This window comes from Podarcis vaucheri (genome assembly GCF_965113315.1).
Source record: "Podarcis vaucheri genome assembly, chromosome: 10".
Classification (NCBI taxonomy): domain Eukaryota; kingdom Metazoa; phylum Chordata; class Lepidosauria; order Squamata; family Lacertidae; genus Podarcis; species Podarcis vaucheri.
In genome coordinates this window covers 76,497,771-76,776,081 of record NC_138748.1, presented here as the reverse complement: position 1 = coordinate 76,776,081, position 278,311 = coordinate 76,497,771, and the positions used below count along the sequence as shown (strand labels likewise).

At 52.0% G+C, this 278,311-nt stretch overlaps 13 protein-coding genes across 18 annotated transcripts; 7 read left to right on the top strand and 6 right to left on the bottom strand.

Moving 5' to 3' along the window:
• Positions 1–26,710: 26,710 nt before the first annotated feature.
• LOC309542461 (olfactory receptor 13H1-like) lies at positions 26,711–27,646 on the bottom strand (the record flags this gene model as incomplete). The annotated part of the gene is made up of 1 exon (XM_082241260.1): positions 26,711–27,646. One exon carries the CDS (start codon positions 27,644–27,646, stop codon positions 26,711–26,713), a length of 936 nt encoding a protein of 311 aa, XP_082097386.1.
• Positions 27,647–40,509: 12,863 nt separating this feature from the next.
• On the bottom strand, positions 40,510–41,433 carry LOC309541813 (olfactory receptor 10R2-like; the record flags this gene model as incomplete). The annotated part of the gene is made up of 1 exon (XM_082239954.1): positions 40,510–41,433. The coding sequence occupies one exon, from the start codon at positions 41,431–41,433 to the stop codon at positions 40,510–40,512; it is 924 nt and encodes a 307-aa protein (XP_082096080.1).
• A 4,730-nt stretch (positions 41,434–46,163) lies between these two features.
• On the top strand, positions 46,164–54,118 carry LOC309541821 (lysozyme C, milk isozyme-like). Its single transcript, XM_082239966.1, has 4 exons — positions 46,164–46,388; positions 48,584–48,745; positions 51,835–51,913; positions 53,810–54,118. The coding sequence occupies exons 1-4, from the start codon at positions 46,253–46,255 to the stop codon at positions 53,874–53,876; spliced, it is 444 nt and encodes a 147-aa protein (XP_082096092.1). The 5' UTR covers positions 46,164–46,252; the 3' UTR covers positions 53,877–54,118.
• Positions 54,119–67,416: 13,298 nt separating this feature from the next.
• On the top strand, positions 67,417–69,759 carry LOC309541819 (olfactory receptor 13H1-like; the record flags this gene model as incomplete). The annotated part of the gene is made up of 2 exons (XM_082239964.1): positions 67,417–67,426; positions 68,824–69,759. The coding sequence occupies exon 2, from the start codon at positions 68,833–68,835 to the stop codon at positions 69,757–69,759; it is 927 nt and encodes a 308-aa protein (XP_082096090.1). The 5' UTR covers positions 67,417–67,426; positions 68,824–68,832.
• Positions 69,760–81,189: 11,430 nt separating this feature from the next.
• On the top strand, positions 81,190–86,613 carry LOC309541820 (lysozyme C, milk isozyme-like). The gene is made up of 4 exons (XM_082239965.1): positions 81,190–81,360; positions 81,783–81,944; positions 84,645–84,723; positions 86,271–86,613. The coding sequence occupies exons 1-4, from the start codon at positions 81,216–81,218 to the stop codon at positions 86,335–86,337; spliced, it is 453 nt and encodes a 150-aa protein (XP_082096091.1). The 5' UTR covers positions 81,190–81,215; the 3' UTR covers positions 86,338–86,613.
• Positions 86,614–93,706: 7,093 nt separating this feature from the next.
• Positions 93,707–97,849, bottom strand: LOC309542210 (uncharacterized protein). 2 transcript variants are annotated; one of them, XM_082240843.1, is made up of 2 exons: positions 96,537–97,849; positions 93,707–95,516 (listed from the first exon to the last, which is right to left on the bottom strand). In XM_082240843.1, exons 1-2 carry the CDS (start codon positions 96,568–96,570, stop codon positions 93,874–93,876), a joined length of 1,677 nt encoding a protein of 558 aa, XP_082096969.1. In that variant the 5' UTR covers positions 96,571–97,849; the 3' UTR covers positions 93,707–93,873. The 2 variants fall into 2 exon arrangements, with proteins under 2 accessions (XP_082096969.1, XP_082096968.1); XM_082240842.1 differs by having other exon boundaries at positions 93,707–95,519; positions 96,537–97,847.
• A 5,541-nt stretch (positions 97,850–103,390) lies between these two features.
• On the top strand, positions 103,391–116,645 carry LOC309541979 (coiled-coil domain-containing protein 166-like). The gene is made up of 2 exons (XM_082240290.1): positions 103,391–104,534; positions 115,376–116,645. The coding sequence occupies exon 2, from the start codon at positions 115,404–115,406 to the stop codon at positions 116,415–116,417; it is 1,014 nt and encodes a 337-aa protein (XP_082096416.1). The 5' UTR covers positions 103,391–104,534; positions 115,376–115,403; the 3' UTR covers positions 116,418–116,645.
• A 2,609-nt stretch (positions 116,646–119,254) lies between these two features.
• Positions 119,255–126,669, bottom strand: LOC309542229 (germ cell nuclear acidic protein-like). The gene is made up of 6 exons (XM_082240882.1): positions 126,213–126,669; positions 123,631–123,799; positions 123,152–123,293; positions 122,540–122,678; positions 121,418–121,622; positions 119,255–119,760 (listed from the first exon to the last, which is right to left on the bottom strand). Exons 1-6 carry the CDS (start codon positions 126,295–126,297, stop codon positions 119,496–119,498), a joined length of 1,005 nt encoding a protein of 334 aa, XP_082097008.1. The 5' UTR covers positions 126,298–126,669; the 3' UTR covers positions 119,255–119,495.
• A 6,919-nt stretch (positions 126,670–133,588) lies between these two features.
• Positions 133,589–141,624, bottom strand: ADM2 (adrenomedullin 2; the record flags this gene model as incomplete). Its single annotated transcript, XM_082241259.1, has 2 exons — positions 133,589–134,319; positions 141,467–141,624. 2 exons carry the CDS (start codon positions 141,622–141,624, stop codon positions 133,926–133,928), a joined length of 552 nt encoding a protein of 183 aa, XP_082097385.1. The 3' UTR covers positions 133,589–133,925.
• Positions 141,625–149,301: 7,677 nt separating this feature from the next.
• On the top strand, positions 149,302–194,742 carry SBF1 (SET binding factor 1). Its single transcript, XM_082238671.1, has 42 exons — positions 149,302–149,432; positions 171,625–171,710; positions 174,843–174,980; positions 175,151–175,279; positions 175,652–175,762; positions 177,021–177,126; positions 177,208–177,340; positions 177,465–177,573; positions 177,950–178,063; positions 178,696–178,776; positions 179,210–179,323; positions 179,799–179,927; positions 180,043–180,141; positions 180,397–180,601; positions 181,065–181,177; positions 181,569–181,718; positions 181,829–181,897; positions 182,074–182,241; positions 182,331–182,593; positions 182,705–182,877; positions 182,992–183,065; positions 183,196–183,391; positions 183,554–183,690; positions 183,822–183,997; positions 184,654–184,793; positions 184,872–185,079; positions 188,079–188,275; positions 188,361–188,498; positions 189,003–189,089; positions 189,355–189,432; positions 189,787–189,971; positions 190,064–190,240; positions 190,902–191,003; positions 191,079–191,264; positions 191,428–191,554; positions 191,641–191,771; positions 191,892–192,125; positions 192,602–192,715; positions 192,811–193,028; positions 193,130–193,217; positions 193,312–193,443; positions 193,546–194,742. Exons 1-42 carry the CDS (start codon positions 149,345–149,347, stop codon positions 193,642–193,644), a joined length of 5,802 nt encoding a protein of 1,933 aa, XP_082094797.1. The 5' UTR covers positions 149,302–149,344; the 3' UTR covers positions 193,645–194,742.
• An 8,070-nt stretch (positions 194,743–202,812) lies between these two features.
• Positions 202,813–243,621, bottom strand: PPP6R2 (protein phosphatase 6 regulatory subunit 2). 4 transcript variants are annotated; one of them, XM_082238799.1, is made up of 25 exons: positions 243,490–243,621; positions 233,906–234,041; positions 226,721–226,966; positions 225,605–225,791; positions 225,326–225,463; positions 224,219–224,284; positions 223,158–223,270; positions 222,520–222,633; positions 221,860–221,986; positions 221,058–221,210; positions 220,688–220,909; positions 220,213–220,277; positions 219,074–219,189; positions 217,795–217,880; positions 217,564–217,644; positions 215,919–216,016; positions 215,062–215,119; positions 214,423–214,550; positions 213,852–214,042; positions 212,543–212,705; positions 211,614–211,702; positions 210,614–210,824; positions 208,214–208,237; positions 204,022–204,208; positions 202,813–203,553 (listed from the first exon to the last, which is right to left on the bottom strand). In XM_082238799.1, exons 3-24 carry the CDS (start codon positions 226,945–226,947, stop codon positions 204,043–204,045), a joined length of 2,823 nt encoding a protein of 940 aa, XP_082094925.1. In that variant the 5' UTR covers positions 226,948–226,966; positions 233,906–234,041; positions 243,490–243,621; the 3' UTR covers positions 202,813–203,553; positions 204,022–204,042. The 4 variants fall into 4 exon arrangements, with proteins under 4 accessions (XP_082094925.1, XP_082094922.1, XP_082094924.1 ...); XM_082238796.1 differs by having other exon boundaries at positions 202,813–203,563; positions 204,047–204,208; XM_082238798.1 differs by lacking the exon at positions 208,214–208,237 and having other exon boundaries at positions 202,813–203,563; positions 204,047–204,208.
• Positions 243,622–243,890: 269 nt separating this feature from the next.
• On the top strand, positions 243,891–265,191 carry DENND6B (DENN domain containing 6B). 2 transcript variants are annotated; one of them, XM_082238668.1, is made up of 20 exons: positions 243,891–244,077; positions 245,237–245,275; positions 245,383–245,425; positions 252,568–252,680; positions 253,588–253,668; positions 254,459–254,564; positions 255,049–255,128; positions 255,648–255,710; positions 256,383–256,438; positions 257,209–257,331; positions 257,543–257,638; positions 257,724–257,818; positions 258,405–258,470; positions 258,747–258,811; positions 258,938–259,027; positions 259,382–259,435; positions 259,727–259,836; positions 261,423–261,525; positions 262,500–262,574; positions 264,448–265,191. In XM_082238668.1, the coding sequence occupies exons 1-20, from the start codon at positions 243,895–243,897 to the stop codon at positions 264,568–264,570; spliced, it is 1,764 nt and encodes a 587-aa protein (XP_082094794.1). In that variant the 5' UTR covers positions 243,891–243,894; the 3' UTR covers positions 264,571–265,191. The 2 variants fall into 2 exon arrangements, with proteins under 2 accessions (XP_082094794.1, XP_082094795.1); XM_082238669.1 differs by lacking the exon at positions 257,209–257,331.
• A 1,817-nt stretch (positions 265,192–267,008) lies between these two features.
• On the top strand, positions 267,009–276,606 carry LOC309541271 (uncharacterized protein). The gene is made up of 7 exons (XM_082238930.1): positions 267,009–267,227; positions 271,030–271,511; positions 271,614–271,695; positions 272,007–272,092; positions 273,392–273,518; positions 274,047–275,632; positions 276,391–276,606. Exons 2-6 carry the CDS (start codon positions 271,122–271,124, stop codon positions 275,333–275,335), a joined length of 1,974 nt encoding a protein of 657 aa, XP_082095056.1. The 5' UTR covers positions 267,009–267,227; positions 271,030–271,121; the 3' UTR covers positions 275,336–275,632; positions 276,391–276,606.
• Positions 276,607–278,311: the final 1,705 nt, after the last annotated feature.

Below are 278,311 nucleotides of genomic sequence, written 5' to 3'. Positions count from 1 at the left end.
CCTCCTCCTCCCCCTCCTGTCTGGGCAGGATGCAGTGTTCTGCACAATAAGAAGAGCCGAAGATCAGCTGCCGCTGGTACCAAGCCAGTGTCGGACTGTGCCTGTCCAGCCAACTCATGCCCAAGACAATGGGTGTGTCCGACAGTTGGGTGACATTAAAACTGATGACTTCCCTGTGATTACCAAGTCGCATCACCATCGGTGTCGTTTGCTTCACCACCTGCCCACCTAGCAACTCCCTGCCATCCACTGTGACGACTTGCAGGGGCAGCGTGGCAGGCAGCAGCTGTATAGCGTGCCGATCAACAAAATCTTGCCCTATAAAGTCTGCATTGCTTCCTGAGTCCACAGTAATTGGCACGTCCATTGTGAGTCCATTGGGTAGCTGGAGCGATGCGGTGAGTTGCACCACTGGTTTGGGCGGGAGGGGGTCTGTGGGTTGCAAAATCTCTGGGGACTGCTTCACTGACTCGTCTGGCTGGGCCCCAGTGCCTCTGTCTCCAGCCAGACTTCGTCGTTTCCCTGCTGTGGTTCTCTGTGCTGAGTAGCTGCAGTCACCATAGCAGAGGCTGCAGTGTGTTTGTGGTTCCTCTGGGGACACTCCTTCGCCATGTGCTGAGGGCTGTCGCAGATGTAGCACTTCCGGTTCCCTCTAGGAGGCTTCGTTTTGACTGCTCCCAGCGCTAGGGCTCTGTTTGCTGACTGAGCCCTGGCACCTGCCACCTCCATAGGTTCCGCTCCCCCTCCTGGCGGAGGCGTGGATTGCGCACGCGCTGCTTCCCTGGGAACGAAGGAGAACCCTCTCACTGCTTCGCGCCCTCCACGCCCTTTGTCCCTGCTCCATGGACGTTCTTCCAGACGCACCCCAACCGTCAGCGCCCTCTGAATGATCTCCTGCTTGCTCCGGGGTCTCTCCCCCCTCGCAATTTCGTCTTTAACCGCGCTGCTCAAGCCTTCCCAGAACAGGTCTCTGACTGGAGCTGAATCTCTGTCCCATTCCAGGGCACTGACCAGTGCAAAAAAGCGGGCGTGATACTGCCTTACACTGGCCCTCCCCTGTTTCAGTCGAGCAAGATCCACGTCTATGCTTGATAAAAAGCACGCATCCATCGCTTTAATAAAGGCATCCGCACTTCGGAGCGCCGGATCCTTATCTCTCCACAAATTGCGCAGCCACGCTTTAGCATCTCCATGCAAATGGGATAGGATAAACCCCACCTTCTCTTCCTCATCTCTAAAGTCCTTCGCCAGCAGTTGCAGCACACACTGTACATCTGCTCGGAAGTTGGGGTACTGTTGTAAATTCCCATCGAAGTGAGATACAAGACCGCCTGCTCTTCTCCCCAGCCCAATTCCCTCCGGTTTGGGTCCCAGTTGCCCTTGCTTCATAAGCATTTCAAACCTGGTTTGGAGATCCTTGTAGGCGGCAGCTGCGTCCTCCTCCCTCTTCCTGGATGCTAGTATCTCTGCGTTTAGTTGTGTCACTGCATTTTGCAGGGCTGTAATCTGCTGTTCGGTAGTCATCTCTGCTGACTTTTGTGAGCTTGCGAAGAGACACCAATCTTCACCCCTCGCTGCACCTGCCCACGCTGCGAGGCTTTAGGTGTCAAACTAATGGGACGGAGCTTACTGTCAGAGCTGCTTCCAGATCCCAGCTCACATAGGATCACGCTAGCCAGCGTTCACTTTATAAAAGTCTTTATTGAGTTACAGATTCCATTTCCGAACTGCAGCGTGCAGCTCTACGTCTTAGAAGCTAGACTGACGAAGCTCCGTCTGATTCCCCGCCTCCTGTACACCAACTTAATACCCTAGCCTTGCTCCACCTCTTACGTCTTTCCTTCCTCCTCTGGGTCCCTCTGCCCCCCGGGGTCTCCTCCTTCCTACTCTCTTCCGACGCTGACCCCCCGGACCCTTCTGCCTCCTTGCGGCGGGCTTTAGGACCTGGCTCCCTTTCCGGGCTGCTTACTGTGCCGCCTTCCTGTGTATTTGAACTTGGCACGCGCGCCCAACCTTCCACTTTCCGCTTGACCGTTTCTTCGCTCCCCGATGGAGGTGTGGCCACTCCTGACTCATGCCCTCCCTCCTGTGGCGAGCCGCCGGATCCCGATGCCTGGCGCCCTTCCTCCCCACTGCGCTCTGCTGGGGACGCTGGCCCCGATTTCCAACTACTGCTCTCTGAACCCCCTCTGATTCCTTCTTCCTGGGGTGTCCCCCTAGGTTTCCCCCTTGCTCTGGCCACTGGCGCTCCTTTCTGTGAATCTTCCGATTCACTGGAAAGACTCGGAGATCTCGGGTCGTCATCATCACTCATCTTTCCTTCGGACTCCTCCCCCTCGCTCTCTGTTTCCTCCCTTTCCCGCGCCTCTGCTCCTGAACCCCTGACACTATGGTTTATTCAGTCGCCATATCCAGGGCCAAGGGAATTTTCTCCTGCAAGCAAATTGACCAGCTTGCAGGTTTTTGCCTACCTCACATCAGCTTTCACAGCTTTGGCAAATAAGGCATTGGTCTGGATACTTAATCACAGGGGTCCTGTGAGAGGGGTCCAGGAGGGGTGACTCTGTCCGAGAGTCCACTGGGGGGCCAATGAACCAAAACACCCCTCCCAATGGCAGCCTCTGCAGGGTTGGGGCAGCCAATCCATGTTGGGGGGTGGCTCCCCAGCATAAGTTCAACCCCACCAGGTTCCTATCAGGAATCCATGTCTCTCCTTGAGGCCATGACACTAGTTTGGATGATAAATTCAGTACCTTCTCCTGTTTAGTGCTGATAGATTGTAGTGTTAGCACACTTAATAGGCACATCTCAGACAGTAGATCTGCTTCATGTTCAAAAGGTACAGTGGTACCTCGGGTTACATACGCTTCAGGTTACATACGCTTCAGGTTACAGACTCCGCTAACCCAGAAATAGTGCTTCAGGTTAAGAACTTTGCTTCAGGATGAGAACAGAAATCGTCCTCCAGAGGCGTGGCAGCAGCACGAGGCCCCATTAGCTAAAGTGGTCTTCAGGTTAAGAACAGTTTCAGATTAAGTACGGACCTCCAGAAAGAATTAAGTACTTAACCCAAGGTACCACTGTATTGGCTTGTCCACGGGAGGTGAATCAACAAGGCTTCATGGTAACATAGTGGCTTCAATGTTCTCTTGTTGAGTTGCCCTCACCTCTTGAGTTGCCCACTACTCTGCCAAGAGTCTTCTTCTTTGGCGATCCCTCGTAGCCAAGTAAGATTGTCTTCCATAAACATGGTTTTAACAATGAGTCCATAAGTGATTGTGGAGGCCAGTTCTGGATCCACACGTCCTTCCACAGTGGGGACATTGGTTTCCGGGTGGGAGTTGATCACAGTGTGGATTTGCCAAGCGTGCCTTCCTCTTGGCACAGTTCTCCCTTGCATCCTGAGTTCGAGCATCTTCAAAGCCCATGACACCTTTGGTGAAGGCTGTTCTCCAATTGGAGTGCTTGCAGGCCAGTGTTTCCCAGGATTGATAATTTTGGCATCCCTAAAATCTGCTGGGATCGCTTCTCTTTCCCAGATTTTTTCGATTAGCTTGTGAAGTTGTTGTGCAAGTTCGATTCCACCCACTTTGAAGATGTTAGCAGGTATCCCATCAGGTCCACTGGCTTTGTTGTTTTTCATTTGGTTAATGGCTGTACACAACTCTCCTAGATTTGGAGATACTGCAAGCTCATCTCTAATTTGTTTTTGTGGAATTTGTGAGAGGACCTCAGCAGCTACGGGGGAGATGCAGTTAAGGAGATGTTGGTAGTGTTCTTTCCAGAGCAGTGCAGTAGCTTCTTTATCTTTTAGAAGTGTGGTACTATCTGCTGAGTGTAGGGGGCATATGCCATGATTTATTGGCCCATAGATGGTCTTTGTGGCTTTAAAGAAACTCTGTACATCATGAGTGTTGGCTAAGTGCTGGATCTCTTGAGCACTTAGGTAAAGGTAAAGGGACCCCTGGTCATTAGGTCCAGTCGTGGCCGACTCTGGGGTTGCATACTTATCTCACTTTACTGGCCGAGGGAGCCGGCGTACAGCTTCCGGGTCATGGCGAACCAGAGCAGCGCACGGAAACGCCATTTACCTTCCTGCTGGAGCAGTACCTATTTATCTACTTGCACTTTGATGTGCTTTCGAACTGCTAGGTTGGCAGGAGCAGGGACCGAGCAATGGGAGCTCACCCCGTCGCAGGGATTCGAACTGCCAACCTTCCAATCGGCAAGTCCTAGGCTCTGTGGTTTAACCCACAGCAGCACCCATGTCCCCTTGAGCACTTAGTATAAACCTATTGGATATAGGTAACCCAGATCAGAGGGAAGGTGTCCCACAATGAAGTCATCTAATCAAGCGGAGACCCGTTAAAATCACAGGCGGGAGAAGCCTGTGAGCGTGGGATTTGGCGGGCACCTTTTGTGCCTCCCCCCTCGCAGGGAACCCCGGTTTTTGGGGCTTTGGAGCGATGTGGGGTGAGCGGCGCGGTACATCGAATCATCTGCTTCTTCCACGGAGCGAAGCCGCATAGCTGTTACCGGAGAGCGCTGACCTTTTCCTGTGGACAATTTGACTTTAAAGTAATTACCCGTGAGTAGAGCTGAAGTGGAAGAATTGGATTTCTAAATGTTTAATTTGGTACCGTAACGGGGAGGTTCAAAACAGGAAGTCCGCCTTCCCCTTTTGTAAATAGACTGAGGCAATGAAGTTGCAAGCTGGAGTCCTGGAAAGTCTTTTGTAAAAGATTAAATTTCCATTGATAAAGCACATTAAACCCCCTCTTGGAGGCAGGAGAAGAGAGGGGGAAGTTGCGGACTGAGTATGCCTGTGGGAGAGAGCGAAGAGATTTAAAACACCGACGCTCTGACCCTGGAAACGGGCTGCTAGCAGGACTGATGTCTCTTGGAATGTTCATTGACAGCGTTTAGAACGTTCATTGACAGCTAGTTAAACAAGAGAAATACATTGTTTCTACTGTCTCCGGCTGCTTTAAAAAGGAGTAAAAGTAACTGAAAATTGAAACTAATTTGAAACTAATTTTGGATTGTTTAAAAGAGGATACTATTGACTATTACAAATAGAAACTGTTTCCCCCTAGTGGAAGCCTTTGAAACCGGTTGCTTTACAAGAGCTGGGCTAGGGGAATTTCCAGCTGCAAGTTAAAAACCGTGAGACTCTGGAACTGACCTTGAATCTTTTATGTGTTATGGAAAATGGAAGAGGAAAAACAGACCAGTCAACTGCTGACAAAACATTAAGGTCTGGGAGGACTTGGCAACAATCCAGGAGAGGTCCATCATCAGGGCCCCCTGCTCCTTCTGTCGCTGCCTTTGTACCAGTATATTTAAAACCAAGAGGAATGTCAACAGAAGAGGCTTTAGTGGCTGCATTATATAAGATAAATGACTCACTGGATCAGCTTAACAGGAAAATGGACACGATAAATGCGAAAGTGGATGTTTCAATTACTAAAATTAACTTAAATACAGAAAGTATAAATAATACCAATACAGAAGCCACCCAGAAATTGATACAGGATCCTACTTTGATACGGCAAACTGCGGAGGAAGCCAGGGAAAAAGCTGTTGTTACTGAATGTAAAGTAACACAATTGGAGAGAAAGAGAGCCCCAGCCCTACAGAGGCAATTTGATGAACATAAGTTGACGCTTGCTATGACTGAACTTAAAGAAAAACAGACGAACTTGAGGATTAGAGTTCACCTTTGGTGGACATGCCCAAGGATTAAGACACTTTGGGAGATGATTCATAACGAAATGAAAAAGGTATTTAAATATACCCTTTTGAAGAAACCAGAGGCTTTTCTCCTGGGCATGGTCGGCCAATTGGTGTTAAAGAAGGACAGAACTTTTTCATGTATGCAACAATAGCAGCAAGAATACTCATTGTGAAGTACTGGAAGACACAAGATTTATCTATTTGGGAAGAATGGCAGATGAAGTTGATGGACTATATGGAATTGGCGGAAATGACTGGCAGAAATCCGAGACCAGGGAGAAGAGTCGGTGGAAGAAGATTGGAAAAAGTTTAAGACTATTCTCTTAGTTCCTGTTCTCTTAGTTCCACTTCCTCAATAAACTTTACCTCAACTCACATTTTCAACATCATAATGTCAATGCGAAGGAATAAGGCCCCCGGCCCAGACATGGTCCCGTTAGACCTTATCCTGACTGATCCTCTTTGGTGGAGCGAACACCTGACTCCTGTATTCACCGCTATCTCCTCCGCCCTAGACATCCCCGACTCCTGGAGAGAAGCTATAATAGTTCCGATCTTCAAAGGCGGCCAGCCAAACATCCCTAGGAACTATCGACCCATCAGTTTATTATCCATCCCGGGGAAAATATTTGCCGCTGTTTTATTGGAGGAACTTCTCTCATGGGTCCAGGAGAGGAACATTCTACCGCTGGAACAGATCGGTTTCCGAAAGTCAGCGTCAACCATGGACCATTGTCTAACTCTCTATCACCTTGCCAGTAAATACACTGCTCCAAGGCAAGGCCACCTATTTGCCGCTTTCATGGACCTGGAGGCCGCCTTTGATTCCATTCCTAGGCAGAGATTGTGGTCCAAACTTGCCCATCTGGGAATTGATCCGCACCTCCTCTCCCTAATTATTTCCCTTTATTCAAACACCACAGCTCGTGTCCGAAGTGGTCCCAACGGCTCCCTCACTACTCCATTTTCAACGGCCAAGGGTGTCCGACAAGGTTGTCTCCTGGCCCCTTTATTGTTTAATCTCTATCTTCACGATGCAATTTCTACTTTGAAGCTAGCATCTAAGTACCCTCCTCACTTAGCAGGCCACCCCGTTGCTTCCCTTTTCTATGCTGATGATGCCGTCATCTTATCTAGAACAGCTGCGGACCTAGCAAACGCAGTTAACGCATTTACCGCCTATTGTAAGGCGGAAGCTCTTAATATTAATTATAAAAAATCGAAAGTTGTCCAATTCACTCGTTCTCGTAAATTCAAATTGGAGCCGCTTAAGATCACAGGTGGCTACTTAGAAAAGGTAAAAGCCTTTAAATATCTAGGCGTAATATTCACTTATAATCTAACCTGGACCACCCATCTACAATCTGCCTTTCTTGCTGCAACCATGACCTCTAACGCCATTGTCCGATTTTACCACCAGAAGGGCGGCAAACACCTTCCAGCAGCAATTCAAATATTTAATGCCAAAGTTGTCCCTAAATTATTATATGGATGCGAAGTATGGACTACAGCAATATCAGGTAACTTGGATCGCCCACTTCATATGTTTCTGGGATCTCTTTCCGGTGTCCTGAGATGTGTCTCAGGTGCAGCCCTACGACTCAAGTTCGCCCAGCCCTCAATTGTTAAACGAGCATGGAGCCGAGCCATTTCCTACAGCTTCCACCTACTAACATCGGATGCTCGAATTAGAGATGGTTTTTCCAATCTGATCCTATTTTTTTTTTTATAATATTTTTTATTAGTTTTACAAAAGTTTTTATAACAGACAAACACAAAAAAGAAAACAGACAAACAAACAAGTATAATTTCATAATGTCATTTCATAAACTTCTTTCCTCGGACTTCCCCATACCTCCCCTTTCTGCATCCTCATGTCCAAATTTTATAGCAACTTATAAATGTTTTTTCCAACTCTAATTCATCATAGTCCTTTCTTATTCTAATCTTATATTACTGCAGCCCTTTCTCTCTATAGAATCTCGACATTCTAAGCTTCATCAAGTTTATAATAGTCCTTAAGATAAATCTTGAATTTCTTCCAATCTTCTTCCGCAGTCTCCTTTCCCTGGTCTCGAATTCTGCTCGTCATTTCCGCCAATGTCATATAGTCAATCACTTTCATCTGCCATTCTTCCACGGTGGGTAGATCTTGTGCCTTCCAATACTTTGCGATCAATATTCTTGCTGCTGTTGTTGCGTACATAAAGAATGTTCTATCCTTTTTTTGCACCAATTGGCCGACAATGCCCAAGAGAAAGGCCTCTGGTTTCTTAAGAAAGGTATATTTAAATACCTTTTTCATTTCATTATATATCATCTCCCAGAAGACCTTAATCTTCGGGCATGTCCACCAAAGATGATAAAAAGTACCTTCAGTTTCCTTACATTTCCAGCATTTATTGTCAGGCAAATGGTAAATTTTTGCTAGCTTAACTGGGGTCATGTACCACCTATATACCATTTTCATCACATTTTCCTTTAAGGCACTACATGCCGTAAATTTAATTCCGGTGTTCCACAACCTTTCCCAGTCAGCAGACATAATATTATGACCAATGTCCTGTGCCCACTTAATCATAGCTGATTTAACTATTTCATCTTGTGTGTTCCATTTCAACAGCAAGTTATACATTCTTGACAAATTCTTAATATTGGGTTCTAGCAGTTCTGTCTCAAGTTTTGATTTTTCCACCTGGAAGCCAATTTTCCTGTCTTGTTTAAAAACCTCCATTATTTGATAATAGTGGAGCCAATCTTGTACTTTGGGTTTTAGTTTTTCATGGCTCTTTAATTTCAGTTTCTCTCCATCCTGTTCTAAAATCTCACAATACTTTGGCCATCCGACCTCCATATTAACTTTCTTATGGGCCTTCGCCTCTAAGGGTGACAACCATCTAGGGGTTTTGTTTTCCAACAGGTCTTTATATCTCATCCAAACATTGAACAACGCTTTCCTTACAATGTGATTTTTAAAGGCACTATGCACTTTGATTTTGTCATACCATAAATATGTGTCAGAGCTGCTACCAGGTCCCAGCTCACATAGGACCACGCCACACAGCGTCCACTTTAAAAGAGTCTTTATTGAGTTACAGGTTTCATTTCCGAACTGCAGCGTGCAGCTCTACACCTTCTGCCCTAGGTCGGCGAAGACCCATCTGAGTCCCCGCCTCTTGCACACCAGCTTAATACCCTAGCCTTGCTCCACCTCCTTCGCCTCTCCCTACGTCTCTGGGTCCTTCTGCCCCCCTGGGACTCCTCCCTTCTACTCTCCTCTGACGCTGACCCCCCTGATCCTTCCGCTTCCTTTCGGCGGGCTTTGGGACCTGGCTCACTCTCCGGGCTGCTTACTGCTCCAGCTTCCGCTGCATTTGAACTTGGCGCGCGCGCCCAACTCTCTACTTTCCTCTTGACCGTTGCCTCGCTCTCTGAGGAGGGCGTGACCACCCCTGACTCGTGCCCTCCCTCCTGCTGACGGCCTCCGGAACCCGATGCCTGGCTGCCTTCCTCCCTGCTGCTCTCAGTCTTGAGCGTGGGTCCCGACTTCCAGCTGCTGCTCTCTGAATCTCCTCTGTTCCCTTCCTCCTGGGGTGTCCCCCCGGATCCCCCCCTTGCTCTGCTCACTGGGGCTCCCTTTTGGGAGTCCTCTGACTCACTGCTTAGGCTTGGAGATCTCGGGTCGTCATCATCACTCATTCTCCCTTCGGCTTCCTCCCCCTCGCTCTCTGTTTCCACCCTTCTCTGCGTCTCTGCTTCTGAACCCCTGACATCCATCCCCCCCTCGAAGCCCCCCCTTCCCCCCTCCCCGCTGTCAGGTGTGGGTGCTGGGTGCTCCATCATCATGGGAGGGAATGCTGGATACAGGTCGCTCCCCGTGGGTGGCCGCCAACTGAAGACCTCCGAGTCTTCCCCCTCGCGGTCGTCGACGTTGACTTGTTGCTCTTCCATCTCTGTACCGCCGTGCTCGAACCCGAGGTCCTCCCCGAACACGTCCATGTCAGTCTCTGCGTCGGTCGCTCGACCTGGCATCTCCAGCCACTTCCTGCGCCATTGCTCCTCTGGTCGATCGTCCCACCAATACGAGTTGCCTGATGCCGAACCTGCCGGTGAACCTTCTGGGGAACGGGTGCTCCGTGCGGGTTCCCCTTCTGAGTCGAAACCATGGAACGTGCTGGAAGAAAGTGTGGGTGTGAACAACCAGTCGTCGAAGAAGCTCGCTGGCATGGGTTTGTGTGGGAAGAGGGCATGAAACTCGTCCTTGAGCAGGGGTTCCTCCAAAGCGTAGTCTGGTACCCAGCTATTGGCGCTGGCCCGGGTGCCCTCTCTGGCTAAGAGGTATTCGACTCCCTCCTCCCCCCATCTGGAGTCCAAAATCTCCGTGACCTCGTTGATGTGGTCCTGGTGCTTCACCCCCCGCGTCTCCGTCCGTTCCCGGAGCGGACTTGGCGCCGTCCCTGGCTCCTGGAACCTGTGAGGTGCCTTGTAGGGAGTGAGCACCGACCTGTGGAACACCGGATGCATTCTGGAACCCTCCGGCAGCGCCAGTCGGAAGGCTACCGGGTTGATCTGCGCTTCGACTTGGTACGGACCGATCTGCTTGTGCCCCAACTTCTTCTTGGCAAGTGACCTGGTCGGCACTGCGTGGGCTGCCAACCAGACCCAGTCTCCCACTTGGATCACTTCGCCAACCCGCCTGTGCTTGTCAGCTTGCACCTTGTAGGCGTGCTTAGCTAGCTCCAGCTGCCGTCTGAGTTGATCGTGGACCGCCTGCAGCTCTGACGCGAACGCGTCCGCCGTCTGTGGTTCTCCTTCCCCCACTCTCTCCAGTCCCGGGAAGGTTCTGGGATGCCTCCCATTGTTGGCAAAGAACGGCGTCACTCCTGTGGACACGTGCTTCGTGTTGTTGTAAGCGAACTCGGCTAGCGGCAGGTAATCCACCCACGTCGCAGGCTGTTGATTGGCATAGCATCTCAGGTACTGCTGCATGATGGCATTGACCCTCTCTGCTTGCCCGTTGGTCTGCGGGTGTCTTGCTGATGCCAGATTGACCTTGACATTTAGAAAACCCATCAGCTTCTGCCAGAAAGACGAGATGAACTGGCGTCCGCGGTCGGACAGGATAGACCGTGGCAGGCCATGCACTTTGAACACGTGATCTATGAACAGTTTGGCGGTTTGTTCCGCCGTGGCCACCTTCGCACACGGAATGAAATGTGCCATCTTGGTGAACAAGTCCACCACCACTAGCACAGCTGTCTTGCCTCTCGAGCTGGGTAAATCCGTCACAAAGTCCAGGGCCACCCTCTCCCACGGTTCAAACGGCGTTTGCAGCGGTTCTAACAGTCCCGCCGGTGGTCTGTGTACCGGCTTGGCCCTCTGGCAGGTGTCGCACCTCGCGACGTAGTCCGCGACCTCCCCTCTCAGCCTGGGCCACCAGAAGTCTCTCGCGACTAATTCCATCGTTTTCTCTGTGCCAAAGTGACCGGCCGTGGGTGCGTCGTGCAACTGTTGCAGTACCTTGGCGCGAAGGTCGTCTCCTGGTACATAGACAGCCCCTTTGCGTAGGAGCAAGCCGTCCCGCACCTGGAACTCGTCCGTGGTAGCCGTGCCTCTGAGCAGTTCCGCCATCTTGTCTTGTGCGAATGAGTCGTCCCGCAATGCACGGCGCACCGCATCCAGGTCTACTGTAGCTGAGGCACACGCCCACGCCGTCGGTGCGAAGATGTGCATGGCCGCCGCTGGCGTCACCTCTTCTAGGTATTGCGGTTTTCGGGACAGTGCATCCGCCATGATGTTGGTGTCGCCTGGGACGTACTCTATTCGGAAATTGAAGTCAGCAAAGAACTCCGCCCAACGTATCTGCCTCTGGTTCAGGAACTGAGCCGTGCGCCAGTGCTCCAGATTCTTGTGGTCCGTGCAGACCTGCACCGTGTGCTTGGCGCCGATTAGGAAGTGCCTCCACGCCTTGAAAGCTGCATGAATGGCTAGCAACTCCCTGTCCCAGATGGTGTAGTTCTGCTCCGACTTGCTGAGCTTTCTGGAGTAGAACGCTCCCGGCCGCCACACCCCCTGCGGGTCTCGCTGCAGCAGAACAGCTCCCACGGCTCTGTCTGACGCGTCTGTCTCTACCCTCAACGGTTTACTGGGGTCGATATGCAGCAGTTGCTTCTCCGATGCGAAGAGACGCTTGAGCGCTTGAAAGGACTGCTCCGCCTGCTCCGTCCAGATGAATTTCTTTTTTTTGGAGCTGAGCGTGTCCGTAATTGCTGCCGTCTGCATCGCGAACCCCTTGATAAACTTGCGATAGAAGTTGGCGAAGCCGACAAACCGCTGGACCTCCTTCCGGTTGCGCGGGCTCTTCCAATCCAATACCGCACGAACCTTGGTGCTGTCCATGGCTATCCCCTTGTCCGACAACTTGTATCCCAGGAAATCCACCTCCTTCGTGTCGAACTGGCACTTCTCCAGCTTGGCGTACAGTCTATGTTGTCGCAACCTGTTGAGCACCTCCCTCACGTCTCGGTCGTGAGCTTGCTGCGAGTCCGAGAAAATCAGGATGTCATCCAGGAAGCAGACGCATGTCTTGTAGAGGAGTCCCTCCAACACGTGATGCATAAAAGCTTGAAAACAGTGAGAGCCATTTTGTAATCCAAAGGGCATAACCCTGTACTCGTAGGTGCCCAGCGGTGTGAACATGGCCGTCTTCCACTCATCGCCCTCCCGCATGCGGATGAGATTGTACGCCCCTCGTAGGTCCAACTTGGTGAACACGCGTCCCTTGCGCACCGTCGCGAGGAGGTCGTCAATCCTGGGCATGGGGTAATCAGACGGTTTGGTCATCTGGTTCAAAAGGCGGTAGTCCACAACGAGTCTTTTTTGGGGCGTGTCTTTCTTTTTCACGAAGAAAACGGGACTGCCCCCCACTGCCTTGGACTCTCTGATGAAGCCACGCTCCAGGTTATGCTTGATGAACTGTTTGAGTTCCTGCATTTCATCTTCAGACATGGAGTATAGCCGCCCCTTCGGCAGCGTCGCCCCCGGTAGGAGGTCAATCTTGCAGTCATATGGCCGGTGAGGGGGTAGCTTGTCCGCCTCCTTCTCGCAGAAGACCTCCAAAAAGTTCGCGTATTTGTGGGGGACCGCTTGCAACGTTCCCAACTGCAGTTGTGATTCCTCCTCCTCTCCCTCCCGTCGGGGCAGGATGCAGTGTTCTGCGCAATAAGAGGAGCCGAAGATCAGTTGTCTCTGGTACCAAGCCAGTGTCGGACTGTGCCTGTCCAGCCAACTCATGCCCAACACAATGGGCGTGTCCGACAGTTGGGTGACATTAAAACTGATGACTTCCCTGTGGTTGCCAAGGCGCATCACCATTGGTGGCGTCTGCTTCACCACCTGCCCCCCTAGCAACTCTCTGCCATCCACTGTGACGACTTGCAGGGGCAGAGTGGCAGGCAATAGCTGTATAGCGTGCTGCTCCACAAAGCTCTGCGCTATAAAGTCTGCGTTGCTTCCAGAATCCACAGAAAGCGGCACTTCGATAGTGACGCCGTTGGGCAGCTGGAGAGACGCTGTGAGCTGCACCACTGGTTTGGGTGGGAGGGGATCCGTGGGTTGCAATATCGCTGGGGGCTGCTTCACAGATGCGTCTGGCTGGGCCCCAGTGCCTCCGTCTCCAGCCAGACATCGTCGTTTCCCTGCTGTGGTTCTCCTTGCTGCGTTGCTGCAGTCACCATTGCTGAGGCTGCAGTGTGCTTGTGGAGCCTCCGGGGACACTCCTTCGCCAAATGGCCTGGATCCTCGCAGATGTAACACTTCCTGTTCCCTCTAGGAGGCTTCGCTTTCACTGCTGCCGGTGCTAGGGCTCTGGCTGCTGACTGAGCCCTTGCACCTCCAACCTCCATCGGTTCCCCTCCCCCTCCTGGCGGAGGTGTGGATTGCGCACGCGCTGCTTCCCTCGGAACGAAAGAGAAACTTCTCGCTGCTTCGCGCCCTCCACGTCCTTCATCTCTGCACCATGGACGTTCTTCCAGCCTCACCCCCACAGTCAGCGCCCTTTGGACCACCTCCTGCGTGCTTCGGGGCCTCTCCCCCCTTGCAATTTCATCCTTAACCGCAGAACTTAGACCCTCCCAGAAGAGGTCTCTGACAGGGGGCGAATCCCGATCCCATTCTAAAGCACTGACCAGCGCAAAAAATCGGGCGTGATACTGCCGGACGCTCGCCCTCCCTTGTTTTAGTCCATGAATCTCCCGTCTGGCAAGATCCACATCAATAGTAGACAAAAAACACGCATCCATCGCTTTGATAAAGGCATCTGCATTCTGAAGCGCCGGATCTTTATCCCTCCACAAATTGCGCAGCCAGGCTTTGGCATCCCCATGCAAATGGGACAATATGAACCCCACCTTCTCTTCCTCATCTCTAAAGTCTTTTGCCAGCAGTTGCAGTGCGCACATTACGTCTGCTCTAAAATTAGGGTACTGTTGCAAAGTCCCATCGAAGTGAGCCACAAGCCCTCCTGCTCTCCGTGCCAATCCCACGCCCTCCGGTCTGGGTCCCGGTTGCCCTTGCTTAACAAGCATTTCAAACCTGGCGTGTAGGTCTCTGTAGGCGGCTGTAGTCTCCTCCTCCCGTTTCTTGGAAGCCAATACCTCTGAGGACAACTGGGTCACTGCCTCTTGCAGCGCGGAGATCCTCTGTTCTTCCGTCATCTTGCTAACCTTTGTGAGCTTGCTTACAGACACCCCTCTTCCTCCCCTAGCGGCTTCTGCTCCCGCTGCGAGGTTTCAGGTTTCTGAAGCTTTGATGAGATGGGTCTTACTGTCAGAGCTGCTACCAGGTCCCAGCTCACATAGGACCACGCCACACAGCGTCCACTTTAAAAGAGTCTTTATTGAGTTACAGGTTTCATTTCCGAACTGCAGCGTGCAGCTCTACACCTTCTGCCCTAGGTCGGCGAAGACCCATCTGATTCCCCGCCTCTTGCACACCAGCTTAATACCCTAGCCTTGCTCCACCTCCTTCGCCTCTCCCTACGTCTCTGGGTCCTTCTGCCCCCCTGGGACTCCTCCCTTCTACTCTCCTCTGACGCTGACCCCCCTGATCCTTCCGCTTCCTTTCGGCGGGCTTTGGGACCTGGCTCACTCTCCGGGCTGCTTACTGCTCCAGCTTCCGCTGCATTTGAACTTGGCGCGCGCGCCCAACTCTCTACTTTCCTCTTGACCGTTGCCTCGCTCTCTGAGGAGGGCGTGACCACCCCTGACTCGTGCCCTCCCTCCTGCTGACGGCCTCCGGAACCCGATGCCTGGCTGCCTTCCTCCCTGCTGCTCTCAGTCTTGAGCGTGGGTCCCGACTTCCAGCTGCTGCTCTCTGAATCTCCTCTGTTCCCTTCCTCCTGGGGTGTCCCCCCGGATCCCCCCCTTGCTCTGCTCACTGGGGCTCCCTTTTGGGAGTCCTCTGACTCACTGCTTAGGCTTGGAGATCTCGGGTCGTCATCATCACTCATTCTCCCTTCGGCTTCCTCCCCCTCGCTCTCTGTTTCCACCCTTCTCTGCGTCTCTGCTTCTGAACCCCTGACAATATGCATGCCAACCGAATGCGTTATTGAAACCTTCTAAGTCCAAGATATCTGTATTCTCGAGGAGCATCCACTCTTTCAGCCAGCAGAATGCTGCTGCCTCATAGTACAATTTTAAGTCCGGCAGGGCAAATCCCCCTCTTTCTCTTGCATCTGTTAGTATTTTATATTTTATTCTGGGCTTTTTGCCCTGCCAGACAAATTTCGCAATATCTTTCTGCCACCTCTTGAAACAGTCCATCTTGTCAATAATCTGCAAAGTTTGAAACAAAAATAACATTCTAGGCAATACATTCATCTTAATTACTGCAATTCGGCCTAACATTGATAATCTCAAATTTGACCATATTTCTAAGTCTTTTTTAATTTCTAACCAACATTTTTCATAATTGTCCTTATATAAATTCAAATTTTTAGATGTTAAATTAACCCCTAGGTATTTCACCTTCTTAACCACCATCAAACCCGTCTCTTCTTGAAACTTATTCTTCTCCATATCTGTCAGGTTTTTCCCTAAGACTTTAGTTTTTTGTTTATTCAGTTTAAATCCAGCTACCTGGCCAAATTGTTGAATTATCTCCAACACCTTTTTCGTGCTAGTGTATGGCTCTTGTAAAGTCAGAACTAAGTCATCTGCGAAAGCCCTTAACTTGTAATGTTTTGCTCCGACCTGTACACCTTTAACTTGCTGGTCCTCTCTAATCATATTCAGCAACACCTCCAGGACCGAAATAAAAAGCAATGGGGAAATTGGGCACCCCTGTCGTGTTCCTTTTTCTATCTTAAGTTCCTCAGTTATTACATTGTTTACAATCAACTTAGCTTTTTGTTCGGAATATATTGCACCTATACCATTCTCAAAACCTTGTCCTACCCCCATCCCATGAAGGTTCTTTTTCATAAAACTCCAAGAAATGTTGTCAAAGGCTTTCTCCGCATCCACAAATATCAAAACTGCTCTAGTATTTATATTCACCTCTAACTTTTCCAGAATGTCTATTATATTCCTAACATTGTCTGAGAGGTGTCTCTTTGGGAGAAAGCCTGCTTGGTCTCTATGAATCCTTTCCATCAATACTCTTTTGAATCTTTTTGCTAAAATGTCTGCAAAAATTTTGTAATCCACATTGAGTAGCGAGATTGGGCGGTAGTTCTTCAATTGAGTCTTTTCAGTCTCTGTCTTTGGTATGAGTGAAATATATGCTTCTTTCCACGATTCAGGTGCCTTTTTCCCCTCTAAGATCTCATTACAGACATCCTTTAGCGGTTGTATCAACCATTCCTTTAACGATTTGTAATATCTGGAAGTCAGTCCATCTGGCCCTGGAGATTTGCCCAATTGCATGTCCTGAATGGCACCCTCTATCTCTTGTTCTGTTATTCTCTGGTTTAGATCCACCCTACTTTGAGGAGAGATTTTTTGTAATCCATGTTTATTAAGGAATTTATCTATGTCTTCTTCATTTTGTAATCCTTGGGAATAAAGTTTTTTGAAATAACTCACAAAACAGTTTCTTATCTCATTTGGTTTAGATATGGTCCTTCCATCCACTTCCAAACTTGAAACTGTATTTAATTTCTGTCTTTTTTTGATTTCCAATCTGATCCTAAGAGATATTCATAATTCCCCTTGGAAAACTACAATTAACCTCAAATTCCGCTCTCTTCTCAATTTGAACTGTAAAACTGTCCTTAACTTAGAGTGGCCCTACCTCTAATTAAAAAGAAATTACAGCAACTTGACTTTTCTAACACAGCTTCCTATGCAAGAGGACCATGTTCAGGCCTAGCCCTAGCTATTCCACCCCCTGAAGGGATCCCTCTATACTGCTTCACAATTTCTTCGGAGGCTAAGCGTAGGGCCTTTACCTGTGCCCGTCTCAACTGTTTTCCTACAGCAGTTCTGTCAGGTCATTATTCCAGAGTTCCCATTGCAAATAGAACATGCTCTTGTAATGACACGGCCCTGGAGACTATGGACCATGTAATGCTCTTCTGTCCCAACTGGACAGATGAAAGATCTCGGTTTTTAACTCCCCTCGTGAATAAGCTTCATCTCCCAATCCAGCCTTGGATAGTGTCCCTCTTTCTGCAGGATTCTGATTGTTGGATTACCGAGATGACAGCTAACTTCCTGCTTAGTGTGATGAAGAGGAAAGCGGCACCAACTTCTTCTTTAACACCATAGCTGTAGTTGATACGCCGCACAATCGAACGAAACTCCAAGTAGCCTTATTGTACAAGGACAATCGAGCTAGGACATATCTGAGGAGCTGAAGGACCCTTTAACGGTCCTCCTCCAGCCTCAGCAGTTTGTTTGTGTTTTTTGTTTTGTTTAAGTAGTCGCCCAGGACGATATTTACCTTTACCTCCCCACCCCTATTCTATGTTGTTATCTTAATGTATATTATGCTATGGCCACACGGCTAATGCAATAAACTCTAATAAAAATAAGGACTATTTATAGAAATACTGTAAAAATAATGAATGTTAGAAAAATGTTGGAATGAAGTTATATGGCTCTAGTAGAAATGCTATAAGGAATCAAGTATAAATAGATTAATAGAGTATTAAAGGGAAAAATAAGGTTAGAATATGTTAAGATAATTATAGGATAGAAAACAGAAGAAGATGGAAAGGAATTGCTGAAACAATTAACAGAAGTGGAATACAAAAAGGGAGGTGTGAGGAGGTCATGGAAATAAGGGAATGAAAGATAAGATATTGAAATTGTTTTGGGTTTTAAATGGTTTGTGTCTTGTTTTGCTAGTCTTATGTTTTTTGTTTTTTGTTTTTGTTTTTCTGCTTTGTTGTGTTTAAACGGATGGAAAATTAATAAATATTATTTAAAAATAAAAAAAATGAAGTCATCTAATCTGCTTTTTTTGGAATTGGGCAGATTACTCAAGCTCTGTGATGAAGCAATCCTTTTCCTCCTTTTGATCATATTAGGGAACAAACACTGTTCTTATATAGGGCAGCAAAATTCCAGATTCTATGGAGTCCTGTCTAGTTGCTAAGCCAAAAGTGGTGTCTTTGCTGTTGTTAAATTAGGCAAGCAGTCAATAAGCAGTAGAGGCACAATAGTCTTGCAATAATTGTGTAGGTGTCAGCAAATAACTTGGCAGTGAGACCTTAAGTCATAAACTATTGAGTTGCAGTGAAGGCAATAACATCTGCAAAACAACAGGCAAACGCAGTGGCAGAGCAGTAAAACAGTAAAATTAAGCAAGAAAACAATAAAACACTAAAACCAGTCCATAAAACAATAAAACTTAACTATAAAATCGGAAACTCAGTTGGGGCTGCTGGCGCTGTCACCATCTGACTGGAAGTCTTGCATTTTATGATTCTAATGGCAGAGGTTCAGAGAGAAAGAGAGAGAATGAGAGAGTTATATAGATAGATAGATAGATAGATAGATAGATAGATAGATATTTCTTTCTTTGATGGTGTCTGTATGGTTCTGTCATGGCCTTGGGCTAGTAAAATAAAGCTTATTGTCAGAGCTGCTTGAAGATCCTAGCTCACAGAGGATCACGCTAGCCAGCGATCATTTAGTAAAAGTCTTTATTGAATTACAGTTTCCATTCTCACGCTGCTGCGCGCAACTCTACGTCTAGTAGCTAGATCGACGAAGCTCCGTCTGAGTCTCCGCCCCGTGCGCACCAACTTAATATCCTAGCCCTGCTCCACCTTTTCCGCCTGACTGTCCTCCTCTGGGTCCCTCTACCCCCCGGGGCTTCTTCCTTCCGGGATTCTTCTGACGCTGACCCGGACCCTCCTGCCTCCTTGCGCCGGGCTTTAGGACCTGGCTCCCTTTCCGGGCTGCTTACTGCGCCGCCTTCCTCTGCATTTGAACTTGGCGCGCGCGCCCAACCTTCCACTTTCCTCTTAACCGTTTCTTCGCTCCCCGATGGAGGTGTGGCCACTCCTGACTCATGCCCTCCCTCCTGTGGTGAGCTGCCAGCGCTTGCCCCCTGGCTCCCTTCCTCTTCCCTGCTCTCTGGCGGTGACGCTGGTCCCGATTTCCAACTGCTCTCCTCTGAGTCCCCTCTGGCTCTATCTTCCTGGGGTGCCCCCCTAGACTCCCCCCTTGCCCTGGCCACTGGTGCTCCTTTCTGTGAATCCTCTGATTCACTGGAAAGACTCGGAGATCTCGGGTCGTCGTCATCACTCATCTTTTCTTCTGCCTCCTCCCCTTCGCTCTCTGTTTCCTCCCTTGCCCTTGCCTCTGCTCCTAAACCCCTGACATCCATCCCCCCCTCGAAGCCCCCCATTCCCCCCTCCCCTCCTTCCGGTGCTGGAGCTGGGGTGTGCTGTTGCAAAGGGACGAACGTCGGATATCGTTCGCTTCCCGTGGCGGGCCTCCATCTGAAGTCTCGCGGGTCTTCCTCCCTGCTCTCGTCGACGACGGTCACCTCCGCTTCCATCTCTGTGCCGCCGTGCTCGAAACCAGGGTCGTCCCCGAAAACGTCCATGTCCGTCTCTCCCTCACTTCCTCCTGGCGGCGTTGCTCGTCCTGGGCCTTCCAGCCACCTTCTGCGGAACTGCTCCTCTGGTCTATCGTCCCACCAATACGAGGGTTCTGATGCAGATCCCGAGGGTGACCCCTCCGGGGAACGGACGTCTTGTGTCGGGTCCTCGTCCGAGTCGAACCCCCGGAAAGTGCTGGCCGAAAGCGTGGGCGTGAAAAGCCAGTCGTCGAAAAAGTCTGCTGGCATAGGTCTATGTGGGAAGAGGGCATGAAACTCGTCTTTGAGTAGAGGTTCGTCCAAGGCGTAGCCCGGCACCCAGCTGTTCGCACTGGCCAGGGTGCCCTCCTTGGCGAGAAAGTATTCTACCCCCTCTTCCCCCCATCTGGAGTCCAAAATCTCCGTGACGTCATTGATGCGCTCCTTCTGTGCCACTCCCGCGTGCCCCGTTCTGTCTCTGACCGGACTCGGCGCCGTTCCGGGTTCCTGGAACCTGTGCGGTGCCTTGTAGGGAGTGAGCACCGATCTGTGGAACACCGGATGCATTCTGGAACCCTCCGGAAGTGCCAGTCTGAAAGCTACCGGGTTGACCTGCTCTTCGACTTGGTAGGGTCCCAGTTGTTTATGCCCTAGTTTCTTCTTGGCCAACGACCTGGCCGGCACTGCGTGGGCTGCTAACCAGACCCAGTCTCCCACGTGGAGCTCTTCGCCAACCCTTCTGTGCCTGTCCGCTTGTACCTTGTATGCGTGTTTGGCCAGCTCCAGGTGGCGCCTCAGCTGATCGTGGACTTCCTGCAGCTCCGACGCGAACGCATCTGCTGTCTGCGGCTCCCCCTCCCCCATTCTTTCCAGTCCTGGGAAGGTTCTGGGGTGCCTCCCGTTGTTGGCGAAGAACGGCGTGACCCCCGTGGACACGTGCTTCGTGTTGTTGTAGGCGAACTCGGCAAGCGGCAGGTAATCCACCCACGTCGCAGGCTGTTGATTCGCATAGCATCTCAGGTACTGCTGCATGATGGCATTGACCCGCTCCGCTTGCCCGTTGGTCTGCGGGTGTCTCGCCGACGCCAGGTTGATCTTGACGTTTAGGAAGCCCATCAGCTTCTGCCAGAAATTCGAGATGAACTGCCGCCCGCGGTCGGACAGAATAGACCGTGGCAGACCGTGAACCTTGAACACGTGGTCTATGAACAGTTTGGCGGTTTGCTCCGCCGTGGCCACCTTCGCACACGGAATGAAATGTGCCATCTTGGAAAACAGGTCCACCACCACCAGCACTGCCGTCTTGCCCCTCGAGCTGGGCAGATCTGTGACAAAGTCCAGAGCCACCCTTTCCCAAGGTTCGACCGGAGTTTGCAGCGGTTCCAACAGTCCTGCCGGTGGTCTGTGCACTGGTTTGGCCCTCTGGCAGGTGTCACACCTCGCCACGTAGTCTGCGACCTCCCCTCTCATTCCAGGCCACCAGAAATCCCTGGCTACTAATTCCACCGTCTTCTCCTTGCCAAAGTGCCCGGCCGTGGGCGCGTCGTGCAGCTGCTGCAGCACCTTGGCGCGAAGGTCGTCTCCCGGCACGTAGATGGCCCCTTTACGGATGAGCAATCCATCTCGTAGCTGGAAACCGTCGGCCGCAGCCTTGCCCCTTTGCACCTCTGCCATCTTTGCTTGCGCGAAGGAGTCATCCTGCAACGCTCGTCGCACCGCCTCCAGGTCCACGGTGGCCGCGGCGCACGCCCATACTGTTGGTGCGAAGATGTGCATGGCGGCCGCTGGCGTTGCGTCCTCCAGATACTGTGGCTTACGGGAGAGGGCGTCCGCCATGATGTTAGTGTCCCCCGGGACATACTCTATGCGGAAGTCGAAGTTCGCAAAAAACTCAGCCCAACGTATCTGCCTCTGGTTTAGGAACTGTGCCGTGCGCCAGTGCTCCAGATTCTTGTGGTCCGTGCAAACCTGCACCGTGTGCTTGGCGCCGATCAGGAAGTGCCTCCACGCTTTGAACGCTGCATGAATGGCCAGCAACTCCCTGTCCCAGATGGTGTAGTTCTGCTCGGACTTGCTGAGCTTCCTGGAGTAAAACGCTCCCGGCCGCCACACCCCCTGCTGGTCCTTTTGCAGTAGGACCGCCCCCACGGCTCTGTCCGAGGCGTCTGTCTCCACCCTCATCGGCCTGCTGGGGTTGACGTGAAGCAGCTGCTCTTCCGACGCGAAGAGACGCTTGAGTGCCTGAAAGGACTGCTCCGCCTCCTCTGTCCAAACGAACTTCTTTTTCTTGGAGCTAAGCGTGTCTGTGATGGCCGCTGTCTGCATAGCGAAGCCCTTGATAAACTTGCGATAGAAGTTCGCAAAGCCGACAAACCTTTGGACCTCTTTTCGGTTGCGTGGACTCTTCCAATCCAATACCGCTCGAACCTTGGTGCTGTCCATGGCGAGCCCCTTGTCAGACAACTTGTAGCCCAGAAAATCCACCTCCGTCACGTCAAATTGGCACTTCTCCAGCTTGGCGTAGAGCCTATGTTGCTTTAGTCTGGTCAGCACTTCCTTGACGTGTCTGTCATGCTCCTGCTGCGATTCCGAAAAGATCAGGATGTCATCTAAGAAACAGACGCACGTCTTGTAGAGAAGTCCCGCCAACACGTGATGCATGAAAGCTTGAAAAACGTGGGAGCCATTTTGCAATCCAAAAGGCATAACTCTGTATTCGTAGGTACCCAGTGGCGTGAACATGGCCGTCTTCCACTCATCTCCCTCCCGCATGCGAATGAGGTTGTACGCCCCTCGCAGGTCTAACTTGGTGAACACTTTTCCCTTCCGCACCTTCGCCAGGAGGTCGTCGATTCGTGGCATGGGGAAGTCCGACGGCTTGGTCCCATTGTTTAAAATGCGATAGTCCACGACCAGTCTTTTTTGGGGCGTGTCTCGCTTTTTAACAAAGAATACAGGACTGCCCCCCGCTGCCTTGGACTCTCGGATGAAACCGCGCTCCAAATTATGATCTAAGAACTCTTTGAGTTCCTGCAGCTCGTCCTCTGACATGGAATACAGCTTCCCTTTGGGCAGCGCCGCCCCCGGCAGCAGGTCAATTTTGCAGTCATATGGTCTGTGAGGGGGTAGCCTGTCCGCCTCCTTCTCGCAGAAAACTTCCAAAAATTCTGCGTACTTGTGGGGAATCGCTTGCAGCGTGCCTAGCTGCAGCTGTGACTCCTCTTGCTCCCCTTCCTGCTGGGGCACGATGCAGTGTTCAGCACAAAAGGAAGAGCCGAAGGTCAGCTGCCTCTGGTACCAAGCCAGTGCCGGGCTGTGCTTGTCCAGCCAACTCATGCCCAATACAATGGGCGTGTCCGATAGCTGAGTGACGTTGAAGCTGATGATTTCCCTGTGATTCCCAAGTCGCATCACCATTGGCGGCGTCTGCTTCACCACTTGCCCCCCTAGCAACTCCCTTCCATCCACCGTGACAACCTGCAGGGGCAGCGTGGCAGGCAGCAACTGTATAGCGTGCTTGTCGACAAACTCCTGCCCTATAAAGTCCGCGTTGCTGCCCGAGTCGATGGTAATTGGCACGTCCATGGTGATTCCATTGGGCAGCTGGAGAGATGCGGTGAGCCTCACCACTGGTTTGGGCGGGAGGGGGTTCACGGGCTGTAAAATCTCTGGGGACTGCTTCACTGACATGTCTGGCTGGGCCCCAGTGCCTCTTCCTCCAGCCAGACATCGTCGTTTCCCTGCTGTGGTTCTCCTTGCTGCGTTGCTGCAGTCACCATTGCTGAGGCTGCAGTGAGCTTGTGGAGCCTCTGGGGACACTCTTTCGCCATATGCCCTGGCTCCTCACAGACGTAACACTTCCTGTTCCCTCTAGGAGGCTTCGCTTTCACTGCTGCCGGTGCTAGGGCTCTGGTTGCTGACTGAGCCCTTGCACCTCCAACCTCCATAGGTTCGGCTCCTCCTCCTGGCGGAGGCGTGGATTGCGCCCGCGCTGCTTCTCTGGGAAGGAAGGAGGGGCCCCTGGCTGATTCGCGCCCTCCACGCCCTTCGTCCCTGCTCCACGGACGTTCTTCCAGCCTCACCCCCACTGCCAGTGCCCTCTGAACGACCTCCTGGGTGGTTCGGGGTCTCTCCCCCCTCGCGATCTCATCTTTAATCAAGCTGTGCAACCCCTCCCAAAAGAGGTCTCTTACAGGGGCCGAATCTCTGTCCCATTCCAGGGCACTGACCAAGGCGAAAAAGCGGGCATGGTACTGTCTGACGCTGGCCCTCCCTTGTCTTAGCCCATGCACCTCCTTCCGGGCAAGATCCACGTCAATACTTGATAAAAAACACCCATCCATCGCTTTAATAAAGGCATCTGCATTCTGGAGCGCCGGATCCTTATCCCTCCATAAATTGCGTAGCCATGCTTTAGCATCCCCATGCAAATGGGCCATGATGAATCCCACTCTCTCTTGCTCATCTCTAAAGTCTTTATGCAGCAGTTGCAGTGCGCACAGTACGTCTGCTCTAAAGTTGGGATACTGTTGCAGGTTCCCATCGAAGTGAGAGACCAGCCCGCCTGTTCGTCTCGCCAACCCAATTCCCTCCTGCCGGGGTGTCTGCTTCGTCAGCACGTCTAACCTGATCTGGAGATCCCTGCAGGCGGCAGCTGCCTCCTCCTCTCTGTTCCTGGATGCGAGAGCCTCGGCATTCAGTTGTGCCACTGCTTTTCTGAGTTCCTCTATCTGCTGCTCAGCCGTCATGTCGTCTGCTGTTCGTGAGCTCACTAGTAGGCACCTGTTTCTCTCCCCTCCTCGGGGCTGTAGATGCCCACAATTTGGAGACGGAGCTTACTGTCAGAGCTGCTTGAAGATCCTAGCTCACAGAGGATCACGCTAGCCAGCGATCATTTAGTAAAAGTCTTTATTGAATTACAGTTTCCATTCTCACGCTGCTGCGCGCAACTCTACGTCTAGTAGCTAGATCGACGAAGCTCCGTCTGAGTCTCCGCCCCGTGCGCACCAACTTAATATCCTAGCCCTGCTCCACCTTTTCCGCCTGACTGTCCTCCTCTGGGTCCCTCTACCCCCCGGGGCTTCTTCCTTCCGGGATTCTTCTGACGCTGACCCGGACCCTCCTGCCTCCTTGCGCCGGGCTTTAGGACCTGGCTCCCTTTCCGGGCTGCTTACTGCGCCGCCTTCCTCTGCATTTGAACTTGGCGCGCGCGCCCAACCTTCCACTTTCCTCTTAACCGTTTCTTCGCTCCCCGATGGAGGTGTGGCCACTCCTGACTCATGCCCTCCCTCCTGTGGTGAGCTGCCAGCGCTTGCCCCCTGGCTCCCTTCCTCTTCCCTGCTCTCTGGCGGTGACGCTGGTCCCGATTTCCAACTGCTCTCCTCTGAGTCCCCTCTGGCTCTATCTTCCTGGGGTGCCCCCCTAGACTCCCCCCTTGCCCTGGCCACTGGTGCTCCTTTCTGTGAATCCTCTGATTCACTGGAAAGACTCGGAGATCTCGGGTCGTCGTCATCACTCATCTTTTCTTCTGCCTCCTCCCCTTCGCTCTCTGTTTCCTCCCTTGCCCTTGCCTCTGCTCCTAAACCCCTGACACTTATCTTCTGAAAGGTTCTTATCAGGTAGCAGGTGCCCAATGCCATAGCCAAACCTACTGTTTCCTGTAATCAATAAAGCTGTGGCTTAATTCTGTCTGATCGATATTGATCCAGAGTAGATTCCAATGTATAGCTAGCAGAGTAAAAACTGAAACACACTGCAGGATTCCCCCAAAAATAGACCAGAGGCAATTGTATTTCATCCAGCAGAGCTTTACTGCTACTGAAGGCAAATGAGCATCATGGTCACAAATCCAGTACAATCAGGATTGGCCCTGTCCATAAGAAATCCAGTTGCTGCAGACTTAACTTAAATTTACAACTTAACTTATAATAAGACTAAAGCCTTAACACTAAGCATGCTATATACAGAACACTACACCAGAAGGAAAGAGAGGTAGAAAGTGAGACCCAGGCTCTCTCTGGCCTTATTATTATAGTCAACATGACCTTGACAGAAAGAGATAACAGAACTAATTTAACCCAGCTGTACTCAGCTTCTTTGAAGGAATAACCCAAACATCATGAACCTTCTGCTTGCTTCTTTCACACAGAGAAGCTTCCAGTAGCTTCCAGAACCATCTCTACACATCAGATCAATACTTTATGCACTAAGAAATGCAAAGTGACAAATTCAACCCAATGACAGTCTCCTGGTGGCATTCTTGTGGCCCTCCCTTCATCTGCTGTGACCATTATGCACCTGTGCGGGAAATACTGGATAAGTCTCAAACAGTGCTGTTGGGGACTTCAATATCCATGTCAAGGATGCCTCAAATGGGTTGGTTCAGGACTTCATGGCCTCCATGACAACCATGGGGCTGACTCAGGGCATTGATGGTCCAGCACATGCAGCTGGGCTTACCCTCAACCTGGTCTTTGCCTTAGAGGGGATTGGTAATACTCCATTGACTGTTTTAAAACCGTTGTACTGGCTGCAAGTTTGTTTCTGGGCCCCATTCAAGGTGCTCACATTATTCTTTAAAGCCCTAACTGATTTAGGCCCCAAATATCTGAAAGACCACCTCCTTCCCTACTGGCCCTCTTAGGTCCTTAAATGGCAGCTCCTCCTCCACCCCACTCTGCATGGCCCCTAGTGAGAGATGAAGGGAGCTGATTTGTTTATGCTTATTTAACAAATTTATAAACCACATCACAGCCTAAGGCTACAAAAGCAGTGTCTGTGACAAGATTTTAAAAAGATGAAATACAAAAAAAGAAATAAGCATTCCAAAAACTGAACCATTTCTACAAATTTTATTTATAAAATACAAAGTTTTACATTAAAGGAATTCAAAAGAGCATTCAGGCACTCAAGAAGTGTATTCAGATATATTTAAAGGGGGCTAGGGATGCATTTTCCTGCCCATTACCCTCCACAAGGCTCCTTTCACATCCTTGTTCCTCAAACTATAGATCAGAGGGTTCAGCATTGGAGTGACCACAGCATAGAAGACAGCAACAAATTTGTCCTGGTTTGAAGATCTGCCTGGTGACCTTAGGTACATGGCCATAGCTGTGCCATAAAAGATCCCAACCACTGTAAGATGGGAGCCACAGGTAGAAAGAGCCTTGCTCCAACGCTGAGCTGAGCGAATCCTCAGCACTGCCAGACTAATGCGAACATAAGTCAGCAAAATGAAGGCAAAGGGTACTAAGAGAGTGAAAACACTGCTGCCTAGTGAGAAACCTGCATTGGCTGAGATATCAGAACATGCTAGTTTCACAACAGCCTGAACTTCACATGCAAAATGGTTGATGACATTGTGCCCACATAGTTTGATCTTCATGGTGAAGGATGGTACAAGGGTCAACAGGGAGGCCAAGACCCACGAGGAGACAGCCAGACAGCCACACAGCCTTCTGTTCATGATCAGCGTATAGTGGAGTGGCATGCATATCGCCACAAAGCGGTCATAAGCCATGACAGCCAACAGAATGCATTCCGTCGTCCCAAGGAAGAGCGAGATACACATCTGGGCAAAACATCTGGCATTGGAGATAGTGGGCCTCTCCATGAAGCTGTGGACCAGCATCTGTGGGACTGTGCTGGTAGTATAACAGATGTCAAGAAGGGAGAGGTTGCCTAGAAAGAAATACATGGGGGTGTGGAGGTGAGGATCTGCTATGATCAAGAGGACAATAAGGCCATTCCCAAGAAGAGTCATTAGATAGAGGAAGAGAAACGCGACAAAGAGCACCCTGCGCATGAGTGGCTGGCTGGAGAGCCCAGTCAGGAGGAAGATCTCTGGTGTCGTTTCATTATCATCTTCAGGAACCATGGCGTTGTAAATCCTTCCCAAGATGTGGAATTATCTGCCGGGATAGTAAAGATGCCCCCAAACTATATTAATTGGAGTGTGACTCAATCCCATTACTATTATTGTTGGTGGAATGATAATTTTATAATGGTGAAATGCTTATTTTATAATGTCATCAAATAATTCATGTTTCTTTGAACAAGGGATGGATGAATATTTCAGATTCAATTTCTCACTGTTTCTAAACCTTTTCAGTTTTAAATTCAGTTCTCCATATATCAACATTAGTTTGTGATTGATTGATTGATTGATTGATTTAAAAGCCCTTGTGAAATTTCATTAGCATCTTGGCTCTAATTCTTCCTAATATACACATTTTCTATGTGAAGAAAATTACACTCTGTGTGGAAAATGTGTCCCTGGAGCAGAGCTATGAAACCCCAATCTTGCTACATACAATGGTGGTACAAATCCACCCCCTATGCAAATATCATATATACAGTGTATTTAAATGTTCTAGGGAAGTGACTCTCCAGATGTTGCTGGACTACAACTCCCATCATCCCCGACCATCCTGGCTAGGGCTGATGTCCAACCATATGCAGGAGGGCCATGCATTTGTGCCACCACTGTAAGTAAACTGTGCCAACATACTTCCAGTGCTCCTTGCAAATTGAAGTGACCCAGAAAGGAGTTAAGTGCTAAGAACTTAACATCTGAAGGAGGATTCCCACTCCTTTGCTGTTTTATATTACCCTTCTCCTAGAGCAGCATTCATTGCTTTCTCTCCAAACATGTTGGTACCATCAGATGTAACAAGCATGATATTTGACTAACGTGTTCTTGTTAATTGTCCTGTTTTATGTTGTACTCCACATGTAGCAGTGGACATACCATTCTCTAAGTTTTATTTGCTGCCACAAAAATTCTTACAGTCATAGGGGTCACATCCAAATACAGATGGAAGAAATTGTCATGTTTGGTTCTCTCAGGTTCTCATTTTCCCCATCTTAAAGTCAGTTCTCCACATGTCTGCTACAATTTGCATTATTATTATTTTAACAATCCTCATGAAAATTCTTCAGCATTTTAGTTTGAATTTCTCCTAAAAAATAAATTTTATATGCAGTTTTGACTGACGTTCACATTTGTGCAAGCACCTTCCCTATATATAATGCATTTTTGTATGTTATTATCAGTTCCATATTCTTTTTACATACTTTGTCTCCTAATATATGCATTTTTGTGAACATTGCTTGCTTAGAGAAATGCACCATAAAATTTAGATAAGTGCAAGTTCTGGAAGATGGCTGCGTTTCAGTTCTCATATTGATTCAGAAAGTGCAAATTTGGGGGGTATAGCCAGGTACTTTAAATGTATGCTGTGGATGTGACTATAGTATGATATTGTGTGGTATTAATAGGGTGGTGAACATCTCTAATGGAAAAAAAATTCTGGGTGTTCTCCTAAAAGAATCAATTACTAAAGCCAGCTTGCTATATTACAGTTTAAATTTTTGACAAAAAAATGTAAAATACATACAAAAGAAACTTGAAATATTTACCTTATGGGGTGTCCTGTTGGATAACATTTGTCGAAAGGGAAAATAGGTTGCCTGATGGATCTGAATCAAATAGCCTTGTGCAGCCTAATCTCATACACATTTCCTTAAAATTAAGTTCCATTAACCTCCATACGGCTTCCTCCCAAGTAAATGTGCCTATAATTGCAGCTTTAGGAACACTTCTAAAAGAACATAAGAAGATCTAATCCACTAACATCGCGAGGGGATTTCAAATGTTTTGATTAAATTAAAGAATAAATAAAACACCTTTCTGGTTATGACACCAGTCTAAGAAACAGCAAATGTTTGATAAAACCATGAAAAACCAAAAACGCTTCTTATATCATCTGACTTAATTAGGCTGTGTTAACAATTTTTTTTTTGGGGGGGGACCAGAATATCTCTGCTGATTCAAATGGCAACAATGGAAAGCTGAATCAGTCTTCTCAACCAAGTTTCTGATCACAAGTGGTTAATTCTTGTCTTCATGGCCTGAGGAACCATCAGGTCAAGGCCTCCATCTGAACAGAATAAAATCCAATCTCTGTGTGTGACTAGAAAATAACAATTTTTATAATTAAAACTTGAAAACTCATTATCATGAGTCTTTATATCCCTGAGAGATTTCAAAAGTTATCTGTACAGACTTCATACCTCTGAGAATATATCCTAGACAGGCAATTAAGAGCAAACTTAGAATGGGTTATTTATTTATTTGAATGGATTTTTAAAGACATATTTTTGTCCATGTGGCATTGAAAGCAGCATACAACAAAGCAGTAATAGAGCAGAACACAAAAAATGGCACCTCATAACATTGAAATTGGGCATATTTATAAAAATTATAACAGTTCATATATGTAAAAAGAAATCTTTAAGCTGTTTACATAAGATATAACCAGGAAAGAAAAAGTCAATATGAATTCATATAAAAATAAAAGCAAAGTGTCATTTTGTTGTTGACATTTAAAGCCCTTGAGTAACTTGAGACCAAAATACTGTACAGTGGTACCTCAGGTACTTAATTCGTTCCAGAGGTCCATTCTTAACCTGAAACTGTTCTTAACCTAAAGCACCACATTAGCTAATGGGGCCTCCTGCTGCCGCCACGCCGCTGGAGCACGATTTCTGTCCTCATCCTGAAGCAAAGTTCTTAACCTGAAGCACTATTTCTGGGTTAGCGGAGTCTGTAACCTGAGGCATATGTAACCTGAAGCGTATGTAACCTGAGGTACCACTGTACTGGAAAATCATGAAAGACCATTGTTATCTTGGGGAGATTTGAGTCAAGCCCAGCGATTGCCCCTCACATGCCCAGACAATTCCTAGGCATGAGTCAACTAAGCAGTTCATTCTGTTTCTTGTCGTCAGCATGATTCTGTGAAAGAGAGTACAGCTTAGTACCACCTGTCAAATTCTGGGCTATTCTTTATGCAGAGTCTGACACTAACGCACTGGATGGCACCGGATGCTTGTCAGGCATTTAAGAGCATCTGGCTGGAGATCCAGAGAGGGATCTCCTTTGGCCCTTGCCACCTCCGGGGAGGAATCCTCTGGCCTTGCCCTCCAAAAGGGGCTCTCAGGCAACCATGTTACCTTACAAACAGCCATAAACACAATCTGATTTCCCTAACTCTAGTTATAACCCTAAAGTCAAAGTTTTTTATTAGAATTACTTGTAACTTTTAAGAGATCACATATATCTATAGTTTTAATTCTATTAATGTTTAATTGCTTTTAATGATTGCTTCCCCACTATTCTTTTAGTTCCTTCTATTTTATCTGTAAAGCCATCTTGAGTCCCTGTCAGAGAAAAGGGGGGATATAAATCACAATAATTATTATTTTAGAGTCACTGACCTATGTCCATTTACCCATAAAATACACCTTCCAGCAAAGTTGCTTTTGTACCCTAAGATCTCACCTTGATCTGCACATCCTTTGTGTGAGTTCCTCTGCTCATCTGTACATGCCAACTGTTACATCTTCAATTCATCTTTGTTGGTATTTGGTTAATATTAAAAAGAATTTCCCAGAAGTCTTAAATCACAAAAGCAAACAGCAAAGAGAAGTGACTTAACATGACTAAGTTAGGTCCATTAATTTCAGTGGGTCTACTCTGAGTAACAGTTGAATACCACCCATATTCTTCCCACTTGCCCTTCTCACCTTCTTCTGTTGTCCCCATTGTATTCAAGTATACATTATGAGCCCCTCTGAGCAGAGACCTGACATTTAAGAGTCTGTAAGGAACATGTAGCAATTAAAATTTTAAAAGCCCAATCATGCTGCTCCACTTACAGTGTAGTTTAAGACTAAGTCCAACATGCCATCTAAAAAAATTACCCTGCATGTTCTATGGCTATTTTACTTTTTTCCCTGCACTGTCATGTATTTATATATGATTAAACATTAGAACCGTAATGTCACGGCTGCCTCAGGTCCCAGCTCACAAAGGACCAACGCCAGTTTCTCTTTATATACAAAGGTCTTTATTGAAGTCCATTAGTTGTTCCACAGTAGCGGCGCGCAGCCGTACGTCTGTTAGCCTTAGACCGTAGAAGTCCCTTCTGAGTCGGTCCCCCCCCCCTACACCAGCTTAAGATGCTTGCTTTGCTCCACCTCCTCCTGTCTTTCCTTTTCCGCAGGGTCTTTCTGCCCGCTGGAGTTCCGCCCCTCCTGGATTCCTCTGACGCTGAATCTCCCGACGGCTCTCCCTCCCTCCTGCGGGCTTTGGGACCTGGCTCCTCCCCCGGGCTCTCCGTTTCCCCGCGCGCTTGCACATTTGAACTTGGCGCGCGCGCCCAGTTTCCAACCCTTCTCCTGATGGTAACATCACTCCTCTCACTGCTCCCCTCCCCTTCCGGGAGAGTGGCTTGTTTTGACCTCTCCTCCCTTCCAGCCAACGGAGCTGCTTCTCCTGACACACTGGAACTCCCCCCCCCCCTTCGCTACGCTCTGGAGGGGAAGCCGGCTTTGATCTCCAGCTGCTGCTTCGGGATTCCCTGTTGGCTCTTTCCCCCTGATGAGTCCCCCCTGGGGCTCCTCTCCCCCTGGCTACAGGCGCCCCCTCCTGGGAATCCCCTGATTCGCTGGAAAAGCTCATGGAGTCCCTTGGGCCACAGTCCTCCTCCTCCTCCTCGCTGTCCTCGGACTCTGCCCAATCGTCCTCCCTCTCCTGCCTCCCATGTGCCTCTGCCCCTGAACCCCTGACACATAACCTATTTATTTGTTTAGAATATTCATATAATTACTTTTCAACAAAAAGTGTTCCAAGTGGCTTATATCGTAGAACAGAGGGACTTTGGAAACATTCCAAAAGATTTTTCACCTACATGATGTCAATTCCCAGTTGGGGCTGGACTACATCTCCCTCCAGCACTCACCCATACTGGCTGGGGCTGATGGGAGTTGTAGTCCAAAATAGCCGGAGAGCAGCAGGCTGAGGAAGGCCGTTTTAAAACATTTTAATCTTAATTATGGTTCCCTCTAGCGTCTCACTCTATCTTGAGCCTTGTGGATTTCATGGAGCAGATGGTATCAACCACTAACGCCTCACGAAACTAGGCAGAGGAGGTAGTGGGAAGTGTTATGTACTGAAGTTCTCACCCTGGGCCAGCAGGGGGATACTGTAGATAGTTATGCAAATGAAGAATCGAAAGTGACGTTCAGTGATTGGATAGTTTTAGAAAATGGCAACAGTTACATTGTTCTGGAGCTCTATATAAGCACGCTGACTGAGCTCCTCAGTCAGTTCTGTTCCAGCTTACAAATAAAGAGCTGCTTTGGAAGAATCACTGTGCCGTCTGATATGTTCGCCCATAACTTAACACTCGCGACGAGGATGGGATCGATGGACATCAGAGCACAGCCAGATGCGGCCATCCTCTGAACTGAGCTGAATCACTGAGCTGAATCACTGAGTGAAATCACTGAACAGAACCAATTCAGAGCTGACTGTTCTGGCTAGAGCACTGTGTTCCATCCATCGCCCTTCACACCGGCATCGGAATCATGGCTTCACTTGTGCCTCTACCACCGTTTGCACCAGCCTCTGAATCATGGCACTCCTACCTCGCTCGGTTCGACTGCTACCTCCAAGCCAACGAGCTGACAGCAGTATCAAAGGAACGGAAGCGGGGCCTATTCCTCAGCCTCTGTGGGCCTGAGGTGTTTGAGACGGCCTGAGCATTGGTTGCGCCTGAAACAGTCCAGGCAACACCATGGGACACGATCCAAGAGAAGCTCCGCAACCACTACACGCCAAAGCCATCCAAGATTGCTGCCCGCCATGCGTTTTACCACCAGAACCAGGCAGAGGGGGAGTCAATCAACAACTACACCACTGCCCTGCGACAGGCTGCAATGCACTGTGAGTTCCAAGACTTAGAATCATAGAATCATAGAATCATAGAGTTGGAAGAGACCACAAGGGCCATGGAGTCCAACCCCCTGCCAAGCAGGAAACACCATCAGAGCACTCCTGACATATGGTTGTCAAGCCTCTGCTTAAAGACCTCCAAAGTAGGAGACTCCACCACACTCCTTGGCAGCAAATTCCACTGTTGAACAGCTCTTACTGTCAGGAAGTTCTTCCTAATGTTTAGGTGGAATCTTCTTTCTTGTAGTTTGGATCCATTGCTCTGTGTCCGCTTCTCCGGAGCAGCAGAAAACAACCTTTCTCCCTCCTCTATGTGACATCCTTTTATATATTTGAACATGGCTATCATATCGCCCCTTAACCTCCTCTTCTCCAGGCTAAACATGCCCAGCTCCCTTAGCCGTTCCTCATAAGGCATCGTTTCCAGGCCTTTGACCATTTTGGTTGCCCTCCTCTGGACACGTTCCAGTTTGTCAGTGTCCTTCTTGAATTGTGGTGCCCAGAACTGGACACAGTACTCCAGGTGTGGTCTGACCAGAGCAGAATACAGTGGCACTATTACTTCCCTTGATCTAGATGCTATACTCCTATTGATGCAGCCCAGAATTGCATTGGCTTTTTTAGCTGCTGCGTCACACTGTTGGCTCATGTCAAGTTTGTGGTCAACCAAGACTCCTAGATCCTTTTCACATGTACTGCTCTCAAGCCAGGTGTCCCCCATCTTGTATTTGTACCTCTCATTTTTTTTGCCCAAGTGCAAACTTAGACGATGCCCTGATGGATCAAATCGTCTCCGGGGTCCGGGACATCCATCTGCAATGACGTCTCCTTGCCAAGCCTGACCTCACGCTGCAGAAAGCCATTGAGGAGGCTGTGGCCTCGGAAGCTGCTGAACGCTCCGCCCAGGAGATCCACAAGGCCAGCAGCCCGCGTCTTGCTAGGAAGCCAGTTCCAGTGCATCATGAAGAGGCCAGCAGTGATGAGGCATCCTCCAGTGAAGACGATGAGGTGCACCAGACAAAGCGGGAGCGCAGAAAGTTCCAACAGAAGTCCAAGGGCCAACCGGAATGTGCCTGCTGCAGAGGCAACCATTCCCGTGCCAAGTGTCAATTCAGAGATGCCATCTGTCGGACGTGTTCCAGAAGGGGCCACATCACTAAAATCTGCTGATCAGCCCTGTCTGACACCCCCCTTCACCAACTCGCAAGTCCAAGTCTTCACTCCAGTCTGCCAAGGAAAGCTGTTTCACTCTCACCAACTGCCGCTGCCCGTCTGGAACCACCATTGGCCAAACCGACTCGCCTACGTGACGCAAGCTGAACATCACGGTGCTCATCGAAGGAGCTCCATGTGACATGGAGATTGACACCGGGTCTGCCCTGTCCATCGTGTCTTGGAGCACCATCAAAAGACTGGTACCCAGAGTGTCTAAAAGGCAACTCGACTCTCACCACGTGCACCTGAGAGACTACCAGGGAAATGACATTCCTGTGGTAGGCGTTAGCCGGTTCCAGATTGCCTTCAAGGATTTTTCGGGCCTGCTCCGACTGGTGGTGGTCGAAGGTCAGCGGCCAAGCCTCCTAGGGCTAGAATGGTTTGATGCCCTCGGCCTGGAAGTCACCGCCATCAACTGCATCTCTAACGCAGAGACTGAGGGTCTGGTCAAAGACTTTGCCGAGGTTTTTGACGGCACTTTGGGGCAATATACAGGTATGCCCATCTCCTTTAGACTTGATCCACAAGTCGCCCCCATCAAGCTAAAGCCACGCCGGGTTCCCTTTGCTCTCAAGGCTAAGGTGGACGAACAACTGGACAAGCTGTTTGCCCAAGGAGTTTTGGAGCCGGTTGACCACGCCAAGTGGGAAACCCCCATCGTCACGCCTGTCAAGCTAGACGGGTCGGTGAGAATCTGCGCTGACTACAAGTGCACGATCAACAAGGCACTTCAGCAGCACGCTTATCCGGTTCCTGTTGTCCAACACCTGCTGCATTCCCTGGGTGAGGGTAAGGTCTTCGCTAAGCTGGACTTGCCCAAGCCTATCAACAACTGCCCATCGGTGATGCCACTGCTGAAGCCCAGACAATCGTCACCCACCGAGGGGCATTCCGTTGCCGCCGGTTGCAGTTCGGGGTGAGTGTGGCTCCTGGCATCTTCCAAAGCCTTATGGAGCGTCTCCTGCAAGGGCTTCCGGGCATGGTACCATATTTTGATGATGTCTTGGTGTCCACAGACTCACACCAGCAGCTGTTTGAGCGCCTCCATACCGTGCTGACCAGGTTCCAGGAGGCCGGGCTCAAGGTAAAGAGGCAGAAGTGCCAGATCGCTGTTTCACAGGTAGAGCTCCTGGGCTATCTTATCGACGCCTCCGGCTTTCACCCGACCACATCCAAGATCCGTGCTATCCAGCAGGCCCCCATCCCAAAGAACAAGACGGAGTTGCAGGCGTTCCTGGGGCTGCTGAACTTTTATAACATGTTCCTGCCCCACAAAGCCACGGTGGCTGAGCCTCTTCACCGACTCCTCAGCACAAAGACACCTTGGTCCTGGGGTCATCGGGAGACGGCGGCCTTCAACGTGGTCAAGGCTCTCCTTTCATCGGACAGTGTGCTGGTATAGTACAGTGAAGCCAGGTCGCCGGTCCTTGCCTGTGACGCCTCACCTTTTGGCATCGGCACTGTCCTTAGTCACCGTTTTCCAGACGGAAGAGAAGCACCGCTCGCCTACTTTTCCAGGACGCTATCTCTGACTGAACAGAGTTACAGTCAGCTTGAGAAGGAGGCACTGGCACTTGTGGCTGGAGTGAAGAGGTTCCATGAATACCTCTACGGCAGGACTTTTGACCTCATCACTGGCCACAAGCCGCTCCTGGGCCTCCTCGCCGGTGATCGTCCAACTCCACCGGTCCTCTCACTGCGCATGCTGCGATGGACTGTTTTCCTGGCTGCCTACCACTACCGGCTCGTCCATCGCCCGGGGAAATCAATGGGCCATGCCGACGCCCTCAGCCGTTGCCCTCTTCCAGCGTTTGTGGGAGACCCGGCTCCTGCTTCATCGCTCCTCCTGATTGAGGATCTTCCGGCAGCGCCTGTATCGGCTGCCACGGTGGCCTCCGCATCTGCCCAGGATCGCACCATCAGCCGTGTGCTCAACTGGGTGTGGAGGGGGTGGCCACAAGGGCCTTTTGCATCGGAGTTCCAACCGTTCGCAACCAGACAACATGAACTCTCAGCTCATCGTGGCTGTCTGCTGTGGGGAGACCCCAAAGACTCCGTCAACGTGTCCTGGAGGCTCTGCACGTTGGCCACCCGGGAATCGTCAAAATGAAGGCGTTGGCTCGGTGTTATGTCTGGTGGCCTAACATGGACGATGCCATCACTTCCTGGGTTTCCGCCTGTCAAGCGTGCCAAGAATCGAGGCCTGCGCCACCGGCAGCTAAGGGACACACCTGGGAGACGCCAAAGACACCCTGGTTGAGGGTGCACATCGATCTGGCCGGCCCCTTTCACGGCCGGACCTTTATGGTAGTGCTGGACGCCTATTCCAAATGGCTGGAGGTGGCCCTGGTGTCCTCCACCCCTACCGAGACCGTCATCCGGGCGCTGCGAGGCCTCTTTGCGACGCATGGGTGTCCTGATGTCCTTGTCTCCGACAATGGACCGCAGTTCACGTCAGGCACTTTTGAGCGGTATCTTTTGGGACTGGGCATCCGCCATGCCCTAACGGCACCATTTCATCCATCCAGCAACGGGCAAGCAGAGAGAATGGTGCGCTTGGCAAAAGAGGCACTGGCGCGCCTGGACCGGGGAGATTGGCACAAGCAGGTCGCCGAATACTTGTTTGTGCAACACATCACCCCTCATGCGGCCACAGGGCGGCGTCCTGCCAAACTGCTTATGGGCCGCCTCCTCAGGTCCCCACTCGACCGGCTGCACCCGGACTTTGCTGTGGCCAAACCCCTGGTTGTGCCAATGCGCCACTGTCATTTGTTCCAGGAAACCAGGTCTTTGCCCGGAACTTTGTGGGGGACATTCCTTGGGTGCCAGCCACAGTAGTGGGAGTCACTGGACCTCGCTCGTACCAGGTGGCATTTGAAGACGGACGCTTGTGTCGCCGGCACATAGACCAGCTTAGGCGCAGGGATGGGGACTTGGACACTACCACGGTGCCCCCAACTGCGCTCATGGCTCCGGAAGAGACACTTACAGATGGCGAGGCTCCACCTACACCTCCCTCGCAAACTGCCAGAGTGGAGCCGAACCAAGCCTCTTCAGAGGGTATGCCAGACTTACCACAGGCCCAGACCACTCCACTTGCGGAGGCTCCACCCACAGCAGCGGATCCAGGGGACTTGGTTTCAACGCCAGCAAGGGGCGCACCACAGCCTCAGCATAGCAAGAATTGGGTGGCCCCCGGACTTGGCTACCAGTCCCCGGCGGTCTGACAGAGTTTCCAAGCGCCCAACTTATTTAAAGGACTATGTTGTTGGACATGTATCACTGTTGGTCTAAGTATGTAAAATGTAACTGTCAGGGTCTCAGGGACAGAGGCACAGGGGAGAGAGGAAATGGAGAGCGAAGGGGAAGAATCTGAGGGCAGCGTAGGGGAGTATGACAGTGACCCGAGAGATTCCATGAGCTTCTCCAGCGTATCGGAAGATTCCCAGAAGGAGGCGCCGATGGTCAGGGCAAGGGGGGGTCCCAGGGGAGACACACCAGAAACAAGGGGCCAGCGGGGACTCCCAAAGCAGCAGCGGGAAATCAGGACCAGCTTCCCCACCAGAGCGTAGTGGGGGGGAAGAGTCCCATGTGTCAGGGCCAGCGTCTCCTCCAGCAGGGAGCGAAGATGAGTCAGGGCTGACCACACCTCTGTCGGAGAGTGGGGGAACGGAGGGGAGGTCAGGTCCAGCTAGCCGCCCCGAAGGGGAAAGCAGTGACAGGAGCAGTGTAACGGTCAGGAGGAAGGTTGCCGGCTGGGCGCGCGCGCCAAGTTTGAATGTACAGGCGCGTGGGACAGCAGAAAACCCGGATTGGGAACCAGGTCCTAAAGCCTGCCGGAGGCAGGGGGAAGACTCAGGGGACTCAGCGTCAGAAGAGTCTAGGAAGGGCGAGACCCCAGCTGACAGGCGGAGCCAGAGGAGGAAAGAGCAGAGGAAGAGGTGGAGCAAGGCCAGAGTCTTAAACTGGTGTCTGGAGGGAGGAGATTCAGATGGAGCTTCGGCGGTCTAGAGTTTCAGACGTAGAGCTGCGCGCTGCGGATGTAAAAGCGAAACTGAACTTCAATAAAGACTTTTGTATATAACAACGAACTGGCGTTGGTCCTTTGTGAGCTGGGACCTCGGGCAGCTCTGACAGTAACCGATATGCTTTTGTGCCTAATTGAACCATTACGTGTAGTGCTGTATATAAGGAAACCATTACGATTGTAACTAACGCCTTATCTCAGTGGGGAGGGGTGTTATGTACTGAAGTTCTCACCCTGGGCCAGCAGGGGGATACTGCAGATAGTTATGCAAATGATGGGTCGAAAGTGACGTTCAGTGATTGGATAGTTTTAGAAAATGGCAAAAGTTACATTGTTCTGGAGCTCTATATAAGCAGGCTGACTGAGCTCCTCAGTCAGTTCTGTTCCAGCTTACAAATAAAGAGCTGCTTTGGAAGAATCTCTGTGTCGTCTGATATGTTCATCCACAACTTAACAGGAAGTGTTTGGCAAGTATTTGTTCCAAAAGTCCTCTCCTCAGCCCTCATCTTCCTGCCGTCTTCTTGCTGGGCCACAGGGCTTTGCACCCTGGAAGCACATAACCAAGCCCCAGACCCAGGCAATGCATGATGATAGTTGTCAAGAACACCACTAAGACAAGCTTTTTATTTGTATTTTTTATTTGTTTTATTTATATGCCACCTCCCCACACCCCATGAGCTCAAGGTGGTGTACATGGTTGGACTACGAGATGGTGAAAGGCCTGAGCTCACCCAGTGAGCTTCATGGCTGAAGGGGGTTCGAACCAGTGGCGTAGCGTGGGGGTGCAGGGGGGCCGGCCGCACCGGGCGCAACATCTGGGGGGGCGCTCGCACTCGCAGCTCTCTGCCCCTACCTAAATTACTTGCCTTGCCCCGGGTGCTGACAACCCACACTACGCCACTGGTTCGAACCCTGGTCTCCCAGGTAATCGTCCAACACTCTATCAAACAACAGGATAGCAGCTTCCTGTGGAAAAATATCAGACCAGTTCACAAAGGCATTAGAAACTATCAAAAACAGATAGTAAAACACAATCACACTTTTAACCCCACACCAGTACAGTAACAGCTTATTTCTTTCAAGCAAGTTTTCAAGCCATCATGATAAATAAATAAACCATTTCCCTCCAGACTTTGTTAAAGTTATCCAAATTCAGTTTATGCATTAAAAACACAAAACTTTCTTGAAATATAATCCCTGCATCATGCTCACCACACATTAGGAACCACGCACTCCTGCTCACCTTTCTGTAAAAGCATCTGAGGTGAACAGCCAGAGGGGTGATCCTAGCCTTGTCTGTTCATTTTGTGAAAGAGCAGAACAGCATTTTATACTGTTTTTATATGTTTTAAGAACATGAAGTGGTTAATGCATTTTTCAGATGAATAAAATAGTGGTTGGATCCCCAAGGATCGTCAGAGAAGCCTCTTCACACTGGAACCAAGTTGTATCTTTCTCTTCTCCAGTTGGGCTGTGACAGGAGAGCAGGCTCTGTGTCTCAGCCAGGCTTTCTTTAGTTCTTATAAATACCATCTGTGAAACACTGAATTATTATACATATTTCTGCGAAGCAATGCACTTGGAAACTACTTCACAATGTACATTATAGAAATGGAACTGAACTGAAACACAAAAAGACAGGGTAGGGAAATGCAGAACTGTCCATCTGGAGTCCATTTTCAGTAGAACGTTTTATCTATCCCTTAGGAAGAAGGCAACCCCGACACATCATCTTCCTAAGTGCTCCCTTCACTTCATTGTTCCTTAGAGTGTAGATCAGAGGGTTGAGCATGGGAATGAGAACAGTGTAAGACACCGCAAGGATATGGTCCTGGCCTTCAATATAGCTGCCTTTAGGTCTGGCATATGAGAAGATGGCACAGCCATAGTGAAGAAAGACCACTGTCAAGTGCGCTCCACAGGTGGAGAAGGCCTTGTGACAGTACTGAGATGAGCTCATGTTCAGGGAAGCCATCAAGATGCACCCGTAAGACAGCATGATGAAGGAGAAAGGGACGATGAGGATCATGGCAACCAAGGCTGTAACAGTAACTTCAATAGTTCCATAGCCAGGACATATCCTGCTCAGCACAGGAGGGATGTCACAGAAGAAATGGGGGATATGGTTGGGCGCACAAAATGGCAAAGAGAAAATCACTCCAGTGAGGAAGGAAGAAAGAATGAAACCACCACAGACAGACCCCATCACTAGGCCCCAACAAATCCGTTGACTCATGAAGGTCCCATAGTGTAGTGGGTGGCAAATGGCCACATAGCGGTCCCATGCCATGGCTGTCAACAGCAGACAGTCAGCCACACCTAAGGCCACAAAGAAGAACATCTGAACAGCACACGATGCCAAGGGAAAGGGTTTATGGGGAGCCAGCAGGTCACAAAGCATTTGTGGTATGACCACCAAAGTGTAGGCTGTCTCAGAGCATGAAAGGCTGCCCAGGAAGAGGTACATGGGTGTATGGAGGAGAGGATCAGTCCACACCACAGTCATAATCAGCCCGTTGCCTGCCAAGGTCACTGCATACATCAGGAGGAAGAGTCCAAACAGCAGTCGGGCCAAGCCTAGGTGACTAGTGAACCCCAACAGGACAAACTCGGTCACCATGGTACAGTTGATAGAAGGATCATGAACCATCCCTGAGCTGTAGTGGAAGTAACACAGAGTGACATATACCTACATCAGTTATGAATGCCATTAGCAGAAATATGCAAGAGGATTGGTAAATCTGAACTGTCATTGTGGGTTTGACCCTCTAGTCCAGGAGTCACCAATTTTGAGGGGCCTAGCTGCACATTAGAATTCTGTGAAACTATCATGAGAACCACAAATTACCCATGTTATGGAAGAAAAACCAAGGACATTCTCACACACACAAACCCAGTCAAAACAGCTAGCTATAACATCAGCCAATTAGAATACAATCAAAAAATAAGGCCAAACCTGCCCAAAAAATAAGCCAACTAATTTGTGTTTGGCAATATTCTCTCATGCACCACAGTAGTTATAACTGTAGTATATAACTCTGCTGTGCTTTATCATATAAAACAAGCTATGACCTGTGTTAGTAGTGAAGCAGAGGCGAAGCAAGGTTTCACACAGCAGACAAACACTTTGCAGCTATGGAAAACTCTCATTTACCAGATTCAGTCCAGTGTTCACCACTTGGTAACTGTTCATATAACCCCTATGAGCAATCACCTTGTGGAAGATTTTTTTCTGCACATGAGCAAAAATAGCCTCCAAAATTATCCATCCTGCTTGTGAGCAGCAAACTAGTGTATGTGTGCATGTTCTCTGTTGACCAGTGGAATTTTGAAAGAGTTGGGGAGGAGGCAAAAAAGAAAATTATCTTCTAAGAAATTTCAGCTCAGTTAATAAGGAGGGGTACTATTTACTATTTTGTGAATTCATGTTGTTAGATGAATGAAGCAATGGGCTAAGGAAGAAAGGGATAGGAGCCAAACCCATTCTTCCTGTCAAAAACAAGAGTAAGCAATATTTACGCAGGATCCCTATTCTCCACTTTTGGGGGAAAATTGGTGTGGGCCATTTTGCTAAATATTCTCAGGATGATGGTGGCATGTGGCTGAAATTTTCCATCAGTTCAACAAGAACCTCCAAAAGAAAACTCTCAGGAAAATGGAAATGCTTTTCTGAGCAGATTTAAGCCCAGCTCTGGGTGGATGTGCATTCACCAAACTGGAGCTCATATTAGTATGAACTTTGCAAGCAGCATTAGAGCATGGGGGAAATGATGGTGTGCTAGAGAGATCTAGAACCTGTGCACCACAAGGTTGCCAGGGGCTCAGCTAGGACTTTTTACTGGACTCTGTTCCTGTGCCTCTAGCTCTTATTCAGAAGTATTCTGGCTTCATTTCACACCAGGACTCTCTGCCAGGCCCCTCACTGCCCATGCTTTGCACCCTCCTTGAGTGCTTTGTCCTGGCTGGAATGTGTCCTCAAAGTCTGAAAATGACTCTTGCTTCCTTGAATGGGGCATAGAGGGGGGTGAGTGTGTGTAGAAACTAATCTGTACAAATGTAAAATGTATAGTCACTGTTCTCCTGCTTTTGCTTCTGGCCTCACCCACCACTGGCATTTGGCCCTCAGAAGGGAATGTGACCCTTCATCCAAGAAACACCCCCCAGTGTCTCCTCAGTTCAGGACAGATAGAGAAGTTGTCCTTTTGCAATTTCCCATATGAACTGACCTGACCAGCTCTGACCCAACCTGCAGCTCCTGGGCTATTGGGCAGATCCTTCCGATTTCACCCTTCTCCAAATGTTGCAATGCAGGTCTCCACTCAAGAAGGCATTTTCAGTTGCACACTACAGAATAAAATGCATAGATTTGCTATAAAAGTAGTCTAGAAAAGGACTGGTGAAGGAACAGGTGGGAAGCACAACAGTCGTTGGATTCAGACCTGAGTTAGGAATACTTTCATATTTTCACTCCTTTCAGGTGGAATTCAATCATATTAGCAACATATTCAGGTTTTGCAATTTTTGATTTGGCAAAAGTTGATTGGGCATTATTGTGCAAAAAAATAATTTCCTCTTCCTGCCCCCCACCCCGCCACCACCAAAACCCCAGACGTTTTGCAATACAGAGTGGTAGAGAAATGCACTGGGAAATGGAGGGCAGCAACTGTTTGATGCAACCTCGAATAAGCTCCCCCAAAATTATTCAGAATGAACATTCAGTGACTAGTTAATGTTATCTAATTTGCTCACAAATTTTGTGTAAAACAACAACAACACAAAACCACTGGGATGTATAATCAATAAATAGGTCATTTTGCCTTTGGGGCAAAATATGTTTAGAATATATTTAAATATGAATGTTTGTGGAATTTTTTAAGGCAAATGAGGCAACAGGGCAGAAAGAATTTAAGAATGAACACATGCAAAAGTGGCACACGGGAAACAGACTGTTAATTCAGGTTTTGCAGGTTTTGCAACAATGCAAAAAACAAACCAACCTGCACAAGCTGGTGAAACTGGGTGTGGGGGTGTTGCATATTACAAGAAATGATCCCTCTTTTGAAATGCCTTCGGCTTCCTTCGGGGAAATGTTACACACCCTTCAGCATTTCTCTGATGAAAATAGAGATGTCCTAATCAATTATTATTATTATTATTATCATCATCATCATCATCATCATCATCATCATCATCATCATTATTTTACTATTTATACCCCACCCAACTAACTGGGTTGCCACTTTGGGCAGCTTCCAACACATATAAAAACATAATAAAACATTAAACATTTTTAAAAATTCCCTATACTATTCAGATGGCTCAGCAGTTGAATAACTCCATACCCTTCAACATTTCTCTGATAAAATAGGGACATCGTAAGGGAAAATGGGACAGTCTAGGATCAAATCAGAAACTGGGACGGCTTCTGTAAATCTGGGACATCCCTGGAAAATAGGGACACTTGGAGGGTTTGATGTTAGTGGTCTCCAGTAGGAATGGTGGAAGGTAGTCAATTCCATTAGCATTTTAAAGACAAATCTATTCACACTTTATGACACAGTACACAAATGGAAAAACAGGTACCCTTTGAAATCTGCACTTACCTGAATGTTGTGGTGCACTTCTCCAACCAATGTTTGCAAAAATGCATATATTAAAGAAAGTGTGCATAAAGATTAATTTATTAGTGAAAATAACATACAAAAATGCCTGCTGTTAGAGGAAATTGCTTTCAAAAATGTGTACATAATTTCAAAGTGCATACAAAAATGTGTTTTTATGAGAAATTCACGCTAAAATACTAATGACTTTTCATTAGGACTTTATTATTATTATTATTATTATTATTATTATTGCAAATTGCTGAAGAAGTGTCATGAACTGAATTTGAGGTTGCAAAAATGTGAAACTGAGGAAACCAAAATGGACAAATCCTTCTACTCCTAGTCTCCTTCAATCACTAGAACAGTGGATCTCAAATATGATGATGGGACATCCAGAAAGTAGAAAACAATGCAGCTACATAAGAACATGAATCCTTCCCCAAATATAATATTGTCCTTGAATCGTCCCACCCCAGTTGCCATCCTCTGCCACCACACCCTTTGAGAGCCTCTGCACTAGAATAACAGAGCAGAGCCCTAAAAGCAGAAGGCAGCTGGCCAAGAAGGACATTGTTCATGGCTGAAATATATATATAATTTTTTTTTTATTTTTTTTTTGTCCAGTAGCATCTTAGAGACCAACTAAGTTTGTTCTGGGCATAAGCTTTCGTGTGCATGCACACTTCTTCAGATACACACATTGTTCATGGCTGTGATATTAAAGTTCTGTACTGGTCCCTTTTTCGTCTCCAAAAGCTTCTATTTCTTCTCTGTCTATTGGTCACCTCACAATAATTTCCACCCCCAGACTCCCTTCTGCCAGCCCCTGAGCCTCAAATCCCCTAAATGTGCAGCTCAGGATGTTTGGGCGGCCGAGGAGAGTGACAGATGAATATATACATGTTGTTGGTCCTTACCTCCAAGTATCCTGGGAGATGGTACATAAGATCTGTGCAGAAAATGAGAAATTGCCCAGCTACAAAGTATACCCTCCAACATTTATCTGATGAAAATAGGAACGTCCCATTCCATAACGATAATTTTGCTATTTATACCCCACAAATCTTACTGGGTTGCCCCAGTCACTCTGGGCACCTTCCAACATATATAAAAACACAATAAAACATTAAATGTAAGAAACTTCCCTGTACAGGATTGCCTTCAGATGGCTTGGGGGGGTCAGATAACTCCATACCCTCCAACATTTCTCCAATGAAAATAGGGACAGCCTAAGGAAAAGTGGGACATTCCGGGGTCAAATCAGAAACCAGGATGGCTTCTCTAAATCAGGGACATCCCTGGAAAATAGGGACACTTGGAGGGTCTGGTAATGTATCTATTTTTAAAATAATTATTCATATGTTCTAAGATAAGTCATCTAACCTTGTGTGAAGCCTCCAAGCTGGTTGGTTGTATATATCACCTCTGGGGCCACAACAGTTCAACCCTTAAACTGTAGTTGCTGGGAGGGAAAATTATAGCTGGAGTATTCTGGGATTACAGCCTCTGGGAATATAAATATGAGATTGTATCAGTTCTCATGTAATATGTGGCAATGGATGTTTAAATGTTGATTAAGGCACTTTTAAAACTTGTGATTCTGTGTTTAGTTTTTCTGCCTATTTTAATTTTATTCCATGATGAGTACTGGTAAATGGTGAGATTTTGTTTTGTGTGCAGGTCAACTCAGAACTGCAACATTTTTTGCTATTGCCACACATGCACATATCGCAATCACCATCCTGTTTACCTTTTGGACACTCCAGGAACTCTGGACTATAAAAGCCACTGGGAATCCAAGGGAACCCAAACATCACTCTCCAGGGACTTGCAGAGATGACGGTTGTGGCCCTCACTCTCTTCTGCCTCCTCATTTCGGTGAATGAAGCCAAAGTATTTGAGAAATGTGAACTGGCTGCACTTCTGAAACGGGCTGGGCTGGATGGATACCATGGCATTAGCCTGGCCGACTGTGAGTTTGCTCTTCCTTTCCCTCCATCTTTGCATTTTTAGGTGTTTGGGGACAAATCCTGCCCAACCAGGATCCAGCCCAGAATCATTTTCGGTATGAGGCTAATGTTTAACTAGAGTTTTTGAAACCCTGATTAAACATACTAGTGGGGTGGGAGAGTGGGAAATAATGCCAATATAAAAAAGAAGAAGTAAAGGACCCCTGGATGGTCAAGTCCAGTCTAAGGCAACTCTGGGGTTGTGGTGCTCATCTCTCTTCAGGCTGAGGGAGCCAGCGTTTCTCCACAGTCAGCTTTCCAAGTCATGTGGCCAGCATGACGAAACCACTTCTGGCGCAACAGGACACCGTAACGGAAATGCTGTTTACTTTCCTGCCACAGCGGTACCTATTTATCTACTTTCCCTGGTGTGCTTTCGAACTGCTAGGTTGGCAGGAGCTGGGACAGAGCAACGGGAGCTCACCTCGTTGAAGGGATTCGAACCATCGACCTTCTGGTCGGCAAGCTCAAGAGGCTCAGTGGTTTAGACCACAGCGCCACCCACGTAGCCAATATATTTCACTCCTGGCAACAAATGCACCCCTTTGCTTTCAGATAGCTCATGGGTAGATGAGCCTAAAAAGCCTGGGACATAAGTTTCCATGGCCCTCTTGCAGCTATGGAGGCTCACCTAGCAGAAGCAATGTATTTAGCATTAACTTTGGAAGTGTACACTCGATTCCAACCTAACTAAGGCTCCTGGTGTATATTTTGCTCTAGAAGGCTGAGTTTTGTCAGAATTGAGTATACATTTCCAGAGTTAATGCTAAATAAATTATTTCTGGTAAATAGGCCACCATAGCTGCTTGAGGCCGTAAAAAATTGTGTCCTGGGCTTTTTAGATTCATCTACCCATGTACTATCTGAAAGCAAAGGGAAGCACTGATTGCCAGATGCGATTCCCCCCCCCCACTCTCTTACCCAACTAGTATACCCCATTGTGTCCAGCTCTAGGCAGCACAATTTAAGAAGGATATTCACAAGCTGGATATTCATGAGCAAGATTACCAAGGATCTGGAAACCAAGCTTTATGAGGAATGGTTGAGGGAGTTGGGTATGTTTGGCCTGGATAAGAGGAGACTGAGAGGAGATATGATAGCTATCTTCAAATATCTGAAAAGCTGTCACAGGGAAGATGGAGCAAGGTTGCTTTCTCCTGCTCCAGAGAGTAGAACCCAAACCAATGGATTCAAGTTATAAGGAAGGAGATTCCAACTAAACATCAGGAAGTGCTTCCTGATGGGAAGAGCTGTTTGACAGTGGAACAGTCTCCCTCAGAAGGTAGAGGACTCTCCTTTGTAGGGAGTTTTTAAGCAGAGGTTGGATGGCCAGGGATACTTTAGCACTGCAGGAGGTTGGGCTAGATGACTCTTCCAACTCCACAGTTCTATCATTCTGTGATTCTAAGAGCTGTGTCTCCTCCCCGCTTCCACCTTCACTGAGGATTCAAGGGGGGGGGCTGCTTTGCAAAGCACATCACTCCAGGGCACAGTAGCATCAAATCCTTTGCTCATCAGCTGGTAAATGGAGGATTCGTTCCTCCTGGGTACTGGTTTACAAGTGCTAGGGCATGGGTAGGCAACCTAAGACACGGGGACAGGATGCGGCCCAATCGCCTTCTCAATCCGGCCCACAGACGGTCCAGGAATCAGTGTGTTTTTACATGAGTAGAATGCGTCCTTTTATTTAAAATGCACCTCTGGGTTATTTGTGGGGCATAGGAATTCGTTCATTATTTTTTCTCCAAAATATAGTCCGGCCCCCCCCACACAAGATCTGAGGGACAGTGGACCGGCCCACGGTTGAAAAAGGTTGCTGGCCCCTGTGCTAGGGTTACCTGCCTCTCCCTCTCCCTGCTTGATGCCCCACCCAATAGCCCCATATATGCAGCAGTCCAGGGCTGCCTCCACTCATCTTGGCAAAAGCCCAGATCAGTCGGGTTCAGTTCAGGCAGTGCCTGAATCCGATGCACAACCCTAAACGTTTCTTTTCAATGCTGGTTTTTTTTAAGTCACACACATTTGTTACAGTTAACTGACAGAATGTTTTAAAGTTACCTTGTTTCAAGTTATTGCAACTTTGAAGGGGGGGGAAATAATCTCCCTCTCTCCTCTGCCCCCTCACACGATGGCCCTTTTCCTTCTCACTTTGTTCCAGGGATCTGCACAGCTTATCATGAAAGCAAATACGAAAGTAGCGCTGTGGGGCCACCAAACACAGATGGCAGCCAGGACTATGGGGTTTTTCAAATAAACAGTCGCTATTGGTGTGACAATCAACAGGGCGAAACAGCCAATGGATGCAGAATCTCCTGCAGTGGTAAGCAACTTGGTGCCATACGGATGGCCAGCAAAAGGCCTCTGCAATTTTCCAGAGAGGATGGGTTGTGTTTTTGAAGGAAGCACCCAATTTGTCTCCCTTCAGTTACCATTCTCCCTCTGCAATCCACACGCTCTCTTAGAAACCTCATTCCCCACCTTATCACGACATTTCTATTGCCACCCACCCCCAAGACATCCCAGCTTGTGCCTCTGTTCGAATAAGCAAAGACCAGGGACAGGCCTAGCCTTGCTTTGTCCACCTCAACAACCTCGGGCTTCTCTCTTGTTGCCCTGACCTGCAGTCCAGAGGGCTCCCTGCAGTCCAGAAGGTGAGGCCAGCCTGCTTGGGAGACCTGCCTCGTCACAGGTTCACAGAAGCAACGACGAGGGAGGACAAATCTGTCAATTCCAGTCATTATCATTGCTAATATTATAATATTATTATTCTTTAAAAGGCTCTAGATTGTTTAATCAGCCAAAGGGGGTGGGCAGGTGTGGGGGACTCCCTGGTCCTGAATAGGGTCACTGTGTCCCTGAAGGACCAGGTGCAGAGCCTAGGAGTCATTCTGGACTCACGGCTGTCCATGGAGGTGCAGGTCAAATCTGTGTCCAGGGCAGCTGTTTACCAGCTCCATCTGATATGCAGGATGAGACCCTCCCTGCCCACAGACTGTCTTGCCAGAGTGGTGTATGCCAGATGGGTGGGGTATAAATAAATTATTATTGTTATTATGGCGGCAGTGAAATCTTCTCGCTGAATGGCAGGAGATGCTGTCATACCCACTTCCCCCCCACCATACAGTGATAGTAACTAATGCATGGATATTGTCTTGCTTATTCCTGGTGTCTGTGGTGCCCTATAGAGGTCTCATCTGTTGCTCATACATCCTGCCCCTGTGTCCTTTGCCTCACCCTTGCAACTCCACCCCCACAGCAGTGGCCATTTAGAAATAGCCTTACAGTAAGGCAGTTTCTCATTTTCCCTGTCTAAAGTTCAGTTCTCCATATTTCTGCCTAAAATTGTTTTGTTTTTTTAAAAGTAGCACATTCCTTTGCATTTTTGGTTGCATTTGTATGCAACTGTAACTAATGTAATGCATCTTTCTATGTTGTTCTCATTAATATATGGGTTTTCCCCTACCATGCATTTTTTTTATAAGATATTTATTAAAGTTTCACAAATTATATAATCAAATGCAACAATACAAAACAAACACAAACAATAAAAAACAAGTATAATTTCAAATCCTTATTTGCTTAAAACCTACTTCACCGACCTCCTCATACCTCCCCTTTCTGCATTCCAATTTCAAATATTTAGTTCAGCAAATCCTCACCCTTAATTTTATCTAATTGTTAACCTTTCTTTTCTTTTAACTTAATCTTTACAGCTGTAATCCACTTACTTTCTAAAGCCGCATCATTTTAACATTAATTTTACAGTGTTTCTTAAGATAGTTCTTAAATTTCTTCCAATCTTCTTCCGCCGTCTCTTTTCCCTGGTCTCAGATTCTGCCAGTCATTTCTGCCAATCCCATATAGTCTATCACCTTCATCTGCCATTCTTCCAAGGTGGGTAGATCTTGCGTCTTCCAAAACTTTGCGATGAGTATTCTTGCTGCTGTTGTGGCATACATAAAGAATGTTCTATCTTTCTTTGGCACCAATTGGCCGACAATGCCCAGGAGAAAGGCCTCTGGTTTCTTAAGGAAGGTATATTTAAATACCTTTTTCATTTCATTATGTATCATTTCCCAGACCATGTATATTATTTGGCTGGAGAACTGCATTGAAAGATTAGGAATGATAACTGGATTTAGAGATTTTGAAACTGTGTTTTGAAAGGCATCTGTCTTTAAGATTGCATATTATTTCAGGAAGTGCAAATAAGTTCACCCCCTGTTCCTTGCCAACAGCTGTGTCTTGCTGGAGAAGCAAATAAAAACCATTACCTATCCCTCTCCATCAGAATAGTTCTGAAGAATTGCTCCTCTTTGCCCCCAAATCCAGTTCTTGAACTTAGATGGGAAAGCATCATCAACACAGTGGCTCCTTCTGCTCCCCTTTCTCCAAGCGTCAGCCAAGAATGGAAGGGGAGGCAGTGCATCTTGAATGCCCCCACCAATTAAAAAACCCACTACCTATTCCCAGACTCTTTAGCCCCCCATGATTCTAATGTAAGAAAATACATTTTCAGGCTTTCACCCATCCATAATGACAGCCAGAATGCTTTGAGTAAGGTGAATTAATTGTGTGAATAAGTAGCACTGTTAGGATTCCTACAGCTGTTACTGAGTAGCTAGCACAGGGTGGAATCTAACACAGCCCTAAATAAATGTTCCATAAGCCAAGGATTTCTGTTTCCACATTGGAACATTATGCCCCTCTCCTCTCCCAGCACGACCCCTCAATCTGTTCTAAGGGTAACCCTGACCCTCTGGAGCAGGGCATGGGGCACATAAGATGAGGGGAGAGGGGAAACCTTTCTCTTGAACTTGCAGTCACTATAATTAACCCCCACACAGGGAGGGAGAACTTCAGGGCAAATGTGGCCTTCCAGACCTATCTGTCCACCTCGCATGACTTTCCCTTGACCATGCCCTCTCTCAGGCCCTCTTCTGTGTGCAGCCCAAGTGCTTCACCTGAATGTGCCCTTGAATTGTGATGAGACCCCCTTGCTTGCCTGCCTGGAGGATAACGAGACAAGATGGGGGTTGATAACTCTGACTGCTCTGTGGCTACTGTAGCTGGCTGCATAAAGAGTCCTATCTTTTGACCCACCCACTTTTGCCTCTGCACTAGCATGTGGCCCCCATAAGACTTCCCAAGAGGAATTGTGGCCCTCAGGCTGAAACATACTCTCCAGCCCTGCCCCAATATCTGAAGGCCAGTTCAAAGGGGAAATGCTCTAAATGCTCCCCCAAAGTATTCCGGCTTTGCGTTTGAAAGGAAAAGCACTTCCACAATTCTGAGGCAACCCAATGTATCCTTCCTGAGTGCAAAGGCAGGATGTGCTTTATGGGGTTGGAAAAAAGCTCTTTAGAAAACCAAATACCCTCCTTTTCTTTCTGCTAATTTTGTCAACAGCTTTCACAAATGACGACATCACAGATGACATCGAGTGCGCTAAGACAGTTGTTCGTGACCCCCAAGGGATGGATGCCTGGTGAGTCTTGCTAACTTCTCACTGCTGGCAAGACTCAAAAGCAGCTGAGATTTCAATTGTTGTGACTGCATAGAGACATGTCTTTCACTAGGCTTTGTTGCAGCTGGCAGCTAAAGATGCTTCCTCACTAGGCACTGGTGGTGCCTCAAAGATGCTTCCTGAAACGTACAGCAATGACTTTTGGTGGCTCTTGCCTGTTGGGAGCTGTAAGTACCCAGCTGTGAGTTTAAGGGAACAGTCTAACAACTGAGCCACTGTAAAGCAGTGGTCAAAAGTGATGGACCTGGGAGGCCTGAGTTCAAATCCCAGCTTACAGTGGTGTAGCATGGGTTGCCAGCACCCTGGCTGTGCTGAGGGGTCAGTGGGAGGGAGGGAAACAGATGAAATACACATGCGCACTGCCTAACAGTCTTGGTGTCACGCTGGAGATTGCAGCTGCAGAGATTAGAAGAGTTGTTCCGTTGTCTGGAGAGGTCACTTCCTGGTTCACACGGATAAACCATTTCCAAGAGAGCCCTGCAACAGAAGGGCACAGCAGTATTGAGGAGCACTTGAGGTGGTCCTTGAGGTATTGCAGTCTTGAGCCAGTGGGAGAGTCTGATTTCTTCCAAAGCAAAGTCCTAATAAATGCCTGGCAAATTGCTGGGGAACATGTTCTTACATTCAAGGCCACTACAAGGCCTGGCATAGCACAGCACAGCAAGCGGTTCAGGATGCTGCCAGAGATGGTCCTTCCACCTGACCCCGCTGGGCTCTTATTAGGCTCATGTACTGCAGCTTTCCCATGGGGGTAAAATGTGCTTTATGGGAAAACTAGGAGAAGGGAAACAATACCAAGGATCTTGAGCAGCTTTCCCCAGCCTGGCGCCTCCCAATAGTTTCCATCACCTTCAGCCAGTGTGGCCAACGGTCAGGGATGATGGGAGTTATGGTCCAAAATATACAGAAGGCACCAGGAATGAGAAAGCTGGTTTTTAGCATGCTTACAGTTCCATGACAAATAAGGTTTCATCCAGTAATTCTGGGGTGTGGATAGGTAGACTCTACATTGACCCCCAGCACTGATCATTCTTCTGATGGAATTGCACCTCAATATGAAGGTTCTGGTCTAATGTTCAAAGGGAACTGATTAGCATTACAAGTGATAATATTGAATTTACTCCAGAATGTTTTTGGCTTTCTATGTTTACAGGGTATAATGAGCTTATCAAGTTTAAGAACTTAATTTTGCATTTTCTAATTGCAGCCAGATAAATCATCACCTGACAGGGGGGAAATCTGGGTAGCTTAAACTTAACATTATAGTACAGACCAGTTTGGATTTTAGCAATAGAAAGAAAATTGCCCTTAAAATGCAGATTATGCAAGGAAAAGAGGAAAATAATCATTTTACACCACTGAAAGAACCTTGTTACACATGCATCTTGTAAGACTTACAAAAATACACCACAAGGGCAGTTATAGGCATTTGGCAACTTTAATGTATGTAACATGAACTTGGGAATGATTTATTTCTTGAAGAAGCCATGATGTGCCTTGTAAATTGCACCAGTCCCTTTGTTGTTAAAAGAAAAGAAAAGAAAAGAAAAGAAAAGAAAAGAAAAGAAAAGAAAAGAAAAGAAAAGAAAAGAAAAGAATCAGGGATGGGTTTTAAATAGATTGCAAGGGAGCAGGAGGGGCACCAGGGGGCAAAACATTATGTGGTTCTGTGGTTAGTCTGGCCCAGTCAAGGTCACACAGTGAACAGGAAGAAGGAATGAGCAGCTGATGCTGAGACCTCACTGGGAAGCTTTCTGAGGTTCTGAAAAGCAATCCATTTCACCCATTGCAGTCCAAAGAGCAGTCGCCTTACTCCCCACCATCCTCATTTTTTGCTTTCATTTTTCTTTCTTTCAGGGTTGCTTGGAAGAACCATTGCAAAGGAAAGGATCTCTCCGAGTGGACAGCTGGCTGCAGCCTTTGAGCTCCATAGTCCTGTATGAGATCCAGCATTTCTCTGGATTTTCCCTTTAGTGACAGTGATCTCTGCAAGCAAAATCCAGCTGCTTCTTTCTATACAAGCATTTACATACTGTAACTCCCATGGTGCAGTAGAATAGCTTTCTTTCTACAGGAAGGAGAGAATGTATTTTTAAAAAATGGAGTGGGCAGCGATCTTGCTTGCCATTGTGGGTTTCTCTGCTTTAAGAACTTCAATAAATTGAGTCCAGTTAGAACTCTTTTCCTGTTTGATGGGTGAATGGGAAGGATAAGAAGCAAGAAGCAATCAAACATTGCTCTGTTCCCTGATTCCACTGAGTACTTATTGATTATTAAGGGGAAACTATTATTATTTTATTATTATTATTATTATTATTATTATTATTATTATTATTATTATTATTATTATTTTATTTATTTATTTATTATTATTATTATTATTATTATTATTATTATTATTATTTCATAATTGGGAGGCAAGGTAAAAAAAAAAAGATAAAGGACCCCTGGACGGTAAAGTCCAGTCAAAGGCGAATATGGGGTTGCAGTGCTCATCTTGCTTTCAGGCCGAGGGAGCCGGCGTTTGCCCACAGACAGCTTTCCGGGTCATGGGGCCAGCAGGACTAACCCACTTCTGTAGCAACGGAACACCGTGGCTGAAGCTAGAGCGCATGGAAAAACCATTTACCTTCCCACCGCAGCAGTACCTATTTATTTACTTGCTCTGACATGTTTTTGAACTGCTAGGTTGGCAGCAAATTGAGAGGTAATTTGGGCTGCACCACAATACCTGTGCAATAGTATCCAATAACCAGCATGGACAAGCTGATGAATTGCTGATTACTTCCATAACCATGCTAGTCTCTGGGAGGTATAAACTGTGTAGATACAGAGCACTTCCGCCTGACCCATGCCTGGAAAGCACAGGTCCGGAAGTTTTCTGCTTGTCCTGTGCTTTCTAGACACAGGTTTTGCCTTGGGCCTGCTGCTTTCCCCTGGGAAACCTGCTCTTTAGCTCCAAATCAGAACAAATAGCATTCCACAGAAAATCCCATTGCTGTTTGTTTCAATTCAGCACAGTTCTCTTTAGCTGACTGCAGTCTCTGGGAGCTCGAATCCAGGAGTTTGAGAGGGAGATCCGGAGTGCTATTTCACAGTGTGCATAGGACCAAGAAACAGGAACAAAAAGGGAGCTGATGCAGTGACCTGCAATATCTGTGCCATGTTTCATGGGTATAGCCAGGATTTTTGTTGAGCTTTTTGGGATAGATTACTCCACCCACCCACCCCTTGGCTATGCTCATTCCATGTTTGTCCTCCTGCCTGTGAACGTGCAAAACTCCTCCTCCAGCAAGTGCAAGCTGGTTGTCTTGCTGGAAGAGAAGGTACAGCAACTTGAGGCCCAACTATCCACACTTTGGGCTAATGGGAAAGATGAGGAATTTCTCGATAGAACAGAGTGAACTGTCCTGGAACAGAGATGACAACAACAACAACAACAACAACAACAACTTATTATTTATACCCCACCCACTTTGTGCGGCTCCCAACAGAATATTAAAAACACGATAAAACATCAAACATTAAAATCTTCCCTAAACAAAGCTGTTTTCAAATGTCTTCTAAAAGTCAGATAGTTGTTTATTTCCTTGACATTTCTGTGGGATGTAATCCACTGGGAGCAGTCAAGTACATCATTCCTCGTTTTCCTAGAGTGGACATGCAAGGGGATGTTGGCCCAGCCAGTCGGAACTTCCTGTTCCTCCTGGCCTGGAGCATCCTTCCTTTTGCATGTGACTAGTGGGTGGGAGTGACCTTTCCAGACCTGGTCAAAGGCCAAGGCATGCTGCCACTCTCTCCTCTTTTCCATCTTCTTTTCATCCTGCGAACTTCCTGGACTGAACTCCTGGCTGCCAACCAAGCAGTTCCCCAGGTCAACTCCCTTAAGGGATAAACCTAGAATCATAGAATCATAGAGTTGGAAGAGACCACAAGGGCCATCGAGTCCAACCCCCTGCCAAGCAGGAAACACCATCAGAGCACTCCTGACATATGGTTGTCAAGCCTCTGCTTAAAGACCTCCAAAGTAGGAGACTCCACCACACTCCTTGGCAGCAAATTCCACTGTCGAACAGCTCTTACTGTCAGGAAGTTCTTCCTAATGTTTAGGTGGAATCTTCTTTCTTGTAGTTTGGATCCATTGCTCTGTGTCCGCTTCTCTGGAGCAGCAGAAAACAACCTTTCCCCCTCCTCTATGTGACATCCTTTTATATATTTGAACCTGTTAGTATACAGTAAGTTTGTAACTTTAAGCCTAAAACCTGCCTTCAGGGGTCACACTGTGCTCTGCCTGATCATGAGTAAATTTAAAAGGGGATCTTACCAGGAACATACAATTCAATCTGAGGCAGATTGAATTGCATAATAGGAAAAGGTTCTTACAAGCCTGCAACCAGCTTTCTACTGAAGGGGAATGTAAACTCTGCTAAGTAAAGGAACTTCCTAGTGCAAGTTAGGAAGGATATTAATAAACAATATATCCTCTCCTGCAACCCTGAACATTCCCGCAATCTGATGGGAGGGCATTCCACATGGCGGGTGTCACTTCCAAGAAGGCCCTCTGCCTGGTTCCCTGTAACTTCGCTTCTTGCAGGAAGGGAACCGCCAGAGAGCCCTCGGTGCTGGACCTCAGTGTCTGGGCTGAATGATGGGGGTGGAGACGCTCCTTCAGGTATACTGGACCGAGGCCGTTTAGGGCTTTAAAGGTCAGCACCAACACTTTGAATTGTGCTCGGAAACGTACTGGGAGCCAAAGTAGGTCTTTCAGGACTGGTGTTATATGGTCTCGGCAGCCACTCCTAGTCACCAGTCTAGCTGCTGCATTCTGGATTAGTTCTGGTTTCCAAGTCAGCTTCAAAGGGAGCCCCACGCAGAGCGCATTGCAGTAGTCCAAGCAGGAGATAACCAGAGCATGCACCACTCTGGCGAGACAGTTCGTGGGCAGGGAGGGTTTCATCCTACATACCAGATGGAGCTGGTAGACAGCTGCCCTGGACACAGAATTGACCTGCGCCTCCATGGACAAAATGACTCCCAGGCTGTGCACCTGGTCCTTCAGGGGCACAGTTACCCCATTCAGGACTTCTGTCTTGTCAGGATTGTTACCAGAAAAATCCGAGGGCTCCATTGGACAAAATAAAGACACCAACCAAGATGATTTGGAGCAAACCAGCAGCCTGTAGGCTTGGCCTTTATTTGATACTGTCATGACAGGACTCCCACCACCCACCAGGTGAAGCAAAATGGAAGCCCCGAACAAAAGAAGACCCCAACTTTTATTAGTTTCTAATCCCCTGAGTTACACCCCTAGAAATACATCATAAGTACATCATGACTACATTAAAAACAGGAGGGGTCAGGGGAGGGGTTGCACAGGCAACCTGAGTATCATGACACCTGGCCGGTGCCCCTTCTCCCCTTCCCCATGAGTCCTTTTCAGAAGGCAAAAGGGTAGGTGCAGTTTCCTGCACCCTGAGGGGAATCCGATCACTGTTCTTTTGTCATTGTCCGTGTTGAATCCACTCGTGTATGCAGTCCGTTGTGTTCTTGATAGTCTTGTGTCTGAGCCCATCAAGATGACTATCAAGGTTGCCATGCCAACTGGGAAGGGCTGCAGAGTACGTGCCCTCTTGCTCAAGGGATTATGGCTGACTAGTATCAAGCCACCCCCCTTTGATAGTCCTTGTCATAAGAAGTAAAATAAAAGTGGTCCGGTGCAAATCCGACGTACGGCTGATTTATAGTGAATTTATGAAGAAACTGTCCAAAGAGTTCAAAAGGCATTTTCACTTTTCCGGAAGCGGCTTGTTACATTTTGATTAGATCAGTCACGGTCAATTAAATCCGGAAACTTTGTATTTGAGAGCTGTCAAAGTATAGAGAAGTGTACACCTTTGCATGCAGTACCTGCGTGGCCACCACAAGGGGCGCTGTTCGCTAACGCTGATTGGCTGAAGCGGCAGCCGATTGACCTAGGGTTCAGAAAACTGGTCTACCCATTATAAGAATAGAGCGAAGAAGGGTTTTATGGTCAACTCACGAAAAAATATACATGAAAACAAAGTGGTTCCGTGTGGAGCTGTCAAATTAGTGCTTCCTTATTTATGGAAGGCTTTTCAGGGGATGCCCCTCTAAAAGGGACATCTCCAGGCTCGGGGAAGGTGGGAAGTGTGTGTGTGGTGCTTGTGCATTACAGTGTAATGAAGGGGGGGGTCTCCTGCTACAGGATTCAACCTCAATCTGTTAGCCACCATCCATTCTGCAACTGCCTCCAGACACTCACAGAGGACATTCACTGCCTTCACTGGTTCTGACTGAAAAGAGAGGTAGAGCTTGGTATCATCCGCATACTGATGAACACTCAGCCCAAACCCTCGATGATCTCTCCCAGCAGCTTCATATCGATGTTAAAAAGCATGGGGGAGAGGACAGAACCCTGAGGCACCCCACAAGTGAGAGCCCAGGGGTCTGAACACTCATCTCCCAACATCGCTTTCTGGACACGGCCCAGGAGGAAGGAGCGGAACCACCGTATGACAGTGCCCCCAGCTCCCAGCCCCTCAAGACAGTCCTGAAGGATCCAGCAGAACTAGGAAACAGCTTTTAATTTTGTCCCTAGCCTGCCAGAGGTCGTTAACCAGCTCGACCAAGGCAGTTTCAGTCCCATGATGAGGCCTGAATCCTGATTGGAAGGGATTCAAATGGTCTGCATCCTCCAGGTGTGTTCAGCAACCACCTGCTCAATCACCTTGCCCAAGAATGGAAGATTTGAGACTGGACGATAGTTGGTCATATTGGCCATATTGGCCGGGTCTAAAGATGTTTTTATGAGAAGTGGTTTAATGACCACCTCTTTCAGCAGGTCTGGGAAGACTCCCTCACAGAAGGAAGTATGGCGGCCAAGAGGGCCAAAATGGAGCCCGGCACGCTTTCGCTACGCACGCAGCCTTCTGTGCCGATCACGGAAACGTCCTCCTGCCTCTTTGGCCGGTTTAGCAGAGCGAACACAGCGGTCAGAAGCGATTGCAGTGTGTGGATAATAAATCAGAACAAGGTGTTCTCTTATCTTCTCCAGCCTTTAATCGTGTAGCATAACATCGTAAATTTCACCCGGCTAAAGCTCGCACATCTTTCCTCTCGCAGAGCGTACGAGAATGAACACACACAGAGAAAGCCACTCCCGTATGTGTATTGCAGCCACGCCTCAAGATGTGGGAAATCACTCAGAACTCTTAACCCTGTAAGTTCTGAAACCCTTAACACCCCCTCTTGTCTTGCATCTTGAGGGAAACTGTGAACACCTATTTACAGACCTCTTTGAGTTCAACTCACCTCCCGTTGCCTTTTGCCTTCCTCTGGCATCTGTCCCAGGCAACTGTTGAACCCCTTCAACACTCCCAGAATCGCATTGTGTGAAACCAACCCACGCACTGGTGACCTCAAACCTCTCAGGTGGAACCCCCTTTGTGGTGCGTGTTGACCGTCTGAGCACAAACTCAGGTGCTCCTCCTGACCCACTGGGGTCAGCAAGCGTGTCCCCTACATCAGAAGACTCCCCCTCTGACTTGCTGCGTCTTCGGGCCTTCTGGACTTTGCTAACAGGATATGAAGGCTCACTCTTGGGTTCTCTCTTAACAGCCTGTGGAGAAACCCAACCCTGTGCTTGACCCTGATCAGAGACCTGGTCCTCAGCAACAGGCTCAGCCTCTGCCTCTCCTTCCTCCTCAGAATCAGACAGACATTCTGAGAGAACGTCAGGACCATCATTGAGTCTTGACCAACCATCCTGCTCACAGAACTCAGCATGCTTACTGATCAGAAGCTTGGTCTGATCACCACCTGGGTATGCAAACTTCCACCCATTTGTCGCAGGTTCATACCCACAGAAGATCATTTCCTGGTACCTCGGACCACCTTCCTTCCGTTGAGCCGTTGGTGTAGGCACCCAAGCCTTGGAACCAAACACACGGAAGAAATGCACCTGTGGCTTTTTCCGGTGAAACAGAAAAAACGGTGTGTCACCTATAACTTGGTTATAGGACCTGTTAAATGTAAAGCTGGCAGCTTTCCAAGCTTCACTCCAAAAGCTCTGAGGCAACCCAGAGTCACACAGTAGAACCCTGACAGCTTCAGCCAGTGTTTTACTCCTGTGCTCTGTCACGCCTCTCTCCTGAGGAGACTTACCACCCGTCACCTGGTGACATATTCCCTTTTGCTTGAAAAACTCCTTCAGAGCAGACCCAGTAAACTGTGACCCACAGTCGCTCTTGAACCCTTGCACTTTGGTGGAGAACCTTAGTTCCACCTCCGCAACCCAATCTTTGATCAGTTGCGCCGCCTCGCCTTGCGTCCTGAGCGAGAAAGACCAACCGTTCTGACTAAAATCATCTGTCAGCGTCAGCACAAACCTGGCCCCACCCAGACTCGGACACTCCATGGGTCCAAACAGGTCTGTGTGTATAAGCTCAAAAGGTTTTGTGGTTACCCTCTCCACCCTGGGATAACTGCACCTTTGTACCTTTACCTTTCTGCATGTCCTGCACTCTAGGGATTTCCCACATGCTTTGAGTTTGCAACCCTTAGTGCAGCTGGGCAACTTCTGAACATCTTCCAAACTGCTGTGCGACATTCTCCTGTGCCATAAATGAACACAAGAATCATGACTGGGAACACTAGCACACTGCGCCTGTGCTCTTTCGGCATTCCCCCCACCCTCCAGAGGTGTCTCCAGAACAAAGAGATTGTTCTTGCATTCCACACTGACAAGCTGTTTCCCCCCTCTGGAAATGGAACAGACATCATTTTCAAAGCAAACCTTGTACTCTTGCTTTACAAGAGCAGGTACAGATAACAGGCAACAATGCATCTCTGGCACAAGGTAGCACTTCAGCTCCGCCTGCAAAAAGGAAACATAAACATTTGCAACGTTAGACAATTGCCTTTGTGATCCATCAGCAAACACAACAGTTTTCCCAGCTGAAACAGCCCTGCAGTTCTGCATCCCGACAGCAGGTGTCTCTCTAATCAGGTGATGACTCGCTCCTGAATCTATAATCCAGCGCACCACCGTGTCCTTGCTGGAGTTGTTCTTTAGGGTTGCCATGGAAGCAGTGAGATGATAAGCACAGTCTCCCCTCTCTGAGTCACATCCTTCCTTTGCGTTCCCACGCTAGCCTCCTCTCCTGGACTGGTTCCCATGGGAAACGACCTTGGATACATCCTGCCCGGCCTCTCTGCTCCTCTGTGGACAGGATCTTTTGAAATGACTGGTGGAATTGCAGACATAACACTGACGAGTGGGAAAAGCCTGAACAGAGCTTTCAGCTGGCTTGCCCCCCCCCTGCAACTGGACGGGCTCCCTGTGCCAGCTCTGCCCTCTCTGACACGGCGTTCCTGTTCGTCAGCCAAGCATCCTGTCACGTACTGCAGAGTAAGATCTGCGGGACTCATCGACTCCAAAGTTAGACACAAATTGTCATAACTTTTGTCCAAAGAGCTGAGCAAAATATAAACCTTCAGCTCCTCTGAAAAGTTGACTTGCAACAGCCTCAACTCATTGAAAACAGAGAGCATCTCAGTAACATGCTGTCTGATGTTGCCACCTGGACGCAACTTCATCTCAAACAAGCGTCTAGTGGTGTGGATCTTTGCACCAGCCGTGGTCCTGTGGTACACTCTCTCTAGAGCCTCATAAGCTTCCTGAGCAGTGTCAAGACCCTCGACCAAAGGCAGCTGTGAACCCTCCAAACTGAGCACTATAGCTCCCAGGGCTTTCTGGTTGCACCTTTGCGAAGCATGAGCAGCTGCTACATCTGCTGCCGATGCGCCTGCTGCAGCCTGTAGAGGGGGCCCCTGGGTCGCCTCCCACAGCCCCTTGGCTACCAGCCAGGCCTTCAGCTTCCGGCTCCATTCTTGCCAGTTTTGTCCGTTTAATTTTTCGAAGGGGACGGAATATGATTCATGACTGTCTGCCATCTCCTCCCCCGGGGCTGAGCGTACTCACGAACAACAGCAGTAGCTCCTTCCAGCTCCCAGCAGATCAGCTTCTCCTCCCAGCGAGCTCCTTTCAGCCTCAAAGAAAGCAAAGCTCTAGCTGGCTCCAGCGTCTTCACAGCTGGCTCCCCCACACATGGGACGTCTCTCCTGCAACAGCTTCAAAGCTTTGGCTAATTGCCCATAACCTATGGCGGCCAAGAGGGCCAAAATGGAGCCTGGCACGCTTTCGCTACGCATGCAGCCTTCTGTGCCGATCACGGAAACGTCCTCCTGCCTCTTTGGCCGGTTTAGCAGAGCGAACACAGCGGTCAGAAGCGATTGCAGTGTGTGGGTAATAAATCAGAACACACACAAGGCGTTCTCTTATCTTCTCCAGCCTTTAATCGTGTAGCATAACATCGTAAATTTCACCCGGCGAAAGCTCGCACATCTTTCCTGTCGCAGAGTGTACGAGAATGAACACACACAGAGAAAGCCACTCCCGTATGTGTATTGCAGCCACGCCTCAAGATGTGAGACGTCACTCAGAACTCTTAACCTTGTAAGTTCTGAAACGCTTAACTGTATTTTTTGCACCATAACACTCACTTTTTTCCTCCTAGAAAGTAAGGGGAAATGTCTGTGCGTGTTATGGAGCGAATGCCTGCGGATGGCGGGGGGGATCTGCTGCAGTCGTGAGCAGAGGATCCATGGTTCCCCTTCCTTCCCTCCTCCGTGGCTCGCTTTGCAACAGCAAAGCGGGAGAAGAGCCGCTGAGTGGGGAGGAGAGAGGGACAGAGAGCCTGCTTGCTTTAAAGGAGCAAAGCGGGAGAGGAGAGGAGCCTTCTCCTCTTATACCCCTCTTCTGCATTATTAACAGCATCCTTCTCCACCCACCCCACGCGTGTTCCTTGTCCCTTGAGTGCTTTTCCTTCCCTCCCCACTTAAAACGTGGTTACAAAGCATGGAGCCACATGGATCCTCAGGATTTTTGCACTGGGTCACCCCAAATTCACCATCAGATCCTATAGCATGTCCATGGCTACAGCTTGCACCAAAAAAATCATGCACCCACTATTGCCTGGGGCCGCAGTGGTGCAAAAACGTGGTTACAAAGCATGGATCCACATGGATCCTCAGGATTTTTGCATTGGGCTACTCCAAACTCACTGTCAGATCACATGTCTGTGGCCACAGCATGAACCACAAAAATCATATATCTGCTGTTTCGTTTAGAATATTTTTTTTCCTTGTTTTCCTCCTCTAAAAACTATGTGCGTGTTATGGTTGGGTGCGTGTTATAGAGCGAAAAATACGGTATTTGCTACCCTGCATTCACCATCTATCATATGTTTATGTTTTATATCTATGCTATCTTTTTCTTATTATATTATGTATGACTGTAACATAGTATGTGTTGACAACGAGATATGACAGAAAAGCCAAACAACAACAAAAGGGGAAGACCACAGATCTGGGCACAGATCACAACTCACACCTGTGCACATCATAGCCTTTGCAACCTCGTGCCTCAGATGTTTGGGACTACAAGTCCCATCATCCCCAGCATGCAGGAGAACCATGTGAGGCTGAGGCTGATGGAACCTTTTCCAGCTTTACAATCTTCTTATTTAGGTGAGGTGACCAGAACTGCGCAGGATTCCAAAGGTGGTCACACCATAGGTTTGCATAATGGCAAGACGATATTGGCAGCTCACATTCCTATCCTTTTCCTAATGATCCCTTGCATGGAGTTCATCTTTTCCACAGCTGCCGCACACTGGGCCCACATCTTCTTGGAGCTATCTACTATGACTCCAAAGTCTCCTTGATGGTCTGTCACCACCAGTTCACACCCCATGGAAGGTACACCAAGAACGTGCAGGCCCTGGACCCCTACAGGCTGCTAACATTTGCAGGCCTTTGCACCAAGTTATCCAGTTTCCCATCAGTAATCCTCATGTATGTTAATGAAGTCATAGTCCTGCTCTCTTCTGCCTTGGTAAGATCCCACCAGTTCTGGGCACCACAATTTAAGAAGGATGTTGACAAGCTGGAACATGTGCAGAGGAGGGCAACCAAGAGGATCCAAGGTCTGGGAGCGAAGCCTGATGAGGAATGGTGGAATGGAGGCAGTGAGAGATTTTACTTTCTTGGGCGCCATGATCACTGCAGATGGTGAGAGCAGCCACGAAATTAAAAGACACAACAAACAAATTAAAATTAAACTATTACTTCCCTTGATCTAGATGCTATACTCCTATTGATGCAGCCCAGAATTGCATTGGCTTTTTTAGCTGCCGCGTCACACTGTTGGCTCATGTCAAGTTTGTGGTCAACCAAGACTCCTAGATCCTTTTCACATGTACTGCTCTCAAGCCAGGTGTCACCCATCTGGTATTTGTGCCTCTCATTTTTTTTGCCCAAGTGCAATACTTTACATTTCTCCCTGTTAAAATTCATCTTGTTTGTTTTTGCCCAGTTCTCTAATCTGTCAAGGTCGTTTTGAAGTGTGATCCTGTCCTCTGGGGTGTTAGCCACCCCTCCCAGTTTGGTGTCATCTGCAAATTTGATCAGGATGCCCTTGAGTCCATCACTCCTTTAAGGAGTCTCAAAGTGGCTAACCATCTCCTTTCCCTTCCTCCCCCACAACAAACCCTCTGTGAGGTGAGTGAGGCTGAGAGACCTCAGAGAAGTGTGACTAGCCCAAGGTCACCCAGCAGCTGCATGTGGAGTAGCGGGGAAGCGAACCCGGCTCACCAGATTACCAGTCCATTGCTCTTAACCACTACACCACACTGGCTCTCTCAGTGGGACAAATTAACACCCTCACTGTAGAGTTGAAGCAAATTAACCTTTACTGTTCAGCCTAACTAATTTCTGTGATAAAAACTGTGAAGGTTCCCAAGTCTGACAACCAGCCAGACACCTTTGCTGCTCTATGGAAAGCCTCCCAGCTTATCTATGCCTTCAAAACTTGGGAACACATGTGTCAGGGGTTCAGGAGCAGAGGCGAGGGCAAGGGAGGAAACAGAGAGCGAGGGGGAGGAGGCAGAAGAAAAGATGAGTGATGACGACGACCCGAGATCTCCGAGTCTTTCCAGTGAATCAGAAGATTCACAAAAAGGAGCACCAGTGGCCAGGGCAAGGGGGGAGACTAGGGGGACACCCCAGGAAGAAAGAGCCAGAGGGGACTCAGAGGGGAGCAGTTGGAGATCGGGACCAACGTCACCGCCAGAGAGTAGGAAAGAGGAAGAGCGCCAGGGAGCAAGCGCTGGCAGCTCGCAACAGGAGGGAGGGCACGAGTCAGGAGTGGCCACACCTTCATCGGGGAGCGAAGTGACGGTTAGACGGAAAGTGGAAGGTTGGGCGCGCGCGCCAAGTTCAAATGCACAGGAAGGTGGCGCAGTAGGCAGCCCGGAAAGGGAGCCAGGTCCTAAAGCCCGGCGCAAGGAGACAGGAGAGTCAGGGGGGTCAGCGTCAGAAGAATCCCGGAAGGAAGAGACCCAGGGGGGCAGAGGGACCCAGAGGAGAACTGTCAGGCGGAAAAGGTGGAGCAGGGCTAGGATATTAAGTTGGTGCGCAAGGGGCGGAGACTCAGACGGAGCTTCGCCGATCTAAGCATAAGACGTAGGGTTGCACGCAGCAGCTTGAGAATGGAGACTGTAACTCAATAAAGACTTTTATTTAACGATCGCTGGCTAGCGTGATCCTCTGTGAGCTAGGATCTGGAAGTAACCCTGACAACATGAAAAAAGAGATATGCTTATTCAGTATAAGAGAAAGCCAGTTGAGGAGGAACAGTGTGAAGTTGTCCTTTTGTTGAACAAAATATTCCAATGTGACCAATGTTGTCTGTCCTGAGGAATGCTTAGCTTTGATATACAGAAGCAAACCAGTTTTCAGTCTCGTTTCTGTTCTTATTGGAATTCCCCAGCATCTTTACTCCTCCCACAGCTCTATTTCCATGTCCAGGAGCAGAACATGTTTAATCAGCCCACAGAGGTGGCCAGAGATAGCTGCCCCAACCTTCCTTCCCAGTGCCTGCTTTCAGAAGGCAACCACTGGATAACCCCCAGACCCACACGTGTGTGTGTGCGTGTGTGTGCGTGTGGAGTATCAGTTCATTAGGCTTCAGAAAAACTGAATTTTTAAAATGTCTCTACTTTTGATACATATAAAGACCTTCAAGCCAGGCTATCCTAATTTTGTACCATGAGCTGTTATCTTTGTCTCGCAAAAACACTTTCCGGAGTGTCTGCATAAGAAAGGGAGACATGCCTTGCTTCATGTCCTAAACTCCCTCAAGGTAAACCCGTATAAGGAAAGAAATGCAAAGGGATCACGTGCAGCGAGGTGCTGCTTAGAGAGAGTTCTTTGTGAGCTTGCTTAATGTATATGCAATTAAGGAAAGACCATAAATGGTATGCTAATAGGGCGATGTAGCCTAGGATAGGAGGGATTTTGCCGCTGTGGGTTAAACCACACAGCCTAGGACTTGCTGATCAAAGGTCGGCGGTTCAAATCCCCGCGATGGGGTGAGCTCCCGTTGCTCGGTCCCTGCTCCTGCCAACCTAGCAGTTCGAAAGCACGTCAAAGTGCAAGTAGATAAATAGGTACTGCTCCGGCGGAAAGGTAAACGGCGTTTCCATGCGCTGCTCTGGTTCGCCAGAAGTAGCTTAGTCATGCTGGCCACATGACCCGGAAGCTGTACCCTGGCTCCCTTGGCCAATAAAGCGAGATGAGCGCGCAACCCCAGAGTCGGCCACGACTGGACCTGATGGTCAGGGGTCCCTTTACCTTTACCTTTATGCATATGTAGTGCCTTAAGAGATAACAGAAATGTATATATGAAGAAGCTGGGACCGAACAACGAGAGCTCATCCCGTCGCGGGGATTTGAACCGCTGACCTTCTGATTGGCAAGCCCTAGGCTCTGTAGTTTAGACCACAGCGCCACCTGCATCCCATTGTGAGGGGAATACATTCCATCAAATGAAAGATTGGAAGAAAGAATAGTGAGACAGAAGAAAAGTAAATTTATGTTGCTAATATGTTGGTGGTGCTTACCATATAATTTCCCTCCTTCCTACACTGTTCACAATATAGTCTTATTTAGATTATGAAATAATAAAGTCCAAAATGTTCATGTGCAGTATGTTCCCCCTGGGTTCAATTACATACCATTACTTGTGGGATTCACCTCTGGGCTTACCTTACTTACTCCAGAAGGACCTATAATACAAATGCAGCTTACGAAAAAAGGAAAGAAAATGAGAGCAAAATACTTACCTTCTTTATCTCAAGGACTAAGCAGGACTCTTCCGTTTACATGGAAGTGAACTAGATTTCAATTCATTTCACTGACCTTAAAAACAAACATCACTCTCTTAACACCAACTTTCCCGCCACAACTTCTTTGTGTTCTGGGTCTGTGATGTCTTGCGGAGAGCATATTATTATAAACCTCTCAGATCAACATTAGGAGAAGTACCAGCAGGTAAGCATTTTTGTGAAAAGGGGATGAGCATGCTTTGACTTCTCAGTAGTATTCATACTGTTTTTCCAACACTTGGCCTGATGAAGAATCAGAGACATAGCTATCCAAGCTGGTTTGTGTGACTACCTACAATTAAGATGGCAATCCTATCTCAATTCTTCTTTCTTTATTTTCTTGATTACCTGACTAAAGAGAACTGAAAGGTTGGGAGAAATTTGTGTTAAAATTTTATTTTGGGAAATGAGCCACTTATACGTAAGACTGTAAGTTTACAACTTCTGACTGACAGTGGAGGCAAAGCATTTCCACAGTGGGTGGTTTGTTTGGGTTTTTTGTCCTTTAAACACATGCTCAGATATTTGTCGATGAGTTTATGACTTCCACAAGAATTCTTTTTTTTTGGACAGGGTATCTACTGAAGAAGGAATGGCTATCTGGGTGTTCCATTTTTTTCTTTTCTTTTTTTAATAATATTTATTCAAAGTTTAAGGTTTCAAAAAGAAAAAAATACATAGTATAAAAAATAATACAACAATAACAGAAAAAGAGAAGAAGAAAAATATATAAAAATATATTCAATAAAAAAAAGATTTTATAAAAAGGAAAAAAGAACAGATTAAACCTTTACATAGCTTTCTTCCTTTACTTATTTCCTTGACCTCCTCACACCTCCCAATTTTGTATTCTAATTCAAATCGTTTTTTCAGCAAATCCTTCCAACCTTATTTTCATTTAAATAATTTAATTTAAAATAATATAATTTAACATCAACTCTTTCATCACATTCATCAACTCATTTTTACTTAATCCTTTATCTCGTATCTACCAAAACTACCTAATTTTCTTTTTCCAACACCTTTCTAACAGTCCTTAATTTTACAATATTTTTGAAGATACACTTTAATTTTTTTCCAATCCTCTTCCACCGACTCTTCTCCTTGGTCCCGGATTCTGCCGGTCATCTCAGCCACTTCCATATAGTCCATCACTTTCGTCTGCCATTCTTCTCGGGTGGGTAATTCTTGTGTCTTCCAGTACTTTCCGATGAGTATTCTTGCTGCTGTTGTGGCATACATAAAAAAAGTCGATGAGTTTATGACTTCCACAAGAATTCTTTTCTTTTCCTTTTTTGACAGGGTATCTACTGAAGAAGGAATGGCTATCTGGGTGTTCCAGATAACCTTTTTCATTTCTTAGGTGTGCATTAATGTGGGTTTTGAACAACACACAGCAGATATCTTCAAAACTCAAAGCAAAGCAAAATAGGCACCCATGGTCCATACATTTGTCTTGGCTAGGTCTTCTGTCTTGGATAGAGCAGTTTTTTAGGGATGACCAAAACTGCATACCTCCCGCTGTGACATATTTCTAATTACTTCATTCTTTTCACCCTGCAGGAAAATGTTATGGCTGCTGAAAATGAGACTGTGCCGACTGAGTTCATCCTGATTGGATTATCCGAATACCCCAGAGCTCAGGCTGTATTCTTTTGGTTCCTCTTGATTGCCTACCTCGTTAGTGTGCTTGGGAATGGACTTATTATTCTGCTGAGTATAAAGGATCCTGACCTTCATACTCCCATGTATTTCTTTCTTTGTGTCCTCTCATCACTTGACCTTATCGTTACTAACAATGTACTTCCAAATATCTTGGTCAACTGCTTCATTTACATGCCCACAATTTCCTTCTCCGGATGCCTGCTGCAGATGTACATTGGTTTGTTAGCTGTCGCAACAGAATGCATCATCCTGGCCATCATGGCATATGACCGCTTGGTGGCTATATGCCAACCCTTATACTACATGCAGATCATGAGCTGGAGAGTTTGCATAGCCCTGGTGGCTGTCTCTGTAACAATTTGCTTCTTCTACACCGTAGTCACAGCCCTGTTGCAGCCTACTGACTTCTGTGGCCGACACATCATCAACCACTTTGCATGTGAGTTACAGTCATTCCTCAAATTGGCTTGCTCAGATACACGTATCATTGAGTTATTTATACAAATTTCCAGCCTTTTTCTCCTAATACCACCCTTTGGTTTCATAGTTGTGACATATGGGCGCATTGGCCTGGCTGTAGTGCGCATCCGTTCAGCACAGGGTCGCAAGAAAGCCTTTTCCACCTGCAGCTCTCACCTTGTTGTCGTCAGTGTCTTCTATAGCACAATCATGATCATGTACTTGATGCCACAAGAGAAATCGGTTTCTGAAAAGGACAAGCTCATAGCTGTAGCATATGGAGCTTTGACACCTATGCTCAACCCTTTGATCTACAGCCTGAGAAACAAGGATGTGAAGGGTGCCTTTTGGAAACTGGCTGGAAGGAAAATATAAGAATAAGTATCAAAACATGATGATAAGGCCATAGCTTTCAATTACTTTTATTAGCATAGGTCTGATCTGAAGATAGTCGAGGGAAAATGTTGTCCTTCACCCATTTTTTTTGTTAATGACATTTAACCAGCCCTGTTCCATTATAGCTCTCAGTTCTGTTAACCAGTTTCCCTCCCAGAGATCCATTGTCCCCATAGAAGTGTCCCCTCCCCCATCTACATCCAGAATTGAAGGAAACTGCAGCAAGCGGTGACAGCTCTGGACTTGACTTAATTTGAAACCTTTTCCAAATCATATAAATGTTTGGAGTGACAGAGTTTCATTAAAAAAACTGTATGTTCTCTCCTATTTTTATGCCACAGGGATTTTTTTATTTCAGCAGGTGAACCATTTTGTTTTATTTTTGTTGACAGCAAATTTTGCAAACCTTTTTTTATATTCTGAGCCTGGCTGTGTTGTAATAGCATTATATGTTAGGAAATATCAAACCACCTGATATTTGTTGACAGAATGTTTTTGATGTAATTCTGAGTTTCCTGCATGCCCATAAAAAACTTAGTTATTCCTATTTTTCATTCATTTGTCACTCATTGTCAGGGGAGTGCCATTGGGACAGGGGAGGGAGTCAGGGGGATACAGAGAGCCTCCAACGCTTCTGAGGAGCAGAAGCAGCTCCTTGTCTGACGGTGGGGGGGGGAGCCACACCTCCAGTGCAGCAGAGGGCGAAGGGAGAAGCCAACTGAGAGCCCAAGCGCCTCACCTAGCCTGGCCAGCCAGGAAACAGACACTCCCTTTCCCTCGCCCACTTTGAGCAGAGGGGTGAAGTGTAAGGAGGGGAGGCAGAGATTTGGGGGTGTCTAAGTATTTATGCTGGGGGAGAAACCAAAAGGGGCCACTCCCGGAATCTGCAATAGACTAAGACGGACATGAACTTTGGGGTTCTGCACTGTAAATAGCTGCACAAATAAAAACCTGCAAAAGACAGTTTGGAGTCCTGCCTGGTTACTCGTGAGCAACCACATCACCACCTGACACTCCTGCTTAATATAATAGCATTAAAAACAGAATATCTTTATGTTTTATAAAAGAGCTTCTTCCTGCCCCTGAGAAATTTAAACTTTCCCAGTTTGATAGATCTATTTTTATTTCTCTAATTGATTTGGAATGATTGACTTAGATCTTCCAAATCTCCAGATTCTCAGATATCCAGCTGGGGTCTCCTTTAATCTACACTTTCTGTTTCCCATGTGTGTTACAAAGATAACTGGCTGGCGCTGTCCACCTCCAGCCACATCAGGCCCCCAGGGAACAGTGGGCAGTGCCCACTTAGCCAATCGGAGGCAGGGGCTTGGGGGCTGCAAGCAGCCTGCCCCTACCCTAATTAAGAGGGCGGCCAGGTGTGAGGATCGTCGTGGGATTTTTCCACCCACCCACCTAGTCTTTAAGGGCCCGTCCATGGGGGGGGGAGTGGGCACGTTGCTTATGAGCCTTGCTGTGGTTTATTCAGTCGCCATATCCAGGGCCAAGGGAATTTTCTCCTGCAAGCAAATTGACCAGCTTGCAGGTTTTTGCCTACCTCACATCAGCTTTCACAGCTTTGGCAAATAAGGCATTGGTCTGGATACTTAATCACAGGGGTCCTGTGAGAGGGGTCCAGGAGGGGTGACTCTGTCCGAGAGTCCACTGGGGGGCCAATGAACCAAAACACCCCTCCCAATGGCAGCCTCTGCAGGGTTGGGGCAGCCAATCCATGTTGGGGGGTGGCTCCCCAGCATAAGTTCAACCCCACCAGGTTCCTATCAGGAATCCATGTCTCTCCTTGAGGCCATGACACTAGTTTGGATGATAAATTCAGTACCGTCTCCTGTTTAGTGCTGATAGATTGTAGTGTTAGCACACTTAATAGGCACAACTCAGACAGTAGATCTGCTTCATGTTCAAAAGGTACAGTGGTACCTCAGGTTACATACGCTTCAGGTTACATACGCTTCAGGTTACAGACTCCGCTAACCCAGAAATAGTGCTTCAGGTTAAGAACTTTGCTTCAGGATGAGAACAGAAATCGTGCTCCAGAGGCGTGGCAGCAGCACGAGGCCCCATTAGCTAAAGTGGTCTTCAGGTTAAGAAGAGTTTCAGGTTAAGTACGGACCTCCGGAAAGAATTAAGTACTTAACCCGAGGTACCACTGTATTGGCTTGTCCACGGGAGGTGAATCAACAAGGCTTCATGGTAACATAATGGCTTCAATGTTCTCTTGTGGAGTTGCCCTCACCTCTTGAGTTGCCCACTACTCTGCCAAGAGTCTTCTTCTTTGACGATCCCTCGTAGCCGAGTAAGATTGTCTTCCATAAACATGGTTTTAACAATGAGTCCATAAGTGATTGTGGAGGCCAATTCTGGATCCACATGTCCTTCCACAGTGGGGACATAGGTTTCCAGGTGGGAGTTGATCACAGTGTGGATTTGCCAAGTGTGCCTTCCTCTTGGCACAGGTCTCCCTTGCGTCCTGAGTTCAAGCATCTTCAAAGCCCATGACACCTTTGGTGAAGGCTGTTCTCCAATTGGAGCGCTCACAGGCCAGTGTTTCCCAAGATTGATAATTTTGGCATCCCTAAAATCTGCTGGGATCGCTTCTCTTTCCCAGATTTTTTCGATGAGCATGTGAAGTTGTTGTGCAAGATCGATTCCACCCACTTTGAAGATTTCAGCAGGTATCCCATCAGGTCCACTGACTTTGTTGTTTTTCATTTGGTTAATAGCTGTACACAACTCTCCTAGATTTGGAGATACTGCAAGCTCGTCTCTATTTTTTTGTATGGAATTTGTGAGAGGACCTCAGCAGCTATGGGGGAGATGCAGTTAAGGAGATGTTGGTAGTGTTCTTTCCAGAGCAGTGCAGTAGCTTCTTTATCTTTTAGAAGTGTGGTACTATCTGCTGAGTGTAGGGGGCATATGCCATGATTTATTGGCCCATAGATGGTCTTTGTGGCTTTAAAGAAACTCTGTACATCATGGGTGTTGGCTAAGTGCTGGATCTCTTGAGCACTTAGGTAAAGGTAAAGGGACCCCTGGTCATTAGGTCCAGTCGTGGCCGACTCTGGGGTTGCACGCTCATCTCACTTTACTGGCCGAGGGAGCCGGCGTACAGCTTCTGGGTCATGGCGAACCAGAGCAGTGCACAGAAACACCGTTTACCTTCCTGCTGGAGCGGCACCTATTTATCTACTTGCACTTTGATGTGCTTTCGAACTGCTAGGTTGGCAGGAGCAGGGACCGAGCAACGGGAGCTCACCCCGTCATTGCGGGGATTCGAACTGCCAACCTTCCAATCAGCAAGTCCTGGGCTCTGTGGTTTAACCCACAGCGCCACCCACGGTCCCTTGAGCACTTAGTATAAACCTATTGGATATAGGTAACCCAGATCAGAGGGAAGGTGTCCCACAATGAAGTCATCTAATCTGCTTTTTTTGGAATTGGGCAGATTACTGAAGCTCTGTGATGAAGCAATCCTTTTCCTCCTTTTGATCATATTAGGGAACAAACACTGTTCTTATATAGGGCAGCAAAATTCCAGATTCTATGGAGTCCTGTCTAGCTGCTAAGCCAAAATTGGTGTCTTTGCTGTTGTTAAATTAGGCAAGCAGTCAATAAGTAGTAGAGGCACAATAGTCTTGCAATAGTTTTGCAGGTGTCAGCAAATAACTTGGCAGTGAGACCTTAAGTCATAAACTATTGAGTTGCAGTGAAGGCAATAACATCTGCAAAACAACAGGCAAACCCAGCGGCAGAGCGGTAAAACAGTAAAATTAAGCAAGAAAACAATAAAAGACTAAAACCAGTCCATAAAACAATAAAACTTAACTATAAAATCGGAAAGTCAGTTGGGGCTGCTGGCGCTGTCAACATCTGACTGGAAGTCTTGCATTTTATGATTCTAATGGCAGAGGTTGAGAGAGAGAGAGAGAGAGAGAGAGAGAGAGAGAATGAGAGAGTTATAGATAGACTGATATTTCTTTCTTTGATGGTGTCTGTATGGTTCTGTCATGGCCTTGGGCTAGTAAAATAAAGCTTATCTTCTGAAAGGTTCTTATCAGGTAGCAGGTGCCCAATGCCATAGCCAAACCTACTGCTTCCTGTAATCAATAAAGCTGTGGCTTAATTCTGTCTGATCGATATTGATCCAGAGTAGATTCCAATGTATAGCTAGCAGAGTAAAAACTGAAACACACTGCAGGATTCCCCCAAAAATAGACCAGAGGCAATTGTATTTCATCCAGCAGAGCTTTACTGAGGAATGATGAGGAATGGTGGAATGGAGGAAAGTAGTAGGTCAGGCTTAGCTCGGAAAGAAGGAGATATGAGAGCCATCTTCAAATATCTCAAGGGCTGTCTCATGAAAGATAGAGCAGGCTTGCTTTGTCCTGCTCTGGAAGGTAGGGCCCAAACCAATGAATTCTAATTCCATGAATGGAGATTTTGACTGAACACTAGGAAGATCGTTCTGAGGGTAAGCGTTGTTTGACAGTGGAATGGACCCCCTTGGGGGAATGGACCCTCCACCTTCAGTGGAGGTTTTTAACCAGAGATTGGATGGCCACCTGTCAGGGATTCTTTAGCTTGGACTAGAAGACCCTCAGGGTCCCTTCCAACTCTACAATTCTAGGATTCTATGATAAATGCTCCATTTTGACCTGGCATTGCTATCCCCCACTCTCACCAACTGCTCCCCCACCTCCTTCTGATCTGGGCCAATACCCAATTCCACTCTGTTGCTTGGAAGCAGCTGCCTGTTACTTCACACACCTTTGCTGCCTGTGGACATTCGATGCTCATGGAGCAATATTTGTCTGACTGTGAGCCAGACGTGGTGAGGAAACAGAACTTAGCGGTGTGACCACAGGCTTCCCACCTTGCCTGCTGCATTGTGCACTTCAGTCTCTTAGGAAAGGATGCTGAAGACATCCTATGTCTGTGTAGATTGCAAAATATGAGCAAATGCCCTGTAAATTTCACAGGACAGGACACAGCACAGACCAGCAGCTCACAACCGGCACTAATAATCCTCCCCCAGAATAATACGAGAGCGAGATCCTCACTTTGGAGTGCCCCTCTTCTGAGCCCCCCTCTCTCTCCCACAGACACACAACAATGCACACAATTTTATGCCAATGCTTGCCATTGCCAACAATATCAAAACAAAGTGTTGATTCAGCACTACAAGTAAAATACAAACAGCACAACACACACATTCAGACCAGTTCAGAAAGCAGCAGGTTGGTGATCAAAGAGCATTCGGGGGAAAGAGAGGATTATATCTGCCCTTCCTTTGGAAAAACGGATATAGAGGATGATGGATGGCATGGAAGAGTTTGGTGCTGGAATGACTGGGTTGTTTCCAAGGCTGCTGTCCTGTTCAGGCAAGAGATTTCTGCTTGGTATAAGACATTTCCCTCCTCTCCACTGAAGACTCCCCCAGGCAACCTCAAAATCTGCTCTAAAGATTGGAATGACTCTCCAGAACAGATGTGGCGGTTCCTGGGGCAGAGATGGGTTTAAGGCAGTGTTTTCCCACATGAGGTGTGGGGTAGGGGTGCTGAGTTTTGTCCTTGCACTAGGCACCACTGAAATTTGAAGATCAACATCCACCATTGTCCAAAGAGAGGAGAGGAATCAGGGGTCAATTTGTGAATTTGGAGACAAGCCATTGAGTTGCAGATGGTGGAGAGAAAGCCCAGGCAGAAATGATGTTGTGAGGTGTGGATCTGAAGGACCTAGCATGAGAAAAGCCCTGAAACGGACCAGCCCAAAAGCCTGTCTAGTCCAGCACTCCTTGCTCTCTCCCACAAGCTCACACTCTCTTTTGTAAACCAATAAGAGGCTGTTTTCACAAGCAAGGGGCATAGAAATATAAAAACTCCCATCAGCCTCAGCCTCACATGGTCCTGCACCAGGCTGGTGAAGGCTGTGATGTGACCTGTGTCCAGCTCTCCCATCATCCCCCTTTGGTCTCCATCCCAACAAGGACTTCAAGACTTGCATTCTCGCTCTCTTTCACAGTGGACATTTCTTTTGTTGTCCACCAGCATTACGCTTTCCATTCTGAAGTTGGGAATGGAGTAGTTGCTTTGGAAGACGCTAATCAGGCATCTAAACCACATGACCAGGCCAACAAAGTTGATGTTGAAGAATCATTGCTTTGACACTGCTGTGGGGGCAAAAGCAAAGAACCTTCAGCATCCAAAATAAACCAAAAATGGGAAGTAGAAGAATGACCTATGGATATGAATTTATTTACAAATACTGTAAGCCCATTGGTTTTTTGGCCCTCATCAAACTCTGAAATGCAAAGTTGAAGCAAAGTGTAAGAATCTCTGAGAAGATATGCCTTTCATTAATTTAATATAATATAATTTCTATAAAATTTTCTCTTTTGCAATTTAGAATATTCATTTAGACAATCTTAAAATATCAATGACTTCCCGTCTTCTCTTTCCATGGTTCATTTTGCATAGCATAAATCCCTGCATATTTTATCTAAACTAAACCATTCACTATTCCATTATTATTTCCATCAAAATTTATTTACACAGTTGAATTTATCTTAATGCTGCCAACATTTTCAAGTACACACAATTTCCCCCATATATTAAAAAAATGTTTTCCAATCTTCTTTAAACAAATATTCTTCTTGTTCTTTTATACTATAAGTTAGATCCTCAAGCTGCCACATATTCCATCAGTTTAAGTTACCATTCTTCTTTGGTTGGGACCTCGCTCGTTTTCCATTTTAGGGCTGCCATAGTGGCATACATAAATAACCTTTTTTGAGGTGTCAAATAAGATACGTCTTTCCTTTTCCCTGCTATTTGTCCTCCAAATATGGAAAAGGAAAGGATGCTAAGAAATCACACTGTCATTCTTCAATGGATTGCTTGCCAGTGGTTCCTCTTTGTGTTTTTGCCAGGGAAATGGGAGACATTAAATTCAGCTGACATTTAAAGGTCTGCCCAGCTAATTTGCACTTTCCACAATATTATGTGAACCAGAACAGAATCATCCTTCCAAATTCACTCTTCTTTGAATTTTCCAAGGCAGTTCTCAGGTCACATAACGGGTACCCAAACACACAGAGTGAGGTACCAGTGCCACTGATAACCCACAAGAAAGAGCCTTTCAAAACCCTCTAATTTTGTGGCACTATCTCTTGTAGGAGCAAACTCCATTCTTTAACTATGTGCTGTGAAGGATCTTTTTAAAATGCATTATCTGAAGAAACCTTAACTCTGCAAAGGGCATAAGGAGATCCCTGCTGGATCAGACCAGCAGCCTACAAGAGTCAACCATTGTTGGGAATGGTAACTAGAAGTTTACCAGAAACACACATGTGAGAAACAGCCACACCCTCTCTTGTGATTCTGAGCAACTGAAGTTCAGAGACCTACAGACTCCAGCAGTGGAGGGGAGACAGAGTCCTGGGGGCCAGGAGCCCTGATAGCCCTCTCCTCCAAGAGTGTGCTTTTCCTCTATTAACTTCATGGTAAAGTCAATGCATTGCTGGGAAATTAATTCCCCAATGCCATAGTTTCAGAAACAACTCTCTCTGCTTCTCTTTGTCAGTCAGTGACACTAGCCTGGTTTGTGGTCATTCTTCCATATGTGGTTTTGCACAAGAGAATTACTCAAATCTGGACGGCTCTTCTCATGTTCTTCTGCCCCGCAGGGTTTGTGACATCTATCCTGTAAAAGACATTTGGCTTCCCACAAGGTTTCAACAGTCCTCCATCCACCCATAAGTAGAGGAACCTCTCTTTCCCCAGACAACTGCTCTTCCACTTGGCTTCTGGCATCTCCAGGATTCCCACCAACCTCCAGCCATGAAGATCTTCTGCCTCTTCTCTGTCGCCTTCCTCCTCCTGATGCTGGTGGCTCCAGGTATGGCCTTCTTCTCAGATGCTTCTTCTCTGAGCCCCACAGCTCTCAGCTTTATTCATTTTAAACCTGCCTCTGAATACAAGTTGCTGGGAATTCCAAAGGGATGGGTAGGGAATTCTCTTGCCCCTCGGTCCCCCTTGAGAGCGTCCCAAATGGGACATCTGGTTGGCCACTGTGAGACCAGGTTGATGGACTAGATGAGTCCCCTTTGGCCTGATCCAGCAGCCAGGCTCTTAGGATCTGATTGCCATCCCAATCCTAAAGTATGGAATCTGATCCAAAGAAGCTGTTGCTTAAAAATCTTTAATAACACATTTCAGTAAATTCAGCTTTGTGGTGGGGAAGAGAGTGGGCCAGTTTCCTGGGCAAGGGGGCTTCTCTCTCCAAGGTTGCCAGTGGCTCCCAGGAGAGTGACTTCAAAAAAAGCCGTTCTCAATTTCTACCATAGTTGACATTTCCCTGCTTCCTCTTCTTGGGTGGAAACTGGTGGAGACCATCGGGGAAGGCTTTTGGGCTGGGCTCACCCTCCCCTCCAAGAATTGGTCTAATCCTCTCTTAAAATCATCCAATTTTGTCAACATCACTACATCTTGGACAAGCCAGTGGGACTTTGTGACGCTGGTCCTGAAAGTATTGCACTGGCTGCCAGTGAACTACAGGGTTCAATTTAAGGTGTTGGGATGAGCATGCTCAAAAGTGCCCCTAAATAAGCTTGCTTTTAACCAAAACACCTGGGGACCATCTCCCCCACCTGCCACTGGGAATATATTCATTACTATTTTTAAAATGAATGCCCTGCTTTTTTCTGTCCACAAAATATTTGTTCAAAGGCTATAAGCAACATCGATCCAACCAACCACTAAAATAAAGAACAAACTGAAAACAGAAGCAAAAACCATAGCATTGGCCAGTTTGGTTAATTTTGGTTTCTCAGAGTGTCTCCTCTTCCAATCTGCAGCTGAGTCTTCCACAGTCCCATTTCAGTTTCCTTAAACAACAAGAGAACTTAGCATTTCTGCGTGGATTTCTCCTGATAACATGTTTGCATGTAATTTTGCCTGATCTGCAGATTTTGGCAGGGCAATTTCCCTTGGTGAAATTCATTTTGGCATGATATTTCCATGAATATATATGGGAACATCAGAGATACCCTTTGCCCTGGGTGTGCTTGGCCATACTGGCCGGGTCTAATTTTTTTTTTTAAAGAAGCAGTTTAATGACCGCCTCTTTCAGTGGGTCTTGGAAGACTCCCTCACAGAGGGAAGCATTCACCACGCCAAAGAGAGCCCCTCGCCCAGCCCTTCCCGGATCACTTTTATGAGCCAGGATGGGCAAGGATCAAGGAGACAGGTGGTTCACTCATCCAAGCAGCCTGTCCACATCCTTGGAGGTAACAGATTGGAACTGATCCCATGCAACTTGACTAGACAGGACTCTAGCACTCTCCCACCCTGGCCCTGCTCCCACAGTGGCATCTCCCTCTTTCCAAATTTGAGCAACTTTATCTGCAAAAAACTTTGCAAAATCACAGCAGGAGATCTTGGGGTCCTTACCAGGCCGCGATGGCGAAGGTGGTTCTATTAAATTATGATCCACCTGTAAGAGTCTCCTGCTGCAATTTTCTGCATCTGCAATAGAGGCAGTTAAGAAAGTCCTCTTTGCCGTCTCTTTCACCACTTGGTGGGCTCAGTGTTGAGCTTTAACCCGTATCCGGCCTGATTCAGAATGAGTTTTCCGCCACCATTGCTATAGCCGTTTCAGCGATTGTTTCATTGCCCTCAGCTCTGGGGAAAACTACAGGACTGCCCGGGCTCCATGCAATCAGAAAGGGCACTTCGGAGCCAGAGTCGATAGCCCTGGTTAACCCCACATTCCAGCAGGCCACCAGAGAATCAGCTGAAAGGCCATCAACATGGGATAATGCATTCCCTACCACTCTCTGGAAGCCAATTGGATCCATTAAGTGGCGGGGGCGGACCATCCGAATCGGTCCCACCTGCCTGCAGAGGGGAAGGGTCACAGAGAAGTCCAGTTGCACCAGGAAGTGAACTGACCATGGCACTTCTTTTGTTTTGCTTTTACTTAGTGTCAGATCACCCACATTCATAGAGGAAAACATCAGTTCTAAGGCTTGTCTGCAGCTATGAGTTGGGCCAAACTTATTCAGGGACAGCCCCATGGAGGCCATGTTTTCCACGAAGTCCCAAGCGGCCCCTTGTAAGTTTGTGTTGGCATGGATGTTAAAATCGCCTTGGACAATCAAACTAGGTGTCCCCAGGAGAACATCCGCCAAGACCTGAAGCAGCTCGGGCAGGGAATCCTTGGTGAAGCGGGGGGGGGGGGTGGTACACCAAAAGGAATCCTGAACTGCCCCTATTGCCCAGCTTTCAGAACATGTACTCAGAAAACTGGGTCTTCCCAACAGGGTGCCTGGTACAAGCTAATGACTTCCTAAAAGTCACTGCAAATATGACCTGGGTTGCTGTGCATAAGAGAAATCTGGTGGGCAAGCAGCGGCAAGGACAGGCCCATCTGCTTCATCCAACCAAGTCTCTGTTACACATGCCAGGTCAAGTCCTCCATCCACAATAAAATAATGGATGGCAGTGGTCTTGTGAATCATTGACCTGGCATTGCACAGCAGCACCTTCAGGTCATGTGGGTATCCCTTGTTGATTCCAGTGTCCTTCCAGTCAGGACCAGACCCGGAGGCAGGAATCGTCTTCTAACAACAACTAAACCTGCCTCCTTGGTAATGACATGGGCTGGTCTTAGCGTAACTCCTCCTCCTGCCCGTGATCACTAAAATCAGGTGTCCCAGTGCATCCCCCACCCCCACCCCCACCCCCCGTGGAACCTGCCCCAGCCATTCTGTTGGCTGGGACCCACTGCCAAGCAGCCCTGTGCCTCTCCCCTTCAGAACAGAATACAAATTATACAATAAACCAATAAAACAGTAGAAACTAATTAAAAAACAACAATTTACAGCTATACTAAAATTAAACTAATCCCCAGCCCCAACTAAATGTTTATCCCACCCGCAACAGGGCGGAGAAAAAGAAAAAAATAAACCACCAAAGATTAAAAACTATTTAAAAACATTTAAAAGCATTTAAAAGCATTTTTGACATTTGCCCCAACCCGAGTTTGTTCCATTGAGTCTGGGATCTTCAGCACTCACGGCAGGACAATGTCCCTCTGTCCCAGGAGTCTGCTTTTTTCCTATTAGGTAATTATTTACTATTACACAGATGCTATATGTTTAAGAGCATACATGCTGCCTGCTTTAATCTCTTCCATTGAAAATGATAAGTAAATATTGAGATATTTCCTAAATTGCACACTGTTATCCTATATCAAACCAGAATTGCACCATGTGTCTGTTTTTTTGCAGGGGGTGGGGTTGCTGTCAATATTTATTTCTCCCCCCATCAGTGTTCTGCTTACCATCTGGACTCTGCCCAAAACTTTGGTCTACAAAAGCCACTGGGGACCCCAGGGAACCAAACATTACTCTCCAGGGAATGGCAGAGATGAAGGTTCTGGCCCTCACCCTCTTCTGCCTCCTCCTTGCAGGGAATGAAGCCAAAGTGTATAAGAGATGTGAACTGGCTGCGCGACTGAAACGGGCTGGGATGGATGGATATCGTGGCGTCAGCCTGGCCAACTGTGAGTTTGCTCTTCCTTTCCCTTCAGCTTTGCTATTTCTGGTGTTCTGGGGCAAAGCTGAAATGGGGACTTCTTTTCAGGAAAAGGTTCACACAAACCCTGCTGCCCATCAGAATGCCCCAACTTTCATTAATCTTTGAAAGATCAAGAAGCTGCACATCCATAGGGCCAAACCAAATTTATCCTCCTTACTACTGTGAGATTATGAAAAGTACTAGTCAGCTGGAATGCAAGAAACTTAAGTGAAAATGTCTATTTAAGACCATTGGGGGGGGTTTAAACGTTACAGACAGCTTTTACAGTGAACATTGTAAGAATGTTTTTAAATTATTCTGTTTCAAAATGCTGCAACTTTGACAAAAAAGATTGCACACCCAGCGTGTACCCAAATTGTAAGCCTTTTCTTGTTCACTTTGTTCCAGGGATCTGTACTGCTTATCATCAAAGCTCATTTAACACTAGACTCGTGGGGCCACAAACCTCCAGCGGCAATCGTGAGTATGGAATCTTTCAGATAAGCAGCCGCTGGTGGTGCAACAATGGACATGGTTCAACAGCCAATGCCTGTGGGATCTCCTGCTACGGTAAGCAACTTGATACTACAGGGAATGCTAGCTTCCACTTCTTTAATTCAGTTCAAATCTACCTAATTTGCACTTTCTGAAATAATACACGGACAAACACACTGCACATTCTTCAAAACTCACAATTCTAATCTTGCAATGCACTTCTCAAGCCAACTGCATTGGGCACAGTATGCCTACAAATATAGATATATTTACAAAAAATTGCATACAAAAGTGCATTAAAAAGGTAAAGGGACCCCTGACCATTAGGTCCAGTCGTGGCCGACTCTGGGGTTGTGGTGCTCATCTCGCTTTATTGGCCGAGGGAGCCGGCGTAAGTGCATTAGATTACAGAAAATTGCATACAAAGCTGTCATTCAGGAGAATTTCACACAAAATAACAGCTGGATTTTTTAAAAAAGAAAAGAAATCCACAACCTCCACCCCCAGGTGTATCTGTCCAGCTCTCAGGACTGTCCTTAGTCAGTGTCCCCAATGTTTTCGGTATGGTAACCCACAAATCCAAACTTAAAAGACCTAGTGACTACAGATTTATTGTCAAATGAATTTTGGACCTTAGGACTTCCAGAAATGCTGGTACTAATATCTTAATAAATTTTAAAATGTGTCTCCTATACTTCCTGTACCCCCTTCTTTGTTGAATTTGTGGTGAACTTTTAATGACAGGGTTAATAATAAAAATTAAAACTACATAATGAAATTCAAAATGTTTCACATAGTATAGGTTCCATTTATTTGTTTGAGTTAAAGCCATTGGGGTGAGCATAGGGAAAATTGTAGAGAGTACAGTACAGTCATTGCTGCTTCCCTCTCCCCAAACTTCATGTTTACCATGGGAAGACAGCTGTGCCCTGTTTGTCCTGACTGTCTCACTTAATATTGTTTTTACATGCAAACGTACACACTGGTACCACTGTTGTCCAATAACACCAGGGAGCACTCCCTGTACCAGGAAAATCTATACAAGGTAGCCAGACGGCACTATTGTGTACACACAGAGCACACACATGCCCTCGCTCATACACATCACAGACATACATGAAGTTTTGTGTCTCTCACTCTACCTTATACTGCACAGATATACAATCACTCAGATATGCCTCTCTCTCTCTGCTCAGGTGCTTGTCTTCTCTCTCTCTCTCTCTCTCACGCACCACATGTGCAGGCATGCATCCCTCCGCCTGCACCAGCAGAGTAGCGTGGGTTGCTGCCCCCTCCCCTGGTGGACAGGGCATTTGGGGCGGGCGCCAGGGGGTGGCACAATGGAAGACAATCTTACTCAGCTACAAGTGATCGCCAAAGAAGAATGTAACCCCTTTTTCTCACTTGCACGAAGCAACATGTAAATCTGTCCCTCCCTTCTATCCATCACACACACACACATCACACATAACATCTCTCCCACCTTCCTCACACAGCTTGCACATCTCTCTTGCAGTAACACACACATTACTTGAGCGCTAACATCCCAATTCTAAAAAGCACCTTCATAAGGCTAAAGAACCATCCGTCAACAGCACCACCTAGTGGGCTGCGAGGAGACCTAGGCCTCTCCTTTACTTTTCCAACCCTTTTTAAAGAAAACATCGCCAGCACAAGGCAAAAGATGCACCTGCTGGTGGCTGGTGGATAGCAGAATCCTGAATGTGCCGGGACGTCCCTGCTGCTCCTCCCCAACCCCCCCATTCCATTTAGCCTCACTTACCGTGGGACAAACAAGGCGCTCACTGCTTGCTGGCAGCCTGAGCATGCAGGGACAACCCCACAGCTCCTTCCTTCCTTTCCCAACCTTTCATAGAATCATAGAATCCTAGAGTTGGAAGAGACCACAAGGGCCATCGAGTCCAACCCCCTGCCAAGCAGGAAACACCATCAGAGCACTCCTGACATATGGTTGTCAAGCCCCTTCATTTCAAGTAAACATCTGAAGGCAGGCAGCTGTGTGAACAAAAGTCCTAGCACTCCTTGCCAAAGTTTTCCAACAGGGGGAGAAAGCACTGAAGCAATCGACCCACTTCTACAGGTTTGGCTGCCCACTTGCAGGTTGAGACCCACAGGCTGGGAAACATTGCCCTACGCCAGGGCTAGGCAACCTAAGGCCCGTGGGCCGGATGCGGCCCAATCTTCTTCTCAATCCGGCCAGCGGACGGTCCGGGAATCAGCGTGTTTTTACCTGAGTAGAATGTGTACTTTTATTTAAAATGCATCTCTGGGTTATTTGTGGGGCATAGGAATTTGTTCTTTTTTTTAATATATGGTCTGAGGGACGGTGGACTGGCCCGCAGCTGAAAAAGGTTGCTGACCCCTGCCCTAGGCCATGACCTCTCCCTAGGCCATGCTCTGCCCCACTGCCTCTCCTCTGTATCCTCCTGCTTTTACCGGGTTGCAATGTGTCCTGGAACTGTGACCTTGCTTGTCTGGATGGAGGATGAGATGGGCCATTTCTAAAGAACTGATTTCATTCTCTGGCTAGAATGCAGCTGGCTAGAAGGGATCCCCCACTTGGTGCTATAATGATTGAATGCCAGCTCAAGGGGGAAATGCTTTAAGTGCCCCCCAAAAGTTGGATGGGCCTCTAGGAAAAGGTTTTCCACAGTTCAGAGGCAGCCCCTGCAGCCTTGGGGGTGTTTGTATTCTGGGGTTTGCATTTTAGGAATCCCCAGTAACCTCCTTTGCTTTCTGACAAATCTTTGCCAGCGTTCTTAAATGATGACATCACAGATGATATTAACTGTGCCAAGAGGATTGTCCGTGACCCTCAAGGGATGAACGCCTGGTAAGTGCTAATATCTCAGTGACTGGAACATTCAATACCAGCCAAGTTTTCAGTTCACATAACTATGTGAAGAAAGATGGTTTCACTTGACTGTTGTATAGCTGGCAGCTAAAGATCCTTCCCCAATAGGCACTGACAGGGGCTAAAGATGCTTCCTTAAATGTACAGCCAGCAGTGCCCTCACTGCTCTGGGACCCTGCTGCCCTTCTCCACTTCCCCTGAGTAACTGGCAGCATCACACACTGCTGGGAAGCCAGGAAAAGACCGCAGCCCCACCCGCATCACAAAGCCAGCCACCACTGTGTGCAGCAAACACTTGGTAGCTGTCTTGGTGGGGATTTAAGGACATGATTTGGCAACTGAGCCAATGTGGAGTAGTGGTAAGAGAGGACCTGGGAGACCAGAGATCAAATCCTGACTCAGCCAGGAAGTTCACAGGTTGACACTGAGTCAGTCACTGTCTCACAACACAGCCTACAGTGTTTTTCTAAGGGGAAGAACCACGTATGCCACCTTCAGCTCCTTGGAGAAAAGGTGGGGTATAAATGTAGTAATAAATAAATAGGAATGCAGGAAAGGAGGAGACAGCCTGAGTTCTGTCATGGGCTGGAGCCAAGTCCTGGGGCAGATGGTTCACTTCCCAAGTTTGCTTGGAGGTCTTTCACAGAAGGCTATCAATGCTTAGCAGCCACAATGACTCTGTTCCACCTCCTTTGTTAGACACAATGTGCCTCTGAATGTGCTTCTCACTCACTGGATCATGACCTTGTCATGGTGAGTGGGCCTGCACGTTCCTATGACCCTTGTGAGCGAAGCTGTTGGGAGTCGCGTACTCCCAGCAGGGTCACCCAAGGCTAAGGTCAAAGGGATGGAGCTAGACAAAGAATGATCCAAGAAGTCCTCAACAGCAGAACAGGAGGAAGATAACAAGTGGCATGTTACAATGGCTGTGAAGGCGGGTGAAGGCTGCAGCAGATAAGAATTTACTGGTCGTTGTTATACTCATGCCATCGGAATAGAGCTTTACTGCGAAGACTGGGTGTTGATCAGCATGCACTGATCTACACACATACAACAAATTCACACACAGGCATCTTCTAAAAAAATCCCAAACCCAAACCCCAAAAAGTCCCATAGTGGTTGGCAAATGTTTATGTGGGCAAGACCGTGAAATCTAGAAGCCCCTAGTCAGGAACCGGCATGTGGGTGGTAGATACAGACAGATTCAGCCATTCTGACTCAAGGAATGAGGCAGTGAGCAGCTCAGCAGCTCTGTCCATGACTGAGCAGTAAAGTTCCACGGAGGATGGGAAGCAAAATTTTGCTAGAAGGGCATCATGGGCTGTTAATAGATGGACTTCCCGTTCACCACCAAAACTGATCATCAGCAGGGACAATGAACGGGAAGAAATACTCTGTAGCTGACACAAATGCCTCACTTGGAAATGTTGTGGAGCTTTTAAATATCCATCTCACTTGTAGTTACTTGGAAGCAACAGTCATGTGACTTCCCTCACTTCATTTTTTACTCTCATTCTGACTTTTAGGTATGCTTGGCAGAAATTTTGCAAAGGAAAAAATCTCTCAAAGTGGACAAAAGGTTGCAGACTCTGAGTTCCATGGTCCTGAATGAATTCCAGCATTTCACTTGAGATCCCCTTTGATGAAACATCTACCTACTGCCATATAATCAAAATCCAGTTGCTTCTTTCTGGTCTGTCATTTGTATGTTGTGCCCCACCCCATGGTGGAGGGAAATGGCCCTCTTTCTATATGAATGAGGGAAAGTGATTATTATTTTTAAATGTGTCTGGGGTGGTCAGTCATCTTGCTCTGGATTGCAAGCTTCTCTGCTTGAAAATCTTCAATAAATTGAACATAAGCAAAACTCTTTTCTTGCTTGATGAATGAATAGAAAGAACAGAATTAGGTCAAGCATCATCATCTCATCATAATTTGAAGGGAGGCGCAGAGGTCCCTTGCACCCCTGGCAAGGAGCTGTATGGGCACACACACCAGAAAAGATCACTTCTCCCCCATTTGATCTTGCTGTGACAGCAGCAATGCACTGCCACAAACATACACATCATCAACTCCATAGTCTCATGCAGTCTACCTTCATGCTTCCTCACCATCTTTCTCACCACTCAGCTCCCAGCTCTGTCTAAACTCATGACTTTATACAGATAACTAGTGACAGATTTCTGGGGTGACTTACAAATGTCAGATTGGAAAATGGGCCCCAAGTTTGCAGTCAATTTAAAATTGGAACACATCCTATAATATTCCCATTATTTCCTGACTGACTTTCTCCTGCTTATTACTTCTGGTACATCCTATTATGAAGTTTTCCAGGCATTCTATTATCCCTTCAAATGGCCAGGCCTGCCTTTATATGGACTGGGTCTGCAGTGCTGAGGAAGAGGCTGTGCCTAACCCTTTCTCCCCACATCAGGTGCAACTGCCTTCCTGAAGATGTCAGGTGTGGCACTGCAAGATAGCTATATCAATCAACACACGTCTCTCCTCTTAAGTCCAGGGGAACTGCTGGGTTTAAGCAGGGTTGGGCAGTGGGGATCAGGGGCATGATGGATGAGGCCATAAATTTCCCACTGCAGTCATAAATGCCCACGTACTACAGCGAAATAATAGTCGGCTAGGAACAGAATTACTGTGCTTGGACAGAGAATGACACATCAGACGTGAAACCTAAAACAGGACGTAAGTAGGAGCCCAGGGCCCTTCTGATCCCATGTCTTTGTGCTTGAGCTTTAAAAATGGGGACATTCCAGCTTCACAAACCGTTATTGGAAATATTCCTTATTTCCAAACTGTTCAACTTAAGCAAACCTTGTTCTGGTGGTATGGATTTATTCGATTGGGGTGGTGCACATCTCTTTGTTTAAGCAATCCCTATCAGTTCAAAAATTGATGCTTTTGAATTATGATGCTGGAGGAGACTCTGGAGAGTCCCATGGACTACAAGAAGATCAAACCTCTCCATTCCTAAGGAAATCAGCCCTGAGTGCTCACTGGAAGGACATATCCTGAAGCTGAGGCTCCAATACTTTGGCCGCCTCATGAGAAGAGAAGACTCCCTGGAAAAGACCCTGATGTTGGGAAAGATGGAGGGCACAAGGAGAAGGGGACGACAGAGGACGAGATGGTTGGATAGTCAAAATACTGTGTATCTGAAGAAGTGTGCATGCACACGAAAGCTCATACCAAGAACTAACTTAGTTGGTCTTTAAGGTGCTACTGGAAAGATTTTTTTTATTTTGACTATGGCAGACCAACACGGCTACCTATCTACTAATGGTTGGATAGTGTTTTCGAAGCTACCAGCATGAGTTTGACTAAACTGCGGGAGGCAGTGGAAGACAGGAGTGCCTGGCGTGCTCTGGTCCAGGGGGGTCATGAAGAGTCGGACACAACTAAACGACTAAACAACAACATCAGTTCCCCATTGCTGGTGGCCAGGAAATATACAGAACATTTCTTCTCTCTTTTTTTCACCAGAGCTTAAGTAAAATTCCAGCAAAACACTTAAAAAACAACAACACAGTGTTGCCCCTTAGCTGTACATTTGGCATTCACTAACTGCAGTTTTCTGTTACAGATAGGTAGCCGTGTTGGTCTGCCATAGTCAAAATAAAAAAATTTCTTCCAGTAGCACCTTAAAGACCAACTAAGTTAGTACTTGGTATGAGCTTTCGTGTGCATGCACACTTCTTCAGATACACTGAAACAGAAGTTGCCAGATCCTTCTATATAGTGAGAAGGTGGGGAGGGGTATTACTCAGAAGGGTGGTGGGAATGTGAGATTGGCAGATAGCTGAGATGAGCCTGTTGACGACTCTTGACTCTTAACGACTGCAATAGGTCTTACAGGAAAAGGCAAGGGGTGAGAAGGTGAGAAATGGCTTAGTCATGTATAATGAGATAAGAATCCAATGTCTCTGTTCAGACCAGGTCTCTCCATGGTTTTAAGTTTGGTAATGAGTTGCAATTCAGCAGCTTCTCTTTCCAGTCTATTTCTGAAATTCCTTTGTAGTAAAACAGCTACTTTGAGATCTTGTATAGAATGTTCTGGGAGATTGAAGTGTTCTCCTACTGGTTTCTCTGTTTTGTGATTCTTGATGTCAGAGTAATACCCCTCCCCACCTTCTCACTATATAGAAGGATCTGGCAACTTCTGTTTCAGTGTATCTGAAGAAGTGTGCATGCACACGAAAGCTCATACCAAGAACTAACTTAGTTGGTCTTTAAGGTGCTACTGGACAGGGGTGCCGACTTATAAAAAATATTGGGGGGGCCCATACCGGGGTCCTGCCGCTGCTTTGCTCGGGTAGCCGGGAGAACGCAGTTCGAGGTGGCGGTGTTGGGGAGAGACCCTCGCTCAGGGCGCCACGAGACTTGGCGGCCGGCGGCCTATCTGGGGGGTTTTGGAGCGTATTTCGGCGGAGCGATTGGGGAGGAGGGGGCTTGTTGCCGGATTCTTCAGCTGGGCCGGAGATCCGCTGCTGGGGGGTCCCTAGGCCGAGTTGTGAGCACGGCCTGCTGAGGGGAGATCCAGCCGATTGCGCGACGGGGACGGCCGGGGCTCTCCGGCTAGGGCACGCGGCTGGCTGGCTGGCAAGGGAGCAGGTGGGGAGGAGGCGGGGGTCCTCACTCTCTTAGGAAACGCGCCCGCGCGCCCGATTGCCACGAAGTCCGAAGGGTGCGTGTGTGGAATTAAAAAGCAAAAACGAGATATGGGCAGGGCAGGCAAAGAGTTTTCCGCAAGAGGATGGAGGGCAGGTTGAAGAGAAAATCACTCAGGATGATACAGTCAAATCAGCCATGATAAAATGGGCTCAGGATATTGGGTATAACATCATGTTTGAGGACTGGGAAAGGTTATGGACCACCGGAATGAAATTCACGGCATGTAATGCCTTGAAGGAAAATATTATGAAAATGATTTATAGGTGGTACATGACCCCAGTCAAGCTTGCAAAAATATATCACCTGTCTGATAATAAATGTTGGAAATGTAAGGAGGCTGAAGGGACATTCTTTCACCTCCGGTGGACTTGTCCAAAAGTGAAGGCCTTCTGGGAAATGATCTATAATGAGTTTAAAAATGTATTTAAGTATACCTTTCCCAAGAAACCAGAGGCCTTCCTCTTGGGCATTGTTGGCCAGAAAGGGTTAAAGAAGGATAGAACTTTCTTTATGTATGCAACTACAGCAGCAAGAATACTTATCGCAAAATATTGAAAGACACAAGATTTGCCCACACTGGAAGAGTGGCAGACGCAATTGATGGACTACATGGAACTGGCTGAAATGACTGGCAGAATCCGAGATTTGGGAGAAGAAACAACGGAAGAGGACTGGAAAAAATTTAAGGACTATTTACAAAAACAATGTAAGTTGTATGAATGTTAAAAATTTACACGATTCGGAAACTATAGCTTCAGCAATTAGATTTGGGAAACAGGAAATTATATTTTAAGTAAGAAAAGGTCAAAATCTAAGGTAATACTATGTTTAATTTAAGATATAAGTAACTGATGAAAAGTATGTTAAATTTAGAGGTATAGTATTTGAAAAGTACAAAATAAGGTACAAAACAAGGTAATAATTTGCTGATATCTTTATTATAAAGAATGCAGGGTAAGGAAGATGCGAGGAAGTCCAGTTAGTTATATAAAAAATGTGTTGAATGGTTGGTTTTCTTTTCTTCTTTTTCTTTTCTTCTTTTTCTTGTTCTTTTACTTTTTTCTTCAGTGTATGTTTCTAACTTTGTATTTGAAAACTTAATAAAATATTTATAAAAAAAAGAAGAGAGAAAATCCTTTCGCTTTTCTGGGGCGCAGGGAAGTCTCAGAGCCGGAGGTTGGGGAAGGGACCCCCTTTGCTCTGCCCTCTTCTCCCGTCTTAGATTCGCATGGGGGTCCCCGCCCGAGCTTGCGTGGCCACCGGGCCACACAAGGGCCGCGCTCTACGCGGCGCACCTTGCTAGCCGCGCAGCTGTCCTCCGCGGCTGCGGAGCAGCCCTGCGCCGGTGCCCAGCCCCTCTGGGCGCCCGCTGCGCTGCCAATGACAAGCGGGCGACGTCGCGGGCGGGGAAGGCGTCGCTTTCTTTCCCGATCCTTCATCCTCCCAGTCTTCCAGCCCTTTTTTGGGTTGGAAGCTCGTCTCGTTCGCCCTTCTCCTTTCTTCACCCTGCGTGCAATTTTCCTCCCTCGTCTCCCTCCCCATTTCTCTCTCCTTCCTTCCTTCCTTCCTGACTGACGGGCTCTGGCTCGGGCTCGGGCTCCAGCTTTGGCTCGGGCTCGGGCTCCGGCTCGGGCAGCCACAGCGTCGGCGGTGTTGGCGATCGGCGGCGCGGGGGGATGGCCCTCCCGGGGGAGCCGGCGCTGCTCAATGGGGTTTCCAAGGAGACAGGCCGGCCGCCCCCCGCCGCGCCGGTGCCCGTTATCGAGCTGGTGCGCGCCGGGCGCCCTATAAAAGCCGCGGACGCGCCAAGCGTCGACAGGCAGAGCCAGCGCGGCGGCGCTCTGCTGGAGGGGCGCCCGAGATTATTGGGGGGGCTGAGCCCCCCCAAACGAATTTTTGAGGGGGCTCGGGCCCCCTCCAGCCCCATGGAGTCGGCGCCTATGCTACTGGAAGAAATTTTTTTATGCAGTTTTCTGCATATCCTTTGGCTCTTCAGCTTGATGTCAATGGCCACATGCTAAGTTCTCCACTGATGAAAATGAAACAAACCACTGCATTTGGAACCTAACATCATCATCATCATGTTGGTCACTTTATCTTTTCCAAGGCAACCCAAAGTTACAAAAAAATACAACAACCCAAAACCCCACACCTAGATACATGAAAACAAGAGGGGAAAGAGAGAGAAAATCTCACTTACTTCTAAAAGGCCCCAGATAGTTCAAGGCTAAAGGCCAAATGCCTGGTTACAGAGGACAGTTTTGCCTGATGCCTAAGGATATAAATGATAGTGTCAGGTGAGCTTCCCAAGGGCCACCGCAGAGAAGGCCTCTTCTTGTCTTGCCAGAGGAGGCACATGAAGAAGGGCCTCAGATGATGATGGCAGCATCCAGGTCGGTTCATATTGAGAGAGGCAGTCCTTGAGGTATTGTGGTCCTCAGCCATTTAAGGCTTGATAGGTTAAAATCAGCACTTTGAATTGGGCCTGGAAACTAAATGGCAGCCAGGGCAGTCAGGCCAGGATCAGTGAGAGATGCTCAGTGTGAGATACTGGAGGATACTGGAAGCCAGGACCTCCAAGGTTGCTTTCTCTGAAATGCTGCCAGTCCCAACATGGCCCTGTCACCAAACTGTGGTAACTTGGTTTTCTTGAAATCCGGAGAGACAAGTGATATCCCGTATGCTATAGGACTTTCAATAAGACATGTCGGAGACCAGATCTGGGTTTACACACCTTTCATGCAACATTTATTTCACATAGTCAGGTATACTTGAATACATTGGTACCAAGAGGTTCAAACATTCACAGTTCATTCACCCATACTCACAAGGCCCTTCACGTGGGTTGATCATGCCTCACGCAAGAGCTGTGGGTGTCGAGCTGTGGCGTAGTCCCGGCACACTGAGGGCATGCAGAGAGTCCTTTTTATAGCCTTCTTCCCCCATTGCCATCTGTGGGCTGGCTTGGAGAAGGATTGAACCTCCACTGCTCTTCTTCTGCTCTCCTCCTGGACCACCACCAAGTTGCCTCTGCAGCTGCACCTCAGAACATACAGTGTGTCCTAGGCCTTTATCTCATGTCCGTGGCCCATTGCCAGCTCCTCCCTGTTTTTGTCTGGGGCTTTTTGCTTTCAGTAAACAACACCACAGTCATACATTCCTCTTTGATCAAACTAATTTCTCACTACACTTGCCAGCATATCATGCTTTGCGAATTCTCCATTTTCTTTTGGGCCTAACATTCATACTACACCTTCATGACAACCCAGAGCAATATAAAGACATCTGCTGTCAAAACATGAAAAGCTGGCAAACAAATATGTTCAAAATTTTGAAAGGCTTTTGGAAAAGCAGGAATACCAACAATCATATTTCAATAAACAAGTAAAAGTCTCAGATAAGATGCAGATTATATCTTACAAAGTGACTGAACTCATTGCTTAACAGACAAGACCACATACAATAGGTGGGGGGGATTATTAAGCCTTCCTGCGGTTTGTGAAAAAAATGTTGGCTAATGATGGAAATGCTTGTCTGATGACGCAATTCACAGAAGAAAAGCTGATATGTCAACTAATCTTCAGGAAGCATCTTTCTGATAGTATGAAGAATTCTATACTTGCCTTTTAAGTTGATGAATCTATTGACCTTAGGGGTTTTATACTTTCTGAATGTTCCATAATCACATTATGAAGTAGTTATGTTGGAAATGTAACAAAGCAGTAGGAGCAATGGATCATGTATGGTGATGTAAAAAAATAGGAGAATTCTGAGATACAATCTACAATGAGTTTTAAAAAGATGTTTAAATTATCATTTCCAAAAAAGCCAGAAGCTTTCCTTCTAGGAATCATTGTGGATGAGATCCCCAAAGATTGAAGAAGTTATTTATGTACGCCATCACGGCAGCAAGAGTATTGACAGCACAAAACTGGAAAGAAGACCAAATAATAAGAATAAGAATAAGAATAAGAATACCAACGAAGAGGGACTGGCAAGCAAAACTGATGGAATATGTGGAGATGGATAAGCTGACAGGGCAGTTAAGAGACCAAGAGTACCAAAAAGTTAACAGCAATTGGAGTAATTTTTAAAAATATCTGAAAGATTACTGCGGCGATTTAAATTTTTTGACTGGGCTAGATTGACTCTTGTAAAGATAACCAGTAGAAACGGTAAATAGAAGATTAGATACAACTGGAAAGGCATACAACAAAGAATTCTATGGACCCTAGTAAGACGTGGAAGGAAGTCCAATGCAAACAAAGTAACAACGTTCAGTAGATAAGTAACATATTTATTTTATTTTTTGTTTATGCATACATGTTCAATGGTGGAATGTTGAGAGATTTCAATTATTTATAGTGAATGTTGACATGTATGAAAAGGGTGGTTGTAAATCAACAGAAAAACCAATAAAGATGTAAAACAACAACCCTTAACCTATAGTTTCCCCCCTATATGAATTCTTTGATGGGTCAAGAGATTGCCCTTCTGACTGAAACTCTTTCCACATTCCAAACACTGAAATGGTTTCTCCCCTGTATGAATTCTTTGATGAGAAGTGAAATTCTGCTTCCACAGAAAGCTCTTTCCACACTCTTGGCACTGAAATGGTTTCTCCCCACGGTGAATACTTTGATGACTATGGAGGTTTGCGTTTGTCTTAAAGCTCTTTCCACATTCCAAACACTGAAATGGTCTCTCCCCTGTATGAATTGTTTGATGAGAAGTGAAACCGCGCTTCCGCAGAAAGCTCTTTCCACACTCTTGGCACTGAAATGGTTTCTCCCCACGGTGAATACTTTGATGACTATGGAGGTTTGTGCTTGTATTAAAGCTCTTTCCGCATTCAAAGCACTGATATGGTTTATCTCCAGTATGAATTCTTTGATGGGCTGAGAGATTGGCCTTCACACTGAAGCTCTTTCCACATTCCAAGCACTGATATGGTTTCTCCCCTGTATGAACTGTCTGATGGGCCTTGAGAGTGGACCTCTCACAGAAGCCCTTCCCACATTCCAAGCACTGATGTGGTTTCTCCCCACGGTGAATTTTCTGATGCCGATATAAGTTTGCGCTACTGCTAAAGCTCTTCCCACATTCTGAGCACTGATATGGTTTCTCCCCTGTATGAATTACTTGATGTGCTGTGAGAGAGGACCTCACACGGAAGCCCTTCCCACATTCCAAGCAATGATATGGTTTCCCCCCTGTGTGAATTATCTGGTGGGCTGTAAGATTGGACCGCTGTCGGAAGCTCTTTCCACATTCTGAGCACTGATATGGTTTCTCCCCAGTATGAATTCTTTGGTGGGAAGTGAAGTAGCTGCTGTTACTGAAGCTCTTTCCACATTCCAAGCACTGATATGGTTTTTCCCCAGTGTGAACTTTCTGGTGTTCACGGAGGTTTGCGCTAATTTTAAAGCTCTTTCCACATTCCAAGCACTGGTATGGTTTCTCCCCTGTATGAATTCTTTGATGGGTCACGAGATTGGTAATCTCACGAAAGCTCTTTCCACACTCCAAGCACTGATAGGGCTTCTCCCCTGTATGAATTCTTTGATGGGAAAAGAGCCTTGCTTTACTACTTAAGCTCTTTCCACACTCCAAGCACTGATAGGGCTTCTCCCCTGTATGAATTCTTTGATGGGAAGTGAGATGGGCCCTCTCACGGAAGCTGTTTCCACATTCCAAGCACTGGTGAGGTTTTCCCCCAATGTGAACTTTCTGGTGTCGATGGAGATTTGCACTTATTTTAAAGCTCTTTCCACATTCCAAGCACTGGTATGGTTCCTCCCCTGTATGAATTCTTTGATGGGTCATGAGATGGGTCCTCACACGAAAGCTCTTTCCACACTCCAAGCACTGATAGGGCTTCTCCCCTGTATGAATTCTTTGATGGGAAAAGAGCCTTGCTTTACTACTTAAGCTCTTTCCACATTCTAAGCACTGATAGGGCTTCTGCCCAGTAGGATTTATTCGATGGGAAGTGATATGGGAGCTCTGGCTGAAGTTTGCTCCACACGGCCTCTCCACTGTGCAGATTTTGTGGTGGCCACCCTTCTTTATTTCCAATTCATCACCTTCTGCAACGAGGAGAGAAACCGATTAGAGCCTCAGGAAGAAATGGAGCCCCAAATTATTGAACAATGCTAATGAACACTTGTGATAGAGGAAGAACTGAGGGCATTAGTCGTGAGGTCTTACTACAGAGCTTTCCAAACTGTGTTTTGCGACACATTAGCGTGTCAACTACAGTGTGTAGCTCTTTCGCACAAACTCACCCCACGCTCCTCCTGGGGCTGGAAAGGGGTTAGTTGCTTGTAAAACTGAATTACTGTGTCATGAAATGATGCAAAACTGAATTACAGTGGTACCTCAGGTTACATACGCTTCAGGTTACATACGTTTCAGGTTATAGACTCTGCTAACCCAGAAATAATGCTTCAGGTAAGTACTTTGCTTCAGGATGAGAACAGAAATCGTGCTCTGGTGGCGCAGCAGCAGCAGGAGGCCCCATTAGCTAAAGTGGTGCTTCAGGTTAAGCACAGTTTCAGGTTAAGAACGGACCTCCGGAACGAATTAAGTACTTAACCTGATGTACCAATGTACTGTGTTGCAAAATGATGCATGTCTAAAAAATGTGTCACCAACATGAAAAGTTTGGAAAGCTCTGTACTCCAGGGTTCACTGCCTTTTTTGACTGGCATTCACTGACCTATTTATAGGAACCTGAGATTTGAAAAGTCTGGCTCGTTCCTGGGATGGATTTTGTTTGGCTCATGAAATCCACTCCATCTCCAATGTCAATTGTCTCTTTGGTCAACCAAAAACTGATGGAAGCAAAAAGAAAAAACCTGACAAAAGCTACTTCCACTTCCCCATCAACTCTGCACTCTATATTTTAAAAGGCCTAGGAAGTTCAGCCTGATCATGATTAAAAAGGCATAACCAAAGGAAGAATATTCACAGAAAAGTGGTAGGTAGCCTTCCATTCAAAGTAAGCTGGTGGGGTGTTAGAATCCCAGATTCTGTAGGTGGGAAGTTCATCACATATACGTCTTGAATTTAAAAACAGATATTATGATCCAATGGAGCCTTACCGAGAGAGTCCAAGATCCCACGAGTCTCCTCCATGACTTCCTTAGGCAGAGCTCTCTGGTCAGGATCCAGCAACGCTCACTCCTCGTCCGTGAAACAAATAGCTACATCTTCAAAACACACTGGACCATAAAATAAAAAGGTCTTCGTCTTAGATAGCATAAAAATTATCTACTATACTTTGCTCTGTTGTCTTCTGCCTGTTCTTTGCTGCGTTGTTTTAATGGGATTGTTTTGCTGCACATTTTAATTATTTAAAATGCTTATTTAAAATTTTAATGGAATAATTTTATTGTGTATTTTAATGATTGAAATCTTTGTGTAACTGGCTAGAGCTCCACGTTGTGTTCTTTTCTCCCTGTGCGCTATTTTAGGGGGGAACCCTCATTGTGCAATTGATGGAGCTGATCAGGTACGCCCTGGCCAATGTTTACTATTGTTTGTCAACTGCTTAGAAGCCAATTTAGCATTCAACAATCAATACTGAAATAAAACTACAACAACTGATAAATAATACTAGTGACATACAATCACAGACTTGGAAGAGACCCTGAGGATTATTGTCCAACCCTCTGAAATGCAGGAATCTCAATTAAAGCATCCATGGCGCTCCAACCTCTGCTTCAAAGCTTCCCAGGACGGAAGCTCCCAGCACCTCTGGAGGGAATCCGTTCCACCATTCCTCTTACTTAATCTAAGCACAACCACAAGGGCTCCAGACTAGGGCTGGGTGATATATCGGCACATCACCCAAACCAGCCTGAAGTCCACATCATGGTAACAGTTTCATAACATTCAACGTGGCAATATATCATGAATCACAATGCGAGCTGGCCCTATGTAAAAAGTAACCATGTGGGGAAAACGGTGAAGCTGGTCATTGCTTTTCGTGGTTCCTGCCGCCCCTGTTGCTCTGCCGCCTCAGCGCTTCCCTGCCTCCTGCAAGGGGAAGCAAAGCAGAAGAGCAGGTGCTGAAGAAAGCAGCCATCCAGGAACAGAGACACCATGAGCTTCTTGTTTTCAATGCATGTGCCAGGCTGGTAAGTGGCGGAGGGAGCTGCTGGTCCGAGGCGGCTCTGGGCTTCTTGCTGGGAGCCTCTGGCTCCCTTCCTTGAGCCTTCTCTAGGCTCTCTGCCTGCAGGCCTCTCCTGATCCCCGACTTTCGCCAGAGGAAGAAGCCCTTTCCTCCTTGCCTCCCCCAAGCCCTTTCCTGGTTGCTGCCCAGCCCTGTCCTTTGAATGGCTGCTGCCCTCAGTCGGAGCTCTCTTGGAAGCAGCAGCTAGTCCAATGGAAAAAGAAACTGCGGTTATTGCTTCTCAGGCTATTAAAGGTCAAGGGACCCCTGACCATTAGGTCCAGTTGTGACCGACTCTGAGGTTGCAGCGCTCATCTGGCTTTATTGGCCGAGGGAGCCGGCGTACAGCTTCCGGGTCATGTGGCCAGCTTGACTAAGCCGCTTCTGGCGAACCAGAGGAGTGCACAGAAACACCGTTTACCTTCCTGCTGGAGTGGTACCTATTTATCTACTTGTATTTTGACGTCTTTTCGAACTGCTAGGTTGGCAGGAGCAGGGACCGAGCAACAGGAACTCACCCCGTCGCAGGGATTCGAACCGCCAACCTTCTGATAGGCAACTCCTAGGCTCTGTGGTTTAACCCACAGCACCACCCACATCCCTCCTCTCAGGCTATTACTTATGTTAATAAAATAAAATAAACTTTGTCCTGTTGTTCAAGCCTCTTCCTCCCCTCTCCCCTTCTGTGTGTCTCTCAGTTGCCAGAGAACACCAAAATGCACATTTTCCTGGCAAAATATATGCATCTTATTTAATACATTTTTGTTTGGTGAAATTTTGTCCATTCTTTCTAGTTTGAACTGGTTTATAAAAGAAAATTAGCAAACAATCAAATAACTGGTGTTGTGGGATGTATATACAAATTCAATTAAGACTCAATAGTGAATAATATTTTAACATCTAAAAGTGTGACAGATAATTTGTTTTTTTCTTGTTTAGCAATGTCATTAATTTTGGGGGAGAACATTCTCTTACCTTACCTTTGATATCTATGCTACTTATTACTTCTAAGGCTTTAGAGAAAATGTGCTACTTTTAAAATTATATGTCCTATTAAATAACTGCTGCAACAATATGTTAAAGGTAATTAAAAATGTATCCGTTTTAGACCCCTAAGTAGTAGCAGTTGCTAGTTTTCATTTGCTTCTCCACAGTTCCAGGCTTATTTCAGACACTGTGATATATCCGTATGAGATATTACAATGTTGAAAACTAGACATCACCCAGCCCTAGAACATTATCTGTTAACTCTGTTCTATCCTATCTCCCATTTGATAGAATCAGAGTTGCAAGGGACCCTGGTGGTCATTTAGTCCAACCCCGTGCAATGGAGGAATCTCACCTAAAGCCTCCACAACATGCCGTTTTGTTTCTGTTTAAACCAATTCACGAACCAAGAACTCATATATTGACCACTAGTAATAAACCACATGCTGAAGACATTCTTGCACATTTATTGTGCTATTTTTGTTATATACAAATAACATGAAGACTCAGGAGACTCAAAGACTTCTTTGTATCCTCGGTTATTCCTAAGATCCTTGTTCTAGGGCGCATGGGGTATTAGGGGAGAGGCAGCACCTCTGGCAGGGGACCCGTCATGCTCCTTCTGGGGTCCACCTTTGGTCCCTACCCTGCACCCAACTCTCGCCCGTGCCTTCTAGGAGCTGCCAGCATGCGACAGGGGCCACAATCCCGGGAATGGCTCCACCTGGCCAGCTAAGGCAGGTGAGGGAAACCAGCAGGTCTTGAACCCTCCGTGAGTTTGGGACTTCCCGAGTGGACGAAGAGAGGCTCCAGCAGATTCAGCAGACAAGACCAACAGGCCCAGAAGGTGGTTTCTGCAAGTGCTGTGGAGGAAAGGGAGAACTCTCCTTCTATACCTCCACTGCCTTGCAGGATCTTGTCAGAAGAAAAGGCTCCGGAGGAAACAGGGCTGCTAAGGCAGTGGCTGGACTTCTCGGCGGTGGCGCCCGCCCTGTGGAACGCCTGTGATAGGAATTTTGAGGTCTTAGATATATGGTAATGTTCATAAGTGTACCAACCAAGCACCTACATAGATCAGCGCAGGAAGACCAACCTGGAACCATTTTGATTCCCAAACTGACCACATGTTTTCCCTGCAAGGAGGGGGGGGGTCAGGAAGCCTTCCCATTGTCTCAGGAATTGAGTAATCAGCATTTTAATTACAGATAGGTAGCCGTGTTGGTCTGCCATAGTCAAAATAAAAAAATTCCTTCCAGTAGCACCTTAAAGACCAACTAAGTTAGTTCTTGGTCTGAGCTTTCGTGTACATGCACACTTCTTCAGATACACTTCTTCAGATACACTGTGTGTATCTGAAGAAGTGTGCATGCACACGAAAGCTCATACCAAGAACTATCTTAGTTGGTCTTTAAGGTGCTACTGGAAGGAATTTTTTTATTTCAGCGTTTTAATGGGTGACAGACTATCAGGAAAGACAAATCAGGAAAGGCAATCAGATAACCTGGCAAACAGGAAAAACAACAACATTCACATTTCTGTTTTAGACCGCCTTTTCTGTGATGTTTCTGGGGGTGGTCTTGATCTACGGGGGGGGGGGGGGCTTGCGCGCCACTGTTCTGGGTTCCTCCTCCTTTCCTTCCCTGCGTGGGGGGAGTGGGGGACCCTCTTGCAGCAGATCAGTCAAGATCCGGCTTCCTGGCCGCTTGGCGCCTCCATGTTCTCTGCTTGGCCTCTGCTCTTTCCTCCCCCCGAGAGGGAACCCTCCTAAGGACTCTTGGATCCCCCAGAAGGGGGAAGAAGGGCAGGTGTTCCCGCCCTCCCGCCAGAGGCCAAGGAAAGAAGCGACTCTCTGAGGGAAGCTCTTCCGGCTCCTTCCCTCGGCAGGCGCCTCCCCCCGCCCGGGCTCCCCCCCCCGCCCCCGCCCCGGCCCCGGCCCCGCCTCCTCCTCCTTCCCGGGGCGAAGAGAGAGAGAGAGAGAGAGAGAGAGACTCACCGGAGGGTCGCCGGCCAGGCCGGAAGAGACGCGGAGGGCGGGGCTTCCGGCTCCGCCTGCCTGCCTGCCTCTCTAGGAATCCCGCCCCGTTCCCTGTAACCCTTGCCAAGCCGGGCGGCCGAGAAGTGCCCGAGCGAGTCAGGCGAGGAGGGAATTCGCAGGATCGAGATGCTGCCTTGGCTTTCCCTTCTTATGATCTGGAAACGCAGGCGCAGCAGCAAGAAACGGAAACTTTGATTTTATGTTAAGAAAGTGATTTCTATTTGTAAAAACCAGTAAAGGTGAATTGAAAAATGAAAGAAATGCAAAATAACAACACAGCCGACTTCACAAGAACCACAGAAAAAAGGAGGGGTCACAAACGTTCATTAGGAAATGGGATATGTATTGAAAAATATTTAAAGGATTGTTGTCATAATGGGATGTCTGTGGCAGCCTCTGAATGGCTTTCACGGTATGATGGATAATTAGAAGATTTCACGATTTTGATGAAATTTAATAAAACAGAAATATACAGTGCTCTAGATAGATCAAGTGGTGGATTCATGGTGGGGGGACGGGAAGTCAATAGAAATTAAAGAAGAACAACATATCGTGATGTAATGTAATAAGTTTTATCTTCTCTCTCTTTTTTGCCTTTTTGGACAATTCTTCTGTATGCTTTTTGTGTTAATTTCAATAAAGCACTGTTAAAAAAATAATAACAAGAACCAAACAAGAACCAATAACGGGGTTCCGAGGCCAGAAAGAGGAGCGGCATCTCGCAGAGGAAAAGGCTCTGCCATAAGCGGGAAGAAGGGCTGGACGGAGTCTCTGGGGAGGCGCCCCCCGCACTCCCGCAGGGACCGCAATCCGGGGAGCCGCTAGTTGGACTGCTTGGCCAAACCAGGGCTTGCAATCCTCGGGGCCTGTCTGTCTGTCTCTTCCCTGCATGCAAGACGGGCTCTGGGGCTGGAGCAGGCGAGACCCACAGGCTGCCCCAAGGGAGAGGGGCACGGGGGGGGGGAGCCCGCTGGCCGGGGGGCAAGAGAGAGGGGCCTCGGGCGTCGGGCCGCCCCGCGACCAAGTTGTCTCCGCAGCCTGTCGTGGGGTCCCTCAAAAAATGCACCCGGGACCGCAGCCCCCACATTGTCCATCTCTGCCAATAGCAAGTCCAGCAATCGAGAAGGCGGCTTCTGCCTTTGCTGTCGAGCTTGTCAGCCTGGAAAGGGAGCCCATGAAGGAGAACTCCCAACCTAAACCTCTGCTGCTTTGCAGCTGTACTCATTTGTTAGAGAGAAGGGGGGGGGGGATTGACAGAGAATACCGTTATAGATGTGGGTAAACATCAGAGACATAGAGACATCACCTTGCTAGCAAAGGTCCGTATAGTAAAAGCTCTGGTTTTCCCAGTAGTGATGTATGGAAGTGAGAGCTGGACCATCAAGAAGGCTGATTGCCGAAGAATGGATGCTTTTGAATTCTGGTGCTGGAGGAGACTCTGGAGAGTCCCATGGACTGCAAGAAGATCCAACCTCTCCATTCTGAAGGAAATCAGCCCTGAGTGCTCACTTGAAGGACAGATCCTGAAGCTGAGGCTCCAAGACTTTGGCCACCTCAGGAGAAGAGAAGACTCCCTGGAAAAGACCCTGATGTTGGGAAAGATGGAGGGCCCAAGGAGAAGGGGACGACAGAGGACGAGATGGTGGGACAGTGTTCTCGAGGCGACCAGCATGAGTTTGACCAAACTGCAGGAGGCAGTGGAAGACAGGAGTGCCTGGTGTGCTCTGGTCCAGGGGGTCACGAAGAGTCGGACACGACTAGACGACTAAACAACAGCAACAACAACAACAAACCCAAGATATTAATAAACGGTAGGATTTTTATTATTTGTGGTATGAAGGGAGAATGCAGGCTGCGAAGGAATTCCTGGGCTGGATATGCAAACCAGCCTGGCTGGCTGTGGGAAGAGCAAACCTGTTTGTTGTTGCTGTTTAGTGGGCAAACCAGTTAGCATGCCAAAAAGGTGTGAATGAGCCGTCAAAAAAGGATCCTTTGGCCTGGAGAGTCTGATGTCAAAAGGGGTAACGGTGTGTTTGAGGGGACAGGAAAAGTGAGCTTTGAAGCAGGGATTCCTTGGAAGGAGGAGGAGGAGGAGGAGGAAGAGGGGCTGAGATCCATCTTGGCAGGGGAGATGAACGGTTGCCTGCTGCCATGCTGTGGGCCATGCTGTAAGTTCTGGACTCCCTCCATGCAGACTGAAGGTGTAAATAGGTGAATAAACCATATTTCTTCAAGCACGACAGTCTCCACCGTATCTTCTATTCTCCAAAGGGGCACAGATCCTGTGTGGGTGCCTGAGACGCCCATGGGTTCTTGCCACCACTTGGCAGGGAGAGGGGCAGGCACTGGACTTTTGGAACAATACAATAAAAGTCAAACTAATCTGAAGAAAAGAAATGAAAAGAACTAAAATGATAAGAGGAAAAAAAATCAAGAGATAGAAAGGCAAGAAAGGGAATACAAAAGCCATCTGTCACAATTACATCCTGTCTTTATCCATACACAGAAAGGTAGACCCTCCCTGCTTTCACCTGGAAGCTTCTGTTTCTTCTCCCACCCCCCAAGATCCTTTCTATCTCTCCCTCCCACTTGGGCCCCCCAAGAAGAAGAAGAAAGAGGGGCTTCTAATTCTCCATCTGCCAATTATGTATATTATAATGATTCAAATTATTGGAAGCATACACTACAGGAAAACACCTAGCTCTATTACATTAAAGAGTTGCTAAGCAGTCTGCCAAACACAATTCTTCTCAGACACCACAGATTCATCTTTTTCTGTCCAAAAGTAGTTCTTAATTTTTTATTCTCCTTAGAAGTCCAGAACTGTCCATTTCTTGTCAAGTTCAATTCTTTCCCAGGATTCTATCAGATCTTAATATTATAGCCCTCAATTCTGCACTTTTCTCAATTCTTCCTCACATCAGTTATTAGTGACCCTGACGTTTCTTGCTATGCATTCATTTCTCTCCCTTTGAAGCCCCTTTATGATCGTGCCCCATCTTCTCCAACCATAAGGCATTTATTTCTTTCATCAACAAAACAGCTTTCTTTGTCTCAGTTTTCCTCTCCTCCACCACTATCTCCTGCAACTCCTCTTGCACACCTACTCCTGGGCCCATTTACTCAGAAGTAAGCCCCTCACCTGCCCAGTCTTCAAGTTCCAGTAAGATCACCTCTGCTCTCCCACTGCCCTCGGCCCACCAGCAACCCAGGGGGGCCAAGCAGCAATGTGATTTTTGCTTCCCCCAGGCCAGCACCCTTGGTGGGGGCCAAATTAGCAAAGCCTTAAGGACACCCCTGGGCAGGGAGCAGGTCGTCTGAGACTCGCAGGAAGATGGTCTCCCATCTTGAAGAATTATGCAGCTTTGTAGAAGCGTTCCACATTATGCCTGTGTGGACAAAGCGGTCAGGGCTGGGGGGGGGGGGCTTGGCCTAGAAAAGCAGGGCTCCTCTATTCCTCCTTGCACACCTTCTGTTTTCAACACTGTGGTGATTCCACCTCCATTGTGACGCAGTTGCTCTTCTCTTGAGCACATGATTCTATGGTCTTCTGTTCTTTGGACACCTTCCATTTTCAACAATGTGGGGATTCTACCTCCATTGTGATACCAGAGTTCTTCTCTTTTGTGTCTTTTTTGCCTTTAAGCTTTTCAGGAGGGTTGATCATCCAAGAGGCCAAAGTCTCGCATGACTGACACTCTGATGGGGCAAAAATGTCCAAGACATTTCTACAAAGTGGCCCGGAATTGAGCTTGCCATTCATGGCGGCTGCTCTGCTCTTTGCTCAGGATTGCTGATGATGACGGTTCCTCAGGGCTAGCAGGGCCCATATTAACAGAAACCTCCGTTCTCCGTACGTGTCCCCACTGCCAGCACCACCAGCACCCATTGCTTGGAGGAAAGGTGAGGAAAGAGCCACACCTTCAGCCCCTGCCACCCTCTCAGCCTCAGAGTCTCTCACAGCTGCTTGGTGGCTGCCCACCCCTGTCCCAGCTTCAGAAATGGTACAAACAGAAATGCATTGAAGCAGAGCTCCTTTGCACCTCAGCACAGGGCAGGGCAGGATAGGTATATTCTTACTTATCTTCAGACCACAATCTCATTGTTAGTCCTTGCAGTGTTAAGACAAGACATAGTGGCCAGGCACTAAAGATGCGAGGGATATGGGTGACTCTGTCAAAGTGCTACCTGCATTTCTCAGCCTGCGGGGGGGAGGGGACCTGCTGCCTCAGAACAAGCCTAAAGTCTGCTTGGATTTGTGTGACAAGTGCCATCATTGTTTGGCACCTGTTTGGTGACTAGTCCAAGGCTTTGGACCAGGTCAGGTTCATCCAGCCCAGAATAGCCTGTTTTTGAGCCTAGCACCAGCCCTCCCAAACCTCAGGCAGAGAAGGGTCTTTCTCACCAACTGCTAGGTGAGATGTCAGGGATGAGACCTGGGTCTCTTCTTTCTTTCTTTCTTTCTTTCTTTCTTTCTTTCTTTCTTTCTCTTTCCACATGCAAAGCAGGCAGTCTACCACTGAGCTATGGTGCGTCTCCAAAAAGGTTGCTCAAAAAGTCATTGTTGATATATGTGTTACAATTGTGTATTTTACAAAGGATAAATTACATGAAGGAGTTAACTGCGACAGCTGTGAAACAGGTGACTAGAACTAAAGTCCAGCTTCTGAGTCACTGTCTTGAGTCTTGTGAGTCTCGTGAACAGTCTCCTTAAAAGGGAACTGCGTGTGCAAGCTAACAGAGGTGTAGAGTTGGGTCTGAGAGGAGAATGCGGAGTTTGTCGGAGGTTGAGGAGATAGTGTGAATGTCAAGCATTTTGTCAAGGACCTGCAGCAGGGGGATTACAGCTGGAGAACTTTCTGCTAGGAAGCATCCTCTGCTACCAGGAGAGCAAAGGGACAGAAAAACAACCTTGGACTCCTGTAACAACTGCACCATTTTCTTGTACTTAAAAGACTGTACCCTCTTGTGTGTGTGTGTGTGTGTGTGTGTGTGAGAGAGAGAGAGAGAGAGAGAGAGAGAGAGAGAGAGAGAGAGACTTTGTATTGAATCCTTACATTAGACTGGTTGCCTGTTTGCTCATCTAAATGCTACCTCTGAATTAAGAACTCATCTTCCTCAGCCTCTGTGAGAAGCGGTTACTTCAGCACAACCAACAAAGGTTATGGGCCCGGTGTGGCCAGCAGGTGGCGATAGAGAGCAACAAGCGAATTCTTGAAGTCAATCCCACACTTTGGAAACCAGCAATCTGAAGTCATCACAGTCAAGGAAGATTTTGCAGATAACTCAGGGGGCAAACGGGGGTCTGTGAATCCTATGTGGTTAACACATAAAATGTGAAAGAAATCCTAAGCGAGTTCTAGAACTTCTGCATATAGATTAAGCAGATCCATTCCAGGAAACTCTGTGAGGAGCTAAATTTAATCTTACAATTGTTGTCAATTTCTTGCATTTTGGGTTCATTTATTTGTTAAAGGAGAAGCTAAATAGAGGTTTGAGAATTTTGTAAACTGGGTGGAAGCAAAATATGATGCAAAGATAACTGGAGTGCAATCAAAAAGAGGAGGTGAATTTACCTCTAATAACTTTGAAAGATTTCTGTCTGAAAAGGGAGTCCAGCATAAAAGGGAGTCTTCAGATGTTTGTGTGTTGAGAGGCAACATCTGGGAAATTGTCTTAGGTGGATTAGCAGTTTCTTATACTCACAAAAGCCAAGAACCAAGATCCTCACAATGACCACTGGTGAAAGTGTCTTTTGATATAATTAAGGATGTCGCTGCCTGAGAAACAACACGGAAATCCCTTAGCTTCTCAGTCCAAAAAACTCAATAGACGGCATTTACCTTTTGCCCCATCCCTTCTTCATTGTATTTTAATAAATTTAAAATTAACATAATTGTCAGGGTTACTTCCAGATCCTAGCTCACAGAGGATCACGCTAGCCAGCGATCGTTAAATAAAAGTCTTTATTGAGTTACAGTCTCCATTCTCGAGCTGCTGCGTGCAACCCTACGCCTTATGCTTAGGTCGGCGAAGCTCCTTCTGAGTCTCCGCCCCTTGTGCACCAATTTAATATCCTAGCCCTGCTCCACCTTTTCCGCCTGACAGTTCTCCTCTGGGTCCCTCTGCCCCCCTTGGTCTCTTCCTTCCGGGATTCTTCTGACGCTGACCCCCCTGACTCCCCTGTCTCCTTGCGCCGGGCTTTAGGACCTGGCTCCCTTTCCGGGCTGCCTACTGCGTCACCTTCCTGTGCATTTGAACTTGGCGCGCGCGCCCAACCTTCCACTTTCCGTCTAACCGTCACTTCGCTTCCCGATGAAGGTGTGGCCACTCCTGACTCGTGCCCTCCCTCCTGTTGCGAGCTGCCAGCGCTTGCTCCCTGGCGCTCTTCCTCTTCCCTACTCTCTGGCGGTGACGTAGGTCCTGATCTCCAACTGCTCCCCTCTGAGTCCCCTCTGGCTCTTTCTTCCTGGGGTGTCCCCCTAGTCTCCCCCCTTGCCCTGGCCACTGGTGCTCCTTTTTGTGAATCTTCTGATTCACTGGAAAGACTCGGAGATCTCGGGTCGTCGTCATCACTCATCCTTTCTTCTGCCTCCTCCCCCTCGCTCTCTGTTTCCTCCCTTGCCCTCGCCTCTGCTCCTGAACCCCTGACATCCATCCCCCCCTCGAAGCCCCCTCTTCCCCCCTCCCCTCCTTCCGGTGCGGGAACTGGGTGCTGCCGTGTCAAGGGAACGAATGTCGGGTACAGTTCGCTTCCCGTGGCGGGCCTCCATCCGAAGTCTTCCGGTTCTTCCTCCCTGCTCTCGTCAACGACGGTCACCTCTGCTTCCATCTCTGTGCCGCCGTGCTCGAGACCCTGGTTGTCCCCGAAAACGTCCATGTCGGTCTCACCCTCGCTTCCTTCTGTAGGCGTTGCTCGTCCTGGACCCTCCAGCCACTTTCTGCGCCACTGCTCCTCTGGTCGATCATCCCACCAATACGAGGGTTCTGAAGCAGATCCCGAGGGCGACCCCTCCGGGGAACGGGCGTCTCGTGTCGGTTCCTCATCCGAGTCGAACCCCCGGAACGTGCTGGCCGAAAGCGTGGGCGTGAAAAGCCAGTCGTCGAAAAAGTCCGCTGGCATTGGCCTATGGGGGAAGAGGGCATGAAACTCTTCCTTGAGCAGAGGTTCATCTAGAGCGTAGCCCGGCACCCAGCTGTTGGCACTGGCCGGGGTGCCCTCCTTGGCGAGAAGGTATTCTACCCCCTCTTCCCCCCATCTGGAGTCCAAAATCTCCGTGACTTCGTTGAGGCGCACCTTCTGTGCCACTCCCCGTTGCCTGGTTCCCTCTCGGAGCGGACTCGGCGCCGTTCCGGGTTCCTGAAACCTGTGCGGTGCCTTGTAGGGAGTGAGCACCGATCTGTGGAACACCGGATGCATTCTGGAACCCTCCGGAAGCGCCAGCCTGAAGGCCACCGGGTTGACCTGCTCTTCGACGTGGTAGGGCCCCAGTTGCTTATGTCCTAGTTTCTTCTTGGCCAACGACCTGGTCGGCACTGCGTGGGCTGCTAACCAGACCCAGTCTCCCACCTGGATCTCTTCGCCAACCCTTCTGTGTTTGTCTGCCTGCACCTTGTATGCGTGTTTGGCCAGCTCCAGGTGCCTCCGCAGCTGATCGTGGACCTCATGCAACTCCGACGCGAACGCATCTGCTGTCTGCGGCTCCCCCTCCACCAGTCTTTCCAGTCCCGGGAAGGTTCTGGGGTGCCTCCCGTTGTTGGCAAAGAACGGCGTGACCCCCGTGGACACGTGCTTCGTGTTGTTGTAGGCGAACTCGGCGAGCGGCAGGTAATCCACCCACGTCGCAGGCTGTTGATTCGCATAGCATCTCAGGTACTGCTGCATGATGGCATTGACCCGCTCCGCTTGCCCGTTGGTCTGCGGGTGTCTCGCCGACGCCAGGTTGATCTTGACGTTTAGGAAGCCCATCAGCTTCTGCCAGAAATTTGAGATGAACTGCCGCCCGCGGTCGGACAGAATAGACCGTGGCAGACCGTGAACCTTGAACACGTGGTCTATGAACAGTTTGGCGGTCTGTTCTGCCGTGGCCACCTTCGCACACGGGATGAAATGTGCCATCTTGGAGAACAAGTCCACCACCACCAGCACGGCCGTCTTGCCCCTCGAGCTGGGCAGATCCGTGACGAAGTCCAGGGCGACTCTCTCCCATGGCTCGACCGGAGTTTGCAGCGGTTCCAACAGTCCGGCCGGCGGTCTGTGCACTGGTTTGGCCCTCTGGCAGGTGTCGCACCTCGCCACGTAGTCCGCGACCTCCCCTCGCATTCCGGGCCACCAGAAATCCCTGGCGATTAATTCCACTGTCTTCTCTTTGCCAAAGTGCCCGGCAGTGGGCGCGTCGTGCAGCTGATGCAGCACCTTGGCGCGAAGTTCGTCTCCCGGCACGTAGATGGCCCCTTTGCGGATGAGCAATCCATCTCTCAGCTGGAACCCGTCGGTCGCTGCCGTGCCCCTTTGCATCTCAGCCATCTTTGTTTGCGCGAAGGAGTCACTCTGCAACGCTCGTCGCACCGCCTCCAGGTCCACTGTCGCCGCAGCGCACGCCCACACTGTTGGCGAGAAGATGTGCATGGCGGCCGCTGGCGTGGCGTCCTCCAGATACTGTGGCTTACGGGAGAGCGCGTCCGCCATGATGTTGGTGTCCCCCGGGACATACTCTATTCGGAAGTCGAAGTTCGCAAAGAACTCAGCCCAACGTATCTGCCTCTGGTTCAGGAACTGTGCCGTGCGCCAATGCTCCAGATTCTTGTGGTCCGTGCAGACCTGCACCGTGTGCTTGGCTCCAATCAGGAAGTGCCTCCATGCTTTGAACGCTGCATGAATAGCCAGCAACTCCCTGTCCCAGATGGTGTAGTTCTGTTCGGATTTGCTGAGCTTCCTGGAGTAAAACGCTCCGGGCCTCCAAACCCCCTGCGGGTCCTTCTGCAGCAGGACTGCTCCGACGGCCCTGTCCGAGGCGTCCGTTTCTACTCTCATTGGCCTGCTGGGGTCGACATGAAGCAGCTGTTCCTCCGAGGCGAAAAGACGCTTGAGTGCCTGAAAGGACTGCTCCGCCTGCGCTGTCCAGATGAACTTCTTTTTCTTGGAACTGAGCGTGTCCGTAATGGCCGCTGTCTGCATGGCGAAGCCTTTGATGAACTTGCGATAGAAGTTCGCGAAGCCGACAAACCGTTGGACCTCCTTCCGGTTGCGTGGGCTTTTCCAATCCAACACCGCTCGAACTTTGGCGCTGTCCATGGCGAGCCCCTTGTCAGACAACTTGTAGCCCAGGAAATCCACCTCCGTCACGTCGAATTGGCACTTCTCCAGCTTGGCGTAAAGCCTATGTTGCTGTAGCCTGCTCAGCACTTCCCTGACGTGTCTGTCATGCTCCTGCTGCGATTCCGAAAAGATCAGGATGTCATCTAAGAAACAGACGCACGTCTTGTAGAGTAGCCCCGCCAACACGTGATGCATGAAAGCTTGAAAAACGTGGGAGCCATTTTGCAATCCAAAGGGCATAACTCTATATTCGTAGGTGCCCAGGGGCGTGAACATGGCTGTCTTCCACTCATCTCCTTCCCGCATGCGAATGAGGTTGTACGCCCCTCGCAGGTCCAACTTGGTGAACACGCTGCCCTTGCGTACTTTTGCGAGGAGGTCGTCGATTCGGGGCATGGGGAAGTCCGACGGCTTGGCGACACTGTTCAAAATGCGGTAGTCCACAACGAGTCTTTTTTGGGGCGTGTCTCGCTTCTTCACAAAGAATACAGGACTGCCCCCCGCTGCCTGGGACTCTCGGATGAAACCGCGCTCCAAATTATGATCTATGAACTCTTTGAGTTCCTGCAGTTCGTCTTCCGACATGGAATACAGCTTCCCTTTGGGCAGCGCCGCCCCCGGCAGCAGGTCAATTTTGCAGTCATATGGTCTGTGGGGGGGTAGCTTGTCTGCCTCCTTCTCGCAGAAAACCTCTAAAAATTCTGCGTACTTGTGGGGAATCGCTTGCAGCGTGCCTAGCAGCAGCTGTGACTCCTCCTGCTCCCCGTCCTGCTGGGGCATGATGCAGTGTTCAGCACAAAAGGAAGAGCCGAAGGTCAGCTGCCTCTGGTACCAAGCCAGCGTCGGGCTGTGCTTGTCCAGCCAACTCATGCCCAACACAATAGGCGTGTCCGAGAGTTGAGTGACGTTGAAGCTGATGATTTCCCTGTGATTTCCAAGCCGCAGCACCATAGGTGGCGTCTGCTTCACCACCTGCCCGCCTAACAGTTCCCTGCCATCCACCGTGACGACCTGCAGGGGCAGCGTGGCAGGCAGCAACTGTATAGCGTGCCGGTCGACAAAGTCCTGCCCTATGAAGTCTGCATTGCTTCCCGAGTCGACGGTGATTGGCACGTCCATGGTGATTCCATTGGGTAGCTGGAGCGATGCGGTGAGCCTCACTACTGGCTTGGGCGGGAGGGGGTCCATGGGCGGTAAAATCTCTGGGGACTGCTTCACTGACACGTCTGGCTGGGCCCCAGTGCCTCCTCTTCCAGCCAGACATCGTCGTTTCCCTGCTGTGGTTCTCCTTGCTGCGTTGCTGCAGTCACCATTGCTGAGGCTGCAGTGTGCTTGTGGAGCCTCCGGGGACACTCTTTCGCCATATGCCCTGGATCCTCGCAGATGTAACACTTCCTGTTCCCTCTAGGAGGCTTCGCTTTCACTGCTGCCGGTGCTAGGGCTCTGGCTGCTGACTGAGCCCTTGCACTCCCAACCTCCATCGGTTCCACCCCGCCCCCTGTTGGAGGCGTGGATTGCGCACGCGCTGCTTCTCTGGGAAGGAAGGAGGAGCCCCTGGCTGGTTCGCGCCCGCTGCGCCCTTCGTCCCTGCTCCACGGACGTTCTTCCAGCCGCACCCCCACCGCCAGCGCCCTCTGAACGATCTCCTGCGTGGTCCGGGGTCTCTCCCCCCTCGCAATCTCATCTTTCACCGAGTTGTTCAAGCCCTCCCAAAAAAGGTCTCTGACAGGAGCCGAATCTCTGTCCCATTCCAGGGCACTGACCAAAGCGAAAAAGCGGGCATGATATTGACGTACGCTGGCCCTCCCTTGCCTTAGTCCATGCACCTCCTTTCGGGCAAGATCCACGTCAATACTTGATAAAAAACAGCCATCCATCGCTTTAATAAAGGCGTCCGCATTTTGGAGCGCAGGATCCTTATCTCTCCACAAATTGCGCAGCCATGCTTTAGCGTCTCCATGCAAATGGGACATGATAAACCCCACTTTCTCTTGTTCATCTCTAAAGTCTTTGTGCAGTAGTTGCAGTGCACACATTACGTCTGCTCTAAAATTGGGGTACTGTTGCAAATTCCCATCGAAGTGCGAGACCAGACCGCCTGTGCGTCTCCCCAACCCAATCCCCTCTGATTTGGGTGTCTGTTGCCCTTGCTTCGTAAGCACGTCCAACCTGACCTGGAGATCCCTGTAGGCGGCAGCTGCGTCCTCCTCTCTCTTCCTGGACGCCAGCGCCTCGGCAGTCAGTCGTGAAACCGCGTCTCTGAGTTCCGTTATTTGCTGTTCGGCCGTCATATTGTCTGCCGTTCGTGAGCTCTCTTGTAGGCACCCGCTTTCCCTCCTCTCCGCGAGGCCGTGGATGCCCACAATTTAAAGAGACGGAGCTTACTGTCAGGGTTACTTCCAGATCCTAGCTCACAGAGGATCACGCTAGCCAGCGATCGTTAAATAAAAGTCTTTATTGAGTTACAGTCTCCATTCTCGAGCTGCTGCGTGCAACCCTACGCCTTATGCTTAGGTCGGCGAAGCTCCTTCTGAGTCTCCGCCCCTTGCGCACCAATTTAATATCCTAGCCCTGCTCCACCTTTTCCGCCTGACAGTTCTCCTCTGGGTCCCTCTGCCCCCCTTGGTCTCTTCCTTCCGGGATTCTTCTGACGCTGACCCCCCTGACTCCCCTGTCTCCTTGCGCCAGGCTTTAGGACCTGGCTCCCTTTCCGGGCTGCCTACTGCGTCACCTTCCTGTGCATTTGAACTTGGCGCGCGCGCCCAACCTTCCACTTTCCGTCTAACCGTCACTTCGCTTCCCGATGAAGGTGTGGCCACTCCTGACTCGTGCCCTCCCTCCTGTTGCGAGCTGCCAGCGCTTGCTCCCTGGCGCTCTTCCTCTTCCCTACTCTCTGGCGGTGACGTAGGTCCTGATCTCCAACTGCTCCCCTCTGAGTCCCCTCTGGCTCTTTCTTCCTGGGGTGTCCCCCTAGTCTCCCCCCTTGCCCTGGCCACTGGTGCTCCTTTTTGTGAATCTTCTGATTCACTGGAAAGACTCGGAGATCTCGGGTCGTCGTCATCACTCATCCTTTCTTCTGCCTCCTCCCCCTCGCTCTCTGTTTCCTCCCTTGCCCTCGCCTCTGCTCCTGAACCCCTGACAATAATGCACAGTGAAAACCCAATTAATTGAAGAAGCTTCAGCACAAAGCACTAATCAGGTTCTGAGCTAGCTGCTGAGATGCCCAAACAAAATCTCTCAGATCATGCATTCTGGCATAGCTGCATTTTTCAAGTGCTCAAGAAAGAGACTACATCCTTATGGACTGGGCGCTATGGGGGGACCACTAGGGGCGCATTGGAAGATGGCCGACAATACCATCTCTCCGACCCACACGGGGTAATTAAGAGGCTGTTATGGGAGTAGGCAGCCTCCCTTGTTGCCCCAAGGAAATGGGGAACACTGCCCTTGCCTGCTGTGCCCATAAATCACCCCCTAATTCGAAAGAAGGGGGTGAGGGCCCTAGGCAGAATGCCCCCGTATGGACCTCGGCTCTCCTGGACGCTGTCTCTGATCGCGCACTAGTTGCAGCAATTTGGAATAATTAATTACAAAAGAAGCAAATGCACATATTTCAAGTGAAGAAGGGGAGTGAAGTCCGCTAATTTAAGTGACCTCTGCGAAAGAAGACGATGGGCTGGAGAAACAGGAATATTTTACGATGAAGATACACTAAAGGCGGGGTATGTTGACAACGGGGCTGAATGGGGGGGATGACCTTTTTTACTTTCCTTCTATGTGATTTACAAGAACCCGTCCTCATTAGAATCGTCGGTTGAACTGACCCAAGCAGGATGATTAAGGTCTGTGTGGAGATAAACTTTAACCAAAAGTATGCTTTAGAGACCGAGAAGCAATAAGAGCTTTTGGGAATGGTGCAGCAATTAATTCGGAGTCGCCATCTTGCCAAAGGATTTACAGCCGGGAGGAAGAACGGACTTGATTTCAGACTGCATTCCTAGTGAATCTCCTCAGAGGTTTTGAGAAAGGAGGCAGATTGGTGAAGATTAATGACGCTAAGACTGTTTTGATGTATGGAAGTGATGTTATATGGAAAACGTCTGGATATGGCTACTGGATAAAAAAAAAAAATATCCATGCAGGATTACAAACTGTTCTAACCAGCTTGCGGAGACTATCAGAGGTCACAAAGAGAAAGGAAAACTAAATGAAAATAACAACAAGAGATGTGGAAAAATAATAAGAAAGGACTGGATAGTACTGTGAACATCATAAGGTTAGATTTGTGGACATTAAAACAGCAGTAAGCAAGAAGTTGATTGGATCCCTTCGGAACTTGAAATATGGGTACCCCCAACAAAAATTTAAAATTCGGCTGTGTAATTTTGAATTTATGTAATTTGGTTTGATTTGATGTGATTGGTCGGTTAATAAAAAATTATTCTTTAAAAAAAATGGGCTGGGTGCTATGGAGGAGCTCCCCCTCCAGCCCCAAATCTGGCAAACAGCCCCTTGCTCAGGGAGAGCTCCGGGGGGGGGGGGCACCCTGTTCCCTCTCTCTCCAACTCTTTTTATACATGCCTCAAATGCTTCTGTCCGTTCCCATGTGATGTCAGGAGGGAGCCAGCAAGCAGTAAATCACACAGAGCAGGTGAAGTTAACTCTTGATTAGAAAAAAAAGGATCTGCACAGGAGGACCAAGCCTAAAGAGCACAGCAAGTCTTCCTTGGTAGGTCTGATCCTTATGAGGCAGTTGTGGAGCCTGAAAGTCCCCACCTTCCCACAGCTAAGGGCCTTCCCAAGCAATCTGAGACGGCACCTGCGTTTCTGCCTATACTCCTCTTGCTTCATGCCTCTCCTGATCCTGGGAGACTAGGGAGGAGGAAAGCTTGTCACAGCAGGGTGTGTGTGCGTGGAAGACACTTGTGTTTCTTCACCAGCCTGACTCATCTCTGCCTCTTGGCCTCCCTCAGCCCACTCTCCTGCTTACGCTTCTGATTCTGATTCCAGACTTCCCTCTGCCACAGACCCCTCCCCCCCCCCGCTCACTAAACCCCGGCACCTCTTCTGCTTCTGCCTCCTCCTCCTCCTCCTCCCAGTCTGCTCCCTCTTCACCCTCCCACCACTCATTGTCATCTCACCACCAAGCCGCCAACTCTGAGCCTTCTTCCCTTGGTGGTTCCCCAACTGGGTCCTCCCACTATTCCTTTGTGTCCAACCAGTCCATGACACATGGGTAATGGTGCTGGTTCAGTGCAGATCCAAACTATCATCAGCAGTTCAAATGATGGCTCATAAAAGTTCCATTTATATTGAAACTGACTGTATGTTGCTGCTTTTAGAAAATTGACTGAGGACTTCAGGACCTCAGAACGTGGTACCAAAACATTTAAAATAAAATCCCACTGCATTTCTCTTTCGTCAGTGCCTGAGAGGGCAGCCCCTGCCACAGCATGGCGACAAAGAAGACCAAGTCCAAAGCTCGGAAGAGCATCGCCAAGAGCCAGAGCACGACTGGGCCGCTCTTGACGGAGCAAGAGCAGTCCCTGAAGAAGGAGTCCCTCATCCTGGCGGAGCACATCCACACCTACACGCAATGGGTGGACCAGTTCCAGAGCAGGAACGAGTTCCTGGACAAGGAAGCGCAGGAGATCCGGCAGAACAGCAAGGCCTACCTGAACTACCTGAACAAGCGCGCTGCCCGGTGTCAGGACGCCATCACCACCCTCAACGAGCAGAACCTCTTTGACCTCACCAGCGTCCTGAAGCAGAAGGAGGAGCTGACCTCCCAGTACACGGACAAGGAGACGGAGATGAGGAGCCAGCTGATTGAGATGGAGACCAAGTTCTCCCTCATGACCAAGGAGGTTGAGGAGCTCAAGCCCTTCAAGGAGCTGCAGTCCGAGCAGCTCATCCGCATCCGGGAGCTGGAGAAGGAGCTGCTGGCCATGAAGATCCAGCACTCGGAGGAAATGCGCTTGCTCAAGAGCAAGTACCTGCACCAGAAGGCGGAGTACGAGGTGCAGGCAGAGCAGAAGGTCCAGGCCCTGGCCAAGAAGGCCGAGAAGGAAGCCGTGCGCAGCCTCATCCAGCACACCAACCAAGTGAAGGAGGAGAACAGGCGGCTGCGCAACGAGCTCCTCGGCCTCATCCAGCGAGCTAAAGGCCTGAAAGCCTTCCGGCAGCAGCTGAGAGAGCAGAAGGAGCAGCTCCTGCGGGAGCTCCAGTATGGGCGGGGCCTGGCACACATGCGCCGCTGGCTCCAGCAACAGGCGGCTCAGAAGACGGGCCCCACTCCCAGTAGCCAGCCTCCCAAGAGCGCACAAAAATCCTCTCAGGGCGCGAGCACTCAAGGGCCCGCAAAGAGGGATGCTCAGGCAGCAGCCGCCAAAGGTTTGCCACCAATCTGGAGCCCCAAGAGCAGCAGCAAGCAGCAAGCGATGCCCGCAAGCAGCCAGCAGTCTTGAGAGAGCGAGCGGTTTCCAGGCGTGTGAGCAGAGGTGAGGAGGCCTGAGAGTAGACTTCTAAATGCGGAGGCAGAAATCCTGACTCAGAGACAGCAACAAGCTGTTTGGGGATTGGAGACTGCAGCAGCTCATGCGCTCTGCTCTTCGCTTCGTATCAGAGGCGGCAGGAAACATGGACCAACCCCAACCCCAACCCCCAATTAAAAGGATGTGTGTGGATGTGCGTCAGTGCTGAACAGCTTCCTGTCCTCTTATGGGGTCTCTAGTCAAGCGGGAGGAAGAGGCTGCTGCGCCTCTGCTTACTCCCAGGCAAGCCCATCGGCCTCACAGCCAGCAGCAACACCTGCACCCTTTCATAGGCTCTCGTGGCAGCCTGCTGCCACCCACCAGCCCTCGGGCAATAGCCCTTGCCCACTTCAGGAGGCAGAGACTGCAAAACATTGGGCAACACAGGCTGCTGCCTTCTCTGGGCAATGGCCAGGGAGTCTTTGTGGTGAAGTGCATTAGTAGCACAAACTTACGTTAGTGGAAGGGGTGGGGAGCTTGTGACCCTGCAGGTATTGTTAGTCCCTTCACCCCTGAGCATTGGCTCACGCTAGCAAGTTTCTTTATACAGCAGAGTGCATTCTCCTTCTTACGCAGCAGAAAGCTGGTTGCAGACTCGTGTGAGCCTCTTAAGACAATAAACAATTCAATCTGGCTTGCCCAGATTGAGATATGTTCTATTACTCCTGGTAAGATCCCTTTGAGCCCTCCTAAAAGAATAAAGACACAACAGTCTTATTCATAAGTAACATAAAGTAGTTTTACGCATGATCAGGCAGAGTGTGATCCCTGAAGGCAGGCTTTAGTTACAAACATGTAGAGTTTTACCCCATACGGGAGATGACCTGGGAGACTTCTGGCTGGCAGCAGTCCAGTCCAGGTGAGTCAGGAAGTTCGCAGGACGAAAGGAAGATGGAAAAGAGAGAGAGTGGGCAGCATGCCTTGGCCTTTTCCCAGGTCTGGGAAGGTCACGCCCACCCACTAGTCACATGCAAGGAAGGGTGCTCCAGGCAAGGAGGAACAGTTTCGACTAACTGGACCAAATATCCCCTTGCATGTCCACTCTAGCAAAACAAGGAATGTTGTACTTGACTGCTCCCAGTGTTTCCATCCCACAGGCTGGTGGATCTGACACCACCTGGAGCCACAGCTCCGCTTCCCCTGGTTTGTGGGCTCCAAAGACGGTTCACTGGGAAGCAGCAGCCAAAGGGACTCAAGAAGGAAGTTGTCACCCAGAACACACACCAGGGGGCACCACTCACACCAGGCATGAAGGTCATGAAGGGCCAGGATCCGTGCCATTGTTCTCCTTGGCGCCAGACAATTTGGCCAATTCATCCAGCGAAATCCGTTTCAGAGAAGCTGGTGGTTCAACAAGGCAGGGTGAGGATTCTGGGAAGGCCGTTTGTGCAGCTGTCCATTCACATTTAAATCCTTCCTCCCCCTGCTGCTGTCCTGAAGAAAAGTTCCCTCCTGAGGCCCAGCAGAGCTCTTGGCCCACCCCACACCCGGTTCCCAGTCTGAAAGGCCTTCCCCTCAGCTGCTTGGCTTCTTTCTGAAGCAAAGACACCTTAGCTGCAAGTATGTGTTTATCTTCCTACATAGATTGCCCCAAACAAGGAGCTACAAGCCGAGTGGTGAGACTCTGGCAATGCAGCTCTACTGCATTGGGAGCCAGGATCCCCACATTCCACATCCCACCCCAAAGACACTATAATAATAATAATTTATTATTTACCCTGCCCATTTGGCTGGGCTTCCCCTGCCACTCTGGGCAGCTTCTAACCAAATATTAAAATACCGTAATACATCAAACATTAAAACCTTCCCTGAACAGGGCTGCCTTCAGATGTCTTCTAAAAGTCTGATAGTTGTTGTTCTCTTTGACATCTGGTGGGAGAGCGTTCCGCAGGACGGTGCCACTACCGAGAAGGCCTTCTGCCTGCTTCCCTGTAACTTGGCTTCTTGCAGTGAGGGAACCACCAGAAGGCCCTCGACGCTGGATCTGTTTCCGGGCAGAACGATGGGGGTGGAGGCGCTCCTTCAGGTATACTAGGCCGAGGCCATTTAGGGCTTGAAAGGTCAGCACCAACACTTTGAATTGTGCTCGGAAACGTACTAGAAGCCAATGTAGGTCTTTCAAGACCGGTGTAATGTGGTCTTGGCGGCTGCCCCCAGTCACCAGTCTGGCTGCAGCATTCTGGATTAGTTGTAGTTTCCATGTCACCTTCAAAGGTAGCCCCACGTAGAGCGCATGGCAGTAGTCCAAGTGGGAGATAACCAGAGCATGCACCACTCTGGCGAGGCAGTCCGCAGGCAGATAGGGTCTCAGCCTACGTACCAGATGGAGCTGGTAAACAGCTGCCCTGGACACAGAATTGACCTGTGCCTCCATGGACAGTGGAGAGTCCAAAATGACTCCCAGGCTGCGCACCTGGTCCTTCAGGGGCACAGTTACCCCATTCAGGACCAGGGAGTCCTCCACACCCGCCCGCCTCCTGTCCCCCCAAAACAGTACTTCTGTCTTGTCAGGATTCAACCTCAAAGCCACCATAGCACAAAGTACAGAGCCCCACTTCCCAGCCCAATCTCAGGTGGCAGCGTTTGTTTCTGGGCTGATTTAGGTAGCACTGGCCTGATCCAGGCTCCTGTTCTCAAAGAAGCATGACCAAGTAAGAAAGTATTTCTCAGATGGGGTGGGTGACAGGGACATCGTGCTCATGTGGGGAGGGGCATATGATGACCTACTGGCTAGAGCTCGCTCCGAAGCGCAATTAGGAAGAAAACAATACTCAGGACACACAAATAGTTTGCTTTATTCATAAGTCAATGTGTTACCAAACTGATTTAATCGCCTGGGCAAATGAGACCAGACACACAAAGATTGTAAAAAACATTTGGAGTGGGGGAAGAAGGGAAGAAAAGACCCGGCAGTTCCTGGGGTGGTGGCCCCAGCACCACCTAGTTGCTTCTTGGGAAGGAAAGCATCCCCGACGTACAGCAAGGGATCTGGAGCTGCTGCCCAAGCCTTTGCTAGTGTGGGAGAGTCGCTCGTGGGGTGAGAGAAACTTGGGCAGCAAACTCTGCACTGAGCTTCTTCATGACATCTCCGTGGCTCAGCCCCTTCTGCGAGTGCTTAGCAGAGCCGTAGTTTTCTTTCACAAACTTTGCAAACGGCGTGAGCGGTGCTTTTGCTGGTGTGCCATCCTTGCGCGTGGGCTGGCACAGCACAAACTGCCCCTTGCAAAGGGCACAGACATAGCGCTGGGTGTCCAGAGACTTGGAGTGGCGCCCGATCCTGGAAAACAAAAACACAGGAGGCAGCCTGAGGGAGCAGCAGACGGGCGGGCGCAGGAGGCGGCCGTAAGCAACACCCACTAACTGGCAGCCGGATTCAGCAAGAGGCCACATGGCCAGCACTCCTGATGCCCAACTGGAAGCCCACCCATACACATGAAAAGATCCTGCAGATCAGAGCCCAAGGCAGGCACACAATAAGCCAATCTGGACACATTCAGTGGTTGGTCAACAGAAGCCCTTCTTGAAAGAGCAACGCCAACTATTCCCCTGGAACTACGGCTAGTTTCTCTGGGTAGGGAGGCCCCAAAGAGGAGCCAATTTCAAGCTGGTCCCTGGACCAGTTGCCACCCAGCTGTGTCCAAGACAGCAGGCCTCAGCAGGCTGCTTTCAACCTTGAGGCCGAGAATCTCCCCGATGATTCCCAGGAAGACAAATTCTGCAGCCACCATGACATGTGCTTATCTACTGTCCTCCTGCAGGATCCCCAAATGATGTTACTCCTCCTGCAGAGTATTAGGGAGACCGTCATCCGGGCCAAGCTCTGGCCTTGGGTTTATATGAGCGATGGAGAAGGCAGCGGGAGGAGAGGCAGAGGACTTTTGGGGTTCTGGCACCCCTTTTATTTTGCTACAATGACTCCCGCCCTGGGAGGTCTATGATTCTATGAGGTGCTCATGCCCTCCTCACTGGGCACTTTAGCCTGGCACTTAAGGCAGAGTCTTTAAGTTGGGCATCTAGTGAGGATGGGCTTTGGTTCAGAGCCTGAGGGATCTGGCCAAAGGGGCGCATCCTGTTCTCCTCAGTGGCCCACCAGGTCCCAGAAGCAGGACCTGAGCACAGCAGCAGCAGCAGCAAATCTCCCCACTTGTGATTCCCAACAGAGTATTTACTGCCTCCGACAGGGGAGGGAGAACACAGCTTTTAGTCTCCATGTATTTGACTTCTCCTCCTTTGAAGCCACCCAAGGTAGTGGCTGCCACTACTTCTTGTGGGAATGAATTCCACAAACTATGTGCCATGTGAAGAAATACTCTCTTTTGCCTGTCCTGAATCTCCCCATGTCCTTGGATGTCCACGGGTTCTAGAGTTATGAGAGGGAGAAGAGCTTTCCCCTCTCCACTTTCTGCCGGGGGGGGGCTTCCCTGGGGGGCATCTGGGCTGGCTTCTGTGGGATGAGGAGGGTGGCCTGGAAGGGCCCCTTGGCCTGACCAGCAGCCACAGGGCTCTCCTTCAGCTCTCGAGCCTCGTTCCCCTTGATCCTCACCACGGAGACCAAGCTGATGTAGAACTCCAGGGCTGAGCAGGGCAGAGCTCAAGAGTGAAGACGGCTCTTCCTGGGGGCCAGGAGGCAGCCCCACACTCCCACTCCCCTCACAAGGCACTGGCTGCAAAACCCGATGTATCATTCCAAAAGCTGAAGTGCGGGGGGCAGGATGGGTGGGGTCTGACCACCTTCTGTTGGGTTAGCCCACAAAACCACGAGGGCTTACAGGATCAGGGCCCTGGAAAGCTGGAGATTCCTAGAGTCACTAGCAGATGCAGAGACTCTTAGAACAGGATATGGGTCTCACTCAGGACTAGCTGCAATAGCTGAGCCGGGATCGGGGTTAAAATCACCCAACGCACACCGGGAACAGGCCCCGATCCTCACTTACGTGGTTTTGCACCGGCAGCACTCGTAGGTGAACTTGTACTTGATCTCATAGTTGTGGCATCGCGACACCACTGGGAGCTCCGGGTGCGCCACAGCCGACTTCTTTGCATATAAGCGCCAAAACCGGCCGTGTCCGTCTCGGACCCCGTGGATCAGCCAGGCAGCTGCGTGGCACAGTTCGTGGATCAGAGTGTCCCGGAGTCGATCTGCGCAAGACAGGAGAGTCATGGAGCGAGGAGACGTGATTCCAGTTGATGCGCAGGCGCACGTGCACCAGACTCACCACCAGCGCTGGGGCATCTCTGGCTTTCAACATCACAATATATCACCAGCAAAATATAGTGACATATCACAATGCCTGAAATAAGGATGGAGCTATGGAGAGGCATTGGCTGGCTTCACAGTTTTCCCCGCATCATAATTTTTGCATAACACACAGAGGCATGATTTGCGATATATAGTCAGATCAAGAATTATGAAACCAATATCACAAAATGGACCTCAAACCAGTTTTGGATGATATATCAATATATCGCCTAGCCCCACTCACCACCTTCCCACACCTTGAGTGACTCTTCTTCCCTTGCACTGCCCTTCCTTGAACAAGCCTGTCCAGGAGAGCAGAGAAGCAGCAGGGCAAGGGAAGACAGGCTGCATCTGCCACGCTTGGTCAAGGTCTGTTAATACATTGTGCCCCCTGGTGTCTTGATTTACAGCATGGCATTAACGCTAAACTAGAGTTTACAAAGAGGAATGCTTGGGATAATGCCCCAGGCCAGTAATCAAGACACGTCTTCTACTATGGTGGGGGGCAGGATGTGGCCTGGTGGCCTGGGATAAGGCCCCCACCCTTCCTGAAATCAAGCACATCTGAGCCTGATCAGTGCCTGGGTGGGTGACAGCCTGGGAGCCACATAGACACGCCCCCCCCCCGGGCTCCAGGGTGGAAGAAAGGTGGGATTTGGATGCAAGGAAATAAAAAGAATACCACCAGTCTCCCCTCTACTTCTTCAACCTCAAAGCTCCTTTCTGAATCTGTGCGCTGCCATCCAAATGCAGAATTAGCTTTGCAGCAACTCAGCAGAGCCTCGGGACCCCAGGAAGACCCCTTCCCCCCACTTGCCTGCAGAGTCACAGACTTTCTCTGACAGCATTATCCGGGCATAGCGCTGCCCCTCAGGGCCCTTCAGCTGGCCACTCACGCAGCACCCGGCGGTTTTCCGCATCTTTTTGTTCCAGACAATCTCCATATTCTCTGGCAACTGAAAGGACAAGGGGGAGAAGCAGCTTAGCTCCTACCCGGTCCTGGAGCTGCACTCCTGACTTCTGAGCTGAGGGCCATGCTGGCCACAGACAAGGGGAGCCCGGCCGGCCGGCTGGCCTTTCACAACACTCCCTGTGCTCCTTCGTTTCACTGACTCCCCAGGGCAGGCGTGCGCTAAGCCCTCTTTGTGCACCTTGGCTCTGCGGAGGAGCAGAGAGCAGACAATCTTCCTCTCGGTCTTCTCTTTGGTTTCAAAGTAGGGAGCTTTGCTGATGCAGGAATCCAGGCAAGAGTCCAGAGGCAAGGAACCTCTCGCTGCTGCCGCTGCTGCCCTCTGCCCCCTTTCCCAAACCCTCTCAAGAGGCCACAGGATCCATAGGAGGAGAGACAAGGGGTCAGCAGCCACGAGCAGAAGCCAGACCCAGCGGCCCACCTGTTTGGAGCAGAAACCACCCCATTCCAGCTCTGTACCTTTTGCTCAAACACGGAACGGTTGTAGAAATCATAGAGGCTCTGGGCCAGCTCCCCCTTCCTTCTCCGGAAATTCTTAGAGTGCTGGGATTCTGGGTCGGACAGCTCTTGCAAGAAGCAGCCCTGCACCCGGCAGGAACTCCTGAGGAAGCAAAGACCCATGAGAGGGAAGGGCAGGGCAGGGCAGGGCAGGCTCCGTCCAGGAGACTCCCCAGGGACTGGTCCAGAGGTCCATGGCTGCCTTGAGCAACCACACTTTTCTGCAGCTCCTGTGCGGAAGCCACTGACACTGGGGGCCGGATCCAGGGCGTGCATCCCCGCCTGCAGGCTGCCAAGAGGAAGGGGAGGCAGAGGGCATGCCCTCAGGGAGGAGGGGCTGGGCTTGCTGGTTCTTCCAGGCTCGCCACTTCAGGCCTGGGCCGGCTGCTTTGCCAGAGCCCAAAGCTGGGAACAGAGGCATGAGCAGAAGATGAGCTCACCTCATCTGTGCCTGGTGGGACGGGGTGATGTCACCGAGCACCTTGCTCTTCGGAGCTCGCACAGAGACCGGCGTGGCCGGAAGAGGCAATCTGGGCCGCGTGGGAAGGGCGCTCTCGCTCTTCACAGCCGGGCGGGCACTTCCAAGGGGAGGCGGGACGTTTCTTCTCTCTACCAATCACAAGCCAAAGGTTTAGCACAGGCAGACAAGGCCCCAAGTGGAAGCCAGGGCAAAGCACATGGCCAAAGAGCTTCACAAGCCCTTTCTGCTTCCCAATCAAGTGTCTGGCAGCGTAAAACACCTGCAGGGTCCAAGCAAAGGCCCGCCTGGCCCAGCCACCCCGTCTCAAGCGCCTGCCCCTCGTGCAGAACCAAAACACTTCCGAGCCCTTCTCTGCTGCTCACTCCTGACACCCGCGATCAGGCAGGTTGGCTTCTCCTCTGGCAGGTTCTGCTCAGCCCTCGTCAGCAAGATCTGCCTCGGCAGGCCTGACTGGACTCCCTAAGCTTGCCTTAGCCCCCTCTAGCGCTAGCCCATGGCCACCCCCATATCCCGCAAGAGGGTCAGCGAACACCTTGTGCAAAGCAGCAGCAGCACTTCTGCCTGCCCTGAACCCCTCAGGTGACCCAGAGGACTTGCACCCTTACGGGAGGCGGAGGAAGATAACTCTCCTGGACACTCAGCCCAGCCACGTCCCCTGTGGGGTGTAAAACACAGAGCAGTCAAATATAAATGGGGTGCCACAGGGTTCTGTCTTGGGCCCGGTCTTATTCAACATCTTTATCAACGACTTGGATGATGGACTCAAGGGCATCCTGATCAAATTTGCAGATGACACCAAACTGGGAGGGGTGGCTAACACCCCAGAGGACAGGATCACACTTCAAAACGACCTTGACAGATTAGAGAACTGGGCCAAAACAAACAAGATGAATTTTAACAGGGAGAAATGTAAAGTATTGCACTTGGGCAAAAAAAATGAGAGGCACAAATACAAGATGGGTGACACCTTGCTTGAGAGCAGTACATGTGAAAAGGATCTAGGAGTCTTGGTTGACCACAAACTTGACATGAGCCAACAGTGTGACGCGGCAGCTAAAAAAGCCAATGCAATTCTGGGCTGCATCAATAGTATAGCATCTAGATCAAGGGAAGTAATAGTGCCACTGTATTCTGCTCTGGTCAGACCTCACCTGGAGTACTGTGTCCAGTTCTGGGCACCACAATTCAAGAAGGACACTGACAAACTGGAACGTGTCCAGAGGAGGGCAACCAAAATGGTCAAAGGCCTGGAAACGATGCCTTATGAGGAACGGCTAAGGGAGCTGGGCATGTTTAGCCTGGAGAAGAGGAGGTTAAGGGGTGATATGATAGCCATGTTCAAATATATAAAAGGATGTCACATAGAGGAGGGAGAAAGGTTGTTTTCTGCTGCTCCAGAGAAGCGGACACGGAGCAATGGATCCAAACTACAAGAAAGAAGATTCCACCTAAACATTAGGAATATAAGACTATGTTGTGTCTATTCTTTTAAGAGGGAATAAAAGGGGATTTACCAGGAAACTTATTTTAGAGGCTTATACAAGCCTGGCAAACCTATCCGCTGTGAAAGTTTAAAAGGGGAATGTTACTCTGCTAAATTATAGAACTTGTTAACACAAGTTGGAAAGGATATAAGCAATATATCCTCTCCTATTTCTCTGAACATTCCCACATCCCCCACACCATATGGCGCTTTATCAGGGCCCTTGGCAAACCCCAACCTCTTCTGACCCAAGTCCCCAGTCCAACGAACATCAGCCAGTTCCCCGTTTCCACACACTTCTGAAGCCAACAGTCCTCAGGACCAGGACTGTGCTAACATTACTTAAAATGAGGATATTTCTAATTATACGACAGTTTGAAGATGACTGGGGGTGAGGGGAATAGTCCTGCAGGTTGTTTTCAAGCTCAGGGAGAATGTACTCATGGAGGACACTTATTCATGGCTCCAGTACGGAGAGCCTCGCAAGCAAAGAGATGTGCAACCCGCCACCTGTGGACACCTGCCCCAAGCAGCAGGGGATCCAGCCAGAGATGGTTTCTCACAGGTACCTTTTTTGGGGGGGGGAGAGGGGAGTCCAGTCTAGCTGGCTCTTGCTCTTCTCCCTCCTCCAGAAACGAAGCTTCTTTGCTGCCTCCCTTTCCCCTCAAGCTCCCACCTTCCACAAGGCAAATAAGGTCCTACATCTGCAGTTTCAGGAAATCTCCCCCTTTGCCCTGCACCCCCCCCAAAGGTGTTAAGTGGGTGCTGAGGACCCGGCCTGCCTTCACTCTCCTTCCCGAGAAAGACTGAGGGGCCCCAGCCTTTCCTCAACAGTCCGGGAAATCTCTTTTGAAAAATAACATTACGTCTGCACAAAACACTTCCCCACTTTCTTTCCCCCAACCAAACTGAGGGCCAAAACTACAGCGATCTCTGAATTGTGGCCACGGGGTTTGAGGGTGGGAGGACCCTGGAAGCCCCCTCCTCCTGCCCCCCCCCCGCCCCCCTCCTGGCCCAGGACTCTTCCAGGGTGAGGGGGGAGCAGAGCTGCCTCTTACCGGAGGTGCCCGTGGGGTCTGCCACCGCCGCCTTCCTTGCAGAAAGGACCATCTTCTGCTTCAGGCGCACCAGGAGGCTGTCCATCTCCTCGTCGGAGGTGTCGGATCCCAGCACAGCGCTTGCTCTCGCCTCCTGGCTCTGGGCGGTGCCTCCAGACTGATCCGTGCAGCAACTCCTTTCCCCCTCGCGCAAGGGAGTCTCAGGGCTGCCCCTGCGAGCAACAGGGCGTGGCAAGCTCCTGCAGGTCCACTTTGGGGCCTGGCACGCTCGTCTGGGCTGCTGGGGGTTCCCTGGGGTGCCTTTGGCAAAGACGGAGTCATCGTCGTCGTCGCTGTCGGTCTCGCTGAACACAAGGGGAGGCAGAAACGAGGCAGAGGGAGCAGCCCCATTTCCAGGCGTCCCAGGCACCTCTTGCGCCTGAGCAGACCGCGGCCCTGCAAGTCAGCAAAAAACATTTCACAGGCGCTTCTTGGTTTTGTATTTTGTAAGGTTCTACGTATCGTTTATGACTACTTTTGTTGTGTTGGAGTCACATACTTTTTTATGTTGTAAGCTGCCTTGAGCAAGGTTTGAACTGTGGAAGGGTGGCATGCAAATAAAATCACAGCAAGGTGAGTGCCCCCAACCATCTCGTATCGCCCCGACATGGACCCCAAATTCCTGCACTCCTGTGGGGTGAAAGGAGGCCACCAACTGCTCCCCAGGTTCAGAGCTAAGCAGGGTCCCCAGAGGGAGCAGGTTTCTTGCGTGGGCCGCATCAGCCCAGCTGAGATGGCAAAACACAGCCGGGGGGGGGGGGAGAAAACAGGCCATTTTGAAGTGGGAAACCCCACCCCACCCAGATGCTACCCTGCTCCCTGGACAAACACATGGATGGCCTGCCTTGGACCAGGACAGCTCACCCGGCCTCCTCCGACTGGCAACTGGGTCTTTCCATTATCACTTGCCTTTTCTGCCAGATCCATATTTGCTTGTGAGGTACGTGAAGAAATCATCCTTGGAATCATCCAGTCTGGGACACAAGAGACAAAGGCAGCAGCGTCAGAAGGCAAACAAGGGCGCAGAACAAGTCTTTGGTCTTGCTTGTGAAATATACAGTAAGCCCACAACTTACACAAGGGTTGCATTCCAGGATCATGCCTGAAGACAAAATCTTGTATAGTCCAAACACATACTGGGCTCAGTGGTGGGTGGGGTTGCCAAAGTCTTTTTTCCCAGATGCCCACCTCCTCGCTATTTATCTACCTACCTACCTACCTTATTTTATTTATTTATTTATTTATTTATTTATTTATTTATGCCAAGGGCATGAATCTGAACACACACAAGTTAAAGGTGTGTAAGTTGTGGGCTGATGTAATTCAAATAAACATGCCAAGTCAGAGCTCTACTCACTTTCAGGCAGGTGAAACGATTTCCAATTCTCCGTTTGAAAAACCCCAGCCCAGGCCTCCCCCCTTTGGCAGAACCCACCTGCTCTGTGTCCTCGGAACGCAGCATGTTGCAGGTCTGGGGGTCTTCATTCTAGATAAAACTAAGTCAAAACCATGAAAGGGGGAGAATCGTCACTTTTTTGTTTCCTGAAATCTGTTCTTCTAAAGCCTACAAAGGTGGCAGCTTCAAAAACTAACCAGCGTTGAAATGAAACCAGGGATGAAGGAAGAAACTGGGTCCACATTCAAGGGGCTCAGATGCTAGCATGAAGCTGCTCCCAGCAGAAAGACCCCAAAGGAGGCGCTGAATGTTCCGCTGAAGAAACCTGAGTTTGGGATTCTTCTGGCTGTTTATATACGGTGTTTTTAAGCAGGGCTCTGGGGCACCCAGGAGGACCCACCAGAGACGAGTCACAGGTTAAACTGTCAGGCTCACTCGCCTTTACAGACGGGCTCCTCCTCCTCCCATCCACTGACCCAAAATTAGTCAGGAGCAGGTGGCAGGTTGCTGCTGAGCCCCCCCCCCCACCTGACGCTACCCACAGAGCCTGCCCTCCTGAGGTGCTGGGGTGGCATTCCCACCAAGTCCTACTCAGAGGTTGTGCTGCGTTTCAATGTGAGGTGGCATCTATATGCAGGTGGCATCTGTTACGGAGCTCAAGGGAATCTGCCTGCCTGGCAAAGGGCTTCACCCCAGAAGCTGCAGAACAGAAGAGAAGAAACCTTTGGCCAAGAGACTCTGGTCCATGGCAGAAACAGGACAGACCGTCGAGGGAAGAAATGCTTTTCGGTGGGTAAGAAGAGATGCTGACAGTGCAGCAGTCTGAAGAAAACACAAGCCTCCCTGCACCCCAGTAAAGCTGGGGACCAGGTTAACCCCAAAGGCAACAGAAGAACCAGTTTTAGTTGAGAGCAAAAGTGTAATGGAAAGGGAACCTATCAGTACATAGGAAAAGGTTTCTGGGTTGGTGCAACCCGGAGAAAGAGGGTAACTCCTTCTCCAGGCTTCACTTCTCTGAAGTCTCTCAGCCCCACTCACCTCACAGAGTGTTTGTTGTGGGGAGGAAGGGAAAGGAGATTGTGAGCCGCTTTGAGACTCCTTTGGGTAGTGATAAAGCGGGATATCAAATCCAAACTCCTCTTCTTCTTCTCTTTTCTACACAAGTAGCTTTTTCTGAGGGGGGTTTTGTGCTATAACTTATCTTTAGACCCACTGAGGAAATTAGCTTTTACTTACAGTTTTCAAACTCGTCATCGCTGCCTGAACTCGTGGAGCTGAAAAGCAGACAACAGTAAAAGGAAAGTGGCTAGCCATTGCACAGCCGTATTCTAAATGCACAGAAAGAAGCTTTGATCAAAAGTCTTCACTGCATTTAAAACAAGATTTGAGAGAAGATGAAGTATTGCTGAACATGACTTTGTAAATGGGAACACAGGAAAGGGAGATGTGAGGGAGTCTGAAAAGAGGGTTATGGAAATTTGGTTTATGAAACCTAACTACGCTGTATGTCTTTTATATGATTTTTTTTCTTTTGCTTTGTGTGTATTTTTTTATTTTGGTGTTGGTGTTTTTGATTGTTTTTGGGTTGTGTATGAGTATGGTGTTACATTGTTTAAATTCTTTAATAAATATTTTATATTAAAAAAAAACAAAAGTCTTCACTGCAGTGGCATATGGCAGGAGGCACACAATGTTCCGACATTTACAATTTAGGATGGGAGACTGGCTGCTTTTCAATTGGTTCGCTATGAAGTGCTCTGGTGGATGACTCTCTCCTCAGCACTGGGAGCGAGTCTCTCAAGAGCCTGCATGTTCGGTGCGGCCTCAAAACTCAATGCTGCTGCCCATCTGTGTTGGAAGTCAAAAGGCTGTTTGAATTTACAGCCAGGCGAAGGAAACACCAAGCATGGAAACTGAAGTATACAGCCTCATGCATGGCCTGGAGAAAGGGGGCAGAGGAAGGTTCTTCTCCCTCTCTCACAACCCCAGGACTCTGGGCCCTCCAAGGGAGCTGAATATTGGAAGATTCTTCACACAGCACAGTTAAACTCTGGAACTCCCTGCCACAGGGGGCAGTGATGGCCACCAGCCTAGGTGGCTTTAAAAGAGGATTGGACAAATTTATGGAGCAGGAGAGGGCTATCGATGGCTATGAGCCACAATGATGATGCTCTGCCTCCATTGTTGGAGCAGCGATGCTTCCGAATACCAGTTGCTGGGAATCACCGATGGGAGAGGGCTCTTGGGTTCTGCCCAGGGGCTTCTGCCCTTGGGGCATCTGGGGGGGGCCACTGGGAGAAGAGGGGTGCTAAACCAGGCGGGCCCTTGGGCCTGGAGTAGCAGCTCTTCTCGGGTTCCAGGTGTCCATCTTCAACACGGAAAGGCAAGAATGAGAGCGAAATTACTCCAGGGTTGTTTCCAGGGTTGGCAACCATGTTTTATTCACAATTCCAGTTCCTTTCAGAAGAGCATCTATATATGTCTTCATGCCACTGAACACTATTTACTTAAAAGATTTAAAGGCGTCAAAAAGGGGTTAAAACACATAGATGTCGTTATGTTTCAATTTCTTTTTCTACTTTTTATTGGGTTGTTGCAACATACCATACACACACAAAATAAGACACCCCAGCCTAACGCAGACAATGGAATTTGGGCAATATCTCCAAAAGAACATCCAAATAACATAATAAATGTAATTATTATTTTTTAGTTAACCTGTGCTATTGACGTGCTTAACCCTTTCAATGCTGTTGATTACTTGCTTCTAACGCCTCCTCTTGCTTAGTTTAGCATTTCTCCTGAACCACGTAGAGGCGTCTCTCCCCCCCCCCCCGATATTCCTATTCTCCCGAAGGGGCCGGCCTCTCTCGCCGAGGAACCCGCCCCCCCCCGCTGGAAAGGGCCCCTGACCAGGCTTCGCGCTCCAGGCCTCGCCCTCCGGGCGCTACTTACGCCGCGCTCCTCCTCGGCCGCCGGGCTTCTTCGGCCGAGAGCCCTCGCCGCGCCATCGGGAAGCCGGCCGAGAGAGACGGAGGGAGGCGAGGCAGGCAGGCAGGCAGGGAGCGGCCGGGTCTTCCAGGGAAGGAAGGCAGCGCTGGAGCAGCCGGGCAAGAGCGGGCGGCGGGCGGGCGGGCGGGCGGGCGGGGGGGAGGGAGGGAGCCTCGGGCGCGCCGCTCTCGCCGCCTCCGCTTTGAATTTCCCGCCGGGGCGCGCGGGGATGACGCACTTCCGGAGTCCCGCCCGAAGCCCCGTCGCCCCACGGGCTCCTTCCGGTGTCCCCCCCCCGGCGGAGCCCGAGGCGTCGCTCCGGGAGGGGCGGAGAGAGGCTGCAGCTGGTGGCCCGCCGGGGCCGGACTAGATGGCCCCTGGGGGTCCCCTCGGGGAAGGGGGGCGAGGGGGTGGGGGGCCCATCTCTCCAGAGAAAGGTCTCCCCCTTGCCAGCCCCCCCCCCGCCCAGAGCCGGATCCCTCGTGGGACTGACGTCTAAGCTCAGCAGGCCCCACTCTCCTGGGACCCCCGGGGGAAAAGGGGGGAGAAACCGGGGGCACATTTCCAAAATAGGAGATAAAAAACAAATAAAGTCAAACCCCCATCCAGCCACCGTGTTTCGTGTTGTGCGGGCTCCTCGGATGCAAGTCCTGGGTCCCACCTGCTCCCTCCAATATCCCTGGTTTGCTCCTTTCTAGATCCAGGGTCGGGACGCGGCTGGCACTTTGGTCTAAACAACTGAGCCTGAGGCACGCCATTCAGAAGGTCGGCGGTTCAAATCCCCGCCACGGAGTGAGCTCACTTTGCCCGCTCCCAGCTCCTGACAACCTTGCAGTTCGAAATGTAGCAGGAACCCCCCACCCCCACCCCAATCATTCAGTTTGTACAAACTTCACACACTACACATGCCACACTTCTGTTATAAATTCATTCCAAAATCAACCATACACCGGATTTGCACTGTTCCATTTTTATTTTACTCCATATGACAAGGACTATCAAAGGGCTTGGTTCTGGTCAGCCATAATCCCTTCACCATCCCAGCACATCCACAGGAGCCCTGCCCAGTTGCTATGTCAACCCTGATGATCCCAGACAGAAGACCATCAGGATCACAAAGAACTTGCATTTGGTAGTGGATTCAGCATGGACTGGAACAAAGGACAATAATCAGATCTTCCCTCTGGGGGCAGGAAACTGCAAACTCCCCTGTGTCTCCTGGAAGTGACTCATGGGGAGGGGGAAAGGGGGAACCAGCCAGGTGACAGGACACTCAGGTTACCACCACAACTCCTCCCTCAACCCCTCCTTTCTGTAATGTATGCATGATGTCAACCCCTCCTTTCTGTAATGTATGCATGATGTTTCTGGGGGTGGTCTTGATCTACAGGGTGGCAATTTCAAAAGTCTTTATAAGGTCTTGCACACCATCTTTCTGGGTCCCTCCTCTCTCTCCTGCAAGTGAAGGGAATACCCTGTTGCAACAGTTCAATAAAGGCCAAGCCTACAGGCTGCTGTTTTGCTCCAAGTTATCCTGGTTGGTGTCTTTGTTTTTGTCCAAGGGAGCCCTCGGATTTTTCCGGTAACAGAAAGCACAAAGTGCAAGTAGATAAATACCGTATTTTTTGTCCCATATGACACACCGGCCCATAGGACGCACCTAGTTTTTTGGGGGGGAAATAAAGGAAATTCCCCCCTTTATTTCCCCCCCCCCAAAACCAGGTCGGGGAATCCAAACCAGGTCGGGGAACAGCGGGATGGCGGCGCTGCACCTCCCCGCTGTCCCCCAAGCTTGTGGGGCTGCCCGAAGCGCAGGGCACTCTGCTTCAGTGCTCCCCGCGCTCTGTGCAGCAGGCTGCTATCTGCAGCCTAGGGAGCCCTGCGGGAACTCCCACCGGGCTCCCCAGGCTGCGGATATCTTCCCGGTGCGAGGGGTGCTCTGCTTCAGGGCGCCTCGTGCGCCGGGCAGCAGGCTGCTGTCCGCAGCCTAGGGAGATCCCGCAGGCTTCCTGATGTCTTCCTGAAGCCTGGAGAGCGAGAGGGGTCGGTGCGCACCGACCCCCCTCGCTCTCCAAGCTTCAGCAAAAGCCCGTATTCGCCCCATAGGACGCACACAGATTTGCCCTTCATTTTTTGAGGGGAAAAAGTGCGTCTTATAGGGTGAAAAATACGGTAGGTATCGCTGTGGCGAGAAGGTAAACGGCATTTCCGTGCGCTGCTCTGGTTCGCCAGAAGCAGCTTAGTCCTGCTGGCCACATGACCCGGAAGCTGGGGACAAACACTGGCTCCCTCGACCAGTAAAGTGGTGTGAGCGCCGCAACCCCAGAGTCGTCTGCGACTGGACCTAACGGTCAGGGGTCCCTTTCCCTTTACCTATATATAGGGTGCCTCTACTCTGCATGGTTTTCTGGCAACATGTGCAAATGGCTTGAGATGCCTGTGAGGTCCATCAATGACCATCTAGCATCTATTGAACCCAAAAAACAGCGACCGTTTGTTGTTGACAAAGGACAGGTGGACATAGAAAGGCCCCCATTACCTTCAGGAGCTGTGGGCCGCATCAAACCTCAATCTGGCCCTGGCTGTGCCCCCCCCCCACGGGAACTTCCACATTTTAAAATGGTTTACATTTTATTGCTGTACACCCCCCTGTTGTTTTATGGCAGAGCAACGTGGAAATACATTGCATAAATAAATAAAAGGGAAGGTGGTCTAGGCTGTCTTGCTCTCACATCCTTCAGTTTCCTTCGATGGGTGTTTGGCTCTTGGGCTAACTGCTTGTCCCTGATGAGCCGCCAGAAGCCTTTCTCGAGTCTCAAGGGACACCCAGAGGGGAGGGGAGTCTGGCATTTCTTTTTACTGTGAGGGGTACTTCCTCGTAGAAATGGGCATGGCCTCAGGCCCCCCCCCCCCAAATGCATATGAAAACTCCTGGCAAAAGAAAGACCATCACTTAGATGGTTTTTTTATTTTCCATAACAAGTGCAAGTGTGGGAGTTGTGTTTGGTGTAACATTGTGCACAGTCCTTCCAGCCCTCCTATGCACCCGCCTCTCCTGCAGGGGGGTCTGGGGCGGCATCCTTTCCATCAGATGGCCAAGACACCCCTCAGCCGGCTCTGCTCAGGGCTTGGGCCCCGGTTGCTTCTTCACAGCCCCCTCCAGCAGGGGGGATTCCCTTCGGTGCAGAAACCCTGGCCCAGACTGCCAGAGAAGCCAGGGCAGCTGCTCAGAGATGTGCCAGGGGAAGGCAGGAGACCCTCTCCGCTCCTGGAGTCCGTGGCTTCCCTCACCCATAGCTGTGGGGGCTGCTGGGGTTCATGGGGGCCGATTCCTGAAGTCCCAACTGGCCCTTCAGAAGCCAGAGCCGATGGCTGAGGTTTTGCACTTGGCAGGTGCCCAGGGCACAGCCGACACGCATCAGCTGCGCACGGTGCGGGCGGGGGGCTGCGTGGCGCTTTGGGCGGGGGGCTGGAGTCCACGGGAGCCGGTGCTGGGTGGGGCTGCCAGGCTGCTGGGGATCCAGTCTGCGCCTGGGGAGGACGGAGAGGTGGAGCCGGCTTCCTGGCGTCGCCACAGGAGGCTTCCAGGCCGGCCACATTCTGGCCGTCTTGTCCGAAAGCTCTTCTGTCATCGGCCTCTTCTGCAGCCAGGCTGGTGGGCGGCTTCTGGCCCAGGGCCTCCTGCAACGAGAGGAAGGAAGAGGTGCCATGAGCAGCAGGAGGGAAAGAGGCATGTTGGAGCAGGAGCACAAAGACTTGCAGGAGCCGGGCTCACGGAGCAGCCACAGCCTGTTTAGAGGGGGATCAGAGCCGCCTTCCCCCCACCTGCCCGTGTGGGCCCTGGGGGTGCAGGGGCCACAGCTACTTCTGCACTGCCCAGACCCAGAGCTGGCATGTGCCCTCGCAGGGCTGGCTCATGGAGTGTTGCTTGAAACGGCTTGGCTGCCCTTGCCCAGAAACTGCGCTCCCAATTCTTTCTCGTGGAGGAGGAGCCCTCGTCACAGGTGAGTCCGCCTCTCCATGGGATGGTCCAGGCAGGGTGAGAGTGAGGCCTGTCAGAGCAGAAGGAGCACAGGCGAAGGCCCAGCCTGACTCAAGAAGAGGGCTCTGGGGGGGGGTGGCTGCAGATCTGGGTCAGCCTCTTTGGGTGGGTGTACAGCACAGCCTCTCAGGGAGAGATACCTGTGGGTTGCCACGATGGTGCCAGGCCCAATTCAAAGTACTCCTGGTTACCTTCCAACCCCCAAAAGCTTGTTGGGTGCTCACCTGGAGGTGCGCATGGGCATCTCCAGGACCTGGCTAGCCCTGAAAGTCAGCAAGGAAGACCCACTGCCAGAGCCTCCCGTCAGGTGCATCAGGTTGGCACTGGACACGTGAGACAGGGTCAGAGAAGGGCAAGCCTCGCACCCCAGGCGAATTTTCCTATAGCCCAAAGGAATCTCCATCTCCACAACCCCAGTGAGTTTCAGGGCTCTGGCTGGGAATCCCCCTCCATCCTAACAGCAGCAGGAATAAGGCAGTTTGGGACATGCGCTTTTTGGAGAATGGGCTGCCTGAGAAAGACCCTTTTGCCTCCAGTGTCATAGACAAGAAAGCCAGACTGTTCCCTCCTAAAGTCCACTTTGCTCAGTGTGACTTCTCTCAAGAATTCAGGTATAGGACAACAGTCTTGGGTATCTTTCTTGGAGAAAATCGTGTGAGGTCTGGTACTGGGAGTCAGAAAATATGACTTGGTCTTTGTGTGTGGAGCTTGTGCAAAGTGTGGGACGATGGGCACCCTTGCTGTGTGTGTGTGCATGCGCGCACATGTGTACACTTGTATAGCTGTGACTTCTGTCCCCTTCTCCCTGCTGTGTCCTTTTATGGCCAATAGACATGCCAGCCTCCCAGGCCATTGGAGATGGTTGCCATTCTCAGAGACAACTGCGGCTCTTCCACTCACTCCCGTTAAAAAACTTAATGTTCTGTATTTGGGTTTTCTCTCAGAATTAATTACTGTAATAGGAAGCTGCTTTTTAAAGGGCTCTCCCCCCCCCAATCCTCTCTGTGGGGGACCCAGATCCTGAATGAGATCGTGGGAGAGGAGAAGCAGGGGCAGAGCCCCCTTTTGGGTGGGGAGATGAGCTCCCAATCCAGGGACAGGTCCCCCTGCCCACGTCCTGCTGGGAACCTTGGAAGCTGCCGAATAACAAGTCAGAGCCCTGCTCCATCTGGTTCAGTACTGTCCGCACTGACTGGCAGCAGCTCTCCAGGGTTTCAGGCAAGGTACATGCGCAGCCCTTGCGCCCTTGCGGATTGGATCTGGGCTCTGCATGTGGAGCGGGTGCTCTGTCCCTGAACTATGGCCCTTCTCAGATCAATGAGGCAAAAAGTCGGCTGGGGCAGAAGGAATATTTTACACATTTAAATGAAGCAACATTTAATTGCTTGGAACTGGTAGACTTCAACCTCGGCTTTTGCTTTTGACAGATGCTTGTTAAAAGCTCAGCTCTTGGCCTTTGCAACTGAGCAGAGGCAGATCTGCCTGGCTGGCCATCCTCCTAGGAAGAAGCTGCTTCCTTGACGTGGTTCCAGGAAGGGCAGCTCCCCCCCCACCTCTGGGCAGGACACAGCAAGGGGGGGGTCATCTCTTGAGGGCCATGCTCTGCCCAGAAGCTCCCTCTAACCCCAGCAGTCCCTCCTTGAGGACCTTGGCAGGCCTCTCCGTTTGGCCCCCGTGAGGCCAGGCCCCTCGGCCTTGGCTGCCTGGAGAGGCATCACGGCCAGCACTTGCAACCGTCTCTTCCAGACCGCAAGAGAAACTATGTGTGGCCTAGCCCTGACGCAACCTGCTGAGCCACCTTTTCCATTTGAGAAGCGGGATGGGGCGGGGGGGGGGGAGAGAATGAATGAGGAGAGGAGAGAGCATGTGTCAGGTTGGGGCATGGAGAAGGATGTCAGCTTCCTTCCACCAGGGAAGAGGAACTGGTCTGGAGGAGGGAAGGAGGAGGGAGAGACTGGGAGATGGCCAGAGGGAAGGAGCAGGGCGGGAGGCGGGGAGGAGCGCAGGCAAGGCAAGGGAGCTGTACCTGCCACAGGACACGTACGCTTGGCAGGCAGGCAGGCAAGGAGGGAGCGGAGGCCAGATGCATCAAAGGCCCGTAGCCCACACACAGGCCGGGTTCAAAAGCCTCTCTCCAACCCTCACCACAGTTTCAGGTAACAGGACAGGAGGAGCTGCCTCTCCCCTCCACAAGCGAGGGCGCCTGGCACAGCTGCAGCTGGGTGGGATGACTGCCTGGCTCTGCAGCCGCCTTGGTCCTCTGGCCTGTGGGGCGTGTGTGTGTGTGTGTGTGTGTGTGAGAGAGAGAGAGAGATGTTTGCTTCTTCAAATGCAGCCTAGGATTGCATCAGCTTTTTGAGCTGGCACATCACACAACCGGCTTCTCTTCGGTTTGGGAGCCACTAAGACCCCGAGATTGTTTCTGCACACTTGGTTTCCCCATCCTATACTTGTGACTCTGATTCTTTGCACAGAGGTGGTTTTAGGGTAGCGCAACTGGTTCTGCCCCACTGGGTGTTGGCGCCACAGGGGACGCTGCAACAATGATATAGAATGGAGTGGGAGAGATGGGGGCGCCAAATTTTATTGTTGCACCACTGAAATTTGAGAGCCCAAGAGCACAGAGCCGTCCCTAACCCTAACCCTAGTCATCCCACCCGGAAACCAATGTCCCCACTGTGGAAGGATGTGTGGATCCAGAATTAGTCTCCACAGTCATTTACAGACTCATTGTTAAAACCATGTTTATGGAAGACCATCTTACTCGGCAACCAGGGATTGCTGAAGAAGAAGAAGAAAGATTTTCTAGATGGCCACAGACTGACCTCTTACTCATCTTGTATTGACCATTCAGTATTTTTTGGAGACACTCCCCTCCTCCCTTTTGAAGACAGACAACATTTGCCCACCTCCAGACATAAACACCCATACCTTCCTTACCCACACCCACCCACACCCACACCCACACACACACAGAGAGAGAGAGAGAGAGAGAGAGAGAGGTGATTCATTCCTTGTTTTAGTCACAACCAAATATGATTTTTAAACTGCTGACCATGACTTTGGTAATTGTTTTGGATTTAAAAAAAAAAAAACATATTGTAAGCCATCCTGTGTGGCAAAGTGGGGTGATATAAATACCCTGCTCAAACAAGCCTGTCTGCCAGCTCCCTGTCCTCAGCAGCCCTTCCACTCATCCTGGCTGTTAACCCTCCTGACACCATCCTCCCAGGTGTGAAATGTCTCTGCTGCCTGAGATGTCCCCCTGCTTTGCTCATTGCAGTTCCTACTCTCTCATCTGCCCTCTGCCCAGTACTTCCTTGTTGCTTAGCCTTGAACCAGCCTTGATGGAAACTGCCCTGGCACTCTGGGCAGATTCCATCTGCCACAAATGAGCATTTCCTGCCATCCCTGGATGGAGTGCGGGCAAAGCAGCATCTCTTGCCCTTAGCTTGAATAGGAAAAATGCCGCAGGAGGTGATGCAACAGCCGGAAGCCTGTAGGGGAGCCACAAACCTAAGCCCAAAATCATAATTTGCACTTCAATAAAAGTTTGTCTTTCAGCTGGGAAGGCTCCAGTTCCAGTCTCTGCTTGGCTGTGCTGACCCTGAACCAGTCTCTCTCCCTTAGGCTGTTCTGTTTCACAGGACTGTTGGGACGATGTGGGTCTCCCTGGAGGAAGGGCAGGTGGGGCTGTAATTCATTCCCCATCCTGCTCTGCCATTGAGGGCCGAAACCAAAGACAACAGTTGCATCACAGCTGAATGCTGGGCAAACCCAGCAGGAGGCAGGAGGCGCTTGTGGGGACCACGGCCTTCTCTTGCTTAGGGGGCTGTTCCACCCGCCTTCATGGAAGCCTCGCTTGCTTTTCCATCTCCAGGCTGAGGGGAGGAATGGTTCCGCTGGGCTCCCATTCATCCCCTGGGCTTCCCCCTGCTGCTCACCCCCTTTAGCACTGGGAGCAGGGGCTGGAGGGACCAGAGAAGATGCTGGCCTACTGCCCAGCTGTGGTCCCAAGCAAACAGCTGGATGCCCCCATCCCTGGCTCACAGACGGAGGAGGGAGCGAGACACAGAAGCCAGGCCCCCCCCCCCAAGCCTTGCCCCCTACCCCCATCCTCTGAGCAGGACTCGTGGGCTGCAGTGGTCAAAGGTCTGCAGGGTCTCCCCACCCCCCACTGTGTCAACACACGGCCTGGAGCTGCATTTTCAACAGCAGCAGAAGAGCCTTGGGGAGACCCACCAGTCCTTGGCCGAAAACCCTCCATCCTCCTGCAGGGACCGGCAGCCTGCCCACTGCCCAGCGGGAGAGCCAACAGCGCAGTCCACAGCGCAGCCAGCAGCATGCCCAGCCCTCCTTCTCCAGCTCTGCTGAGCCCAAACGATGCCCACTGAACCCCTGCCCGCCCTTCCGCTGCCTTGGCTCAGGGGCAACTCCGGTTCAGGTTCACTTCCCCCCAGCCATCCGGTGGTCAGGTGACGAGCCAGACATCCAGCCCCGAGCGCCTGACCACCCCCTTCGGCCTGAACCCTCACCCACTCTGACTGCCCAGGTGCTTGGAGTTGAAGCATCCAAAGGTGCCAAGTCATGCCACAGTCACATGCCCCACACAGTTGCCAGCTGGGCAGTCAGCGACTTCTGAGGACCCAGACACTCACAGCAGGGATCAGTTTCCTCACAGCAGGGATCAGTTCTCTCCCCCCTGTACTTGTGTTAAGGCCCAGCTCACCCAAACCCATTTCCTCTGTCATGTGCCCCCTCCCTGCGTAAGTCTCGTTTGCGCCCCCACCCCCTTTTCACAGAGAGGTATTCCAATCAGTGTATAGCTTGGCTTGCTTCCTTAAGCCGCCCTCTCTCTTAGCAGGCAGGCATTTTCCCAGGCAACATATTCAATTGTATATAGAATTTATTTGACAACATTTATCTACTGCTTCATTGTCAACGGAAGCCCTAGGCAAGTGTGCGCATGCGCCTGCTTGTATGTGCGCTCTGTGTTTGTGGGGCTACTAGTGAGCTTCCTTTGCCAAACCTTTTCACAAAGGGGAGCTCTACATAATAATAATAATAATAATAATAATTTATTATTTATACCCCGCCCATCTGGCTGGGCCTCCCCAGCCACTCTGGGCGGCTTCCATAAAAACCAAAAATACAATAAAATATCACACGTTAAAAACTTCCCTGAACAGGGCTGCCTTAAGATGTCTCCTGAATGTCAGGTAGTTGTTTATCGCTTTGACATCTGCTGGAAGGGCGTTCCACAGGGCGGGCGCCACTACCGAGAAGGCCCTCTGCCTAGTTCCCTGTAGCTTTGCTTCTCGCAATGAGGGAACCGCCAGAAGGCCCTCGGCGCTGGACCTCAGCGTCCGGGCAGAATGATGGGGGTGGAGACGCTCCTTCAGGTATACTGGGCCGAGGCCAGTTCAGTTCCTGGTTCAGTTCCTTGCTAAAGGGGACGCATCCTCCTGCTGGGATGACAGAGAGGACGTCTTCATCATGGCACAATGGGCGAGTGTGTCCGGCTGTTAACCAGAAGGTTAGTGGTTCAAGCCCACCTAGGGATGGCTGTGGGCAGGATTCCCGCATTGCGAGGGGTTGGACTAGATGACCCTCGGGACCCTTCCAACTCCACAGGTCCAGGGTTCTAGGATGGTTACTGCTGCTCTATCATGGCTTCTATCTCATCTGCGCCTTGCGTGTTTTCTGGAGATGATGATTTATTAAATTTGTATGCCGCCCCAAACCCGCAGGTCTCAGGGCTGTTACAAGCGCCTAGCGGAGCTTTGCCTCCGTCTGCTGTCGCAGAGCTTGAAAGGAGATCCTCGCAGGGCTGAAGCGGGTGGCAGGCTGGCGCCCCCATTCCAGCCCAGGGCAGAAGCGAAGCCCCCAAAATCCAGGGGAAGGGGATGCCTTCCTTCCCAGCTGAGCATATTTGGGGGTATCCCGACCACCACCCCCGTTTTAGGCGAGAGCTCCGGGCTGCTGTGTGGAATGCAAAGGGTGGGGGGGGCGAGCAAAGGGTATTTCCTTAGGATGGTCCCAACCGGCGCGATCCAATTCTCCCAAGAGTAACTCCTGGAGCCCCCCCCCCCAACTCCCTGCCCCATGCAAGGCGCTCCACCGCGGCGGCTCCCGGACACGTTGGGCCATGGCGGGGGTCGCTCCTCTGCTTGAGAAAGAAGCCGGCTTCTCGGGCCGGTCCCTGGAACTCCCTTCCACTGGACTGCACGCCCCTCCCGGAGGGCAAAGAGGGATTCCGCCGCAGCTGGCAGGGGCGAGGGAGGGGCATAGCTGTCAACGTTTCCCTTTTCTTAAGGGAAATTCCCTTATTCCGAATGGGATTCCTCGCAAGAGAAGGGAAAAGTTGACAGCTCAGCGGCTCCCCACACGCCCCACCACTCTCTCTGCAAGGGGACATGAAATGGGGGTGAGCAGGCGGCAGTGGCATAGCGTGGGGGGTGCAGGGGGGGCCCGGCCGCACCGTGTGCAACATCTGGGGGTTAGGGTTAGGGGGCGCAAATCCACGGGTTAGGGGGCGCAAATCCACGGGTTAGGGGGCGCAAATTACTTGCCTTGCCCCGGGTGCTGACAACCCACGCTACGCCACTGGCAGGCGGGCCTCTCCGCTCTGCTTTGAGGCGGCCTCTGTCGGGGCAGGGCTCCTGCTCACCTCCCGGCCCCATTTCAGGCTCCAAAACACCCACCCCACCCCCACCCCACGGCCGCCGACCTTCGCCCTCCCTGGAGGGGAGGGAGCAGGAGGAGAGTTCTCCGACGGGGACTCACCTGGGCGACAGCGGCGAGATGCGCCCCGACGGGGCGGGCGAGGCGGACTCGGCGCCCGGCAGGTGAAGGAGCAGCGCGGGGAGCGCGAGGAGGAGGAGGAGGAGGCGGCGGCGGCAGCGGCTGATGCAAGCGGGCTCCCGGCGCAGCGGGCGCTTCATGGCGGCGCGGGGGGCGGCGGCGCGGGCTTCAGGGCGCGAGGACCCGGTGGGGGGCGCTACCTCGCAGGGGAGCCGCTTGGCTCCGGTGCCCTAAAAGGGAAAGGGATGCAATTCTGGCTGGTGGAGCTGGGCGGCCCGGTCCTTCGTGTCCCGGGAATCCTCGACGGTGAGCTGGACGGCGCCTTGGCTCTCCTGGACGGCTCCGGCCCGGGCACCTCCAGCAGCAGCCAACTGCCTCCCCACGCCGTCTGTCGCGGCTTAAATGCCAGCCTCCCGGCCCCTGGGCGCTGCCCGGGCGGGCCAAGCCTCTGGAGGCTCCTTCCGCGACGGGGCGGGGCATCCCAGACCGCCACTGACTGGCTGGGGCTGCCCGGGAGAACGGGGTGGCCGTCCGGCGGGGTCACACCTCCCCCCAGCTCCCACGGGCCGCCCTGGGTCTCTCTGCGCTGACGACCCCCTCCCCGCCGCGGGGTCGAGGGGAGTCGCAGACACCGGGGAGACTCCCCCGTCGAGGGCGCCTTCGGGGTTCCCGCCTGCAGGGCCTGCGCCGCCCACGAGAGGGCGCCGGGACTCCAGGGCTGGCCGGGGATTTGGGCGCCTCGTCCGAAGAGACAAGCCGCCAACGAGGGACTCCTGGCGGGGGGGGGGGGTCTGCGCGGCTCATTTCTTCCCCATCCTCGCCGGTAGCCCCTCTGCGCAGGCAGGCAGGCAGGCAGGCAGGCGCCCCGCTCCCCACCCCGCTTAGCGGCCAGGCCGGCCCCTTCCGGAGCGAGGAGCCCGTCTCCCCCACAGCACACCTGCCTGCCTGCCTGCCCGCCCCACACCTGAGGCCAGGTTTCCAAGGGATGGCGGGGTGGGGCGGGGCGGGAGTCTTGCTGGCGCTTCGGATTAGCTGACCGGTGGGGAGATCGCGCAAGGGAAAGGGGGCGCTGCTGACCCCCCCCCCAAAGCAGGGCTCGCGATCACCGTGAAGCAGCTGGCAAAGATGAAATGGGTCCTCGCCCTCCTGTCGGAGGGGCTGCCAGGGATGCGGGAGCTGAAGATGCAGCCCCGGCCAGATCCGGTCCCGCCCCCGCCCCGCCCTCTGGCTTGGTTCTGTGTATTTTCTACTTTGCAAATGAAAACTAGCTTGGCTTTTCTGGTCACATCAGCGTGGAAAAAAAATGATTTCTCTGCAATTCGTGACCTCTCCATTTTAATATCACTCGGGAGGCTTCTCAGCTAAGTGTCCTCTCAGCAGCTCAATCCAGGGATCCAGAGTTACAGTATCTTTAAGAGGATCTCCAAAATTAGGTTAACAGGAGCTCTGCTTGGGCACAGAATGACCCCTGGGGACTGGCAGAGCCAGGGCAGGATCGCTGCCAAGGAGGCCAACTCCACACACACGGGCTCCATGGGCACAGGAGAGGGGGGCGGGCTCCATACACAGAATGGGGCAGCAATAATAATAATAATAATAATAATAATAATAATAATAATAATAATAATACTGCCCTCACTCCCTGTCTGGCCACACTCAGGGCCAAGGACTGGGATGGGGTTGCTGAGCCCCAGGGAGAGGAATTAGGATGAGAAGCCAGGAGGCAGAGGGGTGGGAGGGGAGCGACTGTCCGCCAGGCCCAGCAGTCTCACCATCCGAAGGCTGGAACCAGCAGTTCCTAGACATTTTTCAGCCACCCGGCCCCTGGTTCCATAAACGTATTCCTGGTGCCCCTACCCTGTCCTACAAAAAGCAATATTCAGAATAGTGGTTTGCACGACCCACTAAGGAAGAGAACAACACAACAGAATTCAAAACAGTAGCAGTTAATTGCACATTTATTCAAAATCCAATTAAAGTTAGGTAGTTTAATTAATGTGACAAAACTGATGAACTTGATCCAGTGATAGATGCTTCTCAAAGCCTGATGGTCATTTATACCTCCAGCCCCCCATCACCCCCTGGCACCCCCCTGGGGAATCCCAGTGGGTGGTACCAACCACTCTGGGAACCACTAGGCTAAACCATCTCATTTCTTCTGCCTTTTTCAGATAGGTAGCCGTGTTGGTCTGCCATACTCAAAATAAAAAAATTCCTTCCAGTAGCACCTTAAAGACCAACTAAGTTAGTTCTTGGTATGAGCTTTCGTGTGCATGCACACTTCTTCAGATACACTGGATAACCCAGTCAGACGGTTGGCATCATCCTCATCCTCATCATCTGCTCCACGGAGTGAGGTATAGCTGCCTAGACCCAAGGCTGGTTTGGGTGGGGATTCAGGGCAGTGGAAACTGCCATGTTGTTGCAAGGGATAAAGATCAGCCAGACGCAGCAATGGAGAATATGAAGGTGAAGTTTATTGCCAGGCAATAAGGACCCAGTTGGAATCTCTTCCAAAGAACTGGGACCCCGATTGACAGAAATACAGGGGTCTTTATACCTGAGCAAATCACAGCAAATCATAGATCATAAGACAATCATGAAGGATTCATAACTTGGTCAGCAAAATATCAGCCAATCAGCAAGCAGTTGTCACGCTCCTAGCTACTGGTATAGCACTGGTCCTGCACAGGGTTCAAGTTCCGCTTTCCAATGCTCCAGTGACGTTCAGTCTAACCTTTCCCCTAGTTATGACAGGACAGGGAGCTTGGACATTTTGTGGTTTTGCTCTTCCTGTTCTGTGGATTAATTTAGCCTGTTCCTGATGGGGAATTTGTACCAGAATCCCTGACTCATGTCTTGTCCGGGGTGCACAGATGTTTCTAGGGGAAAGGTCGGTTCCTAACTTTGCTGTTTCAAGCAGTTTGCATTTTAGCTAAGGCACAGCTTCCCTTTTGATTCAAGTGGATTTATAAAATACTGTAATCCTTGATTCGTGTAAGCATATATTGAATATATTGATTATTGATAACTGGTTATATGAATAATGTAGGGGTAGCCCTTCCTTCCTTGCCTCAATGTCAGCTTTGACAATAGTCAACTGCCTTCTGTGTGCATTCCTTGGGCTGGGGAGGGCTCTTGACACCCAGGCATGCAGGAGATGATCCCAGGGCAAGACTGGATAGTAGAATCATAGAATTGTAGAGTTGGAAGGGACCTCAAGGGTCATCCAGTCCAATCCCCTGCAATGCACAATGTCTTTGAACTGTAAGGCTCCTGGGGCAGGGACCTCGCTTTGTGTTGTCCTTCTATAGGACACGGCTGGTGCTTTAGAGTTCAAAGCAGAAGGACCAAGCGTGGGCAGAGCCAGGATGTAGGTTGGGGTGGCAGGCTTTATGTTGGGGGGGAGCAGAACCGAAGCATCTGTGACATAATTGGTCGGTTAGTTTTTTTTTTATTTACTTGATTTAGGGAGCCAGCTGCCCCTCCCTGCCCCCTGGCTGTGCCCATGGGAGCAAGGGCAGTCACAGTCTCCAAGAGAAGGGAGAGCTGGTGCTGTGGGCATCCGTGGGTGGGCGCTTCTTCCACCACCTGGGCACCCAGAGCCCCCACTGGTGAAGTGGGGTGTGTGTGTGTCAGTGTCTCGACTTGAAGGTGCTGCTAGAGCGGCTTCCGGTGTGTGTGGGGGGGTGTCCATGCAGGTAATGCCAGGGTCAGACAGGCAGCAAGCAAAGCCCAGGAGGTCTCTGTCCCTGAGCCCCACTTCTAGAGGCAGAGGCTATCGGGCACCCACAGCCCAGGGAGCGGAGCCTGGCTGGCATTGTGAGCCTTCTGAAGAAGCAGGGGGCAGGAATCCACTCAGGCTCCTGAAAGCTGTCCTGGTCAGCCAAATTGCTTTCTCAGACTCTGCTCTGGATTGAAGGGACTCTGGATACCTGAGGGAGGGAGGATTTGCCAAGGAAGCGTCTCATTGGCCGAGGGGCCCCACCCCCAGCATCTGCCCCTGTTCAAGCGTACAGTTCTCTCCAGTCAAGAGAGGGCATTGCAGCTGCCCTCACCCAGAAGAGGAGCAAGAGGTGTGATGAGGAATGCAGCCTGAACCTTTTCGACAGCAATTCTTATGCACAGTGCTGCTCCAAAGCCTGGAAATCTTTAGAAACAATAACCCATAATTTCCCCTGCTGATATAGGAAACCTGGGTCAATTCCATGACTCACAGACTCAGGGGCCAATAAGAGGACCCCCCCCCCAGGTTTCTGTATTGTTTCATGCAAGCAGGCTGCAGCAAAATTGCAGGAAAGCAGGCTCTTCTCCACAAGTTTCTCCGTCAAATAATGTGTTTGCTTTTTCTGAACGAATGGACTTGTGAGGTCCAGGCTTGTGGCTGAACTGGGGTCACAGGCTAGACAGACCATGGGCCACACTGGAGCAGACTGCAAGCACGTTTGCTGACAACAAGCCAGCCAAACACACCTCCGCCTTGGCTTTCAGTTCCTTGAAGGTGGATGCTTGAGGTGCAGGAGGAAGAGGATGAAGGCCGAGTGATAGGTGTCCTTTTGCAAGGAAACCCCAGTTTCCCTTGCACAAGACTCCAGATGGGAGAAGCCACCAGAAGGTGCAGCCCATCTCCTTCATGCAACGCAGGAAGAAGAAGAAGAAGAGTTTGGATTTGATATCCCGCCTTTCACTCCCTTTAAGGAGTCTCCAAGCGGCTCACATTCTCCTTTCCCTTCCTCCCCCACAACAAACACTCTGTGAGGTGAGTGGGGCTGAGAGACTTCAGAGAAGTGTGACTGGCCCAAGGTCACCCAGCAGCTGCATGTGGAGGAGCGGAGACACGAACCCGGTTACCCAGATTATGAGACTACCGCTCTTAACCACTACAGCACACTGGCTCTCAACAGGAGACACCCATCTGCCTATGGGGTGGGAAGGTCAGCCAGGACAGGTCAGCTGTGGGTCCCAGGGGGCAGGTGGGGGGGAAGGCAGAACTCCTTGAGCAGAAGGGGATGCAGGGGGGCCAGGAGGACGGGGCCAGCCCATGATCAGAGAGTGATGCTTCAGGCCTTTTCCCTAGCCATCTCGCTCACTAATTCTGACCCAAAGCAGAGAGAGGCTTTGTTTCTCCAAGGCAAGGGGGGCTTGAACCTTTTTTGGCTACCTGCCAGCAGCAATTCCCATGGTTTGAGCTGGGAGAGACGCGTGTGAGCTCTCTGGGGCTGTGGGGTGCCAAGTCCAGCTTATGAGACCTTTCCCTGCAGAAAACCCACCGCCGGCTCCCGTGTCTGGGAGGCAGCATGAAGCCTAGCCTGGCCAGTACAGGCCGGGGATGAATAAATGCTGGGAGGCCCCTGTCCCTTGGCCCTCATCTGGCCAAGCAAGTAGGGCTTGCTTTCCCGTCCAGCTTCTCTGCTCCCACCTGGCCCAGACGCAAGTCTGGTCACCCTCAGCCCAGGCCCTGTTCTTCTGGCAACTGGTCTGCAGATGGAGAGCCTTTTCCTGGCACTGGTGGGACTAGAGGCAGCCGGGCTGTGGCCCCAGGATGTGGAGAGGAAGCAACATGCATACCTTGTGTTTCACTGTGTTTCTTCACTGTTGTTGACACCATGACCCCCAAATGTAATTATCCTGGCACTCGCTCTGGGCCTTAATCATCTTGCAGCTGTTGCCAAAGGATAATCTTCCTCTGAATACCAGACAGCGCACCCCAGTTGCCAGCTTTCGTGTTTGGAAGAGGCTGACTCATATTTGTACCATCCGGATTCTGGGATTTGTAGCATCTGACAAGCTGCATTAGAACTGCCTTACTGGATCAGATCCGCCAGTGCCCACATTTGGTCACAGCTGCCCTGGCTGCCTGGCCCCTTCCAAGCCCAGCCCAAAGGGCTCGTTATGGCTCAGGACCCGATACCTTCTGGAATGCCTCTCCAAATACATATCTGGGGGCCTAAACCTTCAGCTGAGGCCCCACTCCTTGCGTCTTTAATATCTTGTTGGAAGCTGCCCAGAGTGGCTGGGGAAACTCAGCCAGATGAGCGGGGTATAAATATCAAATTATTATTATTATTATTATTGAAGGAGAAGAGAAGGGCTTCCTCCGCCACGCCTCCTGCCTGTTTGATGCTCTCCCCGGGGAGGGCCACCTGGCACCGACACTGACATCTTTTTGGTGTCAGGTAAAAACTTACATTTCCCCCCAGGCTGATGATGATCTTTTTGCTGTTGGTGTGCTGCCAAAACTCCCTGCTGCTGTTATGGTTTGTTTGTTTGTTTGTTTGTTTGTTTTAGTATATAAGCAGTGACCCATTTTAGTAAGCTTCTCCTAGCCTCGGCTGACACTGAGTCTAACAGCTGAGGGTGCCTCACCTGGGAGTCAGCATCCTGAAGTCAGTGGGGTTTTCTGCGAAGCAGATGCATCCAGGACTCCAAACCGACAGCCGCCCCCCAGAGCACCTGCCCTCCCCTCCCCCTGACTAGTCTAAGCCTCTCCGTCTCCCAGGGGAATCTCGTAGAAATGAGCAGGCATCACCGACCTCTCAAGACTTTCTTTGGTCTGGCAGCTGGTTCTCTTCCAGTTGGATTGTGCGCAGAATGCAAGGAGGATTTGCAGCCAGGGGCCCAGCAGAAGACAGACCGGGGGGGGGGGCTGTGAGGCTACAGAACTTGGGCAGCTGAAGAGGAGGTCACGTCAAGCCCAACTGCCAAGCCCCGTTGGGAGCCTCTAAATCGGTGGGTCCTTGGGAAGTCTGAAACATCTGTCCTAATCCTGGCTCTCAAATGGCTCCTGGTCCCGAGGGCCACACTCTGCCTCCCCAGTCAGAGGCAGCGGGGCTTCTGGTCCCAAGGAGCTGGAAACGGCAGGAGGGGAGAGTTGCTGCTGCTGCTGCTGCTGGGGGGTTCCCCCTTGGGCGTCTGGCTGGCATTGTGAGACGGGGATGCTGGACTAGACGGGCTCCGCTGGGCCTGATCCAGCAGCCAGGCTCTTCTCATGTTCCTGACCACTGAGCGAAAAGGCCCATCTTAAAGTGCCATGGGGAGGACTTGGGAATGAAGCAAAGTTTTCCTGCACTTAAGCCTAAGTTGTTTATATACATAATTCTTTGATAGCTAAATTGTAGTCTTTTGTCATTTTTTAATTTATTGGCAAGTTCTGTATTTTGCATTTTCCAATGCTGTTCGTTGTAAGCTGCTTTGGGCACAGCCAGTGATGGATTTACGGATAAGCTAATCAAGCTCTAGGTTGGGGCCCCCCAAAAATGTAAAGGAAAAATAACTGGACGTACATTTCCAAAATATAAGATAAAAAACAAATAAAATAAAAGCTCCATACAGCAACAGTGTTCTGTGGGCTCCTGCGATGTACATATTTTGTCATGTGCAAATGGCTTGAGATGCCTGTGAGGTCCATCAGTGACCACATAGCATATATTCCACGCAAAAAACAGCGACCATTTGTTGTTGACAAAGGACGGCTAGACCTAGAAAGGCCCCCATTGCCTTCAGGAGCTGAGGGCCACATCCAACCTCAATCCGGAGGGCGCAAGCTCCGGGAGGGAAGCGGGCGGGCAGAGAGACCCCGCGGACCCTCCGTCGGAGGCCGCGTCTCCAGAGAGCCGGCGGCGGAGGGACCCGGGGGCGGGCGGGCGGGCGGGCGGAGGAAGGAAGGGGCGGGCTCTGTCCCCGCGGAGGGCCAATGGGCAGCCTCCCCGGCCGCCGGGCCCCGCGCATTGGCTGGCGGCGCCGGCGCCTGCTGGGGCGGCCGGGCTGGGTCGCATCCCGCCGCCCAGGCAAGATGGCGGCGGCGGCGGCGGCGGCGGCGGCGTCTGAGGAGGCGGCGGGAGGCGGCGCGGCCGGGCGGGGATGAGCCCCGGCGCCCTCGCGCCCCCCCTCGCCATGGCCCGCCTGGCCGACTACTTCGTGGTGGTGGCCTTCGCGCACGGGAAGCGCGGTGAGTCGGGGGGGGGGGAGGGAGGAGGGAGCCGAGGCCCCGCCGAGCCCCGAGCAGGCCAGGCTCCCGGGGCCCCGCAAGGCCGGCGGGGAGGCCGCCGCGCTCCCTCGGCCCCGTCGGAGAGGCTGCCCGGGGGCCGCCGGGCGGGCGGGGGCGGAAGGGCCTGCGCAGCGCCGCGCCCCCGGCGGACGGAAGCGGCAGGCTCGGCACCTCCTCGCCGCCCTCTCCGGCCGAGGAAGGCAAGCGGCTGCCCGCCTCGGGCCGGGGGGTTGGTTTGCGCGGCCCCCCCGGGGCGGCAGCTGCACGCAGGTGCACGTGAGAATGCGCGGTTGGCAGGTGCAGCGCCCACGTGGGAGCCTGCGCCGGATGGGAAGGGGCTGAGCGGCGGGCGAGGGGGAGATGCTCGGGGCAGGGATGGGGGAGCCCCAGGTCTGGCCAAGGGGGCTTGGGGGGGGGGTCCCGACTGGGCGCTGCATCTCTTCCTCTGCTTCCTGGCACCTGAGTCATCCGGCGGATCCTGGCCCGGGAAAGGCAGGTCTCGGCACGTCGAGCAGGTGAACCTGCCGCTTCTCTCTCTTGGCGGCCCCGGGCCTCTCGCCGCCTCTCTCGGGTCTCTTGGCCTATTTCCGCCTCGAGAATGCACCGAGTGGCAGCTGCAGAGGAGGGAGGGCTTTTCGCATTTCGGGTTCTGTTGCTGAAACTGCCTTGAGAGTTAGACGGAGGGGGGGTTTGTTGGGTTATTTTGGGCAACAGTCTCCTCCCACACGCCTGTTTCCTACCGAAGGAAACGGGTTTCTGCCCTCTTCGGTCTTTCTGTGGCACAATGGAATACCTCCTTTTGGGAGGTATTCAAGGAAAGACTGAATCGACACCTTTCAGGGATGCTTCAGGTAAAGAGTCTGGCATTTCAGAGAGAAGGGCCTTGAGGGGGCCATTCATTGCAACACAGTTCCTTAGCAGGCTATCTTCTAGCTAAAACTTGATGTTTCAGCCTTCTCCCAGCTTCCTCTGGAAGCTTCCAAGGAAATATTTAAGTCAATCTTTTACATTGCAATTCATACGTTTCTTAAACAGTTGCTATGGCAATTAAATAGTAGTTACTAAGTACATTATTCAGCTGTGATTCCTGCTTTGGAGGGGATTGTAGATGACACTTGGGGGTCTTTTCCAAGTCTATAATTCTGTGGAGCCTTTACAACATCTAGGAGTTTTATCCAGAGTCACTTGTATAAAGTTGGCTGTTTATTTTGAAATCAGTATTAAAAAAACAAAACCAAGTACTGTATTATTTGCTCTATAGGACTCACTTTTTCCCTCCTAAAAAGTAAGGGGAAATGTGTGTGCGTCTTACGGAGTGAATGCAGGCTGTGCAGCTATCCCAGAAGCCAGAACAGCAAGAGGGATTGCTGCTTTCACTGTGCAGCGATCCCTCTTGCTGTTCTGGCTTCTGAGACTCAGAACATTTTTTTTCTTGTTTTCCTCCTCCAAAAACTAGGTGCGTCTTGTGGTCTGGTGCGTCTTATAGAGCGAAAAATATGGTAACTAAAACCCATTCAAATTCTCCATAACATAAGCCACTCCAGCCTCAATCCAGCAGATGGGACAAAAATTACTCAGGCAGCCCACGTGTGTTTTGCTCTATAGATATGTGTTAAGAAAGGGGAGCAATTGTGAAATCAAGGATTTCTGTTTGTCTCTTGATACCCACGCAAGGACTTGCTGCAAGATCACTCACTGGAAGGCTGTCCAGAAATAAGAGCTGGTACTCACTGGCAGGAAAGAGAGAGATGTGGGAGATGTGTGTGCTGTTTGGCTGCCATTGGCTGCCAATGTCTAAATAGTCACAGTTTGCACATGGCATGGCATGTTTATGATGCTTGACTTCAAAAAGTTTCCTCTTTTTGCCTCCATTTTTTTTTACTTAGATAAACAGATTCCATGGAAATGGATTCATTTGTAAGAGGTGGACAGTTCAAGGGTTTGCTGATCTGCTTTTAGTCACAATTCAACACATTGGCCGTTACTTTTATAGAATTGTGCGGCTGAGGTTTGGGAACAATTGGGGGTCTGCCTTCTCTGTGAGATCAGGAGGAAGCCCATCTCTGGGTCCCGCCTGGAAGGGGGCCTGCTGCTCAGTGGCTGCCCCTTGATAATGGGGCTCCTTGACCCTGACAGTATGGCCGATCCCTCCCTCACGAGGAATGGTTGAGGGAGCTGGGTATGGAAAAGAGGAGACTGAGAGGAGATAGGGTAGCCACCTTCCAGTATCTGATGGAAGATGGAGGCAGCAAATTTTCTCCTGCTCTGGAGGTGGCAGGATCCAAGTGAATGGCTTCAAGTGACAGGAAAGGAGATTCTGACTAAACAACAGGAAGAACTTTCTGACAGTAGGAGCTATTCGACAGTGGAAAGGATTCCCTTAGTAGATGGTGCACTCTCCTTCCTTGGAGGTTTTTAAGAAGAGGTTGGATGGCCACCAGTAACCCAGTTTTCAGGCGCCATGTGGCACCTAAATTGTATACCTGGCTTTCTAACACTGATCTACACCAGTTCCCAATTTGTTATGGGGCCACGTTCAAGGTGTTGCTATGGGTATATAAAGCCCTTAACAGAACAGCAATATATTCCCCAGAAAACTTTAATGGTTTAGTTAAGCATGCTATCACTGAGTAAATTTTCATTTAATTATACACATCAAATTTAGATCTGCCCCCAATATTTCCCCAGATTATTATAAGCTCCAGCCTTATTTCAGACATCATGATATATTGAGATATCACAATGTTTAGCTGGCAATATATCATGATATTGAAAACCAGATATCGCCCAGCCCTAGAGTAGATGTGATCTTGTGGATGTAATCTTAGAGCCTCTGTCTATAACAGGGGTAGGCAACCTAAGTCCCGTGGGCCGGATGTGGCCCAATCGCCTTCTCAATCCGGCCTGTGGACGGTCCAGGAATCAGCGTGTTTTTACATGAGTAGAATGTGTGTTTTTATTTCAAATGCATCTCTGGGTTATTTGTGGGGCCTGCCTAGTGTTTTTACATGAGTAGAATGTGTGCTTTTATTTAAAATGCATCTCTGGGTTATTTGTGGGGTATAGGAATTCGCCCCCCCCCTATAGTCCGGCCCCCCACATGGTCTGAGGGATGGTGGATCGGCTCATGGCCGAAAAAGGTTGCTGACCCCTGGTCTATAATCTTTGAGAAGCCTTGGAAACTGGAGGCAGGCAAATGTTGTCCTTATCTTCAAAAAGGGGGAAATAGAAGATCCAGGTAACTACTGACTGGTGAGCTTGACAATGATATTAGGAAAGTTTCTGGAGCAGATTATTATAAAGATGGTCTGTGAGCACCTAGAAAAGGATGCTGTGATTACTCAACATAGGCTTCTCAAAAAACCAGTTATGCCAAAGCAGTCTCATTATTTTTTGATGGAGTTGCAAGCTTGGTGGATCAGGGAAATGCTGTGGGTGTAGTGTGTCTCAATTTCAGTAAGGCTTTTGACAAAGTCCCCCATGATATTCTTGTGGCGAAGCTGGTAAAATCTGGGCTGGACGAAGTAACTGTTTGTAGCAGGTTGCCTGCCCAAAGCTAAAGAGTGGTCACTAATGATTCCTCATCGTCCTGGAAAAAGTTGGGTGCCAAAGGTTTCTTTCCTGGGCCTGTTGTTCTAAGCAGGGCTCGAAATTACCAGGGCTCCAGGTGCATTTTGCATCTAAAGGTTCTCCATTTGCGAGCACCTCCAAAAGTCCGGGCGCCATTTTTTGCGCCTGGTTGACACTCAAAGATTACTGAAATGTATGTGCTTTGAGGGCTCGAAGTATATGTTAAAAGGATAGACTATATGTTATGGAGTTTTAAAATAAAGAGTAGAGTGTTTAGAAAACGGGAAGTATGGTGTCAATATTTTTCAACAACACCGTTAAGCATGTATTAACAATTTCTGCTATAAATGTGATATTAACAATGTGCCACTTATGTGAATTGCATATTAATTCATGCTTATCAAAATAATAAATAATAGTGTTGCTGACCCCAGCAGATTCTGTTTTGGTGCCCATAAACCAGGTCCCAGAAGCCATTTGCCTCCTAACTTTTCTATCCCAGTGATTGTAAAGGTTTTGGATGAAGGAATTGAGGTGATGCTCATATTTGCAGATGACACCAAACTGAGAGGGGCAGAAGACAGAATCCGGATTCACGAGGACCGTAACAGATTGGAAAACTTGAATTTCAATAGGCTGCTGTACTTAGACAGGAAGAACCAACTGCACAAATATAACATGGGGGACACATGGCTTGCCAGTAGTATGTGTGAAAAGGACCTAGGGATCTTAGTGGACCACCAGCTTAACACGAGTCAGCAGTGTGATGCAGCAGCGAAAAAAAGCTAAAACAATTCTAGGCTGCATCAACAGAAGTCTAGTGTCCAGATCAAAGGAAGTAATAGTACCACTCTCTTCTGCCTTAGTCACACCACACCTGGAGTACCACTGTGTCCAGTTCTGGGCACCACAATTTGAGAAGCATATTGACAATCTGGAATGTGCAGTGGAGGGTCTGGAAGCCGCCTTAGGAGGAACAGTTGATGGAGTTGGGTATGTTTAGCCTGGAAAAGGGGAGACGTGAGAGGAGATACGATAGCCATTTTCAAATATCTAAATATGGAAGGTGGAACAAGCTTGTTTTTGAATGTTCTGGAGGGGAGGACCAGAACCAATGGATTCAAGTTACAAGAAAGGCAATTTCAAGTGAACCCCAGAAAGACCTGGGACAGTAGGAGCTGTTTGGCAGGGGAATGGTCTCCCTTGGGAGGTGGGGGACTCCTCTTCCTTGAAGGTTTTTAAGCAGAAGTTGGGTGGCCATCTGTCATGGGGGCTTTAGCTGAGATTCCTGCACTGCAAGGGGTTGGACTAGATGGCCCTTGGGATCCCATCCAACTCTACAGTTCTGTGATTGTAGACATTTACCGTACATTCTCGTATTCAGATTTAATTTTAAAACTAGTTATTTTTAGAGACGCTTAATATCATTGGAAGTATATAATTTAAATAAAATTATTAGGGTTTTTGTTTTTTTACAAAACTGTACTTGCTTATTCATAACTGCCCTGATGCCACCCTTTTTAAATATGTAAATGACTCTTGTAGTTGGCATTTTATGAGGGTCTGACATCAGTGAGCCTTTTGCTGTGGAGGCCTCATGCCCTTTGCCTGTGTCTGGTGGTGTGAGCCTCAAGGAATTAGCAGCCCTTTGGCTCCTCACCTGTGGAATAATTCAGGAAAGGCTGCCTTAGCCAGAGGCTTTGGTGAAACCAGCCCAGTCTTCCGCACAGGCTGTCTCCCTCGTGGGGTGGTGGGCTTGCTGGCATTATTCCTGCCCATAGCCACCCCTTCATTCCTGAATTCTGATCCCCTCTTCCACCACATTGCTTTCTGCAGCATGTTCTGTTCTCTGCCCATAATGTTCCCGCGGCATTTATCCAAACTCCCCCACTTTCCTGGTCTGAGGGAAAATAACAGGAGTAGCTCCTGGAAGCCACCTGGCTCCTGTCTCTTTGGTTCTTCCTCCTTGCCCACCCTGCCCTTTGCTGGAGCATCCATGAGCTTGCCAGCTCTGGCAGTTTCAACTCCTGCAGCTTTTCCCAAGGCTTTTGTCCAGTGCTTTTTCCAAGTACACTTCGCATCACATCACATTATGCTTGTAATCCACAGCCTGGTACGTAGGAGGGCTTTATTTCGTGGGGCAGGGCAGCCTTTGAGATGGCAACTGTTCTATGGTATGTGTTTCTGATAGTAACTAGATCAGGGGTCAGCAACCGAAGGCCCATGGGCCGGAAGCGGCCTGCAGAGGTTGTTTGACCGGCCCACAAGCTGCTCCCGAACTGAGTTGCCTGCTCATGCACTAAACTGGCACAGTGTGGTGTGGGGACTCGCTTCGGTGGTGCTGGAAATCGCAGTGCATGCACTTATGATCCTGCCCATGGAGGGATCTCCGCGGGAAGATAAACCTTGCTGACCCCTGAACTAGATCGAGGCTGAAGGTGTTGATAGAGGATGCACACTTCAAGGTTTTTTCCCCCTCCTTGTTGGCTAATCAAGCAACTTCTTGATGGGGCTCTGGCAGACAGAGCTTGCTTCCCGCCCCAGTGAATTGGCAGCCCCCCACTTGTCCCAGGGGCCGGAGCACTGGGCATCAGGCCACCTCTTGTGCAGATGCCTGGATATGTGGCTGTTCTGCACCAGGCAAAGGGGCACAGGGAATCTTCCCCTGGGGGCATCCGGGCCGTAGACTTCCAAGGGGTGGGGTGGGGGGGGGCCTCAGTGTTGCTCTGACTCAGAGCGGGCTTTTGTACATTGAATGGAGCTGTGCCAAAGCAGCCACGTCTCTCTTTGGAAGAGCTGCCTTGTGGTTGAGGTTTGGCCTGCACTGTGTGGGAGTTTCTTAGTCAAATGTGTTCAATATGAGCATTTGGAGAAAAATGTCCTGCCTGTGTGTTCCTTACAGGGCTAGAGACCGCGGTAGCCTGACTGCCTGGGAGCCTCAGCTCTCTGGAACCCGCTTGATCGCCAGATGTGCAGCCAGTTGCCCATTCCGCAGCAAGAGCTTGCTGGCCATTCAGAGTGGAGGGACTGGCCATGGCTCATAGGCCCAGGGTGTGTCCATGGGGAAGGGCAGGGGAGTGGCCGTCTGGCCAGGTGCCTGGCCTGAGCGTTCTGGAAAAGCGGAGCAGAAGGATCGGCTTGCAGCAGGCAGAGACGGGTCTGGAGGCTCCGCAGAGAGTTAGTCTGAGATCTGCTGCTGATCAGTGGTTCCCATGAGGTGCGACATTTCCAAAGTTCCGGGGTGATGTGGATCCAGTGTGGGGTTGCCAGCAGACCCTTGGGGGAAGCACTTAAACATTCCAAAATGGCTTTCATAAGCCGGTGGACCACAGGCCAGTGAAGTATGATGGGCTGGGGCTGGGGCTGGTGCTCTCTGCCTGCTGCCTCAGCGCTTGCAGCTGCAGCCTCCATGGCCTGAATCACAAGCAGCCTTTATGGGCAATTCTTCCTGTGCCACACAGTCAGGAGATGGCCTGGGCTTCCCTCCTCCTAGTGTCCTGATTTCTGCCAATTCTTGTGTGTCCTGCTGACTCTACGATTCTATGGATGGCCTTCTGTCATGGATGCTTTAGCTGAGATTCTTGCATTGCAGGGGTTGGACTAGATGACCCTTAGGGTCCCTTCCAACTCTACTATTCTATGATTCTATGATAATACACAAGGCCAGTGTCATTTTGGGTTGTATTATCAGGAATACTTTCCCAGTGGACAATGCTGCTTCTCAGTGCTCGTGCAGTTGGCCCTTTGGTAAACAGAGGCCAGGTTAGCCTCCCTGACCCTGGACCTCTGTGTGCCCTTTCCCTGGGCATCAAGAGTCCTCTGACTCCATCTCTTCAGAGGTGCAAGTCAGCTCCTCTGATGCTCCTGCTAGTCTGGCTTGTATATGGCCTTGTTGGATGTCCTGGCGCTCACCATAAATACCTTGCTGGGATGTCTTGCAAGGATGGGTCCAGGAGGCGCTGTGTTGAGGTGGCTTCAGCTGTTCTTGGAGGGCAGATCCCAGAAGGTGGTGATGGTCATTTGCTTATGGGATGCTGCACATTTCCACCTCGTTCTGCACTTGCTGATTGGTGTCAGGTGCCATAAGAAAGCTGCAGAGATAGCGCAGGATAGTATGCACCCCGGAAACGATCTCTTTCAGCTTCTGCCTTCGGGAAGAAGGTATAGGGTTATAAAGACCAGGACTAGCTGCCTGAGAAACAGTTTCTACCCAGATGCAATTCTGGTTCTAAACACAGTATAAGGAGTCTCTATAGTATATTGTACTGTATTATAAAATGGGGTTTCAGAGTTTTTAGGGGTTTTTGAATGTCTTATGTAGATTTTTCAATTTCATTGTTCTGTATGGGACAATGACAATAAAGATATCATATCGTATTGTATGTTCCTGAGGTGTAGTAGAAACCCTGAATGATCTGGGAGCTGTGGGAGGTGGGGCATGGGTGAGAAACAGAATCCAATCCAGATTAGGGGGGGATGCTGTTAGCTGGAGATGGGGGGGGCAGGTGATCTTGGATTGGGAAGGTGGCCTGTCTCCCTCTGAGCCCTGAGGCTTACAGCTGGCAGAGCCTCTTCTTTGAAATGCTCTTGTCTTGGTTAAGGTTGCTTTTCTTTTTTTCTTTTTAAATATAATTATTATTTTATATTTTAATATTATTAAATATTATTATTTTTTCATTAATAACACTCACATATGGGCCACATTATTACAATATCAAATCATGCCAAATATTATGATATTATAATTTATAAAGCCAATTATACATTCCAAATTAAACAAATTGGGTGACTTCCCGTGTTCTGATCGTTCAGAGATAATTATTCCTAAATCCTGCGCATAATCTCATATATAATCCAAACACAGCAATTCTGATCTTGATCCTTCTATTTTTGCAGCCGCTGGTGTAATGGTTCCTTTTCATGCTAGTCCCTCTGCTAGTGTGTAAAGAAGCAGCCGCTCACATTGCAGGCGGCTACTATGTGCAGTGTGATTTTGTGATAGCTGTGCTCTTGTCTGATGGTTGGTTTGCCATCTGAGTAACACACACACACACACACACACAAAAGTGTAGAGAGAACAGGATTGGGTCATGAAGTAGATGACAACTCGGAGGTCCTGGCTGCCTCTGTCCCTGATCCTGCCTCAGCTGCATCAGCAACCTGGATGCTCCTTGGGGTCGCAACACAATCTCACAATTTTCTAGCAGCAGCCCCCGCCCTAAGGGAGGTGTGGTGCTTCCAGCTGGATGGAGGTTTGGCTTCCTTATACCCTGTGTTGGAAACTCAGATGTATAAGCTAGTTGCCAAATGGCACCTTAAACCTAGGTTGCCGTCACCACAATAGAAGGTCCAGGCGCCATTCTCTCCCCCCCAGTGGGATTTAGTAGTAGTAATAGTAGTATTTTTCATTTCATTTCTATGAAAAAATCTCAAAGCGGTTTACAAACCATTGAAACCCCAAACAAAACAATCCAGAATTAAACAAATTCAAGCTTCAAGGGAAATATTTCAGATCCTTCTTTGACATTTTGCTTGTATTTATCTGCTTAATTTATATACAGTAGCTGCCCCATAACAGAAGCAGTGTTTGGAATTAGCCAGGCTCCAGGCACATTTTGCACCTGGCTTTCAACCACTTGTGGTGCCTGACATCTCCACCATCTAGAGGTGCCTGCCTGCAGGTCATTGGATTCTAGACTGTTTTCACACACTAATCCCCTATCCTGTAGAATTCTATCAGTTATATTTTATCTGCACAATCTGAATGAATTTCTGGAACCAAAATGCTTTTTCTGTGCAGCCTGAGCAGGAACAGTCACCATTAAGAAAAAGAAGTCTGAATCGGCCAATATGCAGACTGTCCCTGGATCAAATGACTTTTCTTCTTTCAGTTCTCAAAGCTCTTAACCTAGCTCAAGGTTGTCCTCTGAAGTAGCTAGATCTTTAACGGATAACCAATCACAGTCAGTCCATCATTTGAAAAATAAGTCACTAGAACCATCTTGCCAAAAAATGGCAACTAGGCACCCCATTTTGGTGCCTGAAACCTTGGCATAAGGAGCCATTAGGCGTACAGTGGTGCCCCGCAAGACGAATGCCTCGCAAGACGAATGCCTCGCAAGACGAAAAACTTGCTAGACCGAAAGGGTTTTGCGGTTTTTGAGCTGCTTCGCAAGACGAATTTCCCCATGGGCTTGCTTCGCAAGACGAAAACGTCTTGCGTTTTTTGCAAGTTTGTTTCCTTTTTCTTAACACCGTTAATACAGTTGCGACTTGACTTCGAGGAGCAACTCATAGAACGCGGTGTGGTAGCCTTTTTTGAGGTTTTTGGCGATTTTTGAAGCTTTTCCAAAACTTTTCCGACACCGTGCTTCACAAGACGAAAAATTCGCTAGACGAAAAAACTCGCGGAACGAATTAATTTCGTCTTGCGAGGCACCACTGTATCTGAGTTTCTAACACTGAGCAGAAGTATTCCAGGAAGCCAGTGTGGTGGTATGGTTAAAGTGTTTGATTTGGACCTGGGAGATCAGAGTTCAAATCCACATCCAGTCATGAAGCTGACTGAGTGACTCTGGGCCAGTCACGGCCTCTTAATCCTTGCAACGACCCTGTCAGGTAGCGAGTGAAGCATGTCTTCCTTGGAGAAAAAGGCGGGATCTCAATGCTTCCCTGCTTAAGAAATCCGGAGGGGCCAACCAGGTGGAGAGGCCAGTTGCCAGCCTGGCGCCCAGAGATCTCCCTGTGGTCGCAGTTGGGGAATTTTGAACACTGCTCCTCCATCATCCCCACCACCACCATCTCCTCCTCCTCAGTGATTTGCTGCAGAAAGCCAGCGATGAGCTCCTTCCTCCTGGAGGCCTCTGTCTTGGGCTGAGCTTAGGAGGCAGCCTTATACGAAACCACTGGTCCATCCAGCTCAGTATTTGCTACACTGACTGGCAGCAGTGGCTCTCCAGGGTTCCAGGCTCATGGTTTTCTTTCTTTCCCAGCCTTCCTGGAGCTGCTGTCAGGGGTTGAACCCGGGACCTTCTGCTCTTCAATCTCTGGGCCCTAAACTTGTCAGGACCTTGTTTTCTCTTGTGCTTCCTGGTCGACCTGCAGCCCCAGGAGTGGTGCTGCTCTGGGGCCCCTCATTCCTCTGCTGGAGGCGGCAGACCTGCCTCCAGAGCAGCTGGGGGCTGAGCTGGTGTCAGTCTTGCCGTGCTGCTTGCCTGGCGCTGCCTTGCCGTCTTGCGGGGAGCAGGACGCTCAGGAAGCTGAATGGTTTTTGAGGCAGGCTTGGCGCATCAGTTTCTTCCTTATATAGAAGCAAGATTTCATACCTCCCTGGGCTGCGGTAATTGTGACTCACTTGGGATCTCAAGGGCTGCATTTTGGAAGGTCTGGATGCAAAAAGGGGCTTGGTTGCAGGTTCAGGAATTAGGTGTCAACTTTTTCAGACTTGGCGCCGGCCTTTAACCTCAACGGGCAACGCAGGACCCCCTCTTGACCTCAGGTGCCTGTTTTTATTCTTTCTCCCTCTGCCCGTGCATCTGCTCTTGGAGAAAAATACTAGAAAATATCTGCACTACCCCAGTGAAGGGAAGGATCTTAGTGGAGAGCACGTGCGCTGCATGCAAAAGGCCCCGGGTGCAGTCTCAGTCAACTCAGGCTGGGAAAGGCTTCCTTCCTGCCAGTCAGTCTCTTTGGACCAGGTGCCTCACTTGCTATAAGGGGGCTCCCATGTCACAGTAAGGGGGATCCAGGAGGTGAAGGCCGGCGCTTTAGGAGGATGTTGTGGTGAGCTTCCTGTCAAACCTGTGTGCCAACAGAATACCCCTTCCCCGTGTCTGCATTCAGGGAAGTTTGAAGAGGTGAAACTGTGGCCCACTTCCTCACTTGCACAGTGATTTTGACAAGGGTCTTCAGAGTCATGTGCACATGAGAGAAAGGGAATTGGCCATTCTGGGACGGGGAGCCCTTTTTAGGTTCACAAAGTCTGCGTGCCATTATGGGCCATCTTCTGAGTGCTGCTGTGGGTGAGGCCAGAAGGGAGCAGAGCAGTGGATGTGTGACCCTGACCTTGGAATAGGAGGTTGCATTCTGGCCATGCAAAAGGTGGAGGTTTCCACACAGGTGAACACACCATGTGTATCTCCAATCTCTTTCCAGGCAATGAGAGTTAGACCTTTTCCCGCCAGGCGAAATCACTCCAGGAGGGTGGAGCTTGTGGGAGGGAGTATGACTTGTGGACAGCCCTGAGGGCCAGATGGAGAGGCCTGGAGGGCCATATATACAGGGCCCTGCTCTATACTCTGCTTAGAAAGCTGATCCTGCAGGCTCTGTGAGACCTGAATGGATGCTGTGGGGGTGGAAGGAAAGCAGTTCATGGTCTCCAGCTGCAGGGTTGTTCCATGTTTCTATTGTGTTACGTGAGCTTCGGAGAGCCTGGAAGGCCCGAGTCTCCAGCGCTTTCTCTGGCAAGGGCTCCCCCTCTGATCTGTTTAGCATCTTGGAGAGTTGCAGCACGTTCAGCCCAGCTGCATCACTTGGGGGCCCTAAGATCACAGCTGGGGAGGGTGGGTGCTGCTGGGATGGGAGGGCTCCAGGGTCAGTTGCATATTGAGCTGGCAGAAGGACCAGTGGCAAAGTTTGTGTTTCTTTAAAAATTATTTTTATTAAAGATTTTCTTGGTTTACAAAACTACATGCCTTGTCTCTTTTTTTCAGATTGTACAGTCTGTCTTACAAATCGGTTTCATTTGTTGTAAGACTTTATTGTTGGGTACACATAAGGTTGGAGAAGAAGTGGGGGAGAGGAGGAGGTGGGGAGGCTTATATTCTTTTGCATAGTGTCCTTGTGGGGTTTTGTGCCAGTATCAACTGGGGAGGCTCTCTTTTTGTTTATTACATTTCCTTGGTAGTGAGTGGTATTGGGGGGCAGGTTGTTTGTGGTTGTCTGCAATGGGGTTTGTTGCATTTGTGAGGGGGTGGGAGCGCTTGTTGGGTCAGGTAAGTCAGATTGATTCGTATGTTGCCAGTGGATTCGTGTTGTTGTCTTGTTGGGCTGGGCCAGTGGGAAAGTTGACTGCTAGCCCACGTGATGGGTGTCTGCTATGTTGCCTGGTCCTTAAGTCACTTATTTAAAGATTGTGTGTGTGCTTTGTCTTACAAGAGAATAAATAAGAGAAGAGTAACTCAAAGGAGGGAGGTAACTGGGTTGCATAGTATATAGCAGGCACGTCCAACAGGTAGATCACCAGTGGATCACTGGCTGCCCCCAAAGAAGCTCAACAACTTTGGCTCCCCTAAAAAAAAAGCTCAACATTTTAGCCCTGCACCCCCCCAAAATAGGTCTTTCCGTCTTCCTAAAACTTTGACCTGAACCCCCAAAAAAGGGGTAGATCACCGCCAGTTTTTAACTCTGAGTAGATTGCAGTCTCTTGGGAGTTGGCCACCCCTGGTATATAGATTAGTAACCCAATTCCTAGACTTACCATAGACTTACTTTAGGCTACGAGCTCCTGTCTCCAGGCAAGGATGCCTCAAGGGGAACTGCAGAACCATGGTTTCAGTTCACATGGTCAGACAATCCAGGGGTCAAGAATGCCGAGGTCCGAGGTCCCATCATCCCTAGCTAACAGGACCAGTGGTCAGGGATGATGGGAATTGTAGCCCCAAAACAGCTGGAGGGCCAAGTTTGGCCATGCCTGGTTAAACTAACCACAGTTAATGTTAACCACAGTTTATCAGGCTGGATGATACAACAGACCATGGTTAGCAAGACGCAGGAGTAGAGGCACATGCGGGAAGGAGGGGGCCTGACACGCCGTGTGGCTCATTCTATGCTAGATGTGTTGCTTAGATGGGGCCTTGGTGTTAGTCAGCCTATGAACTGTGAAATCAGGGCCACTGCTCATGTGTTTTGTGTTGGTTCTGCACCAAGAGCGTCATGCTAAGGTGAGGAAGGGCTGCAGCTCAGGGGCAGAGCATCTGCTTGGCTTGCAGAACATCCCAGGTTCAATCTCCAGCATCTCACAGCAGGACTGGAAGATAATGCCTGCCTGAAATCCCAGGTGGGTGATAATGCCTGCCTGAAATCCCAGGTGGCAGCCAGCCTGATCTAGTATGAGGAACATTCCCAGGTGGTGGAAAGAACAGGAAATCTGTGTCACTTCTGCACAACCTCCCAGACACAGTTCTTGAAAAATGCCCAATCATAGAATCGTGGAATATGATATTCAAATATCTAAAGGGCTGTCACTTGGAAAATGAAGCAAGCTTGTTTTCTCCTGCTCTGATGGATTCATCAAGTTACAAGAAAGCAGATTCCAGCTGAACATCAGGAAGAACTTTCTGACTGTCAGAGCTGTTGGACAGTGGAATGGTCTCCCTTGGGAGATGGTGGACTCTCCTTCCTTGGAGGATTGTCAGAACGTTCTCAGAGGGTTAGAGTAGGGTCACATGTGTCCACAGCCCTTAGCCTTAACACCGGCTCACCACAGGGTTGCGTGTTGAGTCCCCTGCTCTATGCTCTCTATACGTATGACTGTACAGCCATCTACTCCAGCAACAAAATCATCAAGTTTGCTGATGATACCACAGTGGTGGGGCTCATTTCAGGAGGGGATGAGTCCGCCTATCGGGACGAGGTGGAGCGGCTCTGTGTTTGGTGTGGAGAGAACAATCTGGCTCTCAATACGGCTAAGACCAAGGAATTGGTGGTGGATTACAGGAAAAAAAAGGCGGACATTCAGCCCTTGTATATCAACGGGGAACGGGTGGAGAGGGTGGCGGAATTCAGGTTTTTGGGAGTGACTATGGATCAGGGCATGACTTGGAGCGCAAATACCACTGCTCTGGTGAAGAAGGCCCAGCAGAGAATTTATTTCCTCAGACTTTTAAAAAAGAACAATCTGAGTGAGAGACTGCTGGTGTCCTTCTACCGAGGCTCCATAGAGAGCATACTTACATACTGTATTTGTGCTTGGTTCTCCAGTTGTACAGCTAGGGAGAGGAAGGTGCTCCAGAAGGTCATAACCACAGCCCAAAGGATTATTGGTCACCCTCTCCCACCTTTGGAAGAACTGTACGGTTCCCGTTGCCTTAGGAAAGCAAACAACATCCTGCAGGATCCATCTCACCCGGGATACAGTCTGTTTGCACTACTGCCTTCTGGCAGGAGGTATAGAAACATCAAGTCAAGGACAAATAGACTGAAAAACAGTTTCTATCCAAGAGCTGTGGCCTTTTTGAATGCTGTAACTCGATAGCGAGACCTGGGAGTTTGATGGGTGTGGGTGTGGGTGTGGTTGGAAGGTGGTTTGTTTGGTTGTTGCTGTTGTTTTGCTTTTGTTGTTTTTAAGGGCTGGCATCCAATTTCGTTGCACTTGTGCAATGTTGCACTAGTGTAATGACAATAAAGAATCTATCTATCTATCTATTTTAAACAGAGGTTGGATGGCCATCTGTCATGGATGCTTTAGCACTGCAGGGGGTTGGACTGGATGACCCTCGGGGGTCCCTTGCAACTCTATGATTCTCTGCAGAAGGTCCCAAGTTCAATCTGGAACGGCATCTCCAGGTAGATCTAGGGATATTCCCTGCCTGAAATTGGGCCAGGGGTAGTGAACTGGATCTGGCTGGTGGGCTGGATCCTTGTCTCCCCCACCCACTACCTGTCAATCGCTTGACAACCTGTCTTTTGCTATGTGGATGGTCAGATTTTTTCCTCCATGAACTTCCCTTTGTCCCAGGGCTTGCAAAGCTTTGTGCCTGGGGCTTTGCAGGCGCTGCCATCAGCTGATCAGGAGTGACAGTTGTAGGGCAGGGGTGTGTGGCTTAGTCAGGGCAAACTGGGGAGGCCGGGGAACCCTTAGCAGGGTCCCACTTCTGGGGCAGGCAGTGCTGGGCTAAGCGGAGAAGGTGGCTGAGTTGTTTTTAATTTAGTGATAGCATCCCTGTAATATTGGGTTGGGGCTGGGGGGGTTCTTTTTCTTTTGGTTATATATCTTTTGGTTTTATATTTTGATTTTGTTCTGTGAACCAACCTGAGACCTCTAGGTTTAGTGTGATATATAAATGATGAGGATGATGATGATGATAATAATAATAATAGTAAAAATCAATCAATCATACATACAGTCAAACCTTGGTTTTTGAACATCTTGGCTGCTGAACGTTTCGGAAGCCAAATGCTGAAAACCCGGAAGTGAATGCTTCCGTTTTCGAACATGCTTCGGAAGTCGAATGGCTTCCAAGGTGCGCTTCTCAATTTCCCCCATTGAACTTGCTGACAGCCCTTTGATCCTCGGTTTTCAAACGTTTCGGAAGTCGAATGGACTTTTGGAATGGATTACATTTGAAAACCGGGGTTCCACTGTAATTATTATTATTATTATTAGTATTATCTGGGACCTTGGGGCCAAGGGTGGGTAGGAAATCAGATGAACAATAAGTAACCCAGTAAGTGTCATGCTTTGTGTAAGACAGTTTCCTGTGTGCTCAAAGTGATCTGTCTGAAGTGATTTTTAAGTGAGTGTTTGGAGTGGAGAGTCGGAAGATGCTGCATATAGTATTGAGATAGATGACCTTTAATGCCAGTTTGACTTGCCAATTTTAACTTCTCCTAAGTGGGCGCACACTGCACAGCAGAATCAACCCCACAGCAAGCCAGGCCCTCACGACATCTGACTTACCGTCTTCCCCTCTGCATCTGCCAAAGTGGTGCAAGGCTTTCCCCAGAAGCCACACTCCATCGCAGGAGCCACAGGGATGCCTCACTGAGGGCACAATGAAACCCAGTTGTGCCCACAAATAGCACGTGCTGCCTTCACAGCAGATCTGGTCAGTGGAATAAATGCTCTGCAGCCATTTCAAGATGCCTGTGACCTGTACGTGTGGGCACAACCATGGCCAAACTGTACACATGTGTGACTGCACCTTCATGCTCCTCAAAGCGTACAAGTTCCATATCTAGAAGGGTGGCATTAAGAGTATAAGAGTTTAAACTCTGGACTGTGAGAGTTGGGTATTAGGATAGTTTTTATATTGGCATATGTATGTAGAATCACAGAATCGTAGAGATGGAAGGGGCCCTGAGGGTCATCTAGTCCAGCCCCCTGCAATGCAATAATCTCAACTCAAGCATCTATATGTATATGTTTATTAAGCTTATAATGTGCTTGTAGTTTCATATGTTTTGCATTTGTGTGTGGAAATGTTTATGGAAAAGATTTGTTGTTGAGTTTTGCATTACCTTATCATTATAAGTAAGTAAATACAAATTAATGCTTTAACATCAAATAATAGAAAGGTAGAATCCTTTGAAGGTGACTTGGTAACTGCCATTAATCCAGAATGCAGCTGCCAGGCTAGTGACTGGGAGTGGCCGCCTGGACCATAATAACACTGGCCCTAAAAGACACACTACATTGGCTCCCAGGACGTTTCTGAGCACAATTCAAAGTGTTGCTGCTGACCTTTAACTCTCTAAATGGCTATGGCCCTGTATGTTTGAAGGAGCATCTCCACGCCCAATGTTCAGCCTGGACACTGAGGTCCAGCTCCGAGGGCCTTCTGGCGGTTCCCTCATTGAGAGAAGTGAGGTTACAGGGAACCAGGCAAAGGGCCTTCTCGGTGGTGGCACCCGCCCTGTGGAACGCCCTCCCACCAGATGTCAAAAGATAACCAATTATACTATGTTCTGTAGACATCTGTATTGGGACTCCTAATGTCTGATGTATCGTGTTTTATATTCTGTTGGAAGTCCCCCAGCATGGCAGGGGCAACCCCGTCAGATGGGCAGCGTACAAGTACAGTGGAACCTCTACTCACGACCACAGTCCGTTCTGGAGGCCCGTCCTTATGGCGAAACGGGTCGCTGGGAGAGGCGCCCTTGTGCGCAGGCGTGGGTGGCAGTTGCCCGCTTCTGCGCATGTGCGAACGGCGGCAAACCTATTGGTTACTTCTGGGTTTGCCACGGTCACAACTTGGAATATCCGTGAGTAGAGGCGGGTGTAAGTAGAGGTTCTGCTGTAATTAATAATAGTCATAGTGATAGTAATATTTATTGTTATTATCCTTCCCAATAAATTTCCTTTAAGCACAACAGACAGCTCTGCAGGACAGTCCACATCCTGGCCCTGCGGAGGGAGGGCTTCCCCAAAGAGGCTGGCAGGCGCGAGTGTGGCTTCTGGAGGAGGTGCCTCCAGTGAAACCTCAGGCACAATTCTTCTCTTTCCCTGCCCAGCCCAACATCCCAGTATGCAAATGCACATCTGAGGCCTAATGGGCTGGCAGTAAGAGCATTTCAGTGCCCCTCCTAACCAGCGCAACCAGTGTCAGCAGCGGAGACAATGCGCACCCTGTTTCCTCCCTGCTGAGCGATGGAACGGACCTTCAAAATAATAGCCTGCCTATGGGAGAAGAAGAAGAAGAACAACAACAACTGTGCTGTGTGCCAAGTGGCTGAGAACTGGATCTGGCCCACTCCTCCATGGGCCAGGTTGGGGTCGGTCAGGCCAGTTGCTACTGGCAACACATCCATTGAGCCCCCCAAGACCCCCTTGGTGCCTCGGCCTTTCTGCTGCAGGGGCAAAGCCTGGCTGCTGGCTCAAACCAAAGGCCCACCCAGCCCAACCTCCAGTTCTCACAGTGGCCAAGACCCTGGAAGCCCCAAGCAGGACCTGAGTGCAAACAGCGCACTTTTCTGCTCACAACCCCCAGTGACTGTGTTCAGAGGCCTCCCTCCTGCCTCTGGTGCTGGAAGAAATGCAGAGCCATCACAATTGGAAGCCTTTGGTGGCCTGATCCAGACACATGAATTGGTTCACCCCTTGGAAAGCCATCCAAGCTGGTGGTCATTGCTACATCTTGTGGTAAGATGTGGTGAAAGAAATCCTTCCTTTTTCCTTGCCCTGCATTGGGTGGCCCCGCTGGGTTCTCATATGGTGAGAGCTAGAAAAACACCTTCCTATCCAATTCATTGAGTTATCCACCAAAACCCCCACGTTTTATTTTGTCAGCTCAGACTCCATCAGAATATGTGAGGTTGGCATTATTTTGCTCCAATGTACATCACTTTACACTTGCCTTAGCTGAGCCACATTTGACATTTTACTGCCTTTTCAGTCAGCTTGTTGTGACATCATTGTTCATGAAGAATGCCAGCTGCCTAATGAAAGTCGGCTCTTTCCACACTAGGCTGGTCTTTAAGGCACTGTAGGATGTATTGTGTGCTAGTTCTTTTTATAGTAAACCTATTGAAATTAGGTTCCTGTTACTAGCATCAATTCCTGTGGGTCTCCTTAGCTGCTTGGATCAGTCAGGGTGACCCCTTGCCCCTCTTGACCAATAAAAACTAGCAGGGAGGGGGCAGCTGGTTGGGCTGGGGATGTCATTGATGCCTCCTTGTGACAGGGGGTGGTCTCTGCTTGCTTGAAGAAGGCAGTGGTGAAGCCACTCCTCCCTGGATTTGGAAAATCAAAGTATTTACCTGCCAGTTGCTAATCTCCCCTTCTTGGGCAAGTTATTGAGCGGGTGGTTGCAGATCCTTTTCAGTTGGGGGTCTGGCACAGAAACTGCTTTGCTGACCCTGTGTGATGAGCTCTGTCGGGAGAGAGATGGGGGGAATGTGTTGATTCTTCTCAGTCTCTCGGTGGCTTTTGAGTCCATTGATCATGATCTCCTTCTGGAGCAGTTTTCCGAGTTAGGGGTGGGTGGCACTGCTTTATGGTGGTTCCAGTCCTACTTGAAGGTCTTGCTTGGGGAATGTTCTTTAGCCCCATGGAGCCTTCAATGTGGGGTTCCCCATGATTCGGTTTTATCTCCTGTGCTGCTTAACATCTACATGAAACCGCAGAGTGGGGTCATCTGGAGTTTTAGAGTATGTTGTCAGCAATAAACATAGCTTGGCTTCTCCTTTACAACTGCAGACGTGGCAGTGGAAGTGCTGGACCATTATCTTGCCTTGGGAACGGACTGGATGAGAGCCACCAAATGGAAGCTCAGTCCACATCCGATGGAGGCACTGCTAGTAGGAGGTTCCCTGGACCATTTGGATGGGAGGTTGCCTGCTCTTGATGGGGCTACGCTCCCTCCGAAAGAGCGGCTGTGTTGCTTGGGGATCCTTCTGTTCCCTTTGGCTGGTGAACCAGCTGCACCCCTATCTGGACAGGGGTGGCTGAACTTTTGTCTACACTCTGGTAACCTTTGGGCCAGATTAATGCAACATGTTATACATGCCGCTGTGTCTGAATACAGTTTGGAAACTTCAGCTGGTGCAGAATTTGGTGACCAGGTTGCTCACTAGACAAGATGGTTGGAGCCTATGACATGGATCCTGGCCTGACTGCAGTGGCTGCCAATTAGTGCTGTTTTTGACCTATGAAGCCTTAGACGGCTCAGGTCCCTAATACCTCAAACTGGGGGGGGGGGAGGGCATTGTTTTTGTTTGTTGCTAGGGCATGTATTTTTGTGTCACTGCCCTGTGATGAAGGGTGGTATAGAAATTTAATAAAGCAAAGCAGAACAAACAACCTGGTGTGTTTGCTGCCACAGAACTGGGCTGCCTCTTCTGGAATTTGAGCACAATGCAGGTATCTGAAGAAAGTGTGAAGCATGTGCTCTGAGCACTGTTTAATGCAGCCTTTTCTACAAGTAGGCATTGCTGGCCATCGTTGCCAGGCCTGACTCTGCCCAGCAGGAACACAGGACCACACTGGGGACCGGGAGCCACCAGGCTGAGAGTCCTCACCGGCCAGTGGTTGCGGAGGTCTCTGTTTATTCCTGCTTGCGGTGTCTTTCCCCTTTGGACCAGGAAAGCCTATAAGTAGCCTCTCTTGGCTTGCTTAGTCCTTGAAATAGAGCTGTGGGCGGCTGGTGGGAAGAGGAGGGCCCAAAATAGTCCTGCAGAGGGAGACACCCTGCAGGTCCCAAGCCCAGCTGCCCATCTATTGCTGGCCTTGGCATCAGGCAGCCCTTGGCTTTGGCATCCCAAACCCAAGCAACAAAAACTTAAGTTCTCTTCAGTGGATATTTGAGAACACAGCTGGATTTGCTGCTGTGCAGGTTCCTGTCCCCGAGTCTGGTGTGTAATTAGAGGGGACAAGTTTCCCTGACAAAATCTGGGCCTTGAGTGCCACAGCTGGTGGGATGGCCCGGCTAATCCCGGGATGTGCCGCATCACAAGTGTGAGTTGTGACTTGTGCAAGACCCTCCAGCCCTGCCCCTCCCGCTGCACTGCCTTCTGCCAGAGATGTCCCAGTTGGTGCGGGTTAGTGATGAGCTGTTAGGAGGGCTGAAGCATGGAAAGCAAGGCCAGAATTTGAATTTCAAAGGGCCGGTTTGAGAGCGAAAGCAGCTAATTAAAGAGGGATCATATTCCAAGGAACTGGCACTGTTGAGCATGAAGACAACTGTTTCTTTAAAGGTTGTCTGGGTGGCAACAGCCTGAGAACCGGGAAAGGCAGGATCCGAAAGGGGACAGAAATGGGAAATAGGTTTGGGTATTCAGGAGGCTGGTGTAGTTTTTACAACACATTGTCTGTAGTGTTCTCAAGTCATAATAGTATAACATAATGAAGAAGCTGGTGTTTCTAAATTATGGAAATCTATAGAGCGGAGTGAACAGTAGAAGGAGGTTTGAGAGTGACAGAGGTGGAATGTACACACATATAAAAAACTGGGGAAATGCTTTTTTAAATAATGTTTTGAAAAGTATATTTAATTTGCCACAGCTCACCGTCACTATCTAGTGTCACATTTGTTTATTGCACTTTACAACACACTTAAACCGTTTTATTTGCAGCTGTAAAGCTGAGCCCGGAGAGACACACACAGTATTCATGGTGATTTTCCTGTGTTTTTTGAACTTTACCCAGGTGTGCCTTTTTCCACCTGTGGAGGAAGTGTGTGTGGCAAGCAATTGAATCTGTCTTTGGGGGTGGCAATGTTTTCCCTAGGCCAGAGCTTTACAAGCTGTGTGTCGTGTGACATGCTAGTGTGTCGGCTGCAGTGTGTAGGTGTGTTGTGCGAACACTCCTGGCGCTCCTCCTGGGCCTGAAAAGGGGTTAGTTTAACCTCTGGTTTGCTAGTAAAACTGAATTGCTGTGTCGTGAAACGATGCATGTCTAAAAAGTGTGTCACCCACATGAAACGTTTGGGAAACTCTGCCCGAGGTCTTGTCTCACCAGCCTTGCCGTACTGGGGGGAGCCAGGTGAGGTCAGGGCCCGGCTCCCACCCAGACAGAGGGGGCTCCTGAGCTGCCCTCTGCTGACCCAGACTCCTGGCTGAGTTTACAGGCTTTTAATGGTCTGCCTACTTAAGAGTAAGGGGGAGGCAGCATCAGTGGTGGAATTTGGGGCTCTTGCCCATCATTTCCACTGCAGGAGTGTGGGCCTTGTCTTCTGCAGACTCCCTCCTCCCTTGTCTTCTTTCACGTTGAGGGTGGTTGCACCAGGAGTGAAGAAGGGGCAACCTTCTGGCCAGAGCCGTGTCTGCTGTGCTCCCTGGCTCTTGGGGCAGGAGCCACCTCTTGGACTCAACAGCTTCTCGGGTCCTGCTCATGTCTGAGGCTTCTTGTTTGCCTCCTCGTTTGCAGGGAGTGGAGATGGCCAGGGGCAGATTCTGCAGCGCTTTCCAGAGAAGGACTGGGAGGACAACCCTTTTCCCCAGGGCATTGAACTGGTGAGTGGGGGGGCTGAGGGCGGCTGCAGACCCCTCCGAACGTCTGTCCCCTCGCCGGCAGAAGCAGCCTACTGCCGGGCCAATTGCTGCAGCGACATCCAGTCAACACCAACCCTTGCGTCAGACACCAATAACATGCTCCAGACCATCTCCGGCTCGCGCCATCAAACAATCGCACGTCCCCCATTGGTACGACCCATGTATAAGACGACCCCCAAATTTAAACATAATATTTCAATAAAAAACCTAGTCTTATACACGGAAAAGTACGGTATCTCTTACCTCAAAACTCCCCATCCCATCCCTCCATGGTTTCCTAGTTGTTCCTAGTTATGCTGCATATCTTCTTACATCAACCATTTTCAGTTTAGAACCTAGTTGTTGTTTCTGCTTCTCACATATCTAGTCCTACCTGAAGGTTTAATTGACCATTGTACCTCTTTAAATGTTCTCCAAAGAGATCAAGATTAGAAATGGATAAGGGAGGAGTGGAAATACCTTAGGCTACATGCAGCTTCCTTTGTGCCTGACCACAGGCCATGCTGGCTGGAGATGAGGAGAGCTGAAGCCCATCAGTGTCCGTCCTTGGAGCTGTACAGATAAAGCCTGTCGCTAGGCCAGGCTCTTGAAAGCCCCGCTCCTCCTCCTCTTCCTCCTCCTCCTCCTGCCTAATACCAGCCCTGAGCCCCCACTGAGCCTCTTCTTTGGTCCAGAGATGCCTCTCCAGCTTTGCGAATGTTCTTCTCATCATCATGTCACAAAACCAAAGAGTGGCAGGCCCAAGTCTTATCTGTCCTCACCCCCATGGGCTAGCCCACCTGCTTGTCAATCAAATGATTATGACATCAAATTATTGCCATGTGGCTTGTTCCACCCACCTGCCAAAGGTTGCCCTGAAACCACCTTGGAAGACAGCTTCCCCCTGTTTTTAATGCAAACAGCTTGGTGCTCCTGGAGGAAGGGGGCTGGGGCTGGGGGCTTGCTTTGCTTCTGGAGCAGAACTGGAAGGGCAAAGCTCTGTTTTCACAGCAGTTCCAATGCAAATCACTTCATACTGCAGTTCCCTCTGCCCATTGGGTGACTGGCAGTGGGAGTGCACTGGGCTCCAGCATACCTTAAGCCTTTGTAGCCACATCACTTCCTGACCCACACCTGGTGTCACCTGTGATGGCAGGTAGGCCTGGACCTGAGCCCAAGAGCACGCTCCTCCCGTGCAGTTTCTAGCAACTGGTGTTCAGAAGCGTTTCTTCCTCTGACTGGAGGGCACAGCATAGCCATTGAGGCGAGGAGCCATTGGTAGCCCTCTCCTCTTCAATGAATTTGCCTAATCCTCCTTTAAAGCTGTCCAAGCTGGTGGCCATCCCTGCCTGGGGACGCCAGTTTTGCTGGCAGATTTCAAGCCACCTCCTCCAGGGTGCAGAAAACGGAGGGACATTTCATAAATGGTTGACGTTAGCCCATTGCTGCATCTTTACGTTTAGTCCCTTGCAGTTCAAGCTAATAGTTTGAAATGTTAGAACTGAGTTTTGAAATAAAGTTTTGAAAATTAAGCAGATGGGAAGCGATGTTAGGACTGAGTGGTTGCGGAAAGGTTACAGATCAGAAGGAGATTAAGCTCCCTTCTTCCTTTAAGCTGAAATCTTTGCTTGCTCCAGTTGATTCACATATATGAGGGAATGGAAGCATTGTTCTCCCTCAGAGAGACAGGCAGGCTTTCTCCACACCTTTTTGCTTTGTGCTAACCATAACAAACCAAAAAGCCCCATTATCACTTCATTCACTTTCAGAGCAGGGAGCTCTTTGTCACCATCATTGTCTTGCCAGCTGGATTTGGTTAGGCTTCTTTGTGGATTATTCCTTCTCTTCCTTACCAACAACATTTTCTGTACTTTAAACACAAACAGAAGGCTTTCACATTTTTCTCCGTCACCCGTCACGTGTAGCAGCTCTCTGTACAGTGGTACCTTGGGTTACAAATGCTTTGGGTCACAAACACTTCGGGTTACAAACTCCGCTAACCCAGAAGTAGTACCTCAGGTTGTGAACTTTGCCCCAGGATGAGAACGGAAATCACGCGCTGGTGGCGTGGCGACAGTTTTGGGTTATAAATTACACATTAAGTTTGTAACCCAAGCTACCACAGTATTTGTGTCCACAATGTTTGCATTTTGGTGGCAGTTGAGATCATAAGGATTCTGTTCCAGCTGCTGAATTAGGGCAGCTCTCCCTGAGTCTTATTTCTCAGATGCCAGCTTGTAGGCCACACAACCTACGGTGCTCTTCCACGTTTGCCAGTCTTCCATCCCGAGGCCGTTCGCCTCAAGTCCTCCCTTTCTCTGGCTGCCCCTCCCTGCTGGCTGTGGGCCTTGGCAAGAGGGACACGGGAAACACTCTCTGCGGCTTGGCTGAACTCAGGAAGCCTTTGTGGCTGCGTCTCCAGCCCTGAACAGTCTGTGCCGAGGGGCCTGGGACGGTTTGCCTTCCACAATACTCTGCTGGGTACTGTTTATGTCTGTTGCTGCCCTGATGGAGGGAAGACAGGGAGGAGGGATGGTGGGTGGGGTGGGTTTGCCGTCTTGGGCCAGGCTTGCGAGGGGGTGGGCTGGTGTGGGCTGGTGTCTGCTGCACCTGCAGTGTGCCCCGGAGGGTGGGGCCGGCCGGCCTGGTGTCACAGCCAGCTGAGGACGCCTGGCGTTGGCCTTGCCCAGGAGTGGGGCAGACAGAAAGAGCTTTCTGGGGTGGAGCCACCACTCCCAAGTCCTCCTGGGAATCTGGGCTTGCCTGTCTGTGGGCAAAGCCCTCAGAGCCTTTTTCAGAGTTGCTTCGGGAGCTTCCTTGTGAGTAAGTAGTGTGTTTAGGGGACACCCCTGCCCCGCCCTCTGCAAGGCCTGTACGGGAAAGGGAGAAGCTCTGGCCAGGGGCCATGGAGTTTGCATCCTGCCTCTGAAGGTGCACAAAGGGCGCAGGCTGGCTTCTTCTCCTCTGCCTCTTGGCTCCAGGGGGCGGCCGTGGGGCTCTGCTTGGTTGGGGACCAGGGGTCTGGGGCTCCCGCAGGGATGGGGCACCCTGAGCCCCCCCCCTGCGCTGGGAAGAGAGGCCTGCTCAGCCGCCTCCTGGCCTTTGCTCTTGCAGTTTTGCCAGCCCAGCGGGTGGCAGCTCTTCAGTGAGAGGAACCCCCCGAGCTTCTTCATTGCTGTCCTGACCGACATCAACTCGGAGCGGCATTACTGTGCCTGCTTCACCTTCTGGGAGGCGGTGGAGAGCAGCCAGGTAAGAGGGGGGGGCAGCGGGCTTCCCTGGGTCTTTGCGGCGCTCGCAGGGCAGACCTGCCTCCGAGGACGAGGCCCACAAAGCCTGACGGGCAGTGGCACCAGCCTTGTGCAGGCGGCTGCCTGACCCCTCAGCCAGCCGGACTGCCTGACCCCTTTCTCTCCTGCCAGCTGCAGAACCACCTGAGGAACGAGGAGGAGGAGGAGGGGGAGGTGGCCGCCCTCATCCAGCCAGCCCAGCTCTTCGCCCCAAAGAGTTTGGTGCTCGTCTCCCGCTTGGACCACGCAGAAGTCTTCCGGGTAAGGTGGGGGGGGGGAGGCATTGGAGGCCAGAGAAGCCTCTGCCTGGGGGACTCCACCATGGGCCAAGCCCTCTGCTCCTCTGCTCCCTGAGTGGCCGGCCCATGGCCTCCCGGGCGCTGCCCGCCAGGGGCAACTGGTGGGCCGGGCCGGCCAGGCAGAGTCCTCCCATGTGGAGCCGCCATTTCTTTGCTGTCTTTATAGCTCTGCTCCTAAACGGCACAGAAGGTGAAGCTGCCTCCTGGCCCCTTCTTCTGCCTTGGGGCTGAAGCTCTCCTGGGGGGGGGCTCCCCATTTTGAGCAGGTCTCTTCTTGCTTTTGTCCCTGGCCAGTGACCCACCAGAGTGCCAACTTCTCCTGTTTCACTTGCAGAACTGCCTGGGGCTGGTTTACACCATCTTTGTGGACGGACTGAACACCTCCCTGGAGACTGTCATCGGGAGCCTCCTGACCTGCACCATCCCCATCACAGGAGGGGCCCAGGTGGGTTCCTGATGCCCTCTGGCATTTCCACCAGGCAAGAGGGAGCCCTGTGAGTGCTGGGGAGCAGCCCAACCCCAGGCCCCTCCAGCTCCGTGGGCTAATGTGGCCAGGGGTCCCAAGCAGCCGGCCGCTGAGCTCCAACGGGAGGTTAGGGAGCGCTCCCTCGCTTGCTTGGGCTGCCCAGGATGGCGCCTCCTCTCTGCTTGGCACTCCCTCCGAGTGCATCGCAGGGAGTGATCTGGCTGGAGAGGGGCGGTGCCTTTTAAGCAGCTTCATGGGGCTGGCTGGGTGAGCTCTTGCCAGGCCCCTCAGCCCTCTCCCTGGCAAGGAGGCTGAGACCTCTTCTGATCACAGCTTGCCAGGCGCCCTGTGGGCAGGGAGAGCTTGCACAGCTGGCAGCATGCTGGGAGGACGGTTCTGGCTTTGTGGATCCTGCTCCAAGCTGGCTGGGCAGCCCGTGCCTCTCCTGTGGGGTGCCCCCTTGTGCTCTTGGCTTGCTGTGCCCCGCTTGGCGTGCTGCCTCTCCCTCTCGTGTGGCTGTCTGCCTGTCTGCCCGCCCGCTGCCCGCCTGTCCGTCGGCTGCACCGTGTTTCTAATTTTCTGTGCTGTTTCTGTCTGTCTCTATCTCAGCCTGACACGGAGGACGAAGGAGCGGTATGCACAACTTTTCTCTCCTCGGGGCTGCCTCCTTCTGTGGGAGGAGGAGGAGGAGGCGTTTTGGGGGCTGAGGTGGTGCTGCTCAGTGTGTCCCTCTCCGGAAAGATCAGCGCACAGCTCTCTGTGGCCCTTGGTGTGGGGCAGTGCCTACGAGTTGGGGAGGGGGCAGGGACTGAGAGAGAACAGAAAAGGAGGGGGAAAGAGCAAGGGTCCTGCCTCGGGGGGGGGGGTCAAAGGCTTCATAGGCCAACCTTGAATGCTGAGTCCACAGCCCAGCACTTGCTTCACATGTAGGCTGACAAGGCCTTTCTGCAGTGCCTGGACACATGTGCCACCATCTGCCTGTCCTCTTCTCTGTGTCTCTTTGTCCGTCTCTCTTTCTCACTGTCTCCTTGGTGCAAGTGCTCTTCAGCCCAGGCTTTGAGAGCCCCTTCCTGGCAGCGGGCCTGCAGTTGGCCCTGGGGGCAGGCAGCTCCCCTCCCCATGGGTGGGGTGTCTTGGGGGCGCTTCCTGCCAGTCTACCTTCTGGAGCCCAGGTCTTCTGCTGTGCCGTCCCTGACTACTGACCACCGGCCGTGGGGATTGTGTTTATCTCTTTCAGAGGACAATCTCTCTGGGCGCAGGCGACAGGCAGGTGATTCAGACGCCCATCAACGATTCCCTTCCCATCAGCAACTGCAGCGTGGCCCTCCTCTTCCGACAGCTCGGTGAGACCCGCCTCAGGCCGCTTGGGAGGGCTGGCCTAGCTGGCAGGGACCTCTCCAACTCCTTCCTTCCTTCCCTTCCAGGGATCACCAACGTGCTGTGCCTCTTCTGCGCGGCCCTCACAGAGCACAAGATCCTGTTTCTCTCCAGCAGTTACCAGAGGCTGACGGACGCCTGCCGGGCCCTGCTGGCCCTCCTCTTCCCCCTGAAGTACAGGTGAGCGAAGGGAGCGCCAGGAGCTCACCTGCAAGGAGGGTGGGGGAGGGGAAGGGGGCTCCCTGGAGAGGGTGCCTTTCGTTGCCACGCCTGCCGGCCTGCATTGGTGCTTTCTTGGTTCCAGCTTCACGTACGTGCCCATCCTGCCCGCTCAGCTCTTGGAGGTCCTCACCACGCCAACCCCTTTCATAATTGGCGTGAGCTCCATCTTCCAGGCAGAGACACAGGAGCTGGTGAGTGCCTGAGCTCAGAGGAGGGAAGGAGGAGGACTCTGTGGGAAAGCGGAGGCCAGGCTTGCCAGGGGCGTTTTCAGGAGCAGGGCTGTCATCCCATTCCCTGCTCTTCTCTTGGGAGCTTCCCCTTCTCTCTCTCCCCTCGCTCAAAGAGAGTTTTCTCTCCTGGGGGGACAGGTGGGTTTGTCTTGGGTGTCAGAAACAGATTCTCCTCCCGAAGGAGCCCCCTCAGACCCCCAACTCCTCCCTCCCTGGTGCCCCGGGGGGCGGGGGGGGGAACTGGGCTGGGGCCAGAGGGGTCTCGCGTCAGCCTGGCCTGTGTCCTTTCCCTCTTTGCCCCTTGTGGACTCTGCCATCGCTCTCTGACTTTTCCCAGCTGGATGTGATCATCGCTGACCTGGATGGTGGAACGGTGACTGTCCCCGAGTGCATCCATATCTCTCTGCTGCCTGAGCCGCTTCTCCATCAGACGCGGGAAGCCCTGTCCATGGTGAGTGCCGCCCCTTGGCTCCTGCGCCTCACAAGAGGCCTCAAGACCCTCCGCCTTGGGTTTCATGGCCAGTAGGCAGCCGGGGTGTGGGTGGGTGGGTGTGACAGAGATCCATGGCAGGTGGTCATGTGGGAATCTGGCACCGCCAAGTGGCGTTTGGTGCTGCAGGGGGGCTGCATCCGGAACCCACGAGGCCAAGAGGCCAAGGACTCGTCAGGGGATGAACTCGCCATCTGAGTGAAGGCTCATGCAATGAATATTATTAATGATAAATAATGGAATGGAAAAGTGAGAATCTGGATGCTGGGGGGGGGGGGAAAGGTAAAGTGGAACCCTTCTGGTTTTCTCCATGGAGTGGTGTTTCCCCCCACATTATTTGTAAAAACGGGATGTGTCCGTATGATTTACACAGAATCATAGAGTTGGAAAGGATCCCGAGAGTCAAGCATCCATGAGAGATGACCATTTGTCATGAAGCCTGGGAACTGATTCTCCAAGTAACAGGGAGAGAGAGAAGGAGCCATTCTGCTCTTGGGCTTGCAGGGGGGGGGCGGGGAAGGAGGGGTGCGTGGCTGGAGGCTGAGCCCCTTCCCAGCTGTCGGGGGGCATCCTGCCCTTGTTTCTCTGTGCAGGTCTTGGACCCGGAGTTGGAGATTGCAGACCTGGCCTTCCCCCCATCGCCCACCATCTCAGCGTCCTCCCTCAAGATGCAGGTAAGTGGTGCAAGCTGCGGGGGGGGGGGCACCTGGCTTGGCCTGGCTCCTCCTCAGAGAAGTTCCCAGTGGCCTCAAGGCACAGAGCACTGGAGCTGGCAATCAGCCCCCACAGAGCCATGGCAGCCCATTGAGACCGTGTGCAGCAGCAGCCGTGAAAAAGGCAGACTCCCTCCGAGGGTTCTGGTCAGCCCCTCTGGAACAGGATGCAGCAGCAGCAGCAGGCTCTTCTTGTGTCTTCCGGGGGGGGGGGCTGCAGAGCCCCTTCACTGCCCCAGACGGGCACAGCCAGCCAGGGGAAGGCGCGAGCACCCGTTATGGAGGGGCAGCAGCGGGTGCTGCAGAGCCACCCCCCTGTCCTCTGGCAGGAGCTGCCCTCCTCATCCAGCTCTCCCTGCCTGACCCTTTCCCCTTCCTCTGTCTTGGGCTGCAGGACAAGGAGATCCGGGCCGTCTTCCTCCGCTTATTTGCACAGCTGCTCCAGGGCTATCGCTGGTGCCTGCACATCATCCGCATCCATCCGGAGCCAGTCATTCGCTTTCACAAGGTAGCCAAGGCGAGGGCGGAGGAGGGTTGTGTTGGGGGTTTCAGCTTCTGGGGTGGGTTGCACAACATGAAGAACAGCTTAAGACCAAAGACAAGTCACAGAAGCCCGGTGGCTCAGGGGTCCAAACCAGAGGCAGGGGTCTCTTTGCGAGGGCCCCCAGAGAGCAGGTGCCCCCCTTCAGGAAGCCTGCTGCTCCCACTCTGCACGCCAGGCTGGCAAGCCTTGTCTTTCCGGAGTGTGGACCAGCGCCATGAGGTCAGTCCTAGGCAGCCGGCCTGCTCTGCAGACCCTCGTCGGACACCATCCCTGTTGCCTTTGGGGCACATGTGGAGGATCCTTTCAGTCAGGGTCTCTCCTGGATTTGAAATGGCTTTTGAGACGTACGGCTGTTCTGCCTGTGCTTTGATTGAGATGCTTCCCAGGAAGCAATTCCTCTGCAAGATCCACAAGTGCCTCTTCCTCTCCCTCGGTCTAGGCAGCCTTCCTGGGGCAGAGGGGGCTGGTGGAAGACGACTTCCTCCCCAAGGTACTGGAGGGCATGGCCTTTGCTGGCTTTGTGACGGAGAGAGGCCCCCCCTACCGAGACATTGACCTGTTTGACGAGGTGAGGAGTGGCGGCTGGAGGAGACCTCCCCCTGGGCCCTCCGGGGCCACAAGGCCTGGGCCTGCGGGGTGGTCCAGTCACCCCGTCCCCCTCTCCCCCCCTTCCTCTCTCTTAGCTGGTGGCCAATGAGGCGAAGCGGATGCAGGCGGACGAAGGGAGCCGGGCCAGGGTGCTGCGCCACATCAAGGAACTGGCAGAGCACCTGTACAAAAACGTACGTGGGTGTTGTGAGTGCGGATTCTGTCCCTTCGTCCCTGGCACACAGTGGGGCAGGGGGCCAGCTGGCGCCACAGACTTTGCGGGAATCCCTTCCTGCCCCGTCCAGCAGCCCCTCTTCTCCCCCAGGGCTCTGCTGCGGCTCCCTGCCCTTCAGCCGGGCTGGAGGGAGGCTCTGGGGTTGAGCCTGGGAGGCAGGGCCTCCTTCCGAGCCTCCTTGCTTACCCCTCCCTCCCTGGCTTGCCTTGCCCAGGAGAACCCGTATCCTGCCGTGACCATGCACAAAGTGCAGAAGCCCACGGAAGGCTGCCACCTGCGCCTGCACCAGCGGCCTTTTCCTCGCCTGGATGAAGGCACCATCCAGTGGATCGTTGACCAGGCAACAGCCAAGCTGCAAACGGCTCCCCCCTTAGTCAAGGCCGAGAAGAAGGGCATGGTGCCGTCTGGGCCCCCCCTGGGTATGTGGAGCGCGCAGAGTCTTGCCCCTGCCTCTAGGTGGTGCTGTGGGCAGGGAAGTCTGGTGGGCTGCGTGGGTCCCTGGACACCCTTGTCTGCTCCTTGGGTGGCCTCTGGCCCCTTGGAGAGCGGTCAGGGCAGGAGTGCCAGCGGAGCCTCTCTCTGGGCGCCCTGAGGGTGCTCTCTGGGTCTCTGACTTGGAGCATCTTCAGCCAGGGCTCCAATAGACCCGTGCTTGTGATCCCCGGAGGAGGTCATGGCAGCCTAATAGGCCTGCGCTTTGGGCCCCACCCTGCTGACCCTCCTCTTCTCTCCCTGAGCCTTGCAGAGCACTCTGGTGCTGTCCGTTGCCCTGGGGAGACTCCTGTTCCTGCCCCCCCCCCGTGTAGGGTGTGTCCAAGATGCAGCAGGGAAGGGGCTGGCGCCTCCTCCGGGCCGTGATGAGCATCTTCCTTCTCCCCCCAGGGGCCATCATGGACCGCAATGGCATCATCTTGGCCAACAGCGCCCGCCGGCTGGAGGTGGTCAGGAACTGCATCTCCTACGTCTTTGAGAGCAAGATGCTGGAGGCCAAGAAGGTGAGCGCTCCTGGGAGCCTTTCAGCCCCCGTCCCCCAAGAGGGGACTCCGCAGGACGCAGAATCCAGCGCTTCTGGCCGCCTCCTTCTGCCCACTTACATTGGAGATTGTTTGAAGGCAAAGCAGTTGCCGCTGCTGCTTCTCCACTGACTGGCAGGTTTCCCCTGGGCGCCTCCATGTGCTGCCAGGCCTCCCCTTGCAGTTGGTGGCAAATGAAGAGCCAGCCCCTCCCTCTCTGTCTCTCGGCTTTCTTGTATGGACGATTCGGAGCCTCGCTTGGGGGGGGGGAGTTGGTCCAGGGTGTGTGTTCAGAAGGTCCCTGGGCAGCGCAGGGTGGGCTGGCTTTGCTGCTTTGGGCCCCCACCTCAGCGCTGCTCCTGCCGCCTTGCAGCTCCTCCCGGCCGTCCTCCGTGCCATGAAGAGCCGGGCTGCCCGCCACTGCCTGACCCAAGAGCTGAACCTCCACGTGCAGCAGAACCGGGCTGTGCTGGACCACCAGCAGTTTGACTTCATCGTCCGCATGATGAACTGCTGCTTGCAGGTGGGGCAGGTGGGCTGGGGCCCAGGGAGGGAGCGGCCGGGCCGGGGGCGGGGGCTCAGGCTCTGGGCTCTCTGGGGTCCCATGCTGACTTCCCCTCCTGTCCGCCTCAGGACTGCAGCGCTTCAGACGAACACGGGGTGGCAGCTGCCCTCTTGCCCTTGGTGACTGCCTTCTGCCGCGTGAGTAGCCCTTGGGCGGGCAGGGCCTGGTGGGGAGAGGGCTCCCGGGGGGGGGGGAGCCAGGCTGGCCCAATGTGGAGGTGGCTGGGCTGGTGAGGCCGGCATCAGTTCCCACCTGGGCACGGCGGAGAGCTTGTGGCCTTTACGCAGGCTGCCTCCTCTTCTTCCCACCCCAGAAACTGAGCCCCGGGATCACCCAGTTTGCCTACAGCTGTGTGCAGGAGCACCTGGTGTGGACCAACATCCAGTTCTGGGAGGCCATGTTCTACTCTGACGTGCAGAACCACATCCGGGCTCTGTACCTGGAGGGACTCGAGGACGAGGGGGAGAACCACCTGGAGAAGGTGAGGAAAGAAGCGGAGGGGAAGGGGGCTTGGGGCAGGGGGGGATGTGCCCGCATGCTGTGGGCAATGCTTTTCTGGTCCCCTCCCAGGCAAGTGAGGAAGGGCCGCCGCAAGAGGAGAAGTCGGCCCTGGAGATTGCGGCCGAGCAGTGTCGCCTGTGGCCCACCGTGAGCCGGGAGAAGCAGCAGGAGCTGATCCAGAAGGAGGAGAGCACGGTCTTCAGCCAGGCCATTCACTACGCCAACCGCATGAGCTACCTGCTCCTGCCCCTCGACACCAGCAAGAACCGGCTCCTGCGCGGCTCCGGCCTGGGCGATGCCGAGAGCGTCAGCAACAGCTTCATCACCAACAGGTAGCCTGCGGGGCTGGGCTGGGCGGGCCAGGCTGCCGAGGGGAGGCCCCGGGAGGGGGAGAGGGGGCGTCCTGCCCCCAGAGGAGCTCAGCCTCCCTTCTGCCTTGCCAGCATCGCAGGAAGCGTGGCCGACAGCTACGACACGGAGAGCGGCTTTGAGGACGCCGAGAGCTCCGACGTGGCCAACTACGTGGTGCGCTTCATCAACCGCTTTGTGGACAAGGTCTGCACCGAGAGCGGCGTCACCAACGAGCACCTCAAGGGGCTGCATGTCATGATCCCCGGTAGGTGCTCTGCGCCCCCCACCCTCGGGAGCCGAGTGAGACCAGCGGGGGGAGGCGGCATCGCGGGGTCTCCTCTCTCTTCCCCCGTGTGACTTCCCTCCTCCCTCCCCCCAGACATTGTCCAGATGCACATTGAGACCCTGGACGCCGTGCAGAGGGAAAGCAAGAGGCTCCCCCCAATACAGAAGGTGAGGGTGGTCCCCCCCCCCGTGGGGGTCCTAAGCCAGAAGGAAGTGTGGGGAGGGGCTGTTCCACTCCGGGTCAGGGCGACTCCCTCCGTCTGCCCAGCCCTGACTCCATCCCCTTGGCTTCTTGCAGCCCAAGCTGCTCCGGCCCAGCCTGCTGATGGGCGAAGAGAGCGTGATGGAGGGGCTGCGCGTCTACCTCATGCCGGACGGCAGGGAAGAGGCATCTGGGGGGGCTGGGGGGGGACCCCCCCTGCTTCCAGCCGAAGGGGCCATTTTCCTCACCACCTACCGCGTCATCTTCAAGGGCACCCCGACAGATCCACTAGGTGAGAGCCGGACGGGCGGGTTATTATTCTGGGGAGGGAGGGAGCTCTCTGCTCCTCCTCCTCCTCCTTGGGGGCCTTGCTGAGCTCCCTTCTGGCAGCAGAGCCGCCCAGCTGTGTGTGAGCCCCCTGGGCTGACGCTGCCTCTTTCTTGGCTCCTCCCAGTCGGGGAGCAGGTGGTGGTCCGCTCCTTCCCCATCGCTTCCCTGACCAAAGAGGAGAAGATCACGGTCCAGACCCAGGCGGACCAGTTCATCACGGAGGGCTGCGCTCAGCTCCAGCTGCGCTCCTGCACATTCCAGGTGAGCCCTTGGGGGTCGGGGGGGGGGAGGCACCTGGGACCCCCTCCCCAGAGGAGGGCAGCCGTGCTCTGAGCTGGGGTCAGCTTGGCCCAGTTCTGCCAGCCCTGACCCCGCCTTGCCTTGGCCCACAGTTGCTGCGCATTGCCTTTGACGAGGAGGTGGCCTCTGAGAGCGCAGAGACCTTCCGGAAGCATCTCAATAAGCTGCGCTACCCCCAGCAGGCCTCCGACACCTTTGCCTTCACTGTGGGCCACCTGAGCAAGGCAGCCCTGCAGCCCAAAGTCAAGGAGAAGAACCCGTCCCTCAGGTGCGAGCACAGCTCAGGGTTGGGGGAGGGAGACTTGGTGGGGCTGGATGGCGCTCCCTATAGGGCCTCTTGGCTTCAGGCTGGGTCTGGTGAGAACTGGCCATTCCCAGCTCCTGCCTGCAGTCCATGCGAGGGTCTTGCTCAGCTCTGGGATGAATCCCCCCTCTGGGGGCAGAATGCTGCAAGCTCTGCTGGTGGGTGTTGTTTCCTTGGGGCATGTGGGGCCCCTGAGCCGCAGGAGGAGGCAGCCGGGCCCCAGAGGCTCAGCCCTCCCTCCCAGCGGTTGCTGTTGCCACTCCACACAGCCAGCCCCCCGTCCTCTCCAACTCTTGGGGGCCCTTTTTGGCTTCTGCTTCTCCGAAGGTGGTAGAGGGTCCGGGGGACATGGCCCCCATGTGGCTCTCCCCAGTCTGCTTAGGACTGAAAGGAGCAGCTTCCGTCTGCCCCACCCAGCTGCCCACCTTGCCTGCTGGGACCGCGCTGCCCTTTCTCCTGGCCTCTTCACCCTCCCCTGTCTCCTTGCCCCTCACCCCCCAGCTGCCCCACCTTCCGCCTTGCTCTGCTGCCGGTGCTGCCCGCTGAAGGGGTTTCTCTTGCACCCCCGCCAAGCCTTTCGCTTGAGCTCCCTGGCTGCTCTCACCCTCTTCCGGCTTTAGGACCATCTCCAGGAACCTGGTGAAGAACGCCAAGAGGACGATCGGCCGCCAGTATGTGACGCGCAAGAAGTACACGCCGCCTCCCTGGGAGGCCCGGGGGAACCAGCAGCACTTCCTGGAGGACGAGGACGAGGTCTCAGGTAGGGATGGCCCTTGCTGGGGGGCGGGGGGGGGGTCCTCGTCCTGAGCTTTGCCCAACCCTGCCTGGCTGCCTGCAGTGTCCGAAGACGTGGACCGCAGCACCTTGACCCCGTCCACCACCATCCGGCCCTCGGACAAGATGACCATGAGCCACCTGGTGGAGCGCGCCTGTTGCCGGGACTACCAGCGCCTGGGCCTGGGGACGCTCAGCAACAGCCTGACCCGCTCCAAGAACGAGCCCTTCCGCATCTCCACCGTCAACCGCATGTACGCCATCTGCCGGAGGTGAGTCAGGGCGCCTGGCGGGGGGGGGGAGGCAGGGCACAGGGGGGGTCTCCATGGGGGGCCCTTGCCAGACAGCTGAGGGGAGACCTGGGATTCAGTCGGGCCATGGGGTCAGGAGGAGTTGAGGAGCAGCGTCTCTGGGCCACCCCACCCCCCTTGGTAGCCTGGCATTGGCAGGCCGGAGGAGGCCAGTGGGCTGCTTGGCTAGAAGAGGGGCCTGCACACGCCTCCTTTAGCCTCCCTGATGGACGGACAGAAGGACAGGGCACCTTGCGCTACTCAGTCGCCCACAGTCCGTCCATCTGTCGGCCTCCAGGAGCAAGTTGGGCAAGTTCTGACAAGGGGGAGTCACAGACTGGATGCCACGGCCCAAGGCTCTTCCTCCAGCTGGGGATGCTCTGCCCGCTCCCTCCCGCCCCCTTCTTGAGGAGGGGGGCTCAGGGGCAGCCCAGCCTCTCTGGGTCTCTAGCTGGGGGTTTTGCAGTGCACAGTCATGAAAAGGGGGGGGGGTGGGCAGGTCTGGAAAATGATGCCTTGGGGGCTGGCTCTGCTGGGCCTCGCTTGCCTGGAATGAAAGGCTCCCTGGCCCCCTGCCTGACCCCTCTGACGGCACTCTGAGGCCCCAATCCAGAGGCTACGTGAGGGTGACCAGCGAACAGGCCTTCTCTGCTGCAGGGAAACATTTTCTGCTCAGGCCCGGTTTCCTCTTCCTTTTTTTTTTTAAAAAAAAAATATATTTATTGAGAATTTAAAATTACAGAGAAAAAAAGGAAAAAGAGAAACAAAGAAGGAATTAAACAATACAAGTCAATAAAAAGAAAAAAGAGAACAAAACACACAATACATCAAAACCAAAAACAAAAGCAAACAAAAAATTAAAAACAAATCCAATATTCCCAAATCTTTCTTTAACGTGTTTCATCAACCTCCTCGCACCTCCCTTTTTTGTATTCTAGTTATTAATTATCTCAGCAAATCCTTTCCATCTTTCACTATATTCTGTCATTAAATTGTCTTAATTTATTTTAACCTTATCTTACCATAAAAAGCCCTAAAACTTAAAACTTATTTGTACATAACTCCTTATAGCATTTCTACTAAAGCCAAATATTTTCATTCCAACATTTTTTCTAACACTCATTAATTTTACAATAATTCTCTAAATGAATTTTTAAACTTTCTTCCAATCTTCATCCACCGTCTCTTCTTCCTGGTCTCGGGTTCTGTCAGTCCTTTCTATCCATTCCATCAACCTGGTGATCTTCTATCCGAGGCTCTTAACTCTTTCCCTGTCCCTTCTGCAGATCTTCTTCATATTTATACCTGCACTTTACTTTGTCTTCTGCTGATCTTGTTCTTAATTTCCTTCCTTTATCACTGAGGAGTAGATCTCGGGGAGACTCCAACCTAACAATGTCTTTATCCCTTCTCAACAGGTCAGCCCATTCTCCATAGTCAGCACTAAAATCTAAAAGGTATTTGAAGGCATGTTTCAAAGTCCCTCCAAAGTTAAAGGCCCCCACAACTCCAGACTCCCCCTGGCCCAAAACCAGATCCCAGAAGCCAGAACAGCCCTGCATAGGGGGGTCTATCCAACTTCCCATCTCCAAACCAAACGAGACTCCATCTCTCCAAATCTGACTTTCTCCAGATTCAGTCATCAAAAACAACAGCTTATGTTCCTGCAAGGCCGCGGCTCTCTCCACTTGTATTACTTGAGGTCATCAAATCCATCTTCTCATGTAGCTGTTCCAGTAAAGCGCTTGTCTTGCAAAAAGCAATCACTAAGGCTTCTTCTGCGCACATTCTTGTCAATGTCTGGTTCTCACGATCTTTAATCTCTGCAGCTGGAGAATTTCCCAGATTGACTCCAACAACAGTTTCAAAAACTCCCTCTAGGGGGAAACAATTTCTATTTGTATCCGTCCTTTTAAAAGCAGATCCAGCAACAAAATTACTTTCGTTTTTCAAATATTTTGTTCCTTTTAATTGCAAAAGGAAACATTGGAATCAATATGTTTCTCTTTTTTAACTATCTGTCAAGAAACATTTTACTCACAGTCAATGAACTTTCCCAAAACGTCTGTCTTCCTCGCACCCCGTTCCCAGGTTCAAGACAGTGAAAATTTATTTTTCTTTACTTTCTCTCCTGCAGGCTTAAACAATCTAAGCTTTCCCCCCTCTTCTCCTGCTTCCAAGGGGGGTTTAGTAGTTTTAGCCGATGGAGATTTAGTCCTTTACAAAAGACTTTCCAGACTTTAGCTTGCAATGTCTTTGCTTCAATCTATTTACAAAAGCGGAAGGCGGACTTCCTGTTTAAAACCTTCCCGCTTCGGGGCCAAATTAAGATGTTTCATAGTCCAATTTTCCGTTCTACTCACGGGTAGTTGTTTAAAGTCCAATTGTCCACAGGAAAAAGTCAGTGCTCTCCGGCAACAGCAATGCGGCGTCACTCCGTGAAAAGAGCAGTCGATTCGAAGCACTGTGCCACTCACCCCACATCGCTCCGGATCCCTGAAACCGGGTTTCCCCGCGAGTAGGGGAGGCGCAAAAGGTGCCTGCCGAATCCCACATCCACAGGGTTCTCCCGCCTGTGGTTTTTGATGGGTCTCCGCCTCGCCGCGGCGGTCCAGACCCTAATTTCCACGAAGCGGATTCCTCCCGATCAGAGGAAATCCGCCATTGCCGGAGGCACTAACCCGGAAGTCCCTCCCTGTTTCCTCTTCCTCAGCACCACCATTTCCTGGCCTTCTCTCAACTGTGGCACCGTCTGCCTTTGGTGGGGGGAAGTGGGGCTGCAAATGCTGCTTTGCCTCTTGAAATGGCAGCATGGTGCCTTCTGGGGTGGGGGGTCCTGACCCAGAGCTTCTCGACGGGGAGATCACCACCTAGGAGGTGGCACAGAAGCATTTCAGTGGACTGCAGCAGCCCCTCTTCCTCTTTAAAAGAATAATAATAACTTCCTTCCTTCCTTCCATCCCTCTCTCTCTCCCCTGCAGCTACCCTGGGCTGCTCATTGTCCCACAGAGCATCCAAGACAACGCCATCCAGCGGATCTCGCGCTGCTACCGCCAGAACCGCTTCCCGGTGGTCTGCTGGCGGAACTCGCGCACCAAGGCGGTCCTCCTGCGCTCCGGCGGGCTGCATGGGAAGGGCGTGGCGGGCCTCTTCAAGTCCCAGAACGCTCCTGCCACAGGTACAGCGGCCTCCCCCCTCCCCGCCTGGCCTCCCTCCTCCCGAGGAGGCCCTCAGGATGACCCCTTCCCTGCTGCTCCTTGCAGGCCCCTCTCAGGCCGACTCCACCAGCCTGGAGCAAGAGAAGTACCTGCAGGCCGTCATCAACTCCATGCCTCACTACGCCGACAGCGGCGGCCGCAACACGCTCAGCGGCTTCACCTCGGCCCACATGAGCAGCGCAGGTGAGGGCCGGGGGGGGTGGGCTGCCCTGGGCTCAGAGGCAGCTGCGGCAGGTGGGGTCCTGGGCGTGCAGGGCGGGAGAGAGCTTCCCCTTGACCCCCAGGCCATGGGGCCACAGGCCCAGGTGAGTCTTGTCCATGTGCAGCTGTTGTGTCGCCCCCACGCCATCCTCCTGGTGGATCCGCGAGGGCCATTGCCATCCCATCAGCCCCCCCCCCTCCATTTGTCGTCTGTCTGAGCCATCCTGGAGAGAAGAGCCCCAGCCGGCCCTCTGGAGCCAAGCAGCCCCTGGCTCTGCTGGGAGCATCAGCCTCAGGACAGGCCAGAGCTGAATTCTGGCTGAGCTGGGGGAGGCCATTGGGCACCTTGTGGGAGGGGCCAGTGCCCCCCCCCGGTCCTTGCCAGATTTTGGGTGGGGACGCCCCAGGGAGAGAAGAGGCCTTGCAGCTCCGGGGCTGGCTGGCTTTCCTTGGGTGTGGAACGTCCACCTTCTGTTGGTGCTACAGATTCTTCTGAGAAGCGGCAGCCCAAGCTGGGATCTCTTATGAAGCAGGTGATGGGAGGGAAGGACGAAGGGCCGCTTAGCCGCGGAGGTGAGATGCTGCGTGCGGCCCCCGTAGAGTAGCCACGGAAGGGCCGTCTGGCTCCGGGGGGGCTGGGCTGGGCCTTCTCCGAGCAGCCAGCGGACGGAAGGGGGCCTGGTCACAGCTGCCGCCTCTGGCTGCCTCCCTCCATCTTGCCTGCCCATCTGTCTTGCCCTCTCCGTTGGGGACAAACATCCGTCTGCCATCCATCGCTGCTGCCTCTCTCCCCCCACCCCCCCTCACTGAGATGCCTCTCCGTCCTGTCCTCTCTCAGCCCTAGGTCACAGAGGTAGGCTCATTACCCTCTCCAGCCCCAAGAGCCTGGCATCAAAGGGACACCTCTCCCCCCGAGGTACTGCATGGGGCACTAACCTCAGGGACGTGGCATTCACACTGCTAACTGGCCCCCCTGGTGCCCACCCCCCAGGCAGGCAGGCAGGCAGTCTAACCCACCCTCTGTGCTAACCCTTCCGCAGCCTCACAGCATGCTCTTCGCCTGGCTTGGCCTGCCTCTCGGCCCCTCCTAGGTGAGGATGGGCCGGCCGGGGCGCTGCGCCCGTCTCCAGTGCAGCCCGCCCTGGGAGGGTGTGGCTGGGGCCGTCTCCCCTGGCCCTGAGCTCCGGCTGGGAGGGGGCAGCAGGCTCCAGGGCCAGCCTGCAGGAGAGAGCGGAGTCTCGGGCGCCACCTGACACCCCCTCCCTTGCAGGCAAGTGGGGCAGCATCCGCGCCAGCGGGCGCATGAGCAGCTATGCTCTCAACATGGAGGTCGGCTCCCGCCTGGCCGGCAAGGAGCTGCTGAGCACGCAAGCCAACGGGTCCCCCTCCGAGGCCAGCTTCCTGCGCCAGCATCGCGCCTCCCTCTACATCATCGGAGACAAGTCCCAGCTCCGGGTACGGTTCTCTTGGGTGCCCAGCAGAGGGGCAGGGGCTGGGAAGGGGGGCTGTGGGGCCCCTTCCTGATGGCATCTCTTGCTCCCATCCAGGGCGTGAAGCCGGACCCTTTGCAGCACTGGGAGGTGGTGCCCATCGAGGTCTTTGACGCCCGCCAAGTCAAGACCAGCTTCAAGAAGCTGATGAAGGCCTGTGTGCCGGGCAGCCCCTCCGCCGAGCCCGGCCAGACCTACCTGCGCTCCCTGGAGGAGTCCGAGTGGCTGATCCAGGTCAGTGGCCAGACGGACGCTCGAGGGAGGAGACTCTTCTCTCCGGCCTCCTGGCCCCAAAGACTCCAGAGAGGTCAAGGCAGAGGAGGACTTGGGGGGGGGGGAGGCCTTTGAGATTCGCCAGGTAAGGAACAAAGTCCTCGCTGCTTGTCCACCCGTTTCTGAGGTCAGCAAAGATGTGGCAGGCAGAAACTCCGCCTTCCGGTCGCCAGGCCCTGGAGCTGCAAGAAGGCCCTGGCTGCCGAGTCGTTTCCGTCACAGGAACCACGTTGTCCGTCCGCAGCCCAGGAGCCCCTCCCTTGGCCAGGCAGGCAGGGGGCGGTTTCCAGGTTTCCTGTGAGGCAGAACTGGAGAAGCTTAGCAAGCTCAGGAGTTTAGTAAAATTGTTAAAAGAGCAGCAAATTAAAAGGACCCCCACACCAAAAAAGGTCAAGCTATATGGAAGGTATATATTTCCCAGCGGAGTGGCGGGGAGGCTGGGTGTTGCGCAAGCCGAAAGCGGAGTGTGGCGTTTCAGCTGCCAGGAAGGCTCTGGATTTCCGAGGTGGGTCTGCAGGAGCTTTGCAGGTCAGGGGGAGGTTGGCACTTGCTGCGCAGCTTTGAAGGTTTGCTCCAGGTGCGCTGCCTCCGCCACATTCTGGGATCCTACTTTCCTCCCCAGATTCACAAGATCCTGCAGATCTCTGTGCTGGTGGTGGAGCTGCTGGACACGGGCTCCTCTGTTCTGGTCAGCCTGGAGGACGGCTGGGACATCACCACCCAGGTCAGCCCCCTTCCCTCTCCCCCCCCCCCAGCACTTGCCCTGGAGGCCGGCCGTGACCCCCCCTCTGCCCCCCAGGTGGTGTCTCTGGTGCAGCTCCTCTCCGACCCCTATTACCGCACCATGGAGGGCTTCCGGCTGCTGGTGGAGAAGGAGTGGCTCTCCTTTGGCCACCGCTTCAGCCACCGAGGGGCCCAGACCTTGGCCAGCCAGAGCAGCGGCTTCACACCCATCTTCCTGCAGTTCCTGGACTGCGTGCATCAGGTGAGGAGAGCAGCCGAGCCCCTGGGGGAGGAGGGCCACCCCAGCCCTCTTTGTCCCTGGGGGGAGGTGTGCTGGTCAAGGGGGCGACCCCTGGGAGGAGGGGCCCTGTGGCCTCTTCCTGCCCCCCCAACTCTCCTCCTGCTGCCTCTCCCCCCCCCCACAGATCCACCTGCAGTTCCCCATGGAGTTTGAGTTCAGCCAGTTCTACCTGAAGTTCCTCAGCTACCACTCGGTCTCCAGCCGCTTCCGCACTTTCCTGCTGGACTCCGACTACGAGCGGCTGGAGCTGGGTAAGGAGCCCCCGGGGCCTGGGGAGGGGGGGCCCTGGTGGCCCCTGGGACAGTGGCAGGAGCCCAAGGCTGTGCTTCCTTGGCAGGGCTGCTCTACGAAGAGAAGGGGGAACGCAAGGGGCCCCAGCTCTTCCGCTCCATTTGGGACTACCTGGACCGGCTGAACAAGAAGACGCCGGCCTTCTTCAACTACATGTATGCCCCAGAGGACGGGGAGGTGAGCAGCCGTGGGTCGGGGACAGCGGGGCCCGGCTGGGGGGTCCTGCCTTGGGTGCTGCTGGCGGGGGCCAGGCGTGGCCTCTGGGGCAGTGACTCTCCGGCTCCTTCCTTCCCTTAGGTTTTGCGCCCGTACAGCAACGTCTCGAACCTGAAGGTGTGGGACTACTACACGCAGGAGACCCTGTCGGAAGGCCCCTCCTACGACTGGGAGCTGGTGCAAAGCCAGGCAGACCCCGTGGAGGAGGCCGCCCAGCCAGACACCAGCGCCCCCCAGAGCCGGCGCAAGATCGTCTGGCCCTGCTATGACAACCGCAGCCGCACCGAGCCAGACGCCATCTCCCGGCTGCTGGAGGTCAGTGGGGGCCTTGGGCGAGAAGCAGAGGCGGCAGCCGTGGGCGGGGGGGGGGTGCAGGTAGGACAAGGGCAACTGGGCCCGCTTGGGCTCTGGACTCTTCCCCTTCTTGGCCCTTCACGGCCAGCGGCGTTTCTTGGCCCCCGGGACTCAAAGCTGGGAGTCACTGTGGGAATCTTGTTTTCTTCAGGGCAGGTTTCCTGCCTTTGTGGCTGTAGAGGTGAGTGGAGAAGATGCAGCTCTGCTGCTCTTAGAATCATAGAATCATAGAATCATAGAGTTGGAAGAGACCACAAGGGCCATCAAGTCCAACCCCCTGCCAAGCAGGAAACACCATCAGAGCACTCCTGACATATGGTTGTCAAGCCTCTGCTTAAAGACCTCCAGAGTAGGAGACTCCACCACACTCCTTGGCTTGATGCCGTAGGAACCCCTTTGCCTTTGCCCCCCAACTGCCCCTTCTCTCTCTCCTGCAGGAGCTGCAGAACCTGGAGATGGAGCTGGGGCAGGTCCCTGAGCGCTGGAAGGACCTCTGGGACAAAGCGAAGGCCTCTCAGCGGTCGGAGGTGCAGGCGGACCCCAGCGGCCGAGTAAGGGCTCTGGGCGGGGGGGCTGAGGGGCTGGGGATCTTTGCCCGCCCTGCGCAGAGCCCTCCTCTGACGGAAGGCGCTTCCTTTGCCCCCAGGTGGCGGCTGGCTCCTTGCTGATGGCCTCCAGCCTGTCGCACCAGCGGCGCTCCTTGGGGGTCTACCTGCAGGAGAGCGGCCGCGGCAGCTCCACCATCAACCTGAGCCTGGACAGCGACAGCAGCAGCGCCTCCACCCCCTCCAGCGGGAAGCAGGGGGGCCGCAGGAGCACCAGCACCCTCTACAGCCAGTTCCAGACGGCGGAGAGCGAGAATCGGTGCGGGGCCCGGCCACGGGGGGGGGGGCTGGGGGAGGGAGGCCGGGGGTCTTGGTCTCTGCTTGCCCCTCTTCCCCCGCTGACCCCTCTGCCCTCCGCAGGTCCTACGAGGGGACCCTGTACAAGAAAGGAGCATTCATGAAGCCCTGGAAGCCTCGCTGGTTTGTGCTGGATAAAACCAAGCACCAGGTGGGTGGGTGGGTGCAGGCGGGCGAGGGGAATGGGGGGGGGCCTTCTCCCTCCTGGGGGGCTCTGACCTTCGGCCCTCCTTCCTTCCTTGCAGCTGCGCTATTACGACAGCCGCCTGGACCTGGAGTGCAAAGGCGTCATTGACCTGGCGGAGGTGGAGTCCATCACCCCAGGCACCCCCACCATGGGGGCCCCCAAGATGGTGGAGGAGAAGGCGTTCTTTGACGTGAGTGGCTTCTCCCCATGGCTGCCCAGTGGGGGGGGGGGGAGGAAGGCTGGCTGGTGTTCCAGAGGCAGACCTTTCCGCTCACCCCTTCTCCCCCCGCAGGTGAAGACCACCAAGCGTGTCTACTATTTCTGCGCCCAGGATGTGCAGCTGGCCCAGCAGTGGATCGACCGCATCCAGAGCTGCTTGTCTGACGCCTGAGGCTGCCCTGAGGCCGCCCTTCTAGGCCTCCGCAAGTGAAGCCGGCGCCAGGGCTGGACCAGGACGGGGCAGGTCTGGAAGAGGGGCTGTGGGGCGCAGAGCAGAGGCCCCCTTGGGACCCCAATCCGACTGCTTGGCGGAGGAGTTGGGGTCCGCCTGCTCCCTCTGCCTAAGAGATGCATTGGCAGGTCAGGTGGGGGGGAGTGACATGGTCAGCAGGGCCCCCCAAGCAGATGGGTCTGGCCACCGTCAGTTTCCCCCCATCAGCAACCACAGGCGGTGGCAGATGTGCCAAAGCGCCTTGCTTCCACCCCCCTAGCCCCACACCGGCTGCCCAGGGGTGCCCCCACCAGGGAAGGCAGCGGTGGGGAGATTGGCGACCTGCCGGAGCAGCGGGAGAGAGCAGAAACAGTGTTAGGGCTTCCAGCGCCCCTGTCCCGGCTTGGAGGTTTGGAGCCCCTGGGACACTGGGGCAGAGGAGTGGGGTGGGGATTCTGACCCTCCTTGTCTCCCCTGTGCAAACCACAAGCTCCCCTGGTACTGCTGAGGCTGCCGTTGGAAAGGGACTCTGTCCTGGGGAGAAGCGCCAAGCGAAGAAGGGGGTTGGCCAGGCTTGCTGCACTCCCAGCTCTTGGTTCCCTCTGTGTCTTCCTTGCAGAGGGTTGTGAGTCTGGCTGCTGGGGGCAGCTCAGCACCTGCAACTGCCCCTCCAATTGCCCCCCCCCCCAAAGCAGATCATGCAGCCTGCTTTCCTGCCAGAGCAGACAGGGCCTCCTTCCCTGGAGCTCCAGTTTGGCCTGGCAGCCCCCGCCCCCCACATTTTCCAAGGCAAAGGGGCGCCCTTTCCTGTCCCCGAAGCGTTGTACATAGTCTGGAGCCCCAGCTGCCCCTTTGCCTTCCCCCCCTTTTTTATTTGTACAATAAAGGCTGTGTGCATCGGAGGGTTTTGTAACTTCCTTGAGCAGTTGTAGATTACTGAAGTTTCTGTACATTGTGTCAAACCTGCAGAGTTCTTGTATTGTATTGTGCCTAGAGGAAAAAATATATGGAGAGGAAAAAAACTAATGGAATTTAATAATAAAAAAGAAATACACAACATGTTGATTGTTGTGAGTCTCATGCAGCGCTTGAAGCCGGAGGCTTGTCCTGGCAGAGGAAAGCCAGCCCGGGGGGGGGGGGGCTGGTTGCGTTCAGGGCGGCATCAGCGCTCCTTGGCAGGGCGGGGGGCTGCCTGCTATCTTGAAAGAAGCTGGAGCTTCTCCTTAAGCGGCCAACCCTGACGCAGTTGCTAACACTCCATGTTTGGATTAAGGTGGTGGAGCACCTTCAGGCGTTTCTGGAGCAGACGGATTATCTCCATTCATTTCCATCTGGTGTCAGAGCTGGTTTGGGGACTGCATTGGCCAGCGTTGCCTGATGAGCAGGAAAGAGGCGCCAGGGGCCGCCCTGCCTCACCTGCTCCCTCTCTTGGAGGCCTTCAAAGGGAACCTCTTGCCAGATGAAGCCGTAAGGCGTTTGGGGGGAAGGGGTCCTCAGTGTGCTGGTGCTGCCCAGCTCTGTTTCCCCATTGCATCTGATTTAGTAAAGGCTGGGAAAGACCAGGACCAGTTCCTGGATGAGAGCCGGTCAGCTGAGACTGAAGCCTTGGCGGACGGAGGCTTGTGGGACTGTGGTTGGGGGGTGCTTGGATGCGGGAGACAGGCCAGTTGGCTGCCCTGGAGGAGCAGCTATGTCCTTGACTCATTGTCATGGGAGACTTAGGTGGCCTCTACGGCAAGGTGTGCTTTTTATCAGCCATTCCTTAATAACAGTTCACCACTGTCGTTCATGCGCTGTTAACCTCAGGACTGGATTACTGCTGCTGCTCTGCATGGGGCTGCCCTTGGCCCTGACCCAGATGCTTCAGCTGGAGCAGAATGCTGTGGCTGCTCAGTGATGAGAACGCCACCAACCTGAGACCGGCACTGGCTTCCCATCTGCTAGCGGGTCAAGTTCTTGCACAGTGTCCAAAGCCCTGAATAACATAGACCAAGTGGACTGCAAGGGTACCTGGACACTGACCCCATGCGCCACATGATGGAATTAAATTTCCATATCATAAATTAAAAGTGTTTGCAATATAGTTAAACTGCACAAATAATATATTTAATTGAATCTATACAAGTAAATATACAATTAATAGATTTAAAATATGTATTAAACAAAATTTAATACACAAACACGTTTGCACTTTTGTTAACGCAGCCACTGAGTCCTTGTCAGCATAAAAACATAGGATATAAATAAGTTCTTCCTGTTGTTTTACCAGAAGCTCCTTTCTTGTCACCTGAATCCTTCGTTTCTGATCTTCCCTCTGGCGCTTCCTCCATCTTCCATTGACTCCTCCCACTAATACGGAGATTGCTCTCATCTCTTGGTCTCTTCAGGCTAAACATGTGGCTCAGTATTGTCCACTCTGCTGGCAGTGGCTGGGGGAGGGGGGTCCTGGGGAAGAGGGGGGCCTTTCCATTGCTGCCTTCTCACCCTCCCCTTTCAGCCGGAGAGGCTCCTGGGGACTGAGCTGGGGGAACCCTCTGTGTGCAAAGGAGGGGCTTGGCTACCACCTTATGGCACCCCTCCACCTGGAACTGAGCCCGATTCGGCAGCATCGGGTGATACGGGCGCTCAGGCACTGAGCCTTCCTGTGAGAAAAGGTGGGTGTCCTGGGTGGGATTTGTGAGGTGCTGGAGTGGACGTGACTCACATTTGAACACAAACATCGAATCACAGTTCCTGCCTCTCTCAAACAGCTCCATTCACAGATGCAGCAGCAAAAGGAAGGCAGAAAAAAAAGCAAGTGCCTAAAGGATGTTTTTTGGGGGGTTGGGAGAGACGCTTGGCGCCCCTCATTTCCCTTGGTGCCTCCAGCCATGGCCCCTTCTGGGTCTGGAGGCAGACATGGCCGAGGAGGAGGGGAGGTGTCCCATCATAAGCACAAGACGCCATAAAGGCATCCATAGCTCTCTGCAAAGGACCCTTTCAAGAGACTCGCATTCTGCAAATGCCAGTCAAGCTGTCAAAAGCTCTGCTGTCAAAGTTGTGCCACAGTCCCTCCAGTGGCCAGAGAGAGCAAAGCAGGCAAAGGCACTAGTTCCTGAATGCTGTCAACGGTCAAAATGTAGCAACTTACACAGCAGGGTATGGAGACTCTTACGCCCAGAAGTGATAAATTAACTCTGCTTTCTCAAGAAAATTGTGTATTTATAAATAAAATACTCTGTAAAAAATGGTTTTTGAATGTTTTTTATGATTAATTACAATAATCGCCCATATCCGTTGGGATTCTGGGAAACTTTGTTGGCATCCGTCTTGGGAAAATAGAGGAATGCACCTTTGGGAGTGAAGTCAAATTGTTGGGTGGTTGCAGCAGCTGCTGTGGCTGTAGAGACTGATGTGGGAGAGGCTGGTTTAGTTGCAGCTGGGGCAGAGGAAGGCATCTGCACCGTGGCATTTCTTCTCTGCTCCTCCCAGGGGTCACTGCTGTGGACTCACGACCTGCCTGCCTGTCTCCAGGCGCTGTGCCCGCCTGCAAGGGATTCTCACATGGTGGGGTTGGTGTTGCCAGCCTTCATCTCACGTTTGCAGGCATCTTTTTGTTGCAGAGTTGGTCTGCTAATGGGCCTGGTGCTGGAAGGCAGCTCCCCATAGAGCCTGTCCTTGGGGAGCCTGCTATCCTCCATTCTGTGACTGATAAGCTCTCTTGTTATGTTGGCCCAGATGTTCCAATGACTAGAATGTGTTAAATCTGTTAATCACTGGAAGTGTCCTTTTGCCAAATTCATTTAATTTTATTTATATACCGCTCTATACCCACAGGTCTCAGGGCGGTTCACAAGATAAAATCACAATATAAAAACACAAAATACATAAAATATAAGCAGAAACAGCCGAATACCCCCCAAAAAATAAAACACATAAAAACAGTTAATAACAAAACAAAAAGCATTAAAAGCAGTTTGAAAGAATGTAAACAGTCCTCTCCGCTGGGCAAGAGCAGTCCTTTTGTAGTCTGTCAGGCCCTGTCCTGGACCTGGGGGGAGGCAGGAGCAGGACCCTCAGACTCTAGGTGATCTTCTAAATCTTGTTCAGAATGTGTGAGGCCTGTTTCTCACAGGATGCCTTGATTGATAAAATGTTGCTTCACCTATCACTCCTAATTTTGTGGTGCATCATTGATGTTTGTATACGATCTACTGACATTTGTGGAGTGTGATTTATTACTGCTGCACAGGAAATATAAAACTTAAAAAAGCAGAACACTTTTTGTTTTTTTAGGGGGGTGTTTCTCCTTTCTTTGCTTAAAAAATGATCAGAGACGTAAGAACCCGCCTTGTCTTTTTAGATGCCCGATTGCCTTCTCTTTTCTTTTCCACTCTGAGGGGGGAACCTAGCAGGACCACGAAGGAAGGGCCTGTTACTAAAGCAACCCGCGATTTGTGTGTCTCAGGTGGGGCCCTTGGGGCTCCTGGAAAGAGACCAGCACTAGGACATCTCGCCATGGTGCCCCCCCTTGGGGGAGAAAGCCCAAGCGCCGCCCTCTGAGCTTGGGGGAAGGGAGACAAGACTTCCAGGATGGCCCACATCAGGCAGCCCAAGGGGCCCTTGTGGGGTCATCTAGGGCTCCTTCTCCACCCTTCCTGTCCCTGTCCTGCTGCAAAAACTGCCTGGCTGGAGAAGACGCAGTGCTTGCAGCTTGCCCGACTCCGCGGGACCCCCGGCCCCTTGCCTCCCTTGACCCCAAACGGCTGGAGGGTCCAGGGAGGTCCCAGCGGCATGCTGGGGTGGCTCCAGGGCCAAAAGCGCAGCCTTGACCGGCCCCAGAACACCAGCAGCTGCAAATTGCCCAGCTGGCTTGACTGTCATGGTTACGCCTTCCTTTGTAAAGTGCTTAACTTAGCACAGGGTAATAACAATATTTGTACCTAGTCACTCTGGGCAGCTCCCAACACAAGGAGACATTACAAACTTCCCCATATAGGGCTGCCTTCAGCTGTCTTGCTTTCTCCCCCAACATCTGACTGGAGGGTGTTCCACAGGGCAGCTGCCACTATCAAGGCCTTCCTTCCCAAAAATTGCCTGTGTTTTATATATTTGTATGCCACTTCCAGACTTTGGGACAAGTGCAGAGACAAGAAATGCCCATGTGCAGCACAAGCGGCTGCCTTCCTCTGCCCCGGCTGCAACTAAACATCTCTCCCAAGTCGCTCTCTCCAGCCACAGCAGGGGCTGCTACCCTCCAGGTCAGACTTCACCTCCAAAGGCCCTCCTCCACTGTCTCCTGAGACAGACACCAACTTTCAAACCTACATGGTAAAAAACGGGCTATACTGAAAACAAAAGACACCAATGCTCTCTCCTGCCTTCCAGCAAGGCATCTCAGAGACCCACAGCCAACCTGAGGGGTTCTGCTTTCCAGGGAGGCCTCAGGCAACTGCTGCCTCTCAAGACCAAAGGGCAGGACATGGCCGTAAAGGCTGTTCCTGACAAAAAAGGGGGACAGCCACATGGTCTCCCTAGCTTCTGATACAAATAATTTTCAAATTGTTTTAAATTTGAAAGTGATACTTACTCCTCAAAAAAATCCTTTCTGCATCCTCTTGGGAGCTTTTCTGCTAGGCTGGAGGCTTCCTCTCAGAAAACTTTCCCCTGTCTGAGTGGACATGGGGGAGTGGCCTTCTTTGCCCTCCAACCACCGGGCATCAAACACCAGGAAGCCAGCTGGTGAAGGGGCACAACACTGGGGGGGGGGGGATGGCGAAGCAAGCCCTGGGAGTGTGACCCTGGATGGAGAAGGGGGGGGGGGGAGTCTGAGGCTGGCCGTTTTCCATGTAATGTTCATTCTGCTTCTGTTTTCACTTTCCAAGTGGCGACTAAATCCACAAGGGAGGGAGGGAGGGAGGGAGGGGCGGCACGGTTTCCCTGAGGGGCTGCAATGTCCCCACCTCCCTCTCTTCCAGCAGAGAGGCAAGATGGACCAAGCAGCTCCGGCTGAGCTGGGGTGGAAGACCCTCCAGACATCGCCTTGGCTGAGCCGCTGCAGCCAAGGTGGGCAGACCCCAAAGCTTGAGCTGGCGGAACAATAAACAGGACAGCGAAGAAAGACGACTTCAGGCAGAAGACATTTCATTTCGTTTTATAGACTGCTTTTGTAAAAAGTTGCAACAGATCCTGTCGTAATAGCTCCAGCTGCAAATCTGTGGATTAGGACCTTGAAAAGGTGGGTTTCAATTTGGCAGTTGAGGAAGTGGCCGTGGCTACAGGGCGGAGGGGGTGGGTCGTCTCGCTCAGCAGCCGTGATTCTAAGCTCTCCCCCCTTAGCAGCCCAGGCCCTGCACCCCCCCCCCCGTCGCCCCCTGCCCAGACCCCCAGGCAGAGCCGGGCTGCCCACCGCTCCCCTTGCGAGGCGGGCTGACTCCTCCCAGCCTGATCCCTGTGCCCTTGAAGACAACGAGCCCCCCCCCCTCCAGAGCAGGGCTGGGTCTAAAGGAGGTCACAGAGTGGAAGTTCTTGGAGAAGCCACAGGGAGCCCGAGAGAGCAGAGGGGCAGGGAAGGCAGAACAAACACCAACAGGATGTCCTGCCCGGGAGGAAAAGGTCTCGGAGCAAGACCCTTCTGCAGGCCCTTGGGCTGGGAGATGCCGTCAGTCCTCAGGGGGGAAGTCTGACCTTCCAGGGGGTTCACGGCAAGGCAGTTCATGCGCAGGGAAAACAGCAGAAGTCCACCCCGGCTGTCCTTCCTTGGAGTTTGGGTGGCCGCCTGTCAGATGCTGGAGCTGTGATTCCTGCATTGTGGGGGGGGGGGGCTGAACTAGATGACCCTAAGGGGTCCCTTCCAACTCAGGAAGCTGTCCACCTACCAGGCAACTGCTTGCTGCTGCAACTGCAACTTAAGTCAAGTCCAGAACTTCAGATGAGAGAGATTCCTGCTGCCACCAAGCCGACCACGGCTAATGGGTGTGCCTTGGTCTGGCTCTGAAGACACGAGTGTCTCTTTCTTCCTGCCTCTGCCCACCTCCTCCTTCTCCAGCTTCAATCCCCCATGTGAGTTTCTGCTCAGAGGACATTTGGAACATGCTGGACGCCACAACTATTCAGTGCTGGGAAAAAGGCAAGTGTCTCTTTCCAGCCCGGGCCTTGCTGTGTGAGGGGGGGCACTATAAATGGGCTGCCCTGTGGGAGGGGAGCCTTCAGGGGCCTCCCAGGCCAGCGTGGCCCCTGCCACTCGACATCCCCCCCCATCCCCTGGCTGCACAGGTGCTGAGGGATGCCTTGTTCTGTGAGCCCCACAGGGGCATCTCAATGGGGAGACCTTGACCTCTGGCCTTGCTGCTCTCCAGTCAACCGCCAGGCAAAGCTGGGTGCTGCTGCCCCCACCGCACCAACGCCCCAGGGCTCAAACGCCCCATCCCTTTGGGCAGGAGGCCCTTGGACGGGCAAGGGAGAGGCCACAGGGGCCATGCCTGGCTCAGGAGACCCCTCCCCAAAGTCTCCCTCGCAGGGAAAACTTTGTTCAGCTGGACTTTTCAGCCCCAAACCCGGCACACGAGAGCAGCACTCTAGGGCAGGGTGGTCCAAGGCATGCGGCCCTCAAGGCCTGTTTTGGTGGCCCTCATGCGCCTTCCCAAAGCCAGGTAAGTGAGGCGATGGGCTTTGGGAAAGGAGCATGGGGCTCTGAGAGGGTCCTCGAGTCCTCGCCCTCCTTCCCAAAGCCCCCTTAGTGCGTTCTCCGCTTTGGGAGGGAGGGGGGAGCGCTCTAGGACCCTGCCAGAGCCGCATGCCTCCCCCCCCCAAAGCCTGTTGCCTGGCCTGGCTGGATTTGGGAAGGCAGCAAAAGTGATGGGGCCCCCCCTCAAATTTTGGCCTCGCTTCCCCCCACCCCAAGCGACTAGGCAGTGTGCGTCCCACAGGTTCCACGTTGAAGTACTCTTGTGGCCCACGTGGGATGAAGAGTTGGGCTGCCCGGATCTGGGGGGGGGGGGGAGAACCCAACCCTGTCCCCCCCCCCGTAGCCCTCATTCCACAAGGAAGGTGGGGGCTGCAGCAAAAAGCAAAGCAACCTGAGAGCGAGGGGGGGGGAGTCAGTCCCCAGACTCCAGAGAAGCTGCACCCACTAAAAGGCTGGAATAATGGCCTCCAGTCCCCCCCCCCCGTGGAAGCCCTCCCTGCAAGCTGCAGGCAGGGAGCCGACCCCCTGGAGGACCACTGGCCATGCTGACTCCTGGCGGGGCACCAGACCCCCCCCCCGCTCTCCTCTTCAGGGCCTCTCTCTAAAGGCAGCAGCAGGAGGAGAAAAGCCACCGAGGCCTCTGGCTCCCCTGGGCTTGGCCACAATTGCTAGATGGAACTGCCTTCCCATTCAGGGGCAGACCCTCCCCCCAAAGGACTCGCTTTGGGGGCCCATTTACCATACCTCTTCCTCAGCACTTTTTGAGAGGAGGAGAGCAGGAGACCTCCCAGGATTTCCCATGTAGCCACAGCCTGGTTTTTAGAGAAAGGGAATCCAACAGCATTTGACTGACCCCCAGATGGAAAGGCTGAGCTACATGGGGAGGGGGGAGGTGCCCCCTCCCACAACTCTTTCCCCCCAGGAGATGGTGGCCCGGGTGCCCTGACGTCACAGAAGCCCAAATTGGAGCGGCTGAAGGAGGAGGAGGAAGCCGCCCTTGGACTCAATAAGAATATTTAACACTGTGCAGAATAAGGGAGCGTCACAGTCCAACATTTTACGGAGAGTATTTCAAAAAGCAAATTGGTGGTGGTTTCTTGTTTTCTTTTGAGGGGAGAGATCCACCCGAACGACGGCAGAGCCAGACCTTTAAATCAGCCTAGAAGCTGCTTTCGCCAGTCCCAGGGACCTCCCAGTGCCTGATTTTCCAGCTCAGCTGTTGCTGGCAACCAGCAAGCGGCCACTGAAGACATACGGAGAGTGGCTGCCCCCCCCCCAGCTGCCCCCTGGCTGAAGGCGATTCCTAAGTCCCCTCCCAGGGCACAGGGCTGGGAGGAGGAGGAAGGCAAGAGCAGCCATTGGGCCCGGCCTCTCCCTCCCCTGGGCAGCAGCCACAGGAGCCCAGCCCGAGGGGAGCCGCCACCTCCAGCCTCCAAAGCTGGCAAGATTCAAAGTGCAAAGTGTTGCAATTCCTGCATCCATTAAGAACGTTACAAAACCAAACCAAGTCAGAGCGGAGCCCATCCGGGGAAACCGACCCGCTTCCGGTAGCCAGTCTGACCCTCCGGAGATGCCCGGCCCCAGTGCCTTCTGTGGGGAGGCTGCTCCCTCCCCCGGAGCCCAGCGCCAGCGGCCCCAATCCCAGGGGCTGGTGTGGCGCCTCCGGAAGGAGAGCGGAGCAGGCCGGGCAGAGCTTCCCAGGGCCTCCTTCCCTGAAACAGTAAGAAAAACAGTGTGGCAAGACGACGACGCTGCCTCCGGACTCTCCTGCCTCCTCTCGCCAGCCAGCGCTTCCGGTAAGGCATTATTGCTATACAAAAGGCTGTCCCAGGCCGTCCAGCGCCAGCCCTGCCAGGCCCAGGGCAGAGTCCGCCGAGCAGCGTTTGCCCTCCAGAAGAGATGCTGGATCCTGGAAGCAAGAAGACAAGGGGGGCGGGACGCCCTCCCCAGAGAGTGCGCCAGGGGCGCTGCGGGGCAGGAGGAGGCGGCCACTGGCCGGCGCTACATGTCATCCGCCCTGGGAGGGCCTCCTCTCGGAACAGGGTGGCCCCCCGACGCGGCACCTCGGCTCTCCAGAGCCAGTCCTCTCGACAACGCAGCATTTGTGACTCAAAATGAAGTTAGGCTGTCCGAAGGAGGGCCAGCTGCGTCCCCCCCGTCTGGGCCCAGGCAGTCTGTCAGGCCGGACCGTTCAAGGCGGGCGGCTCCTCTTTCCTGCAGAGAGGGCGAGAGGGGGAGGCAGGCGTGAGGGGCTGGCCGCCTGGGCCAGGAGAAGCTTCGCCAAAGGATGCCCACGGAGGGCCTGGCTGGATTGGAGACCTGCCAGGGAGGTGGGGGGCCAGGGCCAGGAGGGGGGCAGCCTGCCTCAGCCGGGACTCAAACCAGGCCCCCTTCATCTGCCCAGCCAGAGCAACTTGTGGGGGAGCCTTGGGGGGGGAGCAGCTTCTCCCCACAGAATCCTAAGATTGTAGAGTTGGAAGGGACCCCTGAGGGTCATCCATTCCACCCCCCCTGCAATGCCTGGCAGGCAGCCTCACTGCCTCTGCTGAGAAAGCTCCCATGAAGCTGGAATATCTGAACGGTTGATTCATCTGGTAGAGTAGGTAGAATTGACACAACCCCCCAGGCTGGCAGGCTCTCCACAGCACACCCCCCCACACCCCGGATGGCACAGCGGGGGCCAGCACCCTCCCTCACCTGTCTCTCTTGGCCTCTGGGGTGGCGCCAGCAGCAGCAGCAGGGGCAGGAGAACCTGGCAGGAGACCCTCCGGCGGCAGGCTGGCGGCGGCAGTGCTGGGCTGGGGGGGTCCAGTCTCCACGGTGCTGGGCGGCTTGTCCGCGACCTGGGAGCCCCCCGTGCTGTAGGGAGAGAACGGAAGCTCCCATTAAACAGCCCCCCTGGGGGTCTCTCCTGGGAGGAAGCAGACCCTGACGCTGCCCCAGCCGCCAAGGGCCAAACACCCAGCAACACCGCTCCCCAAGGGGGGGGGGGAAGAGGCCCAACTGCCTGCCAGAACGGAAGCCCTGAAAGGGGGCCCCAAATCCCGGTCCCAGGCGGCGTTGGAGTCCCAAACTCATCAGGGCTCCATCAGGGCGAACTGCACACACACACACACACACACACACCCCTGCTCCCCACAGAAGGCATGTCCAGACCCCACACGCAAGCCTGCCCTGGCCTGAAAGGGGGATTTTGAGGGGGCTCGGGGGGGGGGCGTGCCTGCCCTCCCACAGAAGCCAGAGATGCTCAACCCCAGCTGAGGCTCCTCCTGAGGCATTGGGGATTGGAAGGAGCGCACTAAGGCAGGATCCCACCCTCTCCTCTGCTCTGGCCCATCCTGATCCCCCTGCCCCCCTTCCTGGCATTTGAAACCCCCCCAACCCCCAAGCCTCTGACTCTGGGTGGCTCTTCCCACTTTCTGAGCCCCTGGTCAAAACCTTGATGCAGCAAAGCAGCGCTTGGGGCAGCTGCCCTATCCTGCGCTCGTGAGGAGCTTTGCCCCCCCAGCCCCCCAACATGCTCAGCAGCTCTGCCCCCCACTTGCAGAGCCCAAGCCAGAAACAATGGGGCAGAAGCCTCGGCCGCCAGCACAGCAACCCAGCAGCACCATTCTGACAGGATGGCTTCAACCTGCCCTAGTCTAAGGCTGAAGAGAGCAAGGAGGAAAGCTTCAAGGGGGGGGGGAGGTGCCGCCTCTGAAGTGCTGCTATTTTCTAAGGGGGGTCTGGAGCAGATGCCCCCCCCCGAGCTCCCCGCTTCCTTCACCTAGCACCACACCAGGATTGGCAGCAGTGGAAGTTGCTCCCCCAGGCGGGACTGAGAGGGAAGCCTTCAAGCAGGCAGAACTGATTCCCACCCCCTGCCTGCGTTGCACCAACTCACAAGGAGACCTGTGTTGTGTCCCCCCCCCCAAACAGCAGGGCATACAGGGAGGGGGAGGGGGCTCTCCGCCTGCCAAGCTGTGCTGCCCTGGGCAGCTTTCTGCCTGCCTTGCCCCAAGGGAGCCCCTGGCAAGGGGGCAGCGGGTGACAAGGCAAAAGGCAGGCAGCCTCCTCTTCCTCCTGCTCCTGGGGGGCAGCGCCCAGCTCCCTGGGATGCCCCACCTGAGGGGGAGATGGGAGAGGCAGAGGCGGCAGGTGCCTCTCGCAAGGAGATGCAGACAGCTCAGATTAATGGGGAGAGAAGGCTATTTTTGTATTTTGTTTGTACCTCACTTTGCTCTAGTTTTCAGAACACCCTCTTGAATGTTTCAGCATTTCTTCCGGGTGGCATTCAGCTCAGCTCAGCTCAGAGAAGGCCCACGTAAATCAAGGAACAGAGCCAAGGCAGTTCCACTGATTTCAACAGTGCTGGAAACTCAGATATATAAGCCGGGCGCCAAATGGCTCCTTACACCGGGGCTAGTCGCCAAAATGGGGTGCCTAGTTGTCATGTTTGTACCAGATGGTTCAAAAGTGGTATTTTTCAATATGGCTTTTTGGTTCCTGAAATTCATTCTGATTGTGCAGATAAAATATAACGGATAGAATTCTACAGGATGGGGTCTTAGTGTGTGAAAACAGTCCAGATCCAGGGATCCCCAGACGGTGGAGACGACAGGCGCCATTCTGGCACCCAGGCATCTTCACTTGGTCGCAAGTGGCCAGTGGCCAGGAGTAAAATGTGCCTGGTGCCTGGCTAATTTTGAACACTGCCGGAATGCCACCCATTGTTTTTAGGTAAACCTCTCTCTCTCTCTCTCTATATATATATATATATCAGGAAAAAAATGTACGTGGTAAAGACTTCTTTAAAGAAAGTGATGCCTTGAGGAGTCAATGCCATTCAGCCCTGAGGGGGAGAATGGGGCCACCTCCTCCCAGGCCCCGCCGGCTGCCAGTGCTGTGCCGGGGGGGGGGCAGGTTTCGCTTTCCCTTCCCTCCTGCTGCACCCCCCCCCTTGGCTGGAAACCAGAACCTAATTCTTCCACCAAAGGAAACTCCCTCCTGCAGCAAGAGGCTTCCTTCCCCCTACTCACCCTGGCAGGGCCCCCAATGGGGCAGCCCAGAGGAGCAGCAATGGCCTCCCACCCCGCAGGCCCACAGGCAAGAGAAAGACTCCCGAGGGGCTCTGAGTGGTGCCCGTGGGACCTTCTAGCTGCCTCAGGCTTGGCCCAGCCGCTGCCCAGCTGAAGGACAACAGGAGCAGCTGCTTCATCTGAGGCCTCTCTTTCCCCTGGGAAGATGGAACAAAATGGCCTTCCTGCTGCTGCTGCTGCCCTCAGGAGGCCAACAGGCCATTCCCCTGGCAGGTGCCCTGGGCGCTCTCAGGGCCAAGGTCGGGCAGGAGGCGGAGGCGAGGAAAGGTTTGCTCCCATCCTGGCCTGAGGGGTCTTCCTGACACTGCTTGCTAAATTAATAGGTAAAGGATCTCCGCTCCGCAAGGGGAGCAGGAAAAACTGATCTGTCTGGGGAAGAGGCGGAGAGGAGCTGTCTCCGCAACACCTCAGCCATACTAGATGCCAAACACACACGGCCTCAGGCTCCAGCAGAGACGGGGGGGGGGCAGTCCCTGGGCACACCCCCCAAAAGCCACACAGAGAACACAGCCTGGATGCAAACAGCAGCCATGCCAAGCCACACAGGTCCCCAGGTCCCCAGGGAGAGCTGCTTTCCCAAACCCCAATGGAGAAGCTGCTGCACTGTCACGTCTGGCTCTGGAGAAACGGAGCCCAGCCGCTCAAGCGGAGACTGCAGTGGGGCTGGGAGGGAGGCCTCTCAGCTGGGTTAGTGGGCAAAGGATCTGCGGAAGGTGCTCTGGCAAGCAGGCTCAGTTAGTGGCAGGGCTGGGGCGGGCAGACAGGCGGCGGCAGGGGGGCACCTGGCATCATGCGGGGGGGGGCATGCTTGGGGGTGGGGGAAAGGAGGAAGCCCCAAGCCATGCGGGGTCCATGAGGAGCAGCCATGGAAAGCAGTGCCGCCCCCCAGGAGAGCCCTAAACATCCACAGGGACAATGCAGTGCCACTGCTCTCAGGCCAATGAGAAGCTGGGGCTAAAGACTTCCTGCAGCAGCCAAGGGGAGGCTGTGAGGGGCCAGTGGCCAGGCCCCCTCCTGCGCTCCTCCCGGCCAGGCGATCCCTGCTGCCCCAGCCAAGGGCCCTGGCAAGCTTCTGCTCAAAAAGGGGTGCAGTGCAGCTCGAGGGGTGCAAGGGGGCCCCCACACCTTTCTGCTGGAGGGAGAGGGAGGCTCAGAGCAGCCCCTTGGCCAGCGATGGAGCCTTTCAGCCCATTCCTGGTGCAACGCCGCTGCCATCTGGACAGAGCAGGGCAGCCCCTGCCTGCCTCCTGATTCAGCTCCTGAGTCTGACAGCCAAGGAAAGCAGCAGCAGCAGCTATAGGGGTTCAGGCAGAGATGTATAAAGTGGGGAGGGGCAGGGGCTGCTCAGAACACACAGGAAACAGCCCAGCCTCCAAGCCAGAAACACAGCCAGGAGTCCAGAAGCCAAGACCTGGACTGACACCAAGAAACCTCAGTCTCCTTCAGGGTCCCCCTTCTGCAGGGCGATTCCTCCAAGGCCGAGGGGGGTGGGTCACGTGCGTCGGCCACAGGAGAGCCGCAAGCTCCTCTCACGCTGAGCCGCTGCCTGCTCCCAGCAGACCGGAGAGCTCTGAAGGCTCCGGGGAGAAGCCTTGCTGTGGGGCTCCCTGGGTTAGCAGCCTCTTCCCCCTCTTCGGGCTGGTTCTGCAAGGAGGACTTGCCCCTCCGAGAGGCATGAGGCTGCCAACTCAGGGAGGGAAAAGCCCCCTTGGCTAGCTGGGTGCACAGGAGAAGTGCATTGTCCGGTGGATGTTTGGAAGCCTGCCGTGGGGGCCAGGATACATACCCTCCAGCGCCAGGCCTTATTATTCTGAGCAAGACCCACAAAGAGAGAGAAAGACAGAGAGAGAGAGAGAGAGAGAGAGAGAGATCAAAATGGCTGCAAAACCAGCCCACCCTCCTCGCTTACTCACTGTTGGCCCCCCCCCCATCGCCCCTCCCTCCCTCCCTCCCCACTAGGGCTCCCAGAATGACACCACCAGCCAGTCCCAGACCTCAAAAGCCCCCCTGAAGCAGAAGCGGAGGGGCTGACACAGCCCCCAACCAGGAAAGCCACTGGCAGGAGTCCACTAGGCTGCTGGCAAGGGAACGGGACCCCCTCCGGCAACCGGACTTCCAGCCAAGGCGGGAAGGTCAGAGTGAGCCCCAGAATAGGTGCAGGGAGTCCAGAGGGGGAGGTCCTACTGCATGAATGGACCCCCCCCAAAAAAAAATCCCACCTGGGTGAAGCCTGCTGGAAGGGATCAGGGAAGCAACTGGTAGAATCTCCTGCAGACATAGAAGGGGGGAGGGGGGGCTGCCACAGAAATTTGCTGACTGGCTGCAGGATCCTTCCCCCTCCAACCCCACAGCGGAAGTCTCTCTCCCAGACCCCCTTCAGGGTCCCCATAACAGCAGTTGTCCGGGTGGGGAGGGGCCCCCTGAAATGAATGAAACACACACATACACCCTGCCCAAATTTCACACGCCATCTCAACACGACAAGGAGCTCTTGTGAAGGAGGGGCTGGTTCCACCTTTGGCCTGGCAGCGCATGGCGAGACTCTTCCCCATCTCCACTGAGAGGGCACTCTCTGGGCCTGCATCCCCACTCGCCAGGGCCCCTTCGTGGGTCAACTGAGGGGGCAGGGCTGGCACTTGGGTCGGGACTGGGGGGCAGAGCAATCTCACCCGTTGGCGAGACGCCCCTCATGCGCCTGGAAAAGGGCTCAGGCAACACCTTGCACTCCGTGCCAAGCCCCCTGCTGGCCTTGTGGCCCCCGTGGAGGGTCCTGCGCCCCGACCCCAGCCCCACTGCTCACGGCCTGAGTCCCCTGCCCCAGTTCCTGGCAGGGAGCAGCAAAGCTGGACCTCCAGAGTTGAGCGCTACTCCTCTGCTCATCTACAGCCCCCCTTTGCGAGAGAAGTAGGAATTTCAGCATCAGAAGGAATGGAAACATTGACAGCAACTTTAACAGGTAAGAAACAGGTGTTGTGGCCCCTCAGAAGCCTCCCTCCACCTGCCCCCTTGCTCCTCACAGGCCACAAGGGAGGCAAACACAGCCCAAAGGAATGACAACAAAGGAGATTCAATGACGCTCACTGGCACCTGGGAAAGACACCCAGAGAAGCCGAGCAAATGCCACTTTTTCTTGCCTGCAGCAAAAACCAGCGTGTCAACAACGACCTCCAGCCTTTCCCATGCATTTGAACCCCAAACCTGCCCCTGCCTCTGCCCCACACCTCGGGCCCTGGAGCTGACCTTGTTTGCATGCAACCTCCCTCCTAGACACGTCCTCACCAGCAAGAGCCAAGCCACAACTGCAGGGGCCAGATCCGGCAACAAACCAAGACGCCAACTCTGCCCCTCATCCACCCAGGGTTGGGGCCAGGCAACACCATCTCACAAGAGCTGACACCGCTGGCCTCTGGCTCATTTGCCCACGGGGCCTATTCTGTCCCCCGACAGCAGCGCCCGTCCTCCACGCAGGAGCAGCAGGCGCAGGATGCCAGTTTAGCTTTCAGCACGGAGCGGCCCTGACATGATCCTGTTTCCATAATTCCTGAAAACGATCGTTTTTCTGATCTTAAGCTGTAAGCAGCCCCTACTTCGTCCTTTTTGCTGCCATGTGTTCCCATTTTCTTTCTGTATAAATACTGTTGAAGGCAGCACTGACAAAGTGCACTTTTCTCCACAAAATCTCAGGCCACGAGAACTCGGTGTTATTATCAGACAAGCCTCTGCTGGCGGTTTCTCTCCTCTGGCTGCGCAGCTTCCTCTTACGCCTGGGAGGCCTCCGAGGAGCTTCTGGGCAACTGAGCGGGAGTCAGAGGAGTCCCAGAGGCCTTTCGTCAGGGAAGGGGAGCTATTCTGGGGGGGGGGGGGCAGCTCTTGCAGGGGAGGCTTTTCCACGCCTCCTCTCTGGACCAGCACAGCACCAACTGCTCTGAGGCTCCGGCAGCCCAGAGAACTGCTTGGTGGCGCACGCTGCGCACTGCCTTTGGGGAGAAAGGGTGGAAGCGACGCATCACAGCCTCTCCAGCACCACAAGACTTTTCCAGCCCCTCCAGAAAGAGGCTGCCCACCTGGGGGGCTCTGCACTCCCTGGCGGCCCACTGCCTGCCCGAGACCTGCGCCCACAGAGCCGGCTGGCCTTCACACACACATACCCCCCCCCGCTGGCCTTTGCTCCGCTTCCCCCTCACACCTGGAAAAGAGTGCCTTCTCGTTCTTGGCATCCACGGTCAGCTTGATGGTCTCCTGGCCTGAGCCCGTGCTGATGGTTTCCGTGACAACACCTGCCACCTTCTCCTCCTCTTCCTCGCTGTCTGAGCCGCCAGAGGAGCTGCTATCCGAGGCCACCAGAGGCGCTTTCCGTGCCACGCAGACGTTCCACACGCAAGGAGAGGCAGCGCTGACTGGAGGGGGAGGGAGCGTGTGAGACCCACCCGGCAGCGCTCTCCTGGGGCGCCAGAGTAGCAGCCGCGCAGCAGCAGGACCGCCGAGGCACAGACTCTGCCAGGATGAGGCCCACCCTCTGACTTGCTGGGAAGCCTTCAAATTTCTGCAGATGACTGCAGGACCAGCAGCACTGCAGCAATGCCATCTCCATGGAGAGCTGCGCCTCGCAAGGGCAGGGCTGGGGCTGGCTATCTGCCCCCCAAAGCAACCCAAGGCACTGCTGGCTTGGGCTCGAGTCTGATCTCTCCTTCCTTCGTTATTCTTTCAACCCTCTGAGAAACCTCTGCCTCCAAAGCCCCTCTAAGCCTTCTGCCATCGGGCCTGGGAGCTGCTGCTTTCTGCTGCCTCCCAGGACACCCCAATCTTAAAAACGGGGGTGATGTCCTGAGGGACCAGCTGGCTGGACTGGATGAAGTGCCCCTCTTGATATGGGGAGGAAGGACAGGGGCAGGCCAGAGAAACAGCCAGTCCCCCTCCCCTGGTCACTCACCCACAGGGAAAAGGGCTGGCAGCTGCCCACACAGCCTGAAACGCCCCCCCCCCCCTTGCAGGAGATGAGCCCCACCGGTTGCCCCCCCCCCCCAGCTCCAGGCAATGCCCTGACACTGCACCCTCCTCCGCCCCCCAAGAAAGGGAGAGCGAGCGCAAGGCTTCCAGGAGTGTGAGGGGGGAGAAAAGGGGCTCACTGCCCCCCGCTGGCCCCCTTCCACGTGGGGGGGGGGGGGCGGGGCAGAGGAAGCACTCACACTTCTTGTCCTGGCTTTGCTTGGGCTTCCCTTCCACATCACTGCTCTCGGTGTCCACGGGGGAACTGCACCGGGGGCCGGCCTCCGAGCTGGAAGGGAAAAGGCGCTGAAGGGGGCTGTTTCTGGCGCTGGAACCGGGGCTGCAGCGCGAGAGGATCTTGCCAAGGGGTCGGCAAACTCAGGCCCCCAGGCCGGATCAGGCCCACCCGGGTCCTAAATCTGGCCCGCACCGCAAAGCCTGAACCTTTCACGAAGCTGAGTTCCCGGCGATGGTGACGGAAGAGGCCAAGTGGCGGCAGCTCTGCCACTCAAATGCCGTGCCTGGTTTACCCCAGTGGCATCTGATTGGCAGAGATGTCTCCATGCCTCGCTGAGGTCAACCAGGCGTGGAGTTTGATTGGCAGAGCCGCTGCCGCTCGGCCTCTTCCTCCCGTTGCCGCCCTGGTGCTCCTGTGGGACAGAGAGCGGAGCAGACGAGCTTGCCCTGCCTCCCCACGAGAAACAGAAGCAGCTGGTGGTGGCAGCAGCAGCCCCTGGGAAGGGAAGCGCAGCGGCTGGGGCTGGGGAGGAGGACTACTTGCCCCTTGCCCCTTCTTCCAGCCCCCCCCCGGTGCCACTTCTCCAGCCCGCCACAAGGTCTGAGGAACAGTGGACAGGCCCCATGCTGGAAAATTCTGCCGACCCTTGATCTTGCCTAAAGCCCGGGGGGGGGGTACCAGCAGGAAGTGAGGGCGGGCCAGGGCCTCTGGCCAGCCTTGGCAGCTTCCAAGAAGGAAGGAAGGAAGGAAGGAAGGAAGGGGGGCAACTGTCTGGCTGCGGACAGAGGCCAAGCACTGGAGGAGACAGACCTTTGGCCTGATTAGGCACGTTTCCCATTCTCCGCTCCGCATGCTCATCTGTGTCCCGGAGGACGGCTGCGGTTCACTCACCAGCAAAAGGGCTGGAAGTCTGTGAACTTGGCCCAGCCTCTCTCTTCCGGGGTCTTTGTGTCTGGGGTGGCAGAGTCCCACACGCTGGATCCGACATCCATGGCCACACAGGCTGGCGGGGCCTTGGCGTTCACCGGCTCAAAGGCAGTTGTCCACCCAGACCCTGCAGGGAGGGATGCAATCGGTCAGCAGTTCCTCTGAGTCCAGCCTTCACCAGGTGGCTACAGGCCGGCAATTGCCCGGAGGAGCCTGGCTCAGCCGCCAGAGAGGGGAGATCACAACCACACGGGGGGATCAGCCACCAGGGACTCAGCAGCTGCGTTCAGACAAGGAGCGGCCACGGCCATTGCCATGGGACGGGGGAGAAGGCCAGGGCTCATATGATCCAATTTACAAGGGCAACCACCTGCTGAATGGCTGTGCGACTGTCACACATCCTAGGAGGCCAGGCTGTCCTCAGGGTGGTCTTGGAAGCTGCAGCTTGGGTACTCAGGGGGGCTTCTGACACCCGCAAACCCTGTGGCCAAGGAAGATGCCCTATCTGCCCAGCCAAACTCTGCCCAGCGCCCATCTTGGTGTGCAAAGCCCTGAACTGCCCAGGAGCAGGTTAGCCAGGGGAGCACCCAGGTCAGGGCAGGCTAGGGATGGGACCCTCTTGACTGCTAGAGAGCTCCCTCTAGTGGGGAGGGGAAAGGGCCTTCACTGGCACTCACCACGTGGGACGCTCTCTCTGCAGAGATCAGGGGGGCACCCACCGTGGGGTGCTTCTGTCCCCAACTGAAGACCACCCTGCTCAGTTGGGCGCCCCCTGACTCTTGGATTTCTGCCTTTTTATTCCTGGCTGTCAAATGAAGTAATTGCTACCGTTTACTACAGTGTAAGGCACTTGGCAATTCTTTTGGAAAAGCAGCGCAGAAACCTTTCATTCATGAAAATGAGGCAAGCTGCCGGTCGCAGGAGCGGCTCTTGGCCAAGCCCAGGTGGCCCCACAGCCCAGCAGAGAGCGCCACTCATGGGCAGCTGCTTTGGTCTTGTAGAGCCAGGCACTCCTGCACCCCCACTGGGCGACCAAGGGGGAGGGGCTGCCCTGCCTCGGTCTGGAGTGATGCTCCTCCCACAGCTCCCTTCTTTCCAGCAGGCTCTCCGGCTCACCCCCCTGAGCACGCTTGGGTGCTTCATTCCCCAAGGGATGGTGCTGCGGCCAGGCAGCCGTCCAGCTGACCAGCCCCTCCAAATCCACCAGAAAGACCTGCTGTGCAGAGGTCCCACGCTGGCAGCCCTCCCTCCTGCTCCTTCAGAGACCCCTTACCTTCAGGAGGGGGCCCTGCTGCCCCTCTGTCCTCCGGGAGGCTGCCGTTGCCCTCGGCGTGCGCAGGAGGGGACGGCTGTGGCACAGCGGCCCGTTCGGACTCCTCCTCCCCAGACTCTGGGCTGCCATCGTGGCCTCCGTTCTCCAGGTCGCTTTTGGAGGATCCCTCCGACGCGCCGGAAATGCCAAACCTGAAGGCAGGAAGGGAAGGCAAGGCAGCCATGAGGCCCCTGGGAGGCCACTTCTGGGATCAGCCCCTTACTAGAGGGCACTTCAAGGTCCTCTAAACTGACCCCCCGCCCAACCAGGCCACCCATGGACTTTCTGTTTCAGAAGGAATAATCCTGTGAGCTCCTGAGTTGAGAAAGTTGACACGCATTTTCACCTGTTTTTAGACTATTCGCTGGAGGTGTTTAGGCAGAGGTTGGATCTGTCGTGGATGCTTTAGTAGTTGAGACTCCTGCATTACAGGGGCTGGACTAGATGACTCCTGGGACCCCTTCCAACCCTACTACCCCATGGTCCTCTTGCCCCTTCTACCGACCTAAGGAGAGGCGGAAAGCCCCCTTACCGCGTCCTGGACTTGACTTGGGCGGTGTAGCTGATTTCCTTCTCCTCCCAGATGTCTTCCTCTTCCTCGTTGTCATCAAACTGCTGGATTCGTTCGCTGCAGCAGGCTTCAAAGAGGGATGCGTTGGGCTGCAGTAAAGGGGGAGACGGCGGGTCAGGATTCGGGAGGCATCCAGAGAAGCTGCCCAGCTCTGGGCCTGCGCCTCTCACTCCAAGCGCCCAGGAGGGCACCAAACAGGGATGGGGACATGGGGCCCCAGAGCGGCTGCCCCAAGGCTCTGGTGCAGAAGCATGTGAACTGAGCAGAGGGAGGACATCGTGGGATGCTGTGCATCCTCTCCCCCCCCCCTGCCCTCAGAGGCAGCACCAGGGAACAGCATCCTCCCCAGGGAACATTCTCTCTGCGCTGCACAAGCAGACTCCTCGTGAGGTGGCAAGGAGAGGGAAAGCTGTGTGTTATGCCCGCATGCTGGTGGCACTGCAGCCCCAGCCGCCCGGCAACGTGGCCCAGCAGCTTCACTGGAGGTGCTGAACAGCCCTGGGGGCAGGGCAGATGGCGAGAGAGCAAGGAGCCCCACAAAGTGGCTCCCCCAGCCGACACAGACGGAGATGCCCAAACACACCCAGCCCAGCTGCTTACACTGTCATCGTCGGCATCAATGTGGAAGTTGATCTCCGCAATCCTGTCAAAAGGTGCGCTGGAAAAGAGGGAGGAAGAAGCCCATTGGGAGGGGGCCGGAAGCAGCTCCCCCCTCAGGGACCCCAAGCAAGGAAGCTGCTCTTCAGAGGGGGTGGGCTGGCCGACCGACCGGACCAGGCTCTGGTGAGGATGGAGGGCAGAGGGAGGCCCCCCAGAGCCTGTCCTGAGCTCCTTGGGGAAAAGGCCGGGCATCAAGGACCTCTTTCATTGGCCCATAGGGGACCAGCATGGAGAGCTGGCCCTGGCAAACACTTGGTGTTCCCTACCCTATGGTTGTGATTCAGGGGCTGCCATTTAATTTCATCCTGGTTTTAATTGTAAGCTGTATTTTAATCAATTGTTTGATTGTGTTTTAATGTATCATATATTTGGTGTTAGCCGCCCTGAGCCCGGTTGTGGCAGGGGAGGGCGGGGTATAAATAAAACTTATTATCCAGCAAACCTTCCCGTGCACTTGCAGAGAAGGGGGGCTGCAGGGGTCTCCGTCCAAAGCTGCTCCCCCCACCCAGGTCTTCATTCCCAAAGAAGCTTCCCAAAGGGGAAGGGGGGCTCTTCAGCCCTGACTGGTCCTCCACCTCCCTCTCCTGCAGGCAGCCTCCCCCCAACTCCACAGCATCCTTTCCTAGTGGGGCCCTCTGGGGGCCAAAAGGGGACCCACAAAGGGCTGAGTGAATGATCCAAGCGCTCCCTCACAGGGTTCCCTGTGGCCCCCCGGAGAAAGCCCTGCCCAGCCAGAGAGGGAGCCCCTCCCTCAGGCCTCGTGGGGTGAAGACCAAGGGGGCAGAGGGGGCACTCACTTGATGTTGTCATCCTGGTCGGAAAACTCTTCATCGTTGAAGCCAAACTGATCCACAAAGTTGGCCGTCATCTGCTGGATCTGGTACTCCGAGAAGGCCTGGCAGGGGAGAGAACAGCTGTTGCACCATCTACACAGCCCTGGCGCTGAGCCCCCTGCCGCCCCAGTCAGCGCTTGGCAGCCACTTTGTGACCAGCGCTGGCCAGGCCTCAAGGAGGGCCGCTGAGCAGAAGGAGGAGGCTCAAGCTCAGTGCCTGCCCCCCCTCCTCGCTGGAGCCAAGATGTTCACAGACCACCTCTCCAGAGTGGCTTCTAACCAGGACACAGAGAGAGGAGCTACACGGAGGGTGTGGAACTCCCTGCCAGGGGAGGCCTGCCTTGCCCTCCTCCACCCCGCCTTGCAAGCGAGCATTGGGGCCTAGCAAGTGGCTGGTGCTCTAGTGCTCCTCAGAAACCTTGTCTGTGCTGCTTCTGCCTCTTTGAACAGCTGGATTGGAGCAAGCTGGGATGGTTTTTATGCTGTAAAGCAGAGTGGGAGTTGGAAGCGCAAGAACGGTCCCAATCCCAGCAACCGCGACTGCTGCAGAGAAACACCTGGGCTGAGGAAGACCAAGCACTTCCTTCCAGGTGGGGAAAGCCACACTTTGGGCCACAGTTTATGTAGGGCCTTCTCGGTAGTGGCGCCCGTCCTGTGGAACACCCTCCCATCAGATGTCAGAGGGAGAGAATTAGACTTCCTTCTTCCACAGACACCTGAAGGCCCAAGCCCTGTATTGGGATGCTCTGGGTGTGTGGCATTTTGTTGCTGTTAATAGCTAAGTTACTGTACAGTGGTGCCTCACAAGACGAAAAGAATCCATTCTGTGATTCTCTTCGTCCAGCGGTTTTTTTGTCTTGCGAAGCAAGCCCATTGCCGGATTAGCGGATTAGCACTATTAGCGGCTTTTAGTGGCTTATCTGCTGATCGGATCAGCTGATAAGCGGCTTAGCGGCTTAGAAAAAAGGGGGGGAAGGGAAAAAAACCAGCAGGAACTCGCAAGACATTGTCGTCTTGCGAAGCAAGCCCATAGGAGATTCGTTTTGCGAAGCAGCTCCAAAACGGAAAACCCTTTCGTCTAGCGGGTTTTCCGTCTTGCGAGGCATTCGTCTTGCGGGGCACCACTGTATTATTCTTATTCAAGCTGCTCTTCAGGAGACACAGCGGAGCCATAAAATAAAATGCCGAAGAGAAATGCTAACAGCATCACATTCTCATGACAAGGCCAGAGCCAGACTTCAACCCAGCACCGAAAAGGAAACTATGATGGCGACCGCAGGCACTCCCCCTTCCAGCCAAACCTACATGGGGGCAGAGAGCCCCATACGCCCCCCCCCGTGCTCCTTGGGGGCGAATGCAACAAATACAGAGCCATGATATGAACCATGCCAGGCCCCCCTGGGTGTAAGCAGGGAGAGAGCATGCCCAGAGCAAGAGCCTCCTTGCTGCAAAGCCCCAGCCATGCTCTTGGGCAGCCCTCAGAGACAGCTCTGCCCAATGGCCACAGAGGGTCCTCTAGTCCAACCCCCTGCAATGTAGCCGCCCCCTTGGCCAGGCGGCAGCAGGCTCTCCAATGGACAGCCAGAGGACATCCTGGGAGGAAGCCTACCTGCTGGAGAGAGAGCTCGTTGGGGAAGGCGCCCTCCGCATCCTCGTCCTCACTGGAGGAGTGCAGGTGGTGCGTGCTCACCTGCGAAGGAGAGGAGCAAGGTGAGGAGCAGCTGGGCCGGCAGGGGCGCAACCAGCTTCCTCTGCTGGGGAGCCCCACACACGGCAGCTCAGGGTAGCCTCAGAACCCTCCCAAAACAGAGGCTCCCGAGGGAGGGCAGGGCAGTCTCACCAAGTCGACCGTATTCCTCCGGTTGGCCTCCATCAAGGTCTCCTCCACAAAGCTCTCCCACCGTCCTCTGCAATCCTCAGGCAGCCCTGCAAAGGAAAAGGAGAGGAGGCAGGCCTGGGTTAGGGAGGAGACCCCTGTGCTGGGGGTGGGGTGGGGAGGGGAGGGGCGTCCCTGGCCAAGAAGGGGCTGGAATCTCAGCCTGGCCACTATCAGAGACCCTCCCTCATTGTCTAGCCCTCCGATGGGGCTGGGGCCCCAGGACAAGACGACAGCACTGCTCGGCCTCATGTTAAAGTCACGTGGATGGCGGAGTCAGGAAGCAAATACACATTGCCCCCCCCCCAGAGCCAGGAGAAAGGGACCCCATGCCTCCTTCCCCCCCAGACACTGCCCCATTGCTGCCTCCCTGACCCCTCATTCCTGCTCACCCTGCTTGCTACACATGGCAAGGGCTCCTCTGCCCTCTGGGCAAAGCAGGAGCCACCGGCCTTCCTCCAAACCCCAGAGGCTGCCCTCTGCCAAGAGGGGCGGACAGGGTCCCTTCTGCCCGCCACAATCAGCCCCTCAGACCGTCACCCCATGAAGCTCCTTAGCCAAGAGAACCTGGGACCTTTCCCCACAATCCTCCCCCCTCCACACATTCCTGTCTCATTCTTCACCTCTGAAGGGTTTGCAGAGCAGCTCACAAGAAAACCCCTCCCAGAAGGAGCCTCAGATGACGAAAGGGCAGGTAAGGAAGAAACGGAACAAAACCAAGGGGAAAAGTGGAGCCAGGCAGCCCCTGTTGGAAAGGGGCTGTGAAGGGGGAGAGGGAGGGCTCTCCTTCAAGGGAGGCTGCGAAGCAGAGGCTTGTTGGGGGATTGGACTAGATGACCCTCGGGCCCCTTCAGGCCTTGCAGCTTTGGGCAGGAGCCAACCGTCCTGCTCAGGCTGGCCCTCCGCCAGAAAGGGGCTGGAAGCACTGCTCCAAATTGGGTGTGGGGCTGTCTGAAACCCAGCAGGACAAAGGCGTCTGGGGGCGCAGGCACAGCCCACGGCCTCAGCCTCAGCCTCCAGGGGGGGGGGCACGGACAAGGCCTTGCAGCCGCCCAGAAGGGAGGAAGCAGCCAGGCTCCCTCTGCCCTGGAGGCGGCAGCTCGGGGGCCTCTCCAGACACCCCCAGGTGCCCTGACTGCACCCCTGATCCTAGAGGGAGGGAGGGAGCCACCCTCCCCAGACCCCCCCCCTCTCAGAGGAGCAGCCCGACTGCTCTGCTCAAGACGTCAGAGGCTCCTTCTACCTCGGACAAAGTCGCTGATCTGGGTCTGGACGGGGCCCTTCTCCGTATTCTGCACTACTGCGTTGGCAATCCGCGTCAGGTGGCCCATGTTGCCTCGCCTCATTCCGCCTTCTGCCCTGGAAAAATAAACCGTGAGGAGTGGCTCCACGTTGGGAAGGTCTCTCCTCAGCTGCTGCTGCCTGAGCCACCCATGGGCTGGGAGGACTGCAGCCGCTCGGGGGCAGAGAGCAGCTGCCTGGAGTGCAGAACTCCCAAGGGCATCTCCAGTCCAGGAAGGGAACAGCCCCCCCCCCCCCAGAAACACTTCTGCACCAGGAAGAATTTTCCAAAGAGGAGAGCCTTTCAACTGTGGAATGGGCTCTTCTTCCCTGGAAGTTTTTCAGCAGAGGTTGGATGGCCCAGTCTGTGAGGTTTTAGTTGAGATTATTTTATTGCTAGTACTTATCACATTTCTACACCCCTCATCGCCTACTGATTCTGCGTTGTAAAAGGCAAAGGTACAGAGAGCGGTGGTCGAAACCACTGAGCCTCTTGGGCTTGTCAATCGGAAGGTCGGCGGTTCCTGTATTGCAGGGCAGGGGGTTGGACTAGATGTCCCTTAGGGTTCCCTTCCAACTCTAAGAGCAGGCCTAGGCAAACTCGGCCCTCCAGATGTTTTGGAACTACAACTCCCATCATCCCTGACCACTGGTCCTGTTAGCTAGGGATGACGGGAGTTGTAGTCCCTAAACATCTGGAGGGCAGAGTTTGCCTAGGCCTGCTCTTAGTCTATGATACAATGGACGGCCACTCTTAAGCCAGGGCAGAATCGACACAGACACATTGGTTAGGAACTGAGGGGTGTCAGGAAGGCCTCGCTAACCTCGTAGAGGTGAGGCACCCACCCGAGGGACCCTCACCAGGCAGAGGTCACCCCGTGACCAAAGGCCCCTTGCATGTCACAGCCGCTTTCTTGCTGGGCCCCCCCCTCCAGCCCAAGCCCCTGCGGCTAAGGAGGCTGTAGCCAGCTGGTGCAGACACTTCTGGGCCTGTCCTGCCCTGCAGGGCAGCTGCCCCCTGGACTGCCAATGCCTTGGGGGAAGGGCTCTGTGGGTGAACAGGCAGAGCCAAGAGCCCAGCAGGAGGGGAAGGAGCCTTACTGCATTTTGTCGTTGGTCTCCCAGGCATCCAGTATCCTTTGGACCAGGCAGCACTTTTGGAACAGCTGGAGGAAAGAGAGGAGGGACAGGCACATCAGGGCTATCCCTGAGAGCAGAGGCAGCACTAGGGCCAGCCCCCCACCCTGAGCCCCATCACAGCAGCCAGGGGCTTCTCCACCCCCAAGACCCCTGGAGCTCCATTTCCCCAAGGGCTCAGCCCCGCTCTCGCCCAGGGCCTCACACCCCACTGAACCCACCCAGCAACACAGACCTCCCGCCTGGCCAGGAGCAAGCCAAGAGAGGTGCCACCAATGGGCTCGTCTGCTCTGGCCGCCCCTTTGGCAAGACGGGGGTTCTGCCCCAGGGCCTTGAACCACTCGCCCTGAATGCAGGCAGACAAGCTCCGAGGGCAGCAGGCCTTGTGCGGATGGGGCTTGGGGAAGCCTGTCCTGGCTGGGATTATGAGCCTCCTTACATGGGTCACCATGATGTTCTCGGGACGGCAGCTGCTGCTGCTGCTGCTGCTCTCCGGGGCTTCTGAGTTCCCCGAGGCTGCGCTCCCATCCGCTCCCTCCTTCTCTTCCGCCTCGCTTGGGGCCACTTTGCCTTCATTCACAGAATGCGCCAGGATCGCTGCGATGCACAATTCCACTTGGAAATGCAAAAAATTATTCCACGTGTACTCAAAAAACAGGTCCTGGAACAAAATCAAGGAGGCCAGTGAGCAAAGCTCTTCCATGGTGGAAGTGCGTTTCCTCCACCCCCACCGAACAGCCCTGGAGGCCAAGCTGAAGCCTCTGCCGCCAAGCGACCTCTCCCTGCCCCCCCCCCAAGGTGCTCCTCACCAGCAGCAGCTCCATGGTGTTGAGCCGGCACAGCTCCTGGTTGATGCTGGGCGTGTTGGTGTGCAGAAGGGCAGCGACCAAGCGGGCAGCATGGAGGCGAGCGTTGCCCAGCGGCTCTTCCAAGACTCCGATGGTCGTCAGAATGGAGGCCGCCTGCCGCCAGCAGAGAGACAAAATGGGCTTCTCAGGCCAGACCAACATGACGCCCCCGCAGAGCCCCTCAGCTCCTCCTGTCCCCTGCCCCGCACCCCACAGCAAGGGGGCTGGCGGTCAGAACAGCAGAGCACAAAGCTGCAGGAATCCTTAACAGGGTGCTTTGGATGGAGGCAGAAGCCACTCTCTCTCCTCTGGGGGGACGAAGCAGCCGCCTGCCTGCACAGAACCTGCACTCAGCCCTTCACCCAAGAAATGTGTAACAGGGATGGCAGTGGTTTTTATAGGACTGATGTGAGCTGCTGCAGAAGTATGCAAGCTTTCAGGTTTCCACCTGATGAAGAGTCCCATGCACTTCAAAAGATTCTGCCCTCTTCCAATCCCATAACAGAAGCCATTTCGTTTTGTGTCTTTTACTCTACAGTGTCTCCTTGGTGAAAATTAAAAATTCCACAAACCAAGCTCAAGGCTGAGCAAAATAGATTCCCAATCCCCCAATGCTTCCTGGATTACCGAAGTACTAACTGGATCTGATGGATTCCCACCATCACAAATACACCGCACACCTATATCTTTAGACACACAGCCTCCGGGGGAGATTGAAGAAGGGTTTGAGAAGCGGGGGGGGGGGGGGGCAGAATCTCCCTACCTTGGGTGGGTGCAGCAGCAGCTGGTGGAAGTCCTTCAGCCGCGGCTCAATGCCACCCAGGATGCTGCTATTGACAGTGCAAGACCTTTCGAATCCCTGAGAGAAAGAGTCCACCAGCCCCTCCACGCTGTGGGGGAAGAGAGGCAAACCAGGCTCCAGACTCAGACCACACAAAGCCCCAGGAGTTGGAGAGCTCTACACAAGTGGGCCTGCTCCTCCAGAGCCAAGAGAAGCAGACCCTCCACTGTCAGCATGTCTCACAAGATGTGAGGCCTTGCATGGACCTCCCATGACCTTCCCACAGGCCTCACACAACCTTCCCAGGGGGCAATAAGCCAGGCGGAGGGCTCAAGAACCCTTTCAGCAGCAGGAAAACCCAAGGCAGAAATAGCTCCCTCCATCTTGCTTCCCAGGCTCTGGGCAGGTCACGCGAGATCTTGGACGGCTCCTTCCAACTATTCCCTCCCCACAAGCTCTCCGCTTATTTACTTATTTTCCTGCAATTATCTAAGTAAATCAGTAATAAGTTGGGCTCTCCTGTACTTCGCTTATTTATTTTTAGCAAGCATTCGTCAACCGCCTGGCCAGGCTCCCAAGAGTCTAAGTTCTACCCTGAAGTCTCTGCTACGATGCATCTGGTCGGCCCCCAAACCAGCTTACCTGGTGCGCCTCGGCTCCAGCAACGTCAACAGAGCCTGAGTCCCATTGACAAGGCAGCTCTCCGTCTGCTCACCATCAAACATGTTCTTCAGAAGCTGCTCCACACATTCCTGCCTGGAAACACCAAGGAAAAGTTAGAGGCCATTTTTAAGGGGCCCCCGAATCCACAAGTCAGGATGCAGCAACATTTCCCCCAAACAAACATCTATGCCTTGGCCCCCTCCCCACCCCTGGCTTCCAACCAGGCCCAGAGAATTGGGGGGGGGGAGCTGCCTGGCTGGGCACTGCTGCCCCTCCTCTCCCCCCTCCCGGGCTGCAGCTGGGTCATCAGCCTTCTTAAGCAGTGGAAGCTGATATTCAACAACCCCCCTGCGAGGTGGGCCAGGCTGAGAAAGAAGGCCGAGCCCAAGGCTTACCCCGTGAGGCTCCTGGCTGAGTACCGGTTTGACCCTCGGCCTCCTAAGTCCAACCCTCCAGCCACGACATCACACTAACTCTGAAATCTCCGAAGGGCAATGTGGAAATATTGTGAGAGGCAGGACTGAGACTTGGAGTTGCTTTGACCTTAAGAAAGCGGCTGAGAGCAGCCCCCCCTGGCGCTCCCAGCCCCCCCCCCGGCTTCTGTCTGCTGTACTTACGACTCCAGAGCTGCCAGGAGCGGGTCGGGCTCAGCCACCTCTTGGAACTGGCTGCTCTGGTCCCTGCTGAGCCTTATGATGTCGCACAAGGTCTGGGAAGCGTTGGATTGCCTCTGCAAACAGGAGACGAGTCAGCGGTGGCAAAAGGGGTCTCCTCTCAGCCTTCAGAGAAAAGGGGGCCGGGCAGCTGACAGCAACGCAGAACCCCAAAGCCCTGGGAATGGAGGGAGGTGGCCAGTGGCCCGCTCCTGGCTGAGCTTCCCTTCTGGGCTAAAGCTGTGAAGATGATGCAGCAGCGCAGCAGGAATTGACTCCAAAGGTGAGGAGTTCCAGACTGAGGGCCTGCTTGAAAAGAACTCCTGCCTGCCTTCTGTGCCCAGGAGTGGGTCTGCCCTAACACATAAACACACTCCCTCAACCTCCCAGCGTAAAAGCTCCACTAAGGGAAATTTTTAATGTGTGATGGTTTATCATGTTTTCATATTCTGTTGGGAGCCACCCAGAGTGGCTGGGGAGGCCCGGCCAGATGGGCGGGGTATGAGCAATAAATTATTATTATAAGGACAGGCACATGACCCCAGATTGGGCTGCCTCAAAATCAGAGAATTCCCATAGGGCGGCTCAACACTGGGTGGACCACAAGAGATGCTAATGGGTGGGTGAAATTTTGAAACTTAGCACCCAAAGGGGGAAGCAGACCAGATTGCACAGGGGGGGGGAGGGGCGGGGGGCAAGCAGAGCACTGCTTGGCGCCTCATCCTTTCAGCAGTGATGAGCAGCAACGGCAGTGCTGACGGGCCCCACCTGGGACCCAGGGGGCAGCCGCTCTCTTCCTTTCAGGCCCTTTTTTCCTTTCCACAATTAAGCATCGACACCACAGCTGCCCATTCTACACTGGCACTGCCCAGAGCTTCCTGCCCACCCTCTCCCACTGCTCACTGGCAAAATGTCTCGGTAGGTTCTCCCTGCAAAACAGCTTAAGCAGAACAAAGGAAAGGTTTCTGCTAAGATGCTCTCGGAGACAGAGCTGGAGAGCCCCACGGACAGGAGGCTGCACTCACATCCTCATCCTGGTCAGGACTGATCAGCTCCACGAGCCGCTGGATGATCTGTGCTTCATTCAGCCACTGCAGGGAAGGAGAGAAGAGGAAGCAGCGCCAGTGAGAAAGTCGCCCTTGCGTGGAGGCTGGGGAAGTTCCCTTCATGGCCCTGCCAGTCTGGAGCTGGCTTCTCTCTGCCCTCCAGATGAAGCGCCACTTTCCATCACTGAAAATAGCAGGTTCAGGCCTCTGGCCACATCAGTCCCTTCAGAAGCCATGGCGGGAAGGGGGCAGTGGAAGACAGTTGTACCTTGAAGGTCGAATGGGATCCGTTCTGGAAGTCTGTTCGACTTCCAAAATGTTTGGGAACCAGGATGCGGCTTCCGATTGGCTGCAGGAAGCTCCTGCAGCCAATCAGAAGCCGTGGAAGCCACGACAAACGTTCAGGTTACAAAGAATATTCACAAAAAGGAGCACTCGCTTCCACGTTTGAGGCATTTGGGAGCCAAAACTTTCGACACGCATTCGACTTCCGAGGTACGACTGTACAAAGCCCAAGAGGAGCCAACTGAGGTGTTTCCGCAGAGATCGTGGTCTCCATTTCTTAAAGAGACCAAACTGGAAACAGCAAGTGCAGAAGAAGAGTCCTTCCCCAGCAGAGAGCTGGCAGGCAGCCTCACTTCAAGGCCTGTTTATGAAGAGAGGCCTAGGCAACCATTTGAATTTCCTGACCAGCCCTTCACTTGACTCCTTTTGTTCTGTATTTATGGCTGTTCATAATTTGTCTATCCTGCTGCACACTGCAAAGACGGTATGAACTGGCAGCACCTAAACACGTCCATAAATAAAGAGTGCAGGTCACATGGCCTTTCTGCTTCCAGGCCAGCCTGGCCTTGGCAAAGGGACGCGGACGGAGCCTCCAGCATCCGAAGGAGCCAGCGGAGAACAGCCTTGCGGAGCTGCTCTTCTCAGCTCCCTACGCGGTCAAGGCCAAGCCTGACAGCAGAGAGAAAGCAAAGGAGGCCAGGAACGCTGGAGCCTCAATTCCTGCCCTGCCCTGGATGACCCTCGGGGGTCCCTCCCAACTCTACACGTCTACAACCCCCTGAGCCCAAGAGCAGCCCTCACGTTTAGTACTTCCTGCCTCAGCGGAGCCGGCTCCACGCAGCTGATGAGTCGCAAGAGGAGGTCCATCATGGCAGACGTATCGATATGCTTCAGTACCAAGTCGAGGAATTTGGCTTTCTTCCGCAAAAATGAAATTACCTAAAGAAAAAAATAGAGTGATCAGAGAGCTAGCTAGCCAGAGACAGCCTTGTGAATTAACCCTCAGCTACCACCCAAAAAACAGTCAAGACCCAAAGGAGTCAGGCTGAGCCTTGGGGGGGGGGGGACACTTCGCCTGACCTGCTCCGTCTTCCTGGCGATGAGGTTGCCGATGGTCTTGCTGAAGAAACTGGCCAGCAAAGGGTTCAAGGGTGGCTCATGGTCCAGGAAGTCGTAGAGGATGTTCAGCAAAGCCTCGTCCCCCCCGAGCCTGTCGTTGATCTGCGGCACATCAGAGGTCAGCAGTTCACAGGCTGTGTTGGGGTACCTGCAGGGACAGAGCCAAAGCCAAGAGCTTGGGAAGCTGCTGCCGCTGGTGCCAAGAGCCCAAAGGCAGCCATGCAGAGACCCACCAGGGATGCCAGCAGGCTTCAGACACACCCCAGCCCCCTCTGCCCTGGAATGTGAGAGGCAGCCGGACATGCAGCCCCTATAGAGCTTCGACCAGAGCAGAAGGTCTCACATGGGCCTCCAGGACGGACCTGTTTGCCATGGCAAAAGAGCTCACAGGAAAAAGACTCTCCTTCGCCTGACGGGAGTTGATGGAGAAAGCGGCTTGTCTGCCAGCATAAATCCCGGTTCACCAAATGGAGCTTGCCTCTTGGAAGTTCTCGGGATGGGTGATGTGAAGGGCAATTCCTCTGGGATAAGCAGGACTATGCTTGGGGTGGCCAGACTGCCAGGGCAACATCCCTGCCTCGGATCCCTCAGAGCTCCCCTCATCAGCCTCCACGGCTCCAAAGCCTCTCTGCCAAGGCGCCTTCCAAAGAGAGCAGCTGGCGCTGGCTGGATGCATCAGGATCCCAGCTTCCCTGGCAGAGCGGAACATCCTTCTGGCCCAGGCGCCCTTCTGCTACCTTCAGGCTCTGAGCCCCTTTGCTGTCTGCACAGGGCCTCTTCAGAGACAGCCCCAACATCGCCAGATGCCCTCACCCTCTGGATACACACACAGATCTGTCTCTTCGTATGCTGCTGGCTTGTTTTGTTGCCTCCATTCTTTTTATGTGCGTGTCGTTTTGTGGAAACAACTGGCTTTGGGATTTGATTATTGTTTTGTTTCATTGCAAACTACCTGGGAAGGGACTACTGAAAAGCGCTCTCTAAAGCTTGCATGCAAAGGGACGAAAGGCTCCCCCCGCTCTGCCACAGGGCCCTATCAGGAAGGCCAGGCCCCCTCTTCCAGGGCCGGGTACCTACTTGAAGCGGACCTTCTCGTCCATGTCCAAGGGGGGCTCATGGGTGATGAGGCTGACCAGCTCCTCCATGCAGCGCTGCTGACACAGGAAGTCCACCAGCTTGCGGTTCTGCGCTTTGCACTCCTGGAGGATGTCATCTTCGTCCATCAGCTCCAGCAGAGTCACATCCTCCTTGTCCAGCAGCTTGTCAACATGCGACGTGGTGTTCAGGTCAAATTTCCAGAACATGGTGAGAGTGAGCACCGACCTGCAAGGAGCCAGAGAGAGCAGCAGCAGCAGCAGCACTGTCAGCATAACGCTACGCCAGAAGAGTTCCCCACGTCCCCTTTTCCCTGCAAGGCTCTGTGAAGAACGCCTGGGTCAGGGCCCGAGAATCTCACAGGAACAGATGCACTCTGGGGAAACAGGGGAACAGACGAGCCCGCCCCTTGGAGAAACTCCATCTTCTGCTAACTGGGCAGGAGTCCAGGCTATGGGGAAATGGGTTATAAACAGCCTCGTCCTACGGAGCTCCCTTATGGATTTTATTTATTTATTAAAAAATACAGTGTTACTTTGGTTCTCAAACTTAATCCGTTCCAAAAGTCTGTTCCAAAACCAAAGCTTTCCAAAAGCAAGGCGCGCTTTCCCATAGAAAGTAATGCAAAATACGATTAATCCATTCCAGACTCTTAAAAACAACCCCTAATTGCAATTTAACATGAATTTTGCTGTCTAATGAGACCATTGGTCCATAAAATGAATAATAATAATAATAATAATAATAATAATAATAATAATAATAATAATAATAAATTTTATTTATATCCCGCCCTCCCCAGCCGAAGCCAGGCTCAGGGCGGCTAACAACAATAAAACAGTACAAAAGTACAGCATAAGCAACACTCTAAAATCATGCATTATAAAATTAATTAATTCAAGCCACTGGCAACCATTGGGCCATAGCTCTGCGAAGATTGCCGAGGGAGGGAGTTCGAAGGATTTAGCCTCAACCGGCTCCCACGTAACCATCCAGCCACAGCTTCCAAACATCTGGTCAGTGTGTCTGGGGCCGAATCAGGAATAAATGATGCACTGCAGTCACAGAATCAATCAATCAGTAGCTGAACTGGGTTCCACACAGTCGCAAAAACAAAACAAAAAGAGCCGCAAAAACAAAAACGCAAAATAAATAGACAGACCTCAGTGTAACACTCAAAACAGAAGAGCGGCAATCAAATAGGAAGAGTAACACTCAAAACGGAGCACATCCGGCTTCCAGAAAAAGTTTGCAAACCGGAACATTTACTTCCACATTTGCAGTGTTTGGGTTCCAAGTTTTTGAGTACCAAGGCATTTGAGAATCATGGTACCACTGTATTTATATGCTGCTTGTATCACAGAAATAAATCACAGCAGTTTACAACAATATAGAAAAACAAACCATACAGCAAAATCGTAACAAATTAAAAGCAAGTTAAAAGCAAAAGCCTCGACCATAAACATCAGGAGACCCTTGTGGGGGGCTGTGGTCAGCAGGTGCCGAATCCTGATGTTCTCCTGCCCCTGGTAAAGCTGAGCTCTCCTCAGGTTAGAGGTTCCTCTTTCGTTTCCCACACCATCAGGGGGCACAGAGTCCTAGCAAGGCCAAGCGCTCCCTCCCTCCAGCGACACACAGGTCACTGCAGCCCACCCTCTGTGTGGCAGGGGGCCTTTTTCAAGGACTGTGCAAAACCCAACGTTCCCCGGAGGAGTCAGGCTGGCTCTCCTTCTGTGCGGCAACCCTGTTCAGCTGCTCTGTGACCCCCGGGCCCTGGGAGCTGACTGGGTTGCCCCTCACCCCCTCTTGCAGTCATTACTAACACGGCTGCAGGTAGATTTCCACTCCAAATTCAACGGATGATTCAGAAGAAGGGAGCACATCCAGTCTTCTGCCAACCATCAAGAAAATGCTGGCTCCTGCAATATTTCCCAAGTGAAATGAAGTCCAAACAGTTTGCCGCCCCCCCCCCCCGCATAATTCAGGCAGGAAACTTTAGTTGCAGGTGGCTTTTAACATTTCTTCCCTACATAAATGACCTTGGGGCCTGCGGCTGGAAGGGGACACATTTCTTGTTGTAAAACAATCCTAGGCAGAGGGCAGCCGTGGACCAGATGCCAATCAGCTCAAGTCAAGCTGGCTTGAGATCTATCACCTTGGAGCAAAATAAAGGTTCTTCAGGATTTTCACCAGATATTTTCTTTTCTTTGCAAACTAGGATATGTAATCTCTACAAACATAACCAATTACTATAATTCAACCCCCCCTTTTTTTAAAGGGGCTCCTGCAACATTGCCTATGAGCTGGGAGCTGGTTCTGGCCCCCACCACTCTGGTGACCCTCTTCCTGTCTTTACAGAGGCTACACAGTCTTTATTTTCAGTTACATTTCAGTGTATTTATTGGCTGCTTGGGGTTAACAGGAAAACGGAGTAGGCTTCTTAAAACCGCAATACCCCAAGCAGGGTGGCAACATGAGAAGGGGCCTTTTCTGCAGTGGCTCCCCCTTTGTGGGATGGTCTTCCCAGAGGCTCACCTGGCACCATCCTTGCATACCTTTAGGCAACAGGCAAAAACATTCCTCTTCTCCCTAGGCTTGGACTGATCCAACAATCTGTGGCCTTTGGGGGGGTGTATTTTTTGTGTTACTATGGTATGTCTTTTTGTGTTTTGCATCTCTCCAAGGACAGCCTGAGCCCACCACTTGGGAGTGCCCTGAAGGCAGCAGCCCTTGTCTTCATGAATCTAAATCCCTTCTCCATCTCCTCTGTGGTTAAGGAAAATGTCTTCTAAATTTGATTAAGGGAGCATCACTGGAATATAGAGGTGGGGTAAATTAAAGAGAGTGCTGCTCCCAGGCAGTTCACCTCTTGCAACACTAAGATTTGATGCAAAAGTGAATAATGGAGTTCAAGAGCTGGACGATTATAGAGGAGACAGAATGTTTAAGGACTAAACGAGGGAAGATCAGTGTTTTAACTTCTGCTCAATGTCAGGAGAAAATGGGAGAGTTTAAGACTCTCTCTCTCTTGAATTATTTTCGAATTAGACTCTCTTTCTCTTCACGAGGAAAGCAACCACCATACCTGAAGGAGTGTCTCCACCCCCATTGTTCAGCCTGGACACGAAGGCTGGGCAATGTTGGGTTTTCAACACTGTGGCGTATCCTAGCCAAACATTGCAGTTTGGCAATATACCACGATGTTGAAAAAAGCTGCCCTGGCCCCAGCCAGCCAGATGCCAGGAGAACCTGCTGCAGCTCTTCTGGTGGAAGCTGAGGTGCTTTCACCCCAGCGCCTCGCAGGCTGTGGCCAAGACAGCTGCCCCCAGCCGGCTGCTCAGCTGGGGGGGGGGCAGAAAGGCTCCTGCCCCCAGTGGAACCAGCCCCAATTCCCCTTCCGCTCTCCTGGAGCAGCAAGGGCTCCTTCGCCAAGCTCTCTCTGCCTTGGCTGGTGTGGGAGGGGGGCACTTGAACAGAGCCCCCATCCTGCTGCTGACTCATGCGGGTCAGGGGCACCATAAAACTGCTTGGCCGAGGCGAGGGCAGCAGGGCACTCTTCAGCAAGTAGTTTGAAGAAGCAGAGGAAAGAACAAGCTGTATTGGCACTTCCCCAACTCAGCTTTATTCTCTCTCTCCCAGGGCAGAGAGTGATGGCAGTTTCACCAGCAGGATATCCCCCTCCGACGAGAGCTTTCTGGCCATCCTGCAGCCCTACAGCACCCCCCTCCACTGCGAAACACACAGGGGCAGCAGCCTCAGCCCCACTGGCCCACTGCTCTTTGCAATAGGGCTGCAAAAGAAATGTCAGCAAGCAAGCAAGGGCTGAAAAGGAGACCCTCTGCTTTCAACCTCCCCTGCAAAGGAGACCCTCTGCTTCCTATGGCATAAGGAGCCCAATGGCATGGAGAATTAGGCCAGCTGAAATGAAAGGGCTTTGGTAAGATGAACCCTGCATGGGGCTGAGCTGCGAGTCTCAGCAGAGTCATTGGGTCTTACCCAAGAGCAGGTCCCCCACCCCTGCAATGCTGGAAAAGGGGGGGCAGCATCCTGCCTGCACCCCCACCCTTGCAAGTCAGAGAGATATGCCTGCCAGGTTTGGCCTGCACTTGCCCTGCCCACATCCCCCCAAAGCCTTTCTTCTTGGCTTCTAGCTCATGCTCAACCAGCTGCCAGCAACGGCCTGGGGCTCCCTTTAAGGCTGTGCAAGTATCTCATTTCCTGGGGCCGCCTGACTTTGTCCCTGTTAAGCTACATCCAATTGGAAGACAGTCTGAGTTCGCCCAGACGTCTGCCTTCCCATCCTTTGCTCCACCACCTCCCACGTCACAAAAAGCCTCTTGGCGCAACACTGAGTGCTGTGCGCATGTATAGGTAAGAACCTGAGAAGAGCCCTGTGGCTGGATCAAGCCCAAAGGGGCCCGTCTAGTCCAGCACCCTGTGTTCACCGGGTCCAAGCAGATGCCTGCATGAAACATCCCCTGGCAAAAAAGGGAAAAAGCCGCAAGGAAGCTGCTTCGTCCCAACAACTGTGACGCTTCCGAGTTCCTACCAGGGACTCCAGCCAGGACCCCCAGACAACCATGAGAGATGGGCACAGGGAGGGCACCCCTCACCATTCCCTGCCCTGCAATGCTCTGAGGAAGCTGCCTTACACGGAGCTAGGCCACAGGGGTCCATCGCCTGCACTGACTGGCAGTGTCAGTGATATTGCCAGGACTGAATTTGGGCACTGAGCCTTCTGCCAAAACACGGGTGCTTCAACACTGGCAAGTTTGCAACTCCACATAAAGAAAGGTAAAAGCTGTCTGGAGCTGTGGCAGTTTCCTTTGAGGAATGCAGATCTGAATAGACAAAAGCGAATGTAAAGCACCAGGAGAGCGGCACTCAGGGAGACAGACAAGCCATCAAAGCAGCTTTTAACTTAGGCTCAAGACTTTAATTCTTCCCGATTCCAGGTGGAAAAATCAAAATTGGAAACAAAACTGTTGGATCCCAAAACTAAGATTTTGTCAAAGATGTATAACTTGCTGTTGAAATGGAATACTCAGGATGAAACTGTGAAATCTGCTATGATTAAATGGGCACAAGATGTTGGACATAACATTATGGTGGCTGACTGGGAACAGTTATGGACCACAGGTATGAAGTTCACGGCATGTAATGCCTTAAGAGAGAATATTATGAAAATGATATACAGGTGGTACATGACCCCAGTCAAGCTTGCAAAAATTTATCACTTGCCTGACAATAAATGTTGGAAATGTAAAGAAACTGAAGGTACATTCTTTCACCTTTGGTGGACGTGCCCAAGGATTAAGGCTTTCTGGGAGATGATTTATAATGAAATGAAAAAGGTATTTAAATATACCTTCCTGAAGAAACCAGAGGCCTTTCTCCTGGGCATAGTCGGCCAATTGGTGTTAAAGAAGGATAGAACTTTTTTTATGTACGCCACAACAGCAGCAAGAATACTTATTGCAAAGTACTGGAAGACACAAGATCTACCCACTCTGGAAGAATGGCAGATGAAGGTGATGGACTATATGGAACTGGCGGAAATGACTGGCAGAATCCAAGACCAGGGAGAAGAGTCGGTGGAAGAAGATTGGAAAAAGTTTAAAGACTATTTACAGAAATATTGTAAAATTAATGAATGTTAGAATAATGTTGGATAGAAATTAAGTGGTTTTTAGCTGTAATACTATAAGGGAATATGAAAAATGGATTATTAATAGGTAAAAATTTAATGTCACAATATTTTAAGATTAAAGATTAGGATAATTAAGAGGGGAAGGATTTGCTGAACTAACAAATTGAACTGGAATACAAAAAAGGGAGGCGTGAGGAGGTCCGGGAAACAAGCTAATGAAAAATAAGTAATGGAAAGATTGAGTTGTTTTTAACTGTTTTTTTTATTTTGTATTATTCTTTTTTCTTTTTTCATTTTGTAATATCTTGAAAATTTTAATAAATATATATATATATATATTTTAAAAGACTTTAATTCTTCCCGAATGTTACATCAAACGATCACAATTTTCTCCAGGCAGTTTCCATCCATACCTCCAGCACCAAGCTTCCTTTCAGTGCCAAGGCTACACGTGGATGCCAACCAACACCCACTTTTTTGTGCCTGAGGCCTGCTGCTTAGCTGAAGAAGCAGCAATGGCTCCCTGGTCAGAGCTTCGAGTCAGCTTTGACTTCTGCGCTGCTTCCCCTGCAGGCTCTGAGGCCGAGGACTGAGGAAGGCTAGTTGCTGTTTTATTGGATCTTTTATATCTGAAGAGAGCTGCAACTCTTTCAGGACAAAACAGACTGAATCATAGAATTATAGAGTTGGAAGGGACCCCAAGGGCCATCTAGTCCAACCTCCTACAACGCAGGAATCTCAGCTAAAGCCCCCATGACAGATGGCCATCCAACCTCTGCTTAAAAACCTCCAAGGAAGGAGAGTCCACTACCTTCCAAAGGAGTCCATTCCACGGCCAAACGGTTCTAACTGTCAGAAAGTTCTTCCTGATGTTTAGTTGGAATCGCCTTTCATGTAACTTGAATCCATCAGAGCAGGAGAAAACAAGCTTGCTCCATCTTCCACGTGACAGCCCTTCAGATGTCTGAATATGGCTATCGTCTTCCCTCTCAGCTTTCCAGGATAAACATACCCAAACAGAACAGGGTTGTCCGATTGCTACACAGGCACACTAATAAGATCCTATTTGGATCTGACCATATATTGAGCTAGACTTTTCAGAAGGGAAAAGCAACTTGCCAGCAGCCTACCAGAGTTGGCGGCATTAGGGAGTTTTGTTTCTGAGAGTGCTAGTGGCTCCAGGCAGAAGTGCAGCTGACCAGAAGATTTGACAAGGCCTTGAAACTGTGACTGTCACAGCTGCTTGCCAAAACCCCTCTCTGCAGAAAGAAGCCATGTTCAAAAGCACACACCCCTGTTCCTCCTCAAGTCCTGTTTGGGAACTTTCCTGGGAACCTTCCTAGTCAATGCCAGAAGCAGACCAAGAGGGACTTCTGGCCTCATCCCAAAGGCACTTCTCGTGCACCCCACCTTCACACACTTCTGGGGGTCCTCTGCACCAAATATGGACATCCTCGCCTGCTCCTGGGCAGTGCCCACAAGCCAAACGGTAAAGAAAAGCCAGCAACAGCTCCTACCTCTTGTGCAAATCTTGTTTCAAAAGCGAGACCTTCGCCACAGACAGAGGTACATCTGGCTTCTTGGTTCAACAGAGGTCTCCACTTCGAGAACACCTTCCATTGATCTCAGTTTACCTTTAGCTGCTCTTTTTGCCTGAGGAATAAAAGAAGGAAATGAAAACGTCATTAATACTGAAAAGCACAAAGAAAGCAGAAGGCATCCGGGTGCAAGAAACCGCACCAGATATCGAGAGGGCCGGGATGGGTGGCTAAATGGACAAGGGTGCCCTTTCCCACATGCCCAGCCTGATCCTGTACTGTACGTTTTTACTCGGAGCCAAGTCTCAGAGAAGGATTGAGGGAGCCTTTCCTTGCAGCCCCCTTCAGTTTGCAGACTCAGCTGTGAAAAGAGAAGAACACACATTTGTTTTCCTGACGCCGCTCAAAAGAAAGATCTAGGTTGTCAAGGAAACCCAAAGGCCACTTCCCCTCGTTCCAAAAATCCTCACACCACCAGAATACAAGCACAGTGCATTCAGCAAGGGCTGCTGCTCCATGAAAGAGGCAAAAGGGAATCCAGGATATGTCCCCAAAGTCCCTCTTTGGGATTACTGCGTGAGGCCAAGCCTGGCTACAACCGAATCCATCTCTCCCTTCCGCTATTTCGGAGCAGACCTCAACCGGGTTTTCCTTGGAGCAGTCCAGAGAGCTGGGGAAGGGAAACCTGGAATTAAGACCCTGCTTCTTCAGTGGGGGAAAGAGCAGCAAACACAGCGTAACAGATGCAATAAGAAATGTCCCCATAGGCCAGATTCTGAGTCTGAGCCAGCCCACCAGGGACAGGAGCCCCGGCAAAAAGGTGGGAACAGGAAACCTTCCCCAGGCTTGGAAGGACTCTGAACCTGAACTGAAGAATGCCTGAAGCTGGAGAAAAGGCACCACCTCACAAATCAAACATGCTGAACGCCCAGGGACCCATCCGAAGCCTGGCTTCCCACATCAAACTCAAACCAGTCGGGGGCCTTTAATGGAGGCCCTTCAGGAGAGGTGATTCTCCTCCACAAGGCCACCGACTTCTTTTTAGCACTGGGTGCTATTTCCAGGCAATGAAGACAAAGCAAAGGGGGCTGAAGCCAACGTCTGGTGACCTGGAGATGCTGAACAGGGAACAGCTTCAACACACGGCCAAAACACCACACTCTGGGACTACCAACAAAATATGCCGTGGCCTGTAACCTTCGCTTCCTCTTCTTCCTTCCCAAAGAACAAAAATTTCAATCCTTTCACATACTCTGGTGTGCACGCACGCACGCGCACACACACACACACTAGTGTCACTTCCAATGGCACACCACAAACCGCCAAAGGCCAGTGGGGCAAAGGGCTGGCCGGTCTCCTTGTCCCTTCCTGACCTGAGCCCAGGGAGAGAGCTGGGCTCTGCCTGCCCCCAGGCAGCTCCGCCAAAGGCCCATTCCCAGGAGGCCACGGACATCCAGCCAAGTCTCCATACACAAGCCAAGGAAAGCTTGTCATGACCTGGCAGGGAAAGGGGGCCAATCCAGCAGCCATTGCAGTGTGGGGAGTCCCCCCGCCCACAACTTCCCAACCGTGGCAACAATGTCTTTCCTGGCTTCTCATCCTGCCGGCTGCTCAGAAGAACATATTGATCGGAGCCCAGCTGGATCCAGAATGGAAGGCTGCCAACCTCAGGATCCCTCTAACCCCCAGGATGCTGTGTTGCTTGCTTGCGAGGAGACAAGAAGCCTGCATCTTCAGGCAGACAGATGTGAATTTTCCTTCATGAACCCCATAGCTTTCCCCTTTTGCTCTCTCAAGCCTTATTCTCAACGAACCACAGTGGTACCTCAAGTTACAAACGCCCCAGGTTACAAACACCCCAGGTTACAAACTCTGCTAACCTGGAAGAGTTACCTCAAGTTGAGAACTTTGCCCCAGGATGAGAACGGAAATCGTGTTCCGGTGGTGCAGCAGCAGTAAGAGGCCCAATTAGCGAAAGCACGCCTCTAGTTAAGAACAGTTTCAGGTTAAGAACAGACCTCTGGAACGAATCAAGTTCGTAACTAGAGGTACCACTGTACAGTTCCTGAGGTCCGTAGGGTACCACTGTACAGTTCCGGTGGGTCTCCCACCACCGCCACACAATTTCTATTCTCATCCTGAAGCAAAGTTCTTAACCCGAGGTACTATTTCTGGGTTAGTGGAGTCTATAACCTGAAGCATCTGTAACCCGAGGTACCACTGTACCAGCCTAAGGACTGGTCAAGGTCCTCAAGGTCAGAAGGAAAGTGAGGGCTTGCTGGGAGATGAGGGCCACTTCTGTCCCCAGGGAGGGAGGGAGGGGTGGGACTCAAGGGAAACTTGGACATGACCCCAAACGGCATCTCAATGGCTCACTTCACAGCACTGAAATGCAGGAATGTGACCTCCCCCTGTCAGCTGGACGGCAGCCCCACCAACACCTTCCAAGTCCTTGGTCACAGCCGTAGGCTGTGAGCAGCACTAGTGAGTAAAAGAAATGTGCAAAATTCACAAAAATGAACTAGAGCTTAGGAGCCCCGTATAGCATCTGTATAGCTCAGCATTACCTGATGCTATTATGCAACAAAACAATCAGATGTCCTTTAAAAGGGGGGGGGGGAGGCTGTGACCACACGCTTAAGATGCAAAAACATGACACTACTGTTCGAAATTAACTGGGCGCCAGTCGCTTTTTGTGACTCTGAAGCACCACCTAGAGACCAAGTTGAGATTTGCAGTCGTGTGGTTTGCTACTGATAGGACTGACTGTTCCCTTTCAGGAAGGCCTCTGATGCGCAGAGGAGGGAAACATTTTTCCATTTTTGTACGATTTCCATAAGTAAGCAAACAGCTCTTTTGCAAGGGGAGGGGAGGGGAGCTGGAGCTGGTTTACACCCCTCCACTTTGTTTGCAAGCAAACAAACCAGCTGCAAAGTTAATGGATTAATGGACTGCTTCTCTCTTGGGGGGGGCAGGGGGGCTGACTAATTACTAAAAGGCTTATAATGGTGATTTTGCTTCTCGAAAGTGAAACAGCTCTAGCAGTAAAGCAGTGCCTCTTTTCTTGCTTTGCCTTTCATTTCTTCGCAAAATAATTTTTTTGCTGGCTGCTTTGATAGAATAAAGGTTTGTCTCCTTTATTTGGATTCTGCTACATCTTTTTTTTCCTAGGAATGCAGATTGAGCATGGGGGTGGGAGAGCAGACTGGAAATTATGACAAGAAAAGAGAGTTTTTTTGCATGTGGGGGGGGGGGGTCCCTTCCTGTGTAGCTACCTATTCTGAAGTTTGATTTTATCAGGGCTGCCACACATCCAAGCAATAATGCCTTCAAAAATGACATCTGGGCAATTTCATAAAAGTGGCTAAAATGTCTGGGGAAACTCTGTGTACAGCAGCCCATATCAGTAGGGCTTTTGTTTGTTTTTTTGCAAAAAAAAAACCCCAAAAAACTCAACAACTTTTGTGTCCTGATCTTCACTTTTTGAAATATGGCAACCCTAAGAAAGCCATTCTAGTCTCGTTCTTGGTGACAGTGGGTGAGATTTTCTGGGTTTTTTGAACCCAAGCCTGCAGCATGAGACAAAGTGTTTTCTAGCTGTTCCTGGAGATGAGTTAGCAAAGTTTGCTGATGACACCAAGTTGTACAGGGTGGTTTTTAACCAAAAGAGGCTGTGAAGCACTCCAAAAGGATCTCTCCAAACTGGGTGAATGTGCCCTAATACGATAAATCGGATGCAGTGTTAACAAGTGTCAGGGTTACTTCCAGATCCTAGCTCACAGAGGATCACGCCAGCCAGCGATCATTAAATAAAAGTCTTTATTGAGTTACAGTCTCCATTCTCAAGCTGCTGCGTGCAACCCTACGTCTTATGCTTAGATCGGCGAAGCTCCGTCTGAGTCTCCGCCCCTTGCGCACCAACTTAATATCCTAGCCCTGCTCCACCTTTTCCGCCTGACAGTTCTCCTCTGGGTCCCTCTGCCCCCCTGGGTCTCTTCCTTCCGGGATTCTTCTGACGCTGACCCCCCGGACCCTTCTGTCTCCTTGCGCCGGGCTTTAGGACCTGGCTCCCTTTCCGGGCTGCCTACTGCGCCACCTTCCTGTGCATTTGAACTTGGCGCGCGCGCCCAACCTTCCACTTTCCGTCTAACCGTCTCTTCGCTCCCCGATGGAGGTGTGGCCACTCCTGACTCGTGCCCTCCCTCCTGTTGCGAGCTGCCAGCGCTTGATCCCTGGCGCTCTTCCTCATCCCTGCTCTCTGGCGGTGACGCTGGTCCCGATTTCCAACTGCTCCCCTCTGAGTCCCCTCTGGCTCTATCTTCCTGGGGTGTCCCCCTAGTCTCCCCCCTTGCCCTGGCCACTGGTGCTCCTTTTTGTGAATCTTCTGATTCACTGGAAAGACTCGGAGATCTCGGGTCGTCGTCATCACTCATCTTTTCTTCTGCCTCCTCCCCCTCGCTCTCTGTTTCCTCCCTTGCCCTCGCCTCTGCTCCTGAACCCCTGACAACAAGCGTAAGGGGATGAATGCATGCAGGGGCAAAATATCCTAGCATTACATAGAGAAGAAGAAGAAGAAGAGTTTGGATTTGATATCCCGCCTTTCACTCCCTTTAAGGAGTCTCAAAGCGGCTCACATTCTCCTTTTCCTTCCTCCCCCACAACAAACACTCTGTGAGGTGAGTGGGGCTGAGAGACTTCAGAGAAGTGTGACTGGCCCAAGGTCACCCAGCAGCTGCAGGTGGAGGAGCGGAGACGCGAACCCGGTTCCCCAGATTATGTGACTACCGCTCTTAACCACTACACCACACTGGCTCCATAGATGCTGCTGAGGTCTGAGCTGGTGATGGCTGACCAAGAAGGGCCTTGGGCTTCGCTCCCCCCGTGGGCCCAGGCACTGCCAGAAGGGAATCCTCAGAGGCTCCTTTTCAGTTGGGGGCAGTATTAGAAACTGGGGCAGAAAAGTGCCTCTTGGCGATCAGTTATACATCTCAGCTTCTAACACTGGCCAAACCCTGTGCGAGAGTCAGCAGTAGATGAATGGATCGGAAGTTACAACAGAGAAAGTGAGGAAAGAGGAAGAACAGATGGGAGGCAAGGGAGCCCTTGCAGACGTAGAGCGGAAGGAGGACTGGCTGGAGAGGGGAAAGAGATGGAAGGAAAATATACTTCAACGCTTAAACAGGAAATGGGAGGAAGGCGAAACATCTCGTTCAATATCCCCCCTAGAGTTGGGTTGCCGTGGGCAGACACTGGCTGGACACTCAGCACCAGTTCTGGTGGGGGACAGGACCACCACCTTTTGTGCTCCAACAATCCCTAGGCAACTGCAAATTGGATCTCATTAAAATCATCCTGGCTAGTGGCTGTCACTCCATATTGCAAGATGGAGACAAAGCGTGCATCCCTTTTCTCTCCCCCATGCGCTGATCTATGCACGAGTATTCAGAGACATTGGATGCCACTAGCAGTGGAGAAGACAGCCAGCGTAGCTAGGAGCCATGGGTAGCCTTGTTCTCCTTCCAGAGTCCTCTCTTGAAGCCGTCCAAGTTGCGGCTCATCATGGCATCTTCCAGGAGCAAATTCCCCAGTTTCACTATGCATTGCCTGAAGAACTTTATTTTGCCTGTCCTGAATCTTCCCATTCAGCTTTGTGGGAGGCCCCAGTTTATCCACATGCATAATTTTACACACCTCTATCATCAGAAATTTTTTAATTTCCTTATGCACCATCGTCTCAAGCCAACGTACAATAAAAACAGCAAAATACAGTTGGTAACAGATGCTAGTAGCAGCAGATACATTTGAAGCATGAATAAAGCACTACAAAATAGCCATTCCTGGTCAAGGCCCATTCATCCAGCTGGGAAAGTCTATCAGGACAGAAATGTCTTCATCTCAATTGTTTCCAGAAAATGCAGACAGCGGGCACCGGCCAGATCTCAGGAGGAATGCTATTCCACAGAACAGGGGCTCTGCTCCGAGTTATTGCAGAGAGGACTTTTGAGATTTTTGGAACTTGCAGGAGAATCTTTCCTACAGGCCACAGTGACCTAGTGGGTGCATAAGACAAAGGGCGGTTTCTCAGGCAACCCAGTCCTGAGCTGCACAGGGTCTTCTATGTTAGCCCAACACCTTGATTTTGGCTCAGTGCCAAGCCAACCCCCAGGGCAGCCCCACAGAGCGCATTGTGGTAATCAAACCATGAGGTTGTCAATGTACCAACAAATGTGGTTAAGCTACCCTGGTCCAAGAACGTCCACAGCTGTCTTACCAACCAAGGTCAGAAAAACGCCCTCCTAGCTGCCAGAACATGTTCACATAGAATCCTAGAGTTGGAAGAGACCCCAAGGGCCATCGAGTCCAACCCCATGCCAAGCAGGAAACACCATCAGAGCACTCCTGACATATGGTTGTCAAGCCTCTGCTTAAAGACCTCCAAAGGAGGAGACTCCACCACACTCCTGGGCAGCAAATTCCACTGTCAAACAGCTCTTACTGTCAGGAAGTTCTTCCTAAGGTTTAGGTGGAATCTTCTTTCTTGTAGTTTGGATCCATTGCTCCGTGTCCGCTTCTCTGGAGCAGCAGAAAACAACCTTTCTCCCTCCTCCATATGACATCCTTTTATATATTTGAACATGGCTCACCTTCAGCAAGAGAGCGGGATCCATGAACAGTCCAACTGCGCACTTGCTGCTTCTGGGACAGCGTGACCCCTTCCAGGAGAAGCAACTGCAGACTTCCCAACCGCGGGAATGATTCACCCAGAGCTCCCCCATGACAGGCTTCGGGCACAGCTTATTAGCCTCATCCAGCCCACCTACTCAGCCATTCCCAATTCAGATGTTACAGAGAAACAGAGTTGGGTCCCATCACAAACTCACAACACCTTGCTCCAAAACTCCTAATGACCACTCTCAATTCCTTCATACAGACATTAAACACCACTGGAGACCATCTAGGGCCATGCGGCATCCCACAGCCCAAAAGCCAAAGAGCTAAGGAGCACTCAGTCCGTGCAACCTGATGGCCAATGGTATCAAAAGAACAACAGGATCGCACTCCCCTCCCCAGGTGGATTCCGTTCCAAACCCAGGTTGGAACAAAGATGAGAGTTCATTTCCTCTTTGCCTAAAAAGAGGGGATTTGTGAGGGGTGGTCACTGCTCAACACCATCAAATGCTGCAACCTCTCTTCATAGATCAGTTTCTGCACCCTCTTTTGGCTGCTCTTTTCCATCTAAACAATATCCTTTTTGAGATGACACTGAAATGCAAGTGTTGTCACTTCATAGATTTGTACATTGCTATGGGCACTTTTAGTTTTAATTCCTTTCCTAATGATTCCTAGCATACAATTTGCCTTTCTCACATCTTCCACCATTTACCCCAGCTAGAAAGCAACAGTTGCCATGGGCCGAGGAAGCAACTGCTTCTGAGCTGCTGCAAAGCTGGATTCCTGCTTGCTGGTTGGCCACGGTGAGAACAGGGCGCTGGACTAGATGGGTCCCCTTTGGTCTGATCCAGAACGTAGTAACATTGAAAGAGCCTGCTGGATCAGGCCAGTGGCCCATTTAGTTCAGCGCCCTGTTCTCACAGTGGCCAAGCAGAGCCCCCTTTTGGGAAACCTGCAAGAAGGTCGCCAGCATAAGAGCATGATCCCTTCCACCAGCCACCATGGCTAGCAGACATTAAGAGCCTTCTCCTCCTCCATGAATTAGCCTAATTCTCTTTCAAAGCCCTCTAGGTCGCTGGCCATCATTGCCTCCTGTGGGAGTGATTTCCAGAGTTTTAACTATGTGCTGCCTCATTAAGCATTTTATCTTTTGATTATCTATTTACTTATTAAATTTTTATACCACCTTTCATGTGAATATTACAGGGTGGTTCGCAACATAAAATTACAAACCGAGAACACAAAACACATTACAAAACAAAACCAGACCAATAACCACCCCCCTCACAAGCCAATTTAAAAGGATATAGAATGTTAATCAGCCAAAGGCCTGGTTGAAGAGAAACATTTTTACCAGGCCCCTAAAGATATTGTAATGAAGGCAGCAAGTGAGCCTCTCCGAGGGGAGCATCTCCAGACTCTTCCAATTATTTCGCTTTATTGGATGTCCAGGATTATAGAATCAAAGAGTTGGTGGGAACCAAGAGGATCATCTGGTCTAACCCTCTGCAGTGCAGGAATCTTCCGCCTGATGTGGGGCTCAAACCATGACCCTGCGGTTCAGAGTCTCACACTCTGAGCTATCGCTCCATTCTAGTGCTGAGAGGACAAAACTCTCCTCTATCCACTTTCTCCACATCATGCATGGGCTCATGAACTTCCACAGCCTCTTACACCTGTAGGGCTAGTCCTAGGTTTACCAGGACTACCTCTGCGGAAGGTGAGCCTTCTCCCAGATGCCTACACCCCAAGTCGTCCAGGGCTTCGTCCATCCAAGACAGCCCCCTCGGCAGCCAAAGCAGGTGCTGTGTCCCTGAGGCGCCAGGCAGCCCTCACAGCAGCAGAATCCGGCACTGGCCAAATCAAACCAAGCACCCTGACCCCCTCCCATGGGTGCCCTAGGCACAGAGCCCAAGGCTGATTTGGGAGGTGAGCAGTACCCAGGGGGGATCTAGGGGAGAATGACCGGTTCAGTCGCACTGGGTGTGGAGTTTCTGGGGCGCTGGATTTTGGGACCACTGGAACTGGAGACTGGCAGAGCAGGCAGAACCAAGGCTCCGGCTGGCAAACTGGCCATAGTTGTGGCTGCTCTTAGCCACAGAAGCCGCCTGGACCTCAAAGGGCAAAGGTGGGACGAGGAACATGCAGATGTCCCTTTGAGGGGAAGCAGGGCCTCATCCTGAGCAGGCCAGGGACCAACCCTCCCTCGCCCCTCCATCTTCCGGGCCCCCCAGCTGCCTCCAAGCCCTCTTCCTTCACCGACACACCTCCGCCTGCTTCCTATAGGAAGCGAGGATGCAGCCGTCGTCCTCTTCTTTTTAGATTCTTTATTACAGAACAATTTACGCAGAACATAAACACAACGAAAAACAACATAAACAAGCCACAGACACTGACTAGCACCACCGCATTTGACACTTTGACTTCCGATTCACTTCCCGGTGCCTTTTATACCTTACTAGTCCACGCGCACTTCATTTTTATTATTCTTTTCAGTTAAGTATCAGGAAAATTTTGGCTTTATAATTTCCTTCCACTTCAAGATTCAATCCGAGTCTGTCGGCAGATCCGTGTTCATGTTGTTGCTGTTTGGTGTTTGAAGGTATTCTCCATCTTTCCTAAATTTCTGGCCAGAAGAATTTCCCCGTCTTCTCCCTGGGGACGCAGCCTGGCCCGCGCCCGCCCCCAGGGGAAGCAGGCCGGGGGAAGGCGACGGCCCCCCCCCGGCGCAGCTGGCAGGGCCCGGCCCTCCCCCAGAAGCAGCAGCAGCAGCAGCAGCAGCCCGGGGCTGGACCCCCCGCCGCCCCCAGCCCGGCCCAGCCCGGCCCGCTCGGTGGCGCCTCCCGGCCCAGGCGCCCTCTCCCCGAGGCCGCTCTCCCTGGAGGCCTTACCTGGGGCGGGGGCGGAGGGTGTCCCGGGCGCCTCCTGGCCCGGCCGGCCTCCCTCCCTCTCTTCTCCGCGGCCTCCCCTCAGCTCCAAAATGGCGGCGCCGAGAGAGCGCGCGGAGGGGGCGGGGCCAGGCGCGCCTGCGCACAACCACCCAGGCCGGCCCCAGCGGGCGGAGGACCCGGCCGGCCTCGCGGGAGAAAACGGGACCCGGCGCCTCCCCCTCCCCCTCCTCCCGGGAACGAGGGCCTTCTGCCGTCGCCGTCGCCGCGGCGCCCCCGTCCCCCGTCCCCGCTCTCCGGCCTGCTGGGGGCGCTGGAGGGCTCGGGGCGCCTCTCTGGGCCCGCCGCGCTCGGTGGCGGAAGGGGCGGGGCCTCCTCGCCGGGCCCGCTTCCGGCGCCGCCGCCGCCATGGAGGCTCCGGGCGGGCTGGAGGCGCTGCGCTGCCGCCGCCGCCGCCGCCGCCGCCTCTCCTCCTCCTCCTCCTCTCCGGGCGCCGGGAGTCCCGAGGCGCTGCCCTGGGGCCGCCTCTCGGCCTGGCTGGAGTGCGTGTGCGCCGTCACCTTCGACCTGGAGCTGGGCCAGGCCCTGGAGGTGGGTCGGGCGCCCCCGGGAGCGCAGGCGCGAAGGAGGCCGGGGAGGCGCCTTCCGTTCTCCGCCGGTTCCTTCGGGGCCACTAAGTAACCCGTCGCTTCTTGGCTGGGGGCTGAGCCGTGTGCCCCCTTCGCCCACTTCTTCTGTCGGATGGGGCACCCAGAGGGAACAGAATACAAATAAAATTATTTATTCGCCCCCCCCCCGTCTGGCGGGGTTTCCCCAGCCACTCTGGGCAGCTTCCAACAAAAGGTTAAAAAGACATTAAAACATCAGTCATTAAAAAGCTTCCGTGTGCAGGGCTGCCTTCAGATGTCTTCTAAACGTCAGATAGTTGTTTATCTCTTTGACATCTGGGGGGGGGCGTTCCACAAAGCAGGCGCCACCACCGAGAAGGCCCTCTGCCTGGTTCCCTGTAACACCATTTCTCAGGAGGAAGACCTCTGTGTACAGACTGAATGATGGGGGTGGAGATGCTCCTTCAGGTATACTGGGTCAAGGCCGTTTGGAGCTTTCAAGGTCAGCACCAACACTTGAATGGCACTTGGAAATGTCCTGGGAGCCAATGTAGGTCTTTCAGGACCAGGTGTTATATGGTCTCAGCGGCTGCTCCCAGTCCCCAGTCTGGCTGCCACATTCTGGATTAGTTGCAGTTTCCTGATCACTTTCAAAGGTAGCCCCACGTAGAGCGCATTGCAGCAGTCCAAGCGAGAGAGAACCAGAGCATGCACCACTCTGGCCAGGCAGTCTGCAGACAGGTAGACAGCTGGCCTGGACACAGAACTGACCTGCACCTCCATGGACAGCTCCACCAAGTAGCTGAGCTGAGGCCCCGTTGCTTCTTGGGTTAGGGCTCACCTAGTTTGTGGCGACGCCGAGCCGTGTGCCTCCTTTGCCCCCTTCTTCTGGTGGGTGGGGCACCCTGAGGGAAGAGGCTCCTTTTGACATCTCCCCCAGCCCAGGCTTCATCCAGGGGCCCTGGAGCTCAGAGCAGGTGCAGACATGAACCTCTGGAGCCTCAAGAGTTTCTGTGGCACAAGCCAGAGGTCTCCAGCACCCCTCCAAATGCTGCAAGAAACTGAGGCAGCTCTTGCTGGGAGGGGCTGGGCTCTGCCACCTGCCGGCTCCAACCACTGAGAGTTTCTCCCTTTTTTTGCAGCTGGTGTATCCCCCTGACTACACCTTGACGGAAAAAGAGGTGAGAGGGCCCCGGCCCCACTGCTGCTGCCCTGGCCCCAAAGCCTATGGGGTAGGGAGTGGGGGGGGGAGCTGCTCTTCACACCCTCTTCGCTTCCTGTGTTCCAGAAAACAAGCATCTGCTACCTATCCTTCCCCGACTCTTACTCAGGTGAGTGGGTTTGGCACAGGCTCAGGACAGAGTCAAGTAGGGAGGCATTACAGCCATTGAACCACCGGCTGATTTGATCTGCTTTGCTACTTGTATTGTGTTTTTACAACAACGTCAAGTTCTAGGGATTCCTGGAAAAGGCAGAGTCTTAACTGGTAGTGTCAGGGGTTCAGGAGCAGAGACGCAGAGAAGGGAGGAAGCAGAGAGCGAGGGGGAGGAATCCGAAGGGAAAATGAGTGATGATGACGACCCGAGATCTCCAAGCCTAAGCAGTGAGTCAGAGGACTCCCAAAAGGGAGCCCCAGTGAGCAGAGCAAGGGGGGGATCCGGGGGGACACCCCAGGAGGAAGGGAACAGAGGAGATTCAGAGAGTAGCAGCTGGAAGTCGGGACCCACGCTCATAACTGAGGGCGGCAGCAGCTGGAAGTCGGGACCCACGCTCAAGACTGAGAGCAGCAGGGAGGAAGGTAGCCAGGCATCGGGTTCCGGAGGCTGTCAGCAGGAGGGAGGGCACGAGTCAGGGGTGGTCACGCCCTCCTCAGAGAGCGAGGCAACGGTTAAGAGGAAAGTAGAGAGTTGGGCGCGCGCGCCAAGTTCAAATGCAGCGGAAGCTGGAGCAGTAAGCAGCCCGGAGAGTGAGCCAGGTCCCAAAGCCCGCCGCAAGGAGGCAGAAGGATCAGGGGGGTCAGCGTCAGAGGAGAGTAGAAGGGAGGAGGCCCAGGGGGGCAGAAGGACCCAGAGACGTAGGGAGAGGCGAAGGAGGTGGAGCAAGGCTAGGGTATTAAGCTGGTGTGCAAGAGGCGGGGACTCAGACGGGTCTTCGCCGACCTAGGGCAGAAGGTGTAGAGCTGCACGCTGCAGTTCGGAAATGAAACCTGTAACTTAATAAAGACTCTTATAAAGTGAACGCTGGCGGACTTGGTCCTATGTGAGCTGGGACTGGGTGGCAGCTCTGACAGTAAGACCCGTCTCACAAAAGCTTCGGACACCTGATATCTCGCAGCGGAGAGAGAGGCAGCTGGAGGAGGGGATCGGTGTTTGGGAGCAAGCTCACGACGGTTAGCAGAGATGACGGAAGCAGAGACAGTTGCAGCGCTGCAACAGGCAGTTACCCAATTGAACGCGGAGGTACTGGCATCCAAGAAGAGGGAGGAGGATGCGGCAGCCGCCTACAGAGATCTCCACGCCAGGTTTGAAGCATGGGTTAAACACGGGCAGCCAGGACCCAGACCGGAGGGGGTTGGGTTGGCACGGAGAGCAGGAGGGCTTGTGGCTCACTTCGATGGGAATTTACAACAGTACCCCAATTTTCGAGCAGACGTAATGTGCGCACTGCAACTGCTGGCAAAAGACTTTAGAGATGAGGAAGAGAAAGTGGGGTTCATACTATCCCATTTGCATGGGGATGCTAAAGCGTGGCTACGCAATTTGTGGAGGGATAAAGATCCGGCGCTTCAGAATGCAGATGCCTTTATCAAAGCGATGGATGCGTGTTTTTTGTCTACTATTGATGTGGATCTTGCCCGACGGGAGATTCATGGACTAAAACAAGGGAGGGCAAGCGTCCGGCAGTACCACGCCCGCTTTTTTGCGCTGGTCAGTGCCTTAGAGTGGGACCGGGATTCGCCCCCTGTCAGAGACCTGTTCTGGGAGGGTCTAAGCTCTGCGGTCAAGGATGAGATTGCAAGGGGGGAGAGGCCCCGAAGCACGCAGGAGGTGGTCCAAAGGGCGCTGACTGTGGGGGTGAGGCTGGAAGAACGTCCATGGTGCAGAGCTGAAGGACGTGGAGGGCGCGAAGCAGCGAGAAGTTTCTCTTTCATTCCAAGAGAAGCAGCGCGTGCGCAATCCACACCTCCGCCTGGAGGGGGAGAGGAACCGATGGAGGTTGGAGGTGCAAGGGCTCAGTCAGCAACCAGAGCCCAAGCACCGACAGCAGTGAAAGCGAAGCCTCCTAGAGGGAACAGGAAGTGTTACATCTGCGAGGATCCAGGCCATTTGGCGAAAGAGTGTCCCCGGAGGCTCCACAAGCACACTGCAGCCTCAGCAATGGTGACTGCAGCAACGCAGCAAGGAGAACCACAGCAGGGAAACGACGATGTCTGGCTGGAGACAGAGGCACTGGGGCCCAGCCAGACGCATCAGTGAAGCAGTCCCCAGCGATCTTGCAACCCACGGACCCCCTCCCACCCAAACCAGTAGTGCAGCTCACAGCATCTCTCCAGCTACCCGATGGCGTCACTATCGAAGTGCCGCTTTCTGTGGATTCTGGAAGCAACGCAGACTTTATAGCGCAGGATTTTGTGGAGCAGCACGCTATACAGCTACTGCCTGCCACTCTGCCCCTGCAAGTCGTCACAGTGGATGGCAGAGAGTTGCTAGGGGGGCAGGTGGTGAAGCAAACGCCACCGATGGTGATGCGCCTTGGCAACCACAGGGAAGTCATCAGTTTTAATGTCACCCAACTGTCGGACACGCCCATTGTGTTGGGCATGAGTTGGCTGGACAGGCACAGTCCGACACTGGCTTGGTACCAGAGACAGCTGATCTTCGGCTCCTCTTATTGCGCAGAACACTGCATCCTGCCCAGACAGGAGGGAGAGGAGGAGGAATCACAACTGCAGTTGGGAACGTTGCAAGCAGTCCCCCACAAATACGCAGACTTTCTGGAGGTCTTCTGCGAGAAAGAGGCTGACAAGCTACCACCGCACAGGCAATATGACTGCAAGATTGACCTCCTACCAGGGGCGACGCTGCCGAAGGGGAAGCTGTATTCCATGTCTGAGGACGAATTACAGGAACTCAAACAGTTCATAGATCACAATTTGCAGCGCGGTTTCATCCGGGAGTCCAGGGCAGTAGGGGGCAGTCCTGTTTTCTTCGTGAAGAAGAAAGACACGCCCCAAAAAAGACTGGTGGTGGATTTTCGCCTCTTAAACAAGATGACCAAGCCTTCTGATTTCCCCATGCCCAGGATTGACGACCTACTAGCGACGGTGCGCAAGGGACGCGTGTTCACCAAGTTGGACCTGCGAGGTGCGTACAATCTCATCCGCATGAGGGAGGGCGATGAGTGGAAGACAGCCATGTTCACGCCTCTGGGCACCTACGAATACAGAGTGATGCCGTTTGGATTGCAAAACGGTTCTCACTGTTTCCAAGCTTTCATGCATCATGTGTTGGCGGGACTCCTTTACAAGAAGTGCGTCTGCTTTCTGGATGACATCCTGATATTCTCCGACTCGCAGCAAGCCCATGACCAAGATGTTCGGGAGGTGCTGAAGAGGCTGCAGCAGCATAGACTGTACGCCAAACTGGAGAAGTGCCAGTTCGACACGACGGAGGTGGATTTCTTGGGTTACAAGTTGTCGGACAAGGGGCTAGCCATGGACAGCGCCAAGGTTCGTGCGGTGTTGGATTGGAAGAGCCCGCGCAATCGGAAGGAGGTCCAGCGGTTTGTCGGCTTCGCCAACTTCTATCGCAAGTTTATCAAGGGGTTCGCGATGCAGACGGCGGCCATTACGGACACGCTAAGCTCCAAGAAAAAGAAATTCATCTGGACGGAGCAGGCGGAGCAGTCCTTTCAGGCACTCAAGCGTCTCTTCGCGTCGGAAGAGCAACTGCTGCATATCGACCCCAGCAGACCGATGCGGGTAGAGACAGACGCGTCCGATAGAGCAGTGGGAGCTGTCCTGCTGCAAAGGGACCCACAGGGGGTCTGGAGGCCGGGAGCGTTCTACTCCAGAAAGCTCAGCAAGTCGGAGCAGAACTACACCATCTGGGACAGGGAGTTGCTGGCCATTCATGCAGCTTTCAAGGCGTGGAGGCACTTCCTGATCGGCGCCAAGCACACGGTGCAGGTCTGCACGGATCACAAGAATCTGGAGCACTGGCGCACGGCTCAGTTCCTGAACCAGAGGCAGATACGTTGGGCGGAGTTCTTTGCTGACTTCAATTTCCGAATAGAGTACGTCCCAGGCGACACCAACGTCATGGCGGATGCACTGTCCCGCAAACCGCAATACCTCGAAGAGGCGACGCCAGCGGCAGCCATGCACATCTTCGCGCCAACAGCGTGGGCGTGCGCTTCAGCCACAGTAGACCTGGATGCGGTGCGGCGGGCGTTGCAGGACGACTCCTTCGCGCAGGCGAAGATGGCAGAGGTGCACAAGGGCACGGCGAAGGGCGACGAGTTCCAGATACGAGACGGCTTGCTCTTACGTAAAGGGGCCATCTACGTGCCGGGAGACGAACTTCGCGCCAGGGTACTGCAGCAGCTGCACGACGCACCCACGGCCGGGCACTTTGGCACGGAAAAAACGGTGGAATTAGTCGCAAGGGACTTTTGGTGGCCCAGACTGAGAGGGGAAGTCGCGGACTACGTTGCGAGGTGCGACACCTGCCAGAGGGCCAAACCGGTGCACAAACCACCGGCGGGACTGCTGGAACCGCTGCAAACGCCGTTTGAACCGTGGGAGAGGGTGGCCCTGGACTTTGTTACGGATCTACCCAGCTCGAGAGGCAAGACAGCTGTACTAGTGGTGGTGGACTTGTTCACCAAGATGGCACATTTCATTCCGTGTGCGAAGGTGGCCACGGCGGAACAAACCGCCAAACTGTTCATAGATCACGTGTTCAAAGTGCATGGTCTGCCGCGGTCTATCCTGTCCGACCGCGGGCGCCAGTTCGTCTCGAATTTCTGGCAGAAGCTGATGAGTTTTCTAAATGTCAAGGTCGATCTGGCATCAGCAAGACACCCGCAGACCAACGGGCAAGCAGAGAGGGTCAATGCCATCATGCAGCAGTACCTGAGATGCTATGCCAATCAACAACCTGCGACCTGGGTGGATTACCTGCCGCTCGCCGAGTTCGCTTACAACAACACGAAGCACGTGTCCACAGGGGTGACGCCGTTCTTCGCCAACAATGGGAGGAATCCCAGAACCTTCCCGGGACGGGAGAGAGTGGGGGACGGAGAACCACAGACGGCGGACGCGTTCGCGTCAGAGTTGTAGGCGGTACACGATCAACTCAGACGGCAGCTGGAGCTAGCTAAGCACGCCTACAAGGTGCAAGCTGACAAGCACAGGCGGGTTGGCGAAGAGATCCAAGTGGGAGACTGGGTCTGGTTGGCAGCCCACGCAGTGCCGACCAGGTCACTAGCCAAGAAGAAGTTGGGGCACAAGCAAATTGGTCCGTACCAAGTCGAAGCACAGATCAACCCGGTAGCCTTCCGACTGGTGCTGCCGGAGGGTTCCAGAATGCATCCGGTGTTCCACAGGTCGGTGCTCACTCCCTACAAGGCACCTCACAGATTCCAGGAGCCAGGGACGGCACCGAGTCCGTTCCGGGAGCGGACGGAGACGCGAGGGGTGACGCAGCAAGACCCCATCAACGAGGTCACGGAGATTTTGGACTCCAGATGGGGGGAAGAGGGAGTCGAATACCTCCTAGCCAGAGAGGGCACCCGGGCCAGCGCCAATAGCTGGGTGCCAGACTACGCTTTGGAGGAACCCCTGCTCAAGGACGAGTTTCATGCCCTTTTCCCACACAGACCCATGCCAGCGAGCTTCTTCGACGACTGGCTGTTCACGCCCACACTTTCTTCCAGCACGTTCCATGGATTCGACTCGGACGGGGAACCCGCACTGAGCACCCGTTCCCCAGAAGGATCGCCGGCGGGTTCGGCGTCAGACACCTCGTATTGGTGGGACGATCGACCGGAGGAGCAATGGCGCCGGAAGTGGCTGGAGATGCCAGGTCGAGCGACCGACGCAGTGACTGACATGGACGTGTTCGGGGAGGACCTTGGGTTCGAGCACGGCGGTACAGAGATGGAAGCGGAACAGGTCAACGTCGGCGACCGCGAGGAGGAAGACTCGGAGGTCTTCAGTTGGCGGCCAACCACGGGGAGCGAACTGTATCCGGCATTCCCTCCCGTGATGATGGAGCACCCAGCACCCACACCTGAAAGCGGGGAGGGGGGAAGGGGGGGCTTCGAGGGGGGGATGGATGTCAGGGGTTCAGGAGCAGAGACGCAGAGAAGGGAGGAAGCAGAGAGCGAGGGGGAGGAATCCGAAGGGAAAATGAGTGATGATGACGACCCGAGATCTCCAAGCCTAAGCAGTGAGTCAGAGGACTCCCAAAAGGGAGCCCCAGTGAGCAGAGCAAGGGGGGGATCCGGGGGGACACCCCAGGAGGAAGGGAACAGAGGAGATTCAGAGAGTAGCAGCTGGAAGTCGGGACCCACGCTCATAACTGAGGGCGGCAGCAGCTGGAAGTCGGGACCCACGCTCAAGACTGAGAGCAGCAGGGAGGAAGGTAGCCAGGCATCGGGTTCCGGAGGCTGTCAGCAGGAGGGAGGGCACGAGTCAGGGGTGGTCACGCCCTCCTCAGAGAGCGAGGCAACGGTTAAGAGGAAAGTAGAGAGTTGGGCGCGCGCGCCAAGTTCAAATGCAGCGGAAGCTGGAGCAGTAAGCAGCCCGGAGAGTGAGCCAGGTCCCAAAGCCCGCCGCAAGGAGGCAGAAGGATCAGGGGGGTCAGCGTCAGAGGAGAGTAGAAGGGAGGAGGCCCAGGGGGGCAGAAGGACCCAGAGACGTAGGGAGAGGCGAAGGAGGTGGAGCAAGGCTAGGGTATTAAGCTGGTGTGCAAGAGGCGGGGACTCAGACGGGTCTTCGCCGACCTAGGGCAGAAGGTGTAGAGCTGCACGCTGCAGTTCGGAAATGAAACCTGTAACTTAATAAAGACTCTTATAAAGTGAACGCTGGCGGACTTGGTCCTATGTGAGCTGGGACTGGGTGGCAGCTCTGACAGGTAGCATTCAGTCTGTGTCTCTGCAGTCACTTCAGAATTGTTAGGGAAGGAGTTGCAAACACTGGTGTAAAGGGTAGAGGTCCTGTCCCCAATCAGTATTACTGCCGTATATCCAACCTGGGTACTGCCCACAGCAACCCAACTCTCAGGTGGGGCAAGGGAGTGCTCTGCCTCTGGACATTCATGCCAGTGTCCTTTTCCAGCTTGCGTGGGGGCCTGCAGTCACCCTGGACGATGGCTGCAGGCATGTTGATTTTTGAGGAGGGCAGAATCCTCTTGAATCCATGGTCTCAGCTGCTCTCTTTCTCCTGCCCTGTCTCTGTCCATCCCAGGCAGCCTCGGAGACACCCAGTTCAGCTTCCGCTTCCGTCAGTCTGGGGGGCAGCGAAGTGCATTGTATGGGGATGACTTTGAATATAACAGGGAAGCTGCTGTATCTTTACAGGTCAGTTGTGATATTTTCAGGGTCAAAAGCAAAAGGGTTGAGATCCTTGGCTTTAGTCTGGGTTTTTTCTCCAGGACACGTTGATTTTTAGCATTTCTGAGATGGAAACTATCATTGTTATTACTTGTTGTTTAGTTCAAAAAATTAACTTTAAACAACTTTTTTAAAAATGCTAAATTTAAAATGCATCTATTCTGAACAACATCTCTGGGGATTGCTGGTGGGGCGTCAGCTGGTCCTTGGGAGAGTGAGTGCCCCGCAAGACCCAGGATCAGCATCAGGCTGGGGAGAAAGACCCCCGGGGGCTCTCCTTTCCTGGCTCAATCCCCAGCGCAGGCAGTGTTTCCTTCTCTGAGGGGAGAGCCTTTCCCTCCATGGGTGATGCGCAAGCCAAGTTGTGTCTGGATTGGTGCACCCTGTGCCCCTCCTGGAGGACTCGGGGCAGGGGGGGAGGAACCGCTGGCAGCTCATCTGTGCCATAATGGTGGGTACAGGCTTAGGTGATGGCGTGAGCCAGGCTGATTGATGTGAGGGTGGCAAGTTCCTGCTGAATGGAAAGCAGTCTCTAGAGCAGGGGTCAGCAACTTTTTTCAGCCGTGGGCCGGTCCACTGTCCCTTAGACCTTGTTGGGGGCCGGACTATATTTGGGGGGGGGAATGAATGAATTCCTATGCCCCACAAATAACCCAGAGATGCATTTTAAATAAAAGGACACATTCTACTCATGTAAAAACACACTGGTTCCTGGACTGAGAAGGCGATTGGGCCGCATCCTGCCCCCAGGTCTTAGGTTTCCTACTCCTGCTCCAGAGGGTTGTAGCCTTGGGGACGTCCCTGCAGGCCAGGCGCTGGGGCTGAAAGTGATTGCGGGGGGTTGTTCACAGACCCTTCTGCTTCCCCAACCCAGAGAGACCCTGCACACTACTTTGGCTACGTGTTCTTCCGGCAAGTCAAGGACAGCTCTGTGAAGAGAGGCTACTTCCAGAAGGTGAGCCAAGCCCTGGCTGCTGCTCAGGGGACTCTCACCCGATGAGCCGTTTCCTTTGCACAAAGCTGGAGTCGCCCCTTGCCAGGGAGGCTCTGGCAGAAGGGCGGGGAGGGGCTGGAGGGGGCCCAAGGAAGGGCAGCTACGCCAGGGGCCTCAGAAGCTGGGGGGGACGGGACTGCTTGTTTGGACCCTGGCATCTTTGGAATTAGGGGGCTGGGCAAAAAGAGAACCAAGCAGATTTGACCCACTGGCCTGAAACGATGGGCAGAGCCCAAGAGGGGGGCTGTGGGGAGCGAGACAAGATGGAAAAGGAAGAGGAGGAGATGGGCAGGATCTTGCAGCCCTTCCTGCATCTTTCCGAGAGTCATGGCTGCCTGCCAGTGTAGGAGCTGGGTGTGGAGAGGGCAGCTGAATCGGGCACAGCTGTGGGCAGCCTGAGGAAGTGCCACCCCCCTTGGGCTGCCCATAAAAAGCGAGTTTAGAGGGAGAGACTCGGGAGATGTCTGCTGTTTCTGAGAACTCTTCTCTCTGCGGGTGAGCAAAGAGCTTGTTTGGACCCTGGCTGGGTGAGACCCCAGAGGCTGAGAGGGAGGACCAGGACTTGCTATCAATGTATAGATGTCAGGAATGCTGTATTATCGTAACAGTTTTATACTTAACGATGTTCTTGTAATATTTTGCGTAAGTGGTCTGCTGTGGCTTCAGTTTTCTGTATGCTGCTTAGAGGTGTTTTTACTCTATTAAGTGGTATAGAAATGCAGCCATCCGCCCGTCTCTCTCTCCCCTCCAGTCTCTTGTCCTGGTGTCTCGCCTCCCCTACGTCAACCTCTTCCAGGCCTTGCTGAAGCTCATCGCCCCAGAGTACTTTGACAAGCTGGACCCGTGCCTGGAGGCAGGTGAGGAGGGACTGGTCACCCCCGGGGCCGGGCCTGGCGATGGCAGGCCACACCATTTCCCAACCTGCCGCCCTCCCAGCCGGCCCAGGGGCTGGGAAGCAATAGGGCCAGCTGTGCTGTGCCGGCTGAGTGGAGTCAAGGTCCGAAAGGCCTGGAGGTGGGCCAAGGCTGCCGGGAACCCTTGCAGAGGTGGCCCTTTGGCCTCTCCTGAATCTCCTGCCGGCCAGTTTCGCGGGGTGACCTGCTGCTCACCCCACCCCAAGAGGAAGCCCTTCTGTTTTCTCTCCAAGGCGCCCCAGTGCCCGCTCCTCAGCCTCTCATCTCCCGGGTACGTGGGGAGAGATGGCTGCCGCCCTGTTGGCCTTCCTCCTCCTCCCCCAGGATAGGGGGCAAGTCAGCTGAGACGATGGAGGGAGGCGGGGGCCACCGCATTTGGGCTGGGGGAGTCCAGGGCCGCCTCCTGAACCAGCCTTGCCTCTTCCAGTGTGCAGCGAGATTGACCAGTGGCCGCCTCCTGTGCCTGGCCAGACCCTCAATCTCCCAGTGATGGGCGTTGTCATTCAGGTAATAATAACGATGATAAATTTTTATTTATATCCCGCCCTCCCCAGCCGAAGCCGGGCTCAGAGCGGCTAACAACAATAAAAGTAGCACAGCATTCTAAAAACAATTCATTCTAAAATCAATTCAAAATCAAATTAATGGCAACCATTGGGCTGGAGTTCTGTGAGGATTACAGAAGGAGGGAGTCAGGGTGTGCCTTGGCCAAAGGCCTGGTGGAACAGCTCCGTCTTGCAGGCCCTGTGGAAATATGTCAAGTCCCGCAGGGCCCTGGTCTCTTGTGACAGAGCGCTCCACCAGATTGGGGCCACCGCCGAAAAAGCCCTGGCTCTGGTTGAGGCCAGCCTAACCTCCCTGTGGCCCGGGACCTCCAAGATGTTTTTGTTTGAAGACCATAAGGTCCTCCATGGGACATACCAGGAGAGGGGGTCCCGTGGGTACGAGGGTCCTTGGCCGTATAGGGCAGGGGAGGGGGCTCTGGGGGAGGGGCGCTGACTCTGCCTGTCCCTTTTCATGGCGCAGGTGAGGATTCCCTCCCGCTTGGACAAGCCTGGCTCCAGCCCCGCCAAGCCCCAGAATCAGGAGGTGAGAGCTGCTGGGACTTGGAGGCGGCCGGGGGGGTGTGGATCCTGCCATGGGCTGTGCTTTTCCCTCCCTCGGGAAGCTGTGGACTCTCCTTCCTTGGAGGTTTCTAAGCAGAGGTTGGGGGGCCACCTGCCAGAGGTCCTTTAGCAACAGTTCTTGCATTGCAGGGGGGCGGGGACTAGATGTGACGCATGAGAAGAACGGCTGGGTGGCAAGATGCCGTTCTTCAGCTCAGCAGGGCAGAGATGGCCCTCGTGGTTCGGCCTGCGGCTGCCTCCACCAGGGCAGGGGCTTGTTTCTGCATGTAACGGGGTCCTGAGCTGCTCTCCCCTGGTCTCTGCCTGGAGTTGCCAGACTGAATCCCTCCAAGGACCTCTAAATGCCGCTCTATCTGACTTTAGGAAAACACCTGAAGGCAGCTCTATTTAGGGAAGTTTTTAATGTTTGACGTTTTATTCTGCTTTTAGTTTTCTGTTGGGAGCCGCCCAGATGGGCGGGGTATAAAGAATAAAGTTATTGTTATTATGACCCCTCATGCGCTTCCCTCTGGGTGAGCCACATTGCAGGGGGGGGGGTTCTGATGCCATCCGTGTCTCCCTTGGGATTTGACTGAGACTTAAAGCTCCATTTGGGTCATTCACTGACTCCCTTCCTCTCCCTCCCCCCCCCCAGAACCTCTTGCCAGCCCCCCTAGTCCTCCCCAGCATCCACGAACTGGACCTCTTCAGGTGAGAGCACTCTCTTCTTCTGCCCCCTCCTAGAAGGGGCAGGTCTGGGGAGCTGCAGAGGGCACAAGGGAGGGCAGGGGGGTTCCTGAGTAGTATCTGATGGGGCAAAGGGGGGGCTCTCGGGGGAGCCTGCCTGCCCCTTGGCCCAGAGCAAGCACCCCCAAACTCGGCCCTCCAGATATTTGGGGGCTACAATTCCCATCATCCCTGACCACTGGTCCTGGTACCTAGGGATGATGGGAGTTGTAGTCCCAAAACAGCTGGGGGGCCGAGTTTGGGGGTGCCTGGCCAGGAGGGGATTTTGCTTCAAGGAAGGGCAGCTTGGATGGCTTTGAAGGGGGGGGGGGACAAATTCACGGAAGAGAGGAGGGCAATGGGTGGCTCCCAGCCTGCTCAGGGGGCGGCAGCCCTGGAAACCTCAGCCAGGGAGGCCTGATCCTGAGTGGGCTTCCCCCTCCGGTTGGCCCCTGTGAGAAGAGGGCGCTGGGGTTTGCTTGGGCCTAATCCAGCCTGTTCTTCTGGGGTTCTCAGGAGTTTTTCCTCACCCTGGGGGGCTCCTTTCATCCCTCTTGGGGAATCTGGTGGGGGGAGCCCCAGAGGCTCATGGGGACAGAGCAGCTCTTGTCTCTGGCTGGGGGCGGGCTGGGGAGGCTTTGATGCGCTGCCTTGCCCTGCTTTCCGAGGCCTGGCGATAGGGGCGAAGGTACCCCTGCCCCACGGCGAGCCTGCCTTGGCCCGGCCCCACCTGCCCCCTCCCGCTCTCTCCGCAGGTGCTTCCAGCCGGTCCTGATCCACCTGCAGGCCCTGTGGGAGCTGCTCCTCCTGGGGGAGCCCCTCGTGGTCATGGCGCCTTCGCCTGCCGCCTCCTCAGAGATGGTCCTCGCCCTCACCAGGTGGGGAGGGGGCCCGCTGGGCGTCTGGGCGCAGTTTGCCGGTTGGGGCGGGGGGGGGGAATCTCCAGAGTTGCCCCTGAACCCCTTGCCGAAGGGGGGTGGAGGACGAAGGGGACTCCCTATCAGGGTAAGCACCTATCTGCCCCCCTGGCCAGTTTGGGGGTGCCTGTGGGAGCCTCCTGACAGGGGCTGCCCCCTCCCTCTCCACCAGCTGCCTGGCCCCCCTGAAGTTCTGCTGCGACTTCCGCCCCTACTTCACCATCCACGACAGCGAGTTCAAGGAGTACACGACGCGGACGCAGGCCCCGTGAGTGTCCTCGGGGGGGGATGCTGGGGGGGGACACCAGGGGTTCCTAGCTGAGGACTGACCTCCCCTTTCTCCCCCCCCCCAGGCCAAGTGTTGTCCTGGGCGTCACTAATCCCTTCTTCATCAAGACTCTGCAGCACTGGCCTCACATCCTGCGTCTGGGGGACCTCAAGATGGCCGGTAAGGAGGGGCTCTTGGGGGGGGTCGGAGGGGGGAGCAGTCCAGGGCTCAGCCAGGGGCACAGGAGCCCATGCCCGGAAGGCCAGCCAGGCTCAGGGACTGTCGGTTTGCAGACCCCCACCCTTGGGCCTTGTGTTTTTCCTTTAAAAAAAAAATAAGAATTTTTATTAAAGATTTAAACAAAACATACTATCCAAAAACACGTCATCCTTAATTTTTTCCTCCCACCCCCCACCCACACAAAACGCACCCACCCCACCGACTTCCCTCAGTTCCAGTCTTTGATCTCTTTGTGAATTCTGTTCTCTGCATGTTACAAAGCTGCATAGATCCTTAAATTGTTTAGCTGATTATTGTCAATAATTTTTTTTATAATATTTATTCCAAACCTGCCAAGGAGTCCAGTTCGCTTTGTTGCGTCTTCAAATACTTTGCAAAAGGTTCCCATTCATCTTTGAAGTCGCAGTTCTCCTTGTCCCATGGCTTGCGTGTCAGTTTGGCCAGCTCTGCAGAGTCCCTCCATTTTTCTTGCCGTGATTCTTTAGTTGGGATTTCTTCAGCCTTCCACCCTTGTGTTTTTCCTCAGGGGATTTGCCCAAGCAGGTCAAGGTGAAGAAGCTGGCCAAGCTGAAGACCTTGGACGCCAAGCCGGGTAAGGAGCAGGGCTCTGGCTGTGGCCCCGGGGGCTGCAAGGGGGGGGGCCTTTAGGAGCCCCTCAGTGGCTCCGCTGCTGGTGCCGTGTTCGAAAGCCGCTCCTGGATGAGACAGCAGAGCAGAGAAGCTGGCAGGGGCTCCTCCAGGACCTGCCGGGGGGGGGGGTTCATCAGGTGCCTCTCGCTCACCTGGGAAACACAGGGGGCTCCATGGCATTCCCTGCGAAGGACCCCCCCTCCTGGCCTCACTTCCTTGTGGGGGTCTCTGGCTGCAGGACTTTACACCTCCTACAAGACCTACTTGCACAAGGACAAGACCCTGATCAAGCAGCTCTTGAAGGTGAGCGGCGGGCGCTGCGGGGGGAGGGGAGGGGCTGGTGGCTTGGAGCCCAGTTCCCCCTTGGGAGAGGGGCAGGGAGAGGCCGGGGGCCCCACAAGCGCCATGACCCTCCCTCCCGCCTCGCAGGGCATCCACAAGAAGCAGCCCTCCGACGCCCAGAGCGCACTGCTGCGCTGCCACCTCCTGGAGCTGACGCAGAGTTTCATTATCCCCCTGGTGAGTAGCGGGAGGGGGGCAGGTGCCCCCTCCCTCCAGCCTCGGCCTTCCCAGGGAGATGAGGAGGATGAGGAGCACAGGGGGAAGGCAGCCTTTGACTGACGTGAGCCATGGAGGTGCGTCCCCCTCCCCACCAGGGCTCTCTCTCCCCGCCCTGCGTGGGGCCTGGGGGCCTTCTGCATGCCCAGCAGGCATTCTGCCATGGGGGCCACTCTCCTGGTCTCTCTCCCTGGGGAGGAGGCTGCCTATTTCAGGCCATCCCCCCCCCCCGGAGTTGCATGATTGTTGGGGGGGAGGGGCAGAGCTGAAAGGGGGTCCTCTGATTTCTCCCTCCCCCCTCCTGGCCTCCCCTAGGAGCACTACATGGCGAGCCTCATGCCACTACAGAGGGCCATCACCCCCTGGAAGGTACGTTCTGAGCTCTCTCTTGGCAGCGCCAGGGGGTCTTCGGCCGCTGGGTCACCCACAGGCTGCTCTGGCCCGGCTGCTGTAGGGGCCAGTCATGCAGGGCGCATGCGGGCAAGTGGGGCAGCTGGCCGAGCTCATGCTCTGCGGAGCACAGTGGTCTTTGTGGCTGCAGCCCCCTGGCCGGAGCGGGTGTCGCTGGGCTGTGGGAGGAGGTTGAGGCATGCCAGGAGGGAGTGCCCAGGTTGCCATGGGTTCATTCATTCTCTCTCTCTCTCTCTCTCACGTGCTCAGAACCCCCCGCAGATCCGCCCTTTCCAGCAGGAGGACTTCCTCAAGACCCTGGAGCATGCTGGGCCTCAGCTCACCTGCGTGCTGAAGGGGGACTGGGTGGGCCTGTACAGGTAGGCCTTGGGGGGCTAAATCAGGACGGAGGTGGCTGATCACATACAAACCCCAGTGCTCTTCCCTGGGTGTGGAAAGCTAGTGTGTCAAGGAGCAGAGCAGGCAGGAGCCCTCAGGAACATCAGGGAGTTTGTCCAATGGGGGAACCTCCAAACCCACTCCAATCGTATTTCGAAATAGTACACAGTCGAAAAAGAAGGCTGCTTTTTTCCAGAAAGTGTAGGTTAGCTGAATCTGGTGAGAGGCCATTCCCTGGGGACCTCCCTTTCTGCAAGCAGGGAAAGGGACATTGTTTCTCCCCTCGCTCGTCTCACGACAGCCCTTGTGGGCAGCCCCAGAGGAAGAGGGCCAGTCTTGGGGTGGGAAGCGGCTGCTGCCTTCATTGGCAGGCAGGAGGTCCTTGCCAGCCCTGCCTGGACCCCCTGGAGATGGAGCCTGGGACCTTCTGCACCCAAGGGAGATGCTGTGCCCCAGAGCTCCAGCCCTGCCCTGGTCGTGCGCCAGAAGAGGACAGCCGAGGGTCGGAGCGCGCAGGCCCCTTTCAGGAGAGAGCGAGAGAGAGAAGGAGCTGGCTCTCTCTACATCACCCCGTTTTGGAAGTGAAAGGCACACGTCACCCAGAAAACGGAGCTCCCTCTTGCTGTCATCCGTGCTCCTTGGTCCTGAGCTCCAAAGCAGCTTGGCAGACACGGCTCAGGCTGCAGTCCTTGGCCTGATTGCTAGGGAGACACCCATGACTCCCCTGGCTTGGCCCCTTGCAGACCCCCCCCCATGGGCCGCTTCCCTCCACTGTGTCTCAGCCGCAGATCTCAGCCTCCCTGCCTGGGACCAGATCCTGCCCATCGCAAACGGGCCTCATCCATCCCTCACTCTCTGGCCCCTGAGGACTGGCAGCCAACCAAGGCCCAGCAGGCCTTGCAGGATCCAGCCGCCTCCTGTCGCTTAAGGACTAGGCGGAGCCTCTGCCTGAAACCCCAGTCCCGTCCCCCGTGGCCCCCTTCTCCCCCCTCCCCACAGGCGCCGCTTCCTTTTTAAAAATATTTTTTATTAGGAATTTAAACAAATCATATGATCTTAAAACATATCATCCTTAATTCCCCCCCCCCATTTCCTCCCCCCCCCCTGGCTTCCCTCAGTTCCAATCTCTGGTTTCTCTATAAATGCTATTCTCGGCATGTTACAAAATTGTATAGATCCTTAATTTATCTGACTGGCTATTATTAGTAAAAAGTTTGTGAGTGTTTATTCAAAGCCTGCCAAGGAGTCCAGTTCACTTTGTTGCATCTTTAAATACTTTGTAAAAGGTTCCCATTCGTCTCTGAAGTCACAGATATCCTTGTCCTGTAATTTGTGTGTCAATTTTGCCAATTCTGCATAGTCCATCAGCTTCTCTTGCCATAGTTCTTTAGTCGGGGTTTCCTCACTCTTCCTTCATTGTGCTATTAAGACTCTTGCCGCCATCGTCGCGTACATGAAGATATTTTTCAACTTCCTTGGCAAGTCTTTTCCTACACTCCCTAACAAAAATGCTTCAGGTTTTTTAACAAATGTTAGATGGAACATTTTCTTCAATTCCTTGTCCCAGGCGCTTCTTCCGATCCCCGAACTTTGATGGCTGGTACCGCCAGAGGCACCGGGAGATGATGCACAAGTTGGAGGCCCTGCACTTGGAAGCCATCTCGGAGGCGGTGCGTGCAGAATGGGGGGTGGCGGAGGGAGGCTCCTGCATCAAGGGGCGGCTGCCCACATGCCCCCCTTGCGCTTGGGGCTGCTACACTTGGGGCAATCTCAGCCCTCGGGTTTGCTGCTGCTGCTGCTGCCTGCAAAGTCTTGTGAGGCCCGTGCTTTCCTGGGTGATTCAGCCTCCGACAAGCGGCAGTGGTGTTCCCCCCCCCCCGACTGCTGCTTTACCTGGCCAGGTTTCCTGGGGGGAGATCCGAGCTGGGCTTGCATCACCCTCTTCAGGCAGCAGCAAGGCTGGAAAGGAGATGGGCATTTCCATCTATAAGACAAGGCTTTTTTTATTTAAAGAATAATAATGTTTAAAATTGTGGGTCGTCTTAGACACGGATAGTGCATGGGGGGGGCGTGGGACAGGTTGCTTCCGTGAGCCGGAGATTTTCAGCGGCTGTTGGGCATCGTATTGCTGGCTGTGGCAAGGGCTGGTGTTGATTGGCTGTCACGGCAGCAATTTGGTGGGCAATTGGTGGCCTCTGTCAGCGAGGGGACAGGCGATAGGTGGCTTTAGCCATGCATGCAAGTTTTCGCGTAGGTCATGTGGGTGAGCGATTTTCAGCTATTCCTCCTTTAGAAAAAGCTCAACAACTCTGGGCAATCTCCCCCCCCCCCATGATAAAAATGATGAAGAATACGGTATTTCTTCGCAGTCCCCTTGAGGGCTTTGCAGAGTCAAAGCACCTGCTCAGCATTTTGCAAAGAGCCAAGCAGGACACACTTGGGCTCCTTGGGGGGGGGGCGCAAGCACCTTTCCAGCTGAGTCGGGCTCAGGTTTGCCCAGACAGCCCCCCCCCCCGTGCTTTGCAAGATTCTTAGCAGGTGCGCCAGAAAGTAGCACCAGGATCAGGGCCGTTGCCCAGCCCTGCTCTGGGGAGGAGGAAGCAAGGAAGCGTCTTCGCAGCTGAGTCAGCTTCTTTCTCCGCAGAACATCCGGTCCTGGGTGAAGGACAAGTCTGAGGTGGAGGTGGTGGACCTGGTCCTGAAGCTCCAGGAGAAGCTGGTAAGCAGGATGCTCCCAAGCGAGTTGCGCCCGATGGGTGGAAGGTGCTCGGATCGGGGCTCTCTCCTCGAGGGAGCAGAGCGGAGCCTGGCTGGCTGGCTGGCCCCTCCGGACTCTGGCCAGGCCTGTTTCAGCCTTGGGAATCCCCTAAGGAAATCTCAGCGGACGAGAGTCAGGGCTAAACTCCTACAAATCCCTCCGCTGAACTTTTGCATGTGGGCAATAACTGGGATCCGGAAGGAGGAGGAGACTCTCTTGGGTCGTTGGCCGATGTGTTGGCCCCCGTCTGTGGGGACAGGCAGGCAGGTGAGCATCCCTGCTGCGAAAGGGGGAGAGGAGCAGCTTCTCTCAAGGTGGGCACTTGGTACGTCAGAAAGAAATGGCGATACAGACGTTTGAAAGGATGTGCTGCCCAGTTCACGGGGCGGCTTCAGTCAGTCACTTTTAATGACCTGATTCTGCCCCTTCCAGTGGACTGGTCTTCAGAATATAAGAGCCTGAGACTGGATCAGGCCACAGGGGCCCATCTCGGCCAGTATCCTGTCCTTACAGTGGGCGTCCAGCTGCCCCCCCCAAGGGCAAGTCCGCAAGCAGGATCTTGGCCCAGGAGCAGCCTTCTCCCCTCCTGCGCTTTCCAGTAAATGGTGCGCAGTGTAGCGTTCCCAAAGCAAAGGAAGGATTAGACTCTGATTAATAGAATACACACAGAGGCTTGACCAGCAAGACTCTGGGAGGGGTGCGTGTAATAATCTGTGCCTCCACCCCTTGGCCCAGGTCGTTTTATTCACAAAAGAACTATTTACACAGCGTTCGTAAGAACCAATCAGATATCCTCTGAGTATTTCAAAAAACCCCACGTGGGACAAAGTTACACTACAAAAGCTAATTTAAGCATGCATACTTCTAGGGTAAATAAAACAAGTAAAAAGGAAGAATGCATTCAGCAACCCCGGAGGTCCTAAACAAGCAATAAATACAGAGGAAGGATGGCAAGGAGATGGGGATTTTTATCACCTTCCTGTGAAACTATTTCCAGGCCCTAAGATTAGCCAAACCAAGGAAGGGTACATCAAAAAAACGACCTACTCTCTTTATGTACTGAGGATGCCTGGTGAAGCAACTGGCCGTGTTTCAGAATGCAGATCCGTGCCTGTCAGGCGTGGAGAAATGGGCAGCAGAGGAAATGGCCAGAAATGCAGAGGCTTGTAGGATTTGATCAGAAATTATTGTCAATGAATCGAACACAGTCAACGCCATGCTTTCATAGCTGATGCATACAGTGGTGCCTCGCAAGACGAAATTAATCCATTCCGCAAGTCTCTTCGTCTAGCGTTTTTTTCTTGCGAAGCAACCCTATTAGCGGTTTAGCGGCTATTAAAGGTTTAGCAGCTATTAAAGGATTAGCGGATTAGCGGCTAAAAAGGCTATTAGCGGTTTAGTGGCTTAGAAAAGGGGGGGGGAGTGAAAAAAAATCGGAACACTTGCAAGACGTTTTCGTCTTGCAAAGCAAGCCCATAGGGAAAATTGTCTTGCGAAGCAGCTCAAAAACGGAAAACCCTTTTGTCTAGCGGGTTTTCCGTCTTGCAAGGCATTCGTCTTGCGGGGCACCACTGTATTTTATAATTCCTCATAGTAATCCCATCTGATCCCCACACTCTGGACATGTGCACGCCTACAGCGCAGAAGCATTTCTTCCTCTGACTGTGGAGGGCAGAGCTGAGCTCTCAGGGCTTGTCCCCACCCAGAGCCGCCTCCTCCCCCTCCCCCTCCATGAATGGGTCTAATCCTCTTTTGAAGCCCTCTGGGCTGGTGGCCACAGTTCCAGAGTCCATCTCTGTGCTGCTTAACTCTTGCGCCTTGCCTCCCCCGCCAGGTGCGCGCCAGGTGCCACCGCCTCCCCGTGAAGGAGGAGGTTCTTCAACGGGTGGGCCTCTACATCGCCACCATCGTTGGGTCGCTCCCTGAGGACCTCCAGGCCGTCCTGGGCCCCCAGTAGAGGCCGCCTGGGCCAGAGGAACCCGACGGCGGGGAGGCAGCTGCCCCCCATCTTGGCAGGCTGGGCCTGGAGTGGGGCGCCCCGTGGGCTCTTGGAGGGGGCCGCCCTTCCTCCCCACAGAAGCTCTTCTGCCTGCAGGACCCTCTCCTTGGCCCACAGATGGTCTCCGGCCCGTTGCTGCGCCCACATCTCCCCTGTGCCGGAGAGGGGAGAAATGTCTCTCGCCAGGCGGACGGTGGCCCTGACATGAGGGCAAGTGGCAGCCCCTCCACCCTGCCCCCCAAAACCCCTTCTCCCCCCACGTGTGTCTGGATGTGCCTGCTGTGCAGTGGCGGTAAATGAATAAGTGTTGGTTGCCAGGATCCTTTGCTGCTGAGCTTTGCCTCGGCCATCTTTATTTATTGCCTTTTTACACCCCCCCCCTTGTCTAAGCCAGAGGTTCCCAATGCGGGGGGTAGTGCCCCCCTTTGGGGGGGCAGTGAGATTCCCTGGCGGGGCGCTGGAGGAACAAAGGACCACCAGTCTTTGAAACGCTGGCGTCGCTGGATCCAGTTCACCCGCTTTGTTGAATTAAACTCAGTCGTTTTAACAGGCTTTGGAATAAATGTGCAATTAATTGTTCTTGTTTTTGATTTCATTTGTTCTTGGTGGTGCAAACTGCTCTTCTGAATGAAGCTTTTTATAGGGAACCGGGGGGCTGGAAAATGCTGGGAATGGGCTGCGCTGAAGGACAGAAGCGAAGAATGGGCACACAATCTCACCAGTGCTGCTAGACAAGGGTTCCCTCTTCACCTTGCCCCTTGCGCCCACAGGTGGGCTGCCGTGGGGGCCCCTCCTCTCTGCCAGGCTTTCCAGCATCTGCATGAGGCCGCTGGGTGAGATCACCAGGACGTGGATGATGCCCCATTGAGCTCTCCTAAATTGGAAGCGGGGAAGGCAGGAACGCCCTGTGTTAGTGTCTGCAGGATGGATGGTGGTCAACGGATGGAGGTGCTGCTTCAAGGGGGCAGGCGGGTGGGGCGGGTAGAGGGGAGACCCTTCAGCCATTCTCAACCTCTGGGTCCCCAGATGTTGTTGGACTACAACTCCCGCCATGCCTTGCTAGCTAGGGGTGATGGGAGTTGTAGTTCAACAACATCTGGGGACCCACAGGTTGAGAAAGGCTGCTCCAGGTAAGCAGGGCAGAGGCCATGGAGGACTTTGGATTCTGCTCAGAAATGTACTGGAAACGCAGTGGAGATCCTTGAGGTGTTCTGTGGGCCTGGTAATTCTGCAAAAGCTTCCCTTCCAAAGCACAAACCTCCCCGGTAAAAGTGCCTAAATATGGAGCGCGCACCTGCCATCCGTCGGGATGCGAGTGGCAGCCCGAGCTGCCTGCAGGTCTTTCTGACGGAGCGAGCAGCGCTTGCCGGCTCTTTCCGTTTTGGCCATTGAGGGCGCTGAGGAGCCACGAATTTGACAGCTTCGGGTTTATTAAAATAATAATACATTTATTACTTATACCCTGCCCATCTGGGTCTAAACGGCGAGTGGGGGCGCTTTTGACAGGTTAAAGGGGAACTCAGGGCGCAGGACCTGATGTGAACAACTCCGGGGTCTGGGGAGGCTTTGGTGGGAAATGTAGTGCTTTTAAGCAGGATTGCCATGTTCCCCAAAATGAAAATCAGGACAGAGTTTTGAGGGTTTTGCTTTTTTTTTTAGCCCTAGCTTTAAGGCAACATTTCTAGGCACTTCTGTACATGCATCGTGATGCTCTAGGTCTCAGGAAAGGGGGGCAGCGCCGTCTCCTCCAGGAGCAACAACTAAGGGGCTCTTGTCCTGCTTTTTGCAGAGCCTTTCCCCCTGCGAGCTTCTCCTCCACCTGGCCCGGGGAGAAAGCTCAGCCCCCATCCAAGAGAGCATCTCTCGCGGGGATCATTGCGCACAACTCACGCGGCTCCCGCTTTGGGGGGGGGGGAGCCTGCTGCGCTCGGCTTTTGTTGTTGTGGAGTCCTTTAGTCGTGTCCGCCTCTTCATGACCCCCTGGACCAGAGCAGGCCAGGCCCTCCTGTCTTCCACTGCCTCCCACAATTTGGTCAAGCTCATGCTGGTCTCTTCGAGAACACTGTCCCACCATCTCGTCCTCTGTCATCCCCTTCTCCTTGTGCCCTCCATCTTTCCCAGCATCAGGGTCTTTTCCAGGGAGTCTTCTCTTCTCATGAGGTGGCCAAAGTCTTGGAGCCTCAGCTTCAGGATCTGTCCTTCCAGTGAGCACTCAGGGCTGATTTCCTTCAGAATGGAGAGGTTGGGTCTTCTTGCAGTCCATGGGACTCTCAAGAGTCTCCTCCAGCACCAGAATTCAAAAGCATCCATTCTTCGGCGATCGGCCTTCTTGATGGTCCAGCTCTCACTTCCATACATCACTACTGGGAAAACCAGAGCTTTTACTATACTTGTAGGCAAGGTGATGTTTCTGCTTTTTAAGATGCTGTCTAGCATCTTAAAAAGCGCTCGATTTAGCAAGGGTTAAAAGGCAACAGCTGGATTCCTAGAGAAGACAGGAAGCAAAGCCAGGGGGCTGGTCCTCCGGACCCCTCCCTCTTTCTCAAGCCCCTGAAGGGGGGGGGTTGCTGTTTTGTCTCTGCGCTGCTGCAGCCGGTGGCTCCTGCTGGGATCCGGTGAGTCTCCCCTCTCTTGACCCAGAGGGCCCTTGGGGAGAAGGGGGTCCCGGGGCTGCAGGGAGAGGGCTTGCGGGGAGATCAGCTCATGTGGGGGACCCCAATTTGGGGAGCGGAGGGTCCTGCCAGGGAAGGGCAAGCTCGCAGGAGGGCTGCAACTCTGCGTTGCCTTTGCATTGATGCGCTGCTGCTGGACCCTTTTTGGGGGGGTGTCTTTGGGTCAGAGAACAATGGCCATGCTTACCCACCCAACACATCAGAAGCGCTGGCCTCCTGAATTTGCACGCTGTGCTTTAAGGACTTGACCAGTGCCAGATTATCTATAAGCTAAACAAGCTCTATCTTAGAGCCCCACTCTCTTAGGGCCCCCCAAAAAAATTAAAGGAAAAAACCTGGATGTACATTTCCAAAATATAAGATGAAAAACTAATAAAATAAAACCTACACCCAGCAACGGTGTTTTGTCTTGTATAGGCTCCTATGATGTAAGTCATGGTCTCCGCCTGCTAGCCTGCTCCCTAAAATATCCCTAATTTGCTCTTTTCTAGATAAAGGGTGCCTTCATTCTGCATGGAGTGGTTGCACTGCAACATGTGCAAATGACTTGAGATACCTATGAGGTCCATAAATTACCATATAGCATATATTCCACACACAAAACAGCGACAATTTGTTGTTGACAAAGGACAGCTGGGCATAGAAAGGGTCCCATTACCTTCAGGAGCTGAGGGACTCATCAAACCTCAATCCAGCCCTGGACTTGACCACAGCCGTAGCTCCAGACCAAAGGAATCCACTCCGCACACAGACACCACTGGTTTCTGTACATTTCCCTCAATTAGACAACTTATACTGGGCTCCCAGCACCACAATAAGGCAAGGAACCCCCACTTTCTGAAAGATAGAAATTCACCCCCCAAATTTAGCTGAATAGATGGTTTTATATAGTTCCAAAAGGTAGTAAAATTGTGGTCCTAAGGATGGAGGGGACCTGACTCCTGGCATGAAGGGAGCAGGAAGGCCATAATCCTCAAGATGGGCCATCACACCCCCAGGAAGCCCCTCCCTGCCAGGTGTTGCCAGCCCTGACAAAGGGAGCAACTAGGTGTTATCAGATACTCAAGTGGAAAGTCCACCCCAGAGGGGGATGAGGCAAAGAGCGAGAAGAGCAACTAAGCTGTGCCAACATGTAAATACTTTCTTCTGCCAGGGTGAGACAGATGTTGTAACGAACAGGGCTATGTCTGGATCTCAAATTTCTACCTGACACTGCACCTTTTTTGTGAAATACCTGTGATGTTTTGATGATGCTGCGTGAAATGTATTCTGGGAAATTTTGGGAACTTTAAAGAACCCCTGCAGCCCCTTGTTCTGGGCTTCTTCCTTTTAATGTTTAACAGACCACTGTATTTTAATATTTTGTTGGAAGCCGCCCAGATTGGCTGGGAAAACCCAGCCAGATGTGCGGGGTATAAATAATAAATTATTGTTGTTGTTGTTGTTGTTGTTTTGCTTGAGAGTTGGAACCTTGTTGCAACAGTAAATGATCAGGCTTCCTAGCCGCCGTTTTGCTCCAATTTGCCTGGCTATGGCCTCTTGCTTGAACCCAACAGATTCTGAACCACAGCGCTAAACTCTAGCAAAGTTGGGAAACGGTTTAAATACCGTACTCCAAGATTTGGTACTTCTCAAACCCAATTCAGATTTATGGGTCAGCCACATATATTAGCAGAGGTCCCAAGGGGTCCATGGCACATTCCTGTCAACCGTCCAGGACAGAATATTCACAGACAAAACAGTCTCTAGCCTTTCATTCAAGGAGCCCTTCGGGGGGTGTTGGAATTCCAGAATCTGAGGGTGGGGCTGTTGAGCTCCATCAATATCTGGAGCTTGGTCACATAGAAAAATGCACTCAATTTCAGAACAGATATAATGATCCACCAGGGAGCCATACTGAGAGAGGCCACAAATGTCATGATTCTCATGCAGAGAATGACTTGCGCAGGAATGCGACCCAGAAGACTGCATCCTGGTTTTCCATTGGGACACATTGGATATGGTGGCGCCATTCACATAACAGAAACTCCCACAAAGATATTGACATTTTCAGAGCAGGGGGTCCATGGCTTGGCTTTTGAAAAACAGGGGTGCCCAGTATGTAGCTAATTGGGATCCACTGTGATCGGCAGTTGGAACTATAGTCATCTCGGGTTACAGCCGCTTCAGGTTGCATCTTTTCGGGTTGCAGACCGCTGAAACCCAGAAGTAGCAGAATGGGTCACTTCTGGGTTTGGGCAGTTGTGCATGCGCAGAAGCGCTAAATCGCACTTTGAGCATGTGCAGAAGTGCCGAATCGCAAGCACTTGCGCAGACACGGGTTGTGAACGCTGTGGGTTGCGAACCTGCATCCCGCACAGATCACATTTGCAACCCGAGCATCCACTGTACTCTCTTGTGTGCAGCTGGTGACATTGTAAGAAGGAGCATCCCATTGACAAAAAGTAGCAGCACCTGCTGGCTGCCTCCTTTCTGGCTGTGGCACAACAATTTAATTAATTATTGTCAGGGCTGCTACCCAGTCCCAGCTCACATAGGACCACGTTAGCCAGCGTTCACGTTAAAAGAGTCTTTATTGGGTTACAGGTTCCATTTCCAAACTGCAATGTGCAGCCCCACGTCTTCTATGTCAGACCGGCGAAGACCCGTCTGAGTCTCCGCCTCTAGCACACCAGCTTAATACCCTAGCCTTGCTCCACCTCCTGCGCCTTTCCTTCCGTCTCTGGGTCCTTCTGCCCCCCGTGGTCTCTTCTCTCCTACTCTCTTCTGACGCGGACCCCCCTGACCCTTCCGCCTCCTTGCGGCGGGCTTTGGGACCTGGCTCACTCTCCGGGCTGCTTACTGCACCAGCTTCCGCTGCATTTGAACTTGGCGCGCGCGCCCAACTCTCTACCTTCCTCTTGATCGTTTCGTCGCTCCCCGAGGTGGGCGTGACTACTCCTGACTCATGCCCTCCCTCCTGCTGAAAGCCTCCGGAACCCGATGTCTGGTCCCCTTTCTCCCCGCTGCTCCCGGCTGGGCACGTGGGTCCCGATCTCCAACTGCTGCTCTCTGATCCCTCTCTGGACCCTTCTTCCTGGGGTGTCCCCCTGCTTTCCCCCCTTGCTCTGACCGCTGGCGCTCCCTTCTGGGAATCCTCGGACTCACTGGACAGGCTCGGTGATCTCGGGTCGTCATCCCCACTCATCCTTCCTTCGTATTCCTCCCCCTCGCTCTCTGTCTCCTCCCTTCTCTGTGTCTCTGCTCCTGAACCCCTGACAATTATTATTATTATTTTATTTATTTATTCTATTTCTATCCCGCCCTATTCCCCATGGTCTCAGGGTGGTTCACATAAAATATCAAATACATTAAAAAACCAAGGCTTGACGGCTGGGGGATTTCTACATTTAAATGGCCGCAGAGTGAGAGGTTGCTTCTGGCAAGTGATAAGGGAAATCGGGGCAGAAGCCTTTATTGAATGGGTAGCCATGGGGCTGGCACGCAGATCGCCCAGGGAGGTGGGGGGAGCATGGGGGGCTCAGAGGCGACATTCAGATACATTTGTTTACGTGCAGCATGGAAGCGTATAGTGGGCAGTCGAGGAGGGGTCACCAAAACACAAAGCAGGAGGGGGATCCATGCGATGGCCAGTTTTCCTGCAACTGGCGCCGTCCAACACACACCTCCACACTTCCTTAGGGAACCGGTTTCCTCTTCTGACAGTGTGTCAGTTTTATAGCAGAACAATGTGTTTGCTTTGTAGGATTTCCTAGCACCTCTTAAACCGGACAGAGACAATTTGGCAGAAGATCAAGGGGTTCCTTCTGATCTCTTGGAGGCTTCCTAAGAACACAGATGGATGCGCAAGACTCAGCAGGAAGAAGCCATGCCATCAGAGCTGGGAGCAGTGGGGGATTCTGGGGAAAAACTGTGCAGAAGATCCTGGGTGAGGAGGACACTCTCCGCTCAGAGGCTCAGACCCAGCAGTTCAGGCAGTTCTGCTTCCAGGAGGCCAAAGGACCCCGAGAGGTTTGCAGCCGACTCCACCACCTTTACCACCAATGGCTGAAGCCAGAAAGGCACACGAAAGCTGAGATGCTGGACCTGGTGATCTTGGAGCAGTTCCTGGCTGTCCTTCCTCCGGAGATGGAGAGCTGGGTGAGGGAATGCAGAGCAGAGACCAGTTCCCAGGCAGTGGCCCTGGCCGAAGGTTTCCTCCTGAGTCAGGCAGTGGAGAAAAAGAAGGTGAAAGGGACTTTTGTATCCCCAACTCCTCTACGAATTGCCCATCCTGAAAGTTTTTATCTCTAACATTCCTTCTCCAATGTTTCCCTTTTTCTCTTTTAGGGAAAGGATCTCTTTGCAGAAATGGGCCTGGATTCCTCTGAGGCAGAGAAGACTCTGTTGGACACCAGAAATTGGCTGCTGGGTAAGGAGGTTCTTCTCTGTTTGGTCACATTCTGCGGGTTATGAAACGGATCTATGGGTTCTTTCCATCTTTTGCGTTACCCCGAGGAGGGAAGATCCATTGGTCCTTTAATCTTTGGGGGGAAGACACTTGGGGCCAAGGAGAAGAGATGTGTATTTATGCAACTAAAATATGAAATGGGTACAAAGGTCATAATAATTCATTCAGCAGGTGAGACTTTTTCTAAGGCCCATCTGTAATTGGATATGCAGTGCTCATCCTCAGAGAAAAGCATCTCCTCCTGGCTTCCCACTTACCTTTGTCTCTCACAGGTGACCAGATGATGCCAGCCAGACCTCCTCATCCCTCTATCCATGGTGAAGGAGAAGGAGAAGCAATGACTGCGGAACCAGATCAGGTAGGGCGAAAGAGCATTGTGGGGAAGAGGGCTGAGGAGTGGGGCTGTCAGCTTCGCCTTTGAGCCGGTGCCAACGACTGGGCTCAACCTCTTCAGCCCCAACTGGGCCAGGCGAGCTGGGAAAGCTCTTCCAGAGACCTCCCACTGCAGGGAAGCAGGTCTAAGCGCAATGGACTCACAACTTTGAGCTGTGAGCACCAAACTCAGTGCCAAAGTCAGCAGAGCACAGCAGAGTATGAACTACACGAACGACGGCTCTGAAGCAGAACTTCTTTATTCTTTTACAGCTACTGCAAACTAAAAATAAACCAGAAACGAAAGACATAATAATAATAATAATAATAATAATAATAATAATAATAATAATTTATTATTTGTACCCCGCCCATCTGGCTGGGTTTCCCCAGCCACTCTGGGCGGCTTCCACAGAAACCAAAAAACACTAAAATATCATACATTAAAAGGTGCGGGCCTCCCACTTATTCTACACCTCTCATGTCTCTTCACAGGGCCAGACTAGAGTCAAGCTCAACAGGGTCTTCTTTCCCCGCTGATTCCGCCAAGCCCGTTCCCTTGGCTGTGGTTTCGCTAGATAGTAGGTAGGGACAGTGGGGATCTCGTTCATCCATTCACTTAACAGAGACTACTGGACTGCATGAGTGTTATAGTTGCTTAAGCAGTCATCTTTACACAGATAACACTCAGACTCCCACAGAGTCAGGCTGGAGCGGATGAAGGGAAGAGCAGATTCCGCCCCCTCCTTTCTGAAAACATTGGCAGTCGATTCTTGCAATGGGAGGGGTGAAATATCCACAGGGGCAGCCAGGGTCCCTCCAGACCCAAACAAATCTCTTTCCTCCTCTTAACAAATCTGCCATGAACAATGGCCATTTGAAAAATGCCATTTGAGAAGGTTAATGTGCAGCGAGTAAAGAACAGCCTCTTTGCTTCAATGTCACTGAAATGATTTCATTCCCTCCTTGAAGCTGGCTTTAGGGCATCAGAAAGATTTTCCCCAGAAGAGCCCTTTGGGAGAGGAAAGCGGGAATCCTTTCATCTGGCGAATGGGAATGCTTGCTCAGCCAGAAGGATATAAAGCTCAAAATGTGGAGTTCCACCCATTTACACTAAGTTTAATATTCATCATTAAAACACACAATAAACGAATTCCATTAAGACATTGAAAGAAGAATCCATAATTAAAATGAACAGCAAAACAATCCCATGAAAACAACACAATAATGTGCAGGAGATAATATTATGCTGTCTAAGAGAAGCATCTTTTTCTTTTTCTTTCAGGGTCCTCTGTGCTTTGAAGACGTCACAGTTCATTTCACAGAGGAGGAATGGGCGTTGCTGGATCCTGACCAGAGAGCTCTACACCAAGAAGTCATGGAGGAGAATCGTGACATCGTGGCCTCTCTTGGTACGGCTCCCGGTTGGATCTTTATATCCATTTTGAAATTCAGCCCATCTCTCTATGTGACCAAGCTCCAGATATTGATGGAGCTCAACAGCAGCACCTACAGATTCTGGAATTCCAACACCTCCAGAGGTCAGCTTGAATGGAGGGCTAGAGACTATTATTTGCATATATCCTTCCTCCAGTTATGTGTTTTTAAACAATGATCTGGCTCATCTGAACTTTCCAGGCCTTTTGAAATGATGGATTTAGTTTGGGGATGGAAGTTGTAGTAGCTTCTGTCAGGTTTTTTTTTTTTTATGGAGCAGATTCCATGATTCGGCAAAAGAAATCCCTTCCAGGAGAGAGCCAGGCTTTTCGAATCTCCAGTTCCCATCAATACGTTAGTTTATGTCAGTCAACAAAGGCAGTGAACCCTGTAGTAAGACCTCATATCTAACTTCCATCAGTTCTTCCATTAATTAGTATGGTTCAATAATGGAGGTCTCCATGTGTTCCTGAAGCTCTTTTTTATTTATTTCTTTGTCACAGGCAGTGATAAATTGGAAATTAAGAACAGAGAAGACCATGACAAGATCTATACATTGGAGAAGCCATATCAATATTTGGAGTGTGGAAAGAGCTTCCGTAAGAGTGGCCCTCTCACTTCCCAACCAAGAATTCACAGCAGAGAGAAACTATATCAGTGTTTGGAGTGTGGAAAGACCTTCCGTCGGAACTCGCATCTCACAACCCATCAGAGCATTCACACAGGGAAGAAACCCCATCAGTGCATGGAATGTGGGAAAAGCTTCAGTCAAAGGTCCCATTACACATGCCATCAAAGAATTCATACAGGGGAGAAACCCTATCAGTGCCTGGAATGTGGAAAGAGCTTTGGTCGGAAGTACAGTCTCACGTCCCATGAAAGAATTCATACAGGGGAGAAACCACATCAGTGTCTGGAATGTGGAAAGAGTTTAACCAGGAAGAAATATCTCACAGCCCATCAAAGAATTCATACAGGGGAGAAATCCTATCAGTGCATGGAATGTGGAAAGAGCTTCAGCAAGAGAGCCCATTTCACGTCCCATCAGAGAATTCATACAGGGGAGAAGCCCTACCAGTGCTTGCAATGCGGAAAAAGCTTCATTCGGAAGGGCTTTCTCACTTCCCATCAAAGAATTCATACTGAGAAGAAACTACACCAGTGCCTGGAATGTGGGAAGATTTTCACCGTGAAGAAAAGTCTCGCTTCCCATCAGAGAATTCACACAGGAGAGAAGCCCTACCAGTGCTTGGAATGTGGGATGAGCTTCACGTGGAAGGACAGATTCACTGCCCATCAAAGCATTCATACAGGGGAGAAACCGTATCTATGTGCAGAATGCGGAAAGAGCTTCTGTCACAGGGCCCATTTCACTTCCCATCAGAGAATCCACACCGGGAAGAAACCCTATCAGTGCTTGGAATGTGGAAAGAGCTTCAGTCGGAAAGACAGTCTCACTTCCCACCACAGAATTCATACAGGACAGAAACCCTATCAGTGCTTTGTATGTGGAAAGAGCTTCAGTCAGAGGTCCAATCTCACTTCCCACCAAAGAACTCACAGTGGGGAGAAACCGTATCAGTGTCTGGAATGTGGGAAGAGCTTCCGGAAGAGGGCCAATCTAATTTCCCATCAAAAAAAGCTCACAGCAGCCAAAATTGGAAGGGACCCTCATAATCATGTAGTACAACCTCTGCTTAAAAGCCTCCCAGGAAGTAAAGGCCACCATCCGCCAAAGGAATCTGTTCCACTGTGGAAGAGCTCTTGCCAACTGAAGAGTCAGTTACAATAGTAAAGAAACAGCAATTTTAATGCGCTATATACATGTGGTGCCAGAGAGCAGGAAACTTTAAAATGCAATTTTCCATAGAGATTTCTTTCTTTGTTATAACTATCTTCATAGTGTTTTTTCCCCTGTGTTTAGATCCACCCTCACAGTTCTTCCTGTTGTTTTGTTGGAATCTCCTTTCATGTAACTTGACGCCATGGGTTCAGGTCCTAGTTTCTGGAGCAGGGGGAAACAAGCTTGCTCCATCTTCCACATGACATCCCTTTAGATATTTGAAGGTGGCCATAATATCACTTCTCAGTTTATAGGTGGTACATGACCCCAGTCAAGCTAGCAAAAATTTACCACTTGCCTGATAACAAATGTTGGAAATGTAAAGAAACTGAAGGTACCTTTTACCATCTTTGGTGGACATGCCCGAAGATTAAGGCTTTCTGGGAAATGATATACAATGAAATGAAAAAGGTATTTAAATATACTTTTCTTAAGAAACCAGAGGCCTTTCTCTTGGGCATTGTCGGCCAACTGGTGCCAAAGAAGGATAGAACTTTTTTTATGTATGCAACAACAGCAGCAAGAATACTGATCGCAAAGTATTGGAAGACACAAGACCTACCCACCTTGGAAGAGTGGCAGATGAAAGTGATTGACTATATGACATTAGCCGAGATGACTAGCAGAATTCGTGATCAGGGAAAGGAGACTGCGGAAGAAGAATGGAAGAAATTTAAAATTTATCTCAAGGACTATTACAAACTTGATGAATGCTAGAATGTCGAGGTTTTCAGAAAGAAAGGGTTACAGTGATATAAGATTAGATTAAAGAAAGGATTAAGATGAATTAGGTCGGAAAAAAAACACTTATAAGTTGTTATAAAACTATGGACATGGGGATGCAGAAAGGGGAGGAATGGGGGAGTCCCAGAAAAGAGGTTTATGAAAAGATATTATGAAATTATGCTTGTTTGTTTGTCTTTTTATATGTTTGTTTGTTATAAAAAACTTTTGTAAAACCAATAAAAATTTTATATAAAAAAAAACATAATATCACTTCTCAGTCTCCTCTTTTCCAGGCTAAACATGCCCAACACTCTCCCCAGTTCCTCAAATGGCTAGCTTCCCAGACCCTTAATCATCTTGGTTGCCCTTCTTGGCACATGTTCCAGCTTATAAACATACTTCTTAAATTGCGGGACACATTACTCCAGGTGTGCTCTGACCAAGGCAGAACAGAGCAGCACCATGACTTCCCTTAACGGGGACATTAAACTTCTGCTCATAGAATCATAGAATCATAGAATCATAGAATCATAGAGTTGGAAGAGACCACAAGGGCCATCGAGTCCAACCCCCTGCCAAGCAGGAAACACCATCAGAGCACTCCTGACATATGGTTGTCAAGCCTCTGCTTAAAGACCTCCAAAGTAGGAGACTCCACCACACTCCTTGGCAGCAAATTCCACTGTCGAACAGCTCTCACTGTCAGGAAGTTCTTCCTAATGTTTAGGTGGAATCTTCTTTCTTGTAGTTTGGATCCATTGCTCCGTGTCCGCTTCTCCGGAGCAGCAGAAAACAACCTTTCTCCCTCCTCCATGTGACATCCTTTTATATATTTGAACATGGCTATCATATCACCCCTCAACCTCCTCTTCTCCAGGCTAAACATGCCCAGCTCCCTTAGCCGTTCCTCATAAGGCATCGTTTCCAGGCCTTTGACCATTTTGGTTGCCCTCCTCTGGACACGTTCCAGTTTGTCAGTGTCCTTCTTGAATTGTGGTGCCCAGAACTGGACACAGTACTCCAGGTGTGGTCTGACCAGAGCAGAATACAGTGGCACTATTACTTCCCTTGATCTAGATGCTATACTCCTATTGATGCAGCCCAGAATTGCATTGGCTTTTTTAGCTGCCGCGTCACACTGTTGGCTCATGTCAAGTTTGTGGTCAACCAAGACTCCTAGATCCTTTTCACATGTACTGCTCTCAAGCCAGGTGTCACCCATCTTGTATTTGTGCCTCTCATTTTTTTTGCCCAAGTGCAATACTTTACATTTCTCCCTGTTAAAATTCATCTTGTTTATTTTTGCCCAGTTCTCTAATCTGTCAAGGTCGTTTTGAAGTGTGATCCTGTCCTCTGGGGTGTTAGCCACCCCTCCCAGTTTGGTGTCATCTGCAAATTTGATCAGGATGCCCTTGAGTCCATCATCCAAGTCGTTGATAAAGATGTTGAATAAGACCGGGCCCAAGACAGAACCCTGTGGCACCCCACTAGTCACTCTTCTCCAGGATGAAGAGGAACCATTGATGAGCACCCTTTGGGTTCGGTCAGTCAGCCAGTTACAAATCCACTGAGTGGTAGCATAGTCAAGACCGCATTTTACCAGCTTCTTTACAAGAATATCATGGGGCACCTTGTCAAATGCCTTGCTGAAATCAAGGTAGGCTACATCCACTGCGTTCCCTTCATCTACCAGGCTTGTAATTCTGTCAAAAAACGAGATCAGGTTAGTCTGACATGACTTATTTTTCAGAAATCCATGCTGACTATTGGTGATCACAGCATTCCTTTCTAGGTGCTCACAGACTGTTTGCTTAATGATCTGTTCCAGAATCTTCCCTGGTATTGATGTCAGACTGACTGGGCGGTAATTATTTGGGTCTTCTCTTTTCCCCTTTTTGAAAATAGGGACCACATTTGCCCTCCTCCAGTCTGCCGGGACTTTGCCTGTTCTCCAGGAATTCTCAAAGATGACTGCCAGTGGTTCTGAGATCACATCTGCCAGTTCTTTTAATACTCTTGGATGCAGTTCATCTGGCCCTGGAGACTTGAATACATCTAAACTAGCCAAATATTCTTGTACTATCTCCTTAGTTATTCTGGGCTGTGTTTCCTTTGCTGAATCATTTGCTCCAAATTCTTCAGGTCGGGCATTGTTTTCTTTATCGGAGAAGACTGAGGCAAAGAAGGCATTGAGGAGTT

Excerpts from the sequence above, each read along its gene's own strand:
- DENND6B (XM_082238668.1), top strand. The coding sequence starts at position 243,895 with ATGGAGGCTCCGGGCGGGCTGGAGGCGCTGCGCTGCCGCCGCCGCCGC. Across the intron at positions 259,837-261,422 it reads GACTGGGTGGGCCTGTACAG|GCGCTTCTTCCGATCCCCGA; the intron begins GTAGGCCTTGGG and ends TCCTTGTCCCAG. Across the intron at positions 261,526-262,499 it reads TGGAAGCCATCTCGGAGGCG|AACATCCGGTCCTGGGTGAA; the intron begins GTGCGTGCAGAA and ends CTTTCTCCGCAG.
- LOC309542210 (XM_082240842.1), bottom strand. The coding sequence starts at position 96,570 with ATGGAGGAGACTCGTGGGATCTTGGACTCTCTCG. Across the intron at positions 95,520-96,536 it reads TGGGATCTTGGACTCTCTCG|AAGGTGATGAATTGGAAATA; the intron begins GTAAGGCTCCAT and ends TCCTCGTTGCAG.
- LOC309541979 (XM_082240290.1), top strand. The coding sequence starts at position 115,404 with ATGGCGACAAAGAAGACCAAGTCCAAAGCTCGGAAGAGCATCGCCAAG.
- PPP6R2 (XM_082238796.1), bottom strand. The coding sequence starts at position 226,947 with ATGTTCTGGAAATTTGACCTGAACACCACGTCGCATGTTGACAAGCTG. Across the intron at positions 216,017-217,563 it reads ACGAGCTCTCTCTCCAGCAG|GCCTTCTCGGAGTACCAGAT; the intron begins GTAGGCTTCCTC and ends CTCCCCTGCCAG. Across the intron at positions 203,564-204,046 it reads CCAGAGGCCAAGAGAGACAG|GAAAGAGGAGCCGCCCGCCT; the intron begins GTGAGGGAGGGT and ends CCCTCTCTGCAG.
- LOC309542229 (XM_082240882.1), bottom strand. The coding sequence starts at position 126,297 with ATGGACAGCCTCCTGGTGCGCCTGAAGCAGAAGATGGTCCTTTCTGCA. Across the intron at positions 123,800-126,212 it reads AGACCCCACGGGCACCTCCG|AGAGAAGAAACGTCCCGCCT; the intron begins GTAAGAGGCAGC and ends TGTGATTGGTAG. Across the intron at positions 121,623-122,539 it reads GAAAGTCTGTGACTCTGCAG|ATCGACTCCGGGACACTCTG; the intron begins GCAAGTGGGGGG and ends TGTCTTGCGCAG.
- SBF1 (XM_082238671.1), top strand. The coding sequence starts at position 149,345 with ATGAGCCCCGGCGCCCTCGCGCCCCCCCTCGCCATGGCCCGCCTGGCC. Across the intron at positions 184,794-184,871 it reads GGACGAGGACGAGGTCTCAG|TGTCCGAAGACGTGGACCGC; the intron begins GTAGGGATGGCC and ends GGCTGCCTGCAG. Across the intron at positions 192,716-192,810 it reads AGGCGGACCCCAGCGGCCGA|GTGGCGGCTGGCTCCTTGCT; the intron begins GTAAGGGCTCTG and ends CTTTGCCCCCAG.
- LOC309541820 (XM_082239965.1), top strand. The coding sequence starts at position 81,216 with ATGGCAGAGATGAAGGTTCTGGCCCTCACCCTCTTCTGCCTCCTCCTT. Across the intron at positions 81,361-81,782 it reads TGGCGTCAGCCTGGCCAACT|GGATCTGTACTGCTTATCAT; the intron begins GTGAGTTTGCTC and ends ACTTTGTTCCAG. Across the intron at positions 84,724-86,270 it reads CCTCAAGGGATGAACGCCTG|GTATGCTTGGCAGAAATTTT; the intron begins GTAAGTGCTAAT and ends TCTGACTTTTAG.
- LOC309541821 (XM_082239966.1), top strand. The coding sequence starts at position 46,253 with ATGACGGTTGTGGCCCTCACTCTCTTCTGCCTCCTCATTTCGGTGAAT. Across the intron at positions 46,389-48,583 it reads TGGCATTAGCCTGGCCGACT|GGATCTGCACAGCTTATCAT; the intron begins GTGAGTTTGCTC and ends ACTTTGTTCCAG. Across the intron at positions 51,914-53,809 it reads CCCCAAGGGATGGATGCCTG|GGTTGCTTGGAAGAACCATT; the intron begins GTGAGTCTTGCT and ends TCTTTCTTTCAG.
- LOC309541271 (XM_082238930.1), top strand. The coding sequence starts at position 271,122 with ATGGATGCGCAAGACTCAGCAGGAAGAAGCCATGCCATCAGAGCTGGG. Across the intron at positions 271,696-272,006 it reads CACCAGAAATTGGCTGCTGG|GTGACCAGATGATGCCAGCC; the intron begins GTAAGGAGGTTC and ends TGTCTCTCACAG. Across the intron at positions 273,519-274,046 it reads TGACATCGTGGCCTCTCTTG|GCAGTGATAAATTGGAAATT; the intron begins GTACGGCTCCCG and ends TCTTTGTCACAG.